This window comes from Stigmatopora argus, chromosome 15, assembly GCF_051989625.1.
Source record: "Stigmatopora argus isolate UIUO_Sarg chromosome 15, RoL_Sarg_1.0, whole genome shotgun sequence".
NCBI lineage: Eukaryota > Metazoa > Chordata > Actinopteri > Syngnathiformes > Syngnathidae > Stigmatopora > Stigmatopora argus.
The window spans coordinates 13765038-14035037 of NC_135401.1; the positions used below are offsets into that span (position 1 = coordinate 13765038).

Here is a 270000-nt window from a genome sequence, read left to right on the forward strand (position 1 = left end):
TACCCTGAACACGCCCGATCTCGTCCGATCTCGGAAGCTAAGCAGGGTCGGGCCTGGTTAGTACTTGGATGGGAGACCGCCTGGGAATACCAGGTGCTGTAAGCTTTTTTTGTTTTTGTTTTGGTTGGTGTATAAGAAAGAAACCGCACACACGTTCAATCGTTAAATAATCGACCGAGCATGTTTTTGTGATGTGGGAGGAAACCAGAGTATACCTATGGAAAACCCACACAAGCTTAAATATGCAAACTCCACACAGAAAGGTAGAAACCCGCCACAGTTGTAACACTTGATCTCAAAACTGTCAAGGAGATTCCGCACACATTTTTGGGAAGAATTAAGGAGGTATTGTTGCACTTTTCCCTGTGTATTCTTTTCCAATATTGATATTGGGCTTTAAAATATTGTTTCGACATCGAATCTAAACAATTACAAGGTTATCTATTCAATCCAATTGCATAAGCTAACAGAATAACACAATTAAGGTCAAAAAACAACTGCCACAACAATTGCATATCAGGTCGGAAACCAAAAACAACTGCGTAAGAATTTGCACGAGTAAGCATAATAATTTGTATACAAGGTGAACCGAGCGGCAGTATTTTGAAACAATATGCGAGTATTTTCGGAAGTTGATTGGATTATCGCCATCTGCCGGAATCCAAGTCAAAGCAATTTAAGAGTCCTTCACAGATCTTCATTGCGAACTCAGATCAACAGTCCTCGGCCCGAAACTTGGTGATGTGTCAGGTGAATAGTCCAAAAAACAATGAAATGTCCTCGGAGCCAGCTGCCAAGCTGCCATGGAGAGTGAGCTCGAGCTTGCTCGGTCCCCAATTGAAATAAAGCTCATATACATATAATACATATAATGATTAATATTCACATATATCATAATATCCCAGAATAACCCCAACAAAGAGTTCCTTTCCCTTTTGGTAAACAGCCGTTTTATCTTGCCAATGCTCTATCTTGGTCACCAAAGAGGGGCGAATTTGATGATTACTTTGGGAGACCGCATGCAGGATTATTATATACTACAGGCTGTCGAATCAGGTCTTTAGACTTTTAAATAAGTAATTTTCACAGTTCTCTTCGGCTTACGGCCATACTACCCTGAACACGCCCGATCTCGTCCGATCTCGGAAGCTAAGCAGGGTCGGGCCTGGTTAGTACTTGGATGGGAGACCGCCTGGGAATACCAGGTGCTGTAAGCTTTTTTTGTTTTTGTTTTGGTTGGTGTATAAGAAAGAAACCGCACACACGTTCAATCGTTAAATAATCGACCAAGCATGTTTTTGTGATGTGGGAGGAAACCAGAGTATACCTATGGAAAACCCACACAAGCTTAAATATGCAAACTCCACACAGAAAGGTAGAAACCCGCCACAGTTGTAACACTTGATCTCAAAACTGTCAAGGAGATTCCGCACACATTTTTGGGAAGAATTAAGGAGGTATTGTTGCACTTTTCCCTGTGTATTCTTTTCCAATATTGATATTGGGCTTTAAAATATTGTTTCGACATCGAATCTAAACAATTACAAGGTTATCTATTCAATCCAATTGCATAAGCTAACAGAATAACACAATTAAGGTCAAAAAACAACTGCCACAACAATTGCATATCAGGTCGGAAACCAAAAACAACTGCGTAAGAATTTGCACGAGTAAGCATAATAATTTGTATACAAGGTGAACCGAGCGGCAGTATTTTGAAACAATATGCGAGTATTTTCGGAAGTTGATTGGATTATCGCCATCTGCCGGAATCCAAGTCAAAGCAATTTAAGAGTCCTTCACAGATCTTCATTGCGAACTCAGATCAACAGTCCTCGGCCCGAAACTTGGTGATGTGTCAGGTGAATAGTCCAAAAAACAATGAAATGTCCTCGGAGCCAGCTGCCAAGCTGCCATGGAGAGTGAGCTCGAGCTTGCTCGGTCCCCAATTGAAATAAAGCTCATATACATATAATACATATAATGATTAATATTCACATATATCATAATATCCCAGAATAACCCCAACAAAGAGTTCCTTTCCCTTTTGGTAAACAGCCGTTTTATCTTGCCAATGCTCTATCTTGGTCACCAAAGAGGGGCGAATTTGATGATTACTTTGGGAGACCGCATGCAGGATTATTATATACTACAGGCTGTCGAATCAGGTCTTTAGACTTTTAAATAAGTAATTTTCACAGTTCTCTTCGGCTTACGGCCATACTACCCTGAACACGCCCGATCTCGTCCGATCTCGGAAGCTAAGCAGGGTCGGGCCTGGTTAGTACTTGGATGGGAGACCGCCTGGGAATACCAGGTGCTGTAAGCTTTTTTTGTTTTTGTTTTGGTTGGTGTATAAGAAAGAAACCGCACACACGTTCAATCGTTAAATAATCGACCGAGCATGTTTTTGTGATGTGGGAGGAAACCAGAGTATACCTATGGAAAACCCACACAAGCTTAAATATGCAAACTCCACACAGAAAGGTAGAAACCCGCCACAGTTGTAACACTTGATCTCAAAACTGTCAAGGAGATTCCGCACACATTTTTGGGAAGAATTAAGGAGGTATTGTTGCACTTTTCCCTGTGTATTCTTTTCCAATATTGATATTGGGCTTTAAAATATTGTTTCGACATCGAATCTAAACAATTACAAGGTTATCTATTCAATCCAATTGCATAAGGTAACAGAATAACACAATTAAGGTCAAAAAACAACTGCCACAACAATTGCATATCAGGTCGGAAACCAAAAACAACTGCGTAAGAATTTGCACGAGTAAGCATAATAATTTGTATACAAGGTGAACCGAGCGGCAGTATTTTGAAACAATATGCGAGTATTTTCGGAAGTTGATTGGATTATCGCCATCTGCCGGAATCCAAGTCAAAGCAATTTAAGAGTCCTTCACAGATCTTCATTGCGAACTCAGATCAACAGTCCTCGGCCCGAAACTTGGTGATGTGTCAGGTGAATAGTCCAAAAAACAATGAAATGTCCTCGGAGCCAGCTGCCAAGCTGCCATGGAGAGTGAGCTCGAGCTTGCTCGGTCCCCAATTGAAATAAAGCTCATATACATATAATACATATAATGATTAATATTCACATATATCATAATATCCCAGAATAACCCCAACAAAGAGTTCCTTTCCCTTTTGGTAAACAGCCGTTTTATCTTGCCAATGCTCTATCTTGGTCACCAAAGAGGGGCGAATTTGATGATTACTTTGGGAGACCGCATGCAGGATTATTATATACTACAGGCTGTCGAATCAGGTCTTTAGACTTTTAAATAAGTAATTTTCACAGTTCTCTTCGGCTTACGGCCATACTACCCTGAACACGCCCGATCTCGTCCGATCTCGGAAGCCAAGCAGGGTCGGGCCTGGTTAGTACTTGGATGGGAGACCGCCTGGGAATACCAGGTGCTGTAAGCTTTTTTTTGTTTTTGTTTTGGTTGGTGTATAAGAAAGAAACCGCACACACGTTCAATCGTTAAATAATCGACCGAGCATGTTTTTGTGATGTGGGAGGAAACCAGAGTATACCTATGGAAAACCCACACAAGCTTAAATATGCAAACTCCACACAGAAAGGTAGAAACCCGCCACAGTTGTAACACTTGATCTCAAAACTGTCAAGGAGATTCCGCACACATTTTTGGGAAGAATTAAGGAGGTATTGTTGCACTTTTCCCTGTGTATTCTTTTCCAATATTGATATTGGGCTTTAAAATATTGTTTCGACATCGAATCTAAACAATTACAAGGTTATCTATTCAATCCAATTGCATAAGCTAACAGAATAACACAATTAAGGTCAAAAAACAACTGCCACAACAATTGCATATCAGGTCGGAAACCAAAAACAACTGCGTAAGAATTTGCACGAGTAAGCATAATAATTTGTATACAAGGTGAACCGAGCGGCAGTATTTTGAAACAATATGCGAGTATTTTCGGAAGTTGATTGGATTATCGCCATCTGCCGGAATCCAAGTCAAAGCAATTTAAGAGTCCTTCACAGATCTTCATTGCGAACTCAGATCAACAGTCCTCGGCCCGAAACTTGGTGATGTGTCAGGTGAATAGTCCAAAAAACAATGAAATGTCCTCGGAGCCAGCTGCCAAGCTGCCATGGAGAGTGAGCTCGAGCTTGCTCGGTCCCCAATTGAAATAAAGCTCATATACATATAATACATATAATGATTAATATTCACATATATCATAATATCCCAGAATAACCCCAACAAAGAGTTCCTTTCCCTTTTGGTAAACAGCCGTTTTATCTTGCCAATGCTCTATCTTGGTCACCAAAGAGGGGCGAATTTGATGATTACTTTGGGAGACCGCATGCAGGATTATTATATACTACAGGCTGTCGAATCAGGTCTTTAGACTTTTAAATAAGTAATTTTCACAGTTCTCTTCGTCTTACGGCCATACTACCCTGAACACGCCCGATCTCGTCCGATCTCGGAAGCTAAGCAGGGTCGGGCCTGGTTAGTACTTGGATGGGAGACCGCCTGGGAATACCAGGTGCTGTAAGCTTTTTTTGTTTTTGTTTTGGTTGGTGTATAAGAAAGAAACCGCACACACGTTCAATCGTTAAACAATCGACCAAGCATGTTTTTGTGATGTGGGAGGAAACCAGAGTATACCTATGGAAAACCCACACAAGCTTAAATATGCAAACTCCACACAGAAAGGTAGAAACCCGCCACAGTTGTAACACTTGATCTCAAAACTGTCAAGGAGATTCCGCACACATTTTTGGGAAGAATTAAGGAGGTATTGTTGCACTTTTCCCTGTGTATTCTTTTCCAATATTGATATTGGGCTTTAAAATATTGTTTCGACATCGAATCTAAACAATTACAAGGTTATCTATTCAATCCAATTGCATAAGCTAACAGAATAACACAATTAAGGTCAAAAAACAACTGCCACAACAATTGCATATCAGGTCGGAAACCAAAAACAACTGCGTAAGAATTTGCACGAGTAAGCATAATAATTTGTATACAAGGTGAACCGAGCGGCAGTATTTTGAAACAATATGCGAGTATTTTCGGAAGTTGATTGGATTATCGCCATCTGCCGGAATCCAAGTCAAAGCAATTTAAGAGTCCTTCACAGATCTTCATTGCGAACTCAGATCAACAGTCCTCGGCCCGAAACTTGGTGATGTGTCAGGTGAATAGTCCAAAAAACAATGAAATGTCCTCGGAGCCAGCTGCCAAGCTGCCATGGAGAGTGAGCTCGAGCTTGCTCGGTCCCCAATTGAAATAAAGCTCATATACATATAATACATATAATGATTAATATTCACATATATCATAATATCCCAGAATAACCCCAACAAAGAGTTCCTTTCCCTTTTGGTAAACAGCCGTTTTATCTTGCCAATGCTCTATCTTGGTCACCAAAGAGGGGCGAATTTGATGATTACTTTGGGAGACCGCATGCAGGATTATTATATACTACAGGCTGTCGAATCAGGTCTTTAGACTTTTAAATAAGTAATTTTCACAGTTCTCTTCGGCTTACGGCCATACTACCCTGAACACGCCCGATCTCGTCCGATCTCGGAAGCTAAGCAGGGTCGGGCCTGGTTAGTACTTGGATGGGAGACCGCCTGGGAATACCAGGTGCTGTAAGCTTTTTTTGTTTTTGTTTTGGTTGGTGTATAAGAAAGAAACCGCACACACGTTCAATCGTTAAATAATCGACCGAGCATGTTTTTGTGATGTGGGAGGAAACCAGAGTATACCTATGGAAAACCCACACAAGCTTAAATATGCAAACTCCACACAGAAAGGTAGAAACCCGCCACAGTTGTAACACTTGATCTCAAAACTGTCAAGGAGATTCCGCACACATTTTTGGGAAGAATTAAGGAGGTATTGTTGCACTTTTCCCTGTGTATTCTTTTCCAATATTGATATTGGGCTTTAAAATATTGTTTCGACATCGAATCTAAACAATTACAAGGTTATCTATTCAATCCAATTGCATAAGCTAACAGAATAACACAATTAAGGTCAAAAAACAACTGCCACAACAATTGCATATCAGGTCGGAAACCAAAAACAACTGCGTAAGAATTTGCACGAGTAAGCATAATAATTTGTATACAAGGTGAACCGAGCGGCAGTATTTTGAAACAATATGCGAGTATTTTCGGAAGTTGATTGGATTATCGCCATCTGCCGGAATCCAAGTCAAAGCAATTTAAGAGTCCTTCACAGATCTTCATTGCGAACTCAGATCAACAGTCCTCGGCCCGAAACTTGGTGATGTGTCAGGTGAATAGTCCAAAAAACAATGAAATGTCCTCGGAGCCAGCTGCCAAGCTGCCATGGAGAGTGAGCTCGAGCTTGCTCGGTCCCCAATTGAAATAAAGCTCATATACATATAATACATATAATGATTAATATTCACATATATCATAATATCCCAGAATAACCCCAACAAAGAGTTCCTTTCCCTTTTGGTAAACAGCCGTTTTATCTTGCCAATGCTCTATCTTGGTCACCAAAGAGGGGCGAATTTGATGATTACTTTGGGAGACCGCATGCAGGATTATTATATACTACAGGCTGTCGAATCAGGTCTTTAGACTTTTAAATAAGTAATTTTCACAGTTCTCTTCGGCTTACGGCCATACTACCCTGAACACGCCCGATCTCGTCCGATCTCGGAAGCTAAGCAGGGTCGGGCCTGGTTAGTACTTGGATGGGAGACCGCCTGGGAATACCAGGTGCTGTAAGCTTTTTTTGTTTTTGTTTTGGTTGGTGTATAAGAAAGAAACCGCACACACGTTCAATCGTTAAATAATCGACCGAGCATGTTTTTGTGATGTGGGAGGAAACCAGAGTATACCTATGGAAAACCCACACAAGCTTAAATATGCAAACTCCACACAGAAAGGTAGAAACCCGCCACAGTTGTAACACTTGATCTCAAAACTGTCAAGGAGATTCCGCACACATTTTTGGGAAGAATTAAGGAGGTATTGTTGCACTTTTCCCTGTGTATTCTTTTCCAATATTGATATTGGGCTTTAAAATATTGTTTCGACATCGAATCTAAACAATTACAAGGTTATCTATTCAATCCAATTGCATAAGCTAACAGAATAACACAATTAAGGTCAAAAAACAACTGCCACAACAATTGCATATCAGGTCGGAAACCAAAAACAACTGCGTAAGAATTTGCACGAGTAAGCATAATAATTTGTATACAAGGTGAACCGAGCGGCAGTATTTTGAAACAATATGCGAGTATTTTCGGAAGTTGATTGGATTATCGCCATCTGCCGGAATCCAAGTCAAAGCAATTTAAGAGTCCTTCACAGATCTTCATTGCGAACTCAGATCAACAGTCCTCGGCCCGAAACTTGGTGATGTGTCAGGTGAATAGTCCAAAAAACAATGAAATGTCCTCGGAGCCAGCTGCCAAGCTGCCATGGAGAGTGAGCTCGAGCTTGCTCGGTCCCCAATTGAAATAAAGCTCATATACATATAATACATATAATGATTAATATTCACATATATCATAATATCCCAGAATAACCCCAACAAAGAGTTCCTTTCCCTTTTGGTAAACAGCCGTTTTATCTTGCCAATGCTCTATCTTGGTCACCAAAGAGGGGCGAATTTGATGATTACTTTGGGAGACCGCATGCAGGATTATTATATACTACAGGCTGTCGAATCAGGTCTTTAGACTTTTAAATAAGTAATTTTCACAGTTCTCTTCGGCTTACGGCCATACTACCCTGAACACGCCCGATCTCGTCCGATCTCGGAAGCTAAGCAGGGTCGGGCCTGGTTAGTACTTGGATGGGAGACCGCCTGGGAATACCAGGTGCTGTAAGCTTTTTTTGTTTTTGTTTTGGTTGGTGTATAAGAAAGAAACCGCACACACGTTCAATCGTTAAATAATCGACCAAGCATGTTTTTGTGATGTGGGAGGAAACCAGAGTATACCTATGGAAAACCCACACAAGCTTAAATATGCAAACTCCACACAGAAAGGTAGAAACCCGCCACAGTTGTAACACTTGATCTCAAAACTGTCAAGGAGATTCCGCACACATTTTTGGGAAGAATTAAGGAGGTATTGTTGCACTTTTCCCTGTGTATTCTTTTCCAATATTGATATTGGGCTTTAAAATATTGTTTCGACATCGAATCTAAACAATTACAAGGTTATCTATTCAATCCAATTGCATAAGCTAACAGAATAACACAATTAAGGTCAAAAAACAACTGCCACAACAATTGCATATCAGGTCGGAAACCAAAAACAACTGCGTAAGAATTTGCACGAGTAAGCATAATAATTTGTATACAAGGTGAACCGAGCGGCAGTATTTTGAAACAATATGCGAGTATTTTCGGAAGTTGATTGGATTATCGCCATCTGCCGGAATCCAAGTCAAAGCAATTTAAGAGTCCTTCACAGATCTTCATTGCGAACTCAGATCAACAGTCCTCGGCCCGAAACTTGGTGATGTGTCAGGTGAATAGTCCAAAAAACAATGAAATGTCCTCGGAGCCAGCTGCCAAGCTGCCATGGAGAGTGAGCTCGAGCTTGCTCGGTCCCCAATTGAAATAAAGCTCATATACATATAATACATATAATGATTAATATTCACATATATCATAATATCCCAGAATAACCCCAACAAAGAGTTCCTTTCCCTTTTGGTAAACAGCCGTTTTATCTTGCCAATGCTCTATCTTGGTCACCAAAGAGGGGCGAATTTGATGATTACTTTGGGAGACCGCATGCAGGATTATTATATACTACAGGCTGTCGAATCAGGTCTTTAGACTTTTAAATAAGTAATTTTCACAGTTCTCTTCGGCTTACGGCCATACTACCCTGAACACGCCCGATCTCGTCCGATCTCGGAAGCTAAGCAGGGTCGGGCCTGGTTAGTACTTGGATGGGAGACCGCCTGGGAATACCAGGTGCTGTAAGCTTTTTTTGTTTTTGTTTTGGTTGGTGTATAAGAAAGAAACCGCACACACGTTCAATCGTTAAATAATCGACCAAGCATGTTTTTGTGATGTGGGAGGAAACCAGAGTATACCTATGGAAAACCCACACAAGCTTAAATATGCAAACTCCACACAGAAAGGTAGAAACCCGCCACAGTTGTAACACTTGATCTCAAAACTGTCAAGGAGATTCCGCACACATTTTTGGGAAGAATTAAGGAGGTATTGTTGCACTTTTCCCTGTGTATTCTTTTCCAATATTGATATTGGGCTTTAAAATATTGTTTCGACATCGAATCTAAACAATTACAAGGTTATCTATTCAATCCAATTGCATAAGCTAACAGAATAACACAATTAAGGTCAAAAAACAACTGCCACAACAATTGCATATCAGGTCGGAAACCAAAAACAACTGCGTAAGAATTTGCACGAGTAAGCATAATAATTTGTATACAAGGTGAACCGAGCGGCAGTATTTTGAAACAATATGCGAGTATTTTCGGAAGTTGATTGGATTATCGCCATCTGCCGGAATCCAAGTCAAAGCAATTTAAGAGTCCTTCACAGATCTTCATTGCGAACTCAGATCAACAGTCCTCGGCCCGAAACTTGGTGATGTGTCAGGTGAATAGTCCAAAAAACAATGAAATGTCCTCGGAGCCAGCTGCCAAGCTGCCATGGAGAGTGAGCTCGAGCTTGCTCGGTCCCCAATTGAAATAAAGCTCATATACATATAATACATATAATGATTAATATTCACATATATCATAATATCCCAGAATAACCCCAACAAAGAGTTCCTTTCCCTTTTGGTAAACAGCCGTTTTATCTTGCCAATGCTCTATCTTGGTCACCAAAGAGGGGCGAATTTGATGATTACTTTGGGAGACCGCATGCAGGATTATTATATACTACAGGCTGTCGAATCAGGTCTTTAGACTTTTAAATAAGTAATTTTCACAGTTCTCTTCGGCTTACGGCCATACTACCCTGAACACGCCCGATCTCGTCCGATCTCGGAAGCTAAGCAGGGTCGGGCCTGGTTAGTACTTGGATGGGAGACCGCCTGGGAATACCAGGTGCTGTAAGCTTTTTTTGTTTTTGTTTTGGTTGGTGTATAAGAAAGAAACCGCACACACGTTCAATCGTTAAATAATCGACCGAGCATGTTTTTGTGATGTGGGAGGAAACCAGAGTATACCTATGGAAAACCCACACAAGCTTAAATATGCAAACTCCACACAGAAAGGTAGAAACCCGCCACAGTTGTAACACTTGATCTCAAAACTGTCAAGGAGATTCCGCACACATTTTTGGGAAGAATTAAGGAGGTATTGTTGCACTTTTCCCTGTGTATTCTTTTCCAATATTGATATTGGGCTTTAAAATATTGTTTCGACATCGAATCTAAACAATTACAAGGTTATCTATTCAATCCAATTGCATAAGCTAACAGAATAACACAATTAAGGTCAAAAAACAACTGCCACAACAATTGCATATCAGGTCGGAAACCAAAAACAACTGCGTAAGAATTTGCACGAGTAAGCATAATAATTTGTATACAAGGTGAACCGAGCGGCAGTATTTTGAAACAATATGCGAGTATTTTCGGAAGTTGATTGGATTATCGCCATCTGCCGGAATCCAAGTCAAAGCAATTTAAGAGTCCTTCACAGATCTTCATTGCGAACTCAGATCAACAGTCCTCGGCCCGAAACTTGGTGATGTGTCAGGTGAATAGTCCAAAAAACAATGAAATGTCCTCGGAGCCAGCTGCCAAGCTGCCATGGAGAGTGAGCTCGAGCTTGCTCGGTCCCCAATTGAAATAAAGCTCATATACATATAATACATATAATGATTAATATTCACATATATCATAATATCCCAGAATAACCCCAACAAAGAGTTCCTTTCCCTTTTGGTAAACAGCCGTTTTATCTTGCCAATGCTCTATCTTGGTCACCAAAGAGGGGCGAATTTGATGATTACTTTGGGAGACCGCATGCAGGATTATTATATACTACAGGCTGTCGAATCAGGTCTTTAGACTTTTAAATAAGTAATTTTCACAGTTCTCTTCGGCTTACGGCCATACTACCCTGAACACGCCCGATCTCGTCCGATCTCGGAAGCTAAGCAGGGTCGGGCCTGGTTAGTACTTGGATGGGAGACCGCCTGGGAATACCAGGTGCTGTAAGCTTTTTTTGTTTTTGTTTTGGTTGGTGTATAAGAAAGAAACCGCACACACGTTCAATCGTTAAATAATCGACCAAGCATGTTTTTGTGATGTGGGAGGAAACCAGAGTATACCTATGGAAAACCCACACAAGCTTAAATATGCAAACTCCACACAGAAAGGTAGAAACCCGCCACAGTTGTAACACTTGATCTCAAAACTGTCAAGGAGATTCCGCACACATTTTTGGGAAGAATTAAGGAGGTATTGTTGCACTTTTCCCTGTGTATTCTTTTCCAATATTGATATTGGGCTTTAAAATATTGTTTCGACATCGAATCTAAACAATTACAAGGTTATCTATTCAATCCAATTGCATAAGCTAACAGAATAACACAATTAAGGTCAAAAAACAACTGCCACAACAATTGCATATCAGGTCGGAAACCAAAAACAACTGCGTAAGAATTTGCACGAGTAAGCATAATAATTTGTATACAAGGTGAACCGAGCGGCAGTATTTTGAAACAATATGCGAGTATTTTCGGAAGTTGATTGGATTATCGCCATCTGCCGGAATCCAAGTCAAAGCAATTTAAGAGTCCTTCACAGATCTTCATTGCGAACTCAGATCAACAGTCCTCGGCCCGAAACTTGGTGATGTGTCAGGTGAATAGTCCAAAAAACAATGAAATGTCCTCGGAGCCAGCTGCCAAGCTGCCATGGAGAGTGAGCTCGAGCTTGCTCGGTCCCCAATTGAAATAAAGCTCATATACATATAATACATATAATGATTAATATTCACATATATCATAATATCCCAGAATAACCCCAACAAAGAGTTCCTTTCCCTTTTGGTAAACAGCCGTTTTATCTTGCCAATGCTCTATCTTGGTCACCAAAGAGGGGCGAATTTGATGATTACTTTGGGAGACCGCATGCAGGATTATTATATACTACAGGCTGTCGAATCAGGTCTTTAGACTTTTAAATAAGTAATTTTCACAGTTCTCTTCGGCTTACGGCCATACTACCCTGAACACGCCCGATCTCGTCCGATCTCGGAAGCTAAGCAGGGTCGGGCCTGGTTAGTACTTGGATGGGAGACCGCCTGGGAATACCAGGTGCTGTAAGCTTTTTTTGTTTTTGTTTTGGTTGGTGTATAAGAAAGAAACCGCACACACGTTCAATCGTTAAATAATCGACCAAGCATGTTTTTGTGATGTGGGAGGAAACCAGAGTATACCTATGGAAAACCCACACAAGCTTAAATATGCAAACTCCACACAGAAAGGTAGAAACCCGCCACAGTTGTAACACTTGATCTCAAAACTGTCAAGGAGATTCCGCACACATTTTTGGGAAGAATTAAGGAGGTATTGTTGCACTTTTCCCTGTGTATTCTTTTCCAATATTGATATTGGGCTTTAAAATATTGTTTCGACATCGAATCTAAACAATTACAAGGTTATCTATTCAATCCAATTGCATAAGCTAACAGAATAACACAATTAAGGTCAAAAAACAACTGCCACAACAATTGCATATCAGGTCGGAAACCAAAAACAACTGCGTAAGAATTTGCACGAGTAAGCATAATAATTTGTATACAAGGTGAACCGAGCGGCAGTATTTTGAAACAATATGCGAGTATTTTCGGAAGTTGATTGGATTATCGCCATCTGCCGGAATCCAAGTCAAAGCAATTTAAGAGTCCTTCACAGATCTTCATTGCGAACTCAGATCAACAGTCCTCGGCCCGAAACTTGGTGATGTGTCAGGTGAATAGTCCAAAAAACAATGAAATGTCCTCGGAGCCAGCTGCCAAGCTGCCATGGAGAGTGAGCTCGAGCTTGCTCGGTCCCCAATTGAAATAAAGCTCATATACATATAATACATATAATGATTAATATTCACATATATCATAATATCCCAGAATAACCCCAACAAAGAGTTCCTTTCCCTTTTGGTAAACAGCCGTTTTATCTTGCCAATGCTCTATCTTGGTCACCAAAGAGGGGCGAATTTGATGATTACTTTGGGAGACCGCATGCAGGATTATTATATACTACAGGCTGTCGAATCAGGTCTTTAGACTTTTAAATAAGTAATTTTCACAGTTCTCTTCGGCTTACGGCCATACTACCCTGAACACGCCCGATCTCGTCCGATCTCGGAAGCCAAGCAGGGTCGGGCCTGGTTAGTACTTGGATGCGAGACCGCCTGGGAATACCAGGTGCTGTAAGCTTTTTTTGTTTTTGTTTTGGTTGGTGTATAAGAAAGAAACCGCACACACGTTCAATCGTTAAATAATCGACCGAGCATGTTTTTGTGATGTGGGAGGAAACCAGAGTATACCTATGGAAAACCCACACAAGCTTAAATATGCAAACTCCACACAGAAAGGTAGAAACCCGCCACAGTTGTAACACTTGATCTCAAAACTGTCAAGGAGATTCCGCACACATTTTTGGGAAGAATTAAGGAGGTATTGTTGCACTTTTCCCTGTGTATTCTTTTCCAATATTGATATTGGGCTTTAAAATATTGTTTCGACATCGAATCTAAACAATTACAAGGTTATCTATTCAATCCAATTGCATAAGCTAACAGAATAACACAATTAAGGTCAAAAAACAACTGCCACAACAATTGCATATCAGGTCGGAAACCAAAAACAACTGCGTAAGAATTTGCACGAGTAAGCATAATAATTTGTATACAAGGTGAACCGAGCGGCAGTATTTTGAAACAATATGCGAGTATTTTCGGAAGTTGATTGGATTATCGCCATCTGCCGGAATCCAAGTCAAAGCAATTTAAGAGTCCTTCACAGATCTTCATTGCGAACTCAGATCAACAGTCCTCGGCCCGAAACTTGGTGATGTGTCAGGTGAATAGTCCAAAAAACAATGAAATGTCCTCGGAGCCAGCTGCCAAGCTGCCATGGAGAGTGAGCTCGAGCTTGCTCGGTCCCCAATTGAAATAAAGCTCATATACATATAATACATATAATGATTAATATTCACATATATCATAATATCCCAGAATAACCCCAACAAAGAGTTCCTTTCCCTTTTGGTAAACAGCCGTTTTATCTTGCCAATGCTCTATCTTGGTGACACTAAAATTTTTAGTTTGAAATTGTTAGAATGAATCAGCCTACCTACACAAGAAAAATGCTCTTAAAGAAACAGCTTCAAGAATATTTGTCACAACTGTATGGGTATTCCCTTTCAATTGGTAACTTAAATTTGTACCTTAGAGTGAACAGGCCCTAGGTTAACTTAAGAAATCTAAAGTATTTCTCACAATGCAAGTATAGTGGTAATACTGTACTGTTTTTGGGCCACTGAAATAACAATTACATTCATAGTGTATAGCAGTGAGTAACAATGAATTAAAGTTCCAACAAGTAACAAGGATATGACACGTGACCCACCAAATTGAGCTATAATCTAGAAAAAAAATGAACAAATCAATGCAAATAGAAGAGTATATTTTTTATTCATGTAAATGTTTGATACATGGCATCAACATTTCATCTCAGATTATTCTAAAATGTCACAAAAAAAGAGGTACTTTCATTTTTGAAAGCATTATATACAAAAAAAAATAAAAAACTTGTTTTTTGGCGGAATTTGAGTTCCACTAGGAAGCTTCTTCAGCTTTCTTCTTCTTCTTCTTCTTCAGCTTTCTTTTTCTTTTTCTTCTTCTTTTTGCCACTTTCCGGCTAAATATAAGAAGAAATTTAGTCAAAAGGCGTCATTTAAAGTAATATTAATATAAAAAGTGCCAGCCAGGTGGAAAAAACTAAATCTGACCTCTGCTTGTGGCTCGGCCATGAGTTCCTCTGTTTCTGCATCGTCTGTTTTGGCACGTTTCTCTTTTTTCTTCTTTTTCTTTTCTTTGGGAGTCTCTTCAGCAGCTTCAGTGGCTTCGACTTCACTTTCTGCTGTACCCCTCTTTCTCTGCACAAAGACGAATAAAAACTGTGAGCAAGAGCACTTCTTAAACACGTTAGGGGGCCATGTTTTTTTTTTTTTTACCTTTGCAGGTGTGACAGACATTTCCGTTTCCTTGGCAGCAGGGGTTCTGTGAGGGGGATTTTTTTTTTTAAAACAGAAAAATGACTCAGCAAAATGTCTACACACCTTTAAATGGTACATTGGTGAACAATTTTAAACCAATGTTTTATTGAAAACAGCCATCCAATCCATTGAAATTGGGAGGTCTTTCAGCAATTGAATTTTTTTTTGGCCCAAACGGTATCAATCTATATTCTTAAAAATAGAATCTAAGACAAACCTAAAATAATTTCATCAGTTTTATTTTGTAAAGAGACCTAAAATCCTTTCATCAATATTATTTTGTAAAGAATTCTGAACACAAAAATATAAATGAAAACAATAAAAAGAACTGAAAGTTACACTAATAAATATTGAAGTAAAATAAACTAAATGTAAAAAGATTTGGAAAAAAGCGTTTTGTATTCAAACAAAGCATTTCAAAACTAAAATATAAAAATAATTGACGTAGGTAGACGCCCCCTCCCAGCAATGTTCACTCTAAGCTGGGCGTTTGACATGTGAGAAGGACCGACGTGAAAAATAAGGTCAAATTTGTGCATATTCTAGTGTTATTTATAAAGATGTTTTATTCATTGGTATTAATCATTACATTTATTATGACTAGATCATTTATGGGTAGACATACACCTGCTTATGGCAGGTGTGATACTGGTGTCTGCCCATAGTGAGCATTTATGGTGTTGCTCAAATTGGTCCTCTGAGTGCTCAGGGAGGTTGCCTGTATACCCAGACATTTGAAAAATTAGAGGGAACATTGCCTCCCTGTCAAAACTTCTAGAAATATTACTGCTGCCAATGAGACAACTTGTAAGACTACTGAAATAAATAAAAACATTTAAGTGGGGGTAAAACTAAATGTGGTAGCACAAATTTACAGCCCCAAGCCACCATTTTGAATGCACTCCAGCAGCTATGGGTACCGCCATAGGAGAAGCCCACGAGCTCACCGGAGAGTTTATGTAGCAGAATGACTCCCTGGAAAAGGACGGCACACCCCAACCAGGGATAACTTTGAATGAATGTCATTACCTGTAGTCCACGTAGTCCGCCTTCCATGTGTCAGGCGTGTTTTCGTTAGGTTTTCCGCGCTTGTCCAGAAGCCCTTTCTGGATCATCGTTTTTTTCTGACTTGCCTAACAAAGCGGGGGAAGAAGAGGGGGGGGAAAAAAAAAACAATAATTAGGAAAAAAAAGGCCATGTGCCGCTCTTTGCTAATTGACAGACTCCATTTGAATTTACCTTTGGTCCGAGCCCCCACTTCCGTGGGTAAGTGTCCCTCTCCATGATGACCCGTTTGATTTTAGCCACCACGCCGTGATCGCACGTGGAGATGACCGCCGTTGTCATCAGGGCCGTGGCTGTTAGAGAGAAAAGAGGAAAGGGTGAAAAATAGTTACTTTCACATAGACTTTGTGGCAATCTAAGTGTGATTTTTGGGTCAAAAATAGTTTTGTTTTCACGGGAATACGAACTTGGTGCAATGTAACTTAATGCAACAAAATAAAAATTTGAAGGTGACTTATGGCTAACTATTGAAATGCCTTAGAGAAAAGCCCAATGACTGAAATCCCATTTCCGTAGGGCCGCGGATGCGAAGGCCATCAGACAAGGGTGATAGATAGGTAGGTCAGCACAGCCCGAGGGCTCATGAATCTACAAGTCATCATTTGGCCTCGCGTTGCACGGAGACGAGGGAGAAATGGAAGGAAGGCTTACCTGTGCAGATGGCTTCCCCCTTAGTGGTGATGACCACGATGTCCTCGTTGATCTCGATGCCATCCTCGTAGCGGAGGACGCCCGGCAGCATGATTTTGGCTCCATAGCAGATGGCGTTGACCTGAATGATGGATGTCAAAATTCAACAATGCTACAGACGGGGTGTCGGAACAAGACGACGGGCAAGAGACTACTCACGGAGCTGTCCTTCATCACCAAGCGCTTGTGCGACACCAGCAGTTTCTCCAGGGGAAAGACTACTCGCCGCAGGTACGACTCATCTTTGTTGTGGTCAAACTGCCACTGAGCGTCCAGCACGTCGTGCATTGTCACCAGGTTGTCCTAAGTGAGGGGGAGGGTGTCAAATCTATTTGGATCGTCAACGAATCATGTGAAGAGGTTTTAGGCTGAAAAATTGTACAAATCAATTTAGTGCGCTTATGGCAATCAATCACCCTTTCACATATTTTCCAACATTAAAAGAAAATATTCAGACCCACTGCGATCATTAATTCGGGGGGGGGGGGGGGGGGGGGGGGGGACCTTATCGTTTCCAATAGCATATTTTTTAAAATGAAAAATAAGTCATTAAATATTCTTAACTAGTATATTTCATTGAAAACTACAGAAATGAAAAAAAAATATCACGGCACATTTTATAGATAAGACAACATCTTAAATATAACGGCCTTCACCTGATGATGTTCCCATTTTTGGCATGAATCGGAACACGTGTCCGCAGTGAGACTTTACAAGTAAAATCTCAGCTGCACATTTGCTATTCCCAAGTTTAATTAGCAGTCCAACATTGAGAGTCGCACTGCACTCAACACCTGGGTGGGAAATTTGACGCATCATAACCAACCTTCTCTCCCATGACTCCGGAGCGAACCCTCCTCAGCTCTTGCATCTGGCCACCGACCCCCAGCACCAGTCCCAGATGCACGCAGAGGGTCCGGATGTAAGTTCCAGCCTCGCAGCTGACCCAGAAAATCCCTGAAACAAGTCACTATCAGCACCGACTCCATGCAACGTCTACAGCCTATCAAGCTTACCGAGCCTCTTTTCAGCGTCATATTCGATCATTTTGCTCTCATAGATGGTTCGTACTCGGAGCTGTCGCTTGACGGCGGAGATGAGGGGCGGTCTTTGGAATAGGGCCCCAGTCAGTGTCTCCATCGCCTAAAAAAGACCAGTGGAGGCGATACGATTTAGCAAAGCACAAGGAACAGCAGATGAAAATAGCTGAGCACATCATGACCTACTCTGGCTAGCGTGTGCTCGCTTTCGATGGCGTTGTGTAGCCGCACAATCCCCACGTACTCTTTTCCTGCAATACAGCAGAGAGGTGTGGGCACGGCCGCTTTTGTTGTTGTTGCCAACTCGGACGTATGGATGACCAGGAGTGCCAAAATTAAATGATATTTCAGAATTTCATGATTCAAGCATTTCACATTAAATATTAAAAAAAAAAAATCATTTCATTTTTTTTCATTGGTATTTGTATCTATAAATTTAATTTTTTATGTATACATTTTAAGTTTTAAATCCAAGTTTTTTTTTTTTTTTTTTTATACAATGATTTAATTCTTCATTGCGATATGTATTGAGTTCATTTATCAATATTTGAAGTCTAATATATTTGGCTTTCTTCTTCATACATTTGATTGTGTGGCTCAACATTTATCTTTTCGTTTATTCAAATAAATTCAATCTATAACTTAAATACCAGAAAAAAAGAAACTATTTAAACTAATTTTGCCATAAAAAAACAAAACAAATTAAAAATGCAACAAGCTTGAAATACATAAAAGTTAAATGCCTTAATTAATATTAAAATAAACCTTGAGAAAGACTGAAATGGTAAAATTTTATCATATTTAATTTTGGCACATGTTGCGGTCTACACTGACACCTTGGCAGGGTGGGGGGTGGGGGGGGGGGGGGCGACCGAGCGTGCGCCGCTGGTCGTGTCATACCTGCACTCTGCTGCGATTTGACTAATCTTGTGGCTCGGTCAATGCAAACGATGAGGCATCCAGTGACTTTGGGATCCAAAGTGCCGCTGTGACCCGTCTTCTCCACACGCAGAATGCGACGTATCCAGGCCACCACCTCGTGAGATGATGGGTTGGACGGCTTGTCGAGGTTGATGAAGCCTGACCTGCGGGTGGGTGGTAAGAGCAGAGTGCGCGTTATGTGAAGCCCGGATACAAAATGGCCACCATTGCGCCAATCATTCCATTGCCCTCAATAGCAGGAAATGAGGGCGCTCATCAAATTCATTGCCTGCCGTTGACGACGCTAGACACGCAAAGGTATTTGGACTTCAAGTGCTGTCAATGGCACTGAAAGATGAGCATTCAGTAGGTCTTCATAGTTTAAATGAATTGGGTATCAATCCTTGGTATTTGTTAAGATTCAATAATTGAGTTATTCAAATGTGTTCACATTTGTAAGGCCTTGTTTTAAAGATAATGAATTCAACACAGACTTTTCAAGGGTCTGGAGGAACCGTGGACTTAAAATAATATGTAATAGATGGTGTACAAGAAGCATTATATTCATCAATTGGTTCTGAATTCATTGAAAAAAAAATGTAGACACCCACAAAGGCGCCATTTAAAATTTAGTTATACCATACCTGTCAACCTCTGCAGATAACTGCCCTATAAATGATTATTGATTCCCCTTACAAACCCCCAAAAAACCTTACAAACACCGTACGACTCGTACGGTGTTTGTAAGGTTTTTTGGGGGTTTGTGAGGGGAATCAATAATCATTTATAGGGCAGTTATCGGCAGAGGTTGACAGGTATGGTTATACTTCCAGAAAGTCGCCTTACTTGATGTAGTCCAGGATGTTCCTTTTGAGTGGGTTGCTCCCACTAGGAATTGGCGTGTAGTGGGCCGTGCGCACGTTCAGCTTGTCAAAGTTCTACAGGAAAAAAGCAGTTACTACCCTACCCGAATTTGAGTCAAAGCAAAATAAAAATAATAAGTAGTGCGATCAGATTAACAGTCATCTTTGAAGCGACCCGTCCAGCCCTCAACACCGCGCCGCTACAGCGCTTCGCCCCGGCAGAACGCCGAGGCTCGTCTCAAGCGGCGGCGGCGAGGCCCTTCCCCCAGAACGGGAGCAGGGTGACGGGCAGGGACAGGTCGCCGCTCGGCGAATGGATAAACTGATTCATCACGTCGCACCGCCGACAGGGGAAGAAAACGGGCGACATGGTCACCTTGAGAAGGAGAGGCCACTGAGATGTGTTCAATGCCCGCACTTCGCTGTCGGGTTGGATGAGGAAGTCTCCGCTCTGCTGGATTTCCTGGTGAACAGATTTTTTTTAATAAGAAGAATTCAAATTTTGGGGGGAGCAAATTTTCTATTTTTTTTTAAATACTCACGCCAACATTTTCTTCCATTTTCTTGGCCTTCTTTGATTTCTTTGCTGAGGCTGCAAACACAGTGTCTATGACTACAGAGCGAGATTTTGTAAAGGCCATACATTTGCGTAAATGGGAGAAATTCGGTGCCGTGAATGCACCCACAACGTGGTTTGTCAGAGAATCAAAGATTTTTGTTTTACAATTTGGCATGTTACTAGTTAACCAAGCAACCAAAGAATGTTTTAGTTAGTTCTGACTAAATTTACGCCGCTCGATTTATGAACCCCACCCCCAAGGCCAACAGTGATGTGAAATTGTTTGATTAAAGGGGAATGAAAGATTGAAACCACGTGGCGTCTGCCGCAACACGTGCCAGCTAGCACGTGGGGCTAGCATGTGGGGGCTAACAAAATGCTAACGCATCTGCAAAATAACACTTGAAAGACATTAATGCAGCAGCGAATAGAAGGCGATGAATAATAGCTGCAGTGGAAGACAGAAAACGAAGTTAGGGTCGTGGTGGACGGTAATTACTCAAGTTGTGTTCTGCTGGGCCACACGTGGCTTCGCCATTGAAATCTTCGGAAGCCACAATTCGACTCAAACAATAAATTATTATATTCTCGCCGTTGACTCAAAACTCGCGTTTAAATGGTTTGGATTTAAATGTAAATCCAAAACGGAATTAAATGGAATGGATATATAGATGGAAAACTTGAATAGCGCAAACCACCTACTTGCAAATACGTCACCAAGAGGAGCCTTATTAAAAACCCGGATTTTGCTCGATAATATGTGAAGTTTTTTATATAAAAGAATAGCATCGAGCTTCGATTTTGATATCCTCGCCGAAAATCGTACAATACACTTTCTTTGTAAGAGCGAACGTCAGGACTCACCGCTCAGGTCCTCCATTTTGGACTAACTGGTTGTCGCTTTCCACAAAGTCAACGTACAATACTCAATCCGTTTTGCGCTTGCCCACCAGGTCAGCCATCTTTGTAAGGTAACTACGGCAATACATTAGTTCCAAAACACCGATTTGCGTTCAACGACTGCCCGTATGCATACAGCAAGACAGGCAGTAATAGAAGAAAAAGAAAGAAAAATATACAAAAAAATTGAAACACCCCCAACATATTTATTGATGTTAATGAAAAAGAAGAAAAAGAAAGAAATATATACAAAAAAGTTGAAACACCGCCAACATATTTATTGATGTTAATGACTTCTATGTACTGTTTATTTTGTAATCTGTATAGTATATTGGAAGTTATAGTGGCAAGTTATTTATTGATGATCTTAACCATATGATATTTATCTAAAACATTTTTATTCCTCATTTATTTAAAGATTTTGCAGTATCTCCCAAAAGTGAGTATTTTTTGTATTTTTTAAATTATATCTTTTAATGGGACAACAATGTAGAAATGGCGCTTTGATGCAATGTGAAGTAGTAGCCTGGGTAACAAGAGATATTTTTGTATCTTGAAAATAACTCAAAACAAAGCAACGAATGAGTAAAATGCTGCCAACAAAAGTGAGTAAACCCAGGTAAAAGGCGAACTGTCGTTTTGTCGACACGTTTGCGAATAAAGTTTTTTTAACGCATCCTGTTAACGTAACGCATTGCTTAAGTCGTTTAATTTTTTCGTGTTGGTGCATTTGTGAGACAATATACACATCACATGGACCTAAATTCTATATTTTCTTCTAAATATAAAATTACAATGATAATAAAAAATAAGTCATATTCACAGCGGCATGTGAGCATCCGCGCCTTATTATGACGTAATTGGCGGCTCCGAGTCAGATTACTGTCACCCAGCTGCATCAAAATTTGCAAGCTAGCAGGGGAACACGATGAACTTTTGTGAAGCTCAACTTGAGCTACGACAGCTTTTGGGAAAAGTGGAGCCTTCTCAACTGCCGAAGCTGCTTGACTGGGTCAGAACCTCCGGTAGGCTTCTCTCTTTTGCTCTTATTCTTTGCTTCGACTGTCGAAACGACCACTTCCCGTGTTGACTTGTTTTGCACCACGTTCCCCACAATGCTTTGCGTTGGCTCGCCCAGAGGAGCTGGATGATCTACTGTTGGACAACAACCAAGTTATTTTGAGGTGCATCGCCGATGACATCCGAGAAAGCCTACCTCTGGATGCCATGTTGCCTTCGGAGGCCGATGCCAAGCACAAGGTCTTCCACACCAGCATTGTTCCTTTCTTGACTACTATAACTGAGATTGACAGTGACAGACGTCCAATTCATTTGAATGGGAAGAGGCCACTCATTTATACACCTCCCACAATGAAACTGAGGTCTTTTAACATCCCCTTTCATCATTTAAAGTCACTGCAACTGAGTGTTTTCCCCAACTCTCAACGATTTAGAATAGAACACAGATCGAGATCGACACAGTCAAAGAAAAACTTGAATACATTCATAAAATTGACTTATGGCCCAGGCCATTTATTTTTATTCTCAGTGGACCTCCTAATGTATTTTTTTTCCCATTCATTTTCTGAACCGCTTATCCTCACAAAGGTCGTGGGGGATGCAGGAGTTGATCTCAGCTTACTTTGGGCATGAGGCAGAGAACACCCTGAATTGGTGGCCAGCCAATCACACTCACACTCTCACTCACACCTAGGGGCAATTTAGAGTGTTCAACCAGCCTACATGGATATTTTTGGAATGTGGGGGGAAAGAAAAGGTTTAACTTTTCTTTTTATAGTTAAAAATATCTCATCTCATTTTCTGAACCGCTTTATCCTCACTAGGGTCGCAGGGGGTGCTGGACCCCATCCCAGCTGACTTTAGGCGAGAGACGGGGGACACCCTGAATTAGTGGCCAGTCAATCGCAGGGCACAAGGAGACAAACAACCATTCACACTCGCACTCCTACCTAGGGCCAATTTAGTGTGTCCAATCAACCTACCATGCATCTCGTGGGGTGGGGTGCATTCAAGGCCTCTAGAGGGCGTGAATGAGGAGTCCTCTCGTATATATCCGTTAACAGAAAAACAGGGTTTGCTGTTTTATCCAGTTTTCCTTTCCTATCTTGACAAGTTGGCTGTCACTGACAGCAATTTCAGAAAACTTGCTTACTTTCATTCTCTCACTATCATCTCATTTTCTGAACCGCTTTATCCTCACTCGGGTCGCTGGGGGTGCTGGAGCCCATCCCAGCTGACTTTGGGCCAGAGGCGGGGGACACCCTGCATTGGTGGCCAGCCAATCGCAGGGCACAAGGAGACAAACAACCATCCACTCTCGCACTCGTACTTGGTGTTCAATCAGCCTACCATGCATGTCTTTGGAATGTGGGAGGAAACCGGAGTACCCGGAGACAACCCACGCAGGCCAGGGAGAACGTGCAAACTCCACACGTGGACCAACCTGGACTTGAACCCAGGCCCCCCACTGTGAGGCCGACACACTAACCACTCAGCTGGCGGGCCCCCATTAAAAATATTCTATATTCATTTAAAAACAGGAAAAAACAACAATTCTTTTTACCAGATTTCACCCCCAAAATATTTCTTTTAATCAAATAAAATAACAAATAAAAATCAAATTCGTTGTAGACCTCAAAGAAACCAGATGCTTGGATTCAATTTTTTTATTTTATCAATCATGATGAGATATTTGCAACATGACTCGATTTAATTAACCCAACCCCCCCAAAATGAATCACTGATTAATTGTTTATGGCAGATCTTATTCAAACCGACCATATCTTGTGTGTTTGTGTCGCAGTTGCAGCAGCACTCGCGCTTTTCCGTCCACGTAGATGCGTTCTTGTACGATGAAGAACATGTGGACGCACTTTGCGAGGCGGGACGCATGAGTCGACACTTTTGTCTCCAGTGTGGCTCCCAAAGCACGGCGCTTTTAGGTGCGCGACATTGATGATGATGGTGAAAAATTTGGTGATGCAATTGATTATTCTTAATTGTGTTTGTGGACAGACATGGTGTCACACTCTTTCTCTGTGTCTGAGCTGCGCTTCCTGTTCCAAAATGTTCTGCCGGACCTGAGCGGTCGTGTACTGGTGGACGTCGGATCGCGACTGGGTGCCGTGCTCTATGGGGTCCGATTGCGTGCATTCGCTTTCACGTTGATGTGACTCTTGCAAAATAAACCTAGACTTTTGTTTTTGACACATTGAGGGGTTCCTGTTCAGCTCGGCATCTAGGTTGGTTGGCATCGAGTTAAGCGGCGACTTTGTCCAACTGCAGAACAAAATGTTGCACAAGTACTCAATGGACGCCAGAGCTCAGGTGAGCCATCTTCAATGTTTCAGAGCCATTTTAAGGATACTGTATTTTCTCCCATATAAGCTGCCCCGCATATAAGACGCCCCGCATATAAGCCGCACCCTTAAAATGGCCTTAAAATTGTTGAATTTTACAATTTCTCTCTTATAAGACACCCCACTGATTGACAATTTTCACCTCCATATTAGTGGTTTTAATAGGAAGTACAAATGTGGTACTTTGAAAGGAAAATCTGAAGAAAAATCATCGCACGTGGTATTTCTGAGATACTGTATGAACCCTAACTTGATTTGCAGGCCCAAGCCTGAAGCAAACACGAAATTTCATATTTTTTTGGTGAGAACTCGCGACTCCCAAGTCGGGAAGAGGAGGAGGATTTATGATAACAGATTAAAGCCTGTCTTTTGTAACAAAATCTAAGTTAAACAAGACTGTCTAAACATTTACATATTTTATGATAATGTAGATATTTGACAATTTCAACTGTTTAATTAAATGCCTGCTCAGCGTCGAGGTGCCAGTCTTTTTGCTCTCGCATGAGAGCAAAGTGCCACATTACTGCATTCAGCGAAGCCAACGCAAGTTTCTCTAGCATATTCAACAATTGATGGCAATAAATGACGAATACAAAGCAAGTTTTCATTTCAAGCTTTTCAAAAATTCACTCTTACGAGTACCAGTGCGTGTTTAGTTTAACCTTAACTTCTTGTGGCGTTCACGTGACACGCGCAGAGGATGCTTTGGCTCTGCGGCTCCGCCTCCAATTGCAATTACATTACAGCGCCTTCTGTTTTATCCCAAATTCCTAATTATTTTATAACAAGTACCGTATTTTCACGACTATACGGCACATCATATTTTTAGCTGCAGTGTCAATAATGAGTGCTATTTCTGTATTTTACACACACAAAGGACGCACCGTTTTTATAGATGCAGCCAGGCATGGCAAAACATACACCAGCTTAAACATACACGCTACACCCACACGCTAAAACACATTTTTAAAAAGGCAACAGAAGCTAAACTGAGTTCGTTTGTACTTTATTTAGCCATTTCACAATGTGCTCACGTCATCATCACCCACAAATCCATCAAAGTCCTCATTTTCTGTGTCTGAATTGAACAATTGTCCAAATGAGTCATCGAAAACGCTGAGTTTTATACGTTCGTCCAGGCGGCCACTATCCATTCGCAAATAGTGGCTAGCTAGTAGCTAGCGTAACTATTCCAACGCTGCTTTCTATGCTTCGTAAAGCTGTGTTGATGTAAACAGGCCACAATCCATTCGCAAATAGTAGCTAGCGTAACTTTTCCAACGCTGCTTTCCATGCTTCGTAAAGCTGTGTTGATGTTGATGTATACAGGCCACAATCCATTCGCAAATAGTAGCTAGCGTAACTTTTCCAACGCTGTTTTCCATGCTTCGTGAAGCTGTGTTGATGTCAATGTGTACAGGCCACAATCCATTGGGTGTATTGACAAAAGACTACATATCCCAGCAGTCACTGCGCAGTACTTTTTCTACGGGGAAAATAGACGATGGTGTACCCTATCGACTGATTTATTTTATTTTATCGTGATAACCATTTTAGTATTGGTCCATATATAAAGTGCACTGGATTATAAGGCGCCCTGTCTATTTTGGACAAAATTTAAGACTTTTATTTGTGCCTTATAGTCGTGAAAATAACATTTATTTAATAAAAGAAAGTCACCGAGAGAGACCACACATCAATTTAGTATACTTTTTTTTTCAGCGAGAGAAGCCCGGCCCGACCCGAACCCGAAGTAATGATTGACATTTTAGGCCCGGGTTGGGTTTGGGTTTAGGATCAAGAGATTACCTCTATGCTAAATCTGCAGTGTTGAACAGTTTTCGCCCGTTAATGTGCGAGTATCTTTCAAATGCTTTTTTTTGCCGCAGGTTGTCCACGCTGATGTGTGCTCACAGGATGTTCTTCTTCAGAATGCAGATGTCGTGGTCATGAACAACGTCTTTGAGTATTTCATGGAGGTGGAGCAGCAAATCAGGTGAAAATGCGCAGACTCCAGGTTTTCATTGTAGTTTAAAAAAAAAATACATTCTTATCAAATTATTCATTTCTTACAATCATAAAAAACTATTTCCAGAACAGACAATTTTTGGGTGGGAATAAAATTGAAAGCCAAAGGTGCTTAATTGCAGTTTTGTCCTGTACAGAGCCTGGAGATTCATCATGCAGACGTTGAGGAAACCTGGGACTTTGCTGGTGACCGTTCCCAGCTTGCACGACTCTCTCCAACCCCTGGAGGTGAAGTTGTCATACATAACACCATCTTGCTCCATGCAACAATTGCTTTGCATTACTTCTTTTTGTGCAACAGGAGGCGCTACCGGCCGGCTGGGTGGAGGAAATTCCACTACATTACGACGTCTTCGTCGGCAAAGATGCCGACACTGATGATCTGCGACAAATCCATCTGTACAGGATCTTATGACCATTTTTGAAAACAGCAATTAATAACGTTTTGTTCCCTGATAAAAGCTGATGGATGATATAAATATGATAAAATTTTGTATTTGAACATTTGAAATCTCTAAATTCCGAGGGATCATCAAATGCTCATCATTCAAGTTATGATAAACTGACGTTTACGAGAAAATGCCACTTTCCTGTAGCGGTACAGATCTTGGACACTGGAGGGCAGTAAATGCCGTGCATCCAGTTTGAGCTCTTTAAGCCATATACTATACGTACGTCAAATCTTTTTTTAAAGGCCTTGCAGACATGACAAACAAACTACAACATGGTTTGTTTTGGCTACACACTTTAGTAATGACGTCCAATTAATAGTGCGTGGCGCTGTAAATTGTTGTTTGCTCGCCAACAGCTGTTTGGATTAAACGGATGAATGGTTGTCAAATGGAGATTAAAATCACACCAAGCCAGGAAGGCAATTTAAGAAATTCTTGCCTCTTATTTTCCTCACATGGAAATAGAACATATTAAATCGTGACCAGAATTAAGCTCTTTGGTTGCCATTGACTGGTATAGATGTCCAATCAATTTGGAAGATCTATCTCGGTCAATGGCAGGGTTCCTTAAACAAAATGTATTTTTTTTCCCCAATTCAGACAACGGCAAAGAATATTTTCACAGTTTTAAATAAAATGTAAAAAACCCTATACAGTGGTACCTTGAGATACGATCTTAATTCGTTCCGGAACTGAATTTTTGCACGGCTACACGCTCGTTTCATAACACAAACAAATTTAAATTAACTTGGATTACGATGCAGACACACTCAAAAATAAGTTTAATCTAACCTTACACTAAACTTAATTCTAATTTTGTATTCAAGTTTGATACCGGCCGGGTTGGCTGTATTGGCCCGCCTCCACCCTGATTTTCACTATCGATGGGCTGTTTGCTTTTGTATTCCCTTCAAAATATTCCACGCAAATGTCCTCATAATAGGATAACGCACGACCACTTGCCAACGAGAAGTAGTCTTGTATTAGCGATCACTCCGCCAACGGAAGCTAACAGGCTGAGGGGAAAAACACTGAAAAAATGCAACGCTCCGCCCAGTGCTCGCAGAGACATTACAAAGAGGGAGTTGCGACCAGAGATATTACACGAGGAGTTGCGGGGGAGAGAGCCAGTGCCCCTGATGTTCTTATGAGCAGCCAACGAGAAGTAATATATACTGTTCGTAATAGCGATCGCTCCGCCATTCGCGCTGAGTGACGGAAAAAAACACTGAAAAAAATGCAATGCTCCGCCCAGAGCTCGTAGATATGTGTTCTACACGAAAGAGATGCGGCAAAAAAGACTGGGCTAAAACCATAAACAGCCTCTCATGTCTTGACCACCTGGCTTTCTCGTATCTCGAAATTTGTCTCGTATCTAGAGATAATTATTTGCTCGAAATTTTACTCGTATCTCGAAATGTTCGTATGTCGAGGTACCACTGTGTATATATATATATATATATATATATATATATATATATATATATATATATATATATATATAATGTCAGAAATGTATAGCGTGCATAAAAATCTGAATTATTCTCTTTTAAAGCCGACTCGCAGGCAAAAAAAAACAGTACATAAATAATGGAAGCTTTTCTTCAAATAAATAAAACTGGAAAGTTAAACAAAATCATTTTGGATTGAGCAAATGACAACAAAATTCCTTTCCAAGAAAATAATTCCTCATGGTGATTTTTCTTTTTATATACATAACACTGTATGCCAAACTGGTACAGTGGTACCTCCACTTATGAATGTTTCTACATACAAAACATTCAGGTCACAAAAAGTCTCAATAGGAAAGTTTTGTCTCAATCTGAAAAACATAAATATATATATCCTATATCCTGTATTTTATTTTGGAATTGGCATGATAGAGTTGCTCTCCAATTGTCTATCTCCCAACACCTCGCTAGCCTTCCTTTGGCTGCCTCCCAATAGAAAAAAAACATTTTGCACTGCACGAGAGGGACCGGGTACCATACTGAGGAACCACTTATTTAGTGCATCAAGTGAATGACTAGGTACCATAAGCGTTGGGAGAAAGTTGGGTGCAAAGTGGCTGATTACACTGGCTTTCCAAATGAAATGGGCGCCATGTATTATTTATACGCGTATGTACAGTCCCGAGTCGGCTTTTTTTTTTTTTTCAATTCAATTCAATTTATTTGGCAATAAAAAAGCACTAGGCTAAGGGCCATGTAACAAGACACAAGAAATGTGCAACAAACGCGGTGTAGTCACTGGTTCACGGCCAAGAAGTCATCCAGAGCCCGTTTGAACTGGGCGACCGTCGGCTTCTCGACCACACCCTGCGGAAGCCGGTTCCAAGGACCGGCGATGCGCACTGAAAAAGCCGCCTTCCGCCGATTCAACCGGAACCCGCGAGGGTACAGCTTCCACGGATGACCCCTCAGACCACGATCAGGTGCGGGCGTGAAGAAGAGGTCGCGGGGCACGCTGTAGATGCCGTGGAGGATGTTGTAGGCCAGTATTAGGTCCCCTCGCAGACGCCTAGCCTCAAGGGTCGGCAGGTTGAGTTGCTGGCATCTTTCCTCGTAGGACAATAGCCTGAGGCCGCGGACCATCCTCGTTGCAAGCCTCTGGACCCGCTCCAGATGCTGGATGTCCTTGGCGAGGTACGGTGATGCGGCTTGGATCCCATACTCGAGAATGGGCCTCACCAGGGAAACATACAACGGAAGGAAGATGTCTGCTGTGATGACGGCAAAGGACCGGAACATTAGGAACAGAACTCCGCGAGCTTTGTTGGCTGCTTGGATGCATTGGGCCGTTGGTTTGAACGTGTCGTCGACAATGATGCCCAGATCTTTGCACCGTTGAGTTCGTTCCAGTTCCAGGCGTCCCGGTTCAAAGTCAAGAGGTGAATCAGGAGGAGCCCCAACAGCCAGCTTAGATTGGGAGTGAGTGTGGGGATCCCGCGGGCCGTCGCGCATACATTAGAGAGTAGTCTGCTAATAGTGTCTCGATTCCACAGGCCAAATGTGGCGCATTAAGCTCGGGTTAGCACACCATTTCCACTATAAACATGGATCCCATTTACATGGTGCCCACTTTGAACAAGATTAAACATTCATGTTACACTTGTCTTTGTTTGCGCGAGCAGACTCTCAGAAATCAAAACTGATTCTTCTTTGCACAGTTTTTGTCAGTCAGTTTTTTCATCTCATCTCATTTTCTGAACCGCTTTATCCTCATTAGGGTCGTGGGGGGTGCTGTAGCCTATCCCAGCTGACTCCCGGCCAGAGGCTGGGGACACCCTGAATCGGTGGACAGCCGATCGCAGGGCACAAAGAGATGGACAACCATGCACACTCACACCCATACCTAGGGGAGATTTAGAGTGTCTAATCAGCTTACCATGCATGTTTTTTGGAATGTGGGAGGAAACCAGAGTACCCAGAGGAAACCCACGCAGGCCCAGGAAGAACATGCCAACTCCACACAGATGGACAAGATCTGAATTTGAACCCAGGACCCCAGAGCTGTGAGGCCGACACACTAACCACTCGCTCCACTGAGCCGGCCAGTCAATTTTTTTTTATAGAGCTCAATGTATATATGGAGTATGAAATATGTAAACAAGGATATTTCAAATATAAAATGGCATTGAAGATGTAGAAAAGTGCATCACAAGTCCAATGTACTACGTAAAATGTGTAAATACAAAATGGAAACAATACACATCTGATATTAATGCTACTACGTGTAAATAAAGTAAATTGTTTAATTGTTTTCTAACTTTGATTATAAAGAAAAATCATCTGCTTTTTTGAAAGGACTACAGAAATCAGTCTTTTCCTTCAGTTTTATTTTAATTAAAAACCATTCAAATAAGTAAAAAGAGAATCAATTTTTAAAAAATGAATAAAATGTGAATAAATAAGAAAACTCAAATACGATGATATTGATTCATGTTTTTAACCTAAAAATAATTTTAAAAATTAATATGTAAAAGTAATTAAGTCAGTAGTTTTAAAAAACAAGTTAGTAAAAGAAGAAAACACATGAAACGCAATAGACATTTGATGTCTATCACTATCAAGGAGCAAACAAAGGGATAGAAGCGGTTTTAATGTTCTACTCAAGCTTGCTGAAAATTGGCTTGAAAACAACCGTTGACATTTTCGTGCACTTTTGGCTTCCCACGAAATTCCGCATGGAGAGGAATCAGCTGCACAAGGCCGTCTTGGCCGAACGTCAAAGTAAAGCAGTGACAGCATCCAGCTTGGGAAAACCCTGGAGGGTCTTTTCACATAACAGCTATGCTGGCCATTTAGTCTGCTCTCATCTTAATTGGACAGCAAACTCAATGGCGTCAGTCAAACAACACACCTTGGATTTCTTTTTCAATTTACACAAAAAGAGTCGCTATTTTACTTTCAAGTAGTGCTCAACGTTGAAGTGGAATTTGCCTTAAAATGCCTTTGGTTTGACACTCACATGACTGGAATTTAACTAATTGGCCACCATTGGCAGGGCTAGACGTTCATTCCATTTTGACTGTGAGTCAAAGTGGATTGGACATCAAGTGTCACCATACATGAGCATTCACAGTCATCGACTATAGCTGTTAGAGTTATAATTGTTATATATATATATATATATATATATATATATATATATATATATATATATATATATATATATATATATATATATATATAGTTGGAATAACGATTAATACCCTTAAATCATTATTAGTAATATTTAATTAAAATTGGAAGACATCTTTCACATATCTGGTTACAACTTGCAAGGAGGTACACTAGTGACGTCGTCCCGTCCACAAGGCATTCTGCTCGGGCAGTATCTGATTCATTGTATTTAATCGCGACAAACGGAAAACATTGTTATGTAATCAAAACAATTGTCTTAGACAGTAGAATAACACCCTAGAAGGTTAGAAAAACAACTGTGTAAGAATTGCAGAAGTAAGCATAAAAGTTGAACAAGCCAAAACAACGGTGTAAGGAATTGCATAATATTTTCATTATAACGTAAACAAAGCATTCTAAGGTAAAGGAAGCAGCATTATAAGGTAAACAAAGCATTCTAAGGTAAAGGAAGCAGCATTATAAGGTAAACAAAGCAGCCGTATTTTCAAACAATAATGCGATTATCGCCATCTGCTGCCAGAGTCCCGTCCAAACACAGGTTGTGTCTTGCCGAAAAGAGCACAGTCCTGAAAACAATGTGTCCTCGAGCTGTGGGGCCTTGAGCGACGATGGGGGGGGAAAAAGTGTCCGTGGTCCCAACATAAATCATGAATTAATTTATAGCCTTATTACTTATGAAAAATGCTTACAAAACATATAGCAACATCCCATAATAAATCCAACATATATATATATATATATATATATATATATATATATATATATATATATATATATATATACATATATATATATATATATATATATATATATATATACATATACATATATAATTGTTATAAATGTTATAATTCTGTGCAATAACAATGTGCAATATCTTAGAATTACCTTGCCTGGCCGGACGTGACTTTTTGAATTACTTATTTATGTTTTTATTGAAACACGCACTTTCTGGAGTAGCACCACTAATTTCCTTCTATGCAACTGTTGTATAATGACAATAAAGGCTTTTGACTTGACTTTGACCTGACATAGTAGACATCAAATACAATTTAACCATACATAATTATGGCAAGTTGTGATTTTTGCAATACAAGCAAAATTTAATATAATCATTCTATTTTTATTGTTATTATCTTTATTATAACTTGTTATACTTATTCTTATTCATCATTGATTTTAATCATTCATTCTTTTTCTGAACCCCTTATCCTCACAAGGGTCGCAGGGTGTATGGCGGGGGTCACTTTTACTTGCAAACATGAATTCTAGTAGATGTGTCCATCATAAGAGATCCAGAAAAAAAACCTCCAGAAGCCTCATGTCATCTCATTTTCTGAACCGCTTTATCCTCGCTAGGGTTGCGGGTGGTGCTGGAGCCTATCCCAGCTGACTTCAGGCCCGAGGCAGGGGACACCCTGAATTGGTGGCCAGCCGATCACATGGCACAAGGAGACAAACCAGCATTCAAGCTCACACTCACACCTAGGGGCAATTTAGAGTGTCCAATCAGCCTACCATGCATGTCTTTGGAATGTGGGAGGAAACCGGAGTACCCGGAGAAAACCCACACAGGACCAGCAAGAATATGCAAACACCATATAGGTGGACCGACCTGGATTTGAACCCAGGTCCCCCACTGTGAGGCCGACGCGCTAATCACTCAACCGCGGGCCGCCCCCTCAAAAAGCCATGCCCCTAAAAGCATTGGTAACCTGTCATTTACAGCGGTGACAAAAATGTGGGAATATTTTTACAAGGAAAGTAATGTTTTAATTGTTATTTTGTTGTTGTTATGGTTTCAGCAGAAATCTGTCAACATTCTGGTCTTGCAAAGGAATTGCCCAGAACTCAACCTGAAAAATTGCAGACTTTTATAAAGAAGAAGGTGTTCTTTGGCAAACTAGCTAATTTGGATGAGATAAAAGCGGGCATTAAGACAGTTTGGTGCACATTTGAACTGTTTCTGGAGCATGGGCGTGGGGCCATGTGCACTCACAGGGCATGTAATCTCGGACACTACTTTCTACACGACATATAGTCTGTCTTACACTTGGACTGTGAGAAGGCTATTTCCTCATTAATGTGTGGTTTTGATAATGTTAGTTTAGTAATAGAAATGTTTTATACAGGCTAGGTTTTTTGACAATCTTGAAATATTTTTGGATCTGGAATCTGGATTCTCCCTGATGAGGGAGATGGCGAGCCTGACTTCGGTTCGGAACGAACAGTGCATTCTTTTTTCCCTTTTTATTTTCATATCTGGTCGTCACTTGTTTTGAAGGGACACTTTGATTTTCTTTTACAACACAAACAAACAAAAGAAAACCCTTGAGTATGTTGTATGCGAGTGAGCCGGTTTAAAAGATAGTGACTGTGAAAAGTTGTATATTTTCTAAATTGTAATTACACTTCTTTTATAACACTTTTGTGGCTCCTGTTTCTTGTTGTTTTTAAGTCAATTGTCCATTCACTAATCTGTTCCTCCCTTATTCACAACATATGGTACGGAAACCTGGTAAAACAAACTACTACCAAAGTGAACACAATTCTCAAATGGAATTTACAATTTTAAATCCTTAAAGTCTAATTCATCATCATAATATTTAAAGGCTATTTGGTGAGAGCTGGCTTTTTTAAAAGAAGGTAGATTATCGCCATCTGGCGGACAAAGACAGGTTTTTACGTCTCCCATTATAAGGGCTGCGGTGGGTACTTTTTCACCGACGGAGGGCAGTTTTCCACCGGGATTCGTGTATAACGCGAACTTTGCTTCAGTTTTTTGGTACAACATTTGTAATTACACTTCTTTTATAACACTTTTTTTAAGTCAATTGTCCATTCACTAATCTGTTCCTCCCTTATTCACAACATATGGTATGGAAACCTGGTAAAACAAACTACTACCAAAGTGAACACAATTCTCAAATGGAATTTACAATTTTAAATCCTTAAAGTCTAATTCATCATCATAATATTTAAAGGCTATTTGGTGAGAGCTGGCTTTTTTAAAAGAAGGTAGATTATCGCCATCTGGCGGACAAAGACAGGTTTTTACGTCTCCCATTATAAGGGCTGCGGTGGGGACTTTTTCACCGACGGAGGGCAGTTTTCCACCGGGATTCGTGTATAACGCGAACTATGCTTCAGTTTTTTGGTACAACATTTTGCAGGTTTATACTCGAATAAATACGGTAATGCCTCTCCTGAATGTTTTTCCATACTTAGATTAGATAGGAAAAATGTTTAAATGTAGAAAAAGTCAGCCCCAAAGGTTTGAAAACATGAGACTTTGTAGATGTGTCCATTATGAGCAGTCCAACAAAAAAGCCTCTGTAAACTATGCTCAAACTGCCATTTTTGTCCCTGGCAAAGCTTTTTCCTCGTCATAAAACATAAAACTCTACCAGCAGAAATTTGTAAATGCAGACTCACATCTGAGCAATCTGGGGAAGAAATGAATTTATGAATACCTAAAAGAATGAATAAGAACAAACAAAGGCGGTGGGAGACTAAACGTTGACAAAAGAGCAACGGCCCATTGCCCCGCCGTCTTGTCAGCGTGGGAAACCTGTCATCTCGGGCACACAAGGGATCCGGAAATAATGAGCAGGTGTGGCACGGGGGGTCTATAAATCTGGACGGAAAGAGGCCCTCGGCCAAATAGCTTTCACACTTGTCAGCCGGAACTAAAAGCATGCTGGTGGCCCGACGGCATGAGTGGTTAGCGCTTTGTCCTCACAGTTCTGGGGTCCTGGGTTTGAATCCAGGCCTGCGGTTCAGAAAAGGTTATACGATGGTTTATCCCCGGGCCTGCGTGGGTTTTCTCCAGGTACTCCGGTTTCCTCCCACATTCCAAAAAACATGCATGGTAGGCTGATTGGACACTCTAAATTCCCCCTAGGTATGGGTGTGAGTGTGCATGGTTGTCCATCTCTTTGTGCCCTGCGATCGGCTGGCCACCGATTCAGGGTGTCCCCAGCCTTTGGCCGGGAGTCAGCTGGGATAGGCTACAGCACCCCCCGCGACTCTTGTGAGGATAAGCCGTTCAGAAAACCAATGAATGAATGGATTATTTATTAAGCCACTAAAATGACAATGCAAAAACATTTTCCAATGGAGGCGGCCAGGTGGACGAGTTGTTAACGCGTTGGGCTCTGTGGTCGAGGGTTCAATCCCAAATCAGTCCTCACTGTCTGGCGTTTGCATGTTCTCTCTGGTTTCCTCCCACATCCCAAAAACATGAAGGGTAGGCTGGTTGAACACTCTAAATTGCCTTTAAGCATGAGAGCGAGCGTGAATGGTTGACTGTCTCCTTGTGCCCTGCGATTGATTGGCTGGCCACCAACTCAGGGTATCCCCTGCCTGGTGTACATAAATAGCTGGGATAGGCTCCTGCACCTTCTCTTCAGAAAATGAATTAATGAATAAAAACATAAAATCATTAAAAAGAATATTTACAATTTGGTTTTCCAGTTTTGTCAATTGATTTAGAGGACTGGCAGCAAAACATGTTTCAGTGGTGTTAACGATGTCCAATCATTTTGGACTGGGAGGTGCTTGCAATGATCATTGATGATTTGGGCATCTAAAAATAAACTGCTACATAACACAGTCAGACTTGAAGTTGTTTTCACATTGGAGTAGCTTCACAACAACTCCTAACTTTGTGTATATTTCAACTTTGGGATTATGTAATACAGCGTGCGTGCGAAATGCTAATAAAGGTGCTTTCCTTTGACGCCTGAAAACATTAAATCTAGCAAATGGAGTGCACACTGAAAAACAAGTGTGCAGCCTCTATTGGTTTGAAGGCCGTTAGGTAGGAGCCGCTTCAATCCCCTTTTCGCCTTACTCCACTCTGGGGCGGGATTGCGTCACGCTCAGCAGGTAGAGAAGCGCCTCCTGCTGAGGCCCAAGCTGCATGAGGTAACATTTCGCCAAGAAATAAATCTCATCATTCCCTCCATAGGCTTTCCATATCTTGAGTTAATCATGAGTAGACTTACAAAAAGACTGCTGAGGTCATACCTGAAATGATGCAGGAATTCTGCCTCTTTGGCTGATTCGCCTGATTTAAACTTTAAACTAAATAATTCCACCCTGAAGCGAGTTTCACTTGGCAAGATTTTTTGGGCTGTGTTGATGAAAAGTATATGCACAAAAAGTCTCAAGACGAAATGGTTTAAAATAAAAGTGTATTAGTGTATTAGTCTCCCTGGATGCTCCTTACAACCCTAATTGTTGCCCAAGAAACCCACATTATAATATAATTAACCTTAGTATGTTCAATAGTCACCATGAGTGGCAATAGATCACAAAATAAAGAATAACTTACATGCAGGTTGCAATTTGTTCTGAGTATAAACACAAAATACAGGATGGCGGCAGGATCGCCGAGTGGTTAGCGTGGTGGCCTAACAGTTCTGGTGTCAAGGGTTCAATCCCATGTAGGTATGAGCAGAGCTGAATTTCAGGAGTTTACCCAGAAATGCAAGGCAAACTCTGGGACTCCGGACAACCTCCCTAAAATTCGGAAATCCGGCTACAAAAAAAATGTAATGTAATTTTTTTTTGATGCAATCATTTCGGAAAAGTACCAAATTTCCAATTGAAATGCCTTGAAATCCAAACCATCGCTACAGCTTCCGCCATCTTGATTCAATTGCACTGTAAACTGGAAGAATTCGGTAACACGAGTGCATTGTGAATCATCCGAGTTACAAGTTCTGACGAATGATTCGTCTTGTGCGACTTCAGCGCATATTGATTTTAGGTGAATCGCTTGAATTCACTCCAGAAAAACTCCGGAAATGGGTCAATGATACTCCTGAAATGGGGTCGACGGAGGTTGGCAGCTCTGTATGAGTGTCTGTGCATTAGAGTCCGTCTTTTTGTGCTCTATGATTGGGTGCCCACCAAATCAGGGTATCCCCCTCCTGGTGCCGACATTGGCTCGGAAAGGCTCCAGCAGCCCCTGCGGACCTAAGGCGTTTGGAAAATGAATGAATGAAAATACAGTATCTGGGCTGATATTGCTTTACCCTTCCAAGTGTAGGTTCAGTGACTGGAAGTATCAGTATCACTTGAAAACATGAAATTCGGTGGACGTGTCTATGAGGAGGTCTACAAGAATATCTCAAGATGCAATGCTCAATACTCAAAAATAATTTACCAAGACTCACAAAGAAGAGCTTATGCAAAAAAAAACTTTCTAGTGTTTTGGATAGTTGAAACCAATGATATAATTAAAGGCAGGGATTCTAGCAGTGTGCATATGAGTTAATGGAAAGCAGCAGTCAAGACTCGTTGACTTTATCGTGCGATGAGTCATAATATGTACATCAGGGGTGGCCAGTGTGAAATGTGAACTGTATTCTCTTTAGAACAAAGCCAACCTACCATGCTTCTTTGTAACTAAATGGAATTTTACAGAGACACCGCCTAATTGAATGTTTAGCGCGGACCTGACAGCCAGGTCCGGTCCTCGAGAGACCTTATCCAGTCTGTTTTCCATATCTCCCTCCTCTACCACACCTGAATGAAATGATCAACTCATCAGAAAGCTGTCCAGAAGCTTCATACCGATCCCAATTATTTGATTCAGGTGTGTCGGTGGAGGGAAACATGGGAAACAGACTGGATAGGGGCTCTCGAGGACCAGACTTGGCCACTCTAATGTACATACTTGCAAGTCTGTCAGGGGAGGAAGTAATTTCAGCGAAACATAATTCCAGAGAGATTTTACTGTAGGGGTTGTAAGTCGTTGCAGAATAATCATTCCACGGCGCAACATAGAAGCACCAGCTTTTGTTCCATCTCGGGTGCCTACTGAGTGGTAAATAGCTTACATTCATGCCTCGCGGGTCTGCACAACACCAAGCATAGAGGTAAGATCGCGTCGAAAAAATCCGGCAAATCCCGAACTGGACTGCGGGTATTAGGGTCCGGCCCGGGCCCGGCGAATTAACTTGATTTGCAGGACCAAGCCCAAAGCAAACCCTAAATGTCATATTTTATCTGTGAGGACTCAGGACTCCCGTCGAGGTGCCAGTCTTTTTGCTCTCTTGTGAGAGCAAAGCGCCACATTGACTACATTCAGCGAAGCCAACGCAAATTTCTCCAGCATATTCAACAATCAATTTTAAGCTTTTCCAAAATTCACTCACACCGGTACTGGTGCGTGTTTCTCTTTTCAGTTCTTCTGTCTTTAGTTTATCTTTAACTTCTTGCGGCGTTCACGTGACGTGCGCAGAGCATACTCTGGCTCTGTGGCTCCGCCTCCAATTGCAATTACATTATAGCGGCTTCTCTGTTTTATCCAAAATTATTTATTTTATAACAAGTATTCTTTTGTGTAGTATCCACACATTGTTTTAGTTTACATTTTTAAAAACTTTTTTTTTTTAAGTCAGCGAGAGAGACCACACATCGTTTCAGTAGACATTTTTTTTCAGCGAGAGAGAAGCCCGGCCCGACCCGAACCCGAAGTAATGATCGACATTTTAGGTTTCTGGTTAAGGCTAAAGATATCACCTCTAAACAAGCATATCAATTAAAATAACAATAACTTTCATTTCAAAATATTATAAACGGAAATTTTTACTGGTGCACTTTTTGCGATGCAAGGGCCCCCAATGTTATTTTTCGCTCCAACATCATTGACAACAACTTTTCAATGGCAACCTGTCACTTGGTCAAAGCATTCATTCATTCATTTTCTGAATCGTTTTATCCTCACTAGGGTCGCGGAGATTGCTGGAGCCTATACCAGCTGACTTCGGTGGCCATCGGATCGCAGGGCACAAGTAGACGAACAACCAAGCAAATTCCCACCCATTCCTAGGGGCAATTTCGGGTGTCCAATCAGCCTACCATGCATGTTTTTTGGAACATGGGAGGACACCGGAATACCCAGGGAAAACCCACGTTGGCAGAGGGACAACATGCAAACTCCACACAAGTGGACCGACCTGAATTCGAAACCCAGGTCCCCATAACTGTGAGGCCGACGCGCTAACCACTCATCCAACGGGCCACTTTGGTCAAAACAGTCTTCAGCAAAATGATTTGATCAAAGAACAGAATACTTACTGGGTGGATCAGTCCAGTGGATGTGCTCAATCCACTTGGCTCACCACTTGGTCGGACGGAAAAAAATAGAGGCTTATATCTGGAGTGGTACCTGTTAAAGCAATTTCCTACACATCACATTAATCATGTTCATACTCCCCCAAAACAAACAAAATACTATTAAAAACAAAATGATGAAAAAACAACAACGCAATTATAACGCTGGCAGTCACAGCAACTAAAGTATAAGTACTATAAAGCCTACCTTTTGCTACATCACTTCTAGTTACTGACTCAGGCTTCCTGGCCAACAGCGAAATGGGATTTAAACTGCATTTCACATTTTATTTGTTTGTTTATTTTAAAGACAAAAGGACAACAGTTTGTGGGGCAATCCTGTCTAATCTATCGAATTCAGTGAAGTACACCCCGAGGTGACTTTGGGACTTTTCAAAACACATTTTGCTTTCAAATGCCCATTTTGGCCCTGTAACAACCAATAAAATATAATAAAAAAACTATTCAACTCCTGTCTGCCCGGTGAACGAGTGATTAGCGCATCGGCCTCGCGGTTCTAGGGTTGAGGGCTTGATCCCAGGTGGGTCCTGACTATGTGGAGTTTGGATGTTCTCCCTGAGCTTGCGTGGGTTTTCTCTGGATACTCCGGTTACCGCCCACATTCCAAAAACATGCATGGTAGGCTTTCTTTTTGGCTAGAATTGGCTCCAGCACCCCCCACAACCCGTGTGAATGATAGCGGTTCGGAAAATAAAATAATGAATGAATTCAGCTCCTTAGGCCAGTTTGACCTGTGAGAGTGAAATTTTTTGGTCAGTTTCGGGTCAACACTGGACATATGCGAAGGTCCTTCAAAACCGAAAATTTCTAAAATTTCTTTCTCTGGTGAAATTAGACCGACGTTTGCTAGAAAGATTCTACAAAGAACTAGAATTCCTACAATTTCAGGTTATACGATGGTCAATTTTGATTAGTTGCCCTAAACAAGAAAATTTGTCTCATAGTTAGTTGTTCAATAAGTTCATCAACTTATCATGGCTTTTTTTACTTCTTGTCCAGCGAATTCCTTACTAAAAGATTGAGAATACACACTCTATCAGTGTTAAGTCACTCTTTTGAAGGAGGTTATTTACCATTTAAATGAGCACTACAGGAAGTGTTTGTTGTTGGCCCACCTGTTCTCCTTTAAAGCTGTCTGGTGAACATAATCAAACCTTTTCTTCCCCGCTGCTTATTTTCCGCTGATGAATGATTGAATGGCCGAGGGAACAATACTTTGCTCGGCTGCTAGAGTGGCGTCATTATTCATAATCCGCCGGCGGAGTTTTATTATGTCGTTGATCTAAACCAGGGGTCTCGAACTCAATTTACCTGGGGGCCGCTAGAGGCCGAGTCTGGGTGAGACTGGGCCGCATCAGGATTTCCACAAGAAAAGCACTGATGAAACATTCCAACGTTATCAAATATCTTTATTTTTTAACAAAAAATAATGAATTAAATAAATTAACTTAAAGATTAATAAAAAATAAATCGATCGAAACATGCTGCAAAACACGAAAAACATGAGTGGACAGAGCTACTGCCACTGGCTGCCACTTAAACGGCGCCATCATGGGGAAAGGGGTAAAAAAAAAAAAAATAAAAAAAATTAAAAAAAATTTAAAAATCGATTTTTTTTTTTACTGCGCGCCTTATGATTGCTACTGCGCAGAGAAGACGAGAGTAGTTCGCAATTGCGCACGCGCGCAGCTTAGAGGGAACATTGCTCCGAACACAAGTGTCATTCATATCAATTTTGCGGGCCGCACGAACATTAATCTTTCATATTAAGACGAGGGCCGCAAATTATCGTCCCGAGGGCCGCAGTTGGCCCGCGGGCCGCAAGTTTGAGACCCCTGATCTAAACGAAGACATTTGCAAACAAGACCGGGCCTTAAACATTTATCACCTCGGAAATCGAGTGCCACAAGGTAGTGGCATTGGTGCTAAAAGGAGGTCAATGCCTGCAATAAAATGCAGTCAAATGTAAACCAGAAAGTAGGATTTGAAGACTGGGTTTGTTTTATTTGAAACTTATTCACATTGCCATTGAAGATTGGTGACCGATCCCCCAAGTCCCAATGTTCCCTCTAATTTTTTGTTTGTCTGGGCAGAAAGACAACATCCCTGAGCACACTGAGTACCGGTGTGAGCAACATCATCATTGCTCGCTATGGGCACACACCAGTATCACACCTGCCATAAGCAGGTGCATGTCTGCTACACATAAATGATTTAGTAATAATAAAATGTAATGATTAATATCTATGAATGAGCGGCCCGGCAGATGAGTGGTCCGCGCGTCGGCCTCACAGCTAAAAATAAATAAAAAACGGGATTTTATTTTGTGCGCTCCATATGATTTGCTGTGCGCAGAGAAGACGAGAATAGTGCGCAATTGCGCAAGCGCGCAGCTTAGAGGGAACATTGCCCCCGACCCTCCCAAAATAGATCACATGTCTGCTGCCTGTCTACCGAAGCCATTCCAGTTAAAAATCAATTTGATTTTGACAGCTGTAAATGGCAGTGAATGAGTTAAATTACAAAAATTGTTTTACAAAAGCAATACCAAGAGAGAGGGTGGCCCGGTGGATGAGTGGTTAGCGCTTCGGCCTCACAGTGGGAGACCTGGGTTCAAATCCAGGTCGGTCCACCTGTGCGGAGTTTGCATGTTCTCCCCGGCCTGCGTGGGTTTCCTCCGAGCACTCCGGTTTCTTCCCACATTCCAAAAAAACATGCATGGTAGGCTGATTGAACACTCTAAATTTGCCCCAAGGTATGAGTGTGAGTGTGAATGGTTGTTTGTCTCCTTGTGCCCTGCAATTGGCTGGCCACCAATTCAGGGTGTCCCCCGGCTCTGGCTCGAAGTCAGCTGGGAGAGGCCCCAGCACCCCCCGCGACCCTAGTGAGGATAAAGCGGTTCAGAAAATGAGATGAGATGAGATACTAAGAGAGAATGAAAATAAGCAAGTTTTCTGAAATTGCTGTCAGTGACAGCTAACTTGTCAAGATAGGAAAGGAAAACTGGATAAAACAGCAAAACCTGTTTTTCTGTTAACGGATATATGAGAGGACTCCTCATACACGCCCTCTAGAGGCCTGGAATGCATACCACCCCACGAGACACGTGCTCAAGAACTGCCTTGATTCTGTTGTGTTCTTCTGGTGTTGACGAAGTGACACGTTGGACATATTAAGCGGCAGAAATCGTCTATCCGGATGCCCACGTGGGTGCAAACAGACAAGCAGGTGCGAAGACGCATGACAGGAGGATGAAGAGCTGCAGCTTAGTGCGTATGCCGCAAAGACTTTTAAGGTGAAACCGACTCTGTTAGGCTGTGCTTCACTGTGCAGTCTTGGGGGGAAAAACAAAAAAAAACCAATTTACATAATGTCATAAGGAGTTCTCAAGGTTGAGCATTTAAATGAGACTTTGAAAAACAGTATTTTAAACAACAATCTTTGTTTTGGATTAGGACGCTGCTTTCAAAGTAGGGTTGCAAATCATGGTTAAAGATATGTTCTGACTATAATTGGCTGCCATTTACGGTGATAGATGAAACCGAGTTGTTTTAACAGAGATGTTTTCATATTGACCACATAGTAACTTGGGTTGGAACACAGCACAATTTCTCCTGTTCTATAATCTTTGATGTTTTTTCACAAATTAAGTAATTCACGTTGATGGACATTCAATCCATACAAAATAAATACTATGAAAATAAAAAATAAAAAAAACCTTAGTGTTACAGTAGTGCTAATCAAAGTGTATTTCTTTTTATTTGGTATTTTTTTAAATTTAGTTTTTAACTAACATTTCATTTTCCATACCACTTATCCCCACAAAGGTCACGGCAGTGCTGGAGAACATGACAGCCAACAATGGGCAGCAGGCAAGATACACCCCAAATCTCATCTCATCTCATTTTCTGAACTGCTTTATCCTCATTAGGGTAGCGGGGGGTGCTGAAGCCTATCTCAGCTGACTCCGGGCCAGAGGAGACACCCTGAATCGGTGGAATCGGAGGGGAGGGATCAAAATCGTTTTGTCACGCGATCTACCAATAGTTCCTTGGCGATCTACCGGTAGATCACAATCTATACGTAATGGGTACCACTGCAGTAGAACATTAAATTATAGATTATATTATTACAAGATTCAAATTGTGAAACAGTCATTTTGTTGCTTATTTTTCTCTCACATGAACCGGAAGTTGTTTAGTCTCTACGGCACCTGTGTCAAAGTGGCGGCCCTGGGGCCAAATCTGGCCCACCGCATCATTTTGTGTGGCCCGGGAAAGTAAATCATGAGTGCCGACTTTCTGTTTTAGGATAAAATTAAAATGAAGAGTATAGATGAATATTAAATTTCCTGATTTTCCCCCTTTTAAATCAATAATTGTAATTTTTACTCATTTTTTCTGTCTTTTTTAGTTCAAACATCATTTTGTAAAATCTAAAAATATTTTAAAAAGCAAAACATTGTTTTAAATCTATAAAAAACTGAATATTCAGGCATTTTAATCCAGTTCTTTTAATCCATTTATAAAAAAAATCTAAATATTATATCTAAAATGGTCTGGCACACATGAAATCGAGTTGACGTTAACGCGGCCTGCGAACCAACCCGAGTCTGACACCCCTGCTCTAGGGCATCAACTTTTGGTGACGTAAAGTCTGTGTGAGCACAACAGTTTTTTGCGTAAATTTAGGAGATTTAAGTAATATTGGGAGAAAAGTCATACAATTATGCGGTTAAAAACGTTACATGACTTATTTTTGCATCACTCGGACCAGAAGTTGTCCAGGGTCTGCAGACATCAACTTTTGGTGACATTAGGTCAGTGTGAAAAATGTGATTTTGGAAAAATTTGGGAGGTTTATGTGATTTCTGCTGATAAAACTTTGATGAGAATGACTATTGTTAATACAGGCGACAAAGTTTTAACTTAGAAAAATCAGATGGTGGTGTCCTTTGAGAGTTTTTCAATGCGAAAAGTATGCTGCAGCTTAAAAAAGGTTGACCCCAGAACTGAGAGGCTGACGCACTAATGACTCATCCACCGGGCTGCCACATTTAATCTTGAAAGGCAATTTAAATCAATATGGTGAGTGGAATAAGCATCAGCAATCATTCAATGCTAGCCGTTCCAGTCCAAATGCACTGGAAATCTAGTACTAACAATGTTAGCATATTAGTGAAAAGAGTACCCTACAAAGGTTTAAATCATTCAAAGGCATTGATGTATGTCTCCAGACTCGCAAGCAACAGTTTTTGCTGCCTAACAAACAGATATGAATTTGCGGTGGTAGTGGCGGCATTGTGTTTTATCCGGTTTGCCGTTCTCCATCTCCTCTTCTTATTACCTTTCATGCCTCTGTGGTTTTTATGTAGGTGATAAATACTTGCCGCTGCGTGCAACATTGGTTTCAGGCCCCGCTGGGGCAATGCTTACCCGCTTTGTCTATCTTCATTTGGCTGGGTTCAGCACAGGCGTAGGCAAAGTACAACCTGATCCGTTCTGATCATTAGGCCGGCCGAACAGTTACTACATGATCTCATTGGTTGCCATTGACAATGTGACAGGGAAATCAAAGTTTCTTTAAAATTGAACTGTTTTGAAATTGAGCAATTCTGTCGAAATAACATTTAAAGCACTCAAATGAAGGAAACAAGTCAACTAATTTTCTGTTGGACAACTTGAAGATTTTTCTGAAATTAACTCATTGCCAGATATAGACGCCAAATACTAATTAGTACTTGGAATCAGATTAGATTAGAACTTTATTTCATCCTGTATTCGGGAAATTTCTTGGTTGCAGTAGCAAGAGAGACACAAGACACACAAGACATTGTAGACCTAGGTAAGAAACTGGAGCCACACACAGGAAGTCCACAAGGTGGGGACCTTCTGCAGACTGAGACTGAGGTTACCACACAGTCCCTCAGTAGTCTTGACGTTTTAAAGATCATCTTCCTTGCCTAGATCCTCCTAAATTGTCCTATCACCTAATCAGCAGCAGCGGAGAGGTTGGTGGGGGGCTTCAAAGCACACAAGCAGCCCAGCAAGCTATCACAGTCAATGTCAGCCAATGATTAAAAGTTAGATTCATCTCTATCTTTGAAAAACATTTTATTACATTTGTTTTTTTCCATAATAATTGCTAGTATTAACATCAGTATTTCTGTTTTTGCACATTTTGGAAATGAGATTTTTTTCCAGAAAATTTGCCAGTTAGTTCACAACAGAGTAATGTTTATGTGTTTAGCAGCATCTTAACGTCAATATCTGGCGTCAACACATGTTTTCCTTTATCTGCCTCGCAGGGCCTCTCAAAGCTGTTTTTCCCTCAGTTTTTCTTTAAAAAAAATGTCTTGTGTGAGTCATTATGAGTAATTTATCGAGTCCACTGTCTCTGGAGCGAGCACCTGCCGCCCACACAGCAAATGGGCGCTGAAATTTGGCAGGGCCGCTGTCAGCGCGTGGAGAATATGCAAATCATTAGCGCCTTCTTGTCTTTCCTCGGTGGGAGCGTGCCGCGACGTGGGTAGCTAATTATTCCCTCCCCCCAGCCACTTCGGAATCATTGATTGTGCATCTTTCACGGTGGGGGAGTACGGGGGGAATAAAACGTGGCACGTTCTTGTCACTTTCTGATTAAATGTTTCTTTAAGCTACATGGCGATGAAAGAAGTCATTATTTCCCCTTTGGTTGGCGCTGACCTCCCCTAAGCCATGTATTATCCCAATAATAAAGCTACTGGGCTTCGCTCAAGATAATGTTTGTCCCCAAGCGGGTGTAAAATGAAATTTGGCATCAAATGCAGAGCTGACGGTGCATCGTTTGTCACTGCCTCTTCTGCCCTGACCGCTTCTTTGTTGTTTTAATATGACCATTAAGGTTATCGGATTTGGACACCACTGAAATTAAACTCAACTTACTGTTGATTGAACAGTAACAAATGAAATGGAAATCATCAATTTCATGACAATGCTAGATCAAAAGTCTGCAACGGTATATATAGGCATATATACAGTAATACCTCAATTATCGCGGTTAATGGGGGGTCGGACCCCCCCCCCCCGAAAAAAGTGAAAATCTGCAAAGTAGGGTCACCCCTATTAAAAAAAATCAAAAATAAAAATACATACATTATATATATATATATATATATATATATATATATATATATATATATATATATATATATATATGTAATTCTTCAGTGCTGACTCCTAGTAGCAAGGGTGGCTTCTGGTTACAGGTTTCAGCGTGGATTTTCACATTTTTGTGAACTTAAAAAAATGTATTTGCAGCAGACGCGGGCTCAATTCCTGCAGGCGGCGGTATGATTGGGAGTGCGGATGGTCGTTTGTCTCTCTGTTTGTCCTACGACTGACTGGCGGCCAGTCTTTGGTGTAGTCTTCCTTTTCGCCCGAAGACAGCTGGGTAAGGCTCCAGCAACCCCCGCAACCCTTTCGAGGATGGACGGTATGGAAGATGGATGAATGAATTTAAAAAAAATCCCCATAAAAAATCTGCGGTGTAGTGAAGGAGCGATGACCGAAGCGCGAAGTAGCGAGGTATCTCTGTACAGTGGTACCTCGTCATACGACCGTTCGTCATACGGAATGCTCGTCTTACGGGGGAAATTTCGATCGAATAATTCGCCCGTGATGCGGTCAAAGTTTCGTGATGCGACCAAGCCAGGTTGCCATGGCATTTTTTTTGGCATATCTTTCGTGTATAACAATATTTACGAGCACCGGATGAGCTATTCAGACCAGGAAACGCACAACGCGCATGCGCGGTGAAAAGAGGGCTTTCTGGGTAATGAAGTATACTCGTGCTCGCAAAAGTATCCCCGGTAGCAACTCTATCATAGGCGCCGTTCGAGGGATGCGAACACAGATGCTACAAGCTAAAAGGAGCCGCTAGCCAGCGCCCCTGAAGCTCCCATGAGCAGCGGGGCGATCGCTGATAAAAGACTCTGCTCGTTGGCTGCTCATAAGAACATCGGGGGCACTGGCTCGCAACAGCATCCCCGGTAGCAACTCTATCATAGTCGCCGTTCGAGGGGATGCGAACACAGATGCTACAAGCTAAAATGAGCCGCTAGCCAGCGCCTCCGAAGCTCCCATGAGCAGCGGTGCGATCGCTGATAAGACTGCTTGCTGCTCGTTGGCAAGTGGTCGTGCGTTCTCCGATTGTGAGGACATTTGTGTGCATCATTTTCGGAATATTTTGAAGGGAATAGTACGACAGCAAACAGCCCATCGATAGCGAACGTGAGGGTGGAGTGTTTGTTCTGTTTACGAGTGCGTTGTGTGGAAGAAAAAAAAACCGAAGCCCCTTTCCCCTCGGCGAAATCCGCCCAATTTTAGTTAGATTAAACACTTTATTTCTATTAAACCACTCGTTATTTATTACTTTGTCAATATATGGCGAATTATAAGAAATAAAACTTTTTTTTTCAATCCAATATCCTGTTTCTGGTGTTTTTTTCAGAGAGTTGGAACGAATTAATTTGTTTCCCATTCATTTCAATGGGAAACTTTACCTCGAGTTACGAGTAACTTGTCATACGAGCTCAGTCCCGGAACGGATTAAGCTCGTATCTCGAGGTACCACTGTATATATATTTTCTGAACTGCTTTATCTTCACAAGGATGACGGGGTGTGCTGGAGGCTAACCCACCTGACTTTCGGGCACGAGGCGGGGGACACCCTGAATCGGTGGCCAGCCGATCGCAGGGTATGAGAAGACAGACAACCATTCATGCTCACAATCCTACGTAGGGGCAATTTAGAGTGTCCAATCAGCCTACCATGCATGTTTTTGGAATGTGGGAGGAAACTGAAGTGCCTGGAGGAAACCCACGCCGGCCCGGAGAGAACATGCAAACTCCACGCAGGTGGACTGACCTGGATTTGAACCCAGGACCCCAGAGTTGTGAGGCTGATGCGCTAACCACTCGCGGCACCGGGCTGCCTAGTCCCCAGCTTGTTCCAACATTTTCAGCTACCGTTTTTTGGATTTCATGTATTTAGAAGAAAGTCATCAATTGACCTTAAAGTAAACTTCAACAAATGGCTCATGATAATGCATAATATTCACCATTTCAAAATTCCTGTTTTTATTGATTTCCCAGAAAGACATGGTGGGCCGCCAAAAGGCTTTTCTACCACCGCGCTTTGTAGGTTTTTGGGGGAAACCCCTGAAAAGGACTGAACTTCTCTATCAGCGTCAATGGCAGCGAATGGATTATACACTGTGGAGGCCGCAACGGCCAGAGTAGATTTCCCGCGGCGACCATTCACTTGCCAGCCAATAAAAGCGGAAAATGTTCCTCCCGAGAAGTTCCCCATCGTTTACCTTTCCGTAGCTGCTAATTAGATTAACGATAGCTCCCGTCCCTGAGATCCAGAGGCTAACAGTTAGCTTAGCGAATTTCGTTTATCGACCTTAACCGCCGTTGTTAGTGGCTGGCGAGTTAATGCCACGCTTCCCCAAGGATGCCTTGAAAGCCGCTCAATATTTACGGGAATTGTTGCTGTGGGCTCTTCTCTAATTTGGTGTGTGCGCTGAGTGCGCAATGCCCTGGGAGAGATATCGCTGATGTGTGTACTTGAGCGTGTGTTGGCGCATTGATGTGACCTTTGTCACAGTGATGTCGTAATTATTGGAAGAAGGCAGCTTGGATTGGAAATGGAAGCGGCGATGTCGATGCATTAGTGGAATTTGGCTTGCATTACTGCATTTATGGAAATAAGGCATGCTTAGTATGTGTAGTGTGACTGGCACAATTACTAATTGAATAATTAGTTAGTTATTAGTTTGTATCATTTTATTTGACATTCGATGAATTAGAGACATCATTGACTCCTTGAGCCTGCTGAATGGTAAATATGCATTTGTTTTACTTTTTAATGAAAAAATACTGATAAGGAAAAACATTAGATTTTCTATTTATATTTTATTTGAAATTCATTAAGCTGCCTGATGCCATAGTGTTTCACTTGCTTGGGCACGAGCAGGCTCAAAACTGATTGCGAGCACGAATGGTCCTTTGTCCGTCCGTGTGCCCTACGGCTGACTGCCAAATATTCTAGGAAGTAATTTGTCTTTCGCCCCAAGTCAGCTGGGATAGGCTCCAGAAACCCCCTTACAACGATGCGTGGTACGGAAGATGAATGAATGAATTTCAAATTCATTAATTATTTCATTTTCTGAACTGCGCCGTGGGGGTTCTGGAGCCTATCCCTATTACCTAACAATTGGCAGGAGGTGGGGGGTACACCCTGAACTGGATGCAAAGTTTATTGATTATATACAGTATTCCTTCAAATTTCACGGATAATGTAGACATGGCCGCGATAATTGAAAAACTATAAAATAGAATCACCCGTATTATTTCTACTATACGTACATGTTTTCGTGTCCATACAATATCAAGAAGTGTAGATATTAAACATTACACAATTATATGCATATGTAACTACTGTAATGTATTAATATTTAAATAGTGTATATATAATAAATGTATAATTACTTTAACTCTGTCAATAGCTCTTCTATGCTTAATCTTATTGCAAAAAAACGATGATTTAGAGACCAGTGCATTACGATTAGGGTGAATTAAAGATGATAAAGATAAAGATTTAGTGCACAAGTTATTGAGAGCTTTATTCCAAGTCATACTCCTGGCCATCTAGTGTGCCCAGACCGCTGTATTTTTGGATAAGGGCGACGGCGTTTGCCATAAGGCGGCCCGGAGCTCATATTTCTGGAAAAATCCACCCTTACTGAAGCTGGCGGGCCATCCAGTCCGCCAGATCGCTTTTTTTTCGGATAAGGGCGGCGTCGTCTGCCATAAGGTTGCCTAGAGCTTCCACTTTGATAAAATTCTGTGAAAATCCACCCTCGGCTGCGCTAGCCCAAGGCTCCTGGCCGCCTTGTCCCCATAGAGGCCTCTATTTTCGAATGAGAGTGACAATGTTTGCAGTAAGGTCGCACTTCTGGAAAAATCCACCCTCATCAAGGCTCCCGGTCATCCAGTCCGCCAGAGCACTCTATTTTTGGAAAAGGGCGATGGCGTCTACCATAAGTCCGCCCAGAGCTTGCACTTCGAAAAATTTCTGTGAAAGTCCACTCACAGCTCCGCTACCCTGAAACTCCCAGCCATCCTGTTCGCTCAAAGTGCTCTATGTTTGGATAAGAGTGACGGACTTCGTCGTAAGATCACCCACAGCTCCCGCCTCTGGAAAAATCCACCCTCACCGAGGCCCCCAGCCGTCCAGTCACCCCAGAGTGCTCTATTTTCGGATAAGGGTGACGGCGCCCACCGCAGTGTTACCCGAATCTCGCAGTTTGAAAAATTTCTAGGAAAATCCACCCTCAGCTGCGCTACCCCAAGGCTCCTGACCGCCCTGTCCACGTAGAGCAGTGGTTCCCAAACTATCTTACCTGACGCCCCCTTCTTGCTTCCAGTAGACCCGCACGCCCCCCCTCCCACTTCCTCTTTTGCTAATGTGAACTTATTTTATTTTATTGTAGTGTGGTTAGTATCAGTGACGTGTTCAAAACGTGTAACAAAAACTAGCTTAATAGAAAACGGGTTGGACCGTTGGAGTGACTGCTATAATCATATTTTGCATGTATTTAATGGCAGATATTTGTTCTTTGATTTTATTATTCTTATAATCTATTTAAAAAAAAAATTACGCCCCCCTTGAATTCTCTTTACGCCTCCCTAGGGTGGCGCGCCCCCCAGTTTGGGAACCACTGACGTAGAGGCTTCTATTTTCGGATAAAGGAAATGGCCTCCACCCACACTTAGAGGAAAATTTAACTTTTACTCTGCTACTCTGCGGCGCCCAGCCGTCTTACCCACCTTAAGAGCTCTATTTTCGGATAAGTGCGACCCTATCCGCCAGGTGCCTGCTATTTTCCTTCTTCTGGACTGACTTGAGTGACGGTCCCCTGTCTTCTGCTTGTGAGTTTCAGCATGAATTTCGAAATTTTTAAGATTTTTTGGTTTTAGATAATATAAAATACCGCGATAGAGTGAACCCATGAATGTTGAAGTATGACAGTATTTTAAATTAAACAAAAAAAAAGGAAAAATAACAAATATCTCCTTTATTTACTTACCTTTATTTACTACTATTGTATTATTTTTAACAATAAAAATAAGAAAATTATTTATTAATCCATTAAACTGAATAGGAAATGCAAAAACATTTTCCCATGGGATGGAAGTGTGAGTGGCTGCTCAGTAAACATATGCGCATAAACACAAATTAAAATCATGTTACGCACATTCAGAAAAACTGTGACAAATGAGGGTCAAATGTACATTATTTTGGAGTGCACCACCGGCCTGAGGTGCTGCGCCATGGTTGAAAGATGAATGATGTGCAAGAAAAGGGGCTATAGATCGAACGGGTGACCTCAAACTCTCCAGCTGGCAGCTATTCCATTTCAGGCTGGTTCTGGCGTCCACCATGTATGCGTGTGTATCTATGTTTACTCAGCTACCACTCTCAATCCAACGGCATTGGAAAAATACTTTGCATTATTTATTCAGTTTAATGGCTTCAAATTGTCATGGTAGAATTGCTTTGCCATTTCCCCAAATTCCCTGATTACTGTAGTCATCAATAAAATGAGATGATGGTCTTTGCCATGAAACAAAATGGGATTGTTTTACATGCATATGATTTTTCTATGGAAAACATTCATACGCTTAAAAAGTTTGAGTTTCTATAAACGTGTCGGTGGGAAAATGCTCTCTTTGCGAAAACCAACGTCTTAACACCTGCATCTGAAATGTAATACACTTGTGAATGTCACAAAACATGTCATCTTTTGCCTGCAAATGTTCGCCAGTGCAGGCTGATGTGAAAATTATGTTTTCGCGTTACTTTTGGGATGTCTGAGTCACTGGCGTTTACGTCTGAGTCTGGAGAGAGAACACATCATGACTTGGAAGAAAAAAATGAAGATTAACCTAAAAAAAGGAAAAAAGAAGAAAGAAAGAAGCTACAGACTTTTGGACGTTGGTTTAACATTAATTAATTCCCTATCATGATGCCATTTGAACCCAGATTGCTGACATTGAATGAACATGTTTCTGTGCCATTGAATATGAATGACATCCAATTAATTTGGACTAGAATGAGCTAGTACCAATTATTCTGGTATACACATTCATTCATTCATCTTCCATACTGGTTATCCTTACAAGGGTCACGGGGATTGCGGTAGCCTATCCTAGCCACCCACGGGCAGCAGGCGGGCACACCCTGAATCGGTTGCCAGCCAATCGCAGGGCACAGTGAAACAGACAATCACTAATTCTCACAATTACACCAACACCAAGTGGGAATCTAACCCAGACTGCCCACAGACTAATTTTAGGGGGAAGAACCACTGTACCTTCGGGTTGCTGCGATACACATTATTTTTCAAAATCTTTGTAATCACAACAATCAGAAAGAACAGCAAATACTGTTTATTTTTTATTTTAAAAAAGTGTAATGTACAATGACATAAAAAGAATAATATCCTGTAAATATTATACCATTGATAGAATTTTAATTTATTGGTTGCCATTGACGGTAATCCATTTAAAATGGTTTGCCTGGCAGTGCAATGTTTAACTTCCAATGAAACTGATAGAAATCAAATACAGTCCAAATCTATGGAGGACTATGCCTAACTGACATGTAATGAGTCTATTCATGGGATAATAATTAATGCTGATAGAAGAGTTGGAATGCTGTTCATGTGGTACAAAAAAGCTTTCTGTCCGATCAGGCTTATAAAGCACTGGGGAACACCCTAAAGTGGCAATATCTTGACATTTCTGTGCAGTAAATGTCAGGACAGCTCACTCTTAGTACAACTCTGGTTGCTGATCGATGTGCAACCATGAGTTTAAGACTCCGGTCGTTTGTCCAATTGTTTTCCTTGCTTGTATAACAACTAAGAATGGTCGTAAATTAACTGACTGAACAAAGAATTACAGTAATCCCTCGAAGATCGCGGATAATGTAGACTAGACATGGCTACGATAATAATAAAAAAGTAAGATCACCCCTTTTATTACGACCACATTATATCATATTGAATATTTTGCATATACAGTGGTACCTTGAGATACGAGCTTAATGCTTTCTGGGACTGAACTCGTATGTCGATTTACTCGTATCTCAAATCAACGTTTCCCAGAGAAATGAACTAAAAACTAATTAATTTGTTCCAACCCCTTTGAAAAAAACAGGATATTGGAATTGAAAAACATTTTTATTTGTTCTAATTGGTCATCTATTAACAGAGTAGCAAATAACTAGTGGTTATGATTTTTAATAGTACGTTGGCACCTCGACATACGATCTTAATCCGTTCCGGGACTGATCGTATGACGAGATTCTCGTAACTCGAGCGGTTGGTTTTTTTTTCCACGACAACGCACTCGTAAACGGAACAAACAAATTTAAATTAACTTGGATTAATATATACAGACAGTCAAACATACGTTTAATGTAACTTTACACAAAACTGAATTCTAATTTTGTTGTAATCTTTTGTTACCTTCGTTTTCCGGGTTGGCGGTTTGCCACGCCTCCACCCTCATGTTTGCTATCGATGGGCTGTTTGCTGTTGTACCACGTATTCCCTTCAAAATATTCCGAAAATGATTCACACAAATGTCCTCACAATAGGATAACCCACGACCACTTGCCAACGAGAAATAGTCTTGTAGTACATTTTAGCGATCGCTCCGCCGCTCATAAAGACCGGCTCGCAACTCCCTCGTTGAAATGGCTCTGAACGCAGCCGCTTTGAACGGCGCCTATGAGAGAGAGTTGCGACCAGAAATATGACAAAGAGGGAATTGCGAGCCAGTGCCGCTGATGTTCTTAGGAGCAGCGAACGAGAAGTAATATAATACTCCTCGTATTAGATAATAAAAATAACAGGAAATGCAACAGCTCAGCTTACCCACGTATTGATTGTGGGTAATGAAGTTTCATTCTGAGAAAGAGTGCCATTGCCTATCGGCGTTGTTTGCACGAGTATACTTCATTACCCAGAAAGCCCTCTTTTTGCCAGCGCATGCGCGTTGTGCGTTTCCTGGTCGGAACTCGTCTGAATTAATCGTTCAGTGCTCGTAGATATTGTTATACACGAAAGGGATGCAAAAAAGGCTTGGTCGCATCACTAAATTTTGATCGCATGACGGGCGAATTATTCGAAATTTCCGTCGTAAGACGAGAATATTGTGTGACGAACGGTCGTATGACGAGGTACCACTGTACTAAAATTAGACGGATTTCGCGGAGGAGAGAGAGAGGGACAGAGAGAGAGAGACTTTTTGCACGGCAATGCGCTCGTAACATAACATAAACAAACTTAAATGAACTTGGATTACGATACAGACACACCAAAATAAATATAATCTAAACTTACACTAACCTTAATTCTTATTTTGTTTTAAAGAAGGAAAAAAAAACCTGTCTTCTCCCGGCTTGGCTCTATTTGCCCCGCATCCACCCTGACTTTCAGCTGCAGTTTTTAAAAGGAACCTATTGAGGGTTATTGGCTTTTGTCTTCCCTTCAAAATATTCCAAAAATGATGCACCCGAATGTCCTCACAATAGGATGTTGCACGACCACTTGCAAACGGGAAGTAGTATACACCTCTCGTATTGGCGAGCAAGCTCCACCATGCATACATCATTCTCTACTGGCTAACGAGGTAGAAAAACACTGAAAAAATGCAACGCTCCGCCCAGTGCTCGTAGAGACATTTACACAAGGGAGTTGCGGCGAGATGATGTTCTCATAAGCAGCCTCTTGGGGCTGTCTCGAATGCTCGTATATCAAAATTTGTCTCGTATCTCAAGGTAAATATTTGCTCGAAATTTTATTCGAATCTCAAATTGCTCGTATGTCGGGGCACTCGTATGTCAAGGCATTGCTGTATGCTCACTAGGGTCGCTGGGTGTGCTGGAGCCTCTCCCAGCTGACTCCGAGCCAGAGGCGGGGGACATCATCTTATTACATTTTTATCTTAAAAGTAAGACATTAAAAGAATTAAAAAAAAATACAATAGATAATTAAATTTCTGCACAATACAAAGAAAAAAACATTTCATTGTTGTCAAATGACTCATTGGTTGCCATTGACTGGGAGAGCTGCCAGTGAACGAAGATTTGATCTTTTCCTGCCAACTCTCTCATTTCAAACGATTTAGACATTTACTATTGGCAAACACATTTAAAGTCACAGCAGAGAGATGAAATATAAAGTTATCCAATCCAATAACAATTAATTGAACATTCTTCTTCGTCAATGGCAAAGAAAGTTTCTTTTTCATTTGTGCGATGTGAGAAAAAGCGCTGTCTAAAAATTGAAGAGTTTCTTGGGTGATAAAACACCCAATGATGATGTCTCACGCATGTTTTAAAAGAGGAAACAAATCAAGTGGTGGCTGGCCACAGAAAACTTTTTGGCAGTGCGATGATGGGCGCCTACCGCCTCTGAGTTGTTTTCCATTAGTGAAGGGAGACTCTGGAGACGACAAGTGGGAGAACTCGCTGGCACGCCTGGTCTGACAAGAGTGCTGTATGAAGAGCCAAAAGAGAGACAGCCGACGCAGTAAATACTTCTTGGCGTACACACGCGAGCCTCCCTTGTGATTCCCCCCAAAAAGCAGTGTGGCCATGACAAGTGGTGCGTGGCCATCAGCTCAAGTATGGATGAGGGAGGAAAAAGAGGAAGAAGAACCTCTCTGAAGATCTCCCCTGGAGATGCTCACTTCCTCACGTACTGCACATGCTACCCTCCACACACATTTACAATGAACTGTGCTGACAGAAAATGTGAGTGATGGTCTTGAAAACTGCTATTGTCCATGAAAATGAGTAAGATTAGATTTTGACACAACAAGGATTGAAAAACAACTAAACACAGAGGCAGGGAATTCAACATGACGGCAAAAGAAACAAGTCCCAAGCACAACAGCAGTTTTTTTTATTATTATCACGACCTTTCTCATTTCAAGTAGGAGGGTGAGATTGAAACGGCTGTCGTAGTTTCAGTGAAAATGTGCTATGGGAGCCAACTTGCCAGCGTCCCGAAGCTCAGAAAAGATCAAGAAAATCCATATATGTAACGGCCAAATCAACATACACGTTGAAATTGACATACTCACAGCGTGAAGCCAGCCTTTTCAGTCATATGAAAAGCACGTTGCATTTATTTTTCATTACTGTACAAGAAATACGTGACTTTTTTCATTTCAAGTGAAAGGCAAAGGCAACCTTATATTTCTGGCCAGTCAATTGCAGGGCAATTCTAAAAGAAAAAAAAAGGAAAAAAAGAAAAGAAAATGGGTATATATATATATATATATATATATATATATATATATATATATATATATATATATATATATATATATATATATATATATATATATATATATACATACATATATATATACATATATACATATGTATATATATGTATATATATATATATATATATCAGTGGCGGGCCGTCAGGGCCTTCAAGGCCTTCTCTGCTGGCCTAAGAAATATCTGAATCATATATTATATTTTGTACATCAATACTTATTATTCCAAATGGTCTGTTAGCTTCCTTTCATTGCTTTCCCCCCTGGTTGCACTGCTTCCAGATGTGTTTTCATATTGAAGCATTTAACCAATCACATTTCAGCCATTATTTGTTGCCAGGATCAGAAATCTGCCTCAAAGCCTTCACAATCAGTTCTGCGGGCTGTGCTGCATTAAACAAGACTGTTGGTGTTTTCATTTTTTTTGCTGTTTCACGTATGGACGTATTGACGTTCATCGCTGTCTTTTTACCGGGGAAATGATACTCCGGGCCTGGTTCTGATGTCTAAAAAGCTCCAGTATTTGTATTTAATCAATAAATGCTGTTTTCGGCTGGATTTTACCACATTTTCGGGCAATGTTTACCCGTACGCCATTGACTTTCATTGCTGTCTTTTCCCGGGAAAATCCCCCCCCCCCCCCCCCGGCCGTAATGTCTGAAAAGCTCCAGTATTTGTATTTAATCATGAAATGCTGCTAGGAAGTGGATTTTACCCAATTTTTGTGCATTGATTTATTGATTATTTTTTTATGTGTCGCAGCTGCTTATTTATTTATTATCTATCTTATTGTATTTTCCTGTCTGTGTTTTCATCTTCTTGCTATTGCAACTAAGCGATTTTTCGAGTACAGGATGAATAAATTTTAACCTAATCTAATATTATGAATAGTATTGATATAGGTACAATTCATGTAAACTGGGATGAGTGACTGTGAATGGTCATTCTTCAGTGCCATTGAAGGGACTATTTGTTTATTCGCCCATGCCAGTCAAAATGGATTTGAAAATCTAGAGCCCTCAAAGGCAACTGATGAATTAAATGAATGTCTTGCAAAAGGCTTTACTTTTCTTATTCTCTTTTTAATGAAATTGTATTATGTCCTGGTTGTTGGGGAGCACAGAAACACCAAAGCAATATTTTGGAGGAAGACAAAGGTTTGGTTTGAGCAGAATGTGACCGATATAGAGGCAGATTAGCTTGTGAGGTCTAAAAACCATGACTATCGAGTATGCAGTGCACTTTTAAACTTTTCATTGTCGACTCCAGCGCCTCTTCTCTGTAATCGATCGGGACCGGCGAGAGAATTGTGGAGGAGGGTGATTGCAGTGGTGTATTACTTAATGGCATTGGAAGTGACTTTAGGGGGTGCTGGGCCTCGTTGCCCCCCAGAAGTGTCACGAGGGTCGTTGCAGTAATGGGAAATCTTTTTGTTCGGCTCCACTTGGCAGTACGTACGACATGGGTGCCGTACACCAACAATGAAAGAAGCGAGCTGCGGGGGTTCGATCAATGCGTCGGGTTCCTTTTTGAGATTCTGCTCTTCGGTGTGATCATTAAACATGGCCACCTGGGAAGTTTGCTTCTTTTGTCCCCCTCATAAACCTTCCCAACTGTTGTCAAAGTTTAAAAACAAGTTAAAGCTTTGCACTGTTTTCCACCAGAGTTCATTTTACAGTGACAAGGCTGCTTGTCAGTATCTTCAGTGGAATCCTAATGAGGACATTTACAACAACGTTGGAAGAAACAATGGTGTCCCTATCTGTCTGCAGCCAGTAACTCTGCTTCAAGGCCACACTGCACTTGGGAGACAAAATTCCATGTCAGGGACATTTAAGCTGCATTTCCACCGAGCGGTCCTGTGCGGGTTGGGTGATATAATTTTTGGGCTTGTTTCCACTGCCAAGTTGTGCATAGTACTGTGATCCTTCACCACTTTGCAGCTTCAACATTCGTGTGTTACGATCGCGCCGCGTCGTCGTGGCGCGATCGGGAAAGGATTAGGACCCAGTCGCGGGGAAGCAGGTGAGGACGAGGCAATTAGCTTCAAAACAACAACTTTAATAACTTAGGAGGGATGTTACAAAACAACGAGGACTTGTGAAACGGAAACAAAACCAAACCGGAAACAGGAGAACAAGTGGTATCGAGGAGAAGGGTAGCGTGGCTGCATGGCTATGGAATTGACGCAGGAATTTGCGCAGTATCATGTAGGAGGATCCGACAATGACTACGATTTGCGTGGTGCTTAAATACCCACATCAGGAGGTAATCACAGATAGTTTGCGGCTGCTCTGACCTGACGGCAAGCCAGGAGGGACAAACGGGCCGCTCCTGACATCGTGGCTTCAGTACATCATGTTTTTTTCTTATATTAAGTATAAAAAAAGTTCATAAAAATGTCAAAATTCACGCTGAAACTCGCAATCAAAAGACAGGAGATGAAAAATGGCAGAAGTCAGTGCATCGCTTCTTTCATGCTGAAAGGGGTGGCACTCGGCACAGAAGAAGCAAAATTTCACCATAGAAGAAGAATGACGCGCCGAATAATACAAACAGCTGCGGCTTTCGAGTCGGAACTTCCATGCTTCGGAACCGAGTTTATCCCGGTTCGGTTTTTAAAATTATTGAGCCAGTCACGACTCGTTTTGAATGGTTTCGGTGGTATCTTTTTCAGATGCTTGATTTGCTTTCAAGTCCATGTTGATTCCGCTTTTTCGCAGATCATCAACTTGGTCACGCTATCTCCAGTAAAAAATGAAACCTGTACGGCCCGATGCTTGTAAATATCGATAAAGACAGAGCGATGCTGTTCTCATAAGCAGCCTCTTGCGTACTCGGCCACCCGGACGGCCGCATCGGGAACGATCTGGTATGCTCGTATTTTAAATTTGTCTTGTATCTCAAGGCAAAAATTTGCTCTGAATTTTCCTTGTATCTCAAATTTCTCGTATGTTGGGACCCTCATATGTCAAGGTATTGCTAAATTTAATTTCAATGTTTTCATGTTTTCATGCATATGTAATTGGTTGCATTGGTTAGTGGGGTTTAGGCATTTGAAAATAAATACACTTTAAAAAATATTACTCACATGCAGCAACAACAAGAGGATTGATGTCAGAGTAAAAATGGTAGTTTATATATTTTCATTGTTATTATTGCTATTAATTGAACAATTCCACACATTAAAAACAGACTTCACAATGAAATATACAATATTTCCATGGGCACTGTACATGCTCAGCAGTGCTTCAGGGAGCCAAACGCTAGTCAATTACAAATCCAGAATACCTTCTTTACACAAAGTTCTGAATTTTTTCTTAGTGTACTCCCACCTTCAGAATTCAGTCTCATAGTAATTTATAGAGCCAGTATTTCTTCTCTATGCAGTAGAGCGATGAATATAAACCAACTTATAAAAGATTCATAAAGCCTTTATGAGAGTGTCCACATTATAAAGTGGTGTCAAATAATGCGGCCGAATTCAAAAGACTCAATATTTGTTGTATGCGTGCATACTTTGACACCAGTGTCAGGTGGTAAGCCAGATGAATTTAGCTGAAAAGGAATGTATATTCTCTCTCCCAGCAGCTAGTATGCAAAATATTGATAAACATCACGGAATATAAATACTATGGTGTGCTGTCGGACTTGGAAAGATGAAAAAGTAGAGCAAGAACATCACATATGCAAATGTACACACGGAGCATCTTCAGTGGGTCGTCATTAGCGAGGAAAAGCCAAACAGACTCGAACACAATAAGCTGACGAGTGCAGCTTTAGAGTGCGTGTGGGACAAGCACCGAGTCTTGATTAGCATCATATTCTGTCAGGTCTCTGCTGCTGTTGTGATAAAAGAAGCCACAGTGGCCTTGCAAAGAGATTCTTGTTTGTCTTTCCTCCTGGCCTTTGACCGCCCCAGATTGTACTTGTGTGGCTATTTTATACTATTGACTTTTTTGGTCTGGACCAAAATACATTTGGTCAGGGCTTTTTTGAGGATGGTTCAAAACACTAATTTCATGTAAAATTACAATTGGTTTCTTGGAGAATTACAAATAATGGGCTTCTAAAATCCAACATTACTCTCATAAATTACTATTCTTATCTATAGTGATGTACATCATTTTTCTATTCAAATTTTGAGTTTATTAACACTTCTGCTGCTCTTTATAGTATGGCATCTGAGTAATCCATCTCTTGTAAAGAGCAGTAGCTTAGTTTTAGCGCAAAATATTCAGGAGATTCAAACACGGCAAGAAAAAAAATCTTATAGAATCGAGATTTAGCTCTTTTTGAATTATAAATATAAGCAGTGTTGAAAATGAATGAATTAATGAATGAAGTTTGGACTTTATCAATGTCCTTTAGGGACTATTAATTGTAGTATTGCAGTAGCCCAAAGCACAAGCCACTACACTTTTAATTACCCAAAAATAGAAGAAATTTCAGGTGTAAACATTTTCGTAAGAAAGAATTCTGGGGTCCATTGGCAGCGGTAGACATCCAATCCATTTGGACTGCAAGGTTTCCGTGTTCTAGTGTGTTAATGAAATACAGGGAGTTCTCAGGTTAGCAGTGGCCTCAACCCACAACGTTTTGACTTCGCAACTACCATACGCAGTCCGTAATTTAGTTCCCAGTGCCAAGCTTAGCTAGTGCATAGTGCTTTTTCGCCCAGCATCAACATCAACTACTCTGGAATTTCAGGAGTTTCCCCAGAAATGCAACGCAAAATCCCTAAAAATTTTCACTTAAATATTTTTTGAAGTAACCGTTTCGGAAAAGTACCAAATTTCTAATTTAAATGCCTCGAAATTCACACCATTGCTACGTCTTCCGCTATCTTGATTCAACTGCACTGTAAACTGGTTGAATTCTTTAACATGAGTGCATTGTGAATCATCTGAGTTACAAGTTGTGACGAATGATTCGTCTTGTGCGACTTCAGCGTAGCAATCGATTCGGGATGAAACTCTTAAGAAATCCAGACACTAGCAGAACTTTATTGCTTCTTATTCGACGAACTAGCCCAGGTTGATCCCGTCTCCAAAAGGACCAACATTTGCAAGACTACAGCGTGACACATGGTGGAATTACTGCAAAGATAAACTTATTTTCTTTATGCTGTACTTTTTCAATAGTTTGCAAAAACACAATATTTCAATTAATGTAAAAACATGATAATAACAGTTTAGTTTAAATTGTCCTACGCTTATTTTTTATTTATTTACATTTTGTATAGATTTTGCGTGAATCACATCCACTCTGGAAATACTCTGAAAATGGGACAAGGGTACTCCTGAAATGGGGTCGACGGAACTTGGCATCTCTGTAACATCTTTCCCATTATGGCCACGATGAAGAAAGCTGAGATTCAGCTAAAAGAATAGCAGTTACCATGGTAACAAAGCTAAACAACAAAAATAGAATTAAGAAAAGAGAGCAATACCGAAACGCATCGGCAAACATATGCTGCGTTCAGATCAATGTGAAACTGTCGCACCATATATGCTTCATGTTGTAATCTTGGCGTATTGCAAGTTGTGTGTTCTGAAACGCACTGTGTGTCTGACTGGCATGAGAGAGGAAGGGGTAGATGAGTTGGCAACAGTTGACGTTGGCTACACTAGTCATGTTCTGTACTTTTGGTTGCAAATAATAATTGAAAACCATCCACCTAACAGCAATAATGATATTTATGTTAGTATTATAGCGTCTTATATATATATATATATATATATATAATCTCATTTTCTGAGCCGCTTTATCCTCATTAGGGTCGCGTGGGGTGCTGGAGCCCATCCCAGCTGACTCCGGGCCAAAGGCGGGGGACACCCTGAATCGGTGGCCAGCCAATTGCAGGGCACAAGGAGACGAACAACCATTCGCACTCACATCCTTACCTAGGGGCAATTTAGAGTGCCCAATCAGCCTACCATGCATGTTTTTGGAATGTGGGAGGAAACCGGAGTACCCGGAGGAAACCCACGCAGGGAGAACATGCAAACTCCACACAGGTGGACCGACCTGGATTTTAACACAGGTCTCCCACTGTGATTTTATTTAATGTATTCTCCTTTTTTATACTTTGTATTTTGATGTAAATTTCTACTTTAACAGTGAAATCCGACGGAATACGCGGAAATATGGGTTATGCCGCCAGCGTAGGAACGGAACTCGGTCGTAACTCAAGGACTCCCTTTATTGAAGACTCTACAAGAAAACCTTCCAAGTTCTTCAAGATATTCCAAGAAGAATCTAGGATATGTCTAAGAACTTTTAGTCTCTATGGGACATTAAGAAGCTAAAAACCCTCATCTAGTAGTGACTAAAAAGGTATTCTAGTTCAAAGTGACTGGCAATGTTATAAAGTTTAAAAGAAGAAATCCTAGAAGTGAAAATGAAGGATCATTTCAATGAATACAAATGAGCTAGATGTGAAATTATGCCCCACAGGGGGCATTTCCTCGAGTCGGGAAAACAAGCTTGGGAAGGAGTCAAGGGGCCGATCAAATGGATGTAAATGGGACGGAAATTAATGAGTGAGCAAAACAAACTATTAGACTGTTTGGTAACGCAAACACACTCCCGCCAGGCAAGCGGCGCTTAACGAGCGGCGTGGGCTCCGCACACGTTGAAGGCCGGAACGTGGCGCCCCCTTGGGGCAAAGGGGAACGAGATAAGACAAAGACAGCCTAAATTATATACTGCAGCAATTCTGCTGAATTGAATTTTTACTTCACAAGTGCAGAAAAATATTGGAAGGTGCACTAAGGATGCTACACGTGGTTTGTATTTGTTATGGTCGTGGGCAGAGGGCCCCAAAACATGCACAAGGACAACTCTGGTCATGGTGGTTTCAGTTTATTCAAAATGTACCAGGGCAGGTACGATTCATATAAAAGATTACATTCGTTAACAGTACATATGAAACATAAACAGAAAAAAGCATTAAAGTATTAACAGACCGTTTAATGAGAACAGTGTTGTTGATCACCCATTTTAGCCAGTGGATCAAAGTCTGGTGGTAATCCTGTTGTGGCTTTTTTCTGAACAGCTCTGATGTGTTCATCACTTATTTGGGATCTGTGGGGTACTTTGTTGGTGTTCATCACACTAAAAGTCTGTTCACACACATATTTAGAGCCAAAATAACACCATAATACTTGCCATCTTCTGGATGTTTGGAAATTTGGCTGCACTTAATGAAGCATAAAATTTTCAGGGAGTTGAACTTGTCCGTTAACACCATGTCCCATTGGAGATCAATTAGTTCCAGCTGCAACTCCTGTGGAACCGACCTGCGATCGGCTGGCCAACAATTCAGGGTGTCCCCTACCTAGTGCCCGTCTTAGGGTGGCAGCCGCCATCGGGACCCTTGAGAGGATAAGCGGTATGCAAATGAGTTAATAACAGGGCGGCATTTAATTTCCAGTAAGCAGTATGAAGTTTCTCCTTTAAAACTCAAAATTCATTTTTCCCTTTTATATTTTTCATTTCAGACTATCCTTTATTATTTCATCCTCAATTGCACACTTTCCTTCTACTCCCATTTTAATGGCACTACCACCAGATCAGATCTTTTGCAATTTTTCTTGTGACCCTTTACTGACAAACCCACTCCTGCCTCTCTTATCTGCAGTGTAGTTAACTCCTTGATTGACTATTGAAAGTCACTCCCTAAGAAATCCCTTTCAAAAACTGCAGCTCCTCCAAAACTCAGCAGTTCGCCTCATCACACAAACCCCCACCACTTACCATGTCGCTCTTATCCTCCGTCAACTCCATTGGCTTCCTGTGTTCCTGGATTAGGCTCCAACAACCCCGCAACCCTTTCGAGGATGCGCAGTATGGAAAATGAATGAATGAATGAAAACAAGCTGGTGCTATCATTCTTGTCATAGAAGGAGCTGTGTGGAAACAGAGGTGATCAAGCAATTAGGTAGTCTGCCTTTCGCCCAAAGACGGCTGGGTTAGGCTCCAGCAACCCCCGCAACCCTTTCGAGGATGGACGGTATGGAAGATGAATAAATGAATGAAGGAATTCATTTCTTTACTTTCAAAATTCTCTTGTTGCTTCCCCTCTGTTTCTCTCATTTTTGTTCCTTTGTTTATCTTTGGGATATCGGTCTACGGAGTCGCATTTTGTTTGAATAGACTTTTCATCTTGAAAGAGTAATGGAACAAACTCATGACAAGCATTGAGAGCTTTTCAAATGTGCATATGAGCGGCGAGATCGTCAAACTGAGACTTTATTCAGTTTTAAACACAGTTGAAAACACAATCAAAACAATAACTCTTTGGGGATGTCAAACTTCTTTGAACATGGGAAAATCTCATCTTAACTATTGAGAACCGCATTAGTATTTCCCCAAAAATATGTTTCTTTGATGCCTATTTAATATTACGGTCATCTAATAAATAATTGAACTGCAAATCTTACACAGTGTTATTTTAAGTACGTTAGTAATGTAACATTGGTATAAAATTACTTGTTGATGAAGTACTGTCGTGCTAGTAGTGCAGAACATATGGCGCCCCCTTTCTGGCGAGTGGGTGAGTTTTCCCCGATTCACCCTCAGGACCAAATCATTGAGTTCCATCGGTGTCCCTTTTTTGCATTCAGGAACTCCTGGGAGTGACGACCACTTGATGAAAACAACTGCATCTCAGCGGGGAAAAAAAATCTTCCTCCCTAACCTTTTCTGTCTTCATGCCTCTTTATGTGTGTTTGCTGGAGGCAATTAGACACTTCCTAGAGCAAAGAGAAGAAAAGAGGCAGAGCTACTCGCTCAAGCTCTTCATCTTTCTTCTCCCTACCTCTTAGGACCGAGTCTGTCGCCTGCAGGATATATCGACTGGAACCTAATTAGACCGCTCCAGATACCCTGTAGTGCAGCCGTGTCCTAGTGGATTCATCTACTGTGGTGACACAACTCGTGGCGAGAGTGGAGTAATCTACTCCGGTAGAGGGCTGCCCTAGTCAAGAAGGGCCACTACAGCCAATTAACTAATTAATGCACTAATTCGATAGTTGATGAGTTTTTGGGAGACATTCTTGACCTAAAAAATGTCCAAATCCTCTTTCTGAGCCTTCCATTAGTGAATAGTCCTCTATATTTTTATTATACAGTGGTACCTCTACTTAAAAAAAATAATTCATTCCAGTATTGGCGCCGCAACTTGGAATTTTCGTAAGTAGAACCATATTTTACATGGAATTAGCATAATTGCTTCCACAATCTTTAATACTACCCCCTACACACTTTAGAAATAATAAAAGTATACCAATTTTGTATGAAATATGAATGCAAATGTTAAAATGTTAAAAGAAAAGAAAAAAACATAAGAAAATCACTCACTAAGCCATTAAAATGAAAGAGAATTAAAAGACATTTTCTAAGGGGCTGAAATTGCGAGTGCATAGGTGAGGCGGAAGGGGGCAAACCTTTGGCAGCTGAGTAAACATGCGTACACAAGCACCTAAACACACAACTTAACAACTTTAAATTAATATTTTGCACACGCACGAGGCTCGAAAACACGTGAATCAGGGATGAATTAATTAATAAATTTGAAATATATTTTTTAGTACTTCTCTATGAAAGACTGAGGACATGTATTAGTTCAGTATAGTGATCAGTCAGTAGCTTGTATGAACACTAGCATATATAAACATTAGGACGTCCTCCGCATCCCCCTTGTGTGATTTCCTTCCAAAGTCCGTCAATCCTCTGGATGCCGCTGCCTCTGGTTTGCTTTCATTCGCAGACGATGGCAAACAACTGCGTCAAACACTCTTAATACCATGACACGTGTGCATGCAGGCGGCCTACTTTGTATCTTGATGCAAATTAAGACTTTTGGGAAAACCAGTGGCGCTCCGTGCATTTTCTCGTAGCGCCTTCAATGAATCAATCCAACCCTCAAAAACAATTTTATGGCTATAAAACCTCTTCTGCAGCTACAGCTGCGACACATAAAAATAATCAATAAATCAATGCACAAAAATGGGGTAAAATCCATTTCCTAGCAGCATTTAATGATTAAATAGAAATACTGGAGCTTTTCAGACATTACAACCGGGCCAGGGGGGTGATTTTCCCGGGAAAAGACAGCAATGAACGTTAATGGCATACTGGCAAACATTGCCCAAAAATGGCTTAAAATCCCGCCGAAAACAGCATTTATTGGTTAAATACAAATACTGGCCCGGAGTATCATTTCCCCGGGAAACCACGTGTGCCAATCCCCGCCGAACTTCCTTTTTAACGGACTTCACCTGCATCTGACCGCACTTTATTGCAAACCAAGTACTGTCAAAAGTTGACATTCCTATGCGGTTTTAAAGTCATATTTACATATCATTTTGGCCGGCAAAGTACGGGGTCGGATGACACTACACTTTTACGTGTGCCGTAGATTGGATTATTTATTGAATTTATTTATTTCTACGAGCATAGCACTAACCAAGACACTAGCAGGATTCAAATGTTTTTTTTGAACAAGACATCACCGATCTGTTTGACTCGGAAAATGTCATAGTTTGCCAATATGACAAAATGTACCGCAGTAAGAATCGCTGGAAGTTCCACTTGAAAGATGGAGTCATGTGTTATGGAGGAAGGGATTACGTGTTCTCTAAAGCTGTTGGGGAAGTAGAATGGTAATGCTTTATTTAGCCAGCTATCCATCTTGTGTAGCACTTATCTCAGCTGACTTTGGGTAAACCTAAATCGATCGCCAGGCAATCGCCAGGGTGGTTATAAAGATGGAAGATATGAACATAGGACACTGTGCCAAATTAGATGAATATTTTTATTGTGTTAGGTTGTTTTTTTTGTTCATGAAGTTCATGAAGTCATCGCTGGTCACCTGTCTGGCCCTATGAGTGGTCTCAATGCCACGGCCCTTTAGGCAAGCCAGCCCGCGGGCATCCGGCGAGCAGCCTACATTCCAGTCGGATGTGGCGGCGCTGTCTATGAGCCACTTGTCAACAACACCTGCATCGATAGCCATCTTCCTGAAGACGATACGTCCATATATACGTCCATATGCGAAACGGCAAAATTGCACTAACATGGGGTGAAATCCACTTCCTAGCAGCATTTATTGATTAAATACTGTTAGGTTCAAACACCAAACATTTGTTTCACCAACCTGAAAAGAAGGAAATCACAGAGAATTTGAGTTAACTTTATTTAAAAAATGAGAGGTTCTCAGGACCGTCCGCGTCTCAGCCCTTCGAAACACTCTGAAGAAAATCTCCCCTCGCCTATTCTCTTATTGTGTTTTGGGAGTGTCCAAGTTACAGGAAGTTTCAAGCTGATCAAGGGAGAGATAGTTCTCTCCCAGTTACCAAAGGTTCTTTGATCATGACCATATGCCCCTTCAAGATAACATCTTTACAGTCACCCTCCTGATACCTTGCAACCCTCACAAAACAGACAAACAGACAGGCGTCGGCCCCCCTGGGTAGTTCCTCTTTGTTGAATAAGGTGAAAACTCCCCAGGGGGTCAAGACACTCTCATTCTATTAACTAACATTTCGACAGTCATACCAGAATCAGGATAACTTATATAAAATAATTCCAACATAACCCTCCTGTTTATCCGGATTCTGCTATAAAATATCATCACCCATAACCTCTTCTTTTCAGATTTTCACATTACAGGATCACAAAAATAACAGAAAAACATTACACTCAAAAGTCAACAAGGCATAGTGTTTAGCATCTGGGAACATGTCAGGCAGTCCCATGAACTGCATTTCCTCCTCATCCCCAGATGCGTCGGCGTCGTCGTCATCCCGTAGTTCGCCTCCAGATGTCAATAAGGCATACATTTCGGATTTGACTGGTTCTATGGCATTTGTTATTAATCTTTGACATAATGCACGAATACAGGGAATGCAACAACATCCACAAGTTGTGAGAATGGCAGCATAACAGCGATTGACATTAAAACTGATACAATCAACTGTTTGTACTCGCCAAACATGCTACCAAATTCGCCCCACATTGAGGTGTCGACTCCAGAATGTTCTTTCATCTTGCTGTTGAGGGATCGAAGACCCTCCAGGGCCTTGGTTAAACTCCCGTCAGCTGCTGTGTTGTTAGGGATGAACGTGCAGCATTGGTCGCCAAAGATGGAGCACACGCCACCTTCCTTTGCCAGGAGCATGTCAACAGCAATTCTGTTCTGGAAAGCCATCAAAGAGGTAGCCGACAACTGTTCATGGATGGCTGCAAACCCTTCCTCCGTCCTGTTCTCCAGTCGTTGCACATTGTAATGGATGTAGTTGATTCTGTCCACATTTTTGTTAATAGTACACCACCAACACAGGAATGATTCAAAACCAGCTGCCATTTGGTTAGCGAGTTTATACTCATCCGGTACACCTCGGGAAACCCCGATGTTGTTGATGTAGATTGGGGCCCCATCCAAGAGCGGACCGCTTGGCTCTGCCATTCCAGCGTTGAGGCAGGACGTTTCCTGCACTTGTTTTCCAACTCGAGGCTCTGTGGGCGGGGCGTTCAGATACGCCCAGGCTGTCACTGACAGTCCAGTCACTGTGATGTGGATGGCAACAGCTTTCACTGTGGCTTCTGTATAGAGGTGCAAAGTCTATGGGAGGTCAGGGTTAAGTGAGGGGTGCTCGTGGCTGGTGAGTAGACGTCAGATGAGTTTCTTCACGGACAAGGGTTTTGACACCGTCCGACTTAGTCCACTCAGAGTCACCTGTCTCGAACTCTTGACCTGAATCGACTTTGACTTTTCAGCGATCTTTGCTGCTGTGGAGGTTGGTGAGTTGGGCCACGAATGGGTCTTCCCATCGTGGAGAGAACCAGGACTTCATTTTTATGACTCGGATCAGGATCCAGTCACCTGGCTACACCACCTCCTGCAAGATAGACAAAAAATCACGGCACCTTACATGTTCTTTGGATAGTTTCTCTCCTTCATCTTCCCATAAAGGAAGTTGAAATGGTCTTCCAATAACTATCTCAAAAAGTTGTTAATCTCAAGCTAGTTCTACCAGTTGTTTTGCCATGTTTTGCACTATGCTGTTTGAAAAATTAGCTCCATTGTCACTCCAAATGATTCTGGAGATCCCATGTTCTTTACAGATCAATAAAATAACAAATTAAACAGTTCCTACAAAAATTTTAAAATAGGTATTTTTACCTCTTTACCATACCTCCCCCCTGTTGAGACATTTATGGCTCAATTTTGGAATGCATTTTTGGTAGGTACGGTAGGCCTTTAGCTTTGTACAGTTCGTCTGCTGACTGTTCTTGAGATTGGCTCAGTTTTGTTGTGTATGCTGTGCAGTAAGTGTTTGCGCTGCTGCTTTAGCTGCTGTGTTCTGTCGTTGTCTTCAACACGTGCTTAACATTCATCATTATGTTTGTGAAAATTTAAAATACCTTATCAGTCAAAATTAAACATGCTAGCTGATATTCTATTTTGAACACTGTTTCCTTGTTAAGATCAAAACCCATATTTGTTTTTTCCTCTTTCCTACAATTACACAAATTAACTAATCATACTAAGAATAGGAAAAATACAAAAAGCAAACCAGGCTGCTTTCTCCTCAGGAAAACAGCTTTCCCGTTCTCTGTAACAGTTTAGATTCACATCAATTAATATTCAGAAACAAAATGCACACATTTATAATTCTAAATAGAATTGAACCCAGTAAAATGTAATCACCCCTTGTTTGTCAGGGTCAATATTTCTAGCATAATTGTATCCTTTAGAGCAATTAAAGCCCATTACTTTTAAAATGCATACTAATCAAGTCCCAATTCATCTAACAATGTGTATTGCGTTGCATATTAACTCAGTTTTTTTTAATTCAAAATATCCCAAACTAGTAGTCTTATTATCAAATGTAACATTCCATTGTCTTCGGAGTTTGCCAATCATCTCCTATAAAACTTTCTTAATCAATATTTCTCAATAGTCAGGCATAAAATTAAAATCTAGTTACATTTCTATCCATTGTAGTTTCTCTTTTCTCTCTAATTGTTTACTTTAAAAATCTGTAAGAAGATCTAGTCTCAATTGTTTACTTTAACTATCTGTAAGAAGGTGTAGTCTCAATTGAAACGCTTTTTTATATGGAGACAATAAAACCAATATAAAAAGTTCCTCATGGCTTACAGCATTGCTCCCCGAGCAATAATCTTTCCAATCCATATTGGAGTGCTTGCCATTTTGTCTGATTACGTCAAAAAGTTTATCTTACCTGTCTCATCATACGTTTCAACTGAGAGAACCTTCTTACAGAGCACAAAATGGATCCGCTATTTTCATGTCTGCTGGTTTGGTCAGGAACATTTGCACTCTCATCCCGGGTTGCTCATCATGTTTCCTGTTGAGAAATGCAATCTCCCTCTGCCAACCCCAAAATTAATGCGTTTCTTTAAAGTTTTTTCTTTTATGCAGACATATGATTAACCTCATCCTCCAATTCCAATCGTGTAGTTAATAATGGCGTTTGGTACATTCCACTAAATTGGATTTCCATTTTTTTTTTTTTTTTTTTTTTCGGAACGAAATATGGAAACTTTTGTCAATTCAGTCAATTATTCTGTTAACACAATTTGGATGCCATTATCACAATAAATCAATAGTACTTTGGAATTTGGTATCAAGCACTGTCTTTTCAGTGCTCCTAAATTTTGCATAGCAGATTTGTTTCTCCACTTCAAATTTCACGTTTGGAGTACTGCTGCTTTTACCATTAAAATTTCATTTGACTAAACAATTTTCCATAATTTTCATCAAAAATTTGATTTCAAATTTCTAAATCATTTTCCACCTTGATATCTGATTGATTATATCTTGATGGTCGGCCAATTAGAAACACAAAAAGACAAACAATTTATCTAAATTTACCTAATAATTTGGATAAATGCCATTTCTGCATTGTTTTCATGTTTGATATCATTAATAATTTGGATGATTCTTAATACTTAAGTCTAAATCGCAAATCACTCTCATATTTCTAAAACCCAATAGTTAAAGCTCTGGCTGAATTCCTATCCGCTCTAAGAAGGCAGTTTTATTTAAAATAAGAGCCATTTTCTGTGCTCACTATTACCTCAATTATAATTTAGGGAAAATAACCTTTCACTAGGCATTTCCTAATATAAATTTTAGTGTTTAATAAAAGACCCATAATTTTTTCACTAATATATCATAACACTATCAACTATCTCTGTCTCTCTTGTGGTAGTCTTTCCTGCCCTTTGTCTTTGGTGTGAAGGGAGCAGTAAACTGTATGGGCGAGTCCCCCCCCCCCTCTCCTTTTGTTTGCAAAGAGTGTGCTTATCTTGAGGGGGGTCCGCATCTGTGAAGGGGGGTTTCACCACCTTTTTTATCTATCTATCCCCTTACTTTTGTTAACCATTTGTTTTGCTACCTCCTGTTTTAGTCGTGCGCTATCATGTCGTCGCTGTGCGCGGGGAGGGTTGCCCCCGCATTCCCTGGCTATGTGGCCCTCTTTGCCGCACGACCAGCAGGCCCCCTTTCCCCCCCCTCGTCGTCGTGCTCCCCGCTCGCGTGTGGAGCCTCGCACGAGGAGGGCTGAATAGGGACCACTGTTTTTTAACAGGCCTAATATAGTTATCTCTATAAATCTTATCTTATTTATCCGCCTAAGTATATTTCTTAGTCGTTTCTAGTCTTATATTGCGCTACAATCGAGATTTATGAACGCGTCACAGCGTACTTATATCTTATTTATCTATTCATATGAAGATTACTTGCATGCGTTTATAGTTTTATTCTATTTTTTTTTTCTTTATATCGAGCTCTTTCAGTCACTGTATAACAATATCGTTCTCACTTTTACACTTTCACTCCTTTTTAGTTCGGTTCTTTTCTCTTTAACCAGGACTCTATCCTTTTTTTCACTTTTCATTCAATACACCCAGAACTCCACTATCCGTCACAGATTTTTCCTATTCAATACATCCTGGATTTCGCTTTCCTTTACAGAATTTAATTAGTGTGCTAAAACTAAGGGTGTCTGTCCGCCTGCGAAAGTTTGTTGTTTGAATTTGACCTCTGTACGCATGTGGAAGTTTTGTTGTTTGAATTTTTTACCTGATAGGGCTCTAGGATTCTCAGGGTTTTCATTTCTTTAATCAGGACTCCGCTATCCTTTACAGAGTTTAATTAGTCTTTCTCAACTAAGGGTGTCTGTTACGCCTACGGATTTAATTTTACAGAGTTTAATTAGTCTTTCCAACTAAAGGGGTCTGTTACGCCTTCATTCATTCCTTTTTTCTCATTCATTCCTTTTTTAAATAAAATTTACTCACGATTCTCTGCGTCCTCGGTATCCCTTCAACCTTTGGACCCCAGCCCGTAAGGAAGAAACAGTCCTTGAAAAAGGATCTTTATGCTGTGGCCACAGACTTTTCTGGATCTTGCTCACCCGCTGGGATCGTCCGGTATCTTGGAATCCGGCTCGAAGGACCAATTAAATTTTAGGTTCAAACACCAAACATTTGTTTCACCAACCTGAAAAGAAGGAAATCACAGAGAATTTGAGTTAACTTTATTTAAAAAATGAGAGGTTCTCAGGACCGTCCGCGTCTCAGCCCTTCGAAACACTCTGAAGAAAATCTCCCCTCGCCTATTCTCTTATTGTGTTTTGGGAGTGTCCAAGTTACAGGAAGTTTCAAGCTGATCAAGGGAGAGATAGTTCTCTCCCAGTTACCAAAGGTTCTTTGATCATGACCATATGCCCCTTCAAGATAACATCTTTACAGTCACCCTCCTGATACCTTGCAACCCTCACAAAACAGACAAACAGACAGGCGTCGGCCCCCCTGGGTAGTTCCTCTTTGTTGAATAAGGTGAAAACTCCCCAGGGGGTCAAGACACTCTCATTCTATTAACTAACATTTCGACAGTCATACCAGAATCAGGATAACTTATATAAAATAATTCCAACAAATACAAATACTGGAACTTTTCAGACATTACAACCGGGCCAGGGGGGTGATTTCCCCGGGAAAAGACAGCGATGGACGTCAATGGCAAAACGGCAAAAATTACACTAAAATGGGGTAAAATCCAGCCGAAAACAGCATTTATTGATTAAATACAAATACTCGAGCTTTTTAGACATCAGAACCGGGCCCGGAGTATAATTTCCCCGGGAAAAGACAGCGATGGACGTCAATGGCGAAATGGCAAAAATTGCACTAAAAAAGGGTAAAATCCACTTCCTAGCAGCATTTAGTAATTAAATACAAACACTGGAGCTTAAATACAAACACTGGAGCTTTTCGGTTATCAGAACCGGGTCCACAATTGAAATATTATTTAGGAATACATAGCCATATTTTACTCACCAAAAATCCTTTTTAACTGTACACAATATCCATCGTCCTTTCTTTCTTCGTTCTTTTCTATCGCCATCGAAGCTAATGCTAAAAGTCGAGCCTGCCCATTTCTGGCATAGTCCGTCTTGAAAATTGCTTTAAATCAACACAACAATATATTTGCTGGTGCATCTCGCTCCAGATACAGTTTGGTAGCCCTGGCTAATCACTAGCCAATCATAGTTGGTGAAAGCGATGACGTATCCCTACGCCTGCGAGAAGGCATTGTGGTGTTGCCAACTCGAAATCTGATTGGTTAAAGCAACAGTCCTATCGACGCTTGTTTAATGCAGCAGAGCCTGCAGAACTGATTGTGAAGGCCTTGAGGCAGATTTCTGACCCTGGCAACAAATAATGGCTGAAATGTGATTGGTTAAATGCTTCAATATGAAAACACACATCTGGAAGCAGTGCAACCAGGGGGAAAAGCAACGAAAGGAAGCTGACAGACAATTTGGAATTATTTAATAAGAATTGATGGACAAAATATAATATATGACTCAGGTATTTCGTAGGTCAGCAGAGAAGGCCTTGAAGGCCCTGACGGCCCGCCACTGGGGAAAACAAATGACTTCATCACTTCGGTTTGTGAGGCCAGAAAAAGTAAAGAACCACAAAAATACAAAATGTAGAATAAAAGAAAATATTTATTGTTTATCTCTTAATTAAAATAAAATAAATAAATAATGGTGTTTACCCCTTTTTGTTTTGCATTGAAAAATCTGAATATATTAAAAAAATATATAAGTGGACGTCTATCATTATCAATGGCATTGACACCTGATAATAACATCCATCTCATTTCAAATGGATTTGAAGCCCATGGCTGTCATTGAGATTGAAATAGTTAAGGTCTGTTTCTCAGTTTTTTGTATTGAAGTGCTAGTTTCCTTCTTTGTTTTCTTTGGGACGACAAGATTTCAGATGCAAGTATTCACATTGCTTGTCTTCATCCATGTTTAGTGCATTGATGGAATTGTTACTTCCTTTTTTACCACTGGGAATTCAGTTTCCCTTCGAAAGATATTTTCCACGACAAACTTGGTGTAATATGGAACAGTCTCATTTCCTTTTATTTCTGGGGTAGTGTAGCTATTCCCACAAGAGACTTGAGCCTGTTCAAAGACAATAACTATGCTCCATAATTTATACTCAACGTGAGCGCTTGTTGAACTCCACCAGAAACACACAGAGAAAAGATCATAAAATCCTGCAAAACAGTCCTCCTGAACCAGAACTCACCCATTTAAGAACAATATAGCAATAATGAATACATTATGTTTAATTTTAGAATCCCATCTGCAAGATCTAGTTGGTTTCTGCGGCTGTTTGTAAATGAATCCAAAAATATTCATTCACAGAATCAATCAACAAATGTATAGATTTAAAATCAATGGCCTTGAATTACAAACAGAAATAAACGGAACTGTACATCAACGAATATAACAAATCTTTTTACAACATTCATTGGTTTTACATATTGCTTATCCTTACAATAGTTGGAGGGTGGGTATTTTGCTGGAGCCAACTATGGGCATCAGGCAGGGGACACCATGAATTGGTGCCCAGCCAATTGCAGGACGGATAACAATTCACCCACAGACTCTTACCTAGGGGCAATTTAGAGTGTTCAACTAGTCTAGCATACATGTTGTTGGAATGTGGGAGTAAATCACAGCACCCGGAGAAAACCCATGCAAGCCCATCAGACCACCCGAACTCCACACAGGAAGGTCCGTACCTGGGATTGAACCCTCGATACCAGAACTATCCTGCCGACACGCTATTCAATTGGCCAACCCTTTCTACAACAAATGAGTCATATTACGACTAATCCATATAACTATTCCTGTCATGAGAACAGTTTGAGAAGTTTTTGAACAAGGATATATTTTCCCCAGAAACTACCATGATAAATGACAATATTGTTCTTTTTTAGTGGCATACATCTAATTCATTCATTCATTCGATTTCTGAACCACTTTATCCTCACAAGGGTCGCGGGGGGTGCTGGAGCCTATGCCAGCTGACTTTGGGGGACACCCTGACTTGGTGACCAGCCAATCCCAGGAAGGAGAATCCGCCTCAAGTCCCCAGGCTCTGCTTTCTCATGGGAAGGCGTGTCGGAGTTCTTCAAAGTATATGGCCCACTGATTCTCAACATCCCGAGTCGAGATCAGTAGCACCCCATCCCCACAACACAGCGTGTTGATGGTGCACCGCTTTCCCCTCCTGACAAGTTAGATGCTTCACAAAAAACTCCTTCAAGCTGTCCAGAAGTTCTCCATGCCCTCACTCCTTCAGAGACCACCAGAGCCGTGTGCCTCTTGGAGAGCCGCTACCCATCAGCTGGCTCCGGAGGCCCGCGGGCACCAAGGATTTCTATGATTTCCTGCACCGACTGCAGCTCCAGTCGGCAATAGGTGCGAAATATAGTCCACTAGGACTCAATGCCCCCCACCTGTCCCCAGACATGAGAAAAGCTCTGTCGGAGGTGGGAGTTGGAACTCCTTCTGGTGGGGGACTCCGCCAGGTGTTCCCAGCAGATCCTCACAAAATGTTTGCGTCTGCCAGGCTGGAACAGAATCTACCCCACCATCAGTTCCAACTCACCACCAGGTGGTGATCGGCTGACAGCTCCGCCCGTCTCTTTAACCGAGAGTCCAAGACATGTCGCTGCAAAACCGATGACATGACCACAAAGTTGATCGTTGAACTGCGCCCTAGGGTGACACATTTGGACACCCTTATGCCTGAACATGGTGTTCATTATTGTTAATCTATGGCGAGTGCAGAAGTCCAACAATAGATACTACTAAAAATAGGTATTGGAAAAACTCATATCGGTCGATCACTAACAAAAAGTATACCCGCACTTGTTTGGCGCCTTGAACGCAAAGGTGAGCCCGACTACATCAAGCTGGAACTTCTCAACCTCACGCACTAGCTCAGGCTCTTTCCCAACCAGAGAGGTGACATTCCACATCCCAAGAGCCAGGTTCTGCAGATGGGGATCGGACCGCTAAGGATTCCTCCTTTGGGTGCCGCCCACATGTTGTTGCACCCGACCTCTTTGGCCCTTCCTACAGGCGGAGAGCCCATGGCAAGGGGAACCCACGTAGCCTCTTCGGGCTATGGCTGGTCGGGCACCATGGGTGCAAGCCCGGCCACAGGTGCTCGCCATTGTGCCCCACCTCCAGGCCTGGCTCCAGAGTGGGGCCCTAGTTACCCGCGTCCAGGAGAGGGAAAATAATGTTCAATAATTTTTTTTCGACATAGTAAGTCTTCTGAGTCTTTGTCTGGTCCATCACCTCAGACCAGTTTACCACGATAAGGTGATGACTCATTGAGAGGTGAATCAAACATGCCACGAGAAACTGACCTCTAACCAACCGACCTGAAGCATACCACAGCAAACCTAATCATATCCGATCTGTAGGTCACCTTCTGTTATTTCTTTAACTATTTTGTTCCTTACACCTGTCTGATTGTTTTATTGCCTCAACTAAGTTTTGCAAATGCGGAAAAAAAAATCTTCAAAGCTTCTGTTATAAACGTGTACATCTTTTTTTGGTCCCGGTGTGTTTTATAGCACGGGAGAGGATCGATAGCGTGGCGGCGCAGGTAATAGCTCGCCGGCTCTATTAGATGGATGGCGTCGTATTGAAGGGAAGTCGTTCAAGAGCGTCTGGTTGATAAAGATCCAGAGTGCCTGGCAATTTGCACGTGCGAGTGACAAACGCGTGTCATTGCATCGTGCTATGACATCCTCAAGAAAAAAAGGCAAGTAAGTGTCCAAAAATTAGGAAAATAAAACAGGAATTGAATACATTAAAAATCCTCTTGTTTAATTACAATGAGCTGCCTAGATGAATCGAACAATCAACAACTTATTGATGATCAAATAAATCGACAACTGTTATGATTGAGATGAAATGTTTAGAGACATTGTTGACTTAAGAATTGTCCAAATATGCTTTAAAGCCTCGTGATAGACGAAGAATTGCTCTGAAAATGAACTACTATACAAATACAACACAGTAACTTTGCTATATCAAAGCTGGCACTAAGTAAACACAGCATCTACAGCCTTTCTACTACTCTAACAGCTTTAATGTTTTTTTCATAAATTAACACCTTGGCTGACATTGAGGCCAATAGACGTCCAATCCATTGGGACTGGGTGGGTTAGAAGTGATCGTGTGATCGTGTAAAAAATGGTAAGCATAGTTAGATTTTTGTTTAAATTTTACATTAGAAAAAAACCAAAAATAAAAAACACTGTTGTCCTCAATTACCGCTTGTGCTTTAAGTTTGACCCTAGTGAGGATAAAGCAGTTCTGAAAATGAATGAAAGAATGAATGTTTTTCTAGTTCATTCTGATAATTTTATATTCGATTAAATGTTGAAATATCAAAGACATGACTAGGAAATTCTAAATTAGCTTGTGGAAAGTGGCAAGCGAGCATCTGTTTTTATGATCCAATCAAAAGCACTTAGTTAGCTAATGACGCATTCATTTGGTCCAATTAAATTCATCACTTTCGGGGCAAGGAAAGTCATTTTGCGCTCGTTAGCCGACATCCTCAGGCAAAGCCGTTTCTGTCATTGACCTCCGGCTGCTTGCCTTCTTCCTCCTAATTCCTCCATCATTACACGCCCTCGTTGCAGACGACTTTTGAACGAGAGATGAATGCAAGCTCATGAGGAGGAGCGCAAACAGTCCGGACAACACTCCAAAAAGGAAGCTCATCTTTCTTTTGCATACACATGTAACACACAATTTCACAAAATAATGTTTTTTTTTCACACTTACGCTATTCAAAGAAAAATGTCTAAAGAAACATTTTTTGGGGGGAGGGCGGCCCGGCGGCTGAGTGGTTCGTGTGTCTGCCTCACAGTGCTTGGGTCCCAGTTTAAAATCCAGGTTGGATATATATATCTCATCTCATCTCATTTTCTAAACTGCTTTATCCTCATTAGGGTCGCGGGAGGTGCTGGAGCCTATTCCAGCTGACTCCGGGCCAGAGGCGGGGGACACCCTGAATCGGTGGCCAGCCGATCTGAGAGATATATATTATATATATATATATATATCAGTGGCGGGCCGTCAGGGCCTTCAAGGCCTTCTCTGCTGGCCTAAAAAATATCTGAATCATATTATATTTTGTCCATCAATACTTATTATTCGAAATGGTCTGTTAGCTTCCTTTCATTGCTTTTCCCCCTGGTTGCATTGCTTCCAGATGTGTGTTTTCATATTGAAGCATTTAACCAATCACATTTCAGCCATTATTTGTTGCCAGATCAGATCTGCCTCAAAGCCTTCACAAGCAGTTCTTGCGGGCTCTGCTGCATTAAACTAGACAGTTGCTTTTAACCAATCAGATTTCGCGTTGGCAACCCCACAATGATTTTTCATAGGCGTTAGCATTTTGCTGGCTGGGACATGTCATTGCTTTCATAAACTATGATTGGCTAGTAGGCGGGACAAAGCAGTACCCGAGGCAGCCGAGATCGCAAACTCCACCCACTATGGCCGACAGAAGCAGAAGCAAAAACAAATTGATTGTGTTTGCGCACAAAGCTATTTTCCAGACGGACTTTTCCAGAAAAAAATGAACATCATTAAGAAAGGGCGGTCAACTCCGAAGCTAGCAAGCCTGTTACAGTCGGGAAAATAGTGTGTGGGGCACTTTCAGCGCGCTAACTTAGCTCCACAAGCAAATAGTATATTGTTGTGTTGATTTAATGGTATTTTCAAAACGGACTATGCCGGAAATATGACAGGACAGGCTCGACTTTCATCATTAGCTTCGATGGCGATAGGAAAGAAGGAAGAAAGAAAGGAGGATGGATATTGTGCTAGGAAGTGGATTTTACCTAATTTTAGTGCATTTTTTGTCATTTCACGTATGGACGTATCGACGTTCATCGCTGTCTTTTTACCGAGGAAATGATACTCCGGGCCCGGTTCTGATGTCTAAAAAGCTCCAGTATTTGTATTTAATCAATAAATGCTGTTTTCGGCTGGATTTTACCCCATTTTCGGGCAATGTTTGCCCGTACGCCATTGACGTTCATTGCTGTCTTTTACCGGGGAAATCACCCCCTGGCCTGGTTTTAATGTCTGAAAAGCGCCAGTATTTGTATTTAATCATGAAATGCTGCTAAGAAGTGGATTTTACCCCATTTTTGTGCATTAATTTATTGATTATTTTTTTATGTGTCGCAGCTGTAGCTGCAGTAGAGGTTTTATAGCCATAAAATAGTTTTTGAGGGTTGGATTGATACGTTGAAGGCGCTACCAGTTTCCTCCCACATTCCAAAATCATGCAGGGTAGGCTGATTGGACACTCTAAAATGCCCCTAGGTATGAGTGTGAGAGTGAATGGTTGTCCGTCTCCTTGTGTCCTGCGATCGGCTGGCCACTGATTCAGGGTGTCCCCCGCCTCTGGCCCGGAGTCAGCTGAGATTGGCTCCAGCACCCCTCGCGACCCTAATGTGGACAAAGCGGTTTAGAAAATGAGATGAGACATACACACATACATATAGAAAATTTTCTGATTTCGCGTTTCGTAACTTGGAATTTCTTTCGTATCTAGAAACAAAATTGAGGCTTTTTCATAACCTGGATATTTCATATGTAAAGACATTTGTTAGTAGAGGTACCACTGTATCTTTGAAGTTGAAAACCTGGGAACAAGCAAAGAAATGTTTTAGTCTAGATTTAAAATGTGTAAAATTGAATTGGGTGTCGTCACTAGTCCAGATGTCAATGCATCCTTCTTTCTGACACGCCCATACCACTTTGTAAGCATAATCAGTGACTTTGTCTAGTTAGTCAGTCAGTTTCTATTTTGGCAAGGATCAATACCACAATGTCTGCCAACTTTATATTTCTATGATGTGTCCTTATACATTCTTTATCTATTTATTCTGCATTTGTTTGCCCAAAAATATTTTTGCACTGTGCATGAGTGGAGTGGGGGCCTTAGAGATTTCTAGCTTGGCACCCAAAGAGACCCTAGCAATGGTACTGCGTTTACCAATTAAAGGGAATCTTGCTGACAGTAAAGGTCGGCAGAGGAGCAGTTTGCTTTTCTGTGGTGAAAACACATTGGGAAAAAAAGTCATTTGTCATAGTCGTGAACTACGTTGGCGGTATAGAAACGGATGGCGGCGGCACGACAGATTGCGCCGTTGTCGCTGTCGGCGTCAGCGTTGTCGTCGTGGGGGACTCTGCAGCCGTAAATTCCCCGACCCGCGGCAAAAGCCGGCGATCTCGGCCTTTATCAGAGAATGATAAATTTGCTGCACTCGCGCCATATTGGAGGAGCGGGAGAAGGAGAAACCTTGAGCTGATGGATGGCGGCCGAAATGACGTCGGGAGTGAGGAAGCTGTCCTCTGGCTGGAGAGCGTACACTTTGGTGACGTTCTTTATGGCCTTTCCTGTCAGCGATACAACTCATCCTGTCTGCTTTTCAGGAACATTTGCATCCTTCTACTTCTCCAACTTCACGTGCTCTGTTTATGCTGCGAACAAATCATCAAAAGTGGATATTGGTGTGTCATTTTCCCATGATGCATTGCGAGCTTGAGAAATTTAACAATTGTTTGGAAAGAAAACAAATCTGCAGAATCCCTGTGTCTTTTCAAGCCTACCCAACAAATTTTATGCCGCTGAGAGAAATTATCTTCGGAGGCTTTGTGTTTTTAGGCATTATAGTGGATTCTAACGAAACAAAAATTGCAGCACATGACCAAAAATGGAGAGTAATCTGTGTGTTCTTAGGCATGGCTTCAAGACACTCTTCAGTTGTTCTGAACAAAAATGGACTTATGTACTAAATTTAATTTTGCTAGGGCAAACTGGTTTTAGGGACTGAATTAAAAAAACACATTCAAAAAGGTAGTACAGAGACAATATGGCTATGTTAAACCAAACTGGAGAACCTCTGGTTCTTTTCAGCCTTGCATACCACTCAGGCTTGGAGTTGGAGCCCAGGAGATTAACAAGCTCCGGGCCATCCTCGTATTCACCCATGTCCGAGTCCGAGTCCCATTCAAAAGTGAAACGTCTTTCTGTAGAGGGAGGCGGAAGCAGGGATGAGTTTACCGTGGTTGAATAACAAGGGGAAATCGCGATTGGGCAGGTGGAGGGTTGACGGCGGGTGGGTGACGAGCTGGCCATCGTCGGCGTTCGCGCAGTCGTCGATGGCCTCCCGCCGACTCACTGGGAGAAGCCCAGTCATTAAGCGATCCCACATCCCTATTATTGGTCGGATCGTACTGTCACAATTAGTTCGGTCGTGGAACGTGGTTGGACCCAAATGCAGGGAAGCAGTCAAGGACTAATGGAATGGAATGCTCTGACAAAACTTTTAATAAAACGTGGCAAGGGTATCACGAAAATAACAAGGACTTAACATCAAATAACAAAATGAAACCTGATGTGGAAAGACATCGGGTAACGAGGAACTTGGCATGGAAACAAGGAATGGCGACGTGGCATAAAGCAAACAAGGCAGGGTAAAGAAGACAAGGCAGACGATCCGACAATGACTAACAAACTCACAGAGTTTAAATAGACAGACAAGGGTTGATTACAAAGTACACACAGCCAGTTACAAGAGGAAGGGAAGCTCAGAGGGACACAAGAGGCGAAAAGCAAACAAACCAACCAAGACCCCAACTAACCCTAACAGTTCATTTATAAACCACATTTAAAACAGCAGTCGAACAAAGTGCTGTATTCAAAATAAAATCAACTAAAATAAACAAATCCAATCAACCATTCAATCAAATCATATCAACAACAAAAAAAGGACATCGGAATGACTTTATGTAGAGTGCAAATATATAAGTGTGCTTAGAGTTGATATTTCAAAGAGGTTTTAAAAGCCTCTAGAGCAGTGGTTCTTAACCTTGTTGAAGCTACCAAACCCCACCAGTTTCACAGACGCATTCACCGAAATCCACCAGTTTCATATGCGCAACCCCACTTTAGTGTAAATTAAATGATTTTTGTTTCAAATTCAAGATACAGTCACACCTCTACTTACGAATGCCTCTAAGTACGAAAGTTTATGGTTACGATTTTTTTAATGTGCAAATGAGTGACTCGAGATACGAAAAAGAGCCAAGTTACGAAATCCCCCAAAAAGTAAATGCATTTCCTTATCCGTTATTTTATTTTGAATTCCCCTTATTAAGCAATTAAAAACGGTACAAATGCAAAATGGCACATATATTCACACACACACACATACACGCAAAACACACATCAACGCACGAGTCGAAAATGTACTACAAAGCGGACGGTTTTCCGCCACCATCTGGCGGACAAACACGGGTATTACGTCAATAACGGCCACAGAGGGAGATATTTCAGTGGTGCAGGGCACATTTTCATATGCTTTATACTTTGACCAATTTTAAAGGGTTTAGTTGGTAGTTGTGTGAGGACCGTGGAACGAATTAGAGAATTTACATATAAAGTACACCTCTACTTACAAAATTTTCAAGTTACGAAATAAGAACCAATTAATTTCATAGGTAGAGGTACGACTGTATATGAATTCCTTGCAGCACAATGTCAAAGCTGGGTTGCCTCGACAATAATTTTCATACAGAGGAAGCAACAAAACACGTGGTAGTTTTTAGCTCCCGGCCGAACGGAGGTTATCTGGACAGGAAGCCCCATCTCGATGGCTCTCAAAATGGTCGCTGCTCGGTCCGCTTCCTTTGTTCTTGGCTAGCCCCCTTGGCTAGCCCCCACCCTTCCTAAGAAGGGGTCAGCGCTCGGACAGAGCCAAGCGACCACCTCGAGGCCTCCCAACCAGATACGCCGTTCACTCGGTCGAGGGTGGTATTTAATAGAAGTTAGGCGGAGACAAACTTTAGGCGGGAACACGAAAGGGGTGTGTTATATACAAAGTGATGACAGGCCTTGACCTGTAGGTGTCAGTAAAAATTCTATTCTAGTGACTAAATTCATAAGAGTGCAGAAGGGTGCATGATTAAATATAAGAATACAGTTCATATTTCACACACAACAACAACACCACAACACACACTTGGCCAAGCAATGTCACGTGAACCTTTATAGCCAGTGATGGTCAAGCGGGGCATGTTATCATGAATAGACATGATGAGTCGGTGTGTCTTGACCTCCGCGGCAGCAGCTCCACCGAACCCCTGAGACCGACTCACCGAACCCCTGGGGTTCGATCGAACCCAAGTTAAGAACCACTGCTCTAGAGAATGGGTGGGCCAACTATTGCACGGGGTGGGTGCTGGTTTTCACCAAGTGTAATCAATAGATTACAGTCAGGTGTTTCTTCTTTCTCAGAAACTTCATTGGTTAAACTGGCTGTGCTGGATTGGTTGGGACAATACCCTGTAACAACAGCGGCCCTTGAGGACCGCTTTGCCCACTCTTGCTCTTTTCATAATTTGTTGTGATTGTAATGTGAATTCTGCTTATATATATATTTTTTACAACAAAGTATTATATTTCTGATAGTTAGATCGATTTGGACTTTTGTTTGCCTGAAATATTGCTATCCATGCATATATTCAGGGGGACCATTGTCTCCGTCAAAATACATTTTTTCAACCTATGGTTCCTCGTAAACAGACGGCTGGAATGAAATAACAACTCAATGAAAAAAGAATGTGTTTTTTATATTTGTTTTAATGGAACAATACATTTAAAAAAAATAGATCATAACAAAACAATAAACATGCCAGCTTGCATGAAACATTTTGCGGGGGACGGTTTAGTTTTTAATGGATGTTTTTGATATAATGTATTGTTTTCCTCTATTTGAATATGGAAATGTCTTAATATATCCTAAATGATATACATTAATTGTAAGAACAAAAAATTTACAATTCAAGATGAACAGTCATTAAATGTGAAAATAACAACCCATATATACATATATGGTAGTGCTTACACAATTGATGATGGGAATCGACCTCCCTTAAGTAATGTTGCAATGCATAGATTCTCCTTTAACAATTACACCTATAGTAAGCAACATTCAAGCAATGTAACATTATACACAACTATTCACAGTCGTGGTGGTGCCATAGTACACCCATTGTTCTTTGTGTCATATTTCATTTGAAATACACTTATTTTTCTCATAAACTGACTGGCAACCAGTTCAGGGTATATGACCCCCCGATGCCTGTTGTTATCCGGTGAGATATCTTGCAGAGGGATGCAGCACTCTTAAAATTTCCAAGATTCTGATGCGTGACCGTCGAACAATCAAGTGTTCCTGTATCTGCGTTTTCATCTTCTTTCTACTGCAACAAAGTGGATTTCCCGAGTACGTGATGAATGAAATTTTATCTCATCTAATGTAATCGAAAATAGTCAACAGGGTTGCAAGAAGCAATGGAAAAAGCAAGGCACAAAATAACTGCCGGTAAACTGAGAAAAGTCAAACATGCAGCTGCCAAGATGTCACTTGCTACCATTAATTAAATAATTAATTAATTCATTTGCTGAACTGGTTTATCCTCACTAGGGTGGCTGGGGTGGCTGGGGGTGCTGGAGCCTATCCCAGCTGACTTCGGGCCAGAGGCAGGTGACCCCTGTATCGGTGGCCAGCTGATCGCAGGGCGCAAGTACACGGACAACCATTCACTCACACTCATACCTAGGGGCAATTTAGAGTGTCCAATCAGCCTACCATGCATGCCTTTGGAATGTGGGAGGAAACCGGAGTACTCGGAGAAAACCCACACAGGCCCGGCGAGAACATGCAAACTCCACACAGGTGGACCTACCTGGATTTGAACCCAAATTTCTGAGCTGCAACATCAGTGGAAAGCCCTAAAGCACAAGGTGTGCAATACTTACAGACATGGCCAAGGTAAGGGAGTCTGAAAAACGACCGCCAGAAGACACAAGCTGAAACGTCAAAACAGCGCTCAAGACTGATTTTTCGAAAGTTTTATGGACCGATCAAATGAGAATGAGTCCTGATGGGCCAGATGGATGGTAAAGGGCAGAGAGCTCCAGTCCCACTCAGATGCCAGCAAGGTGGAGGTGGGGTACTGGTATGGGCTGGTGTCATCAAAGATGAGCTTGTGGGGTATTTTCGAGTTGAGGATGGAGTCAAGTGCAACTCCCAGTCCTACTTCCAGTTTCTGGAACACACCTTCAAGCAGTGCTACAGGAAGAAGTCTGCATCCTACAAGAAAAACATGTTTTTCATGCAGGACAATGTTCCATCTCACGCATTCAAATACTCCACAGCGTGGCCTCCTTGTGCATCTGATCTGATGAACCCTATAGAAAACCTGATGTCCATCATTAAATGTGAGATTTACAAGGATAGGAAAACATAACACCTCACTGAACAGTGTCTGGGAGGCTATGGTTGCTGCTGCTGCATGCAGTTTGATTGTGAATAGGTCAAAACACTGATGAATCCATGGATGGCAAGCCTTGAGTGTCCTTGCATAGAAAGGTGGCTATATTTGTCACTGATTTGTTTTTGAATGTCAGAAATATACATTTGTGAATGCTGAGCTGTTATATTGGTTTCTCTGGGGAAAATAAATTCTTGAAATAGGTGTACGTATATTTGTGTTTTTTTAATGTTGCCTAATAATTATGCAGAGTAATAGTTGTACACAGAGACAAATTGTGGCTTGAAACCAATAAGACTGTCTTTTAAGACATGGTTTATTAATTTATTGTGGGTATTCCTGTGATAGACATGACAACCAAATTTTGGCTTGCAAACACAAGCTATATCATCAGCCTTCGGCAAGAAGATGACAGCTTTGAAAGCGACTATTAGCGTTGTGCTGATAGGGCCATTTCACCGCGTCACTGTGCTGACAATAAACCGAGCTCCATTACGTCCAATAAAGTTAACACTTTTCCATCCATCATGACCAAACGTCTATTTTTAGGGCCAGTAACAGCGAAGCAATAAAACCACACAGGTAGAGCGGCGTTGAACATGGCCGCGGATTGGACGTAGAGGTCACGAAGGTGTCAAGGATCTGTGCCTCGGCTTAATAACGGTGGGAAAGATAAAGAGATTTTTTTTCCTGAGAATTAATGGTGTGACCTAAAAGAATTTGAAGAATTGAATTAAATATAACACTATCCCATTGCACTCCACATATTATTGTTTTCGATTATTTGCTGCCATTCCTCCTTGTGAACATGGACTGTCATGGGCAGCGAGTGAGTTAAGCCAGTAGGTCTCTACGAGCACTGGGCGGAGCGTTGCATTTTTTTCAGTGTTTTTTTTTCTCGTTAGTCAGTGCAGAATGGTGGAGGAGGAATGGCGGAGGAGCATGCTCGATAATACGAGCGGAGTATATACTACTTCTCGTTGGCAAGTGGTCGTGCGTTATCCTATTGTGAGGACATTTGTGTGCATCATTTTGGGAATATTTTGAAGGGAAGACAAAAGCAAACAACCCTCGATAGGTTTCATCTGAAAGTCAGGGTGGAGGCGGGGCAAATAGAGCCAACCCGGGAGAAGAAAGGTATAACAATTTAAAACAAAATTAAAATTAAGTTTAGTGCAAGGTTAGATTAAACTTATTTTTGAGTGTGTCTGCATCGTAATCCAAATTCATTTAAATTTGTTCATGTTATGTTACGAGCTACGAGTAAGTCGACATACGAGCTCAGTCCCAGAACGCATTAAGCTCGTATCTCGAGGTACCACTGTACTCCGCAAAATCAGAAATGCCACCCAAACTCCGGGACTCCGGACAACCTCCCTAAACTCCGGAAATCCCATAAAATGTTCACTTAAATCTTTTTTTTAAGCAACCATGTCCTAAAAGCGTGTGCGGTCGTTTGGTCGCCGGTCTTTTGGTCGCCGTCTTTTGGTCGCAGGTCTTTTGGTCGTCCGGACCCAAACAACAGGCGACCAAAAGACCGGCGACAAAACAAGGTAAAACAACACGGTCTACGCATCAATAAAAGCTAACAATGGCCCTGAGCAGTTTCACTGAGCGGACGTGTGAGTGTATAAGAGTTTGTATGTACATGAGTTGTCCCCTTAGGAAGGGACGTCAGTCAGGGTCTTAACAAGTTCTCCAACAAAACACAATATAAATACGGGAAATTTTGAGCTTTTCTTTAGCCTAATAATTAATAGGGCGACGAAAAGACCGGCGATCAAACGACCGAGTACCTCCTAAAAGTACCAAATGTCCAATTTAAATGCCTCAAATTTCACACCATCGCTACGGCTTCCGCCATCTTGATTCAACTGTAATGTAAACCGGAAGAATTCGGTAACACGAATGCATTATGAATCATCGAGTTACAAGTTCTGACAAATGATTCGTCTCATGTGACTTCAGCGTGGCAATCGATTCATGCTAGGAAGGCTCCAAAGTGTTGTGAAAGACTCATCACAAATTATCGTAAACGCTTGATTTCAGTTATTGCTGCCAAAGGAGGCGCAACCTGTTATTAGGTTCAGGGGGCAATTACTTTTTCACAGAGGGCCAGACAAGGTTGTAATTTTTCTGCCGTGGTAAATAAAATCATCATTTAGAAACTGCATTTATTTTTCTTTGGGTTGTCTCTGTGCACATACTAAAATTGGTTTGATGATCTGAAACCTTTGTGAAATCAGGAGGGGGGCAATTACTTCATCACGGCATTGTATATTGTGTATATAAATCCTAGCCGCTTATCCACACAAGGGTCGTGGGGGTTCAATATCCTATCCCATCCAAAATGGGTGGTAGGGAGGGTGATCCTAAATTGTTTGCCAACTAATTGCATACCACAAGCACACTAACAACCACGAATGCGCACACTTATGTCTCCATACAATTTAGACTATTAACTCAGATTAACATGTATGTTTTCAATTATATTTTAAAAAAAAATCCTCTTTGTTTGCTTTTGTTGCATTTAACTAAAATAATTTATATTGAAAAAAAACATAAAATATTTAATCTAAATTTAATGAGGGAGGATTTAATATGAAGAGCCACAACAAAATTTGAAGTCAACAATGGTTTTTAATAATCTATCGACATTGTTTATCTATATTTGTATTTTCACTCAAAGGAAAGTGTATATTCAGCATCATCACCTTAGCCTATGCCAAAGGAAATTAAGAATTTAGGAATTCGATTTTTAAAATAAAATAATTTAGATAAAAAAACATAAAATATTTAATCTAAATTTAATGAGGGAGGATTTAATATGAAGAGCCACAACAAAATTTGAAGTCAACTATGGTTTTTAACAATCTATCGACATTGTTTATCTATATTTTTATTTTCACTCAAAGGAAAGTGTATATTCAGCATCATCACTTTAGCCCAGGGGTAGGGAACCTATGGCTCGGGAGCCATATGTGGCTCTTTCCATGGGTGCATATGGCTCTCCACTAACCTGTGAGGTAAAATATGGAAATCATTGGTGAGAGAGCTGAGTCCCAAACGCACTAACAAGAGCGTCACTGCGGCGTCGACACTACCTGTACCCCTATTGTAATCATAATTTTGTTTTTTATGACTCTTCTGCATACCTGTCAACCTCTGCCAATAACTGCCCTTATAAATGATTATGATTCCCCTTACAAACCACCCAAAAACCTTACAAACACCGTACGACTCGTACTCGTGCTTCTGCATGCATGATATCATTGATACTGATTTTGTAAGCCACCACATAACAATGTTGTCAAAAGAAATCAGAGACTTTTTGCACGTTAAAAGTGATGAAATGACAAAAAAAATAAAAATGACACTTTCATATATTTTTACTTTTCAATTCCGAGAATGGCTCTCAAGAAATAACATTAGAAAATATTAATTGTTTATGGCTCTCTCTGTCAAAAAGGTTCCCGACCCCTGCCTTAGCCGATGCCAAAGGAAATTAAGAATTTAGGAATTCGATTTTTTAAATAAAATAATTTAGATAAAAAAACATAAAATATTTAATTTAAATTTAATGAGGGAGGATTTAATATAAAGAGCCGCAACAAAATTTGAGGTCAACAATGTTTTTTAACAATCTATCGACATTGTTTATCTATATTTTTATTTTCACTCAAAGGAAAGTGTATATTCAGCATCATCATCTTAGCATATGCCAAAGGAAATGAAGAATTTAGGAATTCTATTTTTTACGTTATATATATTGCCATATCACCCGCCACTAAGTCATAACGTGTACAAATTGCCCAAAATTCCTGCACCAAAACCTAGTTTGACTAAGACAAAGTATGAATGATGGCAGGAATGCCAGGCATATGTAGGAATAACAATACAACAATAAAATAGAAAAGAACATACCTGAATATACACTTGAAGACTGTGTTTTGTGTGAAAGCCACTGTTTTTCAATGCAATACACAGTAAATTTCAAGGTCTCCTCCAGGGCTTTTAGAGCATGGCAGGTTGCATAAAACACAGTGGGTCACGAGAGGGATTGCAAGTTTTCAGAACAGACCCTGAATTCCTTTTTTAAAATAGGTATCCAAATCCATTTTATTTGGCAGGCACGTCTATTCTGAGTAAATTATTTGTTTTCTCACAATCTAATTGGTTTTCCTATCATGAAAATCATCAATAAATTAGCTGGAATGCAAGAAATATCTTTTTACTGTATTTTCCTGAAACTTTTCACTTCAAGCTAAGTACTTATGTAGATCAGGCTGTCACATGTCAAAGTTGAGGGTGGGGGCGAAAGAGGATGCTTTGATTCTGAGGCTCTCTAAAAGGTTGAGTCAAGTTCAAATTGCGCACTATATAATTTTTCCCTCCATCAATATGATTTGAAATGACAGCGACCATGTGAAGTAGCTAATGTTTGTGACGTAAAGAACCCGGAGTGATCGGCTTCTCTCTGACAAACACTTTACTTTCTTCTTCAATTCATCAAACATTCACGGTGATCCTCAAAGGTCCAATTTCGGAAGGATTTTTTCAACTGGAAAAAAATTGGAAAAAAACGGAATGCAATCAACCTCATTTTTTGAAGTACTGAAACAGTTTATTCATTCATTCATTTGCTGGCGACTGAGCAATTAGCGCATCGGCCTCACAGTGGGGGTCCTGGGTTCAAATCCAGGTCAGTCCACCTCTGCAGAGTTTGCATGTTTTCCCCAGGACTGCATGGGTTTTCTCTGGGTACTCCGATTTCCTCCCACATTCCAAAGACATGCATGGTAGGCTGATTGGAAGCTCTAAATTGCCCCTAGGTATGGGTGTGAGTGTGCATGGTTGTCTCCTTGACCCCTGCGATCGGGTGGCCACCGATTCAGGGTGTCCCCCGCCTCTGGCCCGGAGACAGCTGGGATTGGCTCCAGCACCCCCCGCGACCCTAATGAGGATAAAGCGGTTCAGAAAATGAGATGAGATGAGATTACTTTGTGAGTACAAAACTTCATCAAATCAACCAAAACACTTAGGTTGGCTCACTTGTTTCTCAAGGTGCCACTATACATACACAACTTCAGTGGTACATATATTTAGGAAATTAATTAATTCCAGTGGTTTCACAACTTGAATTTTTTTTTTAAGTAGAGACACATTTTAAATTGAAATGCGGTAACATGTTCCAACTCATTCTGAGATCCCCAATACTCCCCCCGAAACCCTTTAAAAATGACAAAAGTATGTGAATTTTTTATTAAATAGTATGTGCAAAACATATGACAAGAGAAAAATTTGAAGAAAACACATTTGGCACCTGAGTAAACATGGACGCATGAACATAAAAGGACAAAAACCTGAAATTATGTTACGTTTGGTGAAATAGTGATCCAATGACAATTTGCTTTCTTAATTTTCTTTCCTAAAATACAATAATAATAATCGGACATAGGCCATGTCGTCATTACCACAACACAAAAAAAAGCCTACTTGTCATCACACGCAGAAAAATACACAAGGAATTCGTTGTGATACCAAGACTTGTAATCGCTTTTTCTTTTTACTTGCACCATGAGAGACCTACTCTATCACAGAAATTTCAAAATAAAATACAGGATGCCAAAGACGATACTATTTGAATATTTTACACTTTGTGTTTCTTTCGTATCTGGAGAAATTATGTTTCCCCATTGAGACTTTTTGTAACCTGAATTTCATATGTAGAGGCATTCGAAATTAGAGGTACCACTCTATTTAGGTTAAAAAATTATGCTAGCTTGTGAGTGGTGTATTTATAGCCCATCACTGCATGCGTACATTTGACCCTTCAGTTTCTACCTCCAGGAAGGATTCGGTTATTCGTGTCGTTATTATAAAGTTTCGGGTAAGACATAATTTGGCAAGATGCTCATTCATCAGTTCGCTGACGGGTGTCAAGAGAACACCGGCGTGCTGCATTTCTCCGGAGGACTATCGGCTGCCCACGACCCTCCCCCTTCTTCCGTTGGGCTCATTAGCGGACCGCCGTTGCTTCTGCACTACGACACATTTATTATTCAGCATCGTTGTGGCCTATTTACAGCGTGAGAGCGGCACACGTTGGCCAAACTCTCGTCTTTCCATGTTGGCTTAGCACTCGCTTCAAGGGGAATTTGATATCTGGCCAGGCATAGGTCTAATTAAAGCTTTCCTCGGTCTGGACCTTTTTTCATGGGAACATTTGCAAAGTTGATGATGGATCTACAACTGTGCTCCATTCAAATTTGGTGACATGTAAAATCTGGGGGGAAGGTTTGGGATCCAAAAGTGGTCATTTTAAAACCAAATGTTCCAGTTTTTGCTTAATTTTTGGTTCTTCAGACTGTTTGTTTATTAGAACACATATCTGGAAACTGGTGTAATTTTGGAAATGGCTTTTTAAGACTTTCCCCCCATGATTATTAAAGTAAAACATGCCTACCAAATTTCACATTGTTTGTTCAGTCATAGGGCGGCCCAGTGGCTGAGTGTAAGGCGCATCGGCGTCACAGTGGGAAACCTGGGTTTAAATCCAGGTTGGTCCACCTGTGTGGAGTTTCATGTTCTCCCCTGGCCTGCGTGGGTTTTCTCTGGGTACTGCGGTTTCCTCTCACATTCCAAAGACATCTATGGTAGGCTGATTGGACGCTCTAAAATTGCCCCTAGGTATGAGTCTCAGTGTGAATGGTTGTTTGTCTCCTTGTGCCCTGTGATTGGCTGGCCAGCAATCCAGGGTGTCCCTCGCCTCTGGCCCGAAGTCAGCTGGGATGGGCTCCAGCACCTCCAGTGACCCTAGTGAGGATAAAGCAGTTTCGAAAATGAGATGAGATGAGACCTTTTACTCCTCAGGGGAAGAAAAAAGCTCAAGAAACCAAAATGTCCAAATTCATTTTGGCAATGGCTTCTTGAGATTTTTTATTGTTGGACTAAATTTTCTGTTGTGCAGTCAACTAGGCATTTATTTAAAACTCAATATACTATGGCTTTGTCTCAAACTGATGATTTATTACAATGACTATTGCATCGTATTAAGTCCACTTTTATAGTTGATGACTAATTCTAAATATAGGAAAACTATGATGAACTGCTGTATTGTGATTCATCATGTCTTGTTTGTGTGTGTGTGGAGTGCACGCTTCTTGGGTAAATAACAAGAAAGGAGATTAGAGCTGCGTCAGATCTGCAGCTGCTGTTTGTCTCGCATACATTTCAATGGAAATTGGCTTGCTAAGCGGCTGATTTAAAAATACTAAATTTGTTCAACAAATGAATCACGAAATTGAATTTTGAGGCAGGTGGGCGGGCGGGTAAAGATCCTTGCGCTGAGCCGCTGGAATAAAAGCTTGGGTGAACACGTGGGAGCAGATTAGCAGCATTGTGATGATTCCAAATGAAAAGTTGCCAGTAGAGTGTGTAAGAGTGATGAATATGTATTCGCACCCCTTTGTCAAGGTCAAATTCTCAACATGGTTGTCAAACGCTGACTCTGTTGGCTGCTAACGACAGAGATATACGTCCAATCCTTTTGAAAATGGAAGGGGCTGGCGCCGTTTAAAGTTCAACTAGAATGAATGTTAGGAATTACGATAGATCAATTGTCATGAGTGATCGAATCAAATAAGTCGGACCGATTAGACCAGGGGTGGTCAAACCACGATCTCACTGTTTTACAAAGCTCAGCAATTATTTATGTTGATATACAGTAATCCCTCGCCATTTCGCGGTTCATCTTTCGCGGCTTCACTACATGGCTAATTTTTTTCTGGGGAAATATTTTATTGTTTAAGTTCATAAAAATGTCAAAATCAACGCTGAAACTCACAACCAGAAGCCACTCGGGCTACTAAGACTCAGCACTGAAGAATTTTATTTTATTTCTTAATACCCTACTTCACAGTTTTTCGATTATCGCGGCCATGTCTGGTCTACATTAACCACGACTCTATCAACATGTATGGAAGCGGTAGGTAAAGGAGATGAAAATCTACTCTTGTTTCATTTAAAGCTTAAAGTGGACATGCCAAATTCATAAGACCCTAGCTAAGGAAACCGACAGAGGGGAGGGCTCAAAATGTTATTGTTATGCGATCTACCAATAGTCTACGGATAGTTCCTTGGCGATCTACTGGTAGATTACGATCTACGTAATGGGCACCCCTGGTTTAGATATTGTGGAGTTTAAAATTGTGTTGCACCAGAAATAATGTCACAGGGGTATTGAGATGAATATCATCGATTTATGAATACATTAAGTTCGGGAACATTTCTTGATAAGTGCAGAACTATCATCAAAATATATTTCCCGATAAACAGAAGAAAGAAGATTTATTCACTTAGTAATGTTACTACAGTTAGATGGTCACAATTTCTGTATAGTTTCAGAAAACGTCCAAATTTGAAAAGTAGCTCAGCTGTTTTTTAAACTGCGTATTCATGTTTCTAGCAGAATATAAGCCCAGTATTTAACTAATCGCAAAATAACGAATTACTTGTGGCAACATGAGTTAACAACATGATTTTATTTAGTTTTTCATCCATGTTAGAAGGACGGTTGAGATAAAAAAGCTTGCCAATTTAGCATCACACCAAGCTGATTCATTGACCGAACTTTGATTGGTGATTTGTCGAAATTATTAGCAGGTTCTAAAACAGGGGTCTCAAACTGATTCAGGAAAGGGCTGCAGTGGGTATTGATCTTTGTTTCAACCGATCCAGTGTCAACAGTTTAATCCATGAGGGGTCTTCACAAATATGTAGCACGTGGCTGCAATCAACTGACACTTACAAAAGGTGTCCACTTGTTCAGTTTGAATGAAAACTTGCACCCCCTGTGGCCCTTTAAGGACCAGTTTAAGACCGCTGTTCTAAAACTACAATTGTTGGATTTCACCCAAAATGGAGTTCTCCAACCCAAAAGTCAATTAGACTAGAAATTGGTTCCTGAGTGTGACTTCAGCTCAATTAGCGCTGCTGTTATTCTTTATTTTCAATTCACAGGAAGTTGCATACCGTATTTTCTCGCATATAAACCATATTTGTAACTCAAAAAAATGATGACTGAATCAAGGGTACGGCTTATATTTGCACAAATTAGACTTGACATGCACTGAACCCGAAGGTAATAAAGATGAAACGGCCTAACACAAGACAATGCGGCCAATACGGTAATTTATTTCAAAATAGAGTAAAGATAAACAGATAAAACATTAAACAAAATTGATTTAGACATCTATGAATGAAATTCAAGAAAAAAAACCTCACTTGTGCTTGCTATCCCTCGTTCAGGGCGCCACCATCTTTCCTATTATCGGTAATTAATCGTGCTGTCTGACCAGACGCGAGTAGCCTTGATACATGTGTTCAGCACATGCTAAAAGTTGTTAAGGCTGATCAAAAGATTTGCAATCGATCATTAAAATATCAGCTTTGATCCCTGCGTAATATGTATCTCATGCTATTATTGCATCCAGAGACTTTGTGATTAGGGACAAAACTAGACAGACCACTACGGACACACTTCCTGGTTGTACTGCCCATGTGACTTCCTTTTTGAATTTAACTTCCTTATGATATTGACCCAAGTAATGTGCAATCCAGCAGACGATTCTTTCGATTCATGCAGTATCGCAGAAATACCATGTGCGGTGATCTTTCTTAAGATTTTCCATTCAAAGTAACACATTTGTACTCCCTATTAAAACCATGAATATGGAGGTGAAAATTGTGAATCGGGCGTCTTATTCGAGAAATTTTTTAAAATTTTACGGCAATTTTAAGGGTCTGGCTTATACGCGGAGGCAGTTAATATGAAAATACAGAAAATTCAGTATATGTTGGAGCATTTTCTATAGGAAGTTTGTAATTCACACTGCATAACATAATTTGCGTAGCGGAATGTTTCATGCTATGGTCGCAAAATTTAGATGATATACATTTCCTATTGCCCTTTAAATATTTGATTATTTTGCTAATACTACAGCCTTTGACAGTAATATTTTTCACTTGAAAACATCACCAAATGAGGTAATAGTTTGGAAATTGAAATAGGTGGATGACGTTAGTTGGGGAACATTTAAAAAATTGCAGGACCTGTTTGCTGCCGCGCTGAAGGGTGGGGCTGAGTTTTCCGTAGTATTCTGGTTCTGTCATTTTTAATTTTCCCCGTCTGTGCTGGAGCGGAAAGGAGTCCCTGAAGGATGTGTTGCTGGCGGAATTATTTCTCCTCACTAATTAGAAAAGCATCCATGTGACAGTTAATTGACTAAACCTGGATGTTTCCGCTAGAAACACTACTGATTAGACTGCCACACGCTTAAGCGTTTTTTGGGTGCTCATTTTACTAATTGGCAAACATTGACGATGGTAGACGTCCAATTCATTTTGACTGGGAATTGAACAATTGAGGTAAATGAGTAAAAAACTATGAAACTAAAACACTTCACTTTAAAGTTCCAATATGAAAGAGTTTTACACCCTAATTAAATGATAGAATCTTGTCAAACAGTATTCAAAACTAAACTATTAAAACTGACAGATTAATAACTATTAAATTGTACAAAATACATAATTCATGTAACGTTGTGGATAGAACGATAAGTTAATGGGAGGACAGGAACCGCCACATTTTGGGTTATGTAGTCCAGTGTTTCCCAACCAGTGTGCCGTGGGAAATTACAAGAAGTCATACATCGTAATAATCCAAGAGAAAAATCTCAATATTAAGAGATTAAAATTGAATTATTACGAGGTTAAACTTGAAATATGTATTCATAGATTGGACTAAAACAAGATTCAAATCGTAATATTATGAGATTAAAGTCATTTTGTTGCTAAGTTTTATGTTAAGTAAAGCAGAAGCTCTTTGGTTTTCCGGGCTTCAACTTTTGTCGACGTTAAGTCTGTGTGAGCACAAAATGGCTTTTCTCGTAATGTTAGGCGGTTTAATTAACATTGGGAAGAAAATAAATCGTAATATTACGAGATTTAAGTGATTTTCCTGTTTTTACGGTAGGTGAACCAGAAGTTGTTTGGTTTTAGGGGCATCACCTTTTGGCGACGTAGTTTCTGTGAGCACATTAGTTTTTGCATGATATTAGGAGAAAAAGTCAAAAATTAAAATAAGGTTAAAAAACATTGCATTAATTCGGAGTCTGCGGACATTAACGAAGATGACGCTAGATTGGTGTGAAAAAAATAGATTTGGGAATAATTTGGTGGGGATTATTTGATTCCTGTTAATAAAACTTTCATGAGAAAGACCTAATATCGGTAACATAGTTTTAAATTAGAAGATTTTCAGTTAGTGGTGTGCCTTGAGTTTTTTTCAATGCTCAAAAAAGTTTGGGAAACACTGATGTAGTCCACAGCAAATAATTATCTGTCCTTAAGGTTCGCGCACTGTAGGTAGATGAGAGTCATCTTGAGCAGCCACCGGACCCGGCAGGAAGGAATGGTGATGGTCTGACCTGAAAACGGTGCCCTCCAGTCTGACCCCGGAGCTGCCCCAATATGGGGTAGTGGCCAACCCAGAGATTGAGTGGGACCGTCCGATTAAAAGCCATTTTTCCAGCCACTCTTCCATCTTTCTCTGGACAACCATTCACGGTCACACTGATGCCTGGTGGATATTTAATAGTGTCTTATCAGCCTAACCTGCAGGTTTTGGCAAGTAGGAGAAAACCCGGAGTACCCGGAGAAAACCCACACAAGACGGGGGAGAAAAATGATTTGTCCTTTAAGGGTAAACTATACACGTTTCCCAAGACACTTTTGGTCACATACCCCCAAAACTCATTTCATTTGGATATTTTCTATTTGACATGATTGTGATTGGTTCATCCCCTCCAAAATGGCTTGTTTTATGGGGAAAATTCTGTTGGTTCAATTGAATAACTTTGAAAACGATGAGGCAGACTGCCGTAAATAAATTTCTAACATGGATTTATCACAACACCATTTACTTTCCAACCATGTAAATTGGATGGATTGGACGTACATCGCAGCCAATCGTCGAAAACCTCTTTTGGCACCGTAATTTATCAATTCCTGAATAGGCCAACATTCATCATACAGACTTTGGACTATTCATTTGGAGTTCTTTGTTTCCCTGGTGGCTCCCTGTTGTAAAAATAGAGTATTTTGAGCAGGGGGCTTGCGACTTTGTATTGGTCAATAATTCAGGAGATGAGTCACGCTGTTCTCGCTTGTAGTCTGCCTTCAGGACCAGTCTTTTTCTTAACGGGATTTACTGGATGGTCTTAGTGAAGTGAAAGTCGGTGAAGACGAATGAATGGAGCACAAGCTGCATTCCAGGAAATTGTGTTCCTTTAAAAGTGAGGTTTTCTAATGCAAAAAGTTAAAACCCTATTTTGGTCTCACAATATAGGATAAAAACATGAAGCTAGACTGGAAACTCAATCCAGTCTCAAGATTCTCATTTGAAACTTGAACGATCTTAAAACCTTAACTCATTGGATCCCATTGACGTGTGGGACGTCCAATCCACTTTGACTGGAAAAGTGAGAGAAATGATTGCATTTAAAATAGATGCGTACATATAGATATTCTTTCATTCATTTTCTGAACCGCTTATCATCACAAGGGTCGCGGGGGGTGCTGGAGCATATCTCAGCTAACTCTGGGCACCCAGCGGGGGACACCCTAAATTGGTGGCCAGCCAATCGGAGGGCACGAGATGGACAATTATTCACACTCATACCTGGGGGCAATTTAAAGTGTTCAACCAGCTTACCCTGCATGTTTTTGGGATGTAGGAGGAAGCTGGAGTACCTGGAGAAAAGCTTTAATATTTGCAGAGGGTCATTTTGCGCTGCTGGTCAGTAAATTAAAACAAATTAAACTAAATTTTTAGATAACCTCCTGGTAATTTGGGGTATTTAAAGGTCACCTTCTTTTAATTTCTGTCTTTCCTATTCATTTGGAGGCAAATACGGGTCAGTTTTGTGTTGATTTTGGGGCATTTGTGGGTCGGTTCCTGCGCTTTGTGGCTTACTTCTTATTAATTTGGATCAGATCAAAGTCATTTTCTGGTAATTTTGGGGTCAACTATGGGTCACTTCCTTCGGATTTTGTGTCATTTCTTTGTAACTTTCTGTTAGTGTTTACTTCAGGTGATTTTCTGTTGATTTGGGGAGATTTCTAGGATGTTTCCTGTGTATTTTTGGTCATTTCCAGATGATTTAGAACAGTTATGATTTGATATTATGGGTCACTTCCTATGGATTTGGTGTAATTGTTAGCTAACTTGGGGGTTAACTTCATATTTTGGTCGTCACCTGTTGATTATTGAGTATTACTTCCTGTTGAGTCTGGGTCAATTCTGGCTTACTCTCTGTTTATTTTGTTTGCTTACTTTGATTTTGGGACATGTCCAAGAGAAATAAATTCTGGTTGGGGCCCTCAATAGTACGTGAAACTTGAGATTCCAACGCTACACTACAACCCAATTTTCTACTTCAAATTCAGGGTTCAATCTAGAAATGTTCCTGTCTTAAGACACATTTGAACAAGAGGATTGCCTTTCTTCTCCATGCTTGTAGGAGCTTGACAAAATCCAGCCAATCACAGACAAGGACAAAATGACCGCCCCCAAGATTGACCGATTGAAGATGACGACATGATAGTGGACGTGTTATTCCAGCTAGCAAAAGTTTTTTTAAGAGCGCTTCAAAAGATTGACAGCCTATCAGGGGCACGCAGATGGATGCTGATGCATCCTGTCATCCAGCAAATGTCATTGGACAACATGGAAGCTCATAATGTGGCCGCAACGCAATGACATTTCTTCTTCCGCATTCCTGGGTATGGCCTCCAAATTACTTGTATATAGGTCCCTCACGACATGCAGCGCTTGAAGCAATAAAGTGGTCATCGGTTCCTGACTTTGTTTTAACCTTATCTTGGTTTTAAAGTTCATATTCAATTGCAAATTCTAATATTCATATAGAGTTTTGTATTTTAACTTTTCAAGTTTAGTATTAATGGTGGCTTTAGTGGTTAGCATGTGACCGTTTCTAGCCCAAAATCTTGCTAACTTGTTCAGTGCCATTGGTGGTGATCTAATTTCTGAACCGCTTTGTCCTCATTAGGATCATGGGGTTGCTGGAGCCAATCCCAGCTGTCTCCAGGCCAGAGGCAGGGGACACCCTGAACCGGTGGCCCGCCGATCGCAGGGCACAAGGAGACGGACAACCATGCACACTCACACCCATACCTCTGGGCAATTTAAAGTGTTCAATCAGCCTACCATGCATGTTTTTGGAATGTGGGAGGAAACCGGAGTACCCGGAGGGAACCCACGCAGGCCCGGGGAGAACATGCAAACTCCACACAGGTGGACGTGACCTGGATTTGAACCCAGGACCCCAGAGATGTGAGGCCGACGTGCTAACCACGCCACCGAGCCGCCCCATTGGTGGCGATAGACATGCAATCTATTTTTGGGGTTGTTTTATTTTTTTATTTTTTTTATATGTAAGGTATAAATTATTCTTCAATTCGTTTTGAATGCAATTTTCTTTCTATTTTTTTAATACGTTGGGTAACTCCATTTATTTAGATTAATGTGGGATTTTGTGCCCTAGATACGGTCGTGAAGCTAGCATGGTGATAGGACATCAACACACTGCATGGGGCCACTCAGAAGGAAACTGATGACAACATGGCCGTAGCCATGATTTTGGCAATCGTCTTGATAGTATCAAGACAACTGTCACGATCGCGCCGCGTCATCGTGGCGCGATCGGGAATGGATTAGGACCCAGGCGCGGGAAGCAGGAGGGGAATCGAGGCAGTTAGCGTCAAACAACATATTTTAATAAATCAACTGGGATCTGCAAATCAACAATGGCTTGGAACCAAAACGGCAGCATGCTGGGCGCATGCAGGAACAGGAGTAACGATCCGACCATGGTACTAGGATTCATTGATCCTTAAATACCTAAACAGGAAGCAATCAGCAGATTGACTGCAGGTGCTCTCTCTGACGGCATGTCAGGAGGGACAAACAGGCCGCTCCTGACAACAACAACAACAGCATTATTTGTGCCTCTCAAATCTGAAGAAGAGGACCTGGACTAAAGCTCCAATAACCTTTTTTGAGTACAGTACTTAAAGTATTTACGTTTTTTAAATGTATAGATTACAGTGGTACCTCGACATACGATCTTAATCCGTTCCGGGACTAAGATCGTATGACGAGATTCTCGTAACTCGAGCGGACGTTTCCTATTGAAATGAATGGGAAACAAATTAATTCGTTCCAACCCACTGAAAAAACACCAATAACAGGATATTGGATTGGAAAAAATGTTTTATTTCTTCTAATTCGCCATCTATTAACAAAGTAACACATAACTGGTGGTTTAATAGTAATAAAATGTGTTTAATCTAACTAAAATTGGGCAGATTTCGCCGACGGGAGACAGAGACGTTTGGGGGGTCGTTTTTTTTCCACGACAACGCACTCGTAAAAGGAACAAACAAATTTAAATTAACTTGGATTCATATATACAGACACTCAAACATACGTTTAATGTAACTTTACACAAAACTGAATTCTAATTTTGTTGTAATCTTTTGTTACCTTCGTTTTCCGGGTTGGCGGTTTGCCACGCCTCCACCCTCACGTTCGCTATCGATGGGCTGTTTGCTGTTGTACTACGTATTCCCTTCAAAATATTCCGAAAATGATTCACAGAAATGTCCTCACAATAGGATAACCCACGACCACTTGCCAACGAGAAATAGTCTTGTAGTAGTACATTTTAGCGATCGCTCCGCTGCTCGTGGGGACGTCGGGGGCACCGACTCGCAACTCCCTCGTTGTAATGGGTCTGGTAGCAACCGCTTTGAACAGCGCCTATGAGAGAGAGTTGCGACCGGAAATATTGCGAGGAGGGAATTGCGGGCCGGTGCCGCTGGATGTTATGAGCAGCGAACGAGAAGTAATATAAAACTCCTCGTATTAGATAAGAATAACAGGAAATCAACAGCTGAGCTTACCCACGTATTGATTGTGGGTAATGAAGTTTTATTCTGAGAAAGTGTGCCATTGCCTATCGGCGTTGTGTGCACGAGTATACTTCATTACCCAGAAAGCCCTCTTTTTCCCGCGCATGCGCGTTGTGCGTTTCCTGGTCGGAACTCATCTGAAGAACTCATTCGGTGCTCGTAGTATTATTATACACGAAAGATATGCAAAAAAGACAGTGCCATGGCCACCTGGCTTGGTTGCATCACAAAATTTTGATCGCATGACGGGCGAATTGTTCGATCGAAATTTCCGTCGTAAAACGAGAATATTGTATTATGAGCGGTCGTGTGACGAGGTACCACTGTATATTTAGATACTAATACATTAGTCTTTTCATATGCCTGTAACTGTGATATTTATTAAATACACTTCTTGATCATTGTATTTGTGTACTTGTATTTCAGTACAGGCTTGAAAACATGTATGCTATGTAGTAATAATAGGAGTGATCCTACTTCAGGGTTTTTCGATTATCGCGGCCACGTCTGGTCTACATTATCCGCAAAAAATAGGGATTTGTGTAGTCCACTTTTCACCCAAAGTCGGCTGCGGGTATCCTACAGCAAATCCCGCAACCTTTACGAGGATGTGCGGTATGGAAGATGAATGAATAAGTCACCACTAAAAAAATGAATCTAAAATGAACAGACGTCGAATCCATTTGAACAATTCAACGGCCGTCATTGAAGGCTAGTCTGTAACCTTTGTGTGAAATCCTTATTTTGCGATCCTGACCTGAACTCTGGTTTGACAATATTGTCTCATTTAGTTTTTTATTTTATTTTAAACAAAGTACCTCATCCCCCCATGCACCTTGTCCAGTGTTCCCATTTTATGAAGCTATCAAACAGAAATAGCCTATCGATTCCACCCAGATTGCATTGTGCGCCCAACCCGGTCCAGCCAGCAATGCTCTTACCGCGGAGCGTGTGCGCCAAGGTGGAAGCGTGCACGCGCGTCCCTCACTCTGGAAGCGCGCACAGGCGCGCGCCTTCTAGTGAATCATCCGCAGTTTCTACGCGGAGACGCGTGCGCAAGGAGACATTTCTATGGATGCTGGAGAAAAGCACTTAACAACCAGCGCACTTTTTTAGGGGAGGGGGGCATTTTGTCCAAAGTTTGTTGACGTCCCGACCATGCTCCCCTCCTTCACCGCTGCCGTACTCCCGCCGCTGTGTGGATTTACCTCCTCTGCCTCTTTTTAGCTTCATACCGCGCCGCGCGTGCAGACCATCATGGACCCCCTCGTTGTCATCATCGGACCCCTGCAGCTTCTCGTTGCCTTGCTCGGTAAGTTGGCGGGAAAATCAGTGGGAAATGTCACGTGTGTCGCCGTTTACAAGTTGAGCGCTGGGAGTGCAGATGTCCCCCACCGTGAATACCCAGCCACCCCCCCACGGCCCCCAAAAAAGTGCGCGACTGTCTTGTTAAAAGTGAGAGACACAATAAACGCGTTGGTTGCTATTTAAAAAAAAAGTGAGGAATTCAGGGACAAATAAAACTGAGCACATAAGCAACAGGAGGAGTTGAACCATTTTCATTGCCATTGACAGCGATAGACGTCCAATCCATTTGGACTGGGATCGACTGGCATTTGATATCTGGGATCTCTACTGCTCTGAATGGATTCGACGTCTATAATGGTCAATGGTTGCCGATGAGTAGAAATAGGGGCTAAGTTGCTCTCTTCATGTGCTGTGCAAATCATTCACATTGATTGCTTAGCTATTCTTTCAAATATTCTTTTAACATGTAAGGGAAAATTCAGTAGATGTTTTTATTATTTTGTATTTTTAAATAATACGTATAAAGAATCAATAATCGATTTTTATCACCATTTTTTAATGTGTTTTTGAGTTTTACTTATATTCTTATTCTATAAAAACACACTATTTTACTGGTCTTCCATACCGCGCATCCTCGTAAGATTGCAGGGGTGGTATGTACGTCCACCGTGATTACTTTGTCAGCCATTTGTGCAGTGGTAACGAACATCCTTTTTTTCCACGAAGTTTTATTTTGTATAAGTGGTCAACTTTCTTTCCAGCAAGGTGGTATTGTGTCAATGTCGTGCGGGCCATTCAGGCCGTCCGTAAAAAAATTACTGCGTCAAGTCTATGCAAGCGGGGAAATTTGTCAGATTGTTTAGTATGCTTGAGAATACATACAACGCCGGGAAGGCAGCAAATCTTGTTGTAGCTCTATGCAATGTAATGTAGCCTTTAGGTGGATGTTATAAAAATTGAAATACATCTGAAAAACATATTTTAAAAATGTGAAGAATATTTAATTTTCTCTATGGTTAAAATAAACATTAAAAAAATAAGAAATTTGATTATTGGTGGCCAGGTGGATGAGTGGTTAGCGCATTGGCCTCACAGATCTGGGGTCCTGGGTTTGATCCCAGGTCGGTCCTCCTGTGTGGAGTTTGCATGTACTCACTGGGCTTGTGTGGGATTTCTCTGGGTGCTCTGGTTTCCTCCCAGATTCCAAAAACATGCATGGCTAGCCATCAATTAAGGATGTCCCTGCCTCATGCCCAAAGTCAGCTGAGGTAGGCTACTGCACCACCCACAGTTCAGAAAATGAATGAATGAAATAAAACATTTATTTTCTATCCATGATTTAAAAAAAAGGGACATGTTACTGCCTCTGCCTCACAGTTCTGAGATTGAGGGTTCCATCCCAGATTTGGACCTCCCTGTGTGGAGTTTGCATGCTCTTCATGGCCTTCCGGGTACTTTGCTTTCCTCCCACAATCCCAAAACATGGATGGTAGGCCTGTGGGAGACTACATTGCCTCGAGGTATGAGTGTAAATGGTTATCCGTCTTCTTGTGCCCTGCCGACTAGCCACCAATTCATGGTGTTCCCTGCCGTGGCCCGCAGTCAGCTGGGATAGGCTCTAACACCCGATCCTTGTGAGGATAAGCGGTATGGATAATGAATGAATGCATAAATTCACACTTTGGCTGCCATTGACAGAAGAGGCTCATGATTGGATACCGATCATCGTCACTGAAAGAGGTAATCCTAGGAAAATTGCATTATTCCTTTGGTTAAACAATCTGTTCCTAATCTTTCACTCTAGTTTACTTTTGTTTGACAAACTTTTGACATAGGTTGCATTGCAGTTTATATTTTCTTTGGAGATCCATTGTCTGCTAACTAGGACTTCTACACTTTAATTCAATTAAATGAATCCAGAACTCTTTTCATATTTGATGATTCTTTTTAGAGAATTTGTTGATCTAATAATTCAGTGTTTCCCAAACGTTTTTGAGCTGCGGCACACTTTTTGCATTGAAAAAATCTCAAGGCACACCACAATCTGAAAATCTTCTAATTTAAAACTATGTCGCCTATATTAACATTATAAAGTATCTAACATCATCAAAGTCTGCAGAGCCCGAACAGCTTTCAGTTCGACTGATGTTAAAATAATCAATGCAACGTTTTTTAACCTTATTTAGATTTTTGACTTTTTCTCCCAATATTACCCAAAATGTAATGTACTCACGAAGACTTTATGTCGCCAAAAGTTGATGCCCCTGAAACCAAACAACTTCCGATCCACGTACCATAAAAACAGGAAAATAACTTAAATCTCGTAATATTACGACTTTTTTCCTCCCAATATTACTTCAACCGACCTAACATTACGAGAAGAGCCATTTTGTGCTCACACAGATTTAACGTCGATAAAAGTTGAAGCCCGGAAAAACAAAGAGCGTCCGTTTTATTTACATACTTTTACATAAAAATAAGCAACAAAATGACTTAATCTCATCATATTACGGTTTAAATCTTGTTATAGTACAATCAAAGATTTCATATTTCAATTTTAACCTCGTAATTGTTCGATTTTAATCTCTTAATATTTCGATTTTAATCTCTTAATATTTCGATTTTAATCTCTTAATATTTCGATTTTAATCTCTTAATATTTCGATTTTAATCTCTTAATATTTCGATTTTAATCTCTTAATATTTCGATTTCTCTCTTGGATTATTACGATGTAATTTCCCGCGGCACACCTGAGCATCGCGGTACACTGGTTGGGAAACACTGTAATAATTGTCCAAATCCTATTAACAGGAATTATTCTCTTATTTAATTTCCATTTGCCACATTAAGGTGTGGAGGTCCACTCACCTGACTTCGGTGCGGGCAGGCGGTGGTTTGATTCCCGCTGGTGGTGGTATGATTGTGAGTGTGAATGGTTGTCTGTCTCTCTGTCTGCCCAACCGCTGAATGGCAACCAATCTAATGTGTAGTCTGCCTTTCTCCCGAAATCGGCTGGGATAGGCTTCGGCAACCACTTGCAACACTTACGGTTATGATGCCCAGTATAGAAACTGAATGATAATTTCAATTTTTCAGTTAATTTATTTTTCACTCATCTAAAAAAAACTTTGAAAAATAAGAACAAAGCGTTGCTGTCTGTCTACTGGATGAGCAACAAGAAATCCTGGATCACGAAATCCCTCACAAAGGACTGGTTCTTAAACTGTCTCGTCCCGAACGCGATTTTTTTATGTTGCGAAACGTCACCTCTGTGCACCTTCAACAGGAGACATGGTAAATGTAATGGTATCGGCCTGACAAATGGAAATTCAGACATATACATTTTTATTCCTAAATGTTTATTACATTTAATCTGAATGCAGGGGTTCTAGCCCATACGTACTTGCCAGGACTCTTCAGTCTGGTCTAAAATGGAATTGGGGGTCTGTTTGAGTCTGTATCCGTTTTTGCTACAGCAACCAAAATGGCGCCGTTCAAGTGGCAGCCGGTGGCGGTAGCTCCGTCCACTCTTGCTCGTTTTGTGTTTTTGCTGCTTTTCTGTCTTAATGATTTGATCTGGTGATTCTTAATGATTCCATTTACTTTGATTTGCTTTGTACTTTTTGCTTTTGCTTTGTCATCCTGCGTTGTTTTTGTTAATATTGCAACCTTTATTTTCCTTTCGATGAGGCGTGCACAAACTTTCTTTCTGACCAGACTGCTCTTTTCTCTCTTTTTTTTTTAACAAATAGAGGTGCATTTCGGGTCACCACGGAAATCCCAGTTTCGCAAACTACTTTAATTGCATTGTGAAAACACAAATCACTATGTCCCATATAAGGCTGGCTGCGTACTGTGAGTATGCTGCCTTTCCAAATGTTGACATATCGCTGTTCCTCATCCACCCGACTCAGCTGTTCCTCATCCACCCGACTCAGCTGTTCCTCCTCTAACCATGAGTCGCCGTAACCTAGCACAGAAACGTATTCATGTAAGTCTGTGGGGCTCTTACATATATGTGTTTTCTTGATCTTTTCCGAGCTTTAGGACACTTGGATATTGGCTTTTATCCCACGTTTTAGACAAAACTTGTGCAGCCTTTTCAATCTCTCCCTCCTCCTTGAAAGGCGAAAATTCGTGATACTCATAATAAATAAATGCTAATGTCCTTGGGACTTATTTTTTTTAGCCGCCGTGTTGCGTTCCTGTGCCTCTGCATTTAGCTGTCGTGGATGTCATGCGTCCTCTTTTGTCTTTTTCCTTCCGCCCCCGGTCCACAAAGAAATAGGAATAGCTTTACAGACCCACGATGAAGAAAAGGAAAAGGTTTGGGACCGCTGCTCTAATCCAACTTGGTGGACTTCCTTTGTGCTTTCAGACATACGATGGTTCATTAGACTTGTTTGGGGCTCTAGTCATCATAGTTAAGCCTACAGAATTTCACATTAATCAGTACAGTGGTACCTCGACCTACATGGTATGACGAAAATTTTGATCGAATAATTTGCCCGCGATACGATCAAAATTTCGAGATGCGACCAAGCCAGGTGGCTAAGACATGAGAGGCTGTTTATCATTGTAGCGCACTGTCTTTTTTTGCCGCATCTCTTTCGTCTAAACAGACATCTACGAGCACTGAACGATTTATTCAGACGAGTTTCGACCAGGAAACGCACAACGCGCATGCGCGGGCAAAAAGAGGGCTTTCTGGGTAATGAAGTATACTCACGAACACAACACCGCCCAATTTTAGTCATATTAAACACATTTTATTACTATTAAACCACTAGTTATGTGTTACTTTGTTAATAGATGGCAAATTAGAAGAAATAAAACATTTTTTCCAATCCAATATTCTTTTTTTGGTGTTTTTTCTGAGGGTTGGAACGAATTAACGCCCCCACCCCTCTCTCTGTCCGTCTCTCTCTCTTCCCCCTTCGAAATGCGTCTAATTTTACTTTTATTAAACACATTTTATTACTATTAAACCACTAGTTATGTGTTACTTTGTTAATAGATGGCGAATTAGAAGAAATAAAAAAAAAAATCCAATCCAATATCCGGTTTTTGGTGTTTTTTCAGAGGGTTGGAACAAATTAATTTGTTTTTATTTCATTTCAATGGGAAACGTCCGCTCGAGTTATGAAAAGCTCGACATACGATCTCAGTCCCGGAACGGATTAAGATCGTATGTCGAGGTACAAATGTAATAGGCTGATTTTGGGACTTCGTTTTGAAAACATTTTAATGACTGCCATAAAATGAGTAAGATGACCCTAAAATTGGGCCATTAAATAAAAGTGAAGAATTTACTGTGTGTTTTCATGCAACATGGGACTTTTGGCTCTATCCATCATGGCAAGGCCTATCAAATTTCTAGCTGATTGAAAATGATTTTGGGGCTGAAATTTCTAAACATTCTAATGACTGCTGGAAAATGAATAAAGTAGATTATAAATGTATACATTATGTTTGTTTTCAGAGATAGTTTCTTAAGACTCTATTCATCTTAGACAAGGCCACCAAATTTCACAGTAAAACTGGCTTTGGGGTCGGAATTTTCATTGTAATGACTGACGAAAAATAACAATTGGATTGTTAAATGCACTCCTTAAACATTTAATCACTGTTAGCTCTCCCAAAATAGGAGGATTGGATGCCTATCACCATCAATGACAGCCAATGATAATTTGCAGATGTTAAATTGTGCTCAAGTCGCCTCGTGGTATAGACGTTTACTCGCCTGACTTTGGTGTGGGCAGGTGCGGGTTCGGTTCCCGCTAGTGGCGGTATGAATGTGAGTGCAGATGGTCAATTGTCTTCCTGTGTGTCCTATGGCTGACAGATGAGCAGTCTAGGGTGTAGTCTGCCTTTTGCCCAAGTCAACGGGGTTAGGCTCCAGCAACCCCCATCAAGCCTTTCGAGGATGCACGGTATGGAAGATGAAGGAATGAATGAATGTTGTGCTCAATGTCAAAAACGCTCATTTTTAGAGAAACTCTGCTTCATCTGCCACCATTAATGGAATCCAATAAGTTAATAGACAAATCCTTGACATTTAAAGCTTATTTGTGACTGACTGGCTCGAACGTTGCACGTCTTCCCTATCTCCTCCAGGCAAAGTAACTCTTTTTGTAAAGAAAAAAGAACAGCAACAATTACATGCAAAGTGGTGGCCCACAATAGAGATAAACACGCTCGGCAGTGCAAGTGAATCAAAGTGCACCGAGGACGACGACGGAGGATTTTTCCCACTCTTTCCCCCCACTGCTTATTATGTTAAAACCCTGTCATTTTCCACCGGCTTTTATCCGAGGACAATTATGTAGATGGGTGAACGAGGCTGCCCTCGCCAAAGGATACGGCATTTACTGAGCCGAACGTTCAACTTTGTCGTCAAAAGGCTGCCAATGGAGCACGCACGCACACACAAACCAGGGCTCTTTGAAGGAAGCAAGCTGACGACGTTTCAAGGTCCTTGGTCCATGTTGACTTTTCGCTTCCACTGTCTCATAGCAACAAGTCTAAAAAAGTATAGCAATAAAAGCTGGTAGTGTGCCACCGCATTTTAAGTGTACATTGGGGTCTCTGAGTGGGAAAAAAATCTTTCATAATCTAAAGAAGATGATCATCTGAAAAGGTATATTTCCCGTCTTGAATGGTTAGCACGTTGGCCTCACAGCTCTGGGGGCATGGGTTCAAATCCAGGTCGGTCCACCTGTGTGGAGTTTGCATGTTCTCCGCGGGCCTTTCTCCGGGTACTCCGGTTTCCTCCCACATTCCAAAAACATGCATGGTAGGCTGATTGGACACTCTAAATTGCCCCTAGGTATGAGTGTGAGATTGAATGGTTTTCAGTCTCCTCGTGTCCTGTGATCAGCTGGCCACCGATTCAGGGTATCCTCTCCTTCTGGACCAAAGTCAGCTGGGATAGGCTTCAGCACCCCCTGCAACCCAAATGAATGAATGACCTTAAATACTCTAAAATCTACTGAATTACTCCAAAGAGACCCAAACAAAAATCCACTGAAATACTCCTCAAAGTATCTATAATACTTTTGAATGGAAAAACCTCTTTATAATTGTCTCCAACCTACTGGAGTAGCTAATTGCTTAAATATTGAAATACCCCCAGAGTAAATATAATACTCAAATGTAACCTAAATTTATTCTATTTGAATATTACTTTCATTTTTATTTGTAAAAATCCCATTTATTTCCAAAGTCTCATTTACAAGGGAGAAGCAGCGTCAAAGAAGTACAATGAATTTAAAATTAAAATAATCACAAAACATATTTAAAGGAAACCAATTAAAGTCTTGAATACTACACAAATTTTTGAAGCGGGATCAGATTGGAAAACCACTGAAGCTGCTTCCTGGTTGAGGGAACAGAATATTAGAAGGTATTCATACTAATGTCTGTGCAAAGTAAGGGGATGATGATATAGTAGCCCAGAGATTGAAGGCAAATATTAGACGCTGAGTGTAACACATAAAAAGTCCAATAAAAACAAATGGGAAAACAAGAATGGATTCATAAAGAAAGATACACCAACGTATTGCGCTCCTGGAACATAGTAAATAAAACATTTTTAAATGTCAAATGGCATAAAGTGATGTGGTTAACAGTGGTTTACAATTAGTAATGACTTTCAGAGCACCATGATAAACAGCTGTAGCGAATGAATTTCAGCATTCCTGTAAACAACAGCACTGTAATCCAGGAGAGACCAGGAAATGGCAACAAATTACTTCCTGGCACCAACGGCAAAACTGCACATATTCCTAAAGAATCTTAGTTTTATCATCAATTGCCACAAGATCCGTTGGATATGAAGTTTAAGAGAACCATTAACCTCTATGACAACGCCGTAGTATTTAAAGTTTGCTACAAACTCAATAGGAGTACCCTGAGCTGTCCAAATAGATGTAATAGTAGCAGGCATCTTCCGTTTGTTGAAAAAAGCTTTGTCAGCATTTGATAGAAGTCGAAGGTTATGTAGAAGTGACTGAATTTACCAAATGCGGACCGGTGAATCAAAATATAACATAAACAAATTTAAATGAACTTGGATTACGATGCAGACACACTCAAAAATAAATTTAATCTAACCCCGAATTTAATCTAACTCAGTCCCGGAACGCATTAAGCTCGTATCTCGAGGTACCACTGTATATAAAAATGTCTGTTTTTTAAGAAAAACATGTATCCAATACCTTATTTACAATAAAGTATTTTTAGCATGCATAGCACCCACAAGCGAGTATTTGCTGCCAAACCCTTCCAGTCAAAATGGATTCTATGTCGATTGTCGTAAAGGGCAGCTAAATGGTTAACAAAGGAACAAAAAAAATGAGGTGTTCAAAGTGGCTCCAAATCTATTTTAGTGGTTTTTAGGTCAGGCCGCGTAAAAAAGCAAGGCGAAATGTCCTAAAACAGACCTTGAACACGCTGCAGGAAGATATGCAATCGGATCTACTCAATGTACAAATGAGTACATCCGTATTACTGCAAAACCAACAGAGTGTGACAGAGATGGCCCAAATTCACAGATCAAACCACCAATTTGTGTTTCCTTTTACATATAAAATAGTGGAGGTGTATAAAAGACAAAAAAGCTATGTGGAAGTAGTAGTAGAACAGTTGCCATCCTACTTGAGAATCCAGGACATGTGCAGGTTTGCTTCTACCCCCAAAAGCCATTCCTTGTCCTTTCGTACGCTGAAATGTGTCGAGACTTAACTCCTCACTCGTTGTCATTTCTGCTATAAATCCTATTGGGTATGTGCGCCTTTTGATGTTTTGCTTTCCTTTCCTGGCATCCAGCTCTGAGATGAATGTTATTCTTCCACAACACCCCCCCCCCCCCTTTTTTTCTTCCAAATCTCTTATACCATATACTCCCAACAGAGTGAGACATTCATTGGTTATTACAGCGATAGATGTCAAATCCATTTGAACTAGGTAATTGGCATTGAATTATCACGTTTCAGTGCAATACATCATATTTTTCTAGAGGGATTAGCTCCTCCCAGTATCTAGTATTACTGTGATATTTCTTCACTTAGCGGCTTCAACTTTCGCGGATTCACTACATTGCAGATTTTTTTTTCAGGAAAAAAAAGTGTGGCTATTTGGGTTGATTCCCGCAGACTACTGTCGTGTTGCTCATGTTTGTCAATTTCACTTTGCCCTCAAAATATGATTGGTTTTGATCCTGCCTCAGCCGACTATTATCAGTGAGGGATGTGTTTGAGGAGAAAATGTGGCAACATTTACAGTGTTATGTTTTTCCACCTACACATTTTTTGAGAGACAGAATGGTGGGAGTTTGGGCCTTTTCCATTCTGGTTTGATGTGAGCGGACAGGAAATAATGTAAGGGGTTTCAATTGATGCGTGGATTTTCTGCTTTCGGAGGTATCAGAAGCATGCTGACCTATTTTAAACAGCATGTTAAGGACAATTTTTTCCCTCTATTGCAAGTCTTAATGGAAGGAAAGGATAATGAATAACGAAGCAATAGTCCGCCATTTTAACACATCTGTCAAAATAATTTTCTCCTATTGATGCTAATTCAGATACCAGGAAATTTATTGATGAACTTCTTTTTCATTCATTTTACGTACCGCGGTTATTCTCACAAGGGTTGTAGGGGTGCTGGAGCCTATTCCAGCCAACTATTGGCACCAGGCAGTGGACACTCTGAATTGGTGGGCATCCAATTGCATGGCACAAACAGAAAGACAAACATTCATGCTCACACTCATACCTAGGAGCAGTTTAGAGTGTTCAACCAGCCTGCCATGCATGTTTTTGGGATGTGGGCAGAAACTGAAGGAAGTACCTGGAGAAAACCCATACAAGCCTGGGAAGAACCTGCAAACGCCACAATGAAAGGTCCGGACCTGGGATTGAACCTTCCATCCCAGAGATCCGGACCTGGGATTGAACCTTTCATCCCAGAGATTCTATTATTTAATTAGTAAAATAGTAACCATTTGTGATCATGGGACTTTCACCCTTAATCTTAACACATACGGAAAAAAACAACGTTGAGATAAGGTGCCAAAACAGCCTTTTCTAACCAATACTACCTCAAATGCTGAAAATGTGCAGGTTTATTTCCATATTCTTTTATATAGAACAGTTAGACTTATAAATGTAAGAGAGTTGGAGCACAACTTCCATTTTATCGTAGTTTCTACTCCAGATGCCAGGAAATTGGGAGATGAGTTTGAAGACTTTTCACAAAGTCAACATGAAATGCGCAACATGACAGCTGCGACATTTTCAGGTCAACTAAATCCTAATCTTTACCTTTCACAGGAAACAAATTTAAATGGCGTCCGACAAGGAAATACTTTGGGTCTGATTACGTTCTGATGAGGGGCATTCCGGTCCCAATACTTTGTCTCCATCTTTAACGTATCACTTCCACACGATCTAATGCGATACGGCGGTTTCTCAGTTTCTCCATTTAAGCCTTTACTAAGACAGGTTTGGGGGGTACGACCCTTTCTTATTTGCGGCAGTAGGATCAGCTGCATTTTGGCTAAGCCCCTTTCTAAATCCTCGCCACTGAGCTCTTTTTGTTCCAGCCGCACGCTTCTTCCTGAGCTCCAATTCAAAGGCGCAAAACGAGCATTACTGGCATGCAGACAGTGGCAACGGAGTCAAGCGGTGTGCGACACCTGAACTTTCTTCTTCTTGGTCTTATTTGACATTCAATTCATAAATGAAGCTGGCAACAAGATACGCACATTAGCCCATTGTTGCTAATAAGGCTTAGCCAAATGCAAAACGCATTTTAACACAATTGTGGGAGTTGAAAAGTCCAATTAAAATCACCGTGCGCGCCACCTTCATCTTCTTCAACAGCTGCTCGTTGACGTGCGGGTCAATGCACTGACCAACGATGGCAGAATCTTGCTTACGCCGAAGCTTGATGTTCTTATCGACAGAAACACCTCATTTGGCTTATACGCGCCTTCGTTAACAGCCAATTAATGGTTAAATTTAAAAGAGGAAAATAAACTATATTATTATTCTAGGCTTTACATTTTAGCAACAAGAACTGTGTGCACAAATGTCAGACTATGAATATTATATACTGCCTGTTGATGTAGAGCAGGGGTGACCGAGTCCAGTCCTCGAGAGCCCCTATCTACTCTGTTTTCCATATCTGCCACTTCTACCACACCTGAATCAAATGATCAACTCATCAGCAAGCTGTCCAGAAGCTTCATACCGATTACGATTGTTTGATTCAGGTGTGTTGGTAGAGGAAGCAATGGAAAAAAACTGGATAGGGGCTCTCGAGGACCGGACTTGGTCACCCCTGGTGTAGAGCACAGGTGTCAAAGGTTTTCCTACCGACCAATGAAGGCGACACCTTAGCCCCAATCTGTGCTCTTTCAACTGTAATTAGTTGATTTCAGGAAGGTGCTGCTTGTTTCAGAAGAAACTTCATTGGTTAAACTCTGTGCTGTTTTATTTGGAAGGAAAACCTGCACCCACTTGGCAGTTTGTGGTTCACTCGCCTGACTTTTGGTGTGGGCAGGCGTGGGCACAATTCTTGCTGGTGGTGGTATGATTGTGAGCGCTGATCGTTTTTCTCTCTGTGTGCCGTATGGCTGACTAATGACCAGTCTAGGGTGTAGTCGGCATTTCGCCCAAAGTCAGCTGGGATACGCTCCGACAACCCCCGCAACCCTTGGGAGAATGCGTAGTATGGAAGATGAATGAATGAATATTATTATCAATCTGCTTTCAAGAACTGTATGTTCTTTCCTTTTATGTATTTTTTGATAAAATAATTAAGAACAAAGTGGTGGAATAGTGGTTAGCACATCGGGCTCACAGTTCTGGGGTCGAAAGTTGAAGCCCAGGTCGGTCCACACTGTCGCATTTTCAGGTTTTCCCCAGGTTTGCGTGGGTTTTTCTTCCTCCCACAGCCCAAAAACATGCATGGTACACTGGTTGAGCACTATAAATTGCCCATAGGTATGAATGTGAGCATGAATGGTTGTCATGTCTCCCTGTGTCCTACAATTTTGCTGGCCACCAAGTCAGTGTGTCCCCTGCCTGGTACCCATTGTTTGATGGGACACTTGTGACGATAAGCGGTCCAAAAAATGAATAACGAATAACATTTACTTTGTTTTTTCTTTACAGTGTCTCTGTGTTTTAACTGAAAACATGACTTTGAGTTCTACATTAGAACTTGAAAATACTAAACCTATCTAAAATTGATTGATTTATTTGCACTAGAGAAGTACATTTGTTGTTGGTTCCATGTGGTTTGTAGTTGTACTGTATTTTCACGACTATATGGCGCATCGCATTTAAAGGCGCAGTGTCAGTAACGAGTGCTATTTCTGTGTTTGACACACACACAGGACGCACCGGTTTTAAAGACGCAGCCAGGCATGGCAAAACATACACCAGCTTAAACATACGGACACACGCTAAAAACACGTTTTTAAAAAGGCAACGGAAGCAAAACTGAGTTCGGTTGTACTTTATTTAGCCATTTTACAATGTACTCAATCCATCAAAGTCCTCATTTTCTGGGTCCGAATTGAACAATTGTCCAAATGAGTCATCGAAAACGCTGAGTTTTATACGTTCGTCCAGGCGGCCACAATCCATTCGCAAATAGTAGCTAGCGTGACTAGCCCGGCGCTCCCTGCCACCCTTCGTAAAGCTTTGTTGATATCGATGTCCACGCCAACATCTAGCGGCAGGAGTTCTTTTGTAAATCCAGCCGGAATGACGGCGAGCACCAAATTAGTGTGCTCGCCGTCATACTGGGTGTATTGACAAAAGAACTATATATCCCAGCACTCACTGCGCAGTACTTTTTGTACGGGGAAAATAGTAGAGTCGGGGGCTGCTTTCCATAGTTGTGAGAGCTGTAGAGGATGGTGTACCCTATCGACTGATTTATTTTATTTTATCGTGACAACAATTTTAGTATTGGTCCATATATAAAGCGCACTGGAGGCAATTTTGAGGCAATTCATCACTGTCCACAAGAGAGAAAAACAGGATAGTGAATATGAAAGGCGCCCTGTCTATTTTGGAGAAAATTTAAGACTTTTAAGTGCGCCTTATATCCGTGAAAATACTGTAATTCAGTCATTTATTTTCCATACTAATTGGCGGACCACCGATTCAGGGTGTCCCCGCCTCTGGCCTAAAGTTAGCTGGGATGGGCTGAAGAAACCCCCTCGACCCTTATGAGGATTAAGAGGTTCACAAAAATGAAGGAATGAATTAATTAATTTTCTGTGCTGCTTTTACTCACAAGGTCACAGGTGTACTTAGCCTATCCCAGCCAGCTATGGGTAGTAGATAGTGGACAAACCGTACTGGTTGCAAGCCAATCGCCGGACACAAGGAGACGAACAACTATTAACGCCTAAACTCATAACTCGGGACAACCAACCGACTACATGTTTTGGGGATGTAGGTGGAAACCACAATACCTGAAGAAAACCAATGCAAACTCCACACAGGTTTGTCAGAGTCCACCGGATTCCTCCAGTTTCCACTGGTAGAGGAAACTCTACTCTTAGCTTTACTCTTGGTGGTGTAGGATAGCCAATTTTGTTGATATCTTGTACAAGCACAATACACTTCAATTCAGAGTTAAAGGGTATGGATGCATTCTCAAAGGCTTTGATCCAATCTGCTGCTTAACAAATTGGCGCCAGTCTTGTTCTAAGCTTGTTCTGCTTGCTGATCAGGCTAAAAAGGAAAAAAAACAACAACGAAAAATGGGATCACGGCAGCCTTGAAGGATAAGATTGATGCCAGACGGACCACCCAGGGAAAACAGGAAGTCGGGACCCAACGGATATTGGACCTTTGATCTCGGAACTGTGAGGCTGCTAACCATTATTCCACTGGGCCGCCTGCCCCAAAAATTCATTAATTTATTCATTTTCAACATTGCTTATCCTTGTCAGGGTCTTGGGGTGCTGGGGCTTATCACACCTGACTTTGGGCGAAAGGGGGACTACACCCTAGACTGGTCGCCAGTCAATCGGAGGGCACACATAGAGACAGACAACCATTCGCACTTACAATCACATCGAGCGAGAATCGATCCTACGCCACCAAAGTCAAACAGGTGGACGACTACACCATTATTTGGGGTACCCGGACATTTCGTCGACGGACAATTCATCGCCGGACACTTAGTTGCCAGACAGTTCGTCGACCGGACTTTTCGTCGACGGACAATTTGTCGCTCTACACTTCGTCGCCATGGATATTTAATCAAAGAGCGTTTCTGTCGACTGTTTGCTTCCTCGCAAACGATTGTTTTGTTGCATAAATAATTTGTTGAAAGCGATTAACCAGGTAATCTCTCTCTCAAAATTATAATCACCCTAACCTTAGCCACTATCCCCTAACCCTAATCCTAACCACTAACCTTAACCACTATCCCCTAGCCCACGCCGAATTGTCCGTCGACGAAATGTCCGGTCGATGAACTGTCTGGCGACGAAGTGTCCGGCGACGAATTGTCCGTCGATGCACAAAAATGAGTAACAAATTGTTTTTGCAATGAGTCAACTCATCGGCTCGTATTATAAATCATACTGTAGACTGTTCAACCATACTATACCTATTGGTGAAAATCTGAAACTATGCTCTAGGACAGGGCCGCTCACACTTTTTTGCTCCAAGATCTACTTTTCAAGGAGCTAACCTCCCGCGATCTACTACTTTTCATGTCGCAGAAGCCCCAGCTGTGAGTTACGCTTAGTATATTTATATTATATTACATACCTTACACAAGTATTGGTATGATGTACACCAGTGGTGTCCAAACCTTTTGCTCCAAAATCTACTTTTCAGGGAGTCAACCTCCCACAAGCTACCTATTTTTTCCAGGATCCTGACAAACATCCACAGTTATGTATGTTGATTTAGCTCACAATAGATTCTGTTGTGAGATTTATCAACATTTATGGGAGTGAGAGGTAAGAAGGGTGATAATCCACTCCCGATTCATGCACTAGCTTACAGCAGATTGTATGCCAAATTCATAATAGCGTTCCCAAGGGAAGTAACAGTCTGGCAAATCTTATTGTCATGCGATTTATCAGCATAGTACCTTGTCGATCTACTGGTAGATCGCGATCTACGTATTGAGCATCCCTGCTCTAAGACAAGATGCAAAAACTGATTACTACAAAATATCTTATTGCGGGTGTGTTGGAGCCATTCCCAGCCGACTACAGGCACCAGGTAGGGGACACCCTGAATTTGTGGCCAGCCAATCGGTTTGTGATGAGTCAGATGAGTTGGTTCGGGAATCTGGTGATGTGTTCCAGGCACGTCGCACTGGCAGGAGGCCACGGCGCGACCTGGAACGCGCTGGAGAGACAATGTCTCCCGGGTGGCCCGGGAATGCCTTGCGAGTAGAAAGACATTTCCAGTTAGAGGCGTTATCCATTTGCTTCTGGAGAAATTCGAGTAACACAAAACTAAATTATTGCATCTCCAAAGTCCGTCCACTACTGAAGTTTTGTTGCACCAATAAGTCACAATAATAAAGCTTGAATAACCGTTCACAGCTGGCGAAGGGGCATGTTATGCCCGTTCCATTTTGTTGTGGTTTTGTCAAATCCTCCAAATAAAAATGACATCAAAATTGGATTTATTTAATTTCATCAAAGTAATGAAAGACATATTTGTTTTTTGTTATTTTTCATCCAAAGTGTTTCTTTCAACATTTTGGGTTGCCGACCCCTGCACTCACTCCTTGGGCCACCAGGCCAACAAAGAGAGATGAACTGTTTTTTTTTTTTTTTTTTTTTTTTAAAGAAATAAAGCATTTAATATAGAAAAATATAAAAGAGATTTTTTTTACATTTCTTGGCGGCTGAGCGGTTAGTCTCGGAGTGGGGCACCTAGGTTCAAATCCAGGTTCGGACCTTTCCGTGTGGAGTTTGCATGTTCTCCCGAAAAAAACTGTCATGAAACATTAGGGCGGGCCGGCGGCCTGGGTTTCCTCCGGGTACTCCGGTTTCCTCCCACATTCCAAAAGCATGCATGGTAGGCTGATTGGACACTCTAAATTGCCCCTAGGTATGGGTGTGAGTGTGCATGGTTGTCCGTCTCCTTATGCCCTGCAATCAACTTTTTTAATAAAAAAAAATGTGGAAAAAAATACTCGAAAGAAAGAGTCAAAATAGTTCTTAAAATAGTTATCAATTCGTTTGGTTATCTATAAATTTATTAATATTTGCAAAGCAAATCTCGCTGATACATACTGACATACCGCCACACTACCCAATAATCCACCAAGTCATCTATCAGTTCACCAAAACGACAAAGAAACCCATCAACCCAACTGACTGTAAAACATGAACCCATCTTAGTGGCCATCTTCTCGATGACACAACGGCAAACTGGAGACCGCTTTTAATGCCAAAGCAGCGTGCGCCAACGGCAGCCCTGTAATGGCGAATGTATATATGGTGCCGTAAAAAGCAATGAAGCGCCACCTTTTTTTAATATTGCACAGGCCGTCGCCGTAATTAGCCCTTGCGGAATTTTGTTTGTTGCTGACGTGAAGCGCGCCCGACCCGGATAAACAAAAGACGTATTGGACCGGTTGGGAAATCTTCACAAGATCAACGGCGTTAATTATTCATAGCTTGAACGCGCCTTTTTATTTTGTTAGCGTGCATGCTCTGCGGACGTTAAGATGTTTCCTCGCGTCCTGCTGTGTCGGGGCGCACTGTTCAATTACTAATGTGTGTCAGGCCTACAAATACCGATCGGCACTCTTTGGTAAACTCATTGGCTGGTGTTTTAATATTTATTTTCTTCTTTTACCAAACATTACAGCTCATACATACTATGTGAATACTATACCACCAAATAGTATAAGGCCCGGTGGCACGAGTGGTTAGCGCGTCAGGCCCGGTGGCACGAGTGGTTAGCGCGTCGGCCTCACAGCTCTGGGGTCCTTGGTTCAAATCCAGATTACGTCCACCTGTGATGTTCTCTCCGGGCCTGCGTGGGTTTCCTCCAGGTACTCTGGTTACCTCCCACATTCCAAAAACATGCATGGTCAGCTGATTGGACACTAAATTTCCCCTAGGTATGGGTGTGAGTGTGCATGGTTGTCCATCTGCTTGTGCCCTGCGATCGGCTGGCCACCGATCCAGGGTGTCCCCCACCTCTGGCCCGGAGTCAGCTGGGATAGCCTCCAGCACCCCCTAAGACCCTAATGAGGATAAAGCAGTTCAGAAAATGAGATGAGTTAGTATAAGACTATACATATACCTGCACTGGAAATGAATGTGTTAAGGGGGCACCACACCAAGAATGTTGAAAGTGACAACAATGTCACAAAAAGCCCATAAAAGCATATCTGGAAAGGTTGTTAGAAAAAAAGCATATATCAGTATTGTGTCTGGTTACCATGGTAACAAGATAAATAGAGGTGGCAAACTCAGGTCCAGTGGCCAAATCAGCATAAGTACCAAATGATTCGATGACATTTATCATGCTAAATTGAAATTGATAAAATTCCCTGTGAATCTTTACTGATGTAATACTTTATTTTTATGTTTTAATGTATTATTCATATTTTAAAATACATGTAAATACATTGAAAATCTGACCCTTCTGTGTGGAGTTTTCATTTCCTCCCCTCCCACATCCCAAAAATGCATGGTAGGCTGTTTGGGCACTCTAAATTGTCCCTTGGTATGAGTGTAAGCGTAAATGGTTGTTTGTCTCCATGTGTGCTGTGCCGACAAGCTATTCACTTACAGCCCATAATTTGCTGGGATAGGTCCCTGCAACAGCGGAACAGAAAAGGAATGATTGACAAGAAAAGAGAATATTTATCAACTAATGTTTCATTTATTCATTTTCTGAACCGCTTTATTCTCACTAGGGTTGTGGGGGTTTATGGAGTCTATCCCAGCTTAATTCGGGCCAGAGGTGGGGGACACTGAATCGGTGGCCAGCCAATCGCAGGGCACAAGGAGACGGACAACCATGCACACTCACACTCATACCTAGGGGCAATTTAGAGTGTCCAATTAGCCTAACATGCATGTTTTTGGAATGTGGGAGGAAACCGGAATACCTGGAGAAAACCCATGCCACCGGCCCGCCCTAATGTTTCATGTCAGTTTTATTTTTGTAAATATATTTAATATTTTGCCTTGCGATTGGCTGGCCACCGATTCAGTTTGCCCCCACCAGGTGCCTATCATTAGCTGGGATAAGCTCCAGCACCCCCGAAAATAATTTAATGAATGAATGTACTCTTTTTTAATAAAAGGAGTATATTTATTCATCCCTTTTGTTCCTATTTTAGTTAAAACATATAAATTACATACATACATACAAAGTAAAGCATTTATTCATTCATTCATTTTCTGTACCACTTATCCCCCACAGGGGTCGTGGGGAGTGCTGGAGCTTAAATTGGTAGGCAGCCAATCACAGGCAACAAGGAGATAGACAACCATTCACGTTCACACTCATACCTCGTGGCAATTTAGATTTTTCAACCAGCCTACCAGGCATGTTTTTTTTAATGTGGGAGGAAACCGGAATACCCAGAGAAAACCCACACAACTCCAGCAGAACATACAAATTCCTCACAGGAAGGTCAGAACTAAGATTGAACCCTCAATTTCAGAATTGTGAGGTCCACGCGTTAACCACCCACCCACTGGAAAGTAAATCAAAATAAATCTTATACTAAACAAGAATATTTGCTATGAAGGGGATCAAAAATAGCATATTTAATGGTCTACTGCCATCACTGGCCCTGAAAAATGACCATTCAATGCCAGCCATCCTAGTTTATATGAATTGCACTTGCACCATTGTCAATAGCTATGAATGAGTTAACATTAAGGTAGAATATTCCTAATGGACCTCTGTTCATCCCAATTTGATGCTGGAGGGCAGTGCAGGCACGACAATGAAAGATTGATCAAAATGTCTTTTCAAGGTGAAAAGATCTCACTCCTTCTTCACATCCTCGACTGCTCACTCTATCTCCAACTCCTCTGGGGAGATGGAGAGAGGAGAGTTAGTCAAGCAGGGGGTTGGGATGGTGCTGAGCTGAAGCAGCAGGAAATTCTCAGAATGGAAGGCATAGAGCTTTTCTCTCCCTTAACATCTTTTTCCTAATTTATCACTGCAAACACGTACAACTCACAATAAGTCGCTTTTATTTTCACATATTCTTCTACCGACCCATTGAACTACCAATGTATCTTGCGGTCGACCTGCCTACCAACTCACCCAGTAATTTTTCAATTTCCCATCTATCCAGCAATGTATCCAGCAATTTTCTGCTTAAATACTTACTGTGAGTATTAAAATGAATGATTATATCATTTGGTTAAGCAAAAATCCAATCAAATCGCTTTCTCTGGGTGGGGATCCTTTCCTGCCCTGGGCCTTGACGGCCGTGGGAGTCTCAGGTGGGGGTTGCGGCAGTGATGAAAGGTGTGGATGGATCCATGCTGAGGTGGGTTTGGTGGTGTTACGTCTTTGGTAAGATGTTGAGGCGAGGTAACGAGGAATTAGGACCCAATCGCAGGGAAGCAGGCGAGGACGAGGTAGGTGGTGTTCAAACCAAAACTTTAATGACATGAGCAGTATCTTAGAAAATAACAAAAACTTAGAAATCAAATCAAATAACCAAATCTGACAAGGGTAGACACGGGAAAGCGAGGAATGAGGCATATGGAACAGGGATCAAGGTAACGTGGAAACAATGCATGGACAAACAAAAGCAGACGATCTGACGAATGACATAACAATCATTGCGGTTTAAATAGACTGACATGGGTTGAGAAGACAATTAGGAACACCTGGGAAATACACGATGGAGCAAGCAGGGAATACACCAGGGGCGGAGAAACAACAGCTGAAAACAATGGGCAATCACTCAGACAGGACACCAGGGGGGGGGGGGGGGGGGGGGGAGCATAAAACCAAGCAACCCTAACATGTGGGTGGTTGCGCATCTCTTCATACTCTTCCTGAGGCTTGGTTAGTGGCAACTCGCAAGGGCTGGGGGATTGCCCTGGGTACTGGGGCGCTACCCCATCTGCTGGGACCATGGGTGGGGTGCCATGCCTGCTCCTCCCTCAGTTGGCGCCATGCCTGCCCGGTGGCTCCTGCACAGTAGTTTCATTTTTTGCTGCATGACTAACACACACCAGAGTGGGTACACGCATGACTAGTTGCAACCAGACACATTCAGGTGAATAAAACTGTTGGTGGCTGGATTAACGATCAAATAAAAAAGTAGGATCTTGAATCGTTAATACTCATAGAGGATTTGTCACATTACTAAGATTACTTGTAAACACACCTTACCCCAGAAGACGCCTATCTGACCAATCTTGATGTTTTTTTTCTTTTATCCTGTTGTTCCTCTAGATTCTTCCTTTCTCTCTAAAAATAAACCAATCAAATTAATCTAAATGCAAAACATAATCAATATTGTCACAGTTTTAGATTTGCTGTTTGGTTCAAAATGGCCTGGCTACATGGATCCGAGTGTGGCAATTGTGGGGACCCAGGTTTGATTCTCACTTGGGTGGGGTGTGTTAGGAAGGGCGGTGTAAAATGTTTGAAATATCATGCATATGCGTATTGTTTTGGCAAGCCCTGAGGGATTAAGCCAAAAGTCAGTTTGGTTTGTTAAAAATGATTTTCATTTTGTTTCAACCAGGAAATGGTCCAATTTATCAACATTGCTTTATTAGCTCTGCTAGTAGGTGAAACCTACGAAAAGAGGAGGTTATGTATTGGGTTCAGTTTGTCTACTTGTATGTTTGTGTTCAAAATAACTCAAGAATAAATAAAGTGGTTGATACCAAACATATGTTTGCAATTATAGATGTGCCAAATTAACTCAAATTACCGGGTAGGTGACGTGATGAGAAAAGAAAGAGTGATTACATTTTGGGGCAAGAAGGCAAAGTTAAAATTTTACACAAGTGTTGGATGTCTTATGATTCATTCATTTTCCGAACCACAACGGTCCCGGGGGGTGCTGGAGCTAACTATGGGGACTTGACGGGGGACACCCTGAATCAGTGGCCAGCCAATCGCAGGACACAAGGAGACAAAGGACAACAATTCACGCTCACTCTCATACCTAGGGGCAATTTAGAGTGTTCAACCAGCCTACCCTGCATGTTTTTGGGATGTGGGAGGAAAGCGGAGGCCCGGAGAAAACCCACACAAGTGTGGGGAGAACATGCACTAACCCAGGGGTGGGCAAACTATTCCACAAATGGCCGGAGTGGGTGCGGGTTTTCATTTCAACCCATTGAGAGGGCACCTTTTCACCAATCCGGTGTCCTACAAGTGCAATCAGTGGATTGCAGTCAGGTGCTTCTTGTTTTCTGCAGGAATCTCATTGGTTAAACTGTCTGTGCTATATCGGTTGGAACAAAAACCTGCACTTTGCCCATGCCTGCACTAACCACTGTGTGGAGCACAGTGAGGACCGACCTGGGATCGAACCCTCGACCACAGAACTGTGAGGCCGCCACGTTAACCATCAATGAAATTCGCCTTCAATGAAATTGCATTTAACGTTTTGGTTTACAAGAATTGTAAATAATTGTTAAAGTTGCGGGGGTCGCTGGAGCCTATCCCAGCTGACTTCGGGTGACATGCACACTACACCGTAGACTGGTCAGATGTAGGGCACTCATAGACATATGACAATCATACCAGTGGGAATCAATCCCGGCCTGCATGCACCAAAGTCAGGCGAGTGAGCCACTACACCATGAGGCAGACAGTAAGATTTACTCAAACTCAATACTTGAGAAAATATGACAGTGCTATGAATTTGGCAGCTTAGGTGGGGTTCTGCTTCCTGACTGCTCCTCTCGAATTTGTAATAGGTGAAAAATAACTGATTGTGTTCAATGTGTTTATAATATCGTGTTAGTAGTCCTTGAATCAAATTGTGACAGACTTTGTAATAGCAACAATTGCATAATGTGTGCAAATTTACGTAGCCCCCTAATCGCCGAATCGAATATGGCAGTGGTTCGTTCGAGGATTCCTTGAGGATCCTGAGTAAGTGACATTGTTTTCTTCTTCGTTGGTGGATTAGTTATTTATTCATCATGTTCAGGGGCCGTGGTTTCGGGTTCGGTTACGCTAACCCTTACTAAGTGTGTGTTGCTCACATTAACTATTGTTTGATCATTTCAAATTCATTGTTGGATGTTAACATTTCTTCAACCTAATTCCTTCATACATAAACATCTATCATCGTAAATGATAGCAAAAGAGTTCCCCTTAGTTTCATTTCTTAGTGTTGTTGAAAGTAGATAGGTAGAAACTACATTACTCCTCGAAAGAAACCATCAGGATGATTTTTCCCTCCTTCTAAATGCTTGGGCGCAAGTTGTCAGGATCAGCAGGAAAGCTCTCCGTGAGTAATCACGGTGACTGCGAAATGTGCATTTGCATATTTACCTGGCAAAGGATGACACGTGTCAAACCTCCCAGACGGCAGCACGAAACTGCCGCAGCGACACTTCGCCGCTTTGGTCTTGCTGCAACGTGACTCAAATCTCCGCCTTAACTGCGTTAGCCAGCATCTTGCGCCTTTGAAGTGCTTCTGCTGCTTAGTCGCTTTTTGGCGTGTAGATGGGGTTAAAAGTGTCACAAATGTTTTTATCTGTTTGTTGGGGGGCTATATTTAAGCATGCTAGCTTAGAATCGCAAAGATGGATTATATCACATCCTTTAATATGAGCACATTAAAGTGCTGTAGAAAAAACAAGGAGTTGAGTAGGAAGTCTGGCAGACACAAAAAGATGACACTCACATCTGCATTGAGCTCTCCCCTTGTTGAGTTTACTTGTTTTTTTACTGATTGCTGAAGTCAATCTTATTGCATTACAATGTGATAACTTATATCAAACTGTGAAATGGATCAAGATAAACATCAATTGTATTTATTCACAAGAGAAAATGTATCAAACATTAATTTCATGTAGCCCGGCGGATGAGTGGTTAGCGTGTCGCCCTCACAGCTCTGGGGTTCTGGGTTTAAATCAGTTGGTCCACCTGTGTGGAGTTTGCATGTTCTCACAGGGCCTGCGTGGGTTTCCTCCGGGTAGTCCGGTTTCCTCCCACATTCCCAAAAAATGCATGGTAGGCTGATTGGACACTCTAAATTGCCCCTTGGTATGGGTGTGAGTGGGCATGGTTGTCTGTCCACCTTAAAATGGCAGTTTAAAATGCTGACACCTCACATTCAAATGTAAAATCTGTTACATTGAAATTGGAAACTTGTGTTAAAATGCTAAAGTTTTCATATTAAATCTCTCAATGCCATTGATGATGACAGATGTGCAACCCTTTGAAATTAATTTACCATTTGTAGATGCCAGAGCCTTTTGAAATGGAAGTGTTAGAGTAAATAGACATTAGTTTATTCGTTTTCAGCCCCCCCACTTACAATCAGCATCAATGGGAGTCAATGAGTTTTAAAGTAAAATACATATGTAATTTTAAAAAGGAGATATTGTCTATTTTCAGGTGTATGATAGCTTTAGGCGGCCTGGTGTACGAGAGATTAGCTCGTCGGACTCACTGTTATGGGGTCGAGTGTTCGATCCCACGTCGGTCCTCACTATGTGGAGTTTGCATGTTCTCCCTGGGATTGCGTGAGGGTTTCCCGGGTACTCCGGTCTCCTTCCACATTCCAGAGTATGAGCGTGAATGGTTGTCTGTTTCCTTGTGCCCTGCGATTTGCTGGACACCGATTCAGTGTGTCCTTTGCCTGGTGCCCGTAGTTAGCTGGGATAGGCTCCAACACCCCCTGCGACCCTTGTGAGGATAAGTGGTTCTGAAAATGAATGAATGAAATGAGACATTCATTCATTCAAAATAAACACATTGAGGACCCACCTGGGATCGAACCCTTGACCCTAGAACTGTGAGGCCGACGCGGTAACCACTCGGGGCTCTCTAAATGTTTTCAAAGAGTATTCAAAAATATACTATCAAGACTTACACAGATCCATAACTATTAAAGTAATGCAAAAACAAATTGTGTAATATTGCCCATGAGCGTTCTTTAAAAATAATCACGTCACGAGAGCAGAGGATTCAGCAGAGGATGTATGACTGAATGGAAAACAAGTATATCCTTATTAATCACGGAATGAAAGTGGGTCAGAGGAGTGAGTAAGTGCCAAAGAACATGAGATTTTTACTGTATGTAAGTTCAAACCGGAGGGTACAGATCTATAACACGGTCCCCGTGACTCAGAGAAAATCAGATACACAGACCCAGCTGACATGGAAGCATCTTAGGTTCCATTCACATCGGATCTACTGAATGGTAAATACCATACATTTAGGACCCTTGACTCTAAAAGCAAACTAAAAATCTAATTAACTTATTATCTGAAATTAAAACAGGATTTTAGAACTTTTGGCAACGCTTCCCGTGTGCGGTCGATTGGTCGCCGGTCTTTTGGTCGCCCCGACCGCGACAACGGGCAACCAAAAGACCGGCGACCAAAAGACCGACGACCAAAAGACCGGCGACAAAACAAGGTAAAACAACACGGTCTACGCAGCAATAAAAGCCAACAATGGCCCTGAGCAGTTTCACTGAGCCGACATGTGAGTGTATAAGAGTTTGTATGTACATGCGTTGTCCCTTTAAGAAGCTACGTCCGTCAGGGTCTTAACAAGTTCTCCAATAAAAAACAATAAAAGTCCGGGAAATTTGGAGCTTTTCTTTAGCCTAATAATTACTAGGGCATTAAGTCTGACTAAATAGTAATTCGCAGCTTGTATTTAGGGAATTTGAGCAACGATTTAAATGGTAATTATCACTTACCTTCCGGGCGACCAAAAGACCGGCGACCAATCGACCGTGTACCACGCTTCCTGGGGCGAAGGCCACTTTGTTTTGGTTCCTAAGCCGTTGTCTAGTCCGCATGCTAACACCGGTATATTTTACTGTAGTTTAGCCCAAAAAAGAACCTCACTCAATTATCACAAATGATTTGTCACTTGGTCAAAGCAGTTTTCAGGAAAAAGTTCGGATTAAAACAACAGAAGAGGGACAGGAACAGGCTGAATAAGCTGGTCAGGAGGGCCAGCTCTGTTCTGGGCTGTCCTCTGGACTCTGTGGAGGAAGTGGGAGAGCAGAGAATGCTGACCAGGATGATGTCCATCATGGACAGCACCTCCCACCCCCTGCATGAGTCTGTGGAGTCCCTCCGAAGCTCCTTTAGCAATAGACTGCGGCACCCTCATTGCAGGAAGGAGCGCTTCCGCAGATCCTTCCTCCCATCAGCTGTCAGGCTCTTTAACAAAAAATGGCTGAGTGTTAAGACCTACCGTATGCATGCATGTACATTTATGTGTATGTATGTATATATGTGCTAAGCAACACGCTTATTTATTTATATATTTATTCATTAACTTACTTATTACCTATCTATTTATGTCTAAAATGCCTTTCCTATTCCTGCATCCTCACCCTCTTGCTACTGTGACAAAGAAATTTCCCAAATACGGGATGAATAAAGTTATCCAATCCAATCCAAGAACAGGCTACCTACTGGCTGCTCCACTTCTTTCTATTTGTACAATTCACTGCTCAGTTGGAAAAATAGAGGTTTCTATCTTTACTGTTCATGTATTTCCAATTTTCGACACAAGATCGACAGAAGAATATTACCATATTTATTCGAGTATAATGCAAAAAAAATTGTACCAGAAAACTGAAGCAAAGTTCGGGTGCCCGTTATACACAAGGTCTTCACTTTTATGACCAAATTGTGGTCAAAAACTGCCCTCCACCGGTGAAAAAGTCCTCTCCACAGCCGTTAGAATGAGAGACGTAAAACCTGTCTTTGTCCGGCAGATGGCACACGAGAGCCCGTTCTACCAGGGCTGGTGCTCACAGTTGGAAAAAAATAAGAGACTCAAGAAGAATGGAATCAATTGTTTGGTGAATCTGATGATGATGAATCAGACTTTGAAAATTTTTAAATATTATGAAAATTGTAAATTCCATTTGAGAATTGTGTTCATACTGGTAGTTTGTTTTACCAGGTTTCCATACCATATGTTGTGAACAATGTTCCCTCTAGTTTTTTGTTTGTCTGGGCAGAAAGACAACCTCCCTGAGCACACTGAGTACTGGTGTGAGCAACATCATCATTGCTCGCTATGGGCACACACCAGTATCACACCTGCCACAAGCAGGTGCATGTCTACTACACATTAATGATTTAGTAGTAATAAAATGTAATGATTAATATCTATGAATGGGCGGCCCGGCGGATAAGTGGTTCACGCGTCGCCCTCACAGCAAAAAAAATAAAAAATTAAAATAAATAAATGAATAAAAAAAATAAAAAAATAAAATAAAAATTGGGATTTTATTTTGTGCGCTCCATATGATTTGCTGTGCGCAGAGAAGACGAGAGTAGTGCGCAATTGCGCACGTGCGCAGCTTAGAGGGAACATTGGTTGTGAATCAATGTTTTGACATGGCAACATATGTTCAGCATTTGCAGGTTACGAGGACCGGTGCAATCCTTGATGTGAGCTGAGAAAAAGTGAGAAAAAAAATTATACCAATTTTTAGTCACCAATTATGGGTGCGCGTTATACTCGAATAAATAGGGTAACCAATATTTCTCTTATCTCTTTAGAATTTCTTGGGATTACAAAACAGATAATACACTGGCCACCACACTAATGAAACTAAACAGAAGAGAACGTAGTGTGCGAAGTCACTGCCCACCAGTGACAGTACTCGATAACAACTGAAGTTTTCTTTCTTTTCAGTGAAATGAGTTATTTTTTCTCTTTATTAGTTTATTTTCCAAAGAAAACTTTGGCTTGTTGCTCACCAGAGTCCAATCTATCGAAGTTGGTAAAGTGACCGAGCATGAGATAGGGGCACTTTGATATGGCAGTAAACCAGAGTCCTAACTGCCAAACCTCTCATTTCAAATAGATTTGACATTGTTGGGCACCAATGAGTTAATACATTTAGTGCCAAAAACATTTGCACCAAATTTAGAATCTCAGTGTTAAGCATTGGTATGTCTGTTATTTTCACTGGAAAGGTTAAAGACATCTTGACTGTTAATTCTAAGATGGAAAAGGTGAGAATGATAGAGGGCAAAATGGTAACTCAAGGCCCTTCTCGGGTGCTACAATACAATAACAGAACACAATATCCTCTGTACCGTTAAAATGTTCTATAACACGTGTTTGATAATGGCTGACTGTGAAGGAGCTCGCAATTGATGTAAAAAGTCGCATCAGAAATTACAGGAGAAGGTCAATTAGACTACAGCTAAGAACACATGGAGACAGGAGATTGAAGAACCTTTATAATGATGATGTGTTGTGCTTGGAGGGAGTAAAAATAGAAAATCTGGTCTTGGTAGGATCTACTACTAATACATGAGCAACTGAACTTGATTTTTTTTGTCATTACGATGCTGAAGATGATGATTGCGACAGATTTCTTGACGTCCTCGCTGGGAGGTCTGACGGCAGCTTAGGCAGATGAGAAAAAAAGTCAGACAATAAAAGCAATTTCCCCATGAGGCCCTGTCTTTCATGATTAAAAAAGCACAAACGTGTTCTTTTTAAGGACCCGAGGACCTGTCTTTCATGATTAAAAACCACAAAATGTGTCAGCTTTGGAGCACAATGGCCACAAAAGAACACGTTGCTTGTTTAACTCATTGGCGCCCAGTGCTAGTGATAGTGCTGTCCAATCCCTTTTGCTGTAGACGTTAAAGTGTGAAGTGAAATGCTAGTAAGTTCAATACAAAAGACAAAAAGTGTACTGAGCACCACCCGTGTGCGGTCGATTGGTCGCCGGTCTTTTGGTCGCCGGTCTTTTGGTCGCCGGTCTTTTGGTCGCGGTCTTTTGGTCGCGGTCTTTTGGTCGCGGTCTTTTGGTCGCGGTCTTTTGGTCGCCCCGACCGCGACAACGGGCGACCAAAAGACCGGCGACCAAAAGACAGACGACCAAAAGACCGGCGACAAAACAAGGTAAAACAACACGGTCTACGCATCAATAAAAGCCAACAATGGCCATGAGCAGTTTCACTGAGCCGACGAGTTTGTATGTACATGCGTTGTCCCTTTAAGAAGCTACGTCAGTCAGGGTCTTAACAAGTTCTCCAACAAAAAACAATAAAAGTCCGGGAAATTTGGAGCTTTTCTTTAGCCTAATAATTACTAGGGCATTAAGTATGACTAAATAGTAATTCGCAGTTTGTATTTAAGGAATTTGAGCAACGATTTAAATGGTAATTATCACTTACGTTCCAGGCGACCGAAAGACCAGCGACCAAAAGACCGGCGACCAAAAGACCGGCGACCAATCGACCGTGTACCGCACCACCAGTCACAGATGTTAAACCATGAATTTCTCATGTTCAAATGTCTAACTTTTGATAATATGAATGAATGAATAGTGTTACAATGTTCAAAAGTTAACTCATTGGCGCCATTGATGGTACTAGATGTCCCAGTCATTTGAAGTAGTACGCTTGGGAGCAAATGAGCAAAGGTTAATTCGCTGTCAGCCTATTTATGAGAAAATTATAGTGAACGTTAAAAGAAAAAATTCAGAATGGGAAACTGGAACATTATCCCCTCGATATATTTATTCATTCATTTCTGATCCGCTTTATCCTCACAAGGGTCGCGGGAGGTACAGGTGCCCATCCCAGCTGACTTCGGGCCAGAGGCGGCCGACCTGGATTCGAACCCAGGTCGGTCCGCCTGTGTGGAGTTTACATGTTCTTCCCGGGCCTGTGTGGGTTTTCCTCTGGTACTCCGGTTTCTTCGCACATCCCAAAAACATGCTTGGTAGGCTGGTTGAGCACTCTAAATTGCCCCTAGATATGAGTGTGAGCATTAATGGTTGTCCGTATCCTTGTGCTCTGTGATTAGTCGGCCAAAAATTCAGGGTGTCCCCCACCTAGTGCAAAAAGGCAGCTGGGATAGGTTCCAGCAACCCCGCGACCATTTTGAAGATAAGTGGTTCGGAAAATGATTAAAATGTTCATCAAATTGTATTTTAATGTGAATGAATATATATATATACTACGTATATATTTGAACATGGTGGCCCAGCTCTGGCGTCCTGGGTTCAAGTCCAGGTTGGTCGACCTGTGTGGAGTTTGCATGTTCTCTTGCGTGGCTTTCCTCCGGGTACTCCGGTTTCCTCCCACATTCCAAAAACATGCATGGTAGACTGATTGGACAATCTAAATTGCCCCTAGGTTTGGTTGTGAGTGTGCATGGTTGTCTGTCTCCTTGTTCCCTGCGACCGGCTGGTCCCCGATTCAGGGTGTCAGCTGGGATAGGCTCCAGCACCCCCCGCAACGCTAATGAGGATAAAGCAGTTCAGAAAATGAGATGAGATGATTTATTTGAACACCCTGCTATATATTGCAAGTTCTCCCAATTAGAAATCATGGAGGGGCCATGTCCTTGTGAGAGAGATAATCTTAAAAGAAAAATCCAGAAATCACAATGCCATGAATGCTCAAGGTCTAAATGGTTTGGACATTTGGTGCTGTCAAGTTGAAATATGAAACCTATCACATTAAAATGCATAATTTATTACGTTCTCACTGTTTCTCACTGTACCACTGTTTTCATATTGAGCTTGTCCCTTAAATAGAAAGTTACGAAATGGCTCATATCCGCCATTGCGGTGAATCCAGGATAAATAGCGCCGAGTATAGCTGTAGTTATGTATTGAATAAGATCAAATAGATTTCCTGCCGACCTGTTTCGATGCTTGGCCTTGTTTTTGTTTTTTGTTTGTTGCTGAGGAGTCACAGACAAAAACAGCCTAGGGCAGAGAATAAAAATAATAAGTCTGGCATGTTGATCAGGGGAGAGGGAAAGAAGGCAGCTCCAGATGGGAAAAGACAAGATTGGATTGACACGCGCACTCTTTGTGGCTCACGTCACCGAGCATGGGAATTTTGCAGCAAACGGACGGAATATTCAGCAACCCGAGGCGGAAACTGGGCCACCATTGTTCTTAACGCTCATCAACTTTGCTCTCCCTGATTTGAAGTTTTTGTCAGAGCAATTGATAATGTAAGACATCAAATCCATTTATAGTAGTACTATTGAGGGATTAATCACAATTCATTAAATGAACTACAGAAAACTTTCATTTCTTGCTTTTTTTTCTTTTTATTAATTCCTTCTGAACTTAACATATATCACCATTAATGGGAGCCAATCTTTTTATTCTAATATTTTAAGTGCTGAGATGATTTTAAAAAAATCAGTTTTAAATCTGGTCATATGGAGTTAAATCAAGAGCAAGGTGAATGGGAAAAATTATTTTTGAAAATGAACATTTAAACTTCTAATCTCATCTCATTTTCCAAACCGCTTTATCCTCATTAGGATCGCGGGGGGTGCTGGAGCCTATCCATGCTGACTTTGGGCCAGTGGCAGAGGCCAGCCCACTCTTACACTCATACATCTTTGGAATGTGGGAGTAAACCGGAGTACCCGGAGGAAACCCACGCAGGAGAACATGCAAACTCCACACAGGTGGACCGACCTGGACTTGAACCCAAGGACCCCAGAGCTGTGAGGCCAACGTGCTAACCACTCCCGCCACATATAAAACAATAATCCAGTTACCTTGATCCAAAATACAGTATTACTAGCCCAACTTTTCTCAGTTTGTCATTTTTGCTCTTGACGCACATTTCAATTTCAAACTCTGAGTTCCATGAAATTTATATTTGAAAATACATAAATGAATAGTGATTAATCAATGCTCAATATAGCGTATTTATAATTGTTTGTGGCAACCATATCATCAATGAATGAATAATTCATGAATTGTCAACAAATAAGATAATTTTGCCAAATTCCAAAACAGTGCCACAAGATTTCCACTGATACTGGAGCACCCCTTTAAGGAGCACCCCCCTCATATCTAGTTTACATGTAACTACCACTTGCTATCCAGGTCAAGACCACTTGGTCAAGATGGTGGTGACAGCCTGAGGGATGGTCCACATGCTAACACTAGCGCAGAAGCTTGAGAGTAACTTTCACAATAATTGGGTTCGTCTTAAAAGCAGTTATTGGGTGGGCCTTCCAGCTGAGCAGACGTGATCACCTTGATGAAGACACTCAAGGTTCAGAGCATTCAGCCTTCTCTGACTTTCACTAATTGGCCACATTGGACCCAACATGGTGGGCACCCCGAGACTTCCTTTCCTTCTTCTTAGCTATGTCCTAGTTATCTCAGTAGTTGCCATTGATGGGGTAGATGTCTAATCCATTTTGGTTTGTAGGGTTGGCAGAAATCATCCAATATGTCATCATCCAACCAAAATAAATCTTAAAAGACTGAAAGGCTCCTTATATTTAATCGAAATACACATCCACTTTACTCAAATACAAACACCAAAACTCTTAATTGTAATTAAATACGACATAATAGTACTACTACCTAAAGGTGATCAAAATATTCATTATCATGTTGTAATACTTCATAAAGTCAACTTAATCTTAACCTTTTACTGCATAGAAGTGACCTAATTACGGCTGAACAATTGAAACACTTCTCTAAACTGACTTACATACTTTTAGGTTTTAGAACAATTGAAACACTTCTCTAAACTGACTTAAATACTTTTAGATTTTATACCTGTCAACCTCAGCCAATTGCTCCCCTTATTAATGATTGCAATTCCCCTTATTAAGCGATAACAAAACGTACAAATGCAACGTGGCACATATTTACTCACATAAGGCGAACTTAAAAGTCTAACATTTTCTGTGTGTCCAATCAGTATGCACTAAATTCAAGATTCTCTAGATGTCGCTGTATGACGCTGGCAGCTTGACTGTCTGGGTACATTGCTTACTGATGGTGTATGAGCGTGCCCATGTCATGCCCTATGCATGACAATCTTAGCAGTCGACGATTACGTTTTTGTCTCCTACCAGTCAACCCGGATTAGAGCCGAAATGTGTAAAACAAGATCAATTTCACAAAAAATCGTACATAAAAAATCCTGAACAAAACTTGTTATACGGCCTACACAGTTTGAAATGATGAAAAAACATAAAATACGTGAAAAACGTATAAATTGTCAGGTATTAGATTTGCTTAAATGTTCCATAAATAACCTAAATACTTTAAAATCAACTAAAATACACCATAAAACTTACCCAATGGCTTCTAATCCCACTGAAATAGAATAACTATTACCTTCATTCATCTTTCGTACCGTGTATCCTCGTGTGGGTTGCGGTACTCTATTCCAGCTGACTTCAGGTCAATGGCAGACTATACCTTAGAACAGGGGTGTCAAACCGATTCCGCCGAGGGCCGCAGTGGGTCCTGGTCTTTGTTCCAACCGTTCCAGTGCCAACATTTTAACCAATCAGGTGTCTTCTAAAATAAGTAGCACCTGACTTTAATGAACTGATTACACTTGCAAAAGGTATCCTCTTGTTGAGTTGGAATGAAAACCTGCACCCACTGCGGCCCTTTGAGGACCGGTTTGACACCCCTGCCTTAGACTGTTGGCCAGTCAGCCATAGGGGAGACAGAGAGACAAATGACCATTTGTACTCAGCTCCTTCTTCACCACAATGGACCAATGCAGAGGCTGCATCACACCATCCTTCCCACTAATCCGCTTGTCGAACCCCCGCTCCATTTGACCCTTCATTCGTGAACAATACCCCAAGATGCTTAACTCCTCCACTTGGGGAAGGACGTCATCCTGGACCCGGAGATCCCAACTTTTCTCGACTGAGGACCACGGTCTCAGATTTAAAAGTGCTGATTCTCATTTTGACCGCTTCACACTCGATTTCAAATCGTTGGCGAGTTGGCGATCGCGGCTTGTTGAAGCCAACAGAACCACATCGTCTGCAAAAAGCAAGGATTGCAATACTGAGTCCAGTTCGAATTAGATTCTGTTGTTGCAAGCCCTTTTCAAATTAAGGTCCGTTGAAATAATTGACTGCCGGATTTTGAGTCTCATCGCTGTAGTTTTTTGGGGTTTCGCACCACCGCAGAGTAAATTTTCTTTCACTTTCTTTGTGTTGAGCTTTCACCGACAAGGAAGGAAGCTTATTGGACTATGGAAAGCAGACAGTGCTTTATGCATTGGTAAAGATTTGTTAGGGAAAAACATGTCATCAGGTGCCATGATGTCTCTTGTCCGAATTTGGGAAATTGTAGCCGAAATAGCCAATATCCATTTTTGCGCCTGTTTGGCTGGAGGTCACGTGATGGTGTTGGGATTAAAATTCAATCAAGCCTCGAGTAAAAAGACAAGGCGGTGGACATGGCGCGTTAGTCCTCACAGCTGCGCCGGTCGATAAAAACCTGCTGACTCTGACACGAGCCATATGAGGGCCATCACCATACCAGCCAAATAACGTCTGTTCACTGCACACCAGCTTTTCTGTATTTATACGTTTTGTAGCATTCTATTTGGGGAAGAGAGAGACGCACATAGAGGGGGTGAACTTTCCACGGCAACGCACTCGTAACAGAACAAACAAATTTAAATTAACTTGGATTAATATATACAGACACACTCAAACATGTTTAATGTAACTTTACACAAAACTGAATTCTAATTTTGTTTTAATTTGTTGTACCTTTCTTCTCCGGGTTGATTCCACCCGGACTTTCAGCAGGAGTTTTTAAAAGGAACGCATCAAGGGTTGTTTGTTTTTGCCTTCCTTTCAAAATATTTCAAAGTGTTCTGAAAGCAACTTTATTCTTTATTTATTTTGGGCCCAAATTTATATTTTTACGCTGTTAAGCGGCGGCCCGACATTTTTGGGGTCCTGGGTTCGATCCCAGGTCGGTCCTCCTGTGTAGAGTTTGCATGTTCTCCCTGGGCTTGTGTGGGTTTTCTCCAGGTACTCTGGTTTTCCTCCTACATTCCAAAAACATGCATGGTCAGTTGGGATAGGCTAACGCAACCCCCGTCACCCCAGCCTCGCGAGACTTGTGAGGATAAGCGGTTCGTTAAATGAATGAATGAGTTTTATACATGTTTGAGATTGATAATTGATTACCTTTTATATATATTTTTTTAGCCAGACATTTTGCTGTTATTTATTACCACTATAGTTCATTACATGAATAATCCAAATAATGTAATGATCAGATGTCATTTATATGTTTGTCCCTAACTACGGAAATCAAGTTGCTTGAATGATTTATAACGAAACACTGAAATGAAAAATTGTGCTATTAGACTGATTAAAACCATATAATGACAGTCTCTATCTTCTACCGGAATTCATCAAGGAAGGTCCCCATTTGGCTGAGCCCATTAATTCCTCTCCCCTATCCTCTAACCCAGAGGACTGTGTGGTCGTGTGTGCTCCCCGGAGATAATTGGGACCTTTTCCCTAGTGATTACCTTTCCCGGAACTTAGCATCAAAGCCAGGCCGCCGCACGCCAATCGGTACAGATTTAGTGAGTGTATCCTTCCTCCTTCCAGAGGGTTCAGACCTGCCTGGGGACAACGTGGTGGCCACCTTTGTCAGTTCATGTTATATAATAAATGGACACACACTGACTACCGTTCATGATGATAGACTTCCAGTCCATTTGGACATCTTATCATGATCAATTACAAAAAAACACAATAATTCAATGCAAGCCATACCAGTACAGTGGTACCTCGACATACGATCGTAATCCGTTCCGAGACTGAGATCGTATTTCAAGCTTTTCGTAACTCGAGCGAACGTTTCCCATTGAAATGAATTGAATATAAATTAATTCGTTCCAACCCTCTGAAAAAACACCAAAAACAGGATATTGGATTGGAAAAAAATGTTTTATTTCTTCTAAATCGCCATATATTGACAAAGTAATACATAACGAGTGGCTTAATAGTAATAAAATGTGTTTAATAGATGTAAAATTAGACGCATTTCGCGGAGGGGAGAGACAACGACACACACGGAGGCGGAGGGGGGGCTGTTCGGGGGGACTTTATCCAGGGCACTCGTAAACAAACAAACACATTTAAATTAACTTGGATAAATATATACAGACACACTCAAACATACGTTTAATGTAACTTTACACAAAACTAAATTCTAGTTTTGTCTAATCTTTTGTTACCTTTGTTTTCCGGGTTAGCGGTTTGCCAAGCCTCCACCCTCACGTTCGCTATCGATGGACTGTTTGCAGTTGTATTGCCTTCAAAATATTCCGAAAATGATGCACACAAATGTCCTCACAATAGGATAACGCACGACCACTTGCCAACGAGAAATAGTCTTGAAAGAACGATCGCGGGAGCTTAGAAGGAATAACAGGAAATGCAATAGCTAAGCTTACCCACATATTGATTGTGGGTAATGAAGTTTTATTCTGAGAAAGGGTGCCATTGTCTATGGGTGGTGTGTGCACGAGTATACTTCATTACCCAGAAAGCCCTCTTTTTGCCCGTGCATGCGTGTTGTGCGTTTCCTGGTTGAAACTCGTCTGAATAAATCGTTCAGTCCTCGTAGATATAGTAGTTCTACACGAAAGAGATACGGCAAAAAAGACAGTGCGCTACAATGATAAACAACCTCTCATGTAATGGCCACCTGGCTTGGTCGCATCTAGAAATTTTAATCGTATCACGAGCGAATTATTCGATCGAAATTTTCGTCGTACCACGAGCATGTCGTACCACGAGGTACCACTTCACAAAGGATTTCAACGTGGTTGTCTGTCTCCTTGTGCCCTCCGATCGGCTGGCCACTGATTCTGAGTGTCCTCTGCCTCTGGCCCGGAGTCAGCTGGGATAGGCTCCAGGCTCCTACACCCTACACTGGTCGCCAGTCAGCGGTAGTGCACACAGAGAGACAAACGACCATCTGCACTCACAATCATACCGTCTTCAGCGGGAATCGTGCCCGCGCTTACCCGCAGCGAAGTCAGGCGAGTGAACCTCTACACCAGCGTTCCCCAAACTATTCCAGAAAGGCCGCAGTGGGGGCAGTTTTTCGTTCCAACCTGTAAGAGGAAACCTTTCCACCAATCCTAGAAATGTTTGAGTGTGTCTGTATATATTTATTATTTATCCAAGTTAATTTAAATCAGTGGATTTCAGTCAGGTGCTTCTTTTTTCAGCAGAAACCTCATTGGTTAAACTGTTTGTGTTGAATCGGTTGGAACAAAAACCTGCACCCACAGCGGCCCTCAAGGACCGGTTTTGAGACCTCTGCTCTACACCATGAGGTGGCTCCATTTTGTCTGTTTCCATAACACATTGCAACCTAAAGAAAAAAGGTGACTTATTATTTGAAACTGTGAATTATTTCCCAAGGTTCAATAGTATAGTATATATATATATATATATATATATATATATATATATATATATATATGTATATATATATATATATATATATATATATATATATATATATATATATATATATATACATACACAGTTGTGGTCAAAAGTGTACATACACTTGTGAAGAACATGATGTCATGGCTCTCTTGAGTTTCCAGTTATTTCTACAACTCTGATTTTTCGCTGATAGAGTGATTGCAACAGATACTACTTTGTCACAAAAACATTCATGAAGTTTGGTTCTTTTATGACTTTATTATGGGTTAACAGAAAAAGTGATCAAATCTGCTGGGTCAAAAATATACATACAGCAACACGAATTAGCAATTTTGGTGACTTAGAAAGTTGTGTCAGTGAAATGAGCTTCTTAGCATGGCCTCTTAACTTCTTGTGAGTGACTATGAGTGACTACAGCTGGTGACTTCTCTGAGGCCATTTAAATAGGGCTCATTGGATGCAAACACTACAATGGGAAAGTCAAAGGAGCTCAGAGCATGGTTCTGAAGAAGCGAATCCTTGACTGGAACAAGTCCGTAAAGTCACTTGGAGCCATTTCAAAGCAGCTGCAGGTCCCAAGAGCAACAGTGCAAACAATTGTTTGTAAGTATAAAGTGCCTGGCACTGTTTTGTCACTGCCACGATCAGGAAGAAAATGCAAGCTATCACCTGCTGCTGAGAGAAAATTGGTCAGGAGGGTGAAGATTCAACCGAGAATCACCAAAAAGCAGATCTCCCAAGAATTAGAAGCTGCTGGAACACAGGTGTCAGTGTCCACAGGCAAGCGTGTTTTGCATCTCCATTGACTGAGAGGCTGCCGTGCAAGAAGGAAGCCCTTACTCCAAAAGCGGCACCTTAAGGCTCGACTGAAGTTTGCTGCTGATCAGATGGACAAAGATAAGACCTTCTGGAGGAAAGTTCTGTGGTCAGACGAAACAAAAATCGAGCTGTTTGGCCACAATGCCCAGCAATATGTTTGGAGGGGAAAAGGTCAGGCCTTTAACCCCAAGTACACCATGCCTACCGTCAAGCACGGTGGTTGTAGTATTATGCTGTGGGGCTGTTTTGCTGCCAATGAAACTGGCGCTTTCTGTCAAGAGGAGTGGTCAAAGATTCAACCAGAAGCTTGCCAGAAGCTTGTGGATGGCTACCAAAAGCGCCTAATTGAAGTGAAAATGGCAAAGGGACATGTTACCAAATATTAGGGCTGCTGTATGTATATTTTTGCCCCAGCAGATTTGGTCACTTTTTTCTGTTCACCCATAATAAAGTCATAAAAGAACCAAACTATATATATATATATATATATATATATATATATATATATATATATATATATATATATATATATATATATATATATATATATACATACATACACATATATAATATTCAATATAAGTCGCCCCTAAACAATACAGAAAACATGTCTTCACGTCCAAAAAATAGAGTAATTTTTAACAGAATTATTTTCTGCCTTCAGTCGTGATAGTCATCCATTTTAAAAATGGATTGGTTATCTTTCACTGTCTAAGGAAATTAGTTATGATCTTTCACTGCCATCCTTTTTTAAATGGATTGGACGTCCTTCGCTGTCAGTGGCAGCCAATGTGTTAAGTGCAAATACTTTTTCTAAAAAGAAGCATAAGGATACATGCGTCCTTGTGCCGCATTTACAAGTGCATCTTTAATGAGTTTCTCCATAACAATCTATTCCCAGTGTTCGTTAGCCTTATGCGCAGTTGGCGTCTTTGTCATTCCGTTCTTCTCTTGGCTGACATCTGCTCCCGTCTGGGGCGCTTTGAATGCAAAACGTCCAGCTCAAGGCCTTTTTTCCCGCCGTGGCTGCCTATGAAGGCAACGGTCCGCATTATTCACTGGCGCCATTCAAGCGGAAACCTCACGAGAGAGAGGCGCTGAGAACACGCCTGCTTTCTGCGTGCACAGTGCTGCGATTCCCTTTGCCTCGTATGCAGAACCGCTACAATGGAGTATGGCTGCACCAAGCAATTAATTTGACAGTCGATTATTTTGGCCATGAACTGACCCATCGGCTCTTAGAGAAATCACGTTCTTTTATAATGGCCTTAACATTTTAGATGGATTGGAAGCATATCTATTTTGTTGAACAGAGCTCGACATTAAATTTTAAATTCTTTTCAGCGCAAAGTAATTTTTTGCCATTTTTTGCCAAATTTTGTCATTTTGGTTCATTGATCAGCCTGCCTACATTGAGGACTACAGGAGTCTGATATTTTTGGGTGTTTTTCTTTTTTTCTTTTTTTTAATTGATAAAAGGTAAAGAATAATGAGTAAAATAGCAGATATTCATTTTTCTTGTTTTTTCTGAAAAACATATTTTCAAATATTTAGTTTTTTCCTTTTTTATAATTGAAGAAAGTACCTAAATGTTAAAAAGAATAAAGAAAAAAAATATTATTTTCAGTTTCATCTTTTTATTCAAGATTTTAGAAAAACAATTTAAAAAAGGTGAAAAGAGGAGAATTAACTTCTATTTTCCATTTTTTTTTACAAGATTACATAAACACATTTCAAAATAAAAAGGGAGTATTAAGAGGCTCTAAAAAAAGATAATTTGGAAAAACTTTATCTGAACACATCTTCAGTTCACCCAGTCTCAAAATGATCATTTTGCTCATTATTGAGTTGAGTCCATTAGGCAAATTAGGCGAGTCATACTGGGCAGCTTCCTCTTTACTACCAGCAAATGATATGAGCTGAGTTACTAGCAGGCGGGTGGCCCATACAGGTTTAGACAGTGGCGGGCCGTCATGGCCTTCAAGGCCTTCTCTGCTGGCCTAAGAAATATCTGAATCATATTATATTTTGTCCATCAATACTTAGTATTCCAAATGGTCGGTTAGCTTCCTTTCATTGCTTTTCCCCCTGGTTGCACTGCTTCCAGATGTGTGTTTTCATATTGAAGCATTTAACCAATCACATTTCAGCCATTATTTGTTGCCAGATCAGATCTGCCTCAAAGCCTTCACAATCAGTTCTGCGGGGTCTGCTGCATTAAACTAGACTGTTGCTTTTAACCAATCAGATTTCCAGTTGGCAACCCCACAATGATTTTTCATAGGTGTTAGCATTTTGCTGGCTGGGACATGTCATTGCTTTCACAAACTATGATTGGCTAGTAGGCGGGCCAAAGCAGCCAGAGATCGCAAACTCCACCCACATGGCCGACAGTGGCAAAAACAAATGGCTTCTGTTGCAGATTTCTCTCACAAAGCTATTTTCCAGACGGACTTTTACAGAAAAAAATGGACATCATTAAGAAAGGGCGGTCAACTCCGAAGCTAGCAAGCCTGTTACAGCCGGGAAAATGGTGTGTGCGGCACTTTCAGTGTGCTAACTTAGCTCCACAAACAAATAGTATATTGTTGTTTTGATTTAAAGCCATTTTCAAAACGGACTATGCCAGAAATATGACAGGACAGGCTCGACTTTCATCATTAGCTTCGATGGCAATAGGAAAGAAGGAAGAAAGAAAGGAGGATGGATATTGTGTAAAAAGGATTTTTGGTGAGTAAAATATGGCCATGTTCCTAAATAATATTTCAATTGTGGGCCAAGTTCTGATTACTGAAAAGCTCCAGTGTTTGTATTTAAGCTCCAGTGTTTGTATTTAATCACAAAATGCTGCTAGGAAGTGGATTTTACCCCAGTTTAATTTTTGGCGTTTCACCATTGACGTCCATCGCTGTCTTTTCCCGGGAAAAATCACCCCCTGGCCTGGTTGTAATGTCTCAAAAGCTCCAGTATTTGTATTCAATCAATAAATTATGCTAGGAAGTGGATTTTACCTAATTTTAGTATTTTAGTGAATTTTTTGTCATTTCATGTATGGACGTATCGACGTTCATCGCTGTCTTTTTACCGGGGAAATGATACTCCGGGCCCGGTTCTGATGTCTAAAAAGCTCCAGTATTTGTATTTAATCAATAAATGCTGTTTTCGGGTGGATTTTATCCCATTTTCGGGCAATGTTTGCCCGTACGCCATTGACGTTCATCGCTGTCTTTTCCCGGGAAAATCACCCCCTGGCCTGGTTTTAATGTCTGAAAAGCTCCAGTATTTGTATTTAATCATGAAATGCTGCTAGGAAGTGGATTTTACCCCATTTTTGTGCATTAATTTATTGATTATTTTTTATGTGTTGCAGCTGAAGCTGCAGTAGAGGTTTTATAGCCATAAAATAGTTTTTGAGGGTTGGATTGATACGTTGAAGGCACTACCAGAAAATGCACCGCCCGCCACTGGGTTTAGATGTGTGGGAGATTGTAGCCATAAAGTTAGTATCAGAAATGTGTCCTTGACTATGGGCTTGGTCTTCAGAAGAAGGAGCTAAACGTTGAATTTTACACACCTTAAACACTAGAACACACTTGCTTTGTATGCGGAGGCGTTGGATGTAAAACTGCAGAGCAGCATAGCACTTTGATTTATGACACATTCTATTCAAGGAAGATGCCTGTGGCGCCTAAACACAATTTGTTGTTCCTGTGTTGAAGTGGAAAATAGATGGAAAAACAAAACAATCACACAAATGCCCTGATTTTGCCACACATTTTTTCTTTAAATGCTCTGGAATTCATTTAGCGTTGTAACGCTGTTTTGAGAACAAAGTGGGAGATTCTCCTGGGAAAACCAGTGGAAATTAAACACATTGGTGTTATCGCAACATCAAAGGATAACATGGATGTTTGAACAGAGAAAAATGAAATATCCTATTAAGATGCGTATTCTTGTCTTTGATTGCATTTAAATTTGTTTAGCAATGATGTTGCTATTAAGAACAAAATCCGGAAACCCAAACTGAACAGATTTGTGTGATCATTAAATCAAAGGGGAAACATGCAAAGTGGCCACACGCGTGTCCTGATTACGCAAAACAGTCTGCTTGTTTGATTGCATTGGAATCCCTTTAGCAATGCTGAATACTGGAATGAACAAATAAATATTGAGAACAACCAGAAAAGGAAACACTCCCTGTACTATCATGTAAGATAAAATAGTCAACATGTCAAAAATAGTCCCTTGCAGTCACTAGTGTTAAGTGTTGTGTGGTAGAGATAAAATCTTGAGGCCGAACCCAAACCTGACCCGACCCGAAATTTGGATCAGGTCGGGCCTAAAATGTCAATCATTACTTCGAGTTCGGGTCGGGCCGGGATTCTCTCTCGCTGAAAAAAAAATCTATACTAAAACAATGTGTAGTCTTTCTCGCTGACTTAAAAAAATACAGTCATACCCTGAGATACGAGCTTAATGTGTTCTGGGGCTGAGCTTGTACAGTGGTACCTCGACCTACGATCAGCTCGTGGTACGACATGCTCGAGGTACGACGAAAATTTCGATCGAATAATTCGCCCGCGATACGATCAAAATTTCGAGATGCGACCAAGCCAGGTGGCCATGACATGAGAGGCTGTTTATCATTGTAGCCGCATCTCTTTCGTGTGTAACAGATATCTTTGAGCACTGAACGATTTATTCAGACGAGTTTCGGCCAGGAAACGCACAACGCGCATGCACGGGCAAAAAGAGGGCTTTCTGGGTAATGAAGTATACTCGTGCACACAATACCCATAGGCAAGGGCACCCTTTCTCAGAATAAAACTTCATTATCCACAATCAATACGTGGGTAAGCTCAGCAATTGCATTTCCTGCTATTCTGTCCTTAGCCTTAGCTCCCGCGATCCCTCATTCAAGACTACTTCTCTTTGGCAAGTGGCCGTGCGTTATCCTATTGTGAGGACATTTGTGTGCATCATTTTCGGAATATTTTGAAGGCAATACAACAGCAAACAGCCCATCGATAGCGAACGTGAGGGTGGAGGCGTGGTAAACAGCTAACCCGCCCAGAACAAAGGTAAAAAAATAAAAACAAAATTAGAATTCAGTTTTGTGTAAAGTTACATTAAACATATGTTTGAGTGTGTCTGTATATATCAATCCAAGTTAATTTAAATTTGTTTGCTCGTTTACGAGTGCCGTGGATAAAGTCCCCCCGGAAATTAATTAAATTTAACTTAAATGTACAGTGGTACCTCGAGATACAAGCTTAATCCGTTCCGGAACTGAGCTCGTATGACGAGATTCTCGTAACTCGAGCGGACGTTTTCCATTGAAATGAATGGAAAACAAATTAATTCGTTCCAGCCCTCTGAAAAAAACACCAAAAACAGGATATTGGATTGGAAAAAATGTTTTATTTCTTCTAATTCGCCATCTATTAACAAAGTAACACATAACTAGTGGTTTAATAGTAATAAAATGTGTTTAATCTAACTAAAATTAGGCAGATTTCGCCGACTCGAGACAGTGACCTTTGGGGGCGTGGGGGGGTCCTTTTTTTTCCACGACAACGCACTCGTAAATGGAACAAACAAATTTAAATTAACTTGGATTAATATATACAGACACTCAAACATACGTTTAATGTAACTTTACACAAAACTGAATTCTAATTTTGTTGTAATCTTTTGTTACCTTCGTTTTCCGGGTTGGCGGTTTGCCACGCCTCCACCCTCACGTTCGCTATCGATGGACTGTTTGCTGTTGTATTGCCTTCAAAATATTCCCAAAATGATGCACACAAATGTCCTCACAATAGGATAACGCACGACCACTTGCCAACGACAAATAGTCTTTAAAGAACGATCGCGGGAGCTTCTTTCCTTGGAATGAATAACAGGAAATACAATAGTTGAGCTTACCCACGTATTGATTGTGGGTAATGAAGTTTTATTCTGAGAAAGGTTGCCATTGCCTATGGGTGTTGTGTGCACGAGTGTACTTCATTACCCAGAAAGCCCTCATTTTGCATGGGCGTTTCCTGGTCTTAGGAGAAACTCGTCTGAATTAATCGTTCCGTGCTCGTAAATATTGTTATACACGAAAGATATGCAAAAAAGACCTGGCTTGGTCGCATCACGAAATTTTGATCGCATGACGGGCGAATTATTCGATCGAAATTTCCGCCGTAAGACGAGAATTTTGTATGACGAGCGGTCGTATGACGAGGTACCACTGTACTTAGATTACTAAACACACAAAACATTTAAAAATACGTTTTAATCTTACATTACACAAAATTTAAACCTTCATGTGCAAAAACCAAGGCAAAGAGGTTAATGTATTCCATCACGGCTTTCGAGGCGAACTTCCTGCTTTTCCATACGAATTGGCGAGCTAGCTCAGTTACGCGTACACTACTCATGTTTTTCGATTATTTCGTGCTTAATATCGATTGTCATCATACGCCTTTTCTTTGCACTAAACTTCACTGCACCGGCTTACTTTGGATCCATTGTTTCCCTTAATTCTGCACTGACTAAGGCGAAACAAACCCGGAAAAAAATGCAACGCTCCGCCCAGTGCTCGTAGATATCTTTGCATGAGGGAGATGGGGCAAGAGACGTGCGGTGAAATCATAAAGCAGCCTCTTGCGCCCTGGCGAACTGGCTGTCTCAAATGCTCAGATCTCAAAATTTGTCTCGTATCTCAAGGTAAATTGCTCGGAATTTTACTTGTATCTTAAATTCCTCGTATGTCGGGGCACTCGTATGTCAAGGTATTACTGTAAATGTTTATGAAAATGTATACCAAAACGATGTGTGGATACTGAACTAAGCAGTACTTGTTATAAAATAAATAATTTGGAATTTTGGATAAAACAGAAGCCGCAGTAATGTAATTGCAATTGGAGGTGAATGTAGTCATTGTGGCGCTTTACTCTCATACAAGAGCAAAAAGACTGTCACTTCGACACTGAGCAGGCATTTCCAGAGCTGTATACTGGCAAAAGTGAGGATCGTCAAACATCTATTTTATCATATAAAGGATGTAAATGTTAATACACTCTTGTTTAAGTTGGATTTCATTACAAAAGACAGGCTGTAATTTGTTATCATAAATCACCCCTCCTCCTCCCAACTCGGGAGTACCGAGTGAGTCCTCACAAATAAAATATGAAATTTCGGGATTGCTTCGGGCTTGGGCCTGCAAGTCAAGTTAATTCCTCGGGTTCGGTCCAGGTTGGGTTTTTGGACCCCCGGGCCGGGTCGGGTGAGATTTTTTCGGCCTGATCTTACCTCTACATTTTTGGCATTAAATGTGCTCCAATAAGGAAAAAAATTCTATGAATAATCATGAACAGGGAGGCTGTGTCGTCTTCTTCTAATTTCTTTTTACTGTTCCGGAGCAAGCAAGTAATTTAGGAAGAATGAAAGGGAATCTGACTTTTTTTTTTCGCAGTCCACAAGTGCCCAAAGCGTGACTGACGTGCTCGAACATTGAGTTGAAGGTGGCAGCTCCTGGCGGAGCGGGAGCTGTCAGCACTCGAGCACTCAGCGGCATGCTGACGCTGCAGTGTCCACAAAAAAAAAACAAATTCACACGTACACACACACCTCCAATGCTAATATGTGCAGTCATGCAGGATTAAAGCACAGATGTTTTGGGGGTACTTTCAAACCCAAGAAAAAGAAGAAGCGTAATGTTTGGAGAGCTTTCCGAGTGCGCTGATAAATAATTCCTGACTTGAAATTTCAAGCACCTCTCACGTTGCGTTTTTTTTTCTCTACACTCATCCCAACCCAGTGTGACTTGACTGATATTTTATTCAGCTTGTTTATTATTTCATGTTTAGCACACAGCCTAGAGATACATGGGTAACAACTGAGGTCCACCCTTCTCTCGCACCCTCCCAAATGTAGGAAAGGCATGTTTCAAAGGGACGTGTTTACAGAGCCTGGTAAATGGATTTGCAGAATTTGTTATGGGATGTGTTGGTCCATCGTACTTACATACACTGTTTACAAACACTGCAAAATTGTTTCATTGTCTGAAGTCCATTCAGATGGAACGTCTCATGTCTCCAGTCAGGCAGGATTATCAAAATTGTTTAATTTTGCTAAAGGCATCAATATTGAGCGAGGGATTTTCTTAGTAAATTTTATATTGTTTTCTTTGAAGCCAAAAGTTTTAATACATTTCCTTACTGTCGATAGCATTTCCTTTGAACTGTATAATTTCGGTCACACATTTTGGGTGACCTTCCACAAGCTTCTGACAGTACTCTGCTGGAATCCTGGCCCATTCCTCCTGACAAAACTGGTGTCATTGAGACTATTTTTTACTATTTGGGAAGTATGATGAGGGTCATTGTTCCTTTGGAAGACTAATTTTCACCCATGTTTTTAGCTTCCTGGCTGATGTCTTGATATGTTGTCCTAAAATCTTCATGTAAAATTAATATTCCGTGCTGCCATCTTTTTTACAAATACAGTAATACCTTGAGATACGATCTAAATGTGTTCCCGAACCAGGCTCGTTTGTCGATTTACTCGTATCTCAAATCAACTTTTCCCATAGAAATGAACTAAATACAAATTAATTTGTTCCCAACTTCTGAAAAAAATACCAAAAAACAGGTTATTGGAATGGATTTTTTTTTATTTGTTCTAATTTGCCATCTACTAAGAGAGTAACTAATAACTATCTAGTGATTATGATATTGAATAATAAAAATAGACATTATTCAGTACAATGACTTGTACGGGAGGGCAGAGAGAGAGAGAGCGAGAGATAGAGACAGACTTTTTGCACGGAAACACGCTCGTAACATGACATAAACAAATTTAAATGAACTTGGATTACGATACAGACACACTCAAAAATAAGACTAATCTAACCTTACACTAAACTTAATTCTAATTTTGTTTTAAATTTCTTTTACCTTTCTTCTCCTGGATTGGCTCTGGATCTCCCCCCTGACTTTCAGTTTTTAAAAGGAACCTATTTAGGGTTTGCTTTTGTCTTCCCTTCCAAATATTCCGAAAATGACCTACACAAATGTCCTCACAATAGGATGATGCACGACCACTTGCCAACTTGTCTGGGTAGTACTCATCTCGTATTGGCGAGCAAGCTCTGCCACGCGTACACCACTCATATTTTTAAATTATTTCATGACGAATATTGATTGTCATAATACGCCTTTTCTTTGCACAACTCTTCATTCCACCACCTTGCAGCTTGCTGCAAGGCTCCACCCAGTGCTCGTAGAGATCTTTACACAAGAGAGTTGAGGCGAGAAAGACTGAAATCATAAGCAGCCTCTCGCGTCTCGGTCACCTGACTGTCTCGTATGCTCGTATCTCAAAAAAGGCAAATATTTGCTCGGAATTTTACTCATATCTTAAATTCCTCTTGTGTCGGGCCACTTGTATGTTAAGGTATTACTGTAGCTACAGTTCCGTCTGCAGGGAAAAAGCGCCATAGTATGATGTTGTGTAGGTGGTAGAAAAAGTTTTTTGCGAGTCGCTCCACATTTCCACAGGCCCCTCGAGATTATTGTCTAACAAGGGGGTGCTGGCCGATAAATTTGAACACTAATTAACTGTATTAAAGCTCCATGTATGATTATACATTGTTTTGAGAACGTACCCTCGCCTACTATACCACCTTTACATCTGAAAACAAGGCCCAGAGAGGCCTAGGCCCAGGTGCACCACCAGTCCCTAATTTCCGCCCCTGCTACCTCCTCCGCACTTCATAGTAATCTCAGTATATCTCGGTATAGTAATCTCAGGTTTTCAAGCTTCCCCCTTCCTTCCGATGTAAATTACCTCTAACCCATACCCCAAAACAAGGTGTTAGAACACTGTGACGATGAATGGCAGTCGAGGGAACAAAAAAAGCATCTTGGAAATGCTGGTCCCTCCTAGCCTATGGGCCAGCTGGGTGTTGAGAGACAGCCTAGGGGAGGCCACCACTAATTGAATCAACAAAATACAAATCTGTAATTATAATCTCGTGCATCCCCAGGGGTCCGCATATCACAGTTTTAGATTCATAAATTGAAATGTAATTGTTTATTTGGAAGAAGGAAGAAAAACTAGATGGGAGGTGGGGTACTCAGTGTAAATATGTAAATACTCTACAATATCACCATTTCACTTTTTTTTTATTAATAGTCTCCATCCCCTAGGTGATACAAAGCATAGTTTGGGGGTCCCTGCTTTATTGAAAAAAATGCTTGGGCAAAAGACAGTGTAAATATGTAATTACTTTAGAACATAATTAAACATTTAATCTGGTGCACCCACCAGCGCTGCACTCGCACCAAGTAGGGGCTTTGTGGTTTGAATTGTATTGCTCCATTGGGAGACAAAAAAAACATTTTAAGGGAATAAAGGTAATGCAATATGTATTAATGTGCGCCCTGTTACAATATAACAAATATGAAGAACAAATGCTTATGGCTGCCTATGTAAACTATTGTCCCTCCAAAATTATTTCAAGGAACAGCACTATTTTGAGCCAACAAAAATCCAAATCGAATAGGCTACATTCAAAATAATACGTTATTGCAGGGGTGGCGAACCCGGCCAAAGTTAATGCTTCTTTTGATATTTTGTATAGTATATACCAGACAATTGACCGGGCAATCCGGTCCTCGAGGGCCACTGTGGGTGCAGGTTTTTATTCCAACCAATCCAGAACAGCCAGTTTAACTCATTAGATTTCTGCTGAAACAAGAAGCACCTGACTGCAATCCACTGATTGAACTTCTAACATACCAGATTGGTGGAAAGGTTTCCTCTTATGGGATGGAACGAAAATCTGCACCCACTGCGGCCCTTTGTGGAATTAATTTCCCAGGTCTGGTATATACTATGGCTCTTTGAGTTACGATCTCGCTGCGTCGTCGCGGCGCGATCGGGAATATATTGGACCCATGCGCGGGAGACGTGAGTTGACTCGAGCCAGTTGGCTTCAAACGACATTCTTTCATAAATCAACAGGGGTCTACAAATCCACAATGGCCTGGAAACAAAACGGCAGCATGCTACGCGCACGCACAAACAAAAGAACGATCCGGCAATGGTCCTCTGACTCATTGCTCCTTAAATAACAAAAACAGGAAGCAATCAGCAGATTGACTGCAGCTGCTTCCCTGACGGCACGTCAGGAGGGACAAAACAGGCCACTCCTGACACTTTGCATTGTTTCATGTAAATAATAAATTATTATTATTATTTTAAATAGCAAATTGGATATTTTTATGCTCCTTCTGACGTAAAGTGTGGCTCTTTGATTTTCACAGTTTAAAATTTTGGCTCTTTGTGTCTAACTTGTTCGCCACACCTGCCGTATTGTGTAAAGAATACCATCAAAAGTCTCATTATAATTCAACCAATTATGGAAAGAGTTGCAGTTTTCAGCATAAATTATAAAATATTTTAAAATGACCACGAATTGTGCCTTACTTTTTTAACATTGCAAAAGCTTGACTTGTCACTTACCCAGGTTTGGAATCAATTGTCATGAAATAAACCAGATTGTTGTGGAACCCGTATGTATAGCGACCCATAAGCACGTGTTCCTTTCTGCTTACTCTGGCGTTCTGAAACTTGCATGGTTTGTTTTACATTGTGACTCGACAATCAAATAAAATTAATGTAAATCTTATTAAATAAAATAAAAATTTAATCTGAATATTATACTTTCATTATCAATTCTTTCATATTAGTCATACCTCTACTTACGAAATTAATTGGTTACATAACTTTTTTTGTAACTTGAAAATTTCGTAAGTAGAGATGTACTTTATATGTAAATTCTCGACACTCAACTACCAACTAAACCCTTTAAAATTGGCCAAAGTGTCCCAATTTTGGATGAAAAATGTGAGGAAACAAACAAAAAATGAGAGAAAATTAGAAGCAAAGGATTTATTAATGCCTTAAAATAAATAAAGCATATGAAAATGTGCCCTTCGCCGCTGAAATAGTTCCCTCCGTGGCATTCTAATGGGACAGGTGATACCCGCGTTTGTTCGCCAGATGGCTCCCACTTTGTGGTACTAGATTTTAGACTTTTACGTGTGCCCTATGTGTGTGTATGTGTTTGTGTGTGTGTGTGTGTGTGTGTGTGTGTGTGTGTGTGTGTGTGTGTGTGTGTGTGTGTGAAAGTATGTGCCTCGTTGCATTTGGAAGGTTTTTAATCGCTTAATAAGGGTAATTGCAATCATTAAAAAGGAGAGCATTTAGCTGGGGTGGACAAGTATAGAAGAAATAATCTTGAAACATGGATAGTGGTTGTTGTGAGACAGCCAATTGAATTGAATTGAATGCTTTTATTGTCAATATATGAGATAGAATGAGAGCGATGAAATGAGAGCTTAGTAGAGGGTAGCGATGTTCTAAAGTCAATGCATCTGCGAAAATATTTTCAAAATAAAATAACAAATAAGGAAATGCATTTACTTTTTGAGCGATTTCGTAACTTGGATCTTTTTTGTATCTCAAGTCACTCATTTGCATAAAAAAATTGTAACCTGAACATTTCATACTTAGAGGCATTCATAAGTACAGATATGACTGTATTGTCTCTCTTGAAAAGCTTAAAGCAGACGTTGGCAATTATTCCACAAAAGGCCGCAGTGGGTGCTGGTCTTTGTTCCAATCGATGGAGCACAAACAGTGTAATCAATGAGGGTTCTGCTGAAACAAGCAGCAACTGGCTGCAATCAACTGATCATACTTGTAAGACACTGGATTGATGAAAAGGTGTCATTTTCTTCGGTTGCACTAAGAATTTGCACCCACCGCCGCCCTTTGTGGACTATTTGCCGACCCATGAATTTAAAGGAAAATGTCATATATAAATGACTTTTACCCCTGTGTGCCAGCACATTGTAAGTCCATGACAGAACATAGCACGCTGCACTCATTTTTTTCATTATGCATGTAAATATTTGTGTTCTCATCACATCTCATTTTCTGAACCGCTTTATCCTCACTAGGGCTGCGAGGGTGCTGGAGCCTATCCTAGCTGACTCCAGGCCAGAGGCAGGGGACACCCTGAATTGGTGGCCAGCCAATCACAGTGCACAAGCCCACACTCATACCTAGGGGCAACTTAGAGTGTCCAATCAGCCTACCATGCATGTCTTCAGAATGTGAGAGGAAACCGGAGTACCCGGAGAAAACCCACACAGGCCCAGAGAGAACATGCAAACTCCACACTGGTGGACCGACCTGGATTTGAACCTCGGTCTCCCCCTGTGAGGCCGACACTTTAACCACGGGCCGCCCAATATTTGTGTTGTCAGTAATAATCTTTCTTTAAGGTTACTCACATACATGAAAACTGTCCAATGCAATTGAAATTCATGCAAATTCAATGACGTTTTTATGACTTATTTTATGAAATCTTCCTTATACAGACATAATGAAAGCTATGGCAACAAGTTAGTGGGCAATCACCCTTTCAGAGCTTTGATGGCAAGGAGATAGATGTCCTTTCTAATCAGTTTTACATGCAATAAATTAAATGGAAAAAGGTTAAGGACCACTGCTCTAAATTGTTCCTAGGCATGATTGTAAATGGTTGTCTGCCTGGCCACCAATTCAGGGTGTCTCCTCCCTGTTTCCAATCTTTGGATAGAATAAACTGCAGCACAATCCTTGTGAGGATGAGCGGTATGGAAAATCAATGAATGTCATATGTTGTCCCCCACCTGGTACTCGGACGTTTCGTCCCCGGACGTTTGGTCGACCGGACGTTTGGTCGCCGGGTTGTTACTGTTGAAACCAGCTCTCAAAATTATAATCATGAGAGATAGAGAGAGAATGAGTGTAATATCTAAATATCTAATATTAAAATATCAAAAGTAAACTCTCTGTCATAGTTTGACAGCGAGCAAACCCGGCGACCAAACGTCCGTACTACCAAACGTCTGTTCTACCAAACGTCCGGTCGACCAAATGTCCGGTTGACCAAATGTCCGGGGACCAAACGTTCGGAGACCAAACGTCTTTCGACGAAACGTCCGGTCACGCCCCCACCTAAATGGAACCCATGCATATGTATAGATTTCTTCTTATTTAAAAATACAAATAAACCAGTGTGCATTTATTCATTCATTCATCTTCCATACCGAACATCCTCGAAAGGGTTCCGGGGGTTGCTGGAGCCTAACCCAGCTGTCTTTGGGTGAAAGGCAGACTACGCCCTTGACTGGTCACCAGACAGTTGTAGGGCACACAGAGAGACAAACGAACGTCCACACTCCCAATGATGCCGTCACCAGCGGGAATTGAGCCCGCGCCTGCCCGCACCGAAGTCAGGCGAGTGAACCTGCACACCACAAGGTGTCATAATGTATCTATTGTGTCTAATTGATTTTCATTTTAATTATTTATTTATTTTCTGAAAAGGCGACCTGGCGGGTGAGTGGTTAGAGCAGGGATTGACTTTAAAAATTTGACAGGCGGGCCGGTTCAGCACAAGATACGATGCATATAAAAAACTGCATCCGTTAACAGTACAAATGAAACATAAACAGAAAAAAAAGGACTAAAGTATGAATATACTCATCACTCATATGGGATTTATGGGGTGATTTCCTGGTTTTCATCAGACTAAAGGTCTGTTCACACAAATGTAGAGCCAAATAACACCAGAATCCTCTGTGCCATCTTCTGGATGTTTGGAAATTTGGCTGCACTTAATGAAGGCTAAATTTCAGGGACTTTCAGGGAGTTGAACTTGTCACATTGGAGATCAATCAGTTCCAACTGCAATTCCTGTGGAACCGTTTCCGGGTGTTGTGAGAAAGGACATGACACCAGCTGTCATTTTTTTCAAAATCACAAAACTGACGGCAGAATTGCTCATGCAGGTCATCCAATGATTTCCTGTATTTTGACCGCATAAAAAAATGATTAAAAAAAAAAAAAAAATTATAATAATTTGGACGTCGGCGGGCCGGATTAAAAGGCCTAATGGGCCGTATATGGCCCGCGGGCCGTAGTTTGCCCATGTCGGGGATAGAGCGTTGGCCCCACAAGTGTGGGGTCCTGGATTCAAATCCATGTCGGTTCACCTATGTGGAGTTTGCATGTTCTCCCCGGGCCTGCGTGGGTTTCCTCTGGGTACTGTGGTTTCCTCCCACATTTCAAAATATGCATGGTAGTCTGGTTGGACACTTTAAATTGTCCCTAGGTATGGGTATGAGTGTGCATGGTTGTCCGTTTCCTCGTGCCCTGCGATCAGTTGCCCGCCGAATCAGGGTGTGCCCCACATCTGGCACGGAGTCACCTGGGATAGGCTCCAGCACGCCCCTCAACCAATCAATATTCTCTGACTTTTTGTAGTCCTTCTTTGAGGATTGCAAAAAATATATTTTGATATTATTTTAGCAACGAACATGAAATACAAGGCAAATTATATACATTTGCAGGCCTGGTCCTGAGTCTCAAGTTTGAATAAAAAGGTAACAAACACGTCAATATTTAATCATTTATTACTGCCTTGCACCATCTTAAAGATCCTTGTGCAACCCACAAATTGGGAATCCCAAGCAAGTTGTTTTTCCTCCTGCTTTCCTCATGGTATTGGTAACTTTAGAAAGTAGAAGGCTTTTTAATATTAGAGCGCACAAGTTTTAATTGAAGCGCAGTTTTCTGAACCGGCACTCGCCTCGCACACCTACGTTCCAGCCATGCAGATATGAAAGGTTAAAAAATCTGAATGCCCTTGGCTGCTTCTCAAGTATGTTTTAACCCTTGACATGCAGTTCGACGAGGTATTGTGCAGACTTTGCCGTGTTGCATTTTCTTGCGGTTTGTACTGTACACGCAGTGTCTTCAAGGGCTTCTTGCATTATTTTTGCTACTCGGGGCAATCAGAGGGAAGCAGGAGGATATTCTTGTAAAGGACACCTGAGTTTTTCTTTCTATCTATTCATGATTGACAACTCTAACATATGTCATATCATGAGTCAAAGTTGTTGTAAGAGGTGAATGTTGAGAGAATAAGTCTTAACTGAGCTACCAGTGGGCGGCACGGTGAATGAGTGGTTAACACGTTGGATTCACAGTTCTGAGATTGCAGGTTCGATCCCAGGTCAGTCCTTACTGTGTGGAGTTTTTATGTTCTTCCCGGGCTTATTTTTGTTTTCTCCGGGTACTCCGGTTTCCACCCGCATCCCCAAAACATACAGTGTAGGCTGGTTGAACACTAAATTGCCCCTAGGTATGAGTGTGAGCTTGAATGCTTGTCCATCTCCTTGTGCCCTGCGATTGGCTGGCCACCAATTCAGGGTAAAAAGTAGTTGCTGGGATAGGCTGCAGCACCCCCTGCAACCCTTGTGAGGATACGCATTTTATAAAAGGAATCAATGAATGAACTACCAGTTCAAAATGGCCTTTTAAACTAATAAATTAAACTCATGCACCTGCACGAGCAGGAAATGTTTTTTGAATGTTTGTTATTCAGTTTAATAAATACTTTTCTTACCATTTTTGATTTTCTCACATCTTTCATATAAAATTGGGAGACGTTCATTATTTTCAAAGGGTTTAGTTGCAAGGTTTTTTTTTAGGTTCAGGTTACAAAACCAGTTCTGGAACCAATTAAATTCGTAAGGAGTATTATATGTAAATGTAAAAAAAATGTAAGTAGAGGTTCCACTTAATATATATTTATAAGTCTTCTTAGGCATGGCTGTTGAGTGTGGTTAGCACATTGGCCTCACAGTTCTGGGATCGTCGGTTTGATTCCAATTCAATCCCAGGTCGGTTCTCACTGTGTGGCGCTTGCATTTTTTGACCGGGCTTGCTTGGGTTTTCTCCGGGTACTCCAGTTTCCTCCTACATCCTAATAACATGAATGGTAGGCTGAAAACTCTAAATTACCACTAGGTATGAGTGTGAACATGAATGGTTGACCGTCTCCTAGTGCTCTGCAATTGGCTGGCCGCCAATTCTGGCTGTCCCCCGTCTAGTGCCCATAGATAGTTGAGATAGGCTCCAGCACCTCCCGTGACCCTTGTGAGGATGAGCGGTTCGGAAAATGAATGAATGAATATCTGGAGCTGTCAATCTGTCTTTAATTTCCTTGTGATCCAATTGGAGTCATAAAATTCCTCTCCATCCAAATGTCGAAAACTCATCATTTCAACGATCCATCAGTCAAGTAAATTCTGTTGCCAAAATGCATGGATGATTTTATAATCACAAAATAAACACACACAATTGGGCAACGCATGTGGCGATCTGCTTTTCCTAACTCATGAATTTGCACACATGATGATGACAGCGCTGACTGGCAAATCAGCATGGTGACGCGTGTCGGATCTCGTTAGCGCGGGAGCATATCTGCACTGTTTTCACCTTGTCAGAAACTCTTTGAACGACCTCTGTTGTCCCCGAATGAACTGGTTCCACTGGGTCGAACAACTATGACTGTCAATGGCAGTTAACAAGCAAATATTTTATGTTATCAGATGCTATTGCTCTGTTGACGTTCGTGTGTCTCCATAGTTGACCAGATAATAGTCTGTCATTACCGATACCTGAGCCTCCCTAATTTGGCCTTCTGAATGTATAAACTGTCACAGGCGGAGAAGCACTGGTGATGCCCTCGTCATGTTTTTATGATTCTTAACAAACGTAACATTTTGACTTCAATTTCAACTCCACGTCATGCAAGAACCAAGTTTATTGCTGTTATTTTAGTAGCATTAATGACAAAATATCACAGGGACTTATATCAATACAAGTCTAAATAAATACAAATAAATGATAAATGGTGAATACATATAAAAACATGAAATATTGTTGTTTTCTACATCTATCTATGCCAAATAATGAAGCTTAAATCATCATTCAGCATACTTATTTTAATATCGTAATTATTATTATTAGCGGGGGCTCAGTGGGCGAGTGCACGTCCACCACACATTTCTGTGATGCAGGGTTCAATCCCCAGTGGGTTCTAACCTCTCTCTGTGGAGTTTGTTATGAATCGGCATGCCGATTAAAGATGGAATCACAACAACTAAGGAGCAAAGGAGACGGTATAAAAAAAACTAGAACTTATTCAACAAAACAGCACGCCAAAAATGGGAGTATCAAAAAGAGATAACAAAACAGAACGACTGAGTCGGTGAATAAACTAAGGATCAAAAGGTACAACAAAACAGCACTACCGAGTCGCAAAATAAACTAAGGATCAAAAAGCACAACAAAACAGCACGACCGAGTCGGCGAATAAATTAAGATTTTCAAAGTACGAAAACACAAAATAAAAATGTCAAAAGTGACAGCAAGGTGTTGGACAAGCAGGGCGGTGAGCAAGGGTAAGGTACGCAATACCCCAACAATCCACTGGCTGTGGCGGGTGTCATAAAATGGCTGTGTCAATCAGATGCAGGTGTGCTAATCCCGCCCCACCTCGTTGTCTTAATCAGCTGTTGAAAAGACACGTCATTGTAGGCAACAGAACATGACAAAATGTTCCCCCTTAATTGAGGGTGTCCCATTCATACTGCTCATAGTTGGCTGGGATAGGCTACAGTACCCTCGCGACACTTGTGAGGATAAGTGGTATGATAAATAAATGAATTAATTATTATTACTCATTTTCCTTCATGCGCCGCCCGGCAGATGAGTGGTTACCGCGTCGGCCTCACAGTGGGGGTCCTGGGTTCAAATCCAGATCGGTCTACGTGTGTTGAGTTTGCATGTTCTCCCCGAGCCTGCGTGGGTTTTCTTCGGGTACTCCGGTTTCCTCCCACATTCCAAAGAAATGCGTGGTAGGCTGATTGGACACTCTAAATTGCTGGCCACCAATTCAGGGTGTCCCCCTCCTCTGGTCAGCTGGGATAGGCTCCAGCCCTAGTGAGGATAAAGTGGTTAAGAAAATGAGATGAGATGAGATAGGATTTTTTTATAATTCTATATTTTCATGACTAAAAAACTACTACTAAATAATAAATTACTATATTTTTATTAACTATATAAATGTGCATCATATATTGATTCTTTGCGATTGGCTTGCAACCAAATCAGGGTGTCCCCTACCTACAAAGAACCCAAAGCACATGATTACTATCGCTAGCCACATGAAATGTGGTGGTCCGAAGCTGGCCCCCCAGGCATCGGTTTAACACCTGTGATTTTGAATGGGATTAGGTACTTTTAAAAAATAAAATAAACTCCATTTAATGGAATACTTAATGTGGAAATCGTGATGCCCCTGATTAAATTGATGAGACCTTTAATTTAGGGCTTTATGAATAATAAAGTGGAGCGATAAAGCCACAATCATTCCCATCCACAATCACTGTGGTGGCCAATTTTGAGTGATCATCCAAGCATGTTTTAGAAAGCTAAGTAGCTGGAAAAAGCCCACACGGACGAGACAGGGGGAAAACAACTTTTGGCGTTTATTTACTGTCAAATATTTGCCACTACAGGAAGGTTTTCATCCTATTGCAAAAATCAATGCAGCATTTTGTGTTTATAAATAGTCACAGGCGCTTTTGACACCTTTTTGTTATCTCCTACTTGAGATGAAAGGTGTCTTCAAGTGTGAAACCCTCAAAGCTGCAGCAGTAGCAGGGGGTGGAACAAATTCCAACTATTGTTAAAAAATGGTGAAGACGAAAGAAAGTGCATCTGAGCGCTGACGCTGAAGGAAAGCGGCAGAGCTGAAAGGAGTTGGCGGCGCAGAGCCAGCCTGGAAATGGAGGTCATCGATGTGTTTGTTTGGGGATTAGAAGCAGATTACCACTCTAATTCCCTCCTGGAGTCTGCATAATTGAAAAAAAAACGGAAAGTCTGAGGAGGAAGATGAAGGAGGAGGACAATCAGCTCAAGTTCAACATCAAAATTCTATCCTGAAGCTCCCGGGAAAACAAGATTTTTTCTTGTTGTTCCAATCGATTTTGGATACATTTTCATATCCAAAAATGGTGCAAAACACTCACAGAGGCTCCAGCACCCCGTGCGATCATAGTGAGGATAAAGCAATTTATAAAATGAATGAATGAATGAAATTCATTCATAGACGTCAAAATAAATTTTGTTTCACGTTGTATCTCTTTATCTTTTCCCTATTTTGAAATAAATTACTGTATTGTATTTCGTCTTTGTCACCTTGCAGTTTCGTGCATGTCAAGTCTATTTTATCGCATATAAGCCGTACCCTTGATTCAGTCAGCTTTTTTTTGTTACAAATACGGTGTATATGCGAGAAAATACGGTTCATTTTTTTTCTGAACATCTTATCCTCACAAGGGTCACAGGGATGCTGGAGCCTATCCCATCTGACTTTGGGCAGAGGCAGGGGACACCCTGGATTGGTGGCCAGCCATTTGCAGTGCACTAGGAGACGGAAAACCATTCGCGCTCACACTCAAACCTAGGGGAAATGTAGTGTCCAACCAGCCTACCTTTTTTTTAAATATGGGAGGGAACAGACTACTCAGAGAAAACCCACACATGCAAACTCCACAAAGGAGCACCGACCTGGATTCAAATATCTTTGTGTTCTGGGAGGTTTGCGGTCCGTGCATTTTCTAGCGACGCCTTCAGCGAATCAGTCCAACCCTCAAAAACTATTTTATGGCTATAAAACCTCTACTGCAGCTACAGCTGCGACACATAAAAATAATCAATAATAACCTCATACAATTGAAATATTATTTAGGAATATAGCCATATTTTACTCACCAAAAATCCTTTTTAACTGTACACAATATCCATCCTCCTTTCTTTCGTCCTTCTTTTCTATTGCCATCGAAGCTAATGCTAAAGTCGAGCCTGTCGTATTTCTGGCATATGTTTTTATTCGATTTAGTACTGAAAATGTTCGTTGTTCGTACCCTGGCAACAAATAATGGCTGAAATGTGATTGGTTAAATGCTTCAATATGAAAACACACATCTGGAAGCAGTGCAACCAGGGGGAAAAGCAATGAAAGGAAGCTAACAGACAATTTGGAATTATTTAATAAGTATTGATGGACAAAATGTAATATATGATTCAGATATTTCTTAGGCCAGCAGAGAAGGCCTTGAAGGCCCTGACGGCCCGCCACTGTAATGGTACTAATAATAGGGGTGATCTTTGTGTTTTTTTGATTATTGCAGCCATATCTGGTCTACATCATCTGCGATATTTGAGGGATTACTATAACGTTTCTTTTCAATCCGTCACATAATTACGCCAGCACCGTTTTACGTCACCACATTTGTACCAAAATAACAATTAAATAGAAATTAAGCTTGATTTTAATTCTCTATATTATAGTTGAGTTACTCAGATTAAAATACAACATATAGAACCAACATGTCATTTTAGATGGGGTTCCGTTTCAGCAAATATATATTTTAGTGAACTGACTCAGTATTACCAATCGACCTGACAGGTGTAAAGATTAACTGATTAGATTTGGTTACTGGTCTGTGATGTGGGAGATGCATTGGTCTTGAAATCTGAAATCTACAAAGCGGTCATATGATCAAGCAGGTTTACTTGTCAGCGAGATGACATTGGCCAAACCGCAAGATTATAGATGCACATGATGGGAAACTGCAATTTGTTGGATACACAAAGTGATTACAGAAGAACAGGCTACTATCTCATCTCTCATCTCATTTTCTGAACCGGTTTATCCTCATTAGGGTCGCGGGGGGTGCTGGAGCCTATCCCAGCTGACTCCGGGCCAGAGGCGGGGGACACCCTGAATCGGTGGCCAGCCGATCGCAGGGCACAAGGAGACGTACAACCATGCACACTCACACCCATACTTATGGGCAATTTAGAGTGTACAATCAGCCTACCATGAATGTCTTTGGAATGTGGGAGGAAACCAGAGTACCCGGAGGTAACCCATGTAGGTCTGGGGAGATGCAAACATTTGATGCAAACTCCACACAGATGGACATGACCTGGATTTGACCCCAGGACCCCAGAGCTGTGAGACCGACGGGCTAACCACTCGTGCCACCGACCCGCCCCCTTACGATACTATGTTTACTTAAAAAGAGAAACCATTGCTTTAATTTTTTTTTAAGCAAGACAGCTTGCGAGTTAGCCTTCTAGGGTTAGGCTCATCTTACCTCGAGCGAACATGCAAATGTTCTTTTTTAGTATTTAGAGACATTAAGCTGGGAGTAACGTTGAATTGTTTATTCAATTGGAATCCAGTTGTTGTTTTTTCTGCTTTGGAAAGTGAAAAAAACATATTGCCCACACGTACATCGCTTCACCATTTTTTACGTCCACCACTTGTTGATCATTTTTGTTTTCTCCCACAAAGTTTGATAGCAGTTGGCGATCTAAAAACCACCCAATGAATTAATTAAACAATGGGGCATCCGAGAATTTGACATATCATGCTCACTCAATGACGTTGCTAGCATGTGTTTTTGGTCAATTGCCGCTTAAGGGAGTTAAAAAAGTTTAAAAATCAACTTACCGCTCGTATGTAACTTTAAAAAGTTACATACGAGCGGTAAGTTGATTGATACCTTTAGTTTCTAAAAGCATTTCAAGTGGAGATATGTTGGTAGAGATTATTTCAGAGCCGCCAGGCATGCAAATCCATGCGCTGAAGTGCTACAAAAAGAAATAAACACTCTGCGCCCAGGAGCGAATATTACATCCCTGTGTTCCCCATGCTGAGCTCGCGTTTTCACGCCCAATGGATGAGATGTCACTGAAAAAATTGGAGTTTTGCAGGGCTTATTACACGCGTGATTATTGTTCCTCACGCCGTCGTCACGACTCCATCTTACCGTGAAGAGTGTAACAAGGGATGAAGTCATTTTTCTTTTGGGGAAAAGGCAAAGGGATATTTTCAAGATGAAAATTGCAATGTCTTTAAATAGTCGTGAACACATCAGACAAAAACATTTTGTTTAAAAAATATTCGTCTGATAATCACTTTAGATTTTAAAAAAAATCTACAAGCATATTTCTGGGAGAAAGTATAGTATGTTTTTTTCAAAATAAATTCAGGGAGAAAAATCTTTAAGAGCAAATTTGATCATCTCACGTAAAAGATATTTTTAAAATGTTTCTCATCTAACAAAAACATTTTTTTTAGAATATCTACTTGTTTTATTAATATAAGTTTATAGTTTAATATAGTGCTTGGTGAAAGTATTTGCCCTCTTTGAATTTTTCAACCATTCGCCACATTTCAGGCTTGAATCAAAAATATAAAAAAAAATTGTCATGAATCAGCAACAAGTGGGAAACTATCGTGAGTGTAACTACCGTAATTACTCGAATATAACGCGCACTCGAAAATAACACGCAGGTAATTTTGGGCCAAAAAAATCTGGAAAAATGCAGTACTCGAATATAGTGCGCACCTAAAATTTCCCGCTGACGAAAATCAGAAATCTTACCTTTTTTTCTTCGTTTCACAATTGTTTTGTTCAAACAAATTTTTTCATTAGAATCCTTCAAATGAAGAGTTCCTCTCTCTCTTTGTCTGTCCTCTCATATATCTCTTCGTTGAGAATCCTATCAACGTCCACGCTTCCTTCATCCACTTCCTCTTCCTCCCACAACACATCATCCGATTGGCTTTACGAGATGACGTAAAATCCGTGCGTCAAAGTGAGTTTGACAATGCTTTTTTCGATCGAAAATTTGTAATTTATTTTAGTTATTGATTATAACACTGAACTGCGAGAGGGTGAACTGAGACGGGTACGAGGCTAGAGGGGGGCAGTGGTGGTCTCGGCTTTACGAGATGACGTAAAATCCGTGCGTCAAAGTGAGTTTGACAATGCTTTTTCCGATCGAAAATTTGTAATTTATTTTATTCAATTCAATTTCAATTCAATTTATTTGGCAAGAAAAAGCACCAGGCTAAGGGCCATGTAACAAGACACAAAAAAAAAAAAAAAAAAATTAGTTATTGATTATAACACGCACCCCCAACTATTGGAATTAATTATATAGCAAAAATCTGCGTGTTATATTCGAGTAATTACGGTAAGTTTATTGGATATTTTAAACTTTTCTAACACATAAAAAAACTGAAAAGTGAGGCGTGCAATATTATTCGGCAACTTTAATTTCAGTGCAGTAAATTCTGAATTATCCAATGTTGACTGATGTTGATAAGTAGAATCGACCTGTGTGTAATCATGTCTCCGTGTAAATGCACCTGATGTGTGAAAGTCTCAGGGTTCTGCGCAGAGAGCATCCTGAAGACCAAGGAACACGCCAGGAGGGCCCAAGAGACTGTTGTGGAGAAGGGGATTGCCGGATGTAAATACAAATAGATTTCCCAAGCTTTAAAATTCTCAAGGAGCACTGTGCAAGCAAACATATTGAAATGGAAGGAGGATAAGACCACTGCAAATCTCACTCTAAACTTTCACATTGTACAAGGAGAAAACTGATCAGAGATGCACCCAAGAGGCCCATGATCACTCTAGATCAGGGTTGCCCAACTCTAGTCCTCAAAGGCAAGCATATCCAATCTGTTTTCCATATCTCTCTCCTCTAACACAGTGTTTCCCAACCTTTTTTGAGCTGCGGCACACTTTTTGCATTGAAAAAATCTCAAGGCACACCACTAGCTGAAAATCTTCTAATTTAAAACTATGGCGCTTATATTAACATTATAAAATCGTTCTCATCAAAGTTTTACTCACAGGGATTAAATAATTCCCCCCAAATTATTCCAAAATCTATTTTTCCCCCGAACAGCTTTCAGTTCGACTGACTGATGTTAAAATATTTAATTCAACGTTTTTTTAACCTTATTTTGAATTTTGACTTTTTCTCCCAATATTTCCCGAAATGTAATGTGCTCACAGAGACTTTACGTTGCCAAAAGTTGATGCCCCTGAAACCAAACAACTCCCGGTCCGGCGTACCCTAAAAATAGGAAAATAACTTAAATCTCGTAATATTACAACTTTTTTCCTCCCAATATTACTTCAACCACCTAACATTACGAGAAGAGCCGTTCTATGCTCACACAGACTTAACGTCGACAAAAGTTTAAGCCTGGAAAACCAAAGAGCCTCCGGTTTACTTTACATAAAAATAAATAACAAAATGACTTTAATCTCATAATATTATGATTTGAATCTTGTTATAGTACAATCAATGATTTCATATTTCAATTTTAACCTCGTAATAGTTTGATTTTAATCTCTTAATATTGAGATTTCTCTCTTGGATTATTACGATGTATGACTTCTTGTAATTTTCGCGGCACACCTGGGAAACACTGTTCTAACACAACTGAATCAAACAATCAACTCATCAACAAGTTGTCCAGAACCTTGATAACGATACAGATTATTTGATTAAGGTGTGTTGGTGGTGGGAGACATGGAAAACAGAGTTGGGCACCCCTGCTCTAGATGAACTGCAGAGATCTAAAGGTGAGATGGGAGAATCTGTCCCTAAAACAACAATCAGCCGTACACTCCACAAATCTGGCCTTTATGAATTGAATTGAATGTTTTTATTGTCATTTTACAAGGATAATGAGATTTAAAGCTTTCACCACATAGCGCACAAATAACAACAACAAACAGACAAATAAATAATGAATAAATAAATAAGTAGTCTAATCGCAGGCATTCCAGTGGCGTGATTGGTTAGCGCAGTGGTCCCCAAACTATTCCAGAAAGGGTCGCAGTGGGTGCAGGTTTTCGTTCCAACCGGTAAGAGGAAACATTTCCACCAATCTGGTATCCTAGAAGTGCAATCAGTGGATTGTAGTCAGGTGCTTCTTTTTTCAGCAGAAACCTCATTGGTTAAACTGTTTGTGTTGGATCGGTTGGAACAAAAATCTGCACCCACAGCGGCCCTCCAGGACCGGTTTGGAGACCTCTGGGTTAGCATGTCGGCCTCGCGGCTCTAGGGTCCTGGGTTCAAATCTAGGCCATGTTCATCTGTGTGGAATTTGTCCAATCACCTGATTTCGGTCCGAACAGGCGCGATTCCCAATGGTGCCGGTATGATTGTGAGTGCAAATGGTCGTTTGTCTCTCCGTGTGCCCTATGGTTGACTGGCGACCAGTCTAGGGTGTTGTCTCCCTTTCACCCGAAGTCAGCTGGGTTGGCTCCACCCCCCCACCCAAACCTTTCAAGGATTTGCAGTATGGAAGATTAATTAATTAATTCAGAGTGAAGCTAAAATGTGTTTAAAAAGTATGATCTAAAAAATATCTGTGAATTAAAAGTAGTCATCTTGAAAAAAAAATCTTTACATTTGATTTGTTTAAGAAAAACAGGTACTAAACAAATAAAACAAAACTTTGACCATGTGAAATCTGTCACCAGTACGAAAAATGAATGAAGATATAAAAAAAATTCTACTGGTTTCATTTATCGTTTTTGAAGTAAAAATCTTGTTGTTTTTTTCCCCTAAAGTCTTTTACAGAGTTGAAATATTATAATGCAAATATAAAAAATATTTTAAAATGACTTTGATCCCTGACATTTTTCCAATAAGTTGCACATTTGCCTCATGTCATTACACAACTTTTAAATTGCACAAAACCCCCTGATAGATGAAACGGGAAAAGGGGGGGTCAAATCTTGCTTTAACAGGATTTCCGAAAGCGCCTGCAGCTTGAACAACGACGTTGATTTAATGCGGCCAAGTCGCTACCCTCGCATGACGTGGATCTGCTGTTAATCCACCAGACTAAATCCATTCCCTTTGAAGACCAGATGATCTTTCTCTCTCTCTCTATTAGTTGTAGTTCATATCTCTAAGTGAAGTCAGCTTGAAGAAGAGCTGTCGCCTTCTGGCCCCGAACTGACAGACGGGAGACGGGAGAAAGTGAGACGGACAGATGATCAATAGTGACAAACAAATTAGAGTGCGAGTGATTAAGCCGCTCATTGATTGTTGCCTTAAAACACTTGTGGGCAAAGGGATTGCTGGCAACGATCAAAATGTCAACCTGAAGCCGACGTGAATGCAAAACCTCTAAGGAACAATTCCGTCCGAACCAATGTTTTGAAAGATTTGGTAGATCAAAAGTTTGTACTTAGCCCCCTGATATAGTGGTTCACGCACATGACTTTGGTTCTGGCAACTGTGGGATCTATTGTTACGGACGGGGACGGAGGACCCCAAAGCAGGCGAGGGTGCGAGTCTGGTTCGTTCAAATATTTATTTCGATCGTCCGCGAGGCGGGCAAGCACAAGAGGGGACGGCGCAGGCGAGTCGATAGCCGTAGTGGGAAGGTCGGTTGCCGTGGAGTCCGTGTGGCGTGTACTGGTTCGAAGGCGTAGTCGTGGTCCGTGATCTGTGGTCGTTGTCCGTGGTCGTTGTCCTTGGTCAGTGATCCGTGGTCGTTGTCCTTGGTCCGTGATCCGTGGTCGTGGGGGGGGCAGAGCGTGGTCGGAATCCTGGGTGTAAACAAGAGGTCGAGTATCAATAAGACAGGCAGGGAAAAACGCGAGAGGGTACCTCACACCTGGCAGCACTCGAGTCATTAGGGGCTGGACCTGTGATTGGGTGACAGGCGCAACCAGCCACCAGTCTAGTCTGGGGCCTGACATCTATTCCCGCTCACTTGCGGTATGATTGAATGTGGATGGTTGTCTGTTGCGACCAGTCGAGGGTGTAATCTGCCTTTCATCCGAAATCACCAGGGATGGTCTCCAACAACCCGCAAAACCTATACAAGGATGCGTGCTACGTATGAATGAATGAATGTTTGTACTTGAAAGTGTAATTTTCACAACCATATTGCCGCCACACCAGAAAAAAAACGTTATTTGCATGTTTGACTCTTTTGCGTCAATTGACAGAATCAGACAAAAACAATTATAATAAATACATAGAAATAACAACATTTATTTTTAAAAATGAAAATGTTTTTCCCTTATTTTTCACTTCACATATGTTTTTTTTCCCTGTCTTTATTCAAATTGGAAAAGGTAAAAAAGAAAAAATGATTAATAACAGTTTTCCAGTCTTCAATAAAAATGTAAATAAATATATCTGAGCGCTTGCATGGATTTTAGTTGGCTGGAATCGGCCTCTTGTGAGGATAAGCAATTCAGAAAACGAATGAATGTTTAATAAAAGGTGTTTTAAAAAGAAAATACTTACATTTTTTCATTCATTTAACCACTTTAGCCTCACAAGGGTCGTGGGGGTGCTGCAGCCTATCCCATCTGACTTTCGGATACGAGGCGGGGTACACCCTGAATCGGCGGCCAGCGGGGAGACAGACAACCATTCACGCTCACACTCATACCGAGGGACAATTTAGAGCAAGGGGGTCAGACTCGGGTTGGTTCGCGGGCCGCTTTAACGTCAACTTGATTTCACGTGGGCCGGAACATTTTAGATATAATATTTAGATATTTTTTTTGTAAATGGATTAAAAGAACTGGATTAAAAGGCCTGAATATTCAGTTTTTTTATAGATCTAAAACAATGTTTATTTTAGCTTTTTATATATATTTTTAGATTTTACAAAATGATTTTTGAACTAAAAACACAGAAAAAAATGATTAAAAAATTACAATTATTGATTTAAAAGGGGGGTAATCAGGAAATTTAATATACATCTATACTCTTCATTTTAATTTGATCCTAAAACAGAAAGTCGGCACTCATGATTTACTTTCCCGGGCCACACAAAATGATGCAGCGGGCCAGATTTGGCCCCCAGGCTGCCACTTTGACACATGCGATTTAGAGTATCCAACCACCCTACCATGAATGACTTTGGAATGTGGGGGGAAACCGTAGTACCCATGCAGAGAACATGCAAACTCCACACAGGTGAATCAGCCCAGATTTGAACCCAGGACCCCAGAACTGTGAGGTTGACACGCTAACCACTCAGCCATCGGGCAACCCTTGTTGTTTTCAAATTTTAAGAAATACTATTTGGGTTGCCATTGACACCAATAGAATGAGGACTAGCAGCGATTGAATCATGTTAATTGCCGTCAATAGAACGGAAAGCCCTCCCAGTTGAAATGGATTTGACGTGTATCACTTTGACAGCGAACAAGTCCCCAAACACCGGTCCGCAGGCTCGGTGCCGATCCGTCAGAGAAATATTAACGTTTTAACTTCACGCGCACGAGGCACCGTCGACGCTGAAGTATGTAGATTATGAGCCAATGGCACGCTGCACCTCAGGGTTGCCAGATCACAAAGACTTTAAACCAGGGGTAGGGAACCTATGGCTCGGGAGCCACATGTGGCTCTTTCGATGTGTGCATCTGGCTCTTCGCTAACCTGTGAGCTAAAATATGAAACCCGCTGGTGACAGAACTGCATACCTGTCAACCTCTGCCGATAACTGCCCTTATAAATGATTATGATTCCCCTTACAACCCCCCCAAAAACCTTACAAACACCGTACAAGTGTTTGTAAGGGGAATCATAATCATTTATAAGGGCAGTTATCGGCAGAGGTTGACAGGTATGGAACTGAGATACTACGTCCAGTGCTGCTTTAGTCTTCTTTTGTCTTCTTTTTTTTTGCATTAGACTGCTAGAATGCATACTTATTGATTAGCAACTGCATAAGAATGTTGCATACCTGTCAACCTCTGCCGATAACTGCCCTTATAAATGATTATGATTCCCCTTACAAACCCCCAAAAAACCTTACAAACACCGTACGACTCGTACGGTGTTTGTAAGGTTTTTGGGGGGTTTGTAAGGGGAATCATAATCATTTATAAGGGCAGTTATCGGCAGAGGTTGACAGGTATGAATTGTTGTCAAAAGTATTATTTTTTTCCACTTTAAAAGTGGTGAAATTACTAAAATAAAAGACACCCATTTACATGTATTTTGACTTTTAAATTTGGAGTATGGCTCTCAAGGAATAACATTAGAAAATATGAATTGTTTATGGCTCTCCTCGTCAAAAAGGTTCCCGACCCCTGCTTTAAACCATTCACCTCAGAAATATAACCCAGTTCGGAGGAAACCCACCCGATCTGTCAACACTACCTACACATGAACACAGTAACTCATGTGCTCTTCATACGACAAATAAGGCCGGCGCAGCACTGTGTGTATGCCGCGTTTCCAGATTTGGATGTGTCCCCGCTCCAAGACCACCCAACTCAGCTGGTCCTCCTCTAGGGCCGAGTCGCCGCAGCTTCTAGCACAGAAACCTATTCAATGGGCAGGGCCGTTTGATACTATATTGTTTTAAAAAAAATCTTTTCTGAGCTTCCGGACGCCTGAAAAGTGGCTCCTATACCAGGACAGGAGAGAGACTTGATGGAGGCGTTCGTAATATAACATAAACGTTAAGTTTAACTTAAATCAACTTAGATAACTATACACACAATTTAAAAACAAGTTTTAATCTTCCGCTTCACGAAATTTAAACCTTCTTGTGTAAAAAATGTTAATGTATTCCACCGTGGCTTTCGAGGCAGAACTTCCTGTATCTCCATACCTCACAACCGAGTATCCCAGTTTGTTTTTTTAAATTATCAAACCAGCCACGACTCACTTTGAAGTGTTCAGCTGGTGTTGAAGAGTCCCCTTTTTCAGACACTTGCTTTGCTTTCAAGTCCATGTAGATTCATTCCGCTGGCTTTTTCACACATCATCGACTGTCACGCTATCTCCTGCTAACGGTTTATCTTTTATCCATATTAAAAGAAGACTCTCCATGTCGTTATGAAAGTCACTACGCAGCTTGGAAATTATGTTTAGTCCTTTGGAAGGCTTGCTATCCTTAAGAGCACCCTTCTGCTTAAGGATGGTACATATTGTCGAAGCACTCCTCTCGTATTGGCTCAGTCACTTGTACACCATTTTCAGGTTTTTCGGTTATTTCGTGTTTTATATCGATTCTCATCATATCTCTCGTATCTCAAGGCAAATATGTGCTCGGAATTTTCCTCGTATCTCAAATTTTTCGTATGTTGGGGCACTCGTATCTCAAAGTATTGCTGTATGACCAAAATAGTCCCTTGCAACGCAAAGGAAGCTTGTTGATGTGTTTCTTTAGCTTTAGAACTGTAAGTAGCAATCATTGATGTGTGCCACAATCCATTTTGAGAGCAAACCTGGTTCGTTTCACCGTCAATGGCAGTCAATGAGAAACATTGACTTAGGACAATGTTTGTGGGTGGGCAAACTATTCCACAACAAGCCGCTGTGGGTGCAGGTTTTCTTTCCAACCCATAAAGAGGACACTTTTTCACCAATCTGGTGTCCTACAAGTGCAATCAGTGGATTGCAGTCGGGTGCTTCTCGTTTTCTGCAGAAATCTCATTGGTTGGTCTGTGCTGGATCCGTTGGAACATAAACCTGCACCCACAGCGGGCCACCCCGTACTTAGGACTTCATCTTTAGGTCGAAAACTGATCCGCTCCGTTAAGGTCAGCCAGGGGGCCTGCCAAGAACCTAGCCACAGTGGAGTTGCCGTGAAATCCAGGAAACATTGCACGCAAATGGCAAGCAGTATTTTAAGATAAGAGTTCACACCAGGCGATGCACGACATTACCGATTAGTATTCCGCCAGAAGTCGGGCTGATGCAGAGGCTTAATGAATAATTTACTTGATTCATCAAAGATGCTGCAAGAACACCCTGACATCCATGGCTACCTTTTTTTCCCTTTATTTGCCTTTTTTTATAACATCACCCCCCAAAAATGTGCTGTCAGCATTTGAAAAATCAATTATAAAAATTAAACAACTGCAAAACAAGGGGAAAATAATACAAATATAAAATAAGTGAATAAATATTAGCCACCTGATGCTGTAGTGGTTCATTTGCCTAACTTGGGTGCAGGCAGCATGGTCTCGATTTCCACTCGGTGGGGTATGATTGTGCGTGCAAATAGTTGTCCCTCTCTATGTGTGCCCAACATCTGACTTCTGGACAGTTTAGGGTGTGGCCTGCCTTTCGCCCGAAGTCAGCCGAGATAGGTTCCAGCACCCGTGACCTTAATGAGGAAAAACAGCATTGAAAATAAATCCAATGACAGGATTCTCACTTGTAAAGTCAGAATTTAGACTTTAAAGTAAAAAAAATATCTATATGCTCAGGTCAGGTTCATTAATTTCTCCCATTCTCATTTTCCAAACCGCTTTATGCTCACTAGGGTCACAGGTGGTGCTGGAGCCTATCCCAGCTGACTTCGGGACACCCTGAATTGGTGGTCAGCGAATTGCAGAGCACACGGAAACAAACCATTGTTCATGCCCACACTCATACCTAAGGGGCAATTTAGAGTGTCCAATCAGCCTACCATGCATGTCTTTGGAATGTGGGAGGAAAGCGGAGTACCCGGAGAAAACCCACGCAGGCCCGGGGAGAACATGCAAACTCCTACCTACCTTGATTTGAACACCGGTCCCCCACTGTGAGGCCAATATGCTGGTTAATTAATTCATTCATTCATTCATTTTCCATACCGCAAATCCTTGAAAGGGTTGCGCGGGTTGCTGGAGCCAACCCAGCTGACTTTGGGCGAAAGGCAGACTACACCATTGACTGGTCGCCAGTCAGCCATAGGGCACACAGAGAGACAAACGACCATCCACACTCACAATCATACATCCACCAGTTGGAATCGAGCCCACGGTTTCCCACACTGAAGTCAGATGCCTGAATCTCTTGACCACGAGGCGTCCAGGTCAGGTTCAAAGTCATATTTGTTGTGGGCAACTTCATAACTTGTGCTTTGCCATTATTGACTAATCAACAAGTAATGAATTACCAAATGAATTGACAATAAGAGCGGCCCGGTGGTGCGAGTGGTTAGTCCGTCAGCCTCACAGCTCTGGGGCCTTGAGTTCTAATCCAGGTCACATCAACCTGTCTTCTCCTTGTCCCCTGCCTCTGGTCTGGAAACAGCTATAGCAGTTCAGAAAATGAGGTGACATGAGGTGAGATGAGATAGACAACTATTTTGATAGTTGAATATTTTTTTTAGAGACCTTGGCGGCATGACAGCCTAGTGGTTGTCACATTGGCCTCACAGTTCTGAAATCGAGGGTATACGCCCTGGTGGCTCCTTCCTATTATGAGCACATTAAAGGAATTTTATCTAAAAATCATTAAGTGAAGCGGAAGATTTGCTTTTGGCTCACCCGAAATAATGTGGCAGGCTAGTTCTGGCCCCCATGTCACCAGTTTGACATGTGTGTTTAATTTTTCTGTCTTTACGAGTCTTCCTTCCTTCCTTGTCTGTTACTCCTGTTGTGGTTTGTCATCTAAACATATAATACATTATTCACTAGTTTGAAACTTCATCTTTATCTGCGCTTCATGTTTATCAGAGACCGAACTAACAGGAAGGTTTCACAATCATCGATGTGATTAATGCGGTGTGAACGCCTTTTCGCTCGCTGTTTATTGTTGACAATAAACATCATCAAAAATTGCCACCTTATTTCACTTATCGCTTCTTGATAAACGCAGCGCTCTGCTGTGGTAGAGAATTCAAATGATGGTGAGACTATTTCTGGAATGAGGCACGGTTTCCCCCTTTGAGGGAAAGCAGTGGAGCTATTTTGGAAGCACTTCCCAGCATCGGACTTCTCATAAAGTGCATTGCTAGGAAGGACGGTGACCATCAATAAGCGGGAATGCGTCACCATGACAGTGTATTGTCACGCAAAAGGGACTTTATAAAACTAATCTTATACGTTTTATTCTCCTGAATTATTGCCTAAGAATGACCTTCAGACATTTAAAGCCAATGAAATACTTAATAGTTTATCTAAATACTACAAAGTCTATTGAAATACCAACAAAAGTCCCTTTAAAACATTTAAATTTACTGAAATACTCTGTAAAAGCAAGCCAAATGATCCCTAAAGTAATCATAGTTCTTTTGAATGTACTAAAATGCCTCATAATAATGTGACAAATACTTCTAAATCTACTGAAATACTCCTTAATATTTACCTATATAGATTGGAATCTACTAAAATACTGCCTAAGAATGAACTTGATATATTTTAATTTACTGAAATACATTGCAAAGGTTACCCAAATACTCTTAAATCTGTTTCAATAGTCCCTGAAGAATGGGTTTTGATGTGTGCAGTATTTTATTCCAACCAAACAACACGACACCTTTTTTTTAACAATCTGCTGTCTTCCAAGGAGAGTGAGTTCATTGCAGTCAGTCGTTTATTTCGAAACACTGCCTATGCTGGATCATTTGGAAGAAAATGCAGGATTCACAGCGGCTTTTAAGGACCAGTTTGGAGACCCCTGTCCTAAAGAAACCTTATCGGGGGCTGTTTTCCATGAGTCCCTCCTCCAACATACCTGGATCAAATGATCAACTCATCAGCAAGCTGTCCAGAACCCTGAAAACGAGCCTAATTATTTGATTCAAGTGTGTTGAAGGAGGGAGATGTGAAAAACAAAATAGATATGTGCCCTCAAAGACCAGAGTTGGTGACCCCTGCTCTAAAGTGACCTCAATATACTTTTAAATCAAATGGGGTGCAAATGTTTGTGCAACATGAACGGAATCAAAAAATATTCTATCAATTAGTAATTATGAATTAACAAAAAATTTGGCCTTACACCCTGTGGCCCGAACGTTACCAAATACGTGTGCGGTCGATTGGTCGCCGGTCTTTTGGTCGCGGTCTTTAGGGCGCCCGGAAGTTTGGTCGCCGGTCTTTTTGGTCGCCGGTCTTTTGGTCGCGGCCGGCGACCAAACTTGCGGGCGACCTAAAGACCGCGACCAAAAGACCGGCGACCAATCGACCGTGTACCTGCAAAGGGTACAAAGGTATACATGGAAATCTACTGAAATAGTACTTCATAATAATTAAACATTTTTCTTGATAAAAATATCCCTTATTACTTCTTTTTCTCCTGCAGGAAAACATGATTATGAAAAATGCTTCTTGAATTTTTATTTATGATTGAGAATTTTCTCCATGATTTAAAAATATCTCAAATAAATAGGACAAATAATAATTATGATTAATAACTCATTTCCATATAACCATTTCATTCGTTTATTCATTTTCTGTACGGCTTATCCTCATGGGGGGTGCTGGAGCCTATCCCAACTAACTATCTGCACCAGGTGGGAGACACCCTGAATTGGTGACCAGCCAATTCCAAGGCACAAGGGCAACCCTTCATGCTCACACTCATACCTAGGGGAAATTTAGAGTCTTCAACCAGCCTACCATTCTTTTGGGAAGTGGGAGGAACCCGGAGAAAATCCATGCAAGTCTCACACAGTGAGGACCCACCTGGGACCTGGGCTGGAAAATACACGGGAATTTGAGGTCTATCGGTATCGGCTCTTTTTTAAACAGGCCGGACGTTATGAAGGAATCAATTTAAAACTGGCTTATTTAGTCTCAGAAGATGCCATGCTTCTCTTCTCTATCTCTCCTGTCTGCTGTCTCCGGCTCTAACATATACCACCAGCTCCTCGTTAGGTCGGCGTTGTTTCGACTGCTATGCTTCCATTCACGGCACCCTTGATTCAGACAGAGAGACGCAACAACACCAACACAAATTAAACCCCTTAACAATGTTGTCTTGCCACTGAACAAATAAAGTTGAATTGTACATTCAATAACATCCATCAACATAAATTTTTAGAATCCTCAATATATTTTGAATTTGTAATTCATTTGTGTGTATGTGCGTGCACGTGTGCATTTACATATATCTGTGTTATATTTTTAAAACGTTCAGGGCTTGCATTATTAAATATTTTTACCCTTTTACTGCAAATAAATATCAGCTCGAAATATTGGTTATCGGCCTCCTCTAACTACTAATAAACGGTCCTGAAAAACCCATATCGGTCGATCACAAAAAACACTTTATTTTATTCCTACTTGTAACATTATTTCACTTTACTCTGCAACACTGACTTTATTTGTTCTTCTTGTTTTGCCAAAACCGTTGCTTCCATCTAGGAAAGTCATAGAACTTGATCAACTCTGAATTTATGAGAATTATGCTTGTTTTTTGCTTGAATGAAGGGAATGTGAACAGATTGAACATCTTCCACGTGTTTGCTTTGGCCTCGCTGTTTGTTTGTGAATCAAAAACCCATCTGGCGTGATGATATAGCCTGGCTTGAGGTCCGTGATTGTTTGTTTTTGTGTCTGGCAAAAGTAAAACCTGGCTCATTTCTGGCTCCAAATAAAAACAATAGCAAGCAGATGTTAGTTGAGTCATAAAGCTCTTGTTTTGTTGTTGTGCGAGGCATCCGTAGCTTTTTCTCACTGGCCATCGTAATCAATATTTCATCCGCAGTCTGGTGATAACATTCTTGTGTTGGCTTTACAGGCTACACAAGTGGCTGAAATAATCGATACTGCTGGGAGAGAATAAAAATGCTGGTTGTCATGCAGAGAGTAGCATACCAATGGAGCTTTAAGTATTTGTCGTGCAGGCAAGACAGGAATCCAAAAATTTGCACTACATGGAAATAAATGCTAATGTGCTAGTCATGTAATATCTTTCTCCAAAGTAAACTGCATTTAAAAAGCCTTCACACACCTATTCAAATTCCAAGTGCTGGTGTTTTTATTTTTAAAAAGCTGTATTCCAGGACCATATTTGACTCCTTTTTTAAAGGTATTCATTTAAATATGAATTCATGATTCAGATAGGTAGCTTTGAGTGGTTAGCACATCGGCCTCAGAGTTCTGAGGTCCTGAGTTCGAATCCAGGTCGGTCCACCTATGCGGAGTTTTATGTTCTCCCTGGGCCTGTGTGGGTTTTCTCCAGGTCCTCTGGTTTCTAAGCACATTCCTAAAACATGCATAGTCGGCTGGTTGGACACTCTAAATTGCCCCTAGGTATGAGTGTGAGTGTGAATGGTTGTCTCTCTCCTCGTGCCCTGCGTTTGGCTGGTCACCGATTCAGCTGGGATAGGCTCCAGCACCCCCGCGACTCTTGTGAGCATAAAGTGGTTCATAAATTAAATGACTGCTAGTGATGGCGATAGACAAACCAGATCTGTTTTGAAGGAAAATGAGCAGTTTTTACACCAGGAAGACAATAATTTTGCCATATTAACACTTATAAAGTTGAAATTAAGGAAACAGATCAACAATCCCACTGTTCTAACAGTTTCAATGTTTATAAAACTGTAATGAGTTAACAATATTGGCAGCCATAGGTGGGTAGCAATAGATAAAGTCATTCTTTTAAAAAAGACCTATTTCTGTGTTTTTGTTTTTAACTTAAATTAACTTTGACTGATTTTAACTACCGTATTTTCTCGCATATACGTGTCAAGAGTTGCCTCGGGTGTGCGGCGAAGTCGGACCCAAAGATGCAGGAAGTAGACGAAAACAGGAGTGCTGGTGCACAAAACTGAAGGTTTTAATAAGAACTAACAGAAAAGGCATACAAACTTAGGACTTAGTAAAAATCAATAAAGAAACAAACCTAACGGGGATAGAATGTACACACACTGACAGAGAGACAACATGACCAAACGCAAGCAATAATCCAACAACCAGACATACCAGAACGCAACGTATACACATCACCCAGACAGCACACACAAGGGAGACACGAATACACCTCCACCACAATCCCAAACAAATCGTGACAATACGTCATATTTGTCGCTCAAAAAATGATGACTGAATCCAGGGTATGGCTTATATGCGCACACATTAGACTTGACATGCACAAAACTGCAAGGTGACAAAGACCCCTGAAATGTAAATAGACTTCCTTTAACCATTTTAAAAAATATATTTTTTTACTTGTTTTCCCTTTTCGCACTGTCTCTCAACAATCCACAGGCCTCACATTAGCTCATAGGTGTCAAACTCATTCCAGAAAGGGCCGGGTGGGTCCAGGTTTTCGTTCCAACCCGCCAAGACAACACCTTAGCACAGACCCGGGCAATCCGGTCCTCGAAGGCCACTGTGGGTGCAGGTTTTTGTTCCAACTGATCCACCACAGACAGTTTAACAAATTAGATTTCTGGTGAAACAAGAAGCATCTAACTGCAATCCACTGATTGCACTTCTAACATACCAGATTGGTGGAAAGGTTTCATCTTATGTGTTGGAACGAAAACCTGCACCCAGTGCGGCCATTTGTGGAATTAATTGCCCAGGTCTGCCTTAGCACCATTCTGTTATACCACTGTAATCAGTTGATTGCAGTCAGGTGCTGCTTCTTCCAGCCGACCTCCTCATTGGCCTAACTGCCTGCACTGTTTCAGTAGGGAGAAAAACCTGCGCCCTCTTGGCCCTTTCTGGAAACAGTTTGACACCTGTGCATTAGCTAGAACACAGGTGTCAAAGTGGCGGCCCGGGGGCCAAATCTGGCCCGCCGCATCATTTTGTGCAGCCCGAGAAAGTAAATCATGAGTGCTGACTTTCTGTTTTAGGATCAAATTAAAATGAAGAGTATAGATGTATATTAAATTTCCTGATTTTCCCCCTTTTAAATCAATAATTGTAAGTTTTCAATATTTCTTTTCTGTGTTTTTAGTTAAAAAATCATTTTGTAAAATCTAAAAACATATTTTTAAAAAACCTATAATAAACATTGTTTTAGATCTATAAAAAACTGAATATTCAGGGGTTTTAAAACAGTTCTTTTAATCCATTCATTAAAAAAAATCTAAATATTATATCTAAAATGGTCCGGCCCACATAAAACCAAGTTGACGTTAATGCGGCCCGCGAACCAAGCCGAGTCTGACACCCTTGAGCTAGAAGGAGAAGAATCTCCATGATGCCAGAACGGAGGTTAGCACTATAGCCAGCCAGGGTTAGCAACCACCAGGTCCTACAGGAGAGCATGGCGCTACCCCGACCTGAAAATGGCACGCTCCATGCGTTTACCCGAAATGGGGTATTGACCACTAGGAGAGTTTGACGGTGACTGTCTGACCAATGGGCCCCTTTCCGGGCACTTTTTAATCTTCTCTAGGATCATGGCTGATCAGCTCCAGCTGGTGGTGTGTTCCTGATTCGTGTGCATTTGACCCTCGTACTTCACAGAGTTGTTTTATTGGGTTTTTCCGAATGTCTTTAACGTAATTTTAAGTTGTAAAGTTGTGCGTTTAGGTGCGTTTGTACGTATGTTTACTGAGCCTCCACTCACAATTACATGACATTGGAAAATGTTTTTGCCTTTCTTATTTTTTTTAATGGTTTAATAAATAATTTTACCATATTTTTTTGCATACATTCATGTTTGCATTTCTTACAAAATACATGTACTTTTTTCATTTTTAAAAGGGTTAAGGGGTAGTATTAAAGATACATTGATTTTGTATGAGGCGGCCCGGCGAATTGAGTGGTTAGCACGTCGGCCTCACAGCTCTGGGGTCCTGGGTTCGAATCCAGCTCACGTCCACCTGTGTTGAGTTTGCATGTTTTCCCCGGGCCTGCGTGGGTTCCTCCGGGTACTCCGGTTTCCTCCCACATTCCAAAAACATGCATGATAGGCTGATTGGACACTCTAAATTGCCCCTAGGTATGGCTGTGAGTGTGCAAGGTTGTCCGTCTACTTGTGCCCTGCGATCGGCTGGCCACTGGTTCAGGGTGCCCCCCCCTCTGGCCCGGAGATAGCTGGGATTGGCTCCAGCACCCCCAGCGACCCCAGTGAGGATAAAGCGGTTCAGAAAATGAATGAATGAATGATTTTGCATGAGAACCCATTGCACAACCATTAGAGAACTTGACCGGTGTAAATGCATCTTAAAAGTCAGCAGTGCAGCAAACTGCTAGCACCCACAGGTGTTCTTTTTTTCCTGACAGGACAATTCCTCTTTTGCTTTTTTTTGTAAGTACAAATACTGTATGAGAAGCTGAAAAGTCGCAGCTGTGGCGCATCTGTAAGTTTGCCAAAGAGGTCTGTGGGGGTGACAAATGTTTTCAATTTACAGCCAGAAAAAGGGTCAGCACAGCCCAGATTCTTCATCGGCGCTTATCTACCAGCTCGGAGTGGAAGGGTGGAGAATCCATTTAAATAAAATTAAAGTCAAACACAATTCAAAGTTTATAAAGTCAAGCTTGTGGAGTTTGCAGTGAGGTGGACAAAGCGGAATGCGCAGTTTCATTCAAATAAACCCCAAGAGGACCACTTACATAATGTGGCCTTGGAGTGTCCAAATCAAAATGTGCAATGTATGGTACGACCGGCGGACGTTGCTAAAATATTCAGCAGGTAGAGGAATTTACATTGGTGGGCTGGAGGGAAAAACAACTACACGTTATTTGTAGACAACCAAGATTTTCTATTAAAGTAGACCCAGTGTTCTTTGTTCAGCTCGCCATTTGGCCCAACTGCGCGGACAAAATGACATTATGGAGCAATGGCAAGGGACTCGTGGGAATGGAATCGAAGTGAGCATTTGGACCCGTGGAGGGAAAAAATCTTGCAAGATCATGTCACAAAGCAACTTTGAGCAAATTAATCGTATTTCTGACCCCCAAATTTTTCAAGGAAAAGACTGTGAAAAAATGAGAACGTATCACGCAATTTCTTGAGAAATTGTTTGGGGTGCTTTGCTCTGCTGATGATTTTGTGTTAGTCCAAGGTCATCATTTCCTATAAATTTCAGGCCACCTCCTGTTCACCTTTTGGGAACTTTCTGTGAACTCATTGGCTACTGGTAGGGGCTGGCAGCCCATCTAAGTCCAAACAGATAGGATGTCTATCACCATCAATGGCAGTAAATTAGTTAATTTTAGGGCATTTTGCAGGTTACTTTCTGTTTATTTAAGTTCAAGTTGATTGTGGTGCAATTCAGAAACTTTTTTTGCATTTTGTGTGATATATTTTCAGTTGAAAATGAATGGAGAAATCAAAGGGTCATGGGGGGAGCCCGAGCCACCCAACTTTGGGCATTAAGCCCGTAGATGACTGGCTGAATTTGTTGCGAGGCGGTCACAAGGAACAACCATTCGCACACACTCTCATACTTATGGTCAATTTGGAGTGGTCAATCAGCCTACATATTATGTTTTTGCTATTGAAAATGAATGGGGCTTAGTGTTTGTTAAAAAATAAATAAATCACGTTTTTTTTCAATCAATCAAAAGCCTTTATTGTCATCATACATAGCTCCGTATAACTCCACAAAGTGCGTTTTCCCAGTAAAAACATAAATAAGTAATATAAAAATATAAAAAGTCACGTCGCGTTGAAGTCACGATTTTGTGGCAACTTTGAATGTTAGCGCCAAAACTGTAAGAGTGTGTGCATTATGCGGTATGTATTGTTTTGAAGTTGGAATGGTGTGAATTGAAATAATAGTTGGGAATATGGGAGGTAAAAAGGAGGGACTAGTATATAATAATTCATATGCTGACAATGATATCTATGCACTCATTGACTGGCTTTGACAGCGATACATGCGCATTTCAAGTGGAATGACTGGCAATTTATTTATTTATTTATTTTTATTTTTTCTGTATCTGCATTCCCCTTCTTGCTACTGTCACAATGAAATTTTCCCGAATACGGGATGAATAAAGTTATCCAATCCAATCCAATGTTGACTTTTTTATCCGTCCAATCTCTTGAGACTTGGTGATCGAACAAGTCCAAATTGATACGAGAGCTATCGCTGTCAAAGCCAGTCCGTGAGGTTATTTTTAATCACGTGAAAGCTGGAAGAAGAGTCGGAATGTTGTTTTTCTTAAGTCTCGGAGTTCAAAGAGGAAATATGAGAAAGTTCCTGTGTGGTCAATTTAATAAATGCATTTTTAGAGCAGAATACGTTCATCCATCACTAGCAGTGCCAACCACAATGAATATCTCATTTTGATTAATTAGAGTAAATCATCTTTCAAGGACTCAAGAAATTAGATAATATTTCGGGTGTTTTTTTCAACTTTTGGTTCTTAAGTTCCCAATATTAACTTGATAAATATATATATATAATATATATATATATGTATATATATATTATACATGTATATATATATATATATATATATATATATATATATATATATATATATAAATCAAGTTAATATTGGGAACTTAAGAACCAAAAATGGAAAAACACACGAAATATTCTCTAATTTCTTGGGTCCTTGAAAGATGATTTACTGTAATTAATCAAAATGAGATATTTTCAAACATCTGCCAAATTGTGCACTCATTGCAAAAGTAATCAGTGATTGATCCACTATAAAGATAATCAGTTGATAATTGTTTCCTTGTCAAAGGGCAAAATAGTGAATCAACACATTTGTAATTTATACAAATGAGTATACAAACTATCATAACTAACAAGAGTTTATTTTGCAGTGTTATAAACAAAGCAGTTTTTATGCCTTCATCCATCCCATGGTAGTGTTCTGTTTATTGCTGAATTGTGTTTATCAAAATGGTACATTTAAATCGCAATCTTGTGGTAATCATAGTATTTGTTTACCTATTTCCTCTGTGTGAAACTGTAATGTTATTATGTTAAATGAGACACCGTGTCTATTCTTATGAGACTTTATTTTACTGTGTAAATTTTTTGAAAGACAGTGCTCAGCTTTCCGCACTTGAGCCTCTCTACTGCTTGTTGATTTGGAGTGTTCCCAAAAGTTGAAAGTTGGAATTTTCATTCATTCATTCATCTTCCTTGAAGCGCCACGAGGTGGCTCAAGTTGTAATATATTTTTCATAAAGATGAATATAGGGAACATGCATGGTAGGCCGATTGAACACTCTAAATTGCCTCTAGGTATGAGTGTGACCCTGAATGGTTGTCCGTCTCCTTGTGTCCAATGCCTCTGGCCTGAAGTCAGCTGGGATAGGCTCCAGCACCCCTTGCAGCCCTAGTGAGGATAAAGCGGTTCAGAAAATGAATGGGAAAAAATGAATGAATATAGGGCTCCCACAGTGAGCTCACTAGCTCACATTTATCTTGCAAGTGGTTAGCGCGTCGTCCTCACATTGGGAGACGGGGTACTCCGGTTTCCTCCCACATTCCAAAGACATGCATGGTAGGCTGAGTGGACACTATAAATTGCCCTAAGGCAGGGGTCCCCAAACTTTTTCTTGTGAGGGCCACATAACTTTTTCCTTCTCTGATGGGGGGCCGGTGTCAGTTTGTAACAGAAAAAGCCATGGAACATTAACTTTCTGTTGTGCCATGCACAATCTTCTCCCTTTGCTCTGAAGTTTATGCACGACACCACAACCGTCATTACAGAATCCCACGTCAACATTTTGCAGCACAGTGCTTGGTGGTGAATTTGGCAGTGGACTCGTAGCGGGGCGGTAAGACCCCTTTTTTCCAACTCCTGGTTCAAGCGACCCATTATTAGACCGCGAGTTTCGGCCACCATGCTAGGAGCCCCGTCAGTCGTGATGCTAGCTAGCTTTGACCAGTCCAGGTCCAACTTCTCCATGGTTTGGCACACTTTGTCAAAAATATCCTCTCCCGTTGTAGTCCCTTTGAGACTTTGGAGGGCTGCCAGATCCTCGCAAATCTCAAAGTTTGCGCTAACTCCACGAATAAAAATGAGCAGTTGCGCTGTGTCTTGCACGTCCGTGCTTTCATCCAGTGCTAATGAAAAAAAGTCAAATTATTTCGTCTTCTGCTGCAGCTGGGCATATACATTACTCCCGATTTCTTCAACGCGTCTGGTCATTGTACTCACCGACAGACTTACGGCATTAAATGCATCTTTCTTCTCGGGACACACCTCCTCCGCGACAGTATCCATACATTTCTTAACAAACTCTCCGTCAGTGAAAGGCTTACCGCTGCTTGCTATCAATTTAGCAACCCAAAAGCTGGCCCGAACGGATGCCTGGTTCTGCTGAGATAGTAGTCCACTTTTTCGCTTTGAGAGTTTGTCTGCTCGTATTTGGCCTTGCAATCTATCGTACTTGTCTTTGTGACGGGATTCATAGCGTCGGCAAAGATTGTATTCTTTGAATACCGCCACCGTCTCTTGACAAATGAGACAAACAGCCTTTTCTTTGCTTTGAACAAAAAAATAATCGTTTGTCCACTCCAGGTTAAATATCCTGCATTCTGAATCAATTTTTCTCTCACCTAACTTTTTCGCCATTATTCCGTTCTCAAACAGGTTGCAGTTTTAATATGCTTGAATAGTCCGCGATGGTCCCAGGGCTCCGCCCTCACCTGCGATCGTCCAGATGTCTCGGTAACACTGCTCGTGCATGCAACGGTGGACGTGCCCGCATGCATCAAAGGGAAACACTCTCCCCGCGCGTGTCACCAAAGAAGCAATGCGAAGCCCCGCTTCACTGGGATGATTTGTGGGCTCAGCAGGGGTGCAATGAACCAAACACAAGATTAAAATGTCCCAGTCTTCAAGGCCAAATAGGAAAAAAAAATCCGATAGCGTCTCTGGTATTGTTCAGAGGGCCGGTCCAAATGTGCCAGCGGGCCGCATCCCCCAAAAAAAAAAAAAAAAAAAAAATTAAAAAAAAAAACAATTCAAAAAAAAAAAAAATTCCGATAGCGTCTCTGGTATTGTTCAGAGGGCCGGTCCAAATGTGCCGGCGGGCCGTATCCGGCCCGCGGGCCGTAGTTTGGTGACCCCTGCCCTAAGGTATGAGTGTGAGTGTTAATGGTTGTTCGTCTCCTTGTGCCCTGCGATTGGCTGTCCACCAATTCAGGGTGTGCCCCGCCTCTGGCCCAAAGTCAGCTGGGATAGGCTCCAGCACCCCCCGTGACCCTAGTGAGGATAAAGCGGTTCAGATGAGATGAGAAAAATATTATGTCTTCAACTGGGTACATTTTTTTTAAACAAAACATGTCCTCACTCGTTGCCACTGACACCCTGTCCAGTTGGATTACTAGATTTGCACCGTTCGGACCGTGACCGGTCGTTTGATCGCCGGACTTTTGGTCGCCGGACGTTTGGTCGCCCGGACCCAAACAACCGGCGACCAAACGTCCGGCGAGCAAACGTCCGGCGACCAAACGTCCGAGTACCGTTCGGACGATGTGAGCCGCCCCTGTCCAAAATGACTGGACATCTATCACCATCAATGCCACTGAAACATCATTGGACCGGAATGTGGCAGCAACAAAAACAAGCCTGCTTAACCCACACGCCATTTTTATCCTCTATGCGCCGCGTGTTTATTAGGTAAAACATCAATAACACTAATGGAGATTTGTTAGCAAATGTTTGGAATTGAAAAAAAATCACTTGAAGGCAACACACAAAAAAAACTTGAGAAAGTGGCATTGAAGGAAGGAGTAAAAAAAAGAGGAAAAAAAACTCAGCCCGGGGCAGAATTACTCCCCTCGCAGGCCTTACTAAGCTTCTTCACTGTTGCCAATAAATAATATATAAGAGTACTCCCAGTTTAGTGAAAAGAAAACTATTTCGCCCACACATGCATTTGCCTTTGTTAGCAGCAGCTAGCCACATGCTAGCTGCTCTCGCGCACGATTTTTGTGTGTGTTAATGAAGCCAGAAAAAGTTTTTTTTTTACTCCCACGCATGCTAAGGTCAAAATCTTACCTGTAACTGAAAAACTAAGTGAATACATGAATTCAATGAACAGATTTTCTCCTCAAAAAGTTACTTTAGAAAAACATTCTCACCTACTAGGCTAAATTGTACCATAGTGTACTTGTTGGTGATTAGTTAACACTCAAACTAATATTTTTCACAATCAACTAAATGATACAGTACATACCTGTCAACCTCTGCCGATAACTGCCCTTATAAATGATTATGATTCCCCTTACAAACCCCCAAAAAACCTTACAAACACCGTACGAGTCGTACGGTGTTTGTAAGGTTTTTTGGGGGTTTGTAAGGGGAATCATAATCATTTATAAGGGCAGTTATCGGCAGAGGTTGACAGGTATGCAATCCCAGCTGTCTCTGATCGCATGGCACAAGGAGACGGACAACCATGCACACTCACACACATACCTAGGGGCAATTTAGAGTGTCCAATCAGCTTACCATGCATGTTTTTGGAATGTGGGAGGAAACCAGAGTACCCGGAGGCAACCCACGCAGGCCCAGGGAGAACATGCAAACAGATGGACTTGACCTGGATTTGAACCCAGGACCCCAGAGTTGTCAGGCCGATGCGCTAACCACCTGCTCCAACAGGCCACCCTGAATGAATATTCAAAAAACCTAAATACCGTAAAGCCTCTAATTGAACCGCACCTCTAATTGAACGGAACCCTCTAATTGAACGGCAACCTCTAATTGAACGGCAACCTCTAATTGAACGGCACCCTCTAATTGAACGGCGAGTTTGAAACATAGGGCAGCATGCCGGAAAAATAGAGGTTTTTCTCAACCTGAGAAGGTGGTCAGATGGCAAGGCGCCTTCTTGCCTGGGATTCATACTGTTGTCACATTATCGATGCCACCAAGAAGCAATTGAAGAAGCTCCATATTGATGTGGCCGTGATTCCAGGAGGCTGCAGTGGTGGTATTGTGTTAGTTACTTTCTTATCCACTTGCACCACAAAATGGCAGCAAGGATGCGCACTGTATGAGGGGATACACAAGAAGAAGCTTTTTTCATTTTTTTCCCGAGCCCAGAAATGCGCGGACACACGGCACAATGGCCTTTGACAAGCAAGAGACAGGCCGACCGGGTCGTGTGCGTCTTCCTCTGTTGGGGCCGTTTTGGCTCAGCTCGCCCGATGCCCCACATCGCTATCCCTTCGCTCGTTAAAACGACGCCTCCGGCTGCAAAGCCAAGCCCTGCCAGGGAAAAGGATTAATACCACCTAAGACAGTGGCGAGAAGAACCAGAAAAAAAGGTTGAAATCTACTTTTGTGATCCACTTCCTCTTGAGCTTTGTATATTTATTCTTGTTTTTGACATCACCCATTGCCTGCCATTGATGATCGTAGACCTCCGAATAATTTCAACTGCGTGGTCCGGCAACAACCATCTGGCAGTAGGGCTGCCACAACCACGCAAATTATTAACAACTAATTGAAGATCGAATGACTATTTTGGGATTCATGTAGAGATTTTCTCGACGCAAAAATGATCAATTTTACTATAGTCTCTTAAGTAAATATCATCTTCTTTACTTCGTTTTTAAGTCAAGTCAAATATATTTATTCATTCATTCATTTTCTGAACTGCCCACAAGGGTCACGAGGGTGCTGGAGCCTATCCCAGCTAACTACAGGCACCTTAATTGGTGGCCAGCCGATCGCAGGTCACAAGGAGATGGACAACCATTCACTCTCACACTCATACCAAGGGGCAATTTAGAGCAGGGGTCCTCAACTGCCGGGCCAGGGACTGGTACCGGTCCGCGAGCCACCTGGTGCCGGTCCGTCAGAGAAATAAATATTGACGTTTTCAATCTTGCCCTCCACTTAAAATGAGAAAAGTTGTTATAATAATAAATAATCGCTATTATGCTTGGGACTTTTGCCCTCATGGATGCCCTCCGTAGAATATACAACCCTCGCCCCTCCACACACGGAGTTGTCACCCTCCCCATATGCCGCTCCGCGAGAAAATAGGAAGAGCTTTATCGGTCCGTGTTGAGAAAAAGGTTGAGGGGCGCTGATAGGTTTATTAATAGGTATACTTTAATAAAAACAGAGAGACATCGTTGACATATTCCAGCTTTGAACTTGCAAGTGAGAATCATCCTGGCTCGTCCTCGCCCTTGTGACATTCTGAAGAAACGGCATCCTCCTCTGTCCATTTAGTCGCGCATAATCAAAACATCTAAGGTAATCTGATTCAAACAATTGCATAAGCTAACAGAATAACACCATTAAGGTCAAAAAACAACTGCCACAACAATTTCATATCAGGTCGGAAACCAAAAACACCTACGTAAGAATTTGCACAAGTAAGCATACAAGGTGACCTGAGCGGATTGGAAACCAAAACAACTGCGTAAGAATTTGCACAAGTAAGCATAATAATTCCATATAAGGTAAAAACGGAGCGACAGTATTTTTAAACAATATGCAAGTATTTTCGGAAGTTGATTCGATTATCGCCATCTGCCGGAATCCAAGTCAAAGCAATTTAAGAGTCCTTCGTAGATTTTCATTGCGAACTCAGATCAACAGTCATCGGCCTGGAACATGGTGTCCTGTCCGAGTCAATAGTCCTGAAAACAATTAAATGTCCTCGAAGCCAGCTTTCGTCTGCTTCGTAAGAATGATTTAATAACATGCACATATTCCATATGTGCCCCAATATGCACATATATAATAACATCCCAGAATAACCCCAACAGGCGCGGATTTAGAGTGTTCAACCATCCGACCCTGCATGTTTTTAGGATGTGGGAGGAAACCAGAGTACCCAGAGAAAACCCATGCACGCCAGTGAAGAACATGCAAACTCCACAGAGTGAGGAGCGACCTGGAATTGAACCCTCGGCCCTTAAAAACAATCTCATCTCATTTTCTGAATCGCTTTATCCTCATTAGGGTCATGGGGTGTGATGGAGCCTATCCCACCTGACTCCGGGCCAGGAGCAGGGGACACTCTGAATCGGTGGCTAGCCGATCGGCAGAGCACAAGGGGACGGACAACCATTCACACACAAACCCATAATTAGGGGCAATGTAGAGTTTCCAATCAACCTACCATGCATGTTTTTGGAATGTGGGAGGAAACCGGAGTACCCGGAGGAAACCCACGCAGGCCCGTGGAGATCATGCAAACTCCACACTGGTGGACGCGACCTGGCTTTGAACCCAGGACCCCAGAGCTCTGAGGCTGACGTGCTAACCACTCGCTCCACTGGGCCACCCCGCGTGGAATAACATATTCTCTATTAATGTTTTTTGGTTTTTAATTTATAAAGTAAAGAATTCTGGAGGGCAGCCCGGTAGCGCGAGTGGTTAGCGCGTCGGTCTCACAGCTCTGGGGTCCTGGGTTCAAGTTCAGGTCAGTCCACCTGAGTGGAGTTTTCATGTCCTGTTTTACATGTTCTGCGTGGGTTTCCTCCCGGTACTCCGGTTTCCTCCCACATTCCAAAAACATGGCTGTTTGGACACTCTAAATTGCCTCTAGGTATGGGTGTGAGTGTACATGGTTGTCCATCCCTCTTCATGGCCACCGATTCAGGGTGTCCCCTGCCTCTGGCCAGGAGACAGCTAGGATTGGCTCCAGCACCCACCGCGACCCTAATGAGGATAAAACGGTTCAGAAAATGAGATGAGAAGAATTGTTGATGCCAGCTTTAATCCACAAGTTCAACAGTCGTCATACTTTAAAAAACAAGAACAAAGCCTATGTTTTGACTGATTCGTTCAGAACAGACAATGGTGTTTTTTAAGTCGTTTTGTTACCTGACATGTTTCCGTCCCACGCTTAGTCAGGCGAGTATGTATTAGTGTTACTTTGTTGGGCTTTATTGGAAACAATTGTGTTCGTAAATTGGGATCTACTGTACTTTCATAATGACATTAATTTCCACGTTTTTTTTTAATCCAATATACCTTTTCAGCTTTAAAGCCCAAAACAATATAATCGATAATAATGCGTGATTGTGATACTATGAGAACGCTGGGCAAGTGGTTAGTGCCTCACAGTTATAGGATGAAGGGTTCAATCCCTGGAGTGTTCTGACCTTCCTGTGTGGAGTTTGCACGTTCTCCCTTCCTTGCATGTGTTTTCTCTGTGGACTCTGGTTTCCTCCCACATGCCCAAAACATGCATGTCAGGCTGGTTGAATCATCAAAATTGTCTCCAACTATGAACGTGAGCGTGAATGGTTGTTCGTCTCAGTGTGCCCTTTGATTGGCTGGCACATAAATCAAGGTGTCTCCTGCCTGCTGCCCATAGTTGCCCGAGCACCCCTCAGACCCTTTTGAGGACAAGTGATACGGAAATGAATACATGAGTGATATATTATGAACCAGTCATTGCAAAAATAATAGGTGATTATTTTGTCAAAATAATGGATTTGACGCAGCCAAGGAGTTAAGTCAGTCTTTGATCTGGATCTGGAAGCTAAACCTAAAAGCCACCGAAGCGTCAAAGAATCAAATGTTAACCGACGGCGATGTTGTGACATCAAAGTCTATTTTTATCTCTCAGCAACAAGGCTGTTAATTAGTTGTTAATCGCTAATGAGTGCTGTGTAGATGTCTGGGCCACAACGGAATGATATCGAGCTAATGGCGCAGCCTAATCTGTTAGTGCCTATCAAGGTTAACATGGGTACCTCCCTAAAACTTTTTTTCATTCATCCATGGAGCCTATCCTAGCTGACATCTGGAAATTGGTGGCCAGCCAATCGCAGGGGCACAAGGAGATGAACAACCATTCATGTTAATCTATATGAATGTTTTTTATGACAAAGAAGTATCTGTTCCAATCACTCTATCAGAGAAAAATCAGAGTTGTAGAAATAACTGGAAACTCAAGAGAGCCATGACATTATGTTCTTCACAAGTGTATGTAAACTTCGGACCACAACTGTATGTGGTAGGAACCCGGAGTACCCGGAGAAAACCCACGCAAGCCCGGGGAGAAACTCCTAACCACGCAGTTGCTGGGGCGCCCCCTAAAACTTTTAACCCTGCTAATTGTCAGGAGACGAAAGAAACTTAGTTTAAGGGAAAAGACTTAATGGTACCGTGTCTGAATTTTAATTAGTGTGGTTATGATGCAACCAATGGATAGAAAAAGCAACTTTGTATGGAGAATTTTAAGATTTTCAGTGCGATGAAAATAATGCCGTAGCTTTCCCGCCAAAAGATGCTCTGTCTCTTCTACTTTATTTCAATTTCAAAAACAAAACAAAGAGCTGCAGACAAACATGAAATGTCATATGATCCATTTCAATTTTTTTAACTGACTGTAAGAACAAGGTGTCTTGCCAGCTAACTTAACAATGAGCTCACATTGTCCCAACAGTAAAACTAGGAAAGGGTACCAAAACTCATATATTGCCTAATGTATTAAAAACAACAACATTAGGCCTCATCAAGGATTAGTTAATAGATTAAAGGTTTTGCAGAGCATTTTGTAACTTTCTGCACTGCAGGCAGTCGTCGACTTCCAACTTATGCGATTTAGTTCTGTTCGACATCATGATCGCAAAAGTTGTGAAGCATGATTCATGACAGTTCAGTGCGAGTGTTGCACACGACAGTTGTTTGGACTGCACTTTAAAAAGCAAATCAGGGAATGAATCCAACCTTTATTTTCTTATAGATTAGGCATGCACAAGCTCCTATTTGTGATGAGACTGCTCTTTTTTAACAACAAGAGGTGCATTTTGGGCCTCAGTCATAGCCTCACAAATGATAAACTCAATTGGAATGCGGCACCACAATTGTCAATGGATCGACATATAACCAGATTGCTTTCTGACCGATCTTTCAGTCCCAATAGGGTCGTAAATCGACGGCTGCCTGTACTTCTTGATGTTTTGTTTTACCAATGTTGTGTTGCGTTAGCATTCACTCCAAAGTGCTCATCGTATGTACCCTACAGGTTAACAGTATTTCTTTAATGATGAGGATATAATGATCCAAACATGTGTGCCAATATGTACAAAAGTTCCATCTTTCAACATGTGTACTTGTACAAGTCTATCTCAGTGGGTTTTTTTTAACCTGTGTTTGATCAAACCCCAGGGGTTCGGTTAGTAAGTCTAAGGGATTTGCTAAAAATCACCTGGTCGATATGGAAATGAACATTGTTGACTATTTGGCACTCCATTGCACGGGCCTTACTCCACTTCCTTTGACTGCCAGTCTTTATCTACAGGGGGTAAAAACTGGTTTTCAAGTTTACAAGGTACGCCTGTATTTCAACAGACCAGCCTTCCAAAATATGCAGTTGACTGAACTGCACGCACACAAAAACGCATTGCGTCACATTTTATTCATTCTTTTTCCATTTTGTTTATCCTTACATAGGTCGTGGGGGTGCTGAAGCCTTTTCCAGCCAACTTTGGACAGGAGTGGGTCACCCTGAATTCGTTGAAAAAAACAATCACAGGGCACACTGTGACAAAAAAAAATAATACTCACACTAATACCAATGGACAATTTAGTGTACTTCACCAGCATTCAATGTATGTTTTTGGAATGTGGGAGGAAACAGGAGTCACCAAGGAAAACCCATTCAGGCATCGTGAGAGCATTCAAACTCTCCACCAGGTTGGCCACCAGCAGGAACTCTCGATCTCAGAACTGTTTGGAGCTAACCATTTGTCCTTGGTCGTGAGCACAGGTAGAAAAGCGGGAGTAGGGGTGGGGGATAATATTCGGTGGACGGGAAACTGGTAGGCATGAGCGTCGACGGCTTCCCGCTGGGTCCAAGACTGGTCGGATTGTAGTTACGATTAGCTCGGTCATGGAATGTGGTTGGCACCAAATGCAGGGAACAAGGCAACGGACGAGTGGAATGGAGTGCTCTCACAAAACTTTAATTACTTAAGGCAGGAGTCTTTAGAAAATAACAAGAACTTAGAAATCAAATAACAAAATCAAACCTGACGTGAAAGACATAGGGACATAGGGTAACGAGGAACCTGGAATGGAAAATGGCATGGTACTTACAAAGCAGAGAATCCGACAAAGACTAATAAAGAGGGTTTAAATAGACTGACAAGTGCTGACTATCACTCACGAGCAGCTGGTCACAAGAGGAAGGGAAGCCCAGGGGGACACAAGAGGCGAAAAGCAAACACACAAACACACCTCCACCCAATACCTTTAAGAAGACATGACACAAACTACCAAAAAACAACCTTCCTACTTTTGTAATGCCTTTATTGCTATTTATTCATGATATAGTATATATTATTATTATATAATTATTGTTAAATAAATGTCTGCCATTGACAAAGTAAACATCCAACCCATTTGGCCTGGTATTCACAGGTTTGTGGCTGTCAGTGGTACTGAAACACAATCTTTCAATTTCAAATATCCAACCCCAAATAGATGGGACATGTACACCATCCATAGCAGTAAATTAGTGAAATGGTTAAATGATAAGTCACAGAAAACTGTTCTTTTTTTCATGGTTTGTCTTTTCAGCTGCGGACATCGCAACCTGGGAGGAACTCTATACGATAATTTACAAAAAATAATGCAAAATGTTTTGTTGCCTGTCAAAAGGGAGCTCTCACTGCGGTGCCGTAAATAGACACTGACACCAGGATGCCGTTGGGGGTTGGGGGGTTGGTTGTGTGGGGTTTGCACAGTTCAGCTCAAACTAGCGCATTCAAACGGGCACGCAAACTCAATTGCACATCCAAATGCGCTGAGTGTTTTTCTTCAGGGGGAAGGTCAAGACAAATAGGTTAGTCAGAATCATTTAAACCCCACAAAAAGTGCAAAGAACGAAGGAAGGAAAGAAAGAAATAAATCAGATTGACAAATATCCTTAAAAACTGATATATAGTATATAGGTTGAGATATGCTATCTTGTTCTGTAGTGAGTAATGAGAGTGAGAAAAAAAAACACGTCCACACAAACATTTAGATATTAAGTAAGGGGCAGCAAGATACTATCGCGTAGACTTCCTTCGGGTCCCAAGCCACAGGTTTGAGATTAAATTAAAATTTTATATGTTACACTGTCTAATTATATTGAGTTTCCGGTAAAGTAATTGAACAGATATTTAGCATTTTAAAATAAGTGTATGAGATCATTCATTGTTGTTGACAAATTTTCATTACATATCATTTTCTGAATTTCTGAACTTGATCCCGTCACTATAGTCATGACATTTGAGTGCGATTTTTTTTATAAGACTTCTAAGCACAAAGGTCCCAGGGAGATGCCATTGTCATAATAATGAACGAGAAACACGTAATAGAGATGTATTGATTATAGATCGACCGATTATCGGAGCTAATATTTGGACATTTGACGTATTTATCGGTATCTGTATTTTTTTAATCCGACTGGCCGATATGAAGAAATTCATTTAAAACTGGCTTTTTTTGGCTCAGTTGCAGCTGCACCTCTCGCCAGTCATTCCTGCCTGCTGTCTCACACTAACATAAACGATCTGTCCCAGCTGCTTGTTAAGTCGAGGGCTTCCATGTTGTTGTGACTGCGATGCTTCAAGTCAGCGCCCTGTATTTGTAATAAACACATAGAGACACCAGCACCAACGCACATTTAAGCGCCTAACCCTCTGTTGCCTTGCCGCTATACAGATAAAGTTGACTTCGTCCCAGGATCACAGATTTTTACAGAATAGTCAACTGATATTCAAAAATAAACTATGAAGACCCACACAGATCCATAAGTAATGAAATTGTGTCTGTAATGTTGTGGCTCAAACGATGACATAACGTATGTTTCAATGAAAAACAAGTATGGCATACTTCCAAGATAAATACAATGATTATCATGGAACGTGAGTTGAAAATGGGTCAGAGTATGAATATAAAGTTTTACCAAAAGCTGAAGTACCATAAAACAGCACCTGTGACTGAGAGAAAGAGGAAAGCCTCCATTCACATTGGAACTACTGAATTGTATTATTTCCCATGTACGAGCCACGACTCTACAAACAAACCTTGCAATTTGAAAATTTTAATAGTTTATCATCTGAAATTGAAACTTGAAACTGTGATGTTTTACTGGTACACTTTTGGCAATGTTGGCAGAAGCTGGCCCGCATGCTAAGCATCTATCGCAGGTATATTTAACTGCAGTTTACCCCAAAACAAACAACCCAACACATTGGGCACACATCATTTATCACTTGGCCAAATCATTAAAATGTTTTTTTTTTTTAAACAATAGAATAGGTTACTAACGGGCTGCTCCACTTCCTACAATTTGTTCTAGTCATTCTGTTCATCGCTTGGTCAGACAGAAAAAAAAGGATTTTATGAGCAGTGATTGTGCTGTACCACTTTCCTACATAATAATCGTTTTCCAATAAAGAGAGAAAAATACTAAAATGAGGCGGCCCGGTGGCGCGAGTGGTTAGCGCGTCGGCTTCACAGCTCTGGGGTCCTGGGTTCAAATCCAGGTCATGTCCATCTGTGTGGAGTTTGCTGGAGTTTGCATGTTCTCCCTGGGCGGGCCTGCGTGGGTTTCCTCCGGGTTTTCCGGTTTCCTCCCACATTCCAAAAAAAAAACATGCATGACAGGCTGATTAGACACTCTAAATTGCCCCTAGGTATGGGTGTGAGTGTGCATGGTTGTCCATCTTGTGCTCTGCGATTGGCTGGCCACCGATTCAGGGTGTCCCCCGCCTCTGACCTGGAGTCAGATGGGATAGGCTCCAGCACCCCCCATGACCCTAATGAGGATAAAGCGGTTTAGAAAATGAGATGAGAGACATAGACAGTCTTAGATATGTTTAAAACTAGTTGGGAATTTTCAAGCTAGTTATTCATGCTTGTCATTGCATCTGTGAGTTCCTGTGTAGCATGCTTTTTGTCTTTCACGTGGACATATAGAACAGCATCATCGGCATAAATTTAGCAGGTGATAATTGAAGGACACCAGCTTGGCGGTGGACCAAGCACTGACCCCTGCAGTAATCCAAGACTGTTATTCCGCTAAGTAGGTTTTGGTTTTTGTATCCCGACACACTGTGATCTTACAGATAAGTGTGATTCAATCCAATTTAGCGTACTTGATGAGATATTAAAATTAGACTGTTTGGTCCGGACTAATCTGGTGATTGATGGTGTTAAATACCTTTTTGAGATCAATGAAGACCAATGAAGTTGTTAGGATTTTTTGGTTTTGTTATGCTTTTTCCCCCTGGTGTCATGTCCAAGTGATTGCCCATTGTGTTCAGCTGTCGTTTCTCCGCCCCTAGTGTATCCTTCCACTGTGTGTTTCCCAGGTGTTCCTAATTGTCTCGTCAACACATGCCAGTCTATTTAAACCCCACCGATTTCTTAGTCATTGTCAGATCGTCTGCTGAGTACCATGCCATGTTTCCACATTTCTTCGATCCATGTTCCACGTGCCTCGTTCCTCGTTTTCCCGTGTCTCCCCTCGTCAGGTTAGTTTTGTTATTTCGACGCCAGGTCTTTTGTTACTTTCTATTGCCTCCAGTTTAAGTTACTAAAGTTTCATTTGAGTACTACTTCCCTCTCCTTGCCTGCTTCCCTGCGATTGGGTCCTACTTCATGTTTCCTTACCACGACATGAAGACGTAACAGTGTCAAAGTGTGTCAAAATCAATGAAGGGTGAGCGTGAATGGTTGTCCGTTTCCTTGTGCCCTGCAATTGGCTGTAGACCAATTCAGGGTGTCCCCCGCCTAGTGTCCATAGTTAGCTGGGTTATGGCTCCAAACAACACCCCCTTGTGAGGATATGCAGTTCGGAAAATGAAGGAATGAATCAATCTTTCATTCATTATTTATCCTCACTTTACAAATATTGTATCAATTGTCAGGAGACACAAAGATGACAATTTTCTCAATTTTTAGTATTACCATTATTTGTTCATTCGTTTTGATTTCCAGAAAAAATGTATACACCTTTAGCCGATAGGAGCAATTTAGAAAATATATTAAATAATTCACTCAAGTCCAGTAAAGATTTTGAAAACTAGCTTAATCAAATTAACTACGGTTGACTTTTTTATTATAGAATATATTCATTCACTATTCATCTTCCATATCACGCATCCTCAAAATGCTTGCAGGCATTGATGGAGCCTAACCCAGCTGACTTCGGGTGAAAAGTAGACTACACCCTAGACTGGTCGCCAGTCAGCCGTAGGGCACACAGAAGGACAAACAACCATACACACTCACAATCATACCGCCACCAGCGGAAAACGAGCGTGCCCCTGCCCGCACCGAAGTCGAGCAAGTGAACCTCTACACCACGAGGCAGCTCTATTATAGTATTTATGCAAATTGCAAATGCATTTTAAATTTTGTGTTGGTTTTACCTCCAGCTGGCATGAATTTGATATTACTTAAAAATATTAGGTGGCAACACAATTTGCAAAACGTCGCCCCATGGAAGTGCCACATAAATAAAACCCATTCGTTGCCTCTGAACAAAGTGAAGCGAATAATAATAATAATAATAATAATAATAATAATAAATAAGGCTATGCTGGCCATTTCTGATATTTTTTAGCCCATATGAGGACATTTTCAGATGTGAATATATATTTTCAATATGTAACGGATGCCTCAGGATCATTGGCCACCTATCATTTGTCACTTTGTCAAAGCAGTGTAGGAAAATAGATGGTTATATATCCACGTGCCTACACATTACATAATTATCTGATTTAATTTAATTTCTAATAAAACAAATGCTGGTCACCAGAGTAATTAAACTAAATGGAACAGGTCGTGTATGCAAAGAGCCCTTCACTTCCAGACGTCACTCGGAAGTAGTACTCTCACCAATCCACCAAAATTCTCACCAATAGCGAAATGGAATTAAAACTGTTTTGGTGTATTTTACAGAGAAAATACTATGGGTCGTGGCTCAGGAAAGTCCAATCTATCAAATTCAGTAAAATAAGCTCCCCACTCCCCACATTACCCCCACGTGATAAGCGGGCGGCCTTTAAAGTCAAGACAGATGAGAAGAGACACCAGTGCGTGAAAACATCTGCCAGTCCGACACAAAGTTGCCAGTGGGCGCGCCACAACAATTCCAGTTTATGCCGCCATTAAAAATAGTGGATATTCCATGCAAAGCATATGCAGGGTGACTCCATGTCACACATTCCTTATGCAAAGCAGCAGCTTTACTTACTCATTATCATGTGAAGCTTGCAGCGCTTCATTGTTGTCTTCCGCGGGTGGCGTTGGTAGTCAAAAGTAGAAAGAATGTTTGCCAGATTGGGCCAAAAAGGCTGAGAATGTAGTTAAACAGCCGTTAATCCGCCATTCTGAGCTCTACTAGTGTCGCCTCACCAGATAGCAAGTGATAAAGCCTTGCAACGAGGATCAGTAGAGTGTCATTTTAGAGAGACACTCACGAAAAAATCCTTTTGGAACATGGTCAACTATTTGTTTGGAAATGTATTTGGCTGGCATATCTCCAGAAATACTTGCTGCCATCGCCCATATTTTGCTGCATTGACAACTTCCACTTTTATTTGACTTTATTAATTTACAAAATAATCAGTCTGCTTTCATGGAAAACTACAGGAATCAGTCAATATTTACTCTTTCCGGCTTTCATATTCATTCATTCATTCATTTTCTGAACCGCTTATCCTTATCCAAGAGCGGGTGGTGCTGGAGCGTATCCCGGCTGACTTCGGGCACGAGGCGGGAGACACCCTGAATTGGTGGCCAGCCAATCGCAGGACACGAGGAGATGGACAATCATTCATGGTCGCACTCATAATTAGGGGCAATTAGAGTGTTCAACCAGCCTACCGTGTTTGTTTTTTAAATGTGCCAGGTATCGGGAGAAATTTCGTTCCACGGTCCTCACACAACAACCAACTAAACCCTTAAAAATTGGTCAAACTGAGAGACCAGTAGAGTGTAGCGAGGTTCTAAAGTGAAAATCAATGCATCTGTGACAATGTTTTCAAAATAAATTAACAGATAAAGAAATGCATTTACTTTTTGGGGGATTTTGTAACTGATTAATTTGCATATAACAAGCTTTCATAACCTGAAAAACGTCATACCTTGAGACATTTGTAAGTAGAAGTATGGCTGAATAATAATAATAATATGACATTTGAAACCAGTCAGACAACGATTTCAGTTCAATCAATCACCAAATAACTCATAAGCACTGTTGTCTTCAAGGTCATTAATAGACTGCAAAGAATGCAGCGATTTTTCTCATCACTGTCTTTTTATTCTACTAATGACATTATCAAATTGACTTGATTCTCTGTTTCAATGAACTCATCATTTTTCAAAGAAGCAGTTCCTGAGTCAAGCCCAAAAAATACAGATGGTATGGTAGGAAACACAGTGATTAACTCTTTCGGTGATTAACCATCTGTTATTATCCTTCTGCTGTGAATTTAAATTACTTTGTCAATGGTAGACGTCTAATACATTTGAAATGGGAGGGCAGGCAGCAAATGGACAAAAGTTCTTTGATTGAACACAAATGAGAACATGCTTATTTTGTTTAGTTATCCATAGAAAGTTGATATGAACATATCGACTCATGTAGACTTCAACCTCTGAAAATAACACAAGCGTGGATGATTGTTCGTCTATTTGTGTCCTAAGATTGGCCGGAAACCAATTCAGGGTGCCCCTCCAGTGCTCCTGCACCCCCGCAACCGTTGTGTGGATACGTGGACTGGAAAATGAATGAATTACTATTTCTCATCTCATCTCATTTTCTGAACCGCTTGATCCTGATTTCGGGCCAGAGGCGGGGGCCACCCGGAATCGGTGGCCAGCCAATCGCAGGGCACAAGGAGACGGCCAACCATGCACACTCACACCCATACCTAGGGGCAATTTAGAATATCAAATCAGACTACAATGCCTGTTTTCTGAATGTGGGAGGAACCGGCGTACCCGGAGGAAACCCACGTAGACCTCGGGAAAACATGCAAACTCCACACGGATTGACATGACCTGGATTTGAACCCAAGACCTTAGAGCTGTGAGGTCGACGTGCTAACCTCTCGCTCCACCGGGCCACCCGAATGAATCTTTTTATATCGATATTTTTATGTTGCCACCTAATATACTGCACCTGCTCAGTGTGCATCTCTCTGTGTGCCCTACGACTGACTGGTGACCAGTTCAGGGTCTGGTTTCCCTTTCATGCAAAGTCAGATGGGATGGGCGCCAGCTCCCCATGACACTGACCAGGATAAGCGGTATTGAAAATGTATCTCATCTCATCTTCTGAACCGCTTTATCCTCACTGGGGTCGCAGGGGTGCTGGAGCCTATCCCAGCTGACTTCGAGCCAGAGGCGGGGGCCACCCTGAATTGGTGGCCAGCCAATCGCAGGGCACAAGGAGACAAACAACAATTCACGCTCACATTCATACCTAGGGGCAATTTAGAGCGTCCAAACAGGCTACCATGCATGTCTTTGGAATGTGGGAGGAAACCGGAATACCCGAAGAAAACCCACGCAGGCCCAGAGAGAACATGCAAACTCCACACAGGTGGAAAAACCTGGATTTGAACCCAGGACTACCCACTGTCAGGCCGACGCGCTAACCACTCGCGCCGCCGGGCCACCCTCTTGAAAATGTATGAATGAATTTTCTATGTTCTGTTTTTCTTATTGTACAATACAAAAACTGTGACTGCTCGTCACCAAAATTGACAGATACATCTACCCATGCCCGTATCTGTAATCCAGATAAAAGGATATCCATGAGTGTGTTATACTGCAGCAATCCCAGTTTTTGCACATATTCCAGATGTTGGGGTAAGTCGTGTGTCTATTTCTCCCTGCAAGGCTTTCTAACAAACGTGACACTTTGTTTTGACGTCCAAACACTCAAGAGTGGTTTGGTGGGATGAATGGTCGGCAGTTGGCGTGTTGACGGTGCCTGACAGATTGTGTCTGATGACGCTCACGGTTCGTGAATAATGGAGGCCACTTTCCCTTGGGCCTACAAATGTGGGCCGTGCAAGCGTCAATGATAAAAGCAGTTTGAGCCCGGCACAAACGTTGCGGAAAGGGCTCCGTTAGGCCGCGGGCTTGTTTACCCTCTGATTCACTTCATGTTCCTGCTGAGGGGTCACATTGGTCTTGTTGTCATGGCCATCATGTCATTGACTTTTGAAGGGCACCCCTTCAAGCCTGAGTTAGGGTTGAAACCGGGTTCAAATTGGGTACATTGGTAAGAACAATCCAGCACTGGTATTTGGTAGAACAGTGAAGAAGAAGAGTGCTAAAGTTGCCGTAGGGTATACCCTCATTTTCGCACTACAACCCACTACTTTTTCTCTAAATTTGAACTCAGGATGGGATAATACACTGAAACTCATGATAGGATGTACCTCGATATGCTGGGGTCAGGATACAATAAGCCAAGTTACAATATCAAAAAATAATTTTGAAAAAAATATAATTATAACTTTTTTTCCCAGTTTGCTATGCAAATGCAGTACAAACTAGAGTGTAAATCTAATCCAAAAGCAATGACAAATGCCTGTCATCTTACAATTTGTATGATTAAGGCTGTAAAAGAATGTTCCTTGAAGCTAGTGATTTTTTTTTGTCACACCCTCACCTCAGGGGGTACTTTACTGGATACAATGGAATGGACTTCCTCTGACACGACCTGTCATAATTTTTCTTTGTAAAATAAAAAATAATGTGAAACACAGTTTTAATACTATATCACTGTTGGCCAAGAAAGCCATAGACTAACGGAAGAGCGCAGAAGGTTTTTTGCGCTCTCCGCCCTCATCCGTTTAGTTCATTTCATTTCTTTAATTGCCGTGGTGGCCAGCTTTTTTGTTGTGAGACTTTCAAGCCAAAGTCAATGTGCAAGCTGTTATTAAAACTGGATTTCATTTTAGATTTCCGTGTTGCATGCCGTTTTAAAATCAAATTGACTCCATGAACAGTTATCTGTAAAATAATAAAATAAAGAACATGCAGAATGCTGGCAATTTCAAACTCCAGACCGAGTGTTCCATCATTGTTATGCGAGCGTGAGATCTCTCCCCAGTCAGATGGAGGATCTGTCGGTGCTTGCCGGGCTGCAACGGGAGAGTTGTGTGCTTCATCCCCTCTCTGCTGCTGCTGATTGGCTGATAGGACAGCTTAGGAGGATCTAGGCAAGGAAGATGATCAACTCCAGACTACTGAGGGACTATGCTGATCATCTTGAAAGAGTGATTCTGCATATTTAACCTCAGTCTCAGTCTGCAGAACGTCCCCACCGTGTGGACTTCCTGTGTGTGGCTCCAGTTTTTTACCTAGGTCTACAATGTCTTCTGTGTCTGTGCTTGCTACTGTCTTGCTACTGCAACCAATGGAATTTCCCAAATATGGGAGGAAATAAAGTTCTAATCTAATCTAGAATTAAATCCAACATAAATATTGGGGTCGTGGGGGGTGCTGGAACCAATACCAGCTGTCTCCGGGCCAGAGGTGGGGGACCCCTGAATCGGTGGCCAGCCGATCGCAGGGCACAAGGAGACGGACAACCGTGCACACTAACACCCATACCTAGGGGCAATTTAGAGTGTCCAATCAACATGCATGTTTTTGGAATGTGGGAGGAAACCGGAGTACCCGGAGGAAACCCACGCAGGCCAAGAAAGAGAACATGCAAACTTCACACGGGTGGACCAACCTGGACTTGAACCTAGGCCTCCATAGCTGTGAGGCCGACGCGATAACCACTCGCGCCACCGGGCGATTGGTTATTGAATTGGATAACTTTATTCATCCCGTATTCGGGAAATTTTATTGTCCCAGTAGCAAGAGGGTGAGAATGCAGATACAGGAAAGGCATAGTTACACATAGTTACAAGTTAGATAATACAGTTGCAAAGGCCGCAAAACAAGAAAGCAAAAAGCACAAAGCAAAGTATATGGGATCATTAAGAATCATTAAATCAAATCATTACGACAGAAATGCAGCAAAAACACAAAACGAGCAAGAGCGGACAGAGCTACCGCTACCGGCTGCCACTTGAGCGGCGCCATCTTGGTTGCAGTAGCAAAAACGGATACAGACTCAAGAAAAAGACGTTGTAGAGTTGGATAAAGCTGGAATCACATACAGGAAGTCTTCCACAAGATGGGGAACTTCTGCACACTGTGACCAAGGTTGAAAATATGCAGAGTCACTCTTCCAAGCTTTTCCGCACAGTTCCTCAGTAGTCTGGAGCTGAATAATCAACAGTAGCAGAGTAGAACCCCTCGACTCCGTTTCCGGCCTGGTAAGCGCCAACAGCTCTTCCATCTTATCCCACGATGGAATGGTTCTCCCGGCACTTTTGTCCAGCTCCGAATTTTCAGCGGCATTTAGGTGTTGATCCCTCTGCTGCGTATTGTAACAGCTAGTCCCATGTGTATGACAGCGTAGGCATGGCTGAATGGTTCCAAAAAAGCAGTAGCAGAAAGAAGCCAGGCTAACAGAACAAAGAAAGTTGTAAAAACATTCAAGTAAAAAGTATAAAGTACAAAGTAAAGTAAAAATGAATGTATTAAGAAATATCAAAATGCAATAATAAAAAAACACAAAAAACAAATAAGAGTGGACAGAGCTACTGCCACTGGCTGCCGCGTGACGGGGCCATCTTGGAAAAAAATATAGATTTTATTTATAGATTTATAGTTTTATAGATTAGATTTATAGATTTATAATTTATAGATTAGATTTATAGATTTATAATTTATAGATTCTACTCTTTATTCATAGAGTTATTTCAACCTTTAGTTCAATTTGAATTATTTTATCTTAACAGTTATGAATTTTTACATAGTTATTTCAATTGTATTTAATGTCAGCAAATAGCTCACTTGTTCTTAATTACATTTAGTCAGGAGATTCCAAAACTCATCAGTGTCTTTGCAGGTGCATGGGGTGTGCGGCCAGCAGCAGGTGGCTGGGACTGCCTGAGTGCTGGCGACGCCTGCTCTGGAGATGACACATGCAGCCCCCGCCTGCGCACCCTGCGGCAGTGTGTGGCTGGAGACGGCAGCGTTAAGCTGGGCCCGGGCGCCCGCAACCAATGCGAGAACGCCATGACGGCCCTCATGTCCACACCACTGCACGGCTGCCAATGCAAGAGGGGAATGAAGAAGGAAAAGAACTGCCTGAGCATCTACTGGAGCCTCCAGCAGGCTGTCTTGCACGGTAAAACCAATCGAGTGCCCTTCTTTCCTCAGTCCAATTCGGGATTTGGACAAAAAATAGGAGCCATCCATTTTTACAAGGCTTAATACACCTTTGCTAACTTAAAAGTGTAAAACATTCATTTTCAGCACCGCTTATACTTGTCTTATTTAGAATTTAAGGAAGGGGGCCGAACTCAACAATCAAGATAACCTGGAGAAAGTCTTGGCCAACTCAAGTATTCTAAAAATATGATTTTATATATTTCTAATCAAATGAAAACCAATACAATATTTTCCCTTTTATTACATCATTGGCTACCACTGTCCTTGACAGATGCTTTCAAAATGAGCTATTTTTACATTGACCAGACTTTGGCAAACAAGTTCATATGCTGGCAAAGTGAGTAATCCGAATTTCGGCGTGAAAAGTGGTAAAGTGGTACATCAACAAATGAATGCTTCTACATACAAATATTCAGGTTACGAAATGCAAAATTAAATCAAACCTCCCCCGAAACATAAATACACTTTTTTTGGTGGTGTTGTTGTTTATTAATTGTTTTGTGAGCCGCCTAGTGGTGTAGCAGTCAACTCGACAGTCAACAGTTTCTGAAAACTCCATTCACTACCAACATGAATAAACAGCCTTTTTTTATTTTCTCCGAGGTTAAAGTATTAGTAATTTCTTGACACAGCAATAGCATAATAACTCATGTAGAACAGGTGGGCATCTCACCAAAGTCGTCATTAATCGAGTCAGTAATTTCTGCCTTACTGAAAGCTCGGACCACAGTTGAAACTTCCACTGGGAATGACGACGAACATAGAACTAATGTGCTAGATCGAGCTCAACCGAAATGCAACGCCGTTTTATATATCTCAGCATTCACCGCGCACCGGAAATATCTCAGCATTCACCGCGCACCGGAAATAGAGTCTGGGGCTGCTTGCCGCAGTTGCCAGAGCTGTTGCAGCTCAATATTTATCCATAATATATATATATATATATATATATATATATATATATATATATATATATATATATATATATATATATATATATATATATAGTTCGCAGTCTAGCTTTGAATGGTCTGTTGACGCCAATCTAGCGGCTGGAGTTATTTTGTCAATCCACCCGGAATGACGGCGAGCACCAAATTTGTGTGCTCGCCGTCATACTGGGTGTATTGACAAAAGAACTACATATCCCAGCATGACTCGTGCACGGGGGAAAATGAAGTCGCAGGCTGCTTACCGTAGTTGCGAGACCTGTAGAGGATGGTGTACCCTATCAACTGATTTATTGTATTTTATCGTGATAACAATTTTAGTATTGGTCCATATATAAAGCGCACTGGATTATAAGGCGGCCTGTCTATTTTGGAGAAAATGTAAGACTTTTAAGTGTGCCTTATAGTCGTGAAAATACGGTGTATATATACCGTAGTGCCGTTCAATTAGAGAGTGCCGCTCTATTTTTCGACTAGCTGGTCAGAATTTTCAGAAATTGCGGTAAATTTTATGGATGAAAAGAGAAACCAGGTAACATATACATATTTATTTAACAATAGGCACAAATAAGAGGCAATCACTGGTAAGTAATTACAAATTCACTGGTGAAAATCAAGTGACACGTCGCTGTTGTAGCTGTCCTCGTCATTCACATCACCTTCCACATCAGCGTCGAGTGTCTGAGTCAGTTCACGTTCATCGTCGCCAGCATTGGCTCGCGCTTGCTGGAGAAGTTGCAAACCAGTCTGAATCGGGCTGTCTGACCTGAAACAATGGATCTGGCAATCCTTCGAGCCGTCGAGAGCGGTTGGTGCTCGCATGTTGCCGAATTTGGTGTAGCTCTTCTCGCCATGCAACATCCAGTTCTCGTAGAACTGTCGGACTTTGGCCTTGAATGGGGCGTTCCAATAGACCTCGGGGGCTTGTATAAATTTGGTACAGCCTCCTGGAATCACGGCCACATCAATATGGATCTTCTTCAATTGCTTCTTGGTGGCATCGCTAATGTGACAACAGTATGACTCCCAGGCAAGAAGGTGCTTGCCATCTGACCATCTTCTCAGATTGAGAAAAACCTCTATTTCACCGGCATGCCTCTCTATGTTTCAAACTTTTCTTGTAGTGATGTTCATTTAGAGGGTGACATTCAATTAGAGCAGGGGTCACCAAACTACGGCCCGCGGGCCGTATCCGGCCCGCCGGCACATTTGGACCGGCCCTCTGAACAATACCAGAGACGCTATCGGATTTTTTTTCCTATTTGGCCTTGAAGACTGGGACGTTTTAATCTTGTGTTTGGTTCATTGCACCCCTGCTGAGCCCACAAATCATCCCAGTGAAGCGGGGCTTCGCATTGCTTCTTTGGTGACACGCGCGGGGAGAGTGTTTCCCTTTGATGCATGCGGGCACGTCCACCGTTGCATGCACGAGCAGTGTTACCGAGACATCTGGACTATCGCAGGTGAGGGCGAAGCCCTGGGACCATCGCGGACTATTCAAGCATATTAAAACTGCAACCTGTTTGAGAACGGAATAATGGCGAAAAAGTTAGGTGAGAGAAAAATTGATTCAGAATGCAGGGTATTTAACCTGGAGTGGACAAACGATTATTTTTTTGTTCAATGCAAAGAAAAGGCTGTTTGTCTCATTTGTCAAGAGACGGTGGCGGTATTCAAAGAATACAATCTTTGCCGACACTATGAATCCCGTCACAAAGACAAGTACGATAGATTGCAAGGCCAAATACGAGCAGACAAACTCTCAAAGCGAAAAAGTGGACTACTATCTCAGCAGAACCAGGCATCCGTTCGGGCCAGCTTTTGGGTTGCTAAATTGATAGCAAGCAGCGGTAAGCCTTTCACTGATGGAGAGTTTGTTAAGAAATGTATGGATACTGTCGCGGAGGAGGTGTGTCCCGAGAAGAAAGATGCATTTAATGCCGTAAGTCTGTCAGTGAGTACAATGACCAGATGCGTTGAAGAAATCGGGAGTAATGTATATGCCCAGCTGCAGCCCTGGAAAGGGTTATTTAGTTATGTGTGGCTTTCTGGAAAACAATTAAAAAAAATTAAGCTCCCCTACGATCGTCACACTTTTTCTGTTACAAACTGACACCGGCCCCCCATCAGAGAAGGGAAAAGTTATGTGGCCCTCACAAGAAAAAGTTTGGGGACCCCTGAATTAGAGGGTGCCGTTCAATTAGAGGTGCCGTTCAATTAGAGGGTGCCGTTCAATTAGAGGTGCCGCTCAAATAGAGGTTTTACGGTATATACACATACACACACCCACACACCCACGCACCCACGCACGTACACGCACGTATGTCATTTCTTTGTCTGGTCCCTCACATCGGACCAGTTTGTCATGGGTGACCCTACTAGGGGCACAAGGCCCCAGACAACATAACTCCTAGGGTCATTGGGACACACAAACCCCACCAACACCATAAGGTGATGATGACTCATTGCGGGGCTAGATGAATCGTATTCACAATATTTTTATAAACCAATGTATCTTTTAAGAATTTTGTGAATTCTAGGGTCCAAATATCACTCACCTTACACCAGCTACAATAGCGGTTACCCTCGCCCCAAATTAGAAGTTTCATAACTGCTTTAATGTCTCATAAATTCACTCATTGGCTGGCACTGACGGTGGTAGAGGTCCAATCCATTTGGGCTGAAAAGAGTTGGCAAATGGCTTTGCCGTCAATCAATGTCAATAGAAGCGAATGAGTCAATGTGAATTTGTGTATTTTTCTTGCCCGTTAATGCTGGGATGTTGATAGCATAGCAGAGCGGGATACTAGACGCTCAAATTGTAGTGAGGGAGAATGCATGTGTGACAGGTGAGTGGATTGAAGTGAGAAGCTGTATTTTGTCACGCATTCCAAGTCATTTTAGGCATTTCACACATCCTGTTGAGAGTCATTTCCTCTGCTGTGATGAATGCGAGCGGCGTGACTGTGGGCGGAACATAATGAATAATTGCCTCGCTCCCGCCTTCTTCACCTACTCATCCCATGGCTTGGTTTTGACTTCAATTTCATTTTGAAAAAAGAACAAAAAAGCAACCACGATCGGACCCACTCTTTGAGGAAACTTCCGAATCCTGTAAAGAACTGCTGTAATGAACAATAATTGCTTATTTTTTGCTTTTTAAAGGTGGGTTTTCCTGAATTACAGTTTTATGACAAAAAAATAAATAAAAGAAAGACTAGGAGGCCTGGCAGTGGACTCCAATCCATTTGGATGGTGTTCTATATGAAAAGGATGTTCTTACTACGGATATACAGTTGTACCTCTACTTACGAAATCTATTGGTTCCAGAACTCTTTTTGTAACTTGGATATTTCGTGAGTAGAGCAGTACTTTATATGTAAATTCTAATTCGTTCCACGGTCCTAAAAAAAAAACCAACCAAAACCTTTAAAAATGATCAAAGTGCCCCACTTTTGTATGAAGGATGTAAGAAACAGACAAAAATGAAAAAAACATGATAAGAAAAGTATTTATTAATGTATTAAAATGAATAACAAGCATGCAAAAACTATTCGTGCAGTAGTACTCTACATTAAGGAGGAAGCTAACATAAGCACACGAACTCGTGCACATAAACACATATAAACAACTTCAAATTATGAATTCAAAACAACTTAGCATTAAATAAAATTCCAAAGGACTAAGAGTCTCTCCATCTCATCGTTCAGTGCAGTGATGCCTGGTGCCCAAAGTGGGCTGGAATAGGCTCCAGCACCCCCTGTGACCGTTGTGAGGATAAAGCGGTTCAGAAAATGAATGAATATATTTCCTTTTTGCGCTGAGGTTGGCGGCTGTGTTGCTATGGCGACATGACTTCTTGCCATTTACAGGACTGAGCCTGGTGGAAGACTATCCATACGAGCCTGAGGAGAGGGTCTCTGACTACGTCCGCCTGGCCTCCATCGCCGCTGGTGAGTTTTCAGGTACTTTGATTCATCTTTTATTTAGAAAACAAAAAGAAAACACTCTGTTGGCCAAATGTGCGTGTGTGTGTTTGTGCGAGTGTATGTCACTTCTGCAGGACGTAGTACTTTATGATCGGGTTAATGACAATTTTACTGATCGTGATGGTGTGTTTATTTGAGATTACTTGTCTCAAGTAACTTTGATCTGATTGAAGCTACAAATTAGACTCTCTACTGACTCCTTCAGTAAAGAAATGTTTAGTTTTGCTTTATTTTTATATGGGCTTAGAACATTAAATGATAAAACATGAAGCTCAGAATGTTAGAACATGAAAATTGTAACCTTGTAAAACAACATCATGTTAACCCTTTAAGTGCCAAAGTTACAAAATTGCTGACTTTAATAACCCAGTGCATTAAATATTGTGCCTCATATATTTACTACTAACCACCAAGGAGATGGCACATGTCAAAACAGTAATCTCATGTAAAACAGACATTTAACACTATAAACGTGTATTTTACTGTTTAAATGTGAAATACATAACATTAAAACAACGAATGTATCACAATGTTGAAATTTGTCCACTATAGTGACCTATGCTCTTGAAAGTTATAAATGTGAAATAAATCATGAAAATGTGAAACATGTTAAAACAACAAACTTACCACAATTAATTGTGAAACTTTTAACATTAGGCTGCCTCATGGTGTAGGGGTTTACTCGCCTGACTTCCTTGCAGCCAAGCATGCGCTCGGTGGTGGCGGTTGTCAGGTCCACGCTGAACATTCAACAAGGTCGAACACAAGTAAGCACACCAAGACAGATGGAGTGAGATTTTGACGCTTCTGCAGAAGGGGAGCGCGGAGAGAAAAGAGACAGAGAAAACAGACAGAGAGTTACTCTGTGTAAGACTCCGTCCGGTCAATCTCCGACTGGTTCCGGCCGCCAATCTCCGACTCCCCTTTCCGCATCAACAGGTTTTATTAGAACAAGATTGCGTGACATACAAAGTCTCAATGACAAGGATGAAGGCTATGACACGAATGAAGGCTATGGCACGGATGAAGGCTATGACACGGATGAAGGCTATGACACGGATGAAGGCTATGACACGGATGAAGTCTATGACACGGATGAAGGCTATGACACGGATGAAGGCTATGACATGGATGAAGGCTATGACACGGATGAAGGCTATGACACGCATGAAGGCTATGACACGGATGAAGGCTATGACACAGATGAAGGCTAGGACACGGATGAAGGCTATGACACGGATGAAGGCTATGACACGTACTGAAACATTCTTTTTGGTTACTCAAGAAGCATGGCAGTAAACATGTTGATAGTTTTCACAGCGGTATGATTGTTAGTGCAAATGATCATCTGTCTCTGTGCCCTACTGGTGACCAGTCTACGGTGTGTCTGCCTTTTGCCCAGAGTCAGAGCAATAGTGTTATATATTGTATAAACTCACAACTTTGTGGACCATTTGGCTTTGAATGTTCAAAGTGTTTGCGTGTATTGTCACACGGATTTGCGTCTACATATGTGTGGCTTCTGGATGTGGCCCGGGTGTTTACTTTCTAAACAGTTCAATTGAATTGAATGCTTTTATTGTCATTATACAAGTATAATGAGATTTAAAGCTTTCACAGCAGACGGACAAATAAATCAAAAAATAGGTAGTCCAAGGGAGGTCAGCAAAGTGAAGCGCGCTTGTTCCGTCTGAAGTCCAGGATGAGTTCCATGGTTGGTTTTGGAGACGTTCAGCGTCAAGTCGCACCACTCGCTGAGTCTATGGATGCAACAACAAACAAGCAGACACAATCAATATATATTAGAGATAAGTAATCATTAAATAATCAATAAATAAGAAACAAATAAGTAGTCCAAGTGAGGTCAGCAGAGCGGAGCGGGCTTGTTCCGGCAGAAGTCCGGGATGGGTTCCACAGTTTTGGAGACGTTCAGCGCTTAGTTACACCGCTCGCTGAGTCTAGGGACACAACAACAAACAGGCAAACACATAGTAATGATAAATAATCACTAAATAGTAATGATAAACAAATAATCTCGAAATAGTAATAGATAAATTAGTGGTCATAATAATACATAGTAAGTAGTTTAAGTAGTAGTAATACGACTTGATTAGGTCCTAGGCGCAGTTGTTTTTACCAGAGGACCGGTATCATAAAACTCTTCTTGACCCCAAGTGTGGGGGGATGGTTCAATTTCTTGGAGCATCTGGGCTCAGGAGAAAGTCACATTTTTGGACAGTTTTGGTCAGTCTTCCAAAAACCCTCCAGAACAGAAAACGAGCACGCGGTAGAAAAAGAACAACGCTAATAATAGGCTCCAGAAACCCCTACAACTTCTAACATCAACCAGAAACCTTTAACATTATCAAGTGACATTTACAAGGTTTGCATGTAAAACCAATCCGGTTAAATGCTAAAAAAAAAAAAAATCAAAATGTACCAACTGGAAAACATTCGTTGACTTCATCATGTTCAAATGTGAAAACTTTTCACGTTTTAACTACCCATGATGGCAATCGATCCAAAATGGATTTAACATATTTTGTTATTGATGGAAGCCACAGAGTTAGTCATATGAAAGCCATATTTTAAGGTGATGCTTCTTGCGTTTACTGAAGATGAAGCATCAAGACCTTGCAACCCGCTGATGATGTTTGGTAATTAGCCTAATTAAGCAGTCCAAGTATCTCTGGTGCGGAACAGCGCTCAACAACATTAGCATTAGTGATGAATTCTGGAAGGTTGTCTAAAATTATGTCATCAAGGCTCCGTGAATCATCGCCGTCAACTTGCGGATGACGACGTTGACCTCCTGTCGTACTTTTATCACGTCCATCTTGATTTCAAACGGACGTATTTACCTAATATTTTTTCAACTTGATGTACAGCTTTTGTGTGCTGGCTCCATATGTGCGATGCCGGCAATGGGGATGAGGGTCAAAATGCCCTTTTTCAAGGAAAGCTAATATTACAGGTGCATTATTCCGCGGAGGCTGGTGTGAAAATAAAAGCCGGTGATAGGTGGCTCGCTTGTGAAAGGATTGGCATGTCGAGGAAAAGGGCAGCGGTGGCACGCCACACAGATATGAATTTTTAGGGCTGTTGCTTCTTTCTGCACTGCTGATATTGGAATTCAAATGATATTGCATTTCTGTACTTTATTAGAAGCACGTGGTTGTTATAGTTCATTTGAAAGGTGAGTGGATTGAAGTTTTTTGATTCTGAGTGACGTTCACCAAAATGTGTGTATATATATATACATATATATATATATGTATATATATATATATATATATATATATATATATATATATATATATATATATATATATATATATAATATTAAAAAATAAAATAACAATAAATAAATTTGTAGTTATTACTGGTCACACAAGCAGAATGGAAGAATGTAAAATGTATTAATTATGAGAAAAACATGATTGGTTATTTTGGGGGGCATTTATTTAAATAAACACTTTAAATCTGAAGTTGACAATGGATCCCGATAGACCAGGACATGAATGGAATACAAAGGAAAATAAAATACGCCCTCACCTCACATTTACAAAAAAGGAGAATAAAATACAGCGGAAAATAAAATACAGCGGAAAATAAAATACAGCCTCACACACACGCATATACACACATGCAAGTCTTATGCGACATGCATTCCTGACCATATGCAAAAAAGAAAAATGTTAAAAAACAAACGTCTAGTCCTAGAGCACCATGCTACCTAAAATACATGCAAATATACTAAAAAAAATATCCACCCGACGGTTCAGTGGTTCTTCCGCTTCCCTTTGGTGCGGGCAGTCTGGGTTCGATTCCCACTCAGGGGCAGTGTGAATGGTTGTGTGTCTCTCTGTGTGCCCTACGACTGACTGGCGACCAGTCTAGGGCGTAGTCTGCCTTTCGCCCGAAGACAGTTGGGTTAGGCTCCAGCAACACTCGCAACGCTTTCAAGGATGGGCAGTATGGAAGATGAATGAATGAATGAATATATTAAAAATAAATGCTAAAAATATATTTTTAAAGCAGCCTGATGGTGTAGAGCAGGGGTCTCCAACTCATGTCCTCGAGGGCCCAATCCAGTCTGTTTTCCATGTCTCCCTCCACCAACACACCTGAATCAAATAATCAGGATCGTGATAAAGCTCCTGGACAGCTTGCTGATTAGTTGATCATTTGATTCAGGTGTGGTAGAGGAGAGAGATTTGGAGAACAGACTGGATAGGGGCCTTTGGGGACCGGCTTGTGAGACCCCTGGTGTAGGGGTTCACTCACCTGACTTTGGTGGGGACAGACACTGGCTCGTTTCCCGCTGGTGGTGGATTGATTGTGAGTGCAGATGGTCGTTTGGCTCGCCGTGTGCCCTACGGCTAACTGGAGACCAGCCTAGGGTGAAGTCTGCCTTTCGCCCAAAGTCAGCTGGGATGAGGCTCTGGCAACCCTTACGAGGATGTGCGGTATAGAAGATGAATGAATTAATATACTTTTAAAAATACATTTTCCTTCCCAACTCAGTACATCTGACCATTGCCCATATTCTGGACAGATTTGCATTCAGCAGGAATATTCACACTGCACTAAGAAGCAGCACAATAGAACTTTATCCAGGTACTTGTACATTTTCCAGGCTTAAACTTAGAAGTTAGTGGCCCATTAATAGTAATCATCATTAAGTGTGAAATGGCTGAGATGAGCAAGACAGCCCTCTTGTCTGACCTTATATTATTCATTACACTGAAGTTGCTTTCAGACTCACGGGGAATGTCATCAGGCTCACTACAGCCTGCTTACACCAGGTCCTGAATCCCATTGAGTCCTTGGTCTGTGATCTAATTTAATTTTATAGTAGCTATGCTGGTTGCTGCTCTCTCTCTCCCTCTCGCTCTCTCGCTCTCTGTCACTCTCTCTCTCTCTCTCTCTCTCTCTCTCTCTCTCTTTCTCAGGTTAGCTAAAGGCTAAGTAAATTGTCTCACATTATAATGAATACCTTTCCAAAGACCAACAGGCTTTATATACATAGAGATTATCCACTTTATTCAACAATAGCGGAGCTGCCGGCGAACAATATTAAGAGGAATCCAGCTCGGTCCTCTCAGCACCATCCATCTAAACTGCTAAACCTGAGGTCTACAGCAACTCCCACGGCATCTGACTATCTTACGCTACATTTAGCCGACTTGCATAGTTAAACTAGTGGCAAGAAAACCTCCTCACTAAACTGCATTTTTAAAATATTAAAAATTCATTTAGAAACCATCTTACCTTACCTGGAGTTTATAACTCACCACACTGCCACTTGTTTATTTTCTCGCATATAAGCCTCCCCCGCGTATAAGCCACACCCTTAAAATAGCCTTAAAATCGTTGGATTTTACAATTTCTCGCGTATAAGCCGCCCCCTGATTCACAATTTTCACCTCCATATTCATGTTTTACTAGAGAGTACAAATGTGTTACTTTGAAGGGAAAATGTTGAGAAAAATGATTGCACGTGGTATTTCTGAGATACTGTATGAATCAAAAGCACACTATTAAAGTCACTGTCATAAGGAAGTTAGTCATTCATCCAGTAATGGTTGTTTTCTTACTGCAAAACGGAAAACAACCACAAAAAGTAAATGTTATTTTGCCGACATGCACTGGTGAAGAAGAGTATAGCAACGCTGTAAGTCTTGTGTGCATATAAGTCGTACCCTTGATTCAGTCATCATTTTCTTTAGTTACAAATGCTCATGCGAGAAAATACGGTAAGTATCACCACCTGGTCTGGTCCTGCCAAAAAGTTGGTTAGCGTATCCGCCTCACTGTTTTCAGATCAAGGGTTCACGTCTGGGCTCCAGCCTTCCTGTGTTAGTGGAACTCTCCTTGTGTCTGCGTGGGATTTTTCCGGGTACTCTGGTTTCCTCCCGCATAAATTGACAAGATGAAATTTTCTTTTTTTTATATCTATTGTTTTTCTTTTGCCTTTATTTTGCTAAATGTTATCAATTTGACTCCTATCATAAATAACAATAATAATTATTAATTTTATGAAATGTAATTAATACAGTGGTTAATGTATCGGCCTCACAGTTCTAGGGTCGAGAGTTCAATCCCAAGATGATCTTTGCTGTGTGGAGTTTGCATGTTCTTGTTTGCGTGGGTTTACCCCAGTTTCCACACACACATCCCAAACATATGCAGGGCAGGCTGATTGGACACTCTAAATTTCCCCTCGGTATGAGTGTGAGCGTGAATCGTCCATCTCTTTATCCCTTGCAATTGGCTTGCCACCAATTAAGGATGCTCATCGTCCGGCGCCCAAAGTGAGTTTGGATAGGCTCCAGCACCCCCATGTGATGAATGAATGTATGTGGAACCAAGGTGTTACACAAAATGGTAAAGATGTGTTCCTCAAGCTGATGCTAATCCTATCACGCCTACAATGCCTTGACAATGAAAAGTCGGCAGCACCGGGCGTCCAGGATCCGCAATTTCATCAGTCCGGTCGGAGGAGTGACGGATGCTGCATGAAGGGGTGTTCACTAGCTCTCTAGGGTCCATTCATGTTTTATACAACAGCTCGGAGAGAGGCCCGCTTAGCTAAGGTGGCCGGAGGCGCTTTTCACACTAATGAGCGACACTATCTGCCATCACGGACACATATACTACCAGGTCACTTAAGGGTAGAGGTGAAGTGATAATGGACCAGGAGCTAACACACGTGATATATGCCTAGATGAGCAAGCGGTATCATTAGTGGGGAAGTCAAGTTGATATGGGCTCTGTGGGGGCAGGGGGGTTCCACGTGCGGGGTCATCATGGTGCATTTATGCTGGAGAAATGATCACAGAGGCACTGGAAATGTAATTTCGGGCTTCATTGGCGGTTTCTTTCTGCATTAACCCAGCAGAATGATATATTGAGTGGTTCCGAAGCAGCGCATCCAACATTTATGCATGTTCTATTCATGGCAGAGTGACACTATGATGCATCATCAACATGTTGGCACAGTTTGAACTCCTTTGGCATGCAGAAGGTGAAGAGTATCGAGTCAACAAGATCTGCAGCCATCCGGTAGTTATTGCTAGAGATTGGCCGGGATTTCACGGCATGCTCTCAAGAGAGAAATCCTTCCCTGCTACGGTCTGGGATTAAGATCCTTGTAAACCAAATTTAGAGCATTTTGAGGATGGAAATTAATACTTTGTTTAAACATTTCGATTACTTACAATTGAAATCCATTAAATTTAGCCCTTGAAGCCCGCTTCACTTTTTGGCAGGAATTTTGTTGGGCATTCAAACATGAGTTGACCCCTCCCAAAAAGCCCAGAAAGTTACAGACGGTGCAGTTAGACATCGGGACATCTCTTACAATTGGACGCAAAAAATCTGTCATGTGTTGGATTTTTTTGACATACAATTTGGTCCCCCAACAAATGTCTCTGAAAGTCATCTCTGTTAAGACACTGAATCTGTATTTTAAGTAATTGTTATATAAAAAATACCCTCTCAAATATAAAGGAGCACAATATAAGATTTGCATTGCACTTCATCTATTGTTTTAAATTTGTTAATTCATTCATTTTCTACACCAGTTATCTTTGTCAGGGTTGTGGGGTGCTGGAGCCTATCCAAGCTGACATAAAGCGAAAGGTGGACTAAACCCTAAACAGAGACAGGCACAATCCCACTGCCACTGGCTGGGAGTTCTGCCCATACCGAAGTCAAGCGAATGAATCACTACCCCATCAGTGACTATTCATTAATAGACACTGAATAGACATAGAAAAAAACATTCATTCCTTCATTTTCTGAACCGCTTATTCCTCACAAGGGTCGTGGTGGTGCTGTAGCCTATCCCAGCTTTCTATGGGCACCAGGCGGGGGACACCCTGAATTGGTGGTCAGCCAATTGCAGGGCATAAGGCAGGGGAGGCCAAGTCCGCCCCTCGAGAGCCCCTATCCAGTCTATTTTCCATATCTCCCTCCTCTAGCACACCTGAATCAAATGATCAAGCTGTCCAGAAGCTTGATACTGATCCCGATTATTTCATTCAGATGTGTTGGTGGAGGGAGACATGGAAAACAGACTGGATAGAGGCTCTCAAGGACCGGACTTGGCCACCCCTGGCATAAGAAGATGTAGAACCATTCACGCTCACACTCATACCTAGGGTCAATTTAGAATGTTCAACCAGCCTACCATGCATGCTTGTGGGTTGTGGGAGGAAAGCCGAGTACCTGGAGAAAATCCAAGCATGCCCAGAGAGAACTTGGAAACTCCACACAGTGAGGACCAACCTGGGATTGAAGCCTCAACCCCAGAACTGTGAGGCCGATACGCTAAACATTTCCACCAGGCCGCCCGTTTCAGAAAAATGTTTTTTTAGAAATATTTCTATCAAGCATATCGAATAGATATGCAATATTTGTGTTATTCTCCATTGTGAAGCGCATCTCTAGCAACTCAAAGGGGAAGGGACGTCAATATTTTTATTTTAGTTGCAGTATAATTTTTGGCCACTAAGTGGGAATAATATTTTGCCAACATGTTAATTCATAATCACAACATACACAAGACAGGCTTTAGTATATACTCAAACAAAGATATTGAAACCACGCCTTGCCAGCCAATCAGATCCGACACTCTGTCTCTCGGACTCCTTCAAAAAGACTGAACAATTCTGTCAAACATCATCACCAGTATTTCCCTCTGTTTGCCAGGCATTTTGCTGCCCTTATTTTTGGAAAAGATGATCACCCTGTAAATCATGAGTTGACGGACAAAAAAACATTATTACTCTACTGATAGATTAATGGGTACCACTTGTGTGAAAGTCTAGTAACCACCTACATCTTTTTGGCAGAAACAGAAGTGACAACGGTCAATCGCTGCTTGGACGCAGCCAAGGCCTGCAACATTGACGAGACGTGCCAGAAGCTGCGCACCGAGTATGTTTCATCCTGCATCCAGCCATTAGCTCGCTCGGGCCCATGTAACCGTCCCAAGTGCAACAAGGCGCTGCGCAAATTCTTTGACCGCGTGCCCCCCGACTACACACACGAACTACTCTTCTGCCCCTGCACGGACACGGCGTGTTCCGAACGCCGACGCCAAACAGTGGTTCCTGCCTGCTCCTATGAGGACAAGGAGAAGCCCAGCTGCCTGGCTCAGCTCAGGGTGTGCAAAGCTGACTACATTTGCAGGTACAGATTTTAATGATAACTATTTTGGATTGAGCCTCTAAAGAATATGACAGTAATTCGGCAATATTATTTTGAGTCATCATATGTTAGACCCACTAAAAAGTCTTGTAAAACCAAAATGACAGAAAGTCTAGCATTTGAGTTAAAATAAATAAATAAAATTAGGCTTTTTTTATAGTGACAAACTATAACCAGAAAATTCAGCTCACAAAAGGCAGGTAAAATTAGGTTTAGCAAAGTTAGACCCACAAAAATATCAAATGAGGTATTCTCCAGACAGATGAACTAAACCATTTTAATTTGAAATAACCACTTATGCTTATACTGTGATCCCTTCACCACCTCGTGGCTTCAGTACATCGCATTTTTTTATATTAAGTATTAAAAAAGTTAATAAAAATGTCAAAATTCACATTGAAACTCATAAGCGGAAGACACAAGATGAAAAATGGCAGAAGTCAGGGCACCGCTTCTTCTTTGGTGCTGAAATGGGTGGCACTCAGCGCAGAAGAAGAAGCGAAATTTCACCGTAGAAGAATCACGTGCCAAAAAATTCAAACAGCCAAGAAGGAAGTCGTCATGCCTTTTCTATTTTCTTTGGCTTACATTTCGCATCGTGCACAGAACGACTATGCAGAGCCTATTCTAGCATTGTTTTGATTTTGAATCACCTCCTGAAAATGCCCTCTAGGCGTCCTGCGTCATCTGAGGCATTATAAATGAATCTACCATGTGTGACATAGAGAGAAGAAGCGAACATTTGGAAAACGGCAACGATATCTTTTTCCAAGGAGCCCAAGCGAGTGGTAACCACTAGGAAGAAAATAAAGTTATCGTTAAGATGGAGAATGCCGCATAGGTCTGGATGTCGGACTGTAGGGAGAAAATACCTCTGGATACCAACATGATTAGAAGCAAAGCCAAGACTATTTACGATAGCTTAGCTCCTTAGCTCCTCAGCCTCATACCAATGCCATGAGTGAGCCTTGTGGTTTTACTGGAAGAAGTGCTGGTTTGAAAAGATTAAGAAGAGGTATGGTCTACAAAGTGTTTTGCTGTATGGGGAAGCCTCCTTGGCAGACCAAGAGGCACCGAAATGGTATGTCGAGGAAGAGTTTCCTCACATAATTGAAGAGAATGGTTATCTTCCAGAGCAATTTTTTAACATGGATGAGACTGGCTCTGTTTGGAAGAGGATGCCTTCCCGGACATTTTTATTCAAAGACGAACTGCAAATGCCATGGTTCAAGTTTCACAAGAATCACCTGACGCTCGATCGGAGGAAGCCCCAACAGACCACACAGGTGAACATCTAGGGAACAGACATTGAAATCATGGATAATTGAAAGTACCTGGGTGTTCACCTCAACAACAAACTGGACTGGTCCACAAACATAGATGCCCTGTAGAAAGAGGGACCAGAGTCGCCTCCACCTACTGAGGAGAGTACGGTCTTCTGGAGTCTGCAGGACACTGCTTAGGACCTTTTATGACACTGTGGTGGCATCTACAGTGTTTTATGCAGTGGTCTGTTGGGGATGCGGGAGCACGGACAGGGACAGGAACAGGCTGAACAAGCTGGTCAGGAAGGCCACCTCTGTTCTCGACTGTCCTCTGGACTCGGTAGAGGAAGTGGGAGAGAAGAGGATGCTGGCCTCCCAACCTCTGCATGAGTTTGTGGACTCCCTCCACAGCTCTTTCAGTAATAGACTGCTGCACCCTCAATAAAAGAAGGAGCATTTCCGCAGAACCATCGTCCCATCAGCTGTCCAAAAAGACATACTAAGTAGTCTGAAATTCTGAGTTAAAAACAGCAATGTTGGTTTATTCATGTCATCAAAAAATTACAAATAGAATATCCATCTTCTAAAAGTAGTTGCACTTAGCAAAGTGCGGGCAGGCGCGGGCTCGATTCCCGCTGGTGGCGGTATGCTTGTGAGTGCGAATGGTCGTCTAACTCTGACTGCCCTACGAATTGATCAATCTAGGGTGTAGTCTTCCTTTCACCCGAAGTCAGCTGGGATAGGCTCCAGGTTTGCATATCTATCAGGAACACCTACCAAAATGTCTAGGGGGGAAAAAGCTAGGCAAATCTGCCATTGACTCTGGAGCAGGGTTTGGCAAACTATTCCAAAAAGGGCTGCAGTGGGTGCAGGTTTTCATTCCAACCCATAAAGAGGAAACCTTTACACCAATCTGGCGTCGTACAAGTGCAATCAGTGAATTGCAGTCAGGTGCTTCTTGTTTTCTGTAGAAATCTCATTGGTTAAAGTGTCTGTGGTGGATCGGTTGCACCAAAAACCTGCACCCACAGCGGCCCTCGAGGACCAGTTTGACCACCCCTGCTCTGGAGCAACTGACAACGATAGCCACCCAATCATGTAGCTCTTTTCTATTAATAATTTATGTGTTTCGTTTGAACCAGAAGTGTTAGGCTGTGAATGAATGAATGTTCATTACTTCCAGCCCTCTTGTTTCAAATGGATAGGGTGTCTATCGGCATCAATTGCAGCTAATGAGTTATGGTCGTGACCGGAAATTTCGTCAACGGACACTTCGTCGCCGGACGCTTCGTCTCCGGACGCGAAGTGTCCATCGACGAAATGTCCAGTTACCAGTTATGGTTGAAGAAAATGGTAGCTTTATCTATAAGGAGAGATCAATGTTGACGATTCTGATGCGTGATTGCGTTCCTTTGGTCAGATCTCGCTGGGCTCAGTTCCAGTACGATTGCCAGCCGTGGCAGCAGAGCCTCAGCGGCTGCAAGCACGAGAATCACGCCGCCTGCCTGCTATCCTACACGGGCCTCATCGGTAAGAACAACAACCCTACGCACAAGTGCCAACTGACCAATGAAATAGCTCCATCCAGAAATCGTCAGCCTTACTAGTTCATGGTTTGGATATGTAGTTGATATCAGCCATTATGGGCTGTTAATATTAGAGCTGAGTACTTTTTGAGGTGATACTTTAAGAGCCACTGCTCTAAACGATTGATATTCCACATTGATCATCGACTAGTTGTCGATTCAGCAAGGTGGTCCGAGTGCCAAGCAGTTAATGACTGCAGTAGAGGAGAATAAACATCTTCTACTTATCAAAGTTTTCTTCTCCAAATCCCTCTGTTAAAAAAATCAAGAAGTGGCGGTGCCATCGATCCGTGCGCTCACGCCATTAATTCAAAGACAGAATCAGATCAAAGAATGCAGAGTCAGTAGAACGCGCCCAGGCGAGAGATGGCGCCGTGTTGAGAATAATGAGCCGTTGTATGGATCACAGGGTCGTAACAAGATGATGTTTTAATCATTCTTTGGTGTTGTGAACGTGTTCTTCGCTAGGCAGTACCATCACGCCCAACTACCTTGACAACACCACCTCCAACGTGGGACCTTGGTGCTCCTGCAGTACCGGCGGACACCAGCGGGAGCAATGTGCCGGATTCCTGGCTTTGTTCCACGAGAACGATTGCCTCAGTGAGTACAACACAACATGGCATTAAGTGATCATGTTTCAGTGCACTTGATGGCTGTAAACCTGACTTTGGTGCAGGCAAATGTGGTATCGATCCCCGCTTGGTGGTGGTATGATTGGGCATGCAAATGGCTGTCTCTCTCTCTCTCTCTCTCTCTCTCTCTCTCTCTCTCTCTCTCTCTCTGTGCCCTAAAACTGCCTGGCAACCAGTCTAGGGTCTTGTCTGCCTTTCGCACGAAGTCCGTTGGGACAGGCTCCAGCAAATCCTGCAACCCTTTCAGAATAGCACTCAATATGGGACCAGAGCTGGTAAAATGCGCCATCGTGCATCCAAGCACGATTACTACACATCAGATCACAGCAGCTGCTGCTACCTAGTGGACGCAGTGGAAGTGTAGCCACCTATTGTTTATTTCAAACATGAAACAAGTGTTAAGATCGATTCAGACAGCTTTTGAATTGATACATGAACCATGGAATTTAATATTGCGATATATCGCCGAATCAATTTTTAAAAAACATCTGTGTTAGCTAATGGTGTAGAAATATATTTGACTTCATATTTTTAGAAGATTTAAGGCTTTACAAATAAACCAAACATAGTAAGAACTACTTAACATAACATAAATTGTTTTTATATTTGTTTTTGTTTTCTTTTTTAGCATTTATATGTACCATATTTTCACACCTACAGGGGCACCGTCTCAGTTGCAGGTGCAATTTCTGTATTCAGCCCACACTCTGGTTCATTGGACGCGACATATAGTAATGCTAGCATGCATCCTAGCGTATGTTTTCAAAAAGCAACAGACGGAAAACTGAGTTTGATTGTGCTTTATTGACGTAATGTTCCGTATTTACTCGCACACTGCGTGTATAAGCCGTGTTTTTGCGCATATACGCTGTACCCTCGATTCAGTGATCATTTTTTGTCCAACAAAAGCGGCATATATGCGAGTAAATATGGTATGTGAATATAAGTCAAACCATTCAAAGATCTACAAATCCATCAAAGCCCTCATCTTCTGTATTTGACATAGAATTCGGCAATGTTGGCGACTTCGCGTCGAACACGTTGGGTTCCATCTCACTATCAGAGTTGTAGCCATAGGCTTTTGTAAAAGTGATGCTTGGGATGATTAAAAGCGCTATGACCACACGGAAGTCAATTGCCTCGCCACATGTCTGGAATGTTTTGATTGGATATACCATAATGGTTGAGGTACACAGGCTGGGTAGTGGTGCCCTTACTTCCGGTATTTCTCCTCCTGTCTTCCACTTGCTAGTTTCGGCGTGGGTTTTCTAGTTTTATTTTTTATTTGGATACTTAATTTAAAATGCCAGCATGTACTGAAGCCGCAAATTTTGAAACCGCAAAGTGGTGAAGAATGACAGTACTATAATTTTATGAATTTTATACACAAAAAGGGAAATTTGAAGTGTTTTCGCTATTAATTTGATAAACATTCATTTCATATTTATGAATAATAATGAAATAGTAATATAATGTTGATTAAAAAACATAACCAGTGTAAATCGTTTTTAAAATGACAACAAAAAACATTAAATTCCTTCTTATTTTAATTTATTTTATTTTAAAAAAAAACTATGAAACTGCAGTTATTGTATCTATTAATTTGAATGGTTATTTATTAGTTTTATTAAAAACAGTATTTTAATCTTTTATTAAAAACAAAATAGAAATTAAAAATGTTCGCTATAAATTTATAATTCCTGATTTCATCTGAGCTATTTTTCATCATTTATTCATCTTCGGTATCGCGCATCCTTTAGGGTTGCGGGAGCCTATCCCAACTGAGACCAGGGGGTTGGAAACCTTTTTGACGAAGAGAGCGAAAAACAATTCCTATTTTCAAATTTTATTTCTTGAGAGCCATACTCAGAATTTAAAAGTCAATATACATGAAAATGTGTGATTTTTTTTTGTCATTTCACCACTCTTAAAATAAAATATCTGAATTATTTTGACAACAGTGTTACGCTGTTGCTAATCAATGAGTATCAATGAGAGTGTGATAACTTTGCACTTTATATAACTGTTAATATAACCATAACAGCAATAGACGGCGGAGCCAGGGTTCACACGTGTAGCTCTTTATTGCAACACTCAGAACGGCCACACAACACCACTCCATCCGGGTCATGATGTATTACACAACGGTCACTAGGTGGCGTGGTTAAACACACTTGTATAACCTGAGGCAATTATCATTTCTAGTATCAATATATTACAGAGAGTATGCGTGAAGAAGAGTCAAATGAAAAAAAATGATTAAAAAGGCGCTAGAGGTAGTGTCGTCACCACAGTGCCGACGTGACACTCCTATTGGTGCGTTGGGGACTAATAGTGTAGGGATACGTCATTGCCTTGTCGCAGGCGTAGGGATACGTCATCGCTTTCACCAACTATGATTGGCTAGTGATAGTGTAGGCGGGTCAAAGCCAGAGTGAGCCAGCCAGAGCTCGCAAATTCAACCCACAATGGCCAACGGATGAAAACAAATGGATTTGGTTGCAGATTTGCTGGCAAAGCCATTTTCCAGACAGACTTTTCCAGAAAAAAATGGACATCATTAAGAAAGGGCGGCCAACTCCGAAGCTAGCAAGCCTGTTACAACCGGGAAAAGGGTTTGTCCACCACATTCAGTTCGCTAACTGCGAGCGCTACTCCTGGCTCACGGGCTCCGAGGAACACTGCAAATTGTATTGCTGGGAGTGCTTGTTATTTGCCACCGATCGACATGGTGTTTGGAGCAACACTGGATTTGCAAATTTGACTTGTTTAACCAAAGCAGCAACGAGACACCAACGCACTGTCGGACACCAACGGTGCTCTCCAAAACTTTTTACGAAACCCGAGTTCAGCGAGCAAGGGCGCAGGGAAACGGAGCACCACAACGAAAAGGTAAAGAAAAATATGGAAATCTTAAAAAGTTTGATAGACTCTGTAAACTTTCATTTCGGGGACACGATGAAAGCGCTGCATCCCCCAAACAAAGGAAATTATGTGGAACTTCTTTCTCTCATTGCTGAGAGTAACACAGATTTACATTACCACCTGTCCACTAATAAAGTGTTTAGTGGCACGTTGGGCAAAATACAAAACAACCTGATCACTGCTATTGCTGAAGTGATGGAGGAAGAGATGAGAAGGTAAATAAAGGTACTTTGTCTCTGTAATGGTGAATGATTCTGTGCGGTGTGCTGATGGATTTAAAGCACATCTGGATGATTTTGAATTCTGTAGATTTTTGGTGACTTCCTATTAATTTTGTTGCATTTTTGGGTCACTTGTTAACATCTACTCATCATTGAAAGAAACATGATTGGACGCCTATCATCCTCAATAGCGTAGATTTTTTTTAAAGTTATGTAATAATCAAATTGGTATCAATCATATTTGTGTATGAGCATCCATTTCAAAAATTTAACTATATATAAAATATTTTAAATATTGGCTGCGATGATTCTTAATGGATTTGACCCGCAAAAAAAGATTTCTGCTTCAAAGAGTTAAACTTTGTAGCACATAATGGCCACTGAATGCAGTGCAGGTGCTCCAAGCGCACGAAGAGGTCAAGCGCAAGATTCTCGCGCGCACTACCACCAACTCCACGACAGGATTCTGGACAATATTACTTGCCAGACGCGGACGAGATTTCAAGAACACGAAAGACTGATGTTTCTCTCCCTCCTCGACCCGCAGAAGTTTTGGGAATACAAGAAAACTTTCCCACATGCAGCCTTCTCCATCTTAACGCAGAGCCACGGTACACTTTTCGATCTGCATCGGTCGGCTAAGAACAGAACTGAATGTAATGTATGCCACGGATGATTTTACAGGAAAATCTGTCACTGATCTCCCTGACTTCCTTCAGCAGAAAAATCTGAGTGAGAGCATGGGGCAGCTGTACACATTAGTGGGTTTGACAGTGACCACCGTGTCCACTGCTTCTGTCGAACGGACATTTTCAGCCCGAAACAGAATAAAAACTTATGCCAGAAATGCAACATGTCAGACTCGACTGTCAGCATTAGGTTTGATGGCGATAGAAAAGAACTTCTTGATGGACCTGAAACGCACGTGTAATTTGTACCACAGAGTAATTGAAATTTTCTTGAAAAAAGAAAGGAGGATGCATTTTGTGTATAAATAAAAAGAATTTTTGTTGAGTAAAATGTGTCTATTTTCCGAAATAATATTTAAATTAATGAGGTTATTATTGATTATTTTTATGTGTCGCAGCTGTAGCTGCAGTAAAGGTTTTATAGACATAAAATACTTGTTGAGGGTTGGATTGATTCACACGTAGCACTACTGAAGGCCCAGGTGTGAAATGGACGGCCCGCCACTGCTAATTGGGGATGACAAGCTTTAAGGGGTTTAACTTTTATATGATTGATTGAAATGGCTGGCAATTAAGTCTTGTTTATGCCTATTACAGTTTGAAAAATGTCCATGTACATAATGGCAGTTGACAGGTAAATAAATGAGCAACATGACATTTCCTAAATGAAGGCATTCAAAAGCACAGCAGGCATTCAGCGACCGTTAAATCCGCTGCAGAAAAAGAAGAATAATGGCTGCAAGCGTCCATGTGATGTTATTATGTTTTTCTCCTAGCGCTCTGGCAGAATAAATAACAGAAGCTAATTTAAGGAAAACTTTCCTTAACCAAAAATCGAAGTTCATACCATAAAAATTTATTACAGTAATCTTGAGTTCTCGTGGGTTTCCCCACACTGATGGTGTGCATTTTATTCCCCAAACTTACTCTGGCCAGTGATAGCTCTATTGGCTCTATTTGTGAGAAAATTAGTTATTTTGATTTATACGTTAACTTGTCATGAGAAGAACCTTGCTGCCACTAAAGAAAAAACATGGAAGTCTAAGCATGGATAAAAATAATAATAATAATCGGACATAGGCCCTGTCGTCATCATCAACAACATAAAGCCTAATTGTCATCACACCCAGAAACTGCGTATGACGAAATTGGTAGTGCTTCTCCATAAGGTGCATTTTCTCGGCAAAAGACCTAAATAAGTGATAGTTTCGGACTCGTAATTTGGCATTCTGCCGTTATGGATACATCGCATCACCCCCCGAGCGGATCACTTACCTCTCACTCTCTTTCACTTACCTTCAGTCAGCCAGTAGGAGGCAGATCATCACCCAAACATATTTTCATATTACCTCACCCCGAAGTTATTACACCGAAGGGATTGTGTGTTGTGTTACCGGAAGTTCAGAGTCCTGATGGCTGTGGGGAGAAAACTGTCCTTAAGTCTATTTGTCCGTGCTTTGTGAGACCTGTAGCGTCTGCCAGAGGGCAGCAGCTGGAACAGGTTGTGACCAGGGTGGTATTGGTCCCTGACAATGTTCCCGGCGGCTCTGCTGAGGTAGCGAGAGCTGGCAATGTCATCCAGTGAGGACAGAGAGCAGCCGATGATCTTCTGGGCAGTGTTGATCACTCTCTGCATGGCCTCTCTGTCTACTGGCGTGCTTCCAGCATACCACACTGTAATGCAGTATGCCAGGATGCTCTCCACAGTGGCTCTATAGAAGGTTACCAGAAGCTTAGGTTCCAAGTTGTTCCTCCTGAGTACCCTCAGGAAATTGAGTCGTTTCTGGGCCTTCTTCACCACTGCCATGGTGTTGGTAGACCAGGAGATTGTTCACCAAACACCACAAAGACAGTTTGTTGACCTCATCTCTGTAAGCAGACACCCCCCCCCCCCAAGATGAGTCCGACCACAGTGGTGTCATCGGCAAATTTGATGATGGAGTTAGACTGGTGGGTCGGTGTACAGTCGTATGCGTACAGGGAGTACAGAAGAGGACTCAGTACACAGCCTTGAGGGGAGCCAGTGCTCAGTGTAATGGAGGAAGAGAGGTGGGGACCAAGTCTAACAGTTTGTGGACGGTTCGTTAAGAAGTTCTTAATCCAGTAGCAGATAGCCGAGGATAGTCCTAGGTGGGGGAGTTTGTCAGCCAGAATGTCCGGTATTATAGTGTTGAAGTCTGAGCTATAGTCAATGAAAAGCATCCTCACGTAGTTCCCATGGTGCTCCAGGTGGCTCAGTGCTGTGTGTAGAGCTACAGCGATGGCGTCCTCAGTGGACCTATTTGCTCTATAGGCAAACTGGTGAGGGTCAACTGAGGGAGGGATTGTATCCCTGATATGGCGGGCGACTAACTTTCAAAGCAAATTCATGATCACAGGCGTAAGTGCAACAGGCCTATAATCATTCAGGCTGTCAATGGTTGGCTTTTTAGGGACAGGGATAATGGTGGCAGATTTCAGGCAGGATGGGATGATGGATTGTACATGTATTTTTGTATATGCACGAAAACATGTAGTAGTATGGTACTAATAATAGGAGTGATCTTCGTGTTTTTTGATTATCGCGGCCATATCTGGTCTACATTAGCTGCGATATTTGAGGGATTACTGTATCGTTTCTTTTCAATCCGTCACATAATTACGCCAGCACCGTTTTACGTCACCACATATGTACCAAAATCTAAATTAAATAGAAATTAAGCTTGATTTTAATTCTCTATATTATAGTTGAGTTACTCAGATTAAAATACAACATATAGAACCAACATGTCATTTTAGATGGGGTTCCGTTTCAGCGAAAATATATTTTAGTGAACTGACTCAATATTACCAATCGACCTGACAGGTGTAAAGATTAACTGATTAGATTCGGTTACTGGTCTGTGATGTGGGAGATGCATTGGTCTTGAAATCTGAAATCTACAAAGCGGTCATATGATCAAGCAGGTTTACTTGTCAGCGAGATGACATTGGCCAAACCGCAAGATTATTGAGCCCACGTGATGGGAAGGTGCAATTTGTTGGATACACAAAGTGAATACAGAAGAACAGGCTACTATCTCATCTCTCATCTCATTTTCTGAACCGGTTTATCCTCATTAGGGTCGCGGGGGGTGCTGGAGCCTATCCCAGCTGACTCTGGGTCAGAGGCAATCGCAGGGCACAAGCAGACTGACAACCATTCACACTCACACCCATACCTAGGGACAATTTGGAGTGTCCAATCAGCCTACCATGCTTGTTTTTGGAATGTGGGAGGAAACCAGAGTACATGGAGGACTTGCAAACTACACACAGGTGGACGTGAGCTGGATTTGAACCCAGGACCCCAGAGCTGTGAGGCCGACACGCTAACCACTCGCGCCACCGGGTCGCCACTTGAACATTATTTACATCCATAATGCCACAAGGCATCCTGGGATTTATAAGGCAAACGCAGCAATGCAACAATATGTTGGTCTATCTATACCAGAGGTGGCCAAGTCCGGTCCTCGAGACTCCCTATCCAGTCTGTTTTCCCTATCGCCCTCCTCTAAGACACCTGAATCAAATGATCAACTCATCAGCAATCTGTCCAGAAGCTTGATACCGATCCAAATTATTTGATTCAGGTGGGTTGGTGGAGGGAGACATGGAAAACACACTGGATAGGGGCTCTCGAGGGCCCGACTTGGCCACCCCTGATCTATACCATTGGTGTCAAACTATTTCCAGAAAGGGTCTAGTGGTGGCAGGTTTTTGTTCCGACCCACCAAGACGACACCATTTCACCATTCTGTTCTCTTACAACTGTAATCATTGATTGCAGTCAGGTGCTGCTTCTTCCAGCTGACCTCCTCATTGGCCTAACTGCGCTGTTTCAGTAGGGAGAAAACCTGCACCATCTTGGCCCTTTTTGGAATCAGTTTGACACCTGTGATCTAAACCAGTGTTCCCCATCCACTGTGCCGTGAGCAATGGTCAGATGTGCCGCGGGGAAATTGCAAGAAGTCATACAATGTAATATTCAGAGAGGAAAAATTAATATGATTATAACAAGATTAAAATTGAACTATTACAAGGTTAAAATCAAAATAACATGAACGTTAAACTATAGATTATACTATTACAAGATTCAAATTGTGAAACAGTCATTTTGTTGCTTATTTTTCTCTAACATGAACCGGAAGTTGTTTGGTTTCTAGGGCATTGACTTTTGGCGACGTAAAGTCTGTGTGAGCACATTTTCTTTTGCGTAATATTAGGACATTTACCGTAATTACTCGAATATAACGCGCACTCGAAAATAACACGCAGGTAATTTTGGGCCCAAAAAATCTGGAAAAACGCAGTAATCGAATATAGTGCGCACCTAAAATTTCCCGCTGACGAAAATCAGAAATATTACCTTTTTTTCTTCGTTTCACGATTGTTTTGTTCAAACAAATTTATTCATTAGAATCCTTCAAATGAAGAGTTCCTCTCTCTCTTTGTCTGTCCTCTCATACATCTCTTCGTTGAGAATCCTATCAACGTACACGCTTCCTTCATCCACTTCCTCTTCCTCCCACAACACATCATCCGATTGGCTTTACGAGATGACGTAAAATCCGTGCGTCAAAGTGAGTTTGACAATGCTTTCGATCGAAAATTTGTAATTTATTTTAGTTATTGATTATAACACTGAACTGAGAGAGGGTGAACTGAGACGAGTAGGAGGCTAGAGGGGGGGAGTGGTGGTCTCGGCTTTCCGATTTTCGATCGAAATTACGAGATGACGTAAAATCCGTGCGCCGTCTTTACGAGATGACGTAAAATCCGTGCGTCAAAGTGAGTTTGACAATGCTTTTTTCGATCGAACATTTGTAATTTATTTTAGTTATTGATTATAACACGCACCCCCAACTATTGGAATTAATTATATAGCAAAAATCTGCGTGTTATATTCGAGTAATTACGGTTAGTAATATTTGGAGAAAAGTCATAAAATTATGCAATTAAAAAACATTACATTACCTATTTATGCCGGAGGTTAGAATTAAAAAACATTACATTACTTATTTATGCCGGAAGTTGTTCTGGGTCAGCAGACATCAACTTTTGGTGACATTATGTCATTGTGAAAAATTAGATTTTGGAATAATTTTGGAGGTTTATGTGATTCCTGCTGACAAAACTTGGATGAGAATGACTATTGTTACTATAAGCGACATCGCTTTAAATTAAAAGATTTTCAGATGGTGGTAGGCCTTGACCTTTTTTCAATGCAAAAAGTGTGCCGCAGCTCAAAAAAGGTTTGAAAACACTGATCTATACCAACAGAAGTGAGATTGATGGCTAAATTAATCTTCTTGAGCCAATTGGTTCCAAGCTTCATGGTGGTTTGTATGCTCTATCGCGCAATTAAAGGGCTATTCTGGAGGAGTTTTTTCCTGAAACTATTGCTATGGATCAGAATAATAACAGATTAGTAGCTGGATACACTGATTTCTATCTGTCATGGAGAAAAGGGGATTTATTGTGGCAGCACAGGGAAATAAACAAATTTGGCTTGGTGGAAATGCTGTGATGTAATACGAGGTGACCAGCGAAGCAGCAACATGGCACAGTTGAGTGCCTTTCATAGAGACAAGTTTGGGCTCAAACCATGTCGATTTGAACTGACAGATGACATGGATGATGAAAACCTATCATGCGGCATGCCGCTCAAGGCAGGTGAGGAAGGCAATGAACAACGCCTCCAAGATTGTGACTATTTGGGATTGGTTTTGTTGGGTGTGGTTTCCGTAATTAACTATTTCTTTGCCGTTGACAATGACAGACGTGCTGCGAATTGAAATGAGTTTGTCACTAGTAGATGAGGTTCCCCTCTCATTTGTTCTACGAGTATTCACGATACGAGAGGCCTTGGTAATGCGCAGCCAATCAGCTCCTGACATGAAGCCATAAAGCTGGCTCATTGTTAACCCTGTATCCCAATATCACACCAGGAACCAATCATGCACCTTGTATGAATGCCCTTGAGTGAAAAACATTCTCGTGCCCCTAAAAATGAAGAATAAAATACCTAATTTTCATTTTTTCCTGCTTATTTTTTAACGCACAAAGTAGCGAGGGATCACTGTATATCATGAAACTGCTCTAATAAAATACAGTTGAAAATTCAAGAGGTAACTTTTTAATTAAATTCTCTCCAAATACACTGACATTCAAATGAATGTCAAAGTCATGTTTGGAACTATTCGAGAATCCATAAATTATGGGAGTGTCGCAACTGACTGCAATCAACTGACTACACTTGAGAGACAAATTTGTGAAATGGTGATGTCTTGATTAGTTGGAACAAAATCCTGCACCCACTGTGTCCCTCTATGGAATAGTTTAGAGAGCACTGCTCTGAAGTGTTAAAATCCCCCAATTCATTGGTTTTCAGAGAAAGCCATCCTGGCGTTCGGCAACAGCTCAGAAGTGAAAACAGGGGCTGGAGAGTCAGCGCCAAACCCCCTAAACCCGGCCCCCGACGACCGCGGTTCTCCCCGGGCCACCGCCATTCCTGCCGTTTCTGTGGAAACGGCGCAGAACAGCCTGCGAGCCGAGATCCCAACTCAGGTGGGTTGATGTTTTTTTGCCAAATCCTTTTATTTTGCTGCAAGATCAATCATTAATATAAATAGTATGTACGCATGTGCAATCTCAACTACAGTGGTCTACTTGTCAAAATAAATAAACCAGATGAAAAAGACACCAACGTTGGTAAACATATTTAACAAAAAATGAAAATATTCAACAAAAATGCCTTTAAAACTAAAGTTGAAAAATCATACATCACAAATATCCAGCTCCCTGTAAATGTAAAAGAAAAATGAAACTTTTTTTAAAAAGAACTTTAGTTTAAGCCGTACAGCTAATGAATGAACAGATGAGCTTAGAATACTAAAAATATATAAAAATATTTTTACTTTGTAAACAAACATGACGCCCACAAGCTGAATTGCATTGAATACAATTAATGCATAAAAATATGTTTTCATATAATTTAAAATCATTAAGGATAAAAATACATCATGAGAAAAAAACAAGTGAAAATGAAAGAAAATCATGATGAACACCATAAAAATAAAAGCTTAAACAAAAATAATGTTGAACAAAAAATGAAGAAAATACTCAAAATACAAAAATAAAATAATAAATGTCACCACATGCAACAGTACACATTACAAAATATAAAATACATAAAGCTTAAAATAAATATACAAAATATACCTTTTTTAAATGAACATTTTACAAAAAGAAAATGCGTAACTTCAAATTTTGTAACTCGTCCAAATTACACAAATATTAGGAGAGGCATACAAATAATTCTATAAAATTCATCTTTTAATTACAAAACAATTGTAATGAATAATTTTTTTGCACAAGAATATGATTTGGAAAATATATTAGATAAATGTCAAAGTCAAACAATGTAGGATATACATCAGTGGCGGTCCGTGCATTTTCTCATAGCGCCTTCAACATATCAATCCAACCCTCAAAAACTATTTTATGGCTATAAAACCTCTACTGCAGCTACAGCTGCGACACAAAAAATAATCAATAAATCAATGCACAAATATGGGGTAAAATCCACTTCCTATCAGCATTTCATGATTAAATACAAATACTGGAGCTTTTCAGACATTAAAAACAGGCCACGGGGTGATTTTCCTGGGAGAAGACAGCGATGAACGTCAATGGCATACGGGCAAACATTGCCCGAAAATGGGGTGAAATCCAGCCGATAAATATACTAAAAATATTAAAAGAGAATAACAGAAACAATGAAAAATAAATACAAAATCGCAGAAAATATAAGAACATGACAAGTAAAGCAACAATAATTGAAAGAAAAAAATAATGTGTTGATTGGGGAGTAAAAAAAAGATGTGAAAAGTCGTGATGTGGGGTGACGTGGTTAACCTTGCCGCTCCTCTCTCAAGATCAACAGTAACGAGCGACTTTGGGGGGACGAGGGCGACTCGATGCCATCTTCGCCCAACCTCTTGGAGCGCAACAGCGGCAGGAGCGGCGCCCGTCCATTGCCGCTCGCCATTTGCTGTCATCTGACCGCCGCCGTTTTCCTCCGGCGCCACTAGGAAGCATAGTCGGAGAAAGACGTCGCAGCCGCACTTCCCGCTTTATTTACCAATGTGACACAATGGCTGGGGAGGACCCTTAAATTCATACTCCATTAAAAAGAAGTGTCATTATTTTTGTTGTGTTCATGGCAAGACAGTGCTAACTTTTAGCGCCTGGGGCTAAAGCTCACATGTTGTTGTAATTGTCGTGTTGCGGCGAAAAAATTTGTGGACACTTTTTATGGACAAAAAGCCAAGAGGTTGTGTTAGTGTGGATAACTTTTTGTGTTCTGCGCGTTTCCTCGTCTTTCCTTTTTCCTCACACGTGTGATTCAAATAAGAAAAAGGAGGGGAAAAGAAAGCACTTTTTTAAAGAACTAGTCTTACCTGACGAAGCACAACAGCGGTTGAAAATAAATTCCGAGAATTTGAATCATTTTCCATGGGAATTAACGTGACCAACAGGAATTTACAAAGTTGAAATTTGGTTATTTATCTCATGTGCGGTCTTTTGGTCGCCGTCTTTTGGTCGCCGGTCTTTTGGTGGCCGTCTTTTGGTCGCCGGTCTTTTGGTCGTCGTCTTTTGGTCGCCCCAACCGCGACAACAGGCGACCAAAAGACCGGCGACCAAAAGTCCGGCGACAAAACAAGGTAAAACAACACGGTCTACTCATCAATCAAAGCCAACAATGTCCCTAAGCCAACAATGTCCCTGAGCAGTTTCACTGAGCCTACGTGTGAGTGTATAAGAGTTTGTATGTACATGCGTTGTCCCTTTAAGAAGCTACGTCAGTCAGGATCTTAACAAGTTCTCCAACAAAAAACAATAAAAGTCCGGGAAATTTGGAGCTTTTCTTTAGCCTAATAATAAGTAGGGCATTAAGTATGACTAAATAGTAATTCGTAGTTTGTATTTAGGGAATTTGTGCAACGATTTAAATGGTAATTATCACTTACCTTCCGGGCGACCAAAAGATCGGCGACCAAAAGACCGGCGACCAATCGACCATGTACCATTTATCTTGATCTGCTAAGATTGGCTGTGAATGATCCCGTTTTCGAGCCGTTAACAATGATATATGTCCAATCCGTCTGGACTGGGAGGGATGACAGTGATCGAATGATCGTTGTCAGTTCCTCATGGTCCCAATGGATTAGACATCTATCACTTTCAGTGAGTTAATTTATGTATCTATATGAAAGTTGATGTGTTTCCTTACTTTCCAGTGTTATAAGTGACTATTTGACAAAGTTAAAGTGTGCTGAATGTAAAAACAGCTTATTTTAGAGCAACTCTGCTTTGTCTGCCGTCATCAATGGGAGGCAATGAGTTAATGGGGTTCTTAAAAAAAGACATAAATCAAATTGGCAAGTAACATTTTATATACTTATTTCAGTTGCGTTGAATTAACTTTGGTTCTGTTAAAACATAAATTTTAGATTCAACCCAATGAGAAATGTGTAACCCTTGTGAGGAAAACAGGAACACTGGCATCATTGTAGTCAGAGCTGCCAACTTTTCCTGAATTTCCGGAGATTACCCGGAGAGGTAACGCAAAGTCCGGGACTCCTGACAACCTCGCTAAACTCCGAAAATCCCCCAAAAATGTCACTTAAATTTTTGGGGAAGCAAACATTTTGGAAAAGTACCAAATTTCCAATTTAAATGCCCTAAAAAAAATCACACCATCGCGACGGCTTCCGCATCTTACTTCTGGATTTGATTCAACTGCACCGTGACCGGATGATTCGCCTAAAGACGTTTCGCCGACGGACGTTTGACAGACGGACAGGTCGCCGAATGGACGTTCCACCGAACGCTCATTCGGCCGAACAGCCGTTCGGCCGAATGAGCGTTCGGTGGAACGTCCATTCGGCGACCTGTCCGTCTGTCAAACGTCCGTCGGCGAAACGTCTTTAGACGAATCATCCGATTACCCAACTGCACTGTAAACTGGATGAATTCTTTAACATGCGTGCATTGTGAACCATCCACGTTACAAGTTCTGACAAATGATGTCTTGTGTGATTTCAGCGCGGCAATCAATTCAGAATCGATTGCATAGGTAGCATCTATCGCTTTAACATTTTCGTTTTTTTCATAAGGGAAGTATCATTAAGGTTGGATAAACCACCAGTCTTTTATTTTGTTCTAAAAGAAGTACGAGTACTACACAGCACTGGTAAACCTGATCAATATCCCTGCTCGGGTTAAGTCCAAAATGGATGGCAATTTGGATGAAACTTCTAATAATAAACCCAGACACTCGCAGAAGTTTATTAGTTCATATTCGACGAAATATCCCATGTTGAAGCCGTCTCCAAAAGGGCCGACATTTGCACATTGCACAACATGCAAGTGTGGATAAGGGACCAGCTGAAAAACGTATGTTAATGTTGTGGAAATTTGAATTTGCCAATAAATGGTCAACAAATTTTCATTATGCTGTACTTTTTCACTAGTTAGCAAAAACACAATATTTCAATTAATGTAAAAACATGATAATAATAGTGTGATTTAAATTCTCCTAGGTTAAATTTTTTTACTTTTTATATCATTTTACATGAATCGCATTCACTCCGGAAATGGGACAAGGGTACTCCTGAAATGGGGTCGACAGAGATTGGCCGCTTAGCAATTGTCTACGTGTTGCACTTTCATTTCAATGAATCAGTTTTGAATCTCATGTGGAAAAACTTATTATAATTGGCTAAAAACCTTAAAAGTTTGAGTCTAGTCAAATTTAAAAAAAAATCAAAATGACTTCAAATATTAAGTTCAATTGACTAAACAAATAGTGTATATAAGAATTTGTTTCTTTTTCACCCCCAAAAAGAGAATAGTCAAATTAAAAAAAAATCAAAATGACTTCAAATATTAAGTTCAATTGACTAAACAAATAGTGTATATAAAAATGTGTTTCTTTTTCACCCACCCAAAATAAGACTTCCGCTTTTAAAACCCTCGTGTTTGTTCCTTTCCTGCACTGTCAGTTTGAAATCATCTCCTGGTTTTCAATATCTGACTTCTATAAAAAGAACTTATTGAAATAATTGTTGTTTGACTTTGAGGTTTTCCGATCGACAATATTTTTCACTATCTTTTGGGAGCCAAGATTGTCTTATTGCTAAATGAAAACACTGGCGTGATTAAAGTACTGTGATGCCCTTGCACGTGGGCAAGGAAAGCAACTGTGTATTTTTGCATGGCTCTGTGTGGTTTCTGACAAAACGAAATGTTTGTACCGATTGTACGCTTGGAAATGATGAGCCTCGATCCTAGTTAATTCCCATGGAAGCTTCCGGAAATTTGCCAATGTTTGAGACCATGAAAAGCACCGCTTGCACAAAGTAAACCCTCCAAAAAAAACAGATGACTCCTAAAATTGTTGTCAGGACGACACAGTGGCGAAAGACTTTTTTTCTGCCATGATGGTTTGTTTTTCTTCTGGAACATTTGAACGAACTTTGCTGCTGCTGGTATTAAAGATGGGGACAATCCTGTTGCCGAGGCAACCGTTGGATGATTTACAGCTGAAGAAAAAAAAGGCAAGACTCCTTGTGTTGTTTTCACTCAATAAAAGTTAAAACGTCCAATTAATTATGTTTTTTTTGTCCCCAAAAACTGAGTGAATGAGCATGTTTCAGTGGCATTGACGGCATCAGACGAGGAATCCACTTGGACATGGAGAATAAAGGCAGCAAGATTGCTGCCAACCCCACTAGGCCAAATGGATTGGACGTCTATTCCCATCAATGGCAGCCAATGAGTCAATATATACATATATATTATCTTTTTTATTATTTTTCACATGTAATCATTTGAAAACATTGCTTCATCTTTTTTTCTGTACAATCAGTAAATTACAAGCTGTCGTTCACTTTTACAACATTAGCATAATAGCTTAGCTTAGCTCACGTCTATTTACAAAAGATGCTAACTCATAAATGCTAGCCGAAGAGTTTTCAATGTTTGCTTAAAGGCGCATAAATTACTCAATGTTTAAAAGCAATCAACAAAAATTCACTGACAATACTTTCCCATCATGTACAAAAGGCTTAATAATTATACATATAAACAAACTAAGTTTTAATGCCGTTAGATGAAGACCAGTCGAAAGGGGGCGACGTTGTTCAGCTTCTGAATCCAGTGTTATTCTTGAATACATTTTCATGTAACAGAAAATCAAAATTTTCACAAAAAATGTATTTTCTGTACAAGAAACAAAATCTGCTTTTCACCTTGAAATTGTGTTGCTCCCTCTGTTAATGAAATGTCAGCGAGAACGCTATTGCGTTTTAGGTTTGAAAAATGAACCTAGTCACATGAATACAGTAATACCTTGACATACGAGTGCCCCGACATACGAGCAATTTGAGATACGAGTAAAATTCCGAGGAAATATTTACCTTGAGATACAAGACAAATTTTGATATACGAGCATACAGCCAACGCGAGAGGCTGCTCTTTCTCCCCGCAACTCCCTCATGTAAATGTCTCTATGAGCACTGGGCGGAGCATTGCATTTTTTCAGTGTTTTTTCCCCAGTGCAGAATGGTGTACGCGTGGCGGAGCTTGCTCGCCAATACGAGAGGAGTATAATACTTCCCGTTGGCAAGTGGTCGTGCGTTATCCTATTGTGAGGACATTTGTGTGCATAATTTTCAGAATATTTTGAAGGGAAGACAAAAGCAAACAACCCTCGATAGGTTCCTCGATAGCTGAAAGTCAGGGTGGAGGTGGGGCAAATAGAGCCAAGACAGGTATAAAAATTTAAAACAAAATTAGAATTAAGTTTAGTGTAAGATTAGATTAAATTTATTTTTGAGTGTGTTTATCGTAATCCAAGTTCATTTAAATTAGTTTATGTTATGTTACGAGCGCGTTGCCGTGCAAAAACTCTCTCTTTCTCTCTCTTTCCCTCTCTCTCCCCTCCACGAAATCCGTCTAATTTTAGTACTATTAAACATCATAACCACTAGTTATTTGTTACTCTGTTAATAGATGGCGAAATAGAACAAATAAAAATGTTTTTACCATTCCAATAACCCTTTTTGTGTTTTTAAGAGGGTTGGAACGAATTAATTGGTTTTTAGTTCATTTCTATGGGAAACGTTGATTTGAGATATACGAGTAAATCGACATACAAGCTGAGTCCCGGAACGCATTACGCTCGTATCTCAAGGTGCCACTGTAACAACAAAGCTAGGCCTACAAAGCATTTGTTCGAAAACTGGGGAGACATTAAAAACGAATGCCCTTGATTATGAGTACAAATCTAAGATTTCATTGGGAAAAATGACAACAATATCTTGTATATAAGAAGCAGTATAAAGGGGAAAATTAACATCATGTCAATAACATTTTTGCAACAAATACAAGAAAAACATTTGTAGTTGATAAATTAGTGTTGACTTTATCCCCAGTTTTAAAGTGATTCATCATGAAAGTTGAGACATTTGACAACTGAAATATCACGTTAAACAATGCTAAATATTTCATTAAGAGACGATAATCTCACTAACTTTGACTAGAATTTATACTTCACGAATGGAAAATAAAGATTGTTTGTCTTGGGCGAAAGTACCTCTCAAAATCTTTGGAGAAATTTAACGTAAACATTTTACAATACGTCTAAAACCGTAAAACAAAGCTTACGTAAACGAATGGTGATACAAATATAATTGGGTGGAAAAAAAAGCCAATTTTTAAAAATTGCTGCAGGAGTGGACAAACTTGCAATAATTTGAAAAATTTCAGCTCCCATTTCTTTTTGGTCAAAATGCTCACTGCTTTTGAAAAAAACCTAACCCCTGAAAAACAACCATTTAAAGTTAAAATATTAACACTACCTATAGAGTTGCTGTAGTTTATTTTGTTAACTTCCAAGCATTCCCAATGGTTTAAAAAAAATCCATCTCAGGGGAAAAAACATTTAAAACAACCAATAAACAATTTTTTGCACCATCATTAAAAGAGGTGCACTTTTGTCACCTTTTTCCACTAATCCAACATTCAGCTCAATAGGGCAAACGTTATTTTCACTGCTTTTACATTATGATTTTTTTTGTTTTAATTCTCTGGCTTTCTCTGAGGGTTAAAAAGTTAATAACGTCGAGTGTTAGGTCTTGTTTGATTATTTGTCCAACAGCTGCAGCCAATGTTGTGTAAGCAATCAGATAAGAATACAGATGGATAAACAAGAAAAAACAACTCCACATGGAAAAAAAGCATCTTATCAAGAAAAATACACGCTTTCATTGTTCTCAACAACTTGGTGTTGAACGTCTCCAAAACCATGGAACTCATCCTGGACTTCAAAATGGAACAAGGCCGCTCCGCTCTGCTGATCTCACTTGGACTACTTATTTATTGATTATTTATTTGTCTGTTTGTTTGTCGTTGTTATTTGTGCAGTACGTGGTGAAAGCTTTAAAATCTCATTATACTTGTATAATGACAATAAAACCATTCCATTCAATTAACACCTATTTTAAGTAAAAAGATGTTCTCAGTGATGTCCATCATCAAAAGTTGAATTGTAATACAACGGAGAAATCTTTTCGCATGGAGATTTTTCGAATTCCGTTCAGAGTATATCGACATGTTTTGTAGCGATTTAAATAAAAAATAAATACATTATTATTATTTTTAAAGACACTGTTCTACACTCGTATCATTCATTACCTCGTTCAGTCCAAGTGTACCGACTAAAACTAAACTCTGTGAAAAAAAATTGACAGTTTATGCAAAAGCAAAACTTTTTTCTGAATTATGTTGGCTAATACACACGTTGTTATAGCGGGAAGAGCTTTTCCCCAAAAATTAAAAAGCATATTGCTGAGAGATTGAGCTCTCATTCCACATTCTGACGTGAAATTCTGGTTAAATTAGAGCAGAGGTGGCGAACACGCGGCTCTCGAGCCGCATGTGGCTCTTGGCCAAAATGAATGCGGCTCTTTGCTTCTCATATTTTGTATATACTGTGGCTCTTTGCCTCATTTCATGTTTCTCTTATTTTATTCTCCCTTAAATACACTTAAATTCATCAGGGCCCATTAAATAATAATAAATTATATTTAAAATAATCATAATAAAAGTTTAGCTGTCTAACTTGTTCACCACACCTGTAATAGTGATTTATAAGATGTTCCCTAAAACTAGCGGCTATCATATTAGTTTGCTAGCTTGTTCAGTCCTTGTGTAGCAGCAAAAAACAAAACACTAAACAATTGTTTAGTTTTTGTTGTTTTTTTGTTGTTGTTTTTTTTACAAAAAACAAACAAACAAGGAAATCGGATTTTCAACAGCATTGGTATACGTCGTTTTATCCGATTATAAAACATAAATAAAAAGTTAAATGCTGACCAATATTCGAGTTAACCTTTATAGTGTGAAATTCGGGGTAAAGTACACTACTGCTTTTGATATTGTTTAAAAAAGAAGCAAAATTACGCTTCTCAACACATGCGGACAAGGGGATAATTTGATGGCTTATTTAGTGTAGCATACAAAAAATATTTTAACAAAATTGAGAAAAAAATTGTATCGTTAGAAAAGTCAGTTTTTCCTCACACATTCATGAAAAATTACATTATTCAGAATCAGACTTGAAATTTTGGTAATTATTTTTTTTAAACAATGTCGCGGAGCTAACAGGTCGTGAAAGGTGCTAGTTAGATGCGATACCAAATGATTGGATTCATTGTTACACATGCATAATATTTGGGGGAAAAATCTTTAACAGCCAAAGTTGGGAAAAACGAATGAGTCAATTTAAATCGCAAATGACTAAATTAGACAATCTGACTGAATTTATGCACACAACATTCTAAAATTTGCAAAAGGGATGCAAAATCTTTCTGAATCATACTTGATGATTTGGTTCATTTTCCTTTATAAAACAACATTCCATATCTAACCAGTTTCCAAAGCTACTAGTGAAATCATATTCCATATATCTTACTCAGTCATTCTGACAGCATTAAGCACGTATATTATTGGTTTTAAGATAATTATTAAAAATTAACCTGGAAAAAGTCAAAACCATATCAGATAAAACAAAATGTTCAATGATGAGCCCACTTTAACGTCAATCAAGTGTAGTCACATACGAGCAAATTCATGTTTGAGGTTAACTGGCGGCATAGAAATCCAATCCATTGAGACTTGGGGGGGTGTCAGAGATTGACTCGTTTGAGTTAATGAGTTAAACGGCATTTAAGAGATCGCTAGTAGCTTCTATGATGACAATTCCTGGCAGGAGTTTTACTCAGTGAAACTCATTGTGCTCAATCCACGGGAAATCAAAGCATCCAAAATCAGGAAGCCAATAGACAAGCTTGTATAGGAGGGATGCTACTCGTGCTTTCTTTTAGTCTCCAACTAATAAGAAGAAAAGTAAGTTTAGCATGGATGAGATGAATATCTCTGGTAGCAGCATGAAAGTGGGGGCATCTCAGCATGCACCTCTTGGGGGTAGAAGTCTGTGAGCAAGGAAAGCTTGAGGGGCTCAAATGCACGTAGCCGGTTGAGCGCTAGGCTGCTGCTTGCGGCTCCGGAGACCCCCTGACTTCTCCTTGAAGCCCAAACACATCTGCTGGGAAACGTCCACCAGTGCGCTTGCCACCGCCAGACCTGAGATCAGCAAAACACTATCTTAACAACACTAGTGTGATGGTTTCCAGCACAAATATAGCATTAAACCACAGATGGAAGGGCAAAAGATGGCCTCCTGGTGGGCGACAAATGGCAGGCCTGACACAACATCACCAGTTTGAACAGATCGGCCATGAGAAGGTGGCTGAGTTGCTTTTTCAGCAACAGATTTCAGCTCCAACAAGGAAGCAGCCAATGAAATGTTATTTAATTCACGTAGGTTCAATTCCAAGAGATGGAACCTTCCTCAACTCCCAGTCAACAAAAGTCCAAACAAAGAAGAGAAACAAAAAATTTAACTACAAGAATATTCAAAACGTTAAGACATAAAACAGCCTGGATCAGTGGTCTGCTGTTGTGGGGGATGGGCATTCGATTCCCACATAGGGAAGTCTATCAAGTCGATCGACTTTCGTGGTGGCAACCCCTAAGCGGATAAGCCAAAAGTGAGTCAAAGTCACAATATTAGAAGAATGAAGTCATACATTTTAATATCACAGGATTAAAATTGTAATATGAGATTAAATTGGTTCGTTGCTTATTTTAACATTCCGTGAACTGGAAGTTGTTTGGTTTCACAGGCTTTGACTTTTGACTTTGCATCAACACAAAACTACTTTTCAATGAATACCATTAGGAGGAAAAAGTTGAAAAGATTACCAGATCAAAGTCGTTACATTATGTTGGGGTTATTCTGGGATGTTATTATATGTTCATTAATCATTAATAGGTAATGAAGTTATTTTTAACTTGTGTTAATTTGGCAGGAGATGAATTCGGTCCTTTAGAATCATCTTGGACGAGGACGAGTCGGGAGTGATTTTCCTTGCAAGTTAGTAGCTAGAGTATGCCAAATGATGTCTCTCTGTTTTATTAAAGACTAATTAATAAACCTATCACATTACTTATTATTACATTGAAAAACTCATAACATTTTCAGGCTACACGGACATCAATTTTTGGCTGAATAAAGGTTAGTGCGAACTAGCCCTGAACGATGTCTAGTTTAGACCGCGACGTTCACATCACAGGACGTGTGATACTTTTGTTATTAAAGGTTTGCGAGACTTATCTGCTCTTTTAATGAGCATTTTAGGCTCTCGCTTCCCTGTGAGTGTAGAGTTTGTGAAATTACCAGACTGTCCTGGTGGCGGAATTCCTCCGCTGCCTCTTGGAAGACGAACAAAGATGGAAAGCACAGCTGCTTTGTTGCCAAAACACGGCTCCAATGCGATGGGTTTAGGAATGCACTGCAAACAATCACAAAACCACTGCTATTATTAACATCTTTACCTGAATTCAATATCCAGGTTAAGATTAATATTCATTTAAGACTTCATTTTCAAGTCTTTGAATAAACTTATGAAGTCACGTTTTTTTCTGATTCCACAATATGAGGATTTTTATCAAGACCGTAAATGATAAACAGCAGTTTGAAAGACGTGTAACATGAAAATCACCGACAGTCAGACAACATCAGAAATTCTTAAATTTGAAGGAAAACCCATTGTGCCTAGTTTTCAACATAAGAGCATGTTTGCATTTTTTGATTAGTTTAAAATAACTAATGTTATCCTAACATACCAAAAGGGGTGTGGTTTGGCGGTTTAACATGCTGCCCTGGGTAAAGTACACCGTCACACGTTTAATTATAGAAATAAAAAAAAAATCTGAACCCATTTGTCATGTTTGTTTTGTATATTCAATTGTACAATTTGTCTTTTATCTGAAGTTGAGATTCCATTTAAGTACGGGCAGTGGGCTGACGCCGTTGCACAATAGAGTTCGCTGGACAGCTAATTGAGGGTTGGTCGGCGTGGAGGAGCAACGTGGAAGTTTAATTTCCCGGCCGATCGGCCGGCAATGCAACGGCCCATGCCTGCGGGGTCGGCCAGCGATCTGACGGCGAGCGAGGTCTACCCCGTGACCCGCCCCCAGCCGTAACAGGCAGCGGGCCTGGAAGAGCTGGCTGGCTTGACCGTCCTCATGCTTTAAAAAACAAGAACAAAGCCTATAATTTGACTGATTTGTTTAGAACAAACAATACTGTTTTTAGGGCGTTTTGTTCCCTGACATGATACCATCCCATGCTTAGACAGGCGAGTACAGTAATCCCTCGAATATCGCGGATAATGTAAACCAGACATGGCCACAAGAAGACAGAATGCATTTAATACAAATAAGAACAAAGCCTTGCTGCCTGTATACTGGATGAGCAAACAGAAAGCCTGGATCACAAATGCCTTCACAAAATGTTTCATCCTTTTAAATTAATTGAAAAAAACTTTTTAGAAAAGTTTATTAGCTGCAAGTGAACTTGACCATTGTCAGCTATCACCATCAGTACACTGAAACATGGTCATTCACTATCAGTATTTACAGCATACTTCAGATTTTATATCATTTTTACACATTTTAGCAGGTTATCCCTGCATCAGTTTTCCATTTTATTACTTGATTCATTTGTTGTCATCTATTGTCTGTTTACTTCTATTGCATTAAACAGCTGAAGGTGTTCTTCTGCATCCAATGCATCCAAGATTGTGCTCGCGTGTGTTCAATCGCGCGTGAGTGTGTGCCCATTGAGCGTTGCGGCCATTATCTCATTTGTCTGCATTTGAACTCGTTTAACCTCTGTCAGCTCTCAGGCACATGTGCAAAGACACATCACTCGGTTTTCAACTCACTCCCTGTCATTATTTCTCTCACTCACTACCTTTTAAAGCCTTATGGTAACTCATTCTCACTTGTTCATTTGTCTTAATTCACTCTTTAATTTGATCTAATATCATTTTGTAATCAAACATTCACATATCAAGTCACTCAAAAATGGTTTCTTTTGCAGTGAGCAGTTTGAATGGGCTCACTCAATCTGATCACTTTTTGTCTCTGGTGTTGTGCTTGAGACCACATTGTCCAAAACTTGCCAGAGCAAAGAACGAAACATAATTGATACTTTTGAACATCAATATCAAGATAAGAGCAATACTTTTGGAAGTTGAGATGGATGAATTGTGACTCGGACAAGACAAAGACTTTTGAAAGTAGAGATTTAGAGAAATTGAGACTAATCGGCAAAACACGAGAGGCAATGGCAAAAAGAGGGTGGGGTGATGGACCATGAAGGCGTTGAATCTCATGGCATATGGTCCAATCTGACAGTGTAATAGTTCAGTCAGTGTATGGAGTTCAGTCAATTTGGTGGGGAAGACAAAGGGGCTGTGATTTTGGCAAAACATTTCCTTCCAGGAGATAGTTGCCAAAGAAAAGATTTTGGATGCAATATTTTGCTTTCCGGTCACACGATGTCCAATGCCTTTGAATTCTGTGCCCATCTAGTTGATATCACTCTTGCAGAGCAGGTCCAGCGCCACATCCATGTTGTTGTTGATCCAAGTAACCTTGCCGCTTCCAGCTTGCGACATCTGAACACTAGGAGCTCTAATTTGGGCAGCTGATGCAATTCAGACCGCATCGACGCCCTTCCAATACAGTAGGCCAGAATTCCACCAAGTCCAATCAGTGTGAAACCCACCACAAGTCCAATTAGATAGGCATCTTTCGACAGGCACACAATCTTTCAAGCTCCCTAGGAATCCAACCCAATTCCATAGTTTCATGTTCGAAGAGCGGGGATCTGAGCCCGTCAGAAGAGAGAGACATACAAACCAGGGTGAGGGTGGGATAAGAATAGGAATCAGCAACCAGGACGTCCGCCTTCATTAAAAGCAGAAAAGTCTATGTTAAAGATTTAAAACAAATGTGAGTTCAAACTGTAATGCCAGAACCAAGACAAACAAGAAGAGACCAAGAGCTTGCCGAGTCGAGACTGTACCGACACCAGGAATTTCAAGAGTCGAGACCACGACGATACCAAAACTACGACAAGGCAAAACGGCTACAAGGCAACACCAAGATTATTGGAAGTTGTGAACAAAACAAGACAAAAACTGAGGCAAACCGGAAACAAGAAAAAAAACTCTAAGACTCACAGGAGTAAAGACCAAGTTAAGACAAGGGAGTCTTCTAAGTCAAAACATTTGTTTGTGAGTTGACGGCAGGAAAAGACAAGACCAATATCCATAAAATCAACAAACAAACTGGACTTTTCAAAGTCAAGACCAAAACCAGGACAAGCCGAAACGGAAGCAAGGCTTTTTGGAGTCCAGAATATAGCAAAACTGAGACAAGACCGAAATAAGACCAAGACATTCAAAATGTGGTCTCGAAGTATTAAATTACATTCATGAAAATGTTCAATATTCATTATGTTCATTCATTCATTCATTTTCTGTACCGCTTATTCTCACAAGAGCCCAATTCCAATTCTCTGAAGATGACGTCCTTTAGCCAGTTTTTCGATCACGTGATCGGATCAGAACCGGTATAACCGAGTCTGCTCTGCCTGCAAACCTTTCAAGGATTCCATACTTCCTTCATGATGTGATCCTGGTCTTGAGAACAACAAGACTATTCTTCACACAGTAATATTATTGGAATGTTGTGTTTCGCTCAGAGGAACTTCTTTGCTTTTACAGCATTGAAGTCCATCCATCGCCTTTCCTTGCCACAAGCACAACAACAGCAGCAAGCAGACATATTATCTGTCCAGCGCAGGCAGAGCGACTCGTCCTGCTTCAATTAAGCTGTAGTTATTAGCTTCTGCTTACACACACGCACAGACGGGCGCGAGAGGCTCTTTCATCAGCTCTTGCTCAGAACCAGCATCAAGAATAGGCAGGAAGCCTTTTTTGCATTATGGCAACTTTCTGTTGCTTCAGTTTGTCATAAGTTTTTAAATGAGCATTGAAACAAACAAACAAACAAACAAATAGGAAAGACTGCAGTGAATGGCCATCTTGCTATGCTTGCACTTTGTCATCGTGCCGTTTACGACAGTAGACGTCTAATCCGTTCAGACTGTGAAAATGTTCTGTCTTTATTAACGCATTTGCTGCCATTGATAGTGATAGATGAATTAGAGTTACTAAAAAATGACCTGTGTTTACACTGACCACAGTAATACAACCATGTTACCACTTACAACACACATACGAACAAAATATGAACAGCCTTCCTACTTTTCTAATTGCTTCAATGTTATTTCATAAATTAACTACCATATTTCTTGGACTATAAAGGCATATAAAACTATAACATTGATACATTTTTAGTACTTATATAGTGCATTTATTTACATGTCTTTACCAATGCCCCATTTGCAACACATTAGCACCTATTCACCTACACATTCACTCACCAATGTTGCTGCCGCCATGCAAGGCCCTATCAATCCAAAATATAGACAGAGAAGAGGACACAGTGGTGGAAGCTGAAGAATAAAAAGTGTGGGAAGGTTTTCAAGGAAAAGGAGAGACAGGTTTTGGGTGGACAAGAGAGGCTTCCAGAAGACATCTATACAACAGCTAAGGTGATCACCGAGACAGATGGGAGAGTATTGGGAGTGTCTTCAGCAAAAGAAAGGAGATAGGTAGAGCTGGTGTTGGAACCAGGAAGTGCAGACAAGTAAGACGTTGAGACGACAGACGACAGTAGACAAAAGTACAGGGAGAGGAGACGTAAGCTAGAGGTGGCAAAGGCCAAACAGGGGGCATATAATGAATGACCTGTATGCCAGGTTGAACAGCAAAGACGGAGAGAAGGATCTGTACAGGTTGGCCAGGCAGGGAGACAGATATGGGAAGGAAGTGCAGCAGATTAGGCAGAGATGGTGAGGTTTGGCAGAGGCCATTAATAGTCTAGCAATATGGAATAATTATTTTAAGGAATCAATTAATGAAGAAAATGAGAGTGAGTGAAGTGTAATAGAGGCCCCCACAGTGCACCAGGTAGTGACAAATATGAGCAAAACTGAAGCTAGACAGTCAAGAGTAGAAAGAATGAAAAGGCAGTTGGCCCAAATGATGATATCTCCACACCTGTGGAGATATGTATTGAAGTGTTGTTCAATACAATCCTATTAGGAAAGAAGGAGAAGTATACTGGTGGCCATCTTCAAAAAGAATGGAGACATAAGGAGTTGTAGAAATAGTAGGGGAAAAAGTTAATGAACCATACAATGAAATTATAGGAGAAGGTGGTCGAGGCTAGACTAAGGACAGATGTAAGTATTTGTGAGCAACACTATGGCGTTATGTCGAGGAAGAGTACCACTGATACAACATTTGCATTGATGCTAGGAATGAAGAAGTACAGGGAATATCAGAAGAGTTGGATTGTGTCTTTGTAGATACAGAGCCTATGACAGGCTGGAACAGCTGGAGAAAAGTATCAATCAGTTTTATGTGATAGAAGAGTGTCAATCACAATGAAGGTCAGAGAAAGACAGGTAAAAAGGGATAGAAGCAGCTGAGACGAGGATGCTGAGTTTCTCCTTATGAGTGACCATTTGAAAAGGATTGGAAATGAGAGAATAAGAGGAACAGTGAAGGTTAGAAATTCAGGAGAAAAGGTCAGAGAGCGTGGACTTCGATGGTTTGGACATGTGCATTGGAACTGTTGGGGAACAGGGCTAAAAGTCGGCTTAGGAGAAGAACATGGATGTAGTGAGGGAGGATATAAAAGTGGCGGACGTAGGGGAGGAGGATGCAAAGGACAGGGTGAAGTAGAAAAAAAATAATGCGGGAGGGTGCCCCCTTTGTGGGATGAGCTGAAAGTGTAGCAGGATTTGTTCGGACTACAAGCCGCTAAGTTGTTCTCTCTGTTTGTATGCTGCGGCTTTTATAATAAAGTGTTTTTCTTTAAAAATATATTTTTTTAATAACCAACTTTTATATTTTCTTGCTAATAATAACTACTATAAAATGACATTCTCATTTCAAAAGTTTAAAGTGTCGAACAACTTGGTCGAGTGTTCCTTTTTGACAACACTCTTGAGTTCCCGTGGGTATCCCTGCACCGTTGTTGTTTATTTTATTGTCCAAACTCACTCTGGCCGGCGATAGCTCCATCACCTTTGTTTGTGAGAAAACTAATTAATTTGAGGTATACACTAACTTGTCATGAGAAGAACCTTGCTGCCACTAAAGAAAAAACATTGAAGTCTTAGCATGGATTAAGAGATATATTTTAAAAGAACTCATCAAAACATCAGCCTTACATGATCTCAGCAGCTATACTGTCATCCTTCACCCCTTTGCGGCTTCAACATTCGCAGCTTCAGTACATCGTGTTTTTTTATATTAAATATCCAAACCAAAAATGTTACGCTGAAACTCGCACACTGAAGACAGGGAAGTGTTTTCAACTTGCAACTCAGAAAATGGCGGAAGACATGGGACTGTTACTCTACTCAGCATCAAAGAAGAAAAATGGCGGCCCACGAGCGGTGGTCGTCATTTTTATCCGAAAATAGAGCTCACTGAGAAATGCGAGCCCCGGCCAACCTTATGGCGGATGCCGTCGCCCTTAACCGAAAATAGAGCTAGCTCAGCGGACTGGACGGCCGGGAACCTCGGGGCCGCTTAGCTGATGGTGGAATTTCCCAGAAATGTTTCAAAGTGGAAGCTCCAGATGACGTTAAGGCAAATGCCATTGCCCTTGTGCGAAAATAGAGCTCTCTGGGCGGCTAAGACAGCTGGACACCGCGGAGGAGCAAAGTAAAAGTTGAGTTCGGGCAGCGGGCTGACGCTGTTATGGTTAACGCAACTCGGCTTGTTGATGCGTGTTAATTTGGTTGATGAAGATACTTGTAACAATAAAATATTTCTGCATAACATATCTGTGTAAATATTTCAGAACACACCTGTGGCTTACAGTTGTGGTGAAAAGTTTACATACACTTGTGAAGAACATAATGTCATGGCTGTCTTGAGTTTCCAGTTATTTCTACAAATCTGATTTTTCTCTGATAGAGTGATTGGAACAGTTACTTCTTTGTCACAAAAAGCATTCATGAAGTTTGGTTCTTTTATGACTTTATTATGGGTTAACAGAAAAAGTGATCAAATCTGCTGGGTCAAAAATATACATACAGCAACACAAATTAGCAATTTTGGTGACTTAGAAAGTTGTGTCGGTGAAATGAGCTTCGAAAATAGAGCTCTCTGGGCAGACAAGAGGGCCAGAAGCCACATAGGAGCAGAGTGGATGTTGCATGTAATAATTTTCTGTATGGTCAACTGACAATACGAAAAGGAACAAAGTTAGACTTAGAAAGTTGTGTCGGTGAAATGAGCTTCATAGCATGGTCTCTTAACTTCTTGTGAGTGATTATGAGTGACTACAGCTAGTGACTTCTCTGAGGCCATTTAAATAGGGCTCATTGGATGCAAACGCCCACAAACGCTACAATGGGAAAGTCAAAGGAGCTCAGCATGGATCTGAAAAAGCAAATCCTTGACTTGAAAACGTCAGGAAAGTCACTTGGAGCCATTTCAAAGCAGCTGCAGGTCCCAAGAGCAACAGTGAAAACAATTGCTTGTAAGTATAAAGTGCATGGCACTGTTTTGTCACTGCCACGATCATGAAGAAAACGCAAGCTATCACCTGCTGCTGAGAGAAAATTGGTCAGGAGGGAGATGATTCAACCGAGAATCACCAAAAAGCAGATCTGCCAAGAATTAGAAGCTGCTGGAACACAGGTGTCAGTGTCCACAGTCAAGTGTGTTTTGCATCTCCATGGACTGAGAGGCTGCCGTGCAAGAAGGAAGCCCTTGCTCCAAAAGCGGCACCTTAAGGCTTGACTGAAGTTTGCTGCTGATCACATGGACAAAGATAAGACCTACTGGAGGAAAGTTCTGTGGTCAGACGAAACAAAAATCGAGCTGTTTGGCCACAAGTGTCTTCTTTGACCAAATTAACACGCATCAACAAGCCGGGTTGCGTTGACCATAACAGAGCAGCTTAGTTGTAGAACACTGTGCATTCTGTGTTATCTGTATCAAAACAAAGTTAGAACACCCTGGACTTGCCTTAAACTAATGGTGTTTCGGAGTCTATAGTCTGAGACTATAAACCACAGGACTTTTTTTCAGATGGTGTAGCCAATAGCCTGGTTTTGCTCTACAGTCCTACAGTCTGGCTCCCATTGACGAACGATTATAATCTATCAATCCATTTGAACTGTGAGGACAGGCAACAAATGAATATTCATTTCAAATGGATTGGTCGTCTTGTGCCGTAAATGGCATTCATTAGTTAATTCATGAAATGACGAAGCTGTTACATCTATGGGACGGTTGCTGATTACTTTTTTGGGTGTTGTAAGTGTTAACAAGCCTACATTATTGTGTCAATATAAAAAGTTATTTTTTAGAGGAATACATTGGGAGGCAAAAGTTAAAATTCTCAAAGTAATCAGACCTTTTCCCTCAGTTGTAGCCCTGAGTAAATACAGGTAAGCTTGGTTATGCAAGTGATAGGATTGTGCCAGCTCAAGTCTTCCCCGCCACTATTTAAGGCCACCACCAACTTTTAATAAATGTGAGCAGGCTTTTAGTTGCATCGCTTTTCAAACACCATGCTCCCGGACTGATAAACGAGTTGCAAAACAACGGCTTGGAGGAGCTCAATCTGCGCCACCGCGCAGATATGGCTTACGGACGGACGGGTGCCTGGCCTGGCAGACACGGCGGGCTGGATGGGAGGATCTAAATTGGATCTCAGCCGGTGGGAGAGCAGCGCAAAGAAAGCAAGTGCACAGGCAAAAGGAGAAGAAAAGCCAAAGCGCAGATGGAGGAGGCGGGGAGGAGCCGCCTGATAGAGCTCGGCGAGCTGCTGTTTTGACTCAAAGCTTGTTAAATATACACACATGCCCAGCTCAGATAAGGCCCCTTCACAAGAGCAGACATCACAAGATAAGATCAGCAAAGGGTCAGTAAATTATAGCCAAACACCATGTGAAGTAGACATGGCTGACAGCGGGCCGAGCGACAAAACAAAATAAAAAAAAACGTGAATAAAAATGCTGCTTCAAATCATAATGACAATTTACAATTGTTTAGGGATGACTTCATCAAAATGTTAGGCGCATACCAAATTTCATGTTTCTGAGTTAAACTGGCATCATGAATATTTTTTGTTCCACCCTTAAAAGGTGATACTCATCCAAAATGGAGGCTTTAAACTAGAATAGCTCGCTGGCTTGCTGTTTTTGTTTGTTTTTAAAAAATATATTTTTATGGATATACCCTAGACAGAGCTCTCCACTATATTGTAAGAGAAATTGGAGGAGCTGTTTAATATATATATTTTTTAAAAGGCTTATACTCATCCAAAATGGATGCTTCAAACTAGAATAATGTCGATTCAGCAGGTGCTCTTAACTGGGCATTATATAAGATTTGCACTTGAATTATTAGTCCCACTATCACAGATTTTACACACTAATTAAATGCTAGCATCTGAATCAAAGACTATTAAATACCAGTAGCGGTCCGTGCATTTTCTCGTCGCGCCTTCAACAGGTAAAATCCACTTCTTAGCAGCATTTAATGATTAAATACAAATATGAAATGTGATTGGTTAAATGCTTCAATATGAAAACACACATCTGGAAACAGTGCAACCAGGGGGAAAAGCAATGAAAGGAAGCTAACAGACAATTTGGAATTATTTTATTAAGTATTGATGGACAAAATATAATATATGATTCAGATATTTCTTAGGCCAGCAGAGAAGGCGTTGAAGGCCCTGACGGCCCACCACTGTTAAATACGATCTAGACTTACACAGATCCATAACTACTGAAACTCTACTAAAAAATATAATGTATGTAACACTGAGGATTGAACGATGACGTAACATTGAGTCGCCAGCGGGCATGTGCCTCAATAGAAAAAGAAAACTGTCATTCGTTGCCATTTCGCAGCTTCAGTCTATCGCGGTATTTTCCATCAGTATCCAAAATAAATAAAAAAATCATAAAAATGTCAAAATTCACACTGAAACTGAAGCGGAAAGCAGCTTAGACGAGTGACTCTGTAGCCTCCTCTATGAAAATGAGGGAAGCATGGTAAAATGGCGCAGAAGAACGGCGATAAAGAACAGCAAAGAAGAATAGCCCCCCGCCCATAGGAGAAGAACGGCATTAATGATATGTAGGGTGAACGCCATCGGCCTTATCTAAAAATACAGCTCTCTGGGCAGACAAGACGGCCAGACGCCGAGCAGGAGCGCAGTGTACATTGAATTTCTTCTCGCGAACACCAGGTAGACGCCGGCGGCCTTATCCAAAAATAGAGCTCTCTGGGCGGGGGAGCGGAGCGCACACTGTACAGTGATACTTTGACATACGAGAAATTTTAGATACGAGTAAAATTTCGGGCAAATATTTACCTTGAGATACAAAACAAATTGTGATATACAAGCCTACAGCCTACGCGAGAGACTGCTTATGAGAACATCATGGGCACTGTCTTTCTCGCCGCAACTCCCTCGTGTAAATGTCTCTACAAGCACTGGGCAGAGCATTGCATTTTTTCATCGTTTTTTTTTTCCCGTTAGTCAGTGCAGAATGGTGTACGCTTGGCGGAGTTTGCTCGCCAATATGAGAGGAATATCCTACTTCCCGCTGGCAAATGGTCGTGCGTTATCCTATTGTGAGGACATTCGTGTGCATCATTTTCGGAATATTTTGAAGGGAAGACAAAAGCAAACAACCCTCGATAGGTTCCTTTTAAAAACAGCAGCTGAAAGTCAGTGTGGGGTGGGGCAAATAGAGCCAACCGGGAGAAGAAAGGTATAAAAATGTAAAACCAAATTAGAATTAAGTTTAGAGTAAGGTTAGATTAAACTTATTTTCGAGTGTGTCTGTATCGTAATCCAAGTTTATTTAAATTTGTTTATGTTATGTCACGAGCGCATTGCCATGCAAAAAGTCTCTCTCTTTCTCTCTCTCTGTCCCTCTCTCTCTCTCTCCTGTCCACAAAATCTGTCAAATTTTAGTACTATTAAACATCATAACCAATAGTTATTTGTTACTCTGTTAATAGATGGCAAATTGGAACAAATAAAAATGTTTTTCCATTCCAATATCCTGTTTTTTGGTGTTTTTTTCAGAGGGTTGGAACAAAGTAATTAGTTTTTAGTTCATTTCTATGGGAAACGTTGTTTTGAGATACAAGTAAATCGACATACGAGCTCAGTCCCAGAACGCATTAAGCTCGTAAATCAAGTTACCACTATATTTCCTTCCGCGAGCACCGGAGGGTCGCCTTCGGCCTTATCCGAAAATAGAGCTCTCTGGGCAGACAAGAGGGCCAGAAGCCACATAGGAGCGGAGTGGATGTTGCATGTAATACTTTTCTGTATGGTAAACTGACAATACGAAAAGGAACAAAGTTGGCATGTTTGTTGTGTAGCATCTGGGTCCATTAACAAAAGCAACAATGGTGTCTTTATTGCAGTCGGTTAAATGGATGGAGAAATAAAATTGTCTTTGTGGATGCTTTCAATATATTCCCAAAAGAAATCTTTTTTGTCATGTGTTGTTGAGAAAAGTAATATACTTCGACCCTCCTGTCATGTCGAAAAAAACACAAAAGTGGTGATCTAATTTGTACTGTATATGGTAAACTTATATATTGAATAAATGAAATGATATATTATTTACTATTTTTGCTTTGATATACTATGAGCTGATATTAGTTGTGCTGTTATGGCCAAAGAAACAAACGTGAAGCTCATAACTCGCCTCTGTTTTTATGTGAACTTTCCTCTTTGTGTTAAACTACTTCAATTAAATAAATCATTTATGTTTAAGATTATATCAGTTTTTCAGACCCATCAATATGTTCATCAAGTTAACCCCAGTGCAATTAGAAATTCTGATGAACTTCTCAATTTGAATGTTTGACGACTGTAGCGTCATGTAATCGATTGATTTTTGGCATGTAAGAGGTTATAAAGTACACATGCTGTACATTCACATGATCATTACTAACACTATCTGATTGACTAGCCTGTCTTTCCGGATCGAAATGCAACATTGGAATGATAATGCAGCATTCTCCATTCCAAATCCTTTATGTGGCAACCTAGAGTGGAATTTTGTGCGGGTCATTATTATTTATCCTGTTTGCAGTACCATTTTGGACCACCAGTCTTACCTATTGCTCCTTTAAGCAGTTTGTTGTAGGTGTACTCGTGACATATCTCTCCAGCAAATTTCAGATTGCTGAGTGAAAGTGGCACCAGGGGCTGAATATTTCTGTTCAATTTTGAAGGGTGAAATTCAACCAAAAGTTTTGAGCAGGACTTTGAGGGGTTTTTGAATATCGACTCTAAATGACAGACAGATCCACCAAAATTCATTCTACTGTGAGAAACTTGCATCAAGCAGATGATTGTCAAGTGGAAGGGAAATGTACTTATAATTTATTATTTCTTCCCCTGATCTGATTCACACGGACGCACTGCTCTGTGGATTCGACAAATTCGTTTTCTAACTCTGCTGGAGAAAATTCCCCAGACAATCTAACTTTCTCCATGAACAAACAACATCTGAGGCGTTTTGCTTTGTGGAAAGAAACCTAGCAGGCACCAGAAACAAAAAATAAGGTTGTTTTTTCTTCCCTTTTTTTGTTTTTATGCAACTCGCGTTGAATTCTAATGTAACTATTGTAAACTCATTGGCTTTCATTGATAAGGAATAAGTTGAGCTCTCACCTTGACGTTTCCTCCAATAAGATCCGGCGGCTCCTCGTCTATCTCCAAGGCGACGTTAATGGTAGCGAAAGGCCGGCTAGCCATCTGCTGCATCTCTCTCAGCAGTTGCTACGGCAATACAGAAGAAAGGCAACGATATGATGAGCAAAAGGTAAAAGCTTGAGAGACGTCGCAGCCACGCGTAATTCAACCATGACGTTAAACATACAATATAATATATAGTATTGCCATTTTCTTTTGAAGTTTTCCATCAAATTGAAGCAAAATTTCAACACAACAGTTTCCATCACCTACACATACATTTAGATAAGAGTATTGCTGCTAATAATTAATAAATAATACATTTAATTATTTATCATAATTATTTCAATACATGGCGGCCCGGTGGAGTGAGTGGTTAGCGCGTCGGCCTCACAGCTCTGGGGTCCTGGGTTCAAATCCAGGTCACGTCCACCTGTGTGGAGTTTGCATGTTCTCCCCGGGCCTGCGTGGTTTTCCTCCGGGTACTCCGGTTTCCACCCACATTCCAAAAACATGCTCTTGGACACTCTAAATTGCCACTAGTGTGAGTGTGTATGGTCGTCCTTCTCCTTGTGCCCTGCGATTGGCTGGCCACTGATTCAGGATATCCTCCGCCTCTGGCCTGAGTCAGCTGGGATAGGCTCCAGCACCCCCCGCGACCCTAATGAGGATGAAGCGGTTCAGAAAATGAGATGAGATGAGATTTTAATACGTGAAATTGATTTAGTTTTAGAACTGGATAAATTTCTAATTTTGACATATTTGCTTTCTAATGTTAAAAATGTTATGCGTTGAACTCAAGTTAATGTTTTAACATGATTTTTCCATTCTGTTTTTTTTTAAATGTCATCCATCCTTCCATCCTCCATCCATCCATTTTCTCCTGCCAATCCGAGGTCAGGTCGCAGGGCCAGCATTGTCAGCAGGCAAGCCCAGACTTTCCTCTCCGCAGCACTTCCGGGAGGATCCCAAATGCATTCCCAGGTCCACCGGGAGACATAGTCTCCCTAGAGTGTGTCAGTTTGGCCCCACTGTCTCTCAGAGGCGTGTATCACCTCACCAGGAGGGCGTCCAGGTGAAATCTTAATCAGATTTCAAAGACACTTCATCTCACTCCTTTCAATGCGATTCTCGACCCAAACGGTTCACACTCAGCAAACTCCCTCACTGATAGTTGAAGATCGCGGCCTGATGAACCCATCATCTGCAAAAAGCAGAGATGCAATACTGAGATGACCCCCACCACCTTGGCGGTGCCTAGATATTATACACCCATAAAAATTATGAACAGAATCTGTCATATAACCCTAACCCCTAACCCTTACGGGAAACAGATAATACTTCCTGCCGGCTCCACGGCCCAAACTGACACCGTCCATACAGGGACCAGACCCCCCATATTTGAGGTTCCGATAACCCATACTCCTGGAGCATCCCCTCCTGGGTTTTTTTTGCCTCAAAGACCACTAGAGCCCTGTGCCGCTTGGCCAGTTGGTTACCATCAGCTGCCGCCAAAGTCCCCCGTGCCACAAAAGCCCAATAGGCACTTCTTTAGGTTGGAGGCATCCCTTATGCGCGCCAGTGGGTTGCGGGATTGCCACTTCCACAAGCACCGACCTTCTTACGGCTGCAACTCCGATCGGCTGACTCAGCAATATACAGTAATACAGTGGTACCTCGAGATACGAACTTAATTCGTTCCGGGACTGAGCTCGTATGTCGATATTCTCGTAACTCGAACAAACATTTCCCATTGAAATGATCTAAAAACAAATAAATTAGTTCCAACACCAAAAAACACCAAAATAGGATATTGGATTGGAAAAAATGTTTTGACGGACAGAGAGGGGGGGGGGGACTTTCCACGGCAACGCACTCGTAACAGAACAAACAAATTTAAATTAACTTGGATTAATATATACAGACACACTCAAACATACGTTTAATGTAACTTTACACAAAACTGAATTCTAATTTTGTTTTAATTTGTTTTACCTTTCTCCGGGTTTACTCCACCCGGACTTTCAGCGTGAGTTTTTAAAAGGAACGCATCAAGGGTTGTTTGTTTTTGCCTTCCCTTCAAAATATTTCGAAAAGGACACGCACAAATGTCCTCACAATACGATGACGCGCGACCAATTGCCAGCTTGTCAGGGTGCCTCTTTTTTTTTAAATCAGAAAACTCTTGCCACTTCGCTAGCATGTCTTTGATATCCTTTGTAGCCAGGATAGGTTTATACCCCCGGTAGTGCCTTCTCCTCTGCCATGATGAATGTCCGCCCGGGCATCTTCTTCCAAAAAAGACCAGTTTTGTCGCAGTTGAACAGTTGTTGGGGGATGTAACTTTCCTGGGTGATAATCGAGGCAAATGTGTTGATCAATTCCACCGCGGCTTTCGAATTGGAACTTGCTGCTTCCCCGTGTCTAATAACCGAGTGTATTCCATTCCAGATCTTTTTTTACATTTTTCGAACCAGCCATGACTCTCTTTAAAGGGTTCTGAAGGTGTTGAAGGCTCCCCCTTTTCAGATTCTTTCTTTGTTATTAAATCCATCTAAATTCCGCTGGCTTTTTCACATATAGTTGACACGGTCACGCTATCTCCTGCTAACTGTTTATCTTTTATCCATAATAAAAGAAGGCTCTCCATCTCGTCATGAATGTCACTGCGCCAGGGGGAAATTATAGGTAGTCCTTTGGAAGGCCTCTTATCCTTAATTGCGTCCTTCTGCTTCAGGATGGTGCATATAGTTGACGTATTCCTCCCGTATTGCCGAGCAAGCTCTGTGACACGTACTCCACTCTCATATTTTTCAATTATTTCGCGCTTAATATTGATTGTCAACGTTCACCTTTTCTTTGCACAACTCTTCATTCCACCCGTTTGTTTTGGATCCATTGTTGTTCACTTTGTATTAGGCATTGACTAACAGGGGGAAAAAAACACGGGAAAATGCAACGCTCTGCCCAGTGCTCGTAGATATCTGTTATACACAAAAGATAATGCTTATAATGCGGTATAATGTGTATGGCCCGAGTTCCAAAGCCTGACTGAGAGCACTTCTGGCTGACACGCTTGTTATATAGAGAAAAGGTGGACGTGGGTGGGGTCAGGCATGCGGAGGGTGTGTGTGTAAGAAGACGCTAAAGGCACGCCCCTACCAGGTACCAGTATATAGTGTGGGCATTTGCTTTATTGCAAAACAATTTCGGTTTGGTTTCTAAGGCCCCCCGAAAATGAATAATACAAAGGGACATGCTTACAAAGCTCAGTTCTAACTTCAAGCCATCAATTATGCAGGGGAACATGGGAATAGAGGAGTTGCGAGGGAATTTAACATCAAAGAATCCATGGTTCGCAAATAGAGGAAGCAGAAGAACGAGCTTTGCCAAGTCAAGAAGAAGAAGCTGAGTTGATTTGCGACTCCATGTGTGCCCATCTCACAGCAGCGGTGAAAAACCAAGTCACGAAAATGAACTCTGAGCTTGCCGTCATTCCCGGAGGCTTAACTAAAGAACTCTAACCGCTGGACATCGACATGAACCGGGCGTTCAAATCAAAGTTGAGAGCGGCATGGGAACAATGGATGATAGGTGGCGAACACAGCTTTACGAAGAGTGGGAGGCAGCGCCGGGCTAGTTACGCCACTATTTGCGAATGGATTGTGGCCGCTTGGACTAACTTGTCTGCTTGCACTGTTGTTCGAGCTTTTGCCAAAGCTGGTATCATTTCTGTGGAGCCACAGGGCAATGTGAGTGACTGACAACAAAGAGAGGGAACCCAGCGTTTTTGATGAATCATTTGCACAATTGTTCAATTCGGACACAGAAAATGTGGACTTTGATGGATTTGTGGGTGATGATTGATCAAAAAACGTGAGTACATTGTAAAATGGCTAAATAAAGTAAAACCGAACTCAGTTTTGATTCCGTTGCCTTTTTAAAAACATGTTTTTAGCGTGTGTCCGTATGTTTAAGCTGATGTATGTTTTGCCATGCCTGGCTGCGTGCATTAGTGCAGTGCGCCTTGTGTGTGTGTCAAATACAGAAATAGCACTTGTTACTGAGAGTGCGCCTTTAAATGCAGTGCACCATATAGTCGTGAAAATACGGTAAGTTCCGAGGAACTTTGATAACGTCCATGTAGTTGTCTAGAAGCTTGAAAGTCCAATCACAAATTTTCAGTAAAGCCCGACATTGGCCGTAGGAAAAAAATAACATTTTCTTTGGTCCAAATCAACCAAAATCCTGATGTACCACTGACAAACTTGTATTCAACCTTATATGAGCACTTTTATCCAGCGCTTCTGCATAATGTCATTCCTCTTGCTTAGGTGTTTTCTTGAATGTTCTTTAAATGAATCTCAGCTGCTTGCCTCCTCCAAAACCGATAAGATATTCTCACGTCGATGCGTCAACGTATATGGAGGACCGGGGACTTAAGGAAAAGTTTCCGTGTGATTGAATGATGGATGCTGATAAGTGAAATGAAGCGCGAAGCAAGCAAGGTCTTATCGGCGGCAAAGTGCCAACCATACAAAACACGTTGGCGTGCCGTGCCTTCAATCACTTTTCTTTCACCTTTTCACACATTGAAAATTGATAGCAACCGACGTCCAAGAGGGGCAACAGGAAAAATTAGGGTTTGAAAGGGCAGAATAAGTATGACATTTTGTGGACCTTTGACAGCGACAATGTCCCATCTATTCAGACTGGGAAGGTCTGGCAGTGATTGTTCGATACTTTTCCAATTCAAATGGATGGAACAGCTATTGCTGTCAATGGATTATAAAAAAAATCCATAAAACAAAAAAACAAACAAAAATCAAATATAATGCAGTCTGGTTATTTGATGATAGAGCTGGCAATAATTCATGGCAGCTCAAGTAATGTACTTTTTATTTGTTATTTTTCATCATTTTAATTCATTTTAAAAATTACAAAATTGATTTAAAATAATTTAAATAGACTAAAGCGTTTTAATAAAGTCTATCAGTAAAAATACGATTAATATATTTTAAAAATTCTTTAATTTAATTTAGCAAAATGTAAAAAAATGAAAATATAACTTGATAATTGGGTTTTAATCATGGAAGATCTAGTGGTATGTAAGATTTGCAGTTTTTTTTGCTAATAGTAATCTTGTTTTATATAACCTGTATAAAAACAGGAAGACTATATTTTCTCATTTTATCTATTAAAAATAGAAAATCCCCAATAGATATTCTGTGATTTCAATTGTTCTCTGTAAAACATAAATCTACTTTTATGATTAATCCAAATGTGTGATTTGCAACATCTGCTTTTGTGGTGGAATTCTGGTAATTCCCATAATTATATATTTTTCATAGTTCAACTTTTTTCTGCTTTTTTCCATCTAAATTGAAAAACAAGTAAATAGTGTCTCTCTCCCGCTCTCTCTCTCTCATTGAAGATTGATCACTCCGGTTGACAGAAATTCATTTAAACAAAGGTTATTGTGAAGGAGACCTTGGTGGTCAAGTGGCGAGGCGCGGACAGGACAGTGACCACTGAGAGGCTTTTCAACCCGCTCTACTTTGCACTTTGCAGACAGACAAATGGAGTTCGCGACACCCGCGGTTGAATGCCTACGCAAACACACCACTCCAAACACAAAACAAACAACTTCACAGGTGTATTCATGGTCGTCATCGTTCACAAAAAGGTTGCTGCAGAAGGGAACACCTTTTGAGCGGTGCAAGATAATGTTAACAACTGCAAAAATGTCAAAGAAAGGAAAAAAAAGGCCTTTCAGGCAAGCGGCCATTCGGCTTTCACGTTGGGATGCGGCATTTGGAGACAGTAAAAGACAAACCTCTCGTCGTCGCGAAGCCCAGCAGCTCTGCTTGATCTTCCAAACCACGGCAGCCACTAGCAGCAGAGACAGGAAACAGCTATGGAGAAACAGGAAGCCATAGCATAAGTGTCAAATAAATGCCAAGAGTTTAATGGATTAAGAGCAATTAACCCTTTTTAGGACACTTATTAAAATACTATGAATTCCTGATAAACTACCTTCAAGTGTTATAGTACCATAACCACAATTTATTTCTGAGAATGTAATGCCCCAAAATTTACAAGAACTGACCAAAAGTAAGCAAGAGGTAACCCAAAAATGCCCAGAAGTCAACAGTTGGTGCCCCAAAATCAACAGGAAGAGACCAAAATACACAGGAAGGTTTCCAGAAATGCCCAAAAATCAACACGTAGTGACCAATGTTCCCTCTAATTTTTTATTTGTCTGGGCAGAAAGACAACCTCCCTGAGCACACTGAGTACTGGTGTGAGCAACATCATCATTGCTCGCTATTGGCACACACCAGTATCACACCTGCCATAAGCAGTAGTAATAATAAAATGTAATGATTAATATCTATGAATGGGCGGCCCGGCGGATGAGTGGTTCGCGCGTCGGCCTCACAGCTAAAAAATAAATAAATAAATAAATAAAATTAAAAAATTGGGATTTTATTTTGTGCGCTCCATATGATTTGCTGTGCGCAGAGAAGACGAGAGTAGTGCGCAATTGCGCACGTGCACAGTTTAGAGGGAACATTGGTTGTGACCTGAATTGGGAACTACTTACTGTATTAATTTGAGTATAACGCGCACCCATAATTTGGAAATAAAAATTGGTATACATTTTTTCCCAATGTTTCTCAGTTCACACCAAGGATTGCACCAGTACTGGTAACTGGCAAATGCTGAACACATGTCGCCATGACAAAACATTGATTAACAACATATGGTAACCCAAAAATGAGGGGAAACCTGGAAATATAAATGGAATGTACAATGTTAAATCCTTAAAATCTAATGCATCATTGAAATATTTAAACATTTTCAAAGTCTGATTCATCATTATCATCATCAAATTCACCAAACACTTGATTCTATTATTCTTGAGTGAGGACAGCGCTCCCTGGGGAAACTTTTTATTATTTTACCCTCCCCTATAAACTTGCCAAAGGGTATTTGGAGAGAGCTGGCTTTTGTAAAAGAAAATGTAATACATTTAAAAAAAAAAAAGATTAGATCCCCTGGGCCCGGTAATCCGGGCTCTAGCGCGCCATCTGGCGGACAAAGACAGGTTTTTACGTCTGCCATTAAAACGGCTGCGGAGGGGACTTTTTCACCGGCAGGGGGCAGTTTTTCCCCGGGATTTGGTCGTAAAAGCGAAGACCTCATGCATACCACGCACCCGAACTTTACTTCAGTTTTTTGGTACAAAATTTTGCGCGTTATACTCGAATAATTACGGTAACAGAAAGTGAGACAGTGAACACAGTCACCCAACACCAACAGGGAATGACCGATTAAGGCTCCAAAAGTAATACTTTGTAAACCAGAACAACAGCAAGTGATCTAAAGTTAGTAGAATTTTAGCTACAAGCCAGTCGAGCAAAGAATCCCCACGCAATTTCCCCAGAAATTGCATTTTGTAGTCATTTTATTTTTTATTAACAATTTTTCATTTGATTAATTTATTGTTGTGCTAAAGGATAAAATAAATGAGCAATTACAGTAATCTAACCAAATTCAATTAAACTAACCAAAAAATGGTGTTTCTGCTTCTTTTTTTAATTTTAGCATAAAACAAAAAAATATGTTTGTCACTTGTCGTTAGGCGGAATCCAGGTCGACCAGGGGAAATGTGTCAAACATCCGCCACTTCAGGGCCGAACATCGTTTTGCACTTTTACACCAAAAATCCTCCGAGGGAAAAACACGTTGTTACACCTTCTGTGCGGCATTCCGCCAACTCTGTAGTAACATCATGCTTCAATGCCTTTGTGGCCTCGTTTCTCGACGGTGAGTGTATGAAGTGGTACACCTTGAGCACGTGTCAGGGACAACGGTACAGTGCCAAAAACCTCTGTGGTCTCTGTACCTTTCGGCCATTTGTTTTTTCTTCTCATTTTGGAGGCCCGAGCAGAACATGCAAACTCCACACATTAGGGACCCACCTGGGGTCAAATCCTCGATCCCAGAACTATAAGGCTGATGCGCCACCCACTCAGCCGCCACTTGTTTTCAATGAGGCTTAAATTGGAATTATGCAAGGTAAGTACAATGGTCAACTCCTGTGCTCAAAGTGTTTTTAAAACTCAAAATGTAAAATCATTTTGGCATTTAAAAATGTTAAAAAATGCAATTCATTGCGAGTTTACTGTGAAAACATGCAATTAATTTGATTTAAAAGATCTTAATCGCTTGACAGCAGTAGTGAATTAGTAAAAAATTATATTTGAGCAAATTTTTTTAAATTTTATTTACTTTGAGCCACCTGATGGTGTAGTTCACTCGCCTGACTTCGGCGCGGGCAAGCGTGGTATCGACTTCTGCATGGTGATGGTATGATTGTGAGTGCAAATGGTTGTCTGCCTCTCTGTGTGCCCTACTGCTGACTGGCGAACGGTCTAGGTCAGAACTGGGCAATCCGGTCCTCGAGGGCCGCTGTGGGTACAGGTTTTTGTTCCAACCGATCCAGCACAGACAGTTTAACGAATTAGATTTCTGCTGAAACAAGAAGCACCTGACTGCAATCCACTGAATGCACTTCTAAGATCCCAGATTGGTGGAAAGGTTTCCTCTTATGGGTTGGAACGAAAACCTGCCCCCACTGCGGCCCTTTCTGGAATTAATTGCCCAGGTCTGGTCTAGGGTGTACTAGTCTAACTTTCACCCAAAGTGTAAGGGTTAGGCTCCGGGATAACCCCTGCAACCTTACGAGGATGCACGGCAAGAATAAATGAATGAATAATTTACTTTGGCGAGCCACACGAAATGATGTGACGGGCCGTATATGAACCCTGGGCTGCAAGTTTAATTTCATTGGTTTAACTTTTGATAAATCTATCGTGGAACAGGATACATTTTTCCAAAATGCCCACACTACACATTCCACCCAAATTATTCAAAAATAAACCCCAAACCCATTGGCCTCCAATGACAGGAAATCCGGACCGGATCCATTCCAAATGGATTCGATGTCTCACACCGTCAATGGCATTACGGTAGTAAATGAGTTAAAATGTAGATGTACTTTTAGTGAGGACTCGGTGATGCTAAAAATACCCTTGTGGAGTTTCCTGGAGTCAAGTACACTTTTTTTTTAATGGCAGCCACAGTGTGCGGGGAGTTTGACTCTCAGTGGAGGTAGAAATGTGAATTTTCTGGAACATTAGGTCTCACCGCAGGATCAAGTTGCAAGGCGAAAACACAGTGGGAGGAGTGAAGAAGACAAAAGCTCATACTTCACCTGACTGCTAATTACCAACACCAGTGAGAAGCGCACATGAAAACAAAACCTGAGCACAGGCTTCAATCCTGAAATTTATTTGACTAATCTGTCTCATACAAAGGCTAGTTTGAATCCTAAACCTAGAATCACACCTTATCCTGGTCTTGAAACCCTATTTAAAATGCTTAATTGAGCCAGACATCTGAATTTGAAACCGTAATCTTTTTGGTTCTAATGAAAAAAAAAGTCAAAATGATATAAGAACCCAACCTTTGACAAGATAATTTTAACGCTTTCATTAACTCACTGGCTGTTATTGACAGGGCTTGAGTCCAATCTATTTGCAGGAGGGCTAGCAGCGAATGCAAGTTATTCATGACTTTAATAAAAAAAACACAACAATTCATATATTTCTCCCCTTCTCGAGCTTTACCAATGCTGCTGTTGATTAATGGGGCATACCATCTGTTGCCACAACAGAAGGGGGTTACGAATCACCGACTGAAGCCAACAACGGGGGACGAAACGAAATGAACAAGCAAAAGCTGATTATAACAATGTATTCAGTAGAAAAAGCATGTTATTTTGCCGCATTCAAATGATGCAAACACTGTCTATCACATATTAATATGTAAACTAAAGTGCAATAAAATATGTAATTGAATGGCTTCTGGTTTTTGAAATGTAAATTAACCAATCTAGTGTGATAAAACAACCCGCTTCCCTCCAGATTGTCGCCACGGTTCTACATTTTCTGTTATCTCTTCTCTTATTTTCGTCTCTTTTCTTTCTTACCGCTATTTTTATATTTCTTCATGACAGAGGTTCCCTTTGGCCTGGGGAGTTAAGTTCAGCATTCGTTTTTAAAATATCTGGCGCCATTTAGCGTTGTGAATTGTTATAATGCATATACCCAGAATGTAGGACGATCCTCTTTTTCAGTCATATTTCAATGCAAAAACTACTGTCTTACATTGATTCGGGCCAATACAATAGTACACATGGGTAGTTTTAATGAATAACGTTTTCCCCCTAAGTAATACTCTGATCCTTCTTCACTTCTCTACTTACGAACTTTCGAGTTACGAACAACGGTACATACGAACATGTCTGCAAATTGCGTTTATGTCGAAAAATGTTCGTAAGTTCGATTTTGTATTGCGCGCCTTTTTCCGAGTAGTGCTTCTTTCGGCCGCTAATACCCACGCCTGGCGCTGTGAGCGCTCAGCTCACCCAGCATCCACCTTCCTCTGCCCAGTTCGTTGCAGTGCGGAAGTGCGTGAACGTATCTCCAGTGCGCAAAGAACCTTTTTCATTTTTATCATTAAATGTCTCATGCATCCATTATTCAATATGGTTGGTGAAAAGCGAAAGGCTTCTATTGAGGGAGGTGCAAGGAAGAGGCAAGCCATTTCATTTGAAATGAGTGGCAATAATAACGAAGCTTGATGCGCGTGAGAAAGTGGTGAGCGTTGCACGGGAATACAACTTGAATCGTTCGACCGTCAGTACCATTTATAAACATGAAGATCGAGCAGCAGGACCCAAATATTGAACGTTGCACAAAGTTTGCAAATCAATTGAATGATGCCATACAGTGCTACCGCATCATTTATGATGAAAAAAAGAAAACTGCAATCGTCATTAGATAGCTTCTTTCGGCCAGTTTCTAGTAAATCTCTCTCTCTCTCTGTCTCTCTCTAAAGTATGTATACAGTACTGTATGTATTCTCTCCATTTTATTAAATGTTTTTTTCAGTACAAACCAATGCGTGTTACTTATACAAGCCTCAAACATACAAATGAACTTATATAAACCTTCAATATACTTATATAGCAGGGGTCTCGAACTCAATTTACCTGGGGGCCGCTAGAGGCCGAGTCTGGGTGAGACTGGGCCGCATCAGGATTTCCACAAGAAAAGCACTGATAAAACTTTCCAACGTTATCAAATATCTTTATTTTTTAACAAAAAAATAATGAATTAAATAAATTAACTTAAAGATGAATAAAAAATAAATCAATCAGTAATATAAAACCAAATAATACTAATGAGCATACAGTAGAGATACACTGGCTGGCTAAGTAGAGAAAATGAATTATTTTTATTCCGTTTCAAATGTCTGTATTAACAGCTCTTTAACCTTTAACTTTCTGAACTTGAATGGAACATTGAACATGAAATATTCTGAACACGGCTTCTTTTGCCTACTCCTTGCTGCTAGAGACCTGGCAGCGCTTCTTCTCACATAGTCACATTTGGCTTGAGGGAGGAAGCAGTGGAGACCCTCAGTAGAGCTTGAAGATGCTCATCAGTAAGTCTGGACCTGTACTTGGACTTATTGAAGTTCAAGGTGGAGAAGAGCTTCTCACACAAGTATGTGCTCCCAAAAAGGCACATGGTCCGCTTGAACCTTCGGGAAAGTTCAGGGAAGCTGGGGGTCAACTCTCTCAAAAATTGCCCAAGCTTGTCTGCTTCTCCACTCACCTCCCTGAACTTGGCTTTGAGTGCAGAGTTGCACTGCAGGTCAATGAGCTCCATTTGAAGCTCAGGAGGGGCATCTTGCACATCAAAGGAGAAGGGGTCCGCAAAAATTTGAAATGTGGCTTTGTGTGTCTTGAAGTCTGCAAATCTGTGATCAAATTCCTCCTGTAGCTTCGAAATGGCCTCAACATACTTCTCACCACTGAATGGTGTGCCTGCATCCACGAGAGCCTTGCATGCTGGGAAATGGCAAAGGTTTGTCTGAGAGAGCTGGGCTTTCCATAACACAAGTTTAGTGCAGAATGCTCTCACGTTGTCATAGGCAGCACTGACAAGTTGCCCCTGGCCTTGTAGCTTCTTGTTCAGTACATTAAGCTCATGTGTGATATCAACAAGAAAAGCCAAGTCCATGAGCCATTTGGGATCACTTAGCACAGGATCAATCAACTCACAAACGGCGTAGCTAGCTTTGACTGCTGCATTACTGTCTTTGGTAGCCTTCTTGAAGAGATCCTGTTGCCTCAGAAGACGTGTTTTAAGACTGGCAACCTGGTTGGCTCTCTCATCTCCCTGGTATTTTTCGTACTCCTCAGCATGTCTCATAGTACAATTACGTTTCAAATTGTATTCCTTGTGCACCGCAACTTTTTCAGTGTAAATGAGACACGTCGGGGTGCCCCTGTGTTCAACAAAGAAATATTGCACTCCCCACTTTTCTTGAAACTGTCTGTGCTCATCACCGACCTTTCTCTTCACGGCAGGCTTTGAAAGAGACATCTCTGGGGCTCTGTAATATGTTTTTCCACTTGGAATG

At 41.2% G+C, this 270000-nt stretch overlaps 4 protein-coding genes, 3 long non-coding RNA genes and 15 other non-coding genes across 29 annotated transcripts in view; 15 read left to right on the plus strand and 7 right to left on the minus strand.

Annotated features, from left to right (window-relative positions):
* Positions 1–105, plus strand: part of LOC144090398 (5S ribosomal RNA) — a 119-nt gene extending 14 nt beyond the window's left edge. Inside the window, exon 1 of the ribosomal RNA XR_013305369.1 lies at positions 1–105. This exon is cut by the window's left edge and continues 14 nt beyond it. This is a non-coding gene — a ribosomal RNA (5S ribosomal RNA).
* A 993-nt stretch (positions 106–1098) lies between these two features.
* On the plus strand, positions 1099–1217 carry LOC144090399 (5S ribosomal RNA). The gene has a single exon (XR_013305370.1). It is a non-coding gene; the product is annotated as a 5S ribosomal RNA (ribosomal RNA).
* Positions 1218–2210: 993 nt separating this feature from the next.
* Positions 2211–2329, plus strand: LOC144090400 (5S ribosomal RNA). The gene has a single exon (XR_013305371.1). It is a non-coding gene; the product is annotated as a 5S ribosomal RNA (ribosomal RNA).
* A 993-nt stretch (positions 2330–3322) lies between these two features.
* LOC144090411 (5S ribosomal RNA) lies at positions 3323–3441 on the plus strand. The gene has a single exon (XR_013305382.1). It is a non-coding gene; the product is annotated as a 5S ribosomal RNA (ribosomal RNA).
* A 994-nt stretch (positions 3442–4435) lies between these two features.
* Positions 4436–4554, plus strand: LOC144090415 (5S ribosomal RNA). The gene has a single exon (XR_013305386.1). It is a non-coding gene; the product is annotated as a 5S ribosomal RNA (ribosomal RNA).
* A 993-nt stretch (positions 4555–5547) lies between these two features.
* On the plus strand, positions 5548–5666 carry LOC144090401 (5S ribosomal RNA). The gene has a single exon (XR_013305372.1). It is a non-coding gene; the product is annotated as a 5S ribosomal RNA (ribosomal RNA).
* A 993-nt stretch (positions 5667–6659) lies between these two features.
* Positions 6660–6778, plus strand: LOC144090402 (5S ribosomal RNA). The gene has a single exon (XR_013305373.1). It is a non-coding gene; the product is annotated as a 5S ribosomal RNA (ribosomal RNA).
* A 993-nt stretch (positions 6779–7771) lies between these two features.
* LOC144090404 (5S ribosomal RNA) lies at positions 7772–7890 on the plus strand. Its single transcript, XR_013305375.1, has one exon. It is a non-coding gene; the product is annotated as a 5S ribosomal RNA (ribosomal RNA).
* Positions 7891–8883: 993 nt separating this feature from the next.
* LOC144090405 (5S ribosomal RNA) lies at positions 8884–9002 on the plus strand. The gene has a single exon (XR_013305376.1). It is a non-coding gene; the product is annotated as a 5S ribosomal RNA (ribosomal RNA).
* A 993-nt stretch (positions 9003–9995) lies between these two features.
* LOC144090406 (5S ribosomal RNA) lies at positions 9996–10114 on the plus strand. The gene has a single exon (XR_013305377.1). It is a non-coding gene; the product is annotated as a 5S ribosomal RNA (ribosomal RNA).
* A 993-nt stretch (positions 10115–11107) lies between these two features.
* LOC144090407 (5S ribosomal RNA) lies at positions 11108–11226 on the plus strand. The gene has a single exon (XR_013305378.1). It is a non-coding gene; the product is annotated as a 5S ribosomal RNA (ribosomal RNA).
* Positions 11227–12219: 993 nt separating this feature from the next.
* Positions 12220–12338, plus strand: LOC144090408 (5S ribosomal RNA). Its single transcript, XR_013305379.1, has one exon. It is a non-coding gene; the product is annotated as a 5S ribosomal RNA (ribosomal RNA).
* A 993-nt stretch (positions 12339–13331) lies between these two features.
* Positions 13332–13450, plus strand: LOC144090419 (5S ribosomal RNA). Its single transcript, XR_013305390.1, has one exon. It is a non-coding gene; the product is annotated as a 5S ribosomal RNA (ribosomal RNA).
* Positions 13451–14690: 1240 nt separating this feature from the next.
* dkc1 (dyskeratosis congenita 1, dyskerin) lies at positions 14691–21421 on the minus strand. 3 transcript variants are annotated; one of them, XM_077621160.1, is made up of 15 exons: positions 21296–21421; positions 20415–20464; positions 20249–20335; positions 19856–19947; positions 18989–19173; positions 18275–18339; positions 18065–18191; positions 17875–18005; positions 17208–17351; positions 17010–17130; positions 16533–16651; positions 16323–16426; positions 15252–15297; positions 15027–15173; positions 14691–14935 (listed from the first exon to the last, which is right to left on the minus strand). In XM_077621160.1, the coding sequence occupies exons 1-15, from the start codon at positions 21309–21311 to the stop codon at positions 14867–14869; spliced, it is 1503 nt and encodes a 500-aa protein (XP_077477286.1). In that variant the 5' UTR covers positions 21312–21421; the 3' UTR covers positions 14691–14866. The 3 variants fall into 3 exon arrangements, with proteins under 3 accessions (XP_077477286.1, XP_077477287.1, XP_077477289.1); XM_077621161.1 differs by lacking the exon at positions 21296–21421 and adding an exon at positions 21134–21264; XM_077621163.1 differs by lacking the exons at positions 14691–14935; positions 15027–15173; positions 15252–15297 and having other exon boundaries at positions 16319–16426.
* LOC144090425 (small nucleolar RNA SNORD83) lies at positions 16890–16965 on the minus strand. The gene has a single exon (XR_013305394.1). It is a non-coding gene; the product is annotated as a small nucleolar RNA SNORD83 (small nucleolar RNA).
* Positions 20016–20211, minus strand: LOC144090429 (small nucleolar RNA SNORD17). Its single transcript, XR_013305398.1, has one exon. It is a non-coding gene; the product is annotated as a small nucleolar RNA SNORD17 (small nucleolar RNA).
* A 754-nt stretch (positions 21422–22175) lies between the features above and the next one.
* Positions 22176–27301, plus strand: LOC144089916 (uncharacterized). Its single transcript, XM_077621164.1, has 8 exons — positions 22176–22356; positions 22470–22591; positions 24156–24294; positions 24368–24489; positions 24569–24679; positions 26601–26707; positions 26877–26967; positions 27041–27301. Exons 1-8 carry the CDS (start codon positions 22260–22262, stop codon positions 27152–27154), a joined length of 903 nt encoding a protein of 300 aa, XP_077477290.1. The 5' UTR covers positions 22176–22259; the 3' UTR covers positions 27155–27301.
* Positions 22236–22685, minus strand: LOC144089917 (uncharacterized). Its single transcript, XR_013305232.1, has 2 exons — positions 22548–22685; positions 22236–22486 (listed from the first exon to the last, which is right to left on the minus strand). It is a non-coding gene; the product is annotated as an uncharacterized LOC144089917 (long non-coding RNA).
* A 36949-nt stretch (positions 27302–64250) lies between the features above and the next one.
* Positions 64251–66624, minus strand: LOC144090164 (uncharacterized). Its single transcript, XR_013305294.1, has 2 exons — positions 65161–66624; positions 64251–64779 (listed from the first exon to the last, which is right to left on the minus strand). It is a non-coding gene; the product is annotated as an uncharacterized LOC144090164 (long non-coding RNA).
* Positions 66625–104270: 37646 nt separating this feature from the next.
* Positions 104271–236608, plus strand: LOC144090217 (GDNF family receptor alpha-4-like). Of its 5 annotated transcripts, none has more exons than XM_077621577.1 (8): positions 104271–104577; positions 205227–205508; positions 210375–210467; positions 219353–219692; positions 222396–222505; positions 223030–223164; positions 233444–233619; positions 234990–236608. In XM_077621577.1, the coding sequence occupies exons 1-8, from the start codon at positions 104523–104525 to the stop codon at positions 235143–235145; spliced, it is 1347 nt and encodes a 448-aa protein (XP_077477703.1). In that variant the 5' UTR covers positions 104271–104522; the 3' UTR covers positions 235146–236608. The 5 variants fall into 5 exon arrangements, with proteins under 5 accessions (XP_077477703.1, XP_077477699.1, XP_077477700.1 ...); XM_077621573.1 differs by lacking the exon at positions 104271–104577 and adding an exon at positions 197680–197760; XM_077621574.1 differs by lacking the exon at positions 104271–104577 and adding an exon at positions 197680–197760 and having other exon boundaries at positions 219359–219692.
* LOC144090218 (uncharacterized) lies at positions 209998–211394 on the minus strand. The gene is made up of 2 exons (XR_013305302.1): positions 211119–211394; positions 209998–210481 (listed from the first exon to the last, which is right to left on the minus strand). It is a non-coding gene; the product is annotated as an uncharacterized LOC144090218 (long non-coding RNA).
* A 2300-nt stretch (positions 236609–238908) lies between the features above and the next one.
* The window catches only part of atrn (attractin), a 97980-nt gene continuing 66888 nt past the window's right edge, over positions 238909–270000 (minus strand). Inside the window, exons 26-30 of one of the 2 annotated variants that reach the window (XM_077620386.1) lie at positions 263273–263351; positions 257416–257523; positions 244922–245036; positions 243598–243765; positions 238909–243513 (exon numbers count right to left, since the gene is read on the minus strand). In XM_077620386.1, coding sequence (XP_077476512.1) covers positions 243641–243765; positions 244922–245036; positions 257416–257523; positions 263273–263351 — 427 coding nt within the window. In that variant the 3' untranslated portion in view covers positions 238909–243513; positions 243598–243640. Of the gene's footprint in view, positions 243766–244921; positions 245037–257415; positions 257524–263272; positions 263352–270000 lie in introns of both variants that reach the window. The other variant, XM_077620385.1, reaches the window with a different exon arrangement.

Coding starts and splice junctions, on each gene's coding strand:
- dkc1 (XM_077621160.1), bottom strand. Junction 19,948..20,248: donor AGTGGCCTCTCCTTCTCAAG/GTGACCATGTCG, acceptor TTTTTCCTGTAG/AACTTTGACAAGCTGAACGT. Junction 16,427..16,532: donor AGTGGGGGCTCGGACCAAAG/GTAAATTCAAAT, acceptor CCGCTTTGTTAG/GCAAGTCAGAAAAAAACGAT.
- LOC144090217 (XM_077621573.1), top strand. CDS start 197,685: ATGCCATGTTTCCACATTTCTTCGATCCATGTTCCACGTGCCTCGTTC. Junction 197,761..205,226: donor CCCGTGTCTCCCCTCGTCAG/GTTAGTTTTGTT, acceptor GTGTCTTTGCAG/GTGCATGGGGTGTGCGGCCA. Junction 210,468..219,352: donor CGCCGCTGGTGAGTTTTCAG/GTACTTTGATTC, acceptor TCTTTTTGGCAG/AAACAGAAGTGACAACGGTC.
- LOC144089916 (XM_077621164.1), top strand. CDS start 22,260: ATGAACTTTTGTGAAGCTCAACTTGAGCTACGACAGCTTTTGGGAAAA. Junction 24,295..24,367: donor CCAAAGCACGGCGCTTTTAG/GTGCGCGACATT, acceptor GTTTGTGGACAG/ACATGGTGTCACACTCTTTC. Junction 26,708..26,876: donor GAGGTGGAGCAGCAAATCAG/GTGAAAATGCGC, acceptor TGTCCTGTACAG/AGCCTGGAGATTCATCATGC.